Below are 288,358 nucleotides of genomic sequence, written 5' to 3' on the forward strand. Positions count from 1 at the left end.
ATAAAATACTGGCATTCTTATCCCGACACATTTCGGCTCGCGGCATAAAGCCTTTGCGGGATCCGCGCAGCTTCTGATAAAACTTTCGCGTTTCCTGAGAACGATGCAATCGCTCCAATTCCGCATACTTCTGCTTTTCCAGGTAAAGTTTTTTCTCCCGGAAAGCTTGGTTTCGCTGCATCTTTTACTGCTTGTGTCTTTCCAGGTTGTGACATGTGATATTGTGTATCTTGGCCACCCGCGCAGCATTCTCCTCATTCATCACTCTCCTATACTCACAGTCAATCCAATCGTTCCTCTGATTCTGTAGTTGGCGGCGACGTCTGGCTGCTTCAGCCATGCGAGATTTAACCGAGACTGTCGTCGGTACCGAATGTTTTTCACAACGGAAAGTTTTGGGCGCATCCTAACCATCACTAGTTATATCTATACATCTATACAGTTCTAGTTATATTTATACATACGGCGGTTTATGCATACTTGGACATTCGTATTCCCGATTATATCTCCGATGATGATCTTGACATTCCGTGACGAACACCTCGTTGGCTCCAGCTGCGCGTAGAACGCTTCCTTATCATCGTCGGATCTATTTACGTCCGGGAAGCGCGTGTTGTTAATGCTGTAATCGATGAAGCGGCCCTTCATCCTCAATAAACACATTTTTGCGTTGATCGCCTCCCAATATATCACGCGATCCTGCATTCCAACCAACACTACAAAACCCATTCCCAGTTCGTAGGTAGTGCCACCGCTTTGATAAAACTGGGCCTTTCTGCCGCGAATCTTCCATAACTTCTTTCCTTTACGACAAATTTTCTGCAGAGTGACGATGCTGAGTTTGTAGGGCTCAAGTTGTTCGAGCAGCACCCTCCCGCCAGCTGCGAAATTCAGCGATTTGCAATTACCCTACCAAGTTATCATTCGTCGTCCTAATTTTGTTGCGTAAGTCGATGCCGAATATTCCGATCTGTATTTTTTTGAAATTCCGTACTAATTTGATTTTGATAGGTTGCCTTACTAGGGCCACTCTACCGAATCTCGTGATGGGGCTGTCATCTTAGTTTTAGTGCTGAGATACCATGTTTCTTATTTTTGTTCAACCGGTTGAACCCCTGCGTTCGAAGAGCAACGACTGTGTAATCTATTAAATCAGCAACACTGCCGCTCAATTATTCTGTGAAGATAATTGAAATAAAACATTTATTCATTCCGTTCTGTTAACTACTAGAAACCACACGGGTTTATAGTTTCACGAGAAAGTACCTACGTTTCCCATATTCTAATACCTTGTAACCTTTGCGGTTTAATAATAGCAATTATACGCAAAGTTACAAATAATAATTTGGCAAGTTGAACTATAGGGAAATTTATAGGTTTTTTATAGCACCAGAACACTTCTCAACAATACAACATTTACAAATAACCCCCAATTCTTCCCATGAATACAACGGTCAGCACGGTCAACATCTCTCTTGGCTTAATATGAAATGGCGCGTAACGGATTCAAAAATTTAAACTCACAGACGTGGCTTTAAATCGGGCTCATTTGGTCTGAAGTCGCCGTGAAGTCGTTACAAAAATTTCGGCAAGTTAAAGTGTACTCTTAGTGAAAAGAGAAAGTCTGTGAAGTAAAATCTTAAAAATCAGCAAAGTGAGTGAAGGGAGAGGATTCCCAACCGACGCCAGACTGACTAAGCACCAAGGACCGACGCTCAAACCACTAGTTAGGTCGTTAGGCTTGGCGGGCGTGTGTCGCGTTAGCGTGAATGCATACTTATTTTGAAGCCAAGACGCAAACGTGAGATTTTGCATTAAAACACACACACACACACACACACACACACACACACACACACACACACACACACACACACACACACACACACACACACACACACACACACACACACACACACACACACACACACACACACACACACACACACACACACACACACACACACACACACACACACACACACACACACACACACACACACACACACACACACACACACACACACACACACACACACACACACACACACACACACACACACACACACACACACACACACACACAATAAGTAACATAACCCTTGCGGGCCAGCCCAAGTCAGTTGATGACGGGTTTTACCCTTTTACAGTTACAACCTCTAGCAGGTTATGGGCCCATTCACTTCCGTTTCCACTTGAGAAAGCAAGAAAAACACACCTGCTTGAACTGAATGCGCAACTAAGAATGAGTTTATTAAAACAGTTTCCGTACTGCCCGTGCAATTGGTGCTCCGCCAAGCTGAAACAGGAAGCCGGTATTCGATTTTCGATTGCTTGACTGCGACATATAGCAGACCTCCGATTAAATTTTGGTATTTATCCTTGGGTGGTAGTTCATCACTCTGCTCCTGCTTCTGGATAAAACCTGGCACCATCGGCACTTTTGAAGGATTCGCATCATCCAAACCGAATCGACTAGTTAGCTACTTGATGTAGGTTTCCTGGCTTAACGCAAATCCCTTCTTAGTGCGTTCAATTTGGATTCCCAGAAATAGCTTCACATCTCCAAGAAACGCTAGAGTAAAACGTTTCTCCAGGTACGATATCAAGTTACTGTACTCCTCCTGGCTCGGTGTAATCACCAACATGTCGTCCACCTTAACAGAATTTATCTTCTTTAGCAGCCCGTTTCGGGTCAGATGCTCCACTCCTAACCTGGAGTATAACCTCTCACATGATTGAAGAATCATCAATCGCCATTAAGAGTCACCCCTGACATGGGAACAGACGCTCAAGGCTGACACGGCTATTCTTCGTTCTTACGCTCAGGGCGTCTTTCCTTGTCGGTATTCGACCTTAGTTTCCATCGGGGTTTGTTATCCGATCTCCCCTAAGGCTGCTCGTATTCCGGCTGGTACCACGAGAAGTAAGGGATAGGAGTTGCTGGATAAAAGGCTAAGGAAAGCAAACATCTAGGGGAATTGGGTATAACGTGGCCCCCCTGGCCAATGTGCCACCCCTTCAGTTTTCTATAAACAAGCGAAATTAAAATGCAAAACCACCCAGAAACCATAGTATCTGATGGAACTAGCCTACTATGCAAGTATGACAGTTGTCACATGCTGTAAAAACAAAACAAAAATAAATTTGTTTTTGTGCAGCTTCCGATGTAACTTTAGGCGTCATTTCCATAAGCTATTTTCCTGTTAATATCTGTAAATAACCGGTTGTTGCGATTCGATTCCGTAAAGTGAACTTCAAAAAGACATCCCTGCCAAAAATGACGGTATGAAACGCTTGATTTGCTTTAGCATTTAATATTTTTTCAAATAAGTAAAAGCAGGCCAATATGCCCCACTTGCGGTGGTGCAATTTGCCCCCCTTGCAAATGTGGCTATAAACATAGGTAAACAGATCTAAGTTGAAGTCAATTGCCCTTATTTAATTCAATTAGTATTGTAGAGTAACCGTGATGGGAATAATTTATATCCAACGTCCAAATTCCAGGTAATTCGACTACGCGGTGCAAAATGCCACAGCTGCAGTATAATGTGCCCCATGCAGAAAAGAAAAAGTTCACGAGAAGGCCGAAACTAGGTTTATTTTTAACAAAAATACGATATTTTGAAACAAAGGAAATAGTTTTACTTTCTACAAAATAGAGTTGGTCTGTCACTGGTCGAAATACTCAAATTACCGCATTGGGCGTATTATACTGCAGGTGGGGCATTTTACCCCGCGCAGACGAGAAACACAACATTTAGGTGCTTTTATTAAATAATTCCTTGCATATACAATACTAAATGAAATAAACAATTGCAATTGGTTGTCAGCTTAAATACCAACATATATTCGTAGTTGTCACGTTAATTTGGGGAAGCATAACAGAGATATATCCATTTATTCTTAGGGGGGCACATTATACACAATTCCCCTAATGCGGTTGCGCAATATCTACCCGCAGCGACACCAGCAAACGGGTGACCGGCAGATAAACTTTACAACAGACCGTCTTTGAGTTAACTTTTGATAATAGGGAGCACATGTAAGATAACATGTTTCAATTGCGCGTTCAAAACTCAATTAAAAAAGTATATTGGCATAACTCTACATCCATTTAGTTTAGAGACATTGGAATGTGAAGAATGCGAAATCGGTGATGGTCGATTACAGCCGGTGTGATCTCTTGAGATGGAATGACCCATATTTAGTCATAGGGAAGCAGCGGGCATTTTTTTCCAATCGAAAAAACATCAAATCCAAAGTTTAAATTTTTTCCACCATTAGCCATGGATGCCTGCATCATTAGTGGAAACGGGTTCGTTACTTGTTATCACATAGCTAAAACAATCCTAGCAGTTATTTGCCTATAACCAGACAGTGTTGAGCTTAACCGTCTCAGCGATTTGATCCCTGCTTTAACGACAGTCTCTGCAATTTGCTGTTAGGCCTTTCATGTACTTTCTCTAGAAATTTTATCGACATTCTATAACGAGGAACCAATCTGTTCTCTGTTACCCGCTACTACCAGCAGCAACAGTAGCCCCGTTAATAGGGTTCATAGTGACGAGCTAACCAATAGCTGCTTATGAGCATAAATCTCTTGGATTGCGATAATTGCAGTTGGTATGTAGAATATCAATTCACCGTGCGTTTCCATTCGTTCTCCACAAATTCGTCACGTTTTGACTGGCAAGGAAGTGCATAGTTAGGTAGGTACCGTAACGATGATTCGCGTCCATTTTCAGCCTGCAGCTCGTTGCAGTTACGGATGATGCATGCTACTGATCGCACCGCTCGCCAGTTACACTCCTTTCAGTTATTGAAGCGAAAGGGCGCTGACATGTTGTTGCTGGTTGTTGATGTTGTTGCTATTACGACGACGACGACGTGTGCAGCGATCTTCAGCAATGCAATTGGCAGCAACGAGTGGCTTTTGATTCCCTTTCGAAAATTGGTGGATAATGGAAGAGTTCATGGAGAACATCATCACGCCTTTCGTTCATTCATTATGATCATTATGTTTTGTAAAATTTGTTGTTTTACAGAAGTTGCATCTTAATAATAATATGCATTTGGATTTAGGTTCTTTGATAGTTTAGTTTGAAATTCTCCCACAGTATTATTCCATCCGGGTAGGTCAACGTAGTTCTCGTTCTCAATAGATCATCCAACTGAGTGAGCCGGATTTAAACCATTACATACAACATTTTCTCAGCAACATGTAACCTTTCCTATCCGTGCAACTTCGCGAATAAATTTTCAAGCTCAAATCACCACCACACCACATTGGTAAATCTAACGTTATAATCCATTATTTAATTACGTATTCTAAATCAACAAGGACTTACCATGTAAACCATTAAAATTCCAGTACACCGTATCAAAATGATAATCCTTCTCCTTTGTGGGCTGGAAGGACGCCTCGGTGGGGCAGCAGACTCAGCAGCAACCGGTACTGACGAGTGGTGTCCACCGTTTGTGCTACCTTACACAGCCTACGGAGCCGGACAGCAGCCACAACAACGACAGTCACTTATCAGCAAGCACCGTGGTTCCAGGGGCACGACACGGAATAGAACGCCACTCGGTGCCACACAATCACTGCTAATCTAGTCGCGCACCAGCCTTATTGAAAACTAGAACTCTACAAGTCACACCATTCAAGGCGACGCGTTGTCAGCGCGCGGCGGGTACTCACTAAACAGCATAATCCAGAAGGCCAAGCCCTAGTTCTGGGGGTATCTTGCTGCCAGTCGGCCGTAACAACTCTTCCGCTCACTTGCACTTGCACTTGTAAATACTGAACTTCTTTAATGACCCCTTTTCCTAGCCGGGTTTGGCTGGCTTACGGACAGGGCTAGACAGAGAGTCAAACTACCAACTGACTGTAATATGATCCCTATGTCCGCGGCAGCAAGATTTACTGCAATTTTTTACCTTTCCTTATCCTCGCGCATTAATTACTCTATTTAAATTCTGCACAGGCAAGCCAGCGGCCACTCTTTTCCACATCAACACGTGATAATCGTGACTTAGTCAACTGTCACTGGTTTGTTCCAGTTCAACTGGGCTTAACACGCGCGCACACAAACTCATACACAGAGACACAACTTAACACTTTTGCTGGCAAACCGGTAGTTATCAGCCTAAAGTGTCGCTATGGCTTTCACGCCTGCATATTTCGCTACTTGTCTGCGGCCAAATACGTCTCATTAGTATTTTATTAATTATTAACGGCTGGCCGTTTTCGCACTTCTCTCGGGCAACCAAGTTGAACGGGGTCCAATATTTGTTCGAACATACATATAGGCGTCACAGCTGGCACTCTATCACTTGGAGCTTGGCGTAAAATTATTACTGGTACACATTTACTATTTTAATACTGGCCCTAATGGGTAGTTATTTGATTTGATTTACATAATCAAACAATCGTGCGGACTGGAAAAGTGTCTGCTGCTCACCGGAATGTTTCGAGTCTTTCTCACTTCATCTTCGACACGGCTCGGGGTTGAACCTCTAAGGCAAGAACTTTCACATGCTGCTCCTGCCGCTTTGATGAAGCCGGTTGATGTCACATACCTAGCCTATTTTCGGTTGACGATTTGTTGTTTTACAAAACCATGTTTATGGATAAACTAGTAGCATTACTAATCGATGGACGATAGGGAAAGTTTCGAGCGACCTACGTCGTACAATTTAATGTGCACGAGGTCAGTTAATGAATGCACCGAATCGTCAAAGTCTGCATAATCTGCAAAGAAAAAAACGTAGAGTGTTATTTGAAAGCATGGAAGTTAGCAATGACATGTTTAATAGTCAAATTATTTTTCATTGCTATAGTTAATATCTGCAATTGAAATCATATGTGTAACTTAATCTATAACTCACATATAATGATATTTAATAACAGCGAACTCGTAAATTAATCTGGTAATTCAAAAGCAGGTGGTCAAATCAACATGGTGTGTAAGTTGTAGGAAATTTAACCCATTAAGCCCCAGACTTTTTTCCAGCAGAGATAAAAAGCTAAAACTTTCAGGGAAGTTTTGTTTAGGATCAACTAAGAAATACCCGAAATAATCTACCTAGCGATGTGACCTGGCCTTTCTACTGCAACAATAATTATTTTTTATATCTCAGGGACATCTATAATTAAGTTGACCTTATTTTTAAATAACAGTTCCTTTTTCCTTATTCCTCAAAATCCTTATTTAACAGTAAAATTCATAAAAACCTACTGCGTGCAATATTTTCTCTCTTAGCATGGGTAAATATTTATAAGTTTCATTTAATTTACTTTATCAACACCTTATATAGTTTTATTTTAGTTGAAGTGAATTCTAGAAATATATGTGAAGACAAAGGATAATTATTGCAGATTGGAATGAATATATGTAAAAAATCATAAATTAACCGTTTAACGGGTAAGGCTTCAAAGCCGCATACGAATTTCGTTTTGAATTGACAATATGAGAAATGTGTTCAGAACCGATTTTTTTAATTTATTTTGACACTAGCTGACCCAACAAACTTCGTATTGCCACAAATTGAACTGTGTTGTATATAAATCGTGAATCTCGGATGACCTTTCTCACAATCTCGAATTTTGCAAGTTTCTGAGGAGTTCATGGGTGTTTTAATATACAAATTTTTCTCACAGTAAAGTAGAAAACAACTCCCCCCATCGCTCAGCCTGATAAAATAAAGCGGATAACATTTAAATATTCGCCATCATTACAAACCATTTCGCCGAATAACACCAATTCTTGGATGACCATAATGCGGAATATAGAGTTTCGCAGAATTCCATTTCGCAAAAAACCTTTCGCAGGATGTACCATTTCACGGAAAATCTTTTCGTAGAAAGTACCATTTCGCAGGGGTGACTCAACTGAAGGAAAGTAATAGAGGTCAGCAGATCTAGGAAAATAAATAAACCTAGATAGAGGTGATAGCTACGGGGGCTGCCCCTCGCAGTGGCCGGCGCTTCCGACGGCAGATCGCCCGCAACACTCGCAACCTGTGACCGTCTCGCGCTGAATTATCTAATGTTACTATTGATAGTTTTTGGTGGTCTTGTTATTGATTAATGTTTTATGAAAGAGTCTAAAACTTCTCGAATTCGATTAGTTTTTGAGTTACGCAAAAATTCCTGTTTTATTTGTATGAGAGTCCTTATCCACCTACCACAGGGGTGAGGGGTCTCAAACCATCATTAAAAAAATTCCTGCCTCCAAAAACACCCACATGCCAAATATGGTTCCATTTGATTAACTAGATTTCGAGTTATGAGGAAATTTGTATCTCATTTACAAGGACAAGGACAAATTTACAATTTGTATCTCATTTACAGGAGCCCTCAATTCAGTCTCAATTCACCATAGAAAAAATTCTTGTCTCTAAAAACACCCACATGTCAAATTTTGTTCCATTTGCTTGATTAGTCCTCGAGTTATGCAGAAATTTGTGTTCCATTTGTATGGGAGCCCCTCCCCCTCCTCTTAGTGAGAGGAGGGGTCTCTAACCATCATAAGAACCTTCCTTGGCCCCAAAAACCCCTATATGCAAATTTTCACGCCGATCGGTTCAATAGTTTTCGATTCTATAAGGAACATACGGGCAGACAAAAGAGCGATAAACCAGTTATTCTCTGCCTATAAAACAAACAAGCGTAGCAACCAGAGTGTATTTCGGTAATTTATTTTCGCCGAAAACCGCCGATCACAAGAAGCAAACAATTTGAATTGCGGCGATCAACTCAATGGAACAACTAGAAAGTATCACGATAACAGAATATTAGGACAAATGAATGTCCCTTCACACCAGCAAGCAGGACAACTTTCGATGAGAATAAATTTTGATAGACACCTGGTCTCACAAGCGCTTGTTGTTTGTGATGCAGCTATACAACAAAATACGACAAACTCTCTCTAGTTTGAGATTCTATGGTACGGAAAGCAAAAAACGAAAAAAAAATGTTTGTGGAAAACTTATTTCAGTTGACATATTTTCTAGATTACTGAGAAAATTTCCTTATATTGATATCTGATGTAATTTTCTCATATTATCTTAAGAGTGATAAACTTTTGAAATAAGCGGTGTCCGAGATAATCGGAAAATTTCTTTTGGAATTTTCTGGGAAAATAGAAGACCTCAATTTTTTTTCAAATATATACTTATAGATAAACATGGAAATATTAGGTTTATAAAGAAACTACTTTCTCATTCCCATTCCAATCGTAAATAGTCGAGTAAAAAATGGCGTTTTTCAGCGTTTTGAGCTGGAAATGATCATATAGAAATCGACACGTCTTCCTTTTTTAACGCAGGACTACGTCTTTGTTTACTATACTGGACAGGGTACCACTTTGTGAAAACGAAAATAGAAGTGTAACGTTTGAATGAAAGATTTCAAATGCTTATAACTTCTATACTACAGAACGAAACATAACTGTTAATATGTCGTTGGAAAGACAAAATGTCCAGCAATTTTATAGTAACATACTTATGATAATCTTTCATACGCCTAATAGTGAAAATGTATGTAAAAACAAGGTCAAATTTCGTTAACTTGGAAGGCTAGCGGTAAGTACGAATGATAAGCGGGAGCAGATTGCATTGATAGCTGCTAGTAAAAGCTTTTCGGTGCAGGATACAATGAATCGATGCCGATAGCCTACATACGTGCCTGTTGCCATCAGGGGTGTGAAATTGTCCAAATTTGGCGGACCTAACATCCATGGATGGCGACAACTGTGAAGTAGCCTTCATATCGAAAATAACTGTTAGGCTGTGTTTAAATGCTTTCTGATTAGTTTCAGTTGTTTTTAGATGAATCAATCAGTAGGTAGAAGTAGGTACCAGAACCAAAAGTACCAATACCAATTAGTGGGATATGGATAATGTATGTAGTTTAACCCACACCACCCCTCTGGTTGCCATTCATGCCAAAAGGGAAAAACATCGGACTGGCACTTCATATTTGCGCTGAACTTGCTTTGGCTTTGATGTTATTTGTAACCAATGGCCCTTTTAATAGATGGTCCTTTAAATTAAATGAAGGTTAAATAAAATTTTTCGTAACCTGCACATGCATTTTCTTGTAAAAATGTTTAGTTTTTCGTACCTAAAACGCTAAATATATGCTACTTTTGTGGCGTTTCCTTCAAACTACTAAGGTACAACACTGTAAAATTCCCTAAAACAATTTTTGTTGTTGCTGATACATCGAAGAGATATTTTCAGTAGCCAAAAGAAAATTCAATTTTATCTTCAGTTATTACTTGCTGTTAAAGGCCACCAAGGCTGATTGATGGATGATATACACATTTATCTTGAAACATTTACTAGGAGCTCGAATGTCATTCCGGTCAATCCGGTTTCCGTAGCGCATCTGCTCACTGTTATAATGAGCCAAGCTGGAGTACTTCCTGTAATGATCTGACATAAAGCAATACTTCATCGAGTAAAACATGTTATCAATACAATACAATATAATGTTAACATAGGCCTACGTCACCTTTCATACAACCCTTAGGGCTGTATACCTTATAGTTTTTACTATATTCTGGTTTTGAGGTTTGGTCACATTAAAGGTTTTGTCATTAAAGTTTTCTTGAATAAATTTCATCAATCATTTTAAAATATATTTTGACCAATAGAATCCGTATAAAATGAAATCCTTATGAAATGTGGCAGACATTTGACCTCTCGTTTAAAACTAAAATAATTGAAACTAGATAAGTTATTGTATATTTTAAAGTGTAACTTTAATTGCTCATTACTTTCAAACTAAAGGTCCAATCAAAAAATAATTCAATAGTGATCTATCCGGCTATACTACCTTTCAAATGAGACTAATAGCGCATAAATCAATTTGGCCATCCCTGAGAAACTGGTGATAATTATTACCTTGTCAAAACACGTTTTTAAGCATAACTTTTAAACTACATGTTTGTTTTCAATAAAACTTTCTGAAAATTTTTATGATAGTAAAGCTTTCATTTGATACTAAGATCATTGAAATCGGTTGTGTGGTTCCGGAGAATATCGTGTCACGTAGTTTTAACATTTTTGCTTATAACTTTTAAACGAAACCGCGAAACAATTCAATAATCATATACAGTTGGATTTCGATTTTGGCATGCCCCGATTTTGGCATGCCCCGATTTTGGCAACACAAGATATTTTACTTCCAAAAATGTGCTTAAATATACACCAGTTTTTGTATACATGCTTTAAATGACGAAGAAATGATGCCCTCAGTATGTTCGTGAAAAAAAGTTATGCGGTTTCGAACAATAATATGGTTATTGCCGTAGGACTACGTCTTACCGCAGGGTGTCAATAACTTATTTGCACCGGACGGATAGCTCTTCGCGGACTTTTTAAACATAAAATGGTTGCAATCGTTGATTAATGATATTTAGTCAATTTCTAAAGCATTTACATTTAATTTTTTCATATCGAAAGAGGGTCTTGATTTTGGCACGGTTTCGATTTTGGCAACATAGGCGACACGCATTTGTTGCCAAATTCGAAATCCTACTGTACTAGGCAATAGTACCTTCCAAATGAGACTAATAGCGCATAAATCGAAAAAATAGTGGTTTTTTACATTTTTTCCGTCGATAAATAAGGGACAATCCATATGGGTTTAATTTTGTTGATCTTACCTGAAGAAGCATGCAAAATTTGGAAATGGAGAAATGAAAATTCTAGAAGCTATTTTTTATATCGAAGCGCGCACGTTAATGCAAACGAGCGGATGAACGCGCGCGCTTCAACGACACGTTACACGTAATAGCATCAAAGGCGGCCTCGTTATGAAGCTGTCCGTGGGTTAGAACATCGATTGAGCATAACCGCTCGTTTCACATTAACACACGCATTGGGACATAAAAACTCACAACTTCCAGAGTTTTCATTTCTCCATTTCCAAATTTTGCATGCTCTTCAGGAAAGATCAACAAATATATTAAAATTTAAAAAATCGAGAAAAAAAAGTTCCAACTTTGAAAAAATTGCAATTGTTTATAAAAATGCACTATTGAACTATTGAAAAACAATCGAGAGGAGGTATGGTATACCAATTTTGAAAGCTTGTGGAATAGTGAACATATCTGGTAGAAAGTAATTTTTTGATATTACAAACAATGTTTACAATCAGCATGTAAAAAATAGAATTTTTTTCGAATTAAAATACTTTAAAAAATCATATCTTGCGAATTCCAACAGTAACATCGAAATAAAAAAAACGTGTCGATTTTTTTTTGAACAAAGAACGTAAAAAAAATATTCCGAAGCGAAAAAAAATTTTGACTGTAAATTTCCCGTGGAATGACCCATGTATATTATGCCAAGTGATGGTTTGTATGAATTCGCATCAAAGTTAATTCTCCTGCTGTTTTTAGTGGTACTAATGAGGGGCTGCAACAATAAACCATATAACTGGTCGCAGTGGAAAATAGTGGAAAAACCCGATTTAATCCACCAAGTGGTGAAAGGCCTTTGTTATACCATCTTATTTATCATTTCCAACTGAAATATTATTTTTGATTGGAATAAAGTTTTGCTGATATGTTGGATACCACTCAAGGATTCATTTTCCATTAAACATAATTTCTTCGCCAAGAATAACTTTTCGAAAGGACGTATTAAGAAATAAGATTATTTTTTCAAACTACTTCTTAATCTGCCAATTTTCTCAAAATATCCCCCACTATTTGCTTTATTCTTTTAAAGGTTTTTAAAATCTGGTAAAGAGCCACTTATGGACACTATTTCTAATATCTTTTGTAAAACTAGTAAAATCAAATTCTATACGCATCATTTTGAACTAAATTCTTATATAAACTGTTTCTTAGGCACAATTGTTGCAAATGTGAAATCTATTAATTATGTAAGGGTCAATTCTTGCAAAGTATTCGATGACCGTGTAATCGACCTTCACGGATTTGAACCAAATTTTGGCAGATTGTTTATTTTGGTACTCCCCACGATTAATGGTAGTACCTCCTTTTTAAAATGAGAGACCCGTTTTGTCGAACCTTTTTATTTCCGTTTGCTCCCGGGTTTTCTGACATAGTGCTATTTTGGGACACTCTACTGAATAGTGATATACTAGGCACAAACACCTTTCAAACAAAAGTAATAGTGGATGAATCGGTTCAGCCATCTCCAAGAAACAGGCGATTACACACACACACACACACACACACACACACACACACACACACACACACACACACACACACACACACACACACACACACACACACGCACACACACGCACACACACACACACACACACACACACACACACACACACACACACACACACACACACACACACACACACACACACACACACACACACACACGCGCGCGCGCACGCACGCACGCACACGCACACACACACACAGACATTGCTCAATTCGTAATTTGTCGAACCCTATGCATTGGTATATGACACTTGGTTCTATTTCGCGTTTTTCGACCAATTTCTAAAACTTTGTTACCTTTGTTATACTATATATAAGTGTCATATACCAATCGATAGGGTTCAACGAATTGAGCAATGCCTGTATGTGTGTGTGTATGTGTGTATGTGTGCAGCTCATTTTTAATCGCCTGTTTCTCGGAGATGGATGAACCGATTCAAACGTTATTAATTTTGTTTGAAAGGTATTTCTGCCTAGTATATCACTATTCAGTTGTTTCGTGGTACGACGTTTCGTTTGAAAGTTATAAGCAAAAATGCGAAAACTACGTGACACGGTTTTCTCCGTAACTACACAACCAATTTTAATGATCTTAGTACCAAATGAAAGCGCTTGCTATCGCCAAGTTTTTTACCAAGTTTCATTTAAAAAATATATGCAGTTTAAAAGTTAGTCTTAAAAAACCTGTTTTGACAAGGTCCAAATGATCGCCTGTTTCTCAGAGATGGCCAAACCGATTTATGCGCTATTAGTTTCATTTGGCAGGTAACATATCTGGATAGATCACTATTGAATGGTTTTTTGATTGGACGTTTAATTTGAAAGTTATGAGCAATCGTATACACCACGCGAAAATTGACAATAATTTATAATGATTTTAACCAAGATAATTTACCTATTTTCAATTATTTTAATATCAAACCAGAGGTTTTAACACAACGAATATATATGCAAAATTATATAAGAATTGGTTTTACCGGTCAAAAGATATTAACCCTCGAGCACTCGCGCTAACTTTTATAACATGATTACTCGCGCGCACAATATCCCAAAACCAGCAAAAACGTGCGCACTAGAATTTTGACTAGGAAAACTTGGTCTTAAGTTTATCGAACCTTTGAAAGAGTTTCTTGAAATTAAAAGCTCTATCGTCTAGTAGAATTTAAATTTTGATTAATCCCCCTAAAAGTGAACTGAAAAAAAGACAGTAACCTTCTATCTCTTCAGCGAAAATAGAGAAATCTTATTTAGTGTACATGAATTTGTAAAATCAGTTTTCCTATTTCAGCTCTTTTATAATAAAAATACACAACTTTGCTTTATGTAGTATACCTGTATGTTTGCTTGTTTAGGAACTGTAGAACTTTGATAAAAAATACCCTGATTTTGACCCCGAATTACTCGACTACCAACAGACGGATACATTTTAAACATTTTACATTTGCGGGTAGTTTTGCTGCATACAGACACCATTTTTACATATGAAGGAACGAGAGAAAATTCCAGTTGGGGCCAATTGCGGTACACCTCACATGCTACTTGCTTCGTTTCTGTGATGTCGGTTTATGCTAATCTATTTTCCTAACAATTTAAAGTATTAATGGATTGAATAATTCTGACATTTTGCTCATAACAAGTTTATTGAAGAATATACGTTAGTATATACGTAATATACGATTTGTAACTTTATAACAATATGGCATTCAAAAACCTACACATGGTGTACAAAATACAAGAGCGTGAATAACCGACGGTTAATAAAAATTGGTTAAATTTATTCGAGAAAACTTTATTGTTGTGAATCAAATAGAATGGCATTACAGGAAATTATGCATAATTCAAAAACCTATAAACTAGACCTTTACTACGCAATGTATATGTTAAAGAATAATATTTCATCTTACAACTCACTTTTACTTGCACTTACCCTCATTAGTAACAACTTACTCAGCAATTTCATGAGAAAAGGAACTATCAAAATTTATAAGTGCTTCTATTTGGTTCAAATTTTGTAAACTTATTCAATTTCCAAAAATTTCATGTAAACCAAACGTGTCGATTTCTATCTCAAATAGCAAGTAAGACCGTATAACAAAGGTTCCTTTCACCACTAGATGGATTAAATCAGGTTTTATATAGTATAACAAAGGTAAAAAGGTGTATTTTCGTCTCTATGTCGAGAAAATAGCCAAAAATCCGCCGTAGACGAACCCATCCAGCAGCTTATTGCAACAAAAATGAGTAATTCTCATTAAAACTGGACCGCTACTGACACGAGGTGTTCGAATATTGGAACTTTAGTTCTTGATTGGTTGAAAATGGTTAAAAAAACGAAAATTAGGCTTTTAAAACCTCGAAATAGTGGCCCCTCGTTTGCTGAGGGTCCCGACAGTTTAAAAAACTACAAGGTATACAGCCCTAAGGGTTGTACGAAAGGATGACGTAGGACTATATCAGATCATCAGATCAAAGACTAATGTAAACTGCATTTCTGGCATATGTATGATTATAAGAATCTGTGAGTGCCATTGTTTAAGTGAATGTTTAAAAGAGAAGAGCAAAATATTCAGATTTATTTCTTAATTTAATGCAATGGCGACTTTGAAAATACGTGGACGGGGGTTCATAAGTACAATGCCTGCAACCTTTGAGACATAGAAATTTCTTTTTAAAATCACTTGTGCGCATCATAAAGATTGAAATGGTAATGAATTTCCTCCTACCACAGAGGTGAGGGGTCTCAAAGCATCATAAAATAAATAAATTCAAAATAAATTAATGCCTACAAAAAACACCACACGCCAAATTTGGTGCCATTTGCTTGTTTAGTTCTCGAGTTATGAAGAAATTTGTATTTCATTTGTATGGGATCTCCCCTTCTTAAAGAAAGCAAAGGTTCTAATCCACCATAGAAAAAATCCCCCCCACTCTGTTAAAAGACGGATGGGTCTCATTATACCATAGAAAAAAATCCTGCCTTCTAAAACCCCTACGTGCCAAATTTGGTTCCATTTGCTTGATTAGTTCTCGAGTTTTGAGAAAATTTGTGTTTCATTTATATATAAGCCCCCCTTCTTACGCCTCCCTAATTGCTGGTCATTTTATCTATCCAACGACATATAAATTGTTCAGTTTCGTTCAGTAGTTTAGTAGTTATTAGCATTTGAAATCTTTCATTCAAACGTTACACTTCTATTTTCGTTTTCATAAAGTGCTACCCAGTCCCAGTATAGTAAACAAAGACCTACGTCAAAAAGTTGAAATTTTAGCAAACCTTCAGATCTATATCATGTGATATTTCCAAAATTTGCAATAAAACAACTTACAAAAGGTATGGTTTTGTAAAAAAGAATAACAGGGCTTTCAAATGGAGTAAAATTTTTTTTGGCGGCCTCTTGGATTTGGTCTTCATATAGGATTTTTCTAAAAAAGACCGCTTTTGCGATGAGTCGCCCAACCGATTTTTATTTTATGACCACCATTCTAAAGCTGGGAAAAAATGCTACAAGAAACATTAATAAAATTGGGTGTGCATTGGCAATTACATGGAACAATCTTTTATCTGTACCAAGATTCACCATGTTCATGTAATTATTGTGATATTTCCAAAATTTGCTATGAAATAAACTACAAAAGACACAGTTTTGGAGAAGGAAGGATAAGGTTTTCAAATTAAGTGAAAAGAAATTGGCGGCCATCTTGGATTTGGCCAACATGTTGAATTTTATCTGAAAATTCAATTTTTCGTCTTTGGCGCACCAAACACTTTTTGTTCTACTGAGCGGACCATGGAAACAATAGGCTGCTCGATCTAAATTTTACTTAACCCATTTCCTCGCAGCGCACAGTAGTCCTAAAGGGCGAAAAGCGGAACTTTTTCCTAGTGTCTTTTATTTTCATTTTATCATTTATGGTCTTCAGCACTTTTGTTCGTATAAATATCCCCCTTAATCTAAAGCTGTCAAAAGTTAGTAATCGCTTACTATAATGAAAATAAAAAAATAACTTTTTTGTATTTGGAAATATAGACATAGTTTCTTCGGCAAAGTTGTGAATAATGTAAAAACAAGCAACTTTTCCGAAGAAATAAATTTTCTATCTTTATCGAGTGTTGAACTATAGGGCATATTCTTTAAAACTTCTTTAAAAATTGGTTTTTCATATTAAGCTTTTCTTAATTGTATTTTACAAGAATACAATGTTCTAAGCAATTATCAAAGCACTCAAAATATATATTTTTGCAGAAGACCGCAAATCTTTTGGACCTTTACTTGCTAAGTTATCGCATATTCAAGCTATAAAATTCCAAAGCTTCACGAACCCATAGGGTAAAATGAGGCAAGCGGATTTATGAAATCAGCGCTTCATTTTAAAGCTTAAGTCAAGTACTATAAACTTGTATGGGTTCCGCTTATCCCCAACCACCCAAATGAGAGTACGGTAAGCATACGTTTTATGTGTTTCCCGTTTACTATAGGCTCGATACACGTCCATTATTTTGTGTTAGTAGATAGACACATAATTTCTTCGGCAAAGTTATACAAAATATAAAGGCAAACAACTTTGCTAAAAAAATGACTTCTATCTCTATCGTGTGCGGAGCCATAGAGCATTTTCTTTAAAAATTCTTTAAAATTAGTTTTTCATACTTAGCTTATGTTGGTTGTATTTTACAAGAGTATATGGTTCTAGGTGATTATTGAAGGACTCAAAACACATGTTTTTGCAGAAGGTTGAAAATCTATAGGACCTTTCCTTACAAAGTACGGTTATTTAAGTTTTATTTTTCTTTAAATTCACGAGCGAAAAGCGATAACTTTGAAAAGAAAGCTCAAAAGCGATAACTTTGTAAAGAAACCTCTCCGGAATGATAAAGCTATGTAAAAAGTTCATACCACCCCCCACCTCTCTGTAAGTCCCTGTGCTGGCATTTTTTCGACGTACCGGGACCTAGGGACAAAATTAAAAATACAACTCTGAGAGGTTTTCTTAGTTGATCCAAAACAGAACTTTCCTGAAAGCTTCAGGTTTTCATCTCTGCTGGAAAAAGTGTGAGGTTTAATAGGTTAAATAAGGGTAATGCTACAAATTCCAACATGTGAAGACCTCGTGTCTGTAGTGGCCGCGTTTCATCGAGAATTAATCAAATATCTGGTTTCACGAAACTTACGAGTTTTTAACGGAAAAAATCATGAAAAAGTTATTTACCTACAAGTTCACTGAAAACCCAGAGATCCTACTAACCATTTTATAAATGGTTGTTTTTGAAATTACAATCATCATATTATTGTATGTACTCCGTCGGTACCTGTGCATCACTTGAAAAAGTCCCGAAATAAAGCGATAAGTATCCCTAGCCGTGCTATATTCGGTGGAGTCCGATTACTATATCTAATTGCTATATCAATTACTATTACTACATTTATAGGAAAAGGCAAAGAAATAACAGTAAGTTTCAGCTAGTATTTGGTCACATCTTTCTAGTTACTGTAGTGCCTCTACTCGTCGCGCCAAAAAACTAATGACAGCGTGTTGATCTGAAAGGATTGTTTACTTAGTGGTAAAAAATTCATCAGGATTGAAATACGCGTTGAACAGTTATCGAAGACGAAACGTGAGTGGAGTGAAAACATTCTGCACATTCACGTTGAAAACCCAACGTGGTCAGGAGGAGTTATTTATATTTTTATTATGAAATAATAGATAAACAATCCAGTTGAACTGACATTAGACAACTGTCTATTAAATTGGTACCATTTACCCTGCCTTGAATAAATAGCCATGCTGAAGGAGGTTATAAGTTTCGAGCAGTAATTACTTAATCAATAAACTTAGTAATAAATCAACCGCAAAGTAATTTTACTTAAAAAAGGCGGTTCCCGGAAAAGCACCCTAAATTCTCAATTGACTTACCATTTACGTTTTGTATGTTTCACCAGCAAAAATACGATTCATTTGTAATAGACATGTAACACTACGGATACACAAACAACTTGAACAACAGCGGTACCGCTTGTTAGAACACTGCGGAGATTAGTTCTACAATAGGCCAGTGCATGATAGACACCGGAAGCTAGCCTGCCCTCGACGCTGCCGTCATAACAACGAAGTAGTTTAGTCCAAGGTTCTGCATGGATGCACAAAATCGATACAAACTTACAAGCTTTCCCAAGTCGGCGGCGGCGGCGGCGTGGCCGGTCGAATCAGAAGTTCTGAGGACTGCGCACTGATTACTGGTTGCCGCTTTTAATGTTTGCTATTATTACAATTAAAACTGATGTGGAGTGCTCGAGGTGGTCAAGTTTCACCTTGGCTAGACATAGACCGCGAACTAGGCTTACTGAAGGGCTGGCCGGCTGGCTGCAACCTCTAGATGCCAAATTGTTGAGATTTTCTCACCACTTTACTGCACTGCGCATATTGCCCCAGCTGTGGGCTCGCATTTGTTTTGTTTGTGCTTGTATGGTTTTTAGGTAAACATACTTGTACCATAAACACCAATTTTCCAATTATGTATCACTACTCAGCAACCGTGCACTTAGTTTGGCTAGCGGGGCTATCGGATCAAAAGATAGAGAGCAAACACTCTCACATTCACATAGTCACTACAATAAACAACATCAACACCGGTCTGTCGTCCGCAACAATGCCGCAGAAGTTGGCGCAAATTGATCTAATTGAAACGATAATAACAGTAATCAGAATCCATAATACACAAACACGAGCACATGACTGAGCCAGTCGGATATCGGATGGCGTCGGCTTGCCACTTGTTAGTCACCAGAGTTCCGCTTGGTGGAGTCCGACAAACTAGATCGTTCCGCGAACCGCCAAACAACTTTGTTTACATTTCGCTTCACAAGCTGACACTTGCGGAACCGGCTTCCGCTGCGGTTCGATACTGGCCTTTTTTAAAAAAGATACTTGTTGTAGGTCCTAACAGAATAACAGCTGTTCGTAGTATTGTCAGTATTGTCGAAGCAAAGAAGAAACACAGGAAGAGCCTTTTTACTCAGCAACTCAGAACAAAACAACACATAAACAGCGACGAGACAGAGAGCTTTCCCAGATTGGAACGAGAAGTGCAAAAGCGCGCCAAAAGAAAGAAACACGTCCTGCCGTCACGCGGGACAGCTCAATACTGAAAATGAAATTCATAATAAACAAGCAACAAGCAGCCCGCGCAGTACCATACGGAGCTGTAAAAGGTACTGAGATATACCGACAACACATATAGCGAAAAACCAGCAGAATGTCTCACCGGAGCCACCAGCCTGCGAGCCCATGCATTGCATAGAGCCATGCCAAAAGTAGCAAGCATAAGCAGCAGCAAGTAAGCAAGAAGGCAGCATCATGAGCGCGCCCTGCCATGCCGCCTAACAAACACTCCGACTGGATGCCGTGCCACCCTCTCGCAGGCGCTGGAAACTGCACGCTGCTGCTCACTCGCTCGTTTGCTCCAATCCAATCGCCGCCAACAGCTCTGGCAGGCTGCTGGAGACACTGGCGGGCTGTGCTGTGCCTTCGGCGCAGTCCACCGCAGGTATGAGTCGTAGTCGTAGCAGCAGCAGCAGTGGTGGACTAGCGAAGCTGTAATACGTACACACCCACCCAGCAATGGGTTGAAGTGGGCTACCGTTGGTTCCGGTTAGTTTAGACTAGTAGATGTATACTACATTTTTGATAACAAAATTCTCTTGGTAAAATACTAAAAATAATAAATATTACAAACAGTTCAAGAATAGGCATGTTAAACTCTTTTCATAGACGAGATTACAAAGTATACGGCATCTATGTCAACTTAAAATATACAATATGAAATTTGCTCCAGTCATCGTTATTAAAACCTTTATCAAATTAAAGTCGATGGACATGGAACCAATTTTGCAATACCATAAATAAATTTAGTTCACATCAGGGCTTGAAAAGGGATCGCAAGTTGAATGTGACTGCCGTGAATGCGAACTTTCCGCATTCAAACTCCGCTTTTTGAACGATCATTTGACTGTTTTTTTGAATTCAGTCAATCTCCCGCTTGCGCTGCTGCCGTCTTACAATTCATGCGGCATCTCTGCAGAAGCAAACAGTCAATCTCCCGTTTTGCTTTGCGCTTTGAGAATATAAACTGCAAACTGACTGGAAGCATACGGTGACGTATTTTTTCGTTTCTCTTTTTGTCTCCAAATCGGCTGCTCACAGTAATAGTTTGTCACCCGGACGTCGGTCCGACGCAAGCAAAATATTCGTTTGTATTGGACGGAGTCCGACCGACTTCTTCCATGCACATGTAGTGGTTGTTTTTTTGTAGTATTGAATCATACGATTGTGCGGTTGCTTTTCGTTAGCGTGGTGATTGCCAGTCATTTGACTGTTTTGCAGTCATTCGCTGCTCTAAACGGTAAAGGCAACTTGATCGAAACGAAAATGTCAAAAAGCATTAGAACGCATTCATACTGTTGCGTGCATTCGGCGTTTGACTGAGCAAACTGCCAGTTGTGTTATGCATAGCGTTCGTATTCCACCTCTAAACGGACGGTGTGAACTTGAATGCGCGTTGGTGTGACTGCGGTAGAAAAAAAGGATCGGTCGAAGCCCTGGTTCACATCACAACGAAAAACTTATTCTATAAGGCTTAATTTTAATTTTATTTCTGGACGCAAAAAATGGATCTTTATCGGAATCATGTTATTGAAATAAACTTGCCTATGTTGCGAAAAGAATAATAAACGCGACCATGCGCGTTTTGATGACTTTAACAAAATTAGAAACTAGGTCAATGCTAAAAGTGAAATACTACCGCGGTTAATATCTTCCGGGACTTAAATCCGGGTAGGGGCGTTACATCTCCCCCTCCTTACAGAGCTGCGAGTCATCTCAGAAGGAGAGTGCGAGCAGCAGCTAGCACAGGCCAAAATAGAGAACCACCGCGACGAAATATGTCTTTGCTACTGATAATAGTTGGCAGTATTTACATTCGCTTAGTTACTTTTTTTGCTTCTTCAATTCTTTAACTCTGTTCTTCTATATTTTGGCTCATATATATGCCTTATGTGAATCCGACACAATGAATTTGTAATGATTATATATTAGTTAACTGAATTCGACTTTTGTTACCTTCTTCTATATACTTTTCATTATATAACCCTTTTTCATTAGGTTTTCATTAATCAATTCATTCTTTGCCTAGAGCATCTTTAATAAATATTTTTTTGTAATAAAATGTTACATACAAAGTATTCGTTCCAACAAGCAAAAAGTGCTGCCGTTATAGCCAAGTTTGCACAACAATGAGTAAAGTCTTTGTAATTTTTTCGTCATACAAAATATTGTCACACAATTTCGTTTAGTCCAGCACTCAAATGCGGTATTGAGTCCTTCTATGTCGACGACCTGTCATCGTCCGGTCCAGGTCACCTCGTCTGTAGCTTCCATACGTTTTCTCGAACATGTGTCAGAGGATTTTGGGAAACGGTGGGGGTTTTGAGCGTGTCGGATGAGCGAAAGTTTCTTAGGTCATCGTGTCATCTAGGCAGCTTGTTGGAATCGTTATCGTAGTAAATCTTCGTGTGTATCGTGGTATTATCATCATCGACTTCTTGGCAGCTTCTTGGAAATTCATTCCAAAATTCTTTCTGGGCCCGTTGGCCTTCTAGTAGATAAAACTACGTATTTGTAATTGCGGCCCTTGGCCCTCTTCACACATGTCCAAATAGTCGATCGGACTTATGTGGTGCGTTGCGAGGATTCGGCTGGTCTTATGTAGCGTGACCAGCGGAACAAAACAAGCGTCTCTACTTTTTTGTAAAAATGGCGCTGTCATCCGTATTGGGATTGGCTGCCGCCGACTGTGCGTTTCCGTTGCTTCTCCATTTATCGTAATTGAGGTCGTCCTTCCTCATCTTTCGTCAATGGCACTTAATTACTGCTTGTTGGTTGTGGTCTCTTGGTTTTCGTCTCCTTCGAATCCCACCAATCCTTGACGCTCGCGACTCCCCACTCCCACTACCTCATCTAGGCTCTTCTAGCATTGAGCCCCGTTGGTGTCTTGCGCGACACATCGCCCATCGTTAACACTCGTGGTCGCCGTGGATGTATTAACACTTCTTAATTACTAACCGGTAATCGCTCACCATTTTTTTTGAATTCTAAGAAAGCACATTTGCTGCGCCATCGAAAGCACTATCTGAAGCAAGTTTTAGTTATCTACAACTATTGTAGACTCTCGGAAAAGTTTACTCTCTGAAAAGTTAATTGTTCAGAAAAGTTAAGCGAATATTAGCTCTCATGTAACGCTCTAAAAAGTTAATTTTTAGCTTAACTTTTCTGAGAGTTTAAATTTATTGGTTGTCCAAGACATTCATTCACACACGTGTGTTTTTCTTCTATCTTTAGTTCTCATTTTTCGGTGTATTATCGCCTTTCCACAACTTCATACAGAGTATCATCATAGCTGGGATTAAATTAAACTCTAGTACCGGACAGTTGTAGTAGTAGTTCAATACGGGCACATAGTTGCTTCAGGATTTTTGATAACAAACTGGAAAAGCGCAAACTCGGAATATAAATGAACGTTCATTTAATCACTAATAAGATACTAGCATTGTAGCGCCGTAACTACAAAAGATACAGCAAAACTTTATTCAGCAAAATTATAGATAATAACCTGTTCTACAAATGTCCCACACATAGCTTTGTCATGTTTAGCCCCGTTAATACGGTATTGTCAAATGAATCAAAATTGAGTCAAAGTGATCGAACCATCACTGCTCACCAATTTTGGTTTCAATGCCACGTACGTTTTGATAATCAATCGAATAGGATTATCTTACAAAAATGGCCACCATCAAATTCTGCTCGCATTCGCCATTGAGCTACAGGCTACAGACTAAGGACCTCTTGAGCTCTTCAATGTTCCGAATATCCGGGCCGAAATACGTCCAGTAAAACGGGTTTACAAGCATCGAAGCAACGGGTATCAGCGTACGTTGTGATGCACCATGCACGGAAGTTTATCATAGACAGTAGCTTCAGGGAATCTATTCCACCGTTGAGCTCTTTTGCCACAAGTAGGGCCTGCTGTAGTTTGTGGTGTCGTTCGAGTGTGTCTAGCCCAAGTTAACGGCAACGATCTGGATAATGAGGCAGATTGACGGGATCATGCCAGGGCAAACCCCTCAAAGCCAGACCAACGAATCTTCTCTGCACATATTCGATCCGCAAGCTCCAATCGAGCTGATGCGGAGTCCAAACCACGCAAACATTTTCAAGTATAGGACGAACAAGTGAGCAGTACAATGCTTTCAGGCAATGAGGATCCTTGAAGTCCCGTCCTGTTTTAGCAATGAATCCAAGTTGTCTACTAGCTTTAGGCACGATCGCCGTACGGTGCCTGTCAAATGTCAGCTTTCCGTACAAAATGATACCATACAAGAATGACTCCTGTATGACTCATCACTGCGACCAGAACAGTTGATCTAGTTGATCAACTGAGTATCTTTGCAGAGTTTTGTTTTTCGGCTTGGCAGACTAATTGCTGATAAAAACGAAGGTTTATCTTCTACTTCGAACGTTTCGAATAAAATTAAATCGTTTTTCGTCTAACGACTCTATTCAGTTGAGCATTAACGGTCACTTCTTTAAACTGTGCTAGCATTCGTTTTTGTATTACAATTTTGAATAAAACTATCAGAAAATATAACAATTTAAAAAAAATTTCAAAATCTGAAATTTAGTACCTACTATGCGCTTCTTCTTCTTCAGCAGCATAGAGCCGGGGTGGCTCGTGCTATTTCAAGCACTCGTCTCCATTCAACTCGGTCTTGGGCGTCGCCAATTTCCTAGTCGTCTCAGAAGTCGCAAATCGCTTTCGACCTGGTCGAGCCATCGTGCACCTTGGGCCCCCCTGTTTCTGGTACCGGTGGGGTTGTTGAAGAGGACTATTTTCGTCGCACTGTCGTCGGGCATCCTTACGACGTGTCCGGCCCACCGCAGCCTGCCAACTTTCGCTAGATGTACGATTGGAGACTCCCCAAGCAGTGCCTGTAGCTCGTGACTCACACGCCTTCGCCACTCTGCGCTTTCAGCTAGTACTCCGCCAAATATCGTCCGCAGAACTATCCGCTCAAACACGGCAAGGGCGCGTATGTCATCCATGAGCAGCGTCACGGCTTCAAGTCCATAAAGAACTACCGGTCTAATAAGGGTTTTGTACATTGTTAGCTTCGTGCGGCGGCGTATGCTTCCTGATCGTGGCGTTTTACGAAGGGCAAAGTAGGCCCGATTTCCCGCTTGGATGCGCCGCTGGATCTCTGTACTAGTGTTGTTGTCCGCGGTCACCAGCGATCCCAAATACACGAACTCCTCTACCACTTCTAGTTCGTCGCCGTCAACGGTTACCGTCCGTGGGAGGCGCCCGTTTGTTTCCTTTGAGCCTCTTCCTTTTATGTATTTGGTCTTCAACGCATTTATTTTTAGTCCAATTCTCCTACAATCCGCTTTCAGTGTGGCGTAGATTGCCTCCGCTGTCGCAAGATTCCTGGCAATGATATCGAAGTCATCTGCAAAGCCTAGAAGTCGGCTACTCTTGGTAAAAATCGTGCCTCTCGTTTCGATGCCCACTCGTCGGATCACCCCCTCAAGAGCGATGTTGAACAGCATGCAGGTTAAACCGTCACCTTGTCTCAACCCTCACCGCGTCTCGGAGGGACTCGAGAGTGTCCCAGAGATGCGCACTCGATCCAATGTAGCTCTGATCAGTCGCGTCAGTTTGTCCGGAAAACCGTATTCGTGCATTATCTGCCATAGCTTGTCTCGATCGACTGTATCGTATGCTGCTTTGAAATCAATAAAGATGTGATGCGTGGGAACGTTGTACTCCCGACATTTCTGCAAGATCTGTCGGATAGTAAAAATTTGGTCCGTAGTTGCGCGAGCCCCCATGAAACCCGCCTGATAATTCCCTACGAAACCTTGTGCTATCGGTGACAGCCGGCGTAACAGGATCTGGGAGAGTACCTTGTAGGTGGCGTTTACCAGCGTAATACCGCGATAAATGCAGCAGTCTAGACGATCACCCTTTTGTAGATGGGACAAACCACTCCTTCCATCCGGTAGCTTTTGCTCCTCCCAAATCCTCGAAATAACCCAGTGTAGAGCCTTTGCTAGCGTTTCTCCGTCATGGTTATAAAGCTCTGCCGGTAGGCGGTCCTTCCCAGCGGCTTTATTGGTCTTCAGCAGCCCGATTTCTCGTTTGACTTCTTGGAGATCAGGTGCTAGGACATTACTATCTTCCATGGGCGCTCCTAGGTTAATTTCCGTTCCGGCTCCTTCTGCGACTTCGCTATTGAGGTGTTCATCGAAGAACTACTTCCATCTGTCGACCACCTTGCGCTCGTTTGTAATTAGATTCCCTCCCTCGTCCCTACACATGTCAGGTTTCGGCGTGTAGCCCTTCCGAGTTTGGTTCACCTTCTCATAAAACTTGGGCGTGTCATTAGCTCGGAATAGTTGCTCTAATTCTTCACGATCTCTGTCCTCCTTTTGGCGCTTTTTTCTCCTCAGGATCGTGGTCAACTGGTTCCTAGCTTGTCGGTATTTGGCCAAGTTCTCTCTAGTGGCAATACTTAGATAATTTTTCCAAGCATTTTTTTTCTCCTCCACCGCTTGTTGGCATTCCCCATCAAACCAATAATTTTGTGTACTCCGAGGCTCAATACCTAGTGCCGCGGCAGCGGCCTCTCCGATGGCCGAGCGTATTCTGCCCCAACCGTCTTCGAGATTTGAAGCATCTAACTGCTCGGAAGAAGGCAGTGCCTCATTCAGTACTCACGCGTAGTTCTCGGCAGCTTGTGGGTTATCTTTGACGTGTCCGGTATACGGTGGACAGCTTTGGGCGCACATGTACTGCTACTAGGTAATGGTCAGAATCAATATCCGCACCCCGACGGGAGCGTACGTTTGTGATGTTAGAGAAAAACCGACCCTCTAGGAGAACGTGGTCAATTTGGTTCATTGTAGGTTGGTCAGGTGATCTCCAGGTGGCTTTGTGGATATCCTTGCGCGGGAAAAAGGTGCTTCGGATCACCAGGCCTCGGGAAGCTGCGAAGTTTATACATCGTTGGCCGTTATCGTTTGTGCCAGTGTGCAGGCTATGGGGTCCTATCACCGGTCTATACATTTCTTCCCTACCGACCTGGACGTTCATATCCCCGATGACGATCTTGATGTCTCGTGACGAGCAGTTGTCGTACGTTGCTTCCAGCCTCGCGTAGAACGCTTTTTTCTCATCGTCGGGTCTACCTTCGTGCGGGCAGTGCACGTTAATGATGCTATAATTGAAGAAACGGCCCTTTATCCTCAATACACACATTCTCTCGTTGATCGCCTTCCAATCTATCACGCGATCCTGCATTCCGCCCAGCGCTACAAAGCCCGTTCCCAGTTTGTTTGTAGCGCCACCGCTCTGGTAAAACTGGGCCTTTCCGCCACGGATCTTCCATACCTGCTCTCCTTTGCGACAGATTTCCTGCAGAGCTACGATGCTGAGTTTGCGGGGTTCAAGCTGTTCAATCAGCACCCGCTCGCAACCTGCGAAATTTAGCGATCTGCAGTTCCAAGTACCGAGTCTCCATTAGTCGTCCTTGTTCCGTCGCCTAGGTCGATGGCGAATATTCCGAACCGAATATGCTTGAATGTTGTTGTTTGTACTTTAATTTAAGTGTGTAGCCGTACTAGGGCAACACTACCGGGTCTCGCGATGGGGTTGCCATCTTATAGTGCCGAGACTCACTATACCTCCTTCCCGGTTAGTATACCTTAGTTTCCACCGGGGTTGACTACCCGATCTCCGCAAAGGTTGCTCATATTCCGGCTGGTACCACGAGAAGGTCGGGATCGGAGTTGCTGGATAAGAGGCTAACGACCACTATGCGGTCTATATTCCGCATTATCCAGCCGTTTACCAACCTACTATGCGCTACCTTTACCCAAAACTAACTGTTCTCTTGTCATATGACGCGGATGTTTGCTGTAATCTACACTGCATTTTATTTTAGCTATTATCGCTATTTAGTAAGCAATATGCTTGTCATTAATTTTATACGTGCTTGTGTGTATTGGGTTTTACTCTCCTTCAAAATTTGCTCTGCTGTATCCATCCCGTTCCTCATACGCCAGTGCTATCTTTCCGATTGTAACCGTCCTTAGCGAGTTGTCATTACGTTTCTCTGACCAGTAGTATAACTCAAGAGGAACTTTTGCATTGTCAAAGAGGCTTCATCGGGATAATACAGACTTTAGCATGAAAGAAGGGTAATGAGGAACCTGAGGTTTTTACCCATTCTAAAGTAATTTTAATATCGATGGACCTGTTTCTACTAAGATTTCAACCCACGACCACTCACGTGTCAGAGAAGACTAGATAACCTTGCGGCTATAATGCCCCTTCATTCAGCATAACTTAGATTGAAATACATACATTTAAACAATGGTGCAATTAACATATTACAGTAACACTGATATTTCTTTTCATTTATTACCCTTTCAGGTATTCTGCTAAGACCCCCGAATGGCCAATGGTTAATTTGAAAACCATACAAGTCGTCTCAAACGTTACTGCAGTACGTTGAGTACGTTCAACGTGCACCAAACGCACTCCATCCGACGGTAACTCCCTGATCCAGTCCCAAACGTCCAACCGGCCGTCTCCGTCGGCAGGCAGCAGCTAGTCGCTAATGTGCAGTTCCACAATAGCCAGTCTGCTGCCACCGCGTGCTGCAGTGCCCGGTGAAGGGGATTCGCGCAAGCTCCGAAGCTTGGAAGGGATCTGGCTGACTGGGATCGACGCGAACGTGTGCGCGCCGGGTGGCGGACTGCGCTGCCGCGAATCCCATGGAACTTAGCTTAGCAGGTCTGAGTGGCCCAGAGAGCGAAAACTAATAATATAACTGTTTTTAAAAAGCTCTTTTGGGCCTGTTTTCCGCACTCTCCGCTCCGTTCGCGGCTCAGGTCCGATTCTCTCGTGGAACGCGGTCGCGGTTTTTCTCTTCCTTCATTTGTACACCGTTTATTAGTTGTGTGTGGCTTTGATTTTGCGGTTTACCAGTTTTCTTGTTTTGCTCCGCAAATTCATTTGAACTTGTTCTACCGCTTCGAGTAGAAAGTAACGTACCAGAAAAATACTAGATTGTCAGGGCAAAGGCGAGGGAGTGAGCGCCCGAAACGGAATGGTGCTCCTGTCGAGGTTAGCCAGGGACACAATTGCTGTTTAATGTCGCTCGGCGAAAATATCCGAGCGCGCTGTAGAACACTTAGCACGGATAATTTATATAGGTAAGCTTTTATTACCTTGATGAAATGAAACTTCAGCTTGCAAAGCCATTTTTGACATCAAGTCTAATGAATGTCTTTAATCTTTCAGCAATTGTACAAACATGTAATTTGCTAGTACTTATGCAGAGGTTTTTGCTACTGGTCAAGCTCATTGTTTGCTGTGGCATTCACAGCTTTATAACCATATGATTGCTGGTTTATTATACATTTATTGATTTCAATTCGAATAGAGTAAACTTGCTCCATTCCCGGTAGCCGAAGGTTCAGGGGTCGATCTGCAGGTGGAATCAAACTCCAACAATAAAATTCTCCATATAGTTATAATATGTCTAAACGACTGGCAAATTCAAGAAGGTTAATCTGTGAGTTCCCCGAACATGTGAATAAATATGGATTCAATTATGTATTACAGGCTAACAGACGTGACACTTAGAACAAATTTTTTAACAAACCATCGTTTTAATAATAATATCCTAAATCTTCCAAAAACGCTAGCACCATCTGATGCAGTTTTTATGCAACGCAAATTGCCTCGCTTTAAAATTAGCTATACTATAAATGTGCTCTTATGTTATATAATAACAGCGCCAGGGTAGGCGAACGGCGTTCTTACACAATTAATGGTTGGGTCTGAGCTAGAGAAGAACTTTGAAATACTCATTTTTCCACGCCATGGAATGAAGCTCAAGCGTTACGTCTGCTAGTCTGTGATATTTTCTAGAGTTCTCATAGATTATTTTTTCTCTTGCTCTACATAAGAAATTGAACTTTGCTTGCCGGATCTCGGGATCAACAAAGAATTGCTTGTGGTGATGAGCGATCTTTTAATTCATCCTGTATTTCTATGGCAATATGGCATTGACAGAATTTTTATTTACTAACAAAGTGAAAAATGATAATTCAATTTAAAAAAGTTTAACAAAAGTGACAAAGAATTTGTTTCTCAACCTTATATTTTTGGAAATATAAGAGGTGCTCCCATTGATCAAGTGAAATCCAATCGGCACCAAATTTGGGATTTTTACTTTTCAACCTAAAATGAACAATCTGTGTAACTTTTGTTAAAATCGGAGAAGTTCTATTACACGGTGTTCGAATACTTTGTGTCTAAAAAAGTAGGATACTTTCTGAGCAACATTGTTTATGTATTTTGCCAGCAATAAAATCTGTTTCAATGTTAATTTATTTCATATAATAGTACAATTTCGGCAAAATTACTCCCGATCTGAATAATTCGCTAGTTGGACATTGGATTCACTTTTAATTCAAGCGCAAACTTTTATTCATTTCGCCATACCCACGAATGTCTTGAACAAGCTGATAGATCTGAGCACGATACCGTGTATTTTTGCACTTGAGCAGTTGAATGATTTTCTTATACTGCCTGCTTCTAAACTCAAGATGTCCTATTGTGGCTAGAATATTTCGCAGTAATTCTTGCTTTGAACAGTCGATCGTGTCCTGAAAAACAAAATATTAATCTCAAATTAGCAAATACCCACTGGTTCATCACGACTAAAATACTTACAAAATTATCGTTTGATTGCTTTAAAAATGATATGCAGGTGTTAAAGCATTCCAAAAAGGGAAGAAAATGATCACACTGAGCAGTTCGCAGAAAATTATTTTGTTGGTGAAGTTCGCTTACCGAAGTGAGCAGCTCGTCAATTTGTAGCTTCAAAGAGTTTAATGATGAAGCGTTATTACTTTCAATAATATCCTTTTGCTTTGTAAAAGCTTGAATTGGATCCAAAACAATTGAATCATCGCACGCTTGGCGTTCCGGAGCGGTATTCAAATCAAGTTTATCATCTGCTATTCCGATAATTTCAGCGTCAGTATTGCTTCCAAATTCGAATGTGCCTACCGCTGAATGAGTGATTTTCGATACTGAATCTACTGGTGATATATTAATTAATTCCGGTGGCTGCAAATTTTTATTTGTCTTATTGTTAAATCCTGAATGTTTCAAGTACTCTGGGTACCTCCCGAGAGGATGCAATTTGGTTCTCAGCTGTTCATCGAGTTGCGCAATATCACGGGCACTGGACTTCTTCCTGGAGTTGGACCACGGTTTAGTAATTAGTTTTTCGTCATTTCTGACATGAATATTTTGATGAAGTTTTTTACACGAACTCGTTTTATTAGTTCTTCTAGTTGACATTGCAAACATGAGCTACTAGGATTTTTGTTGACATTAATACCTACCTATGATTGATTCTGCCCATTTGAATAGGGGGATTAGGGGCATAATGAGCACACGGGGCGAAATGGGCACCCCTCTTTTCTACGAAAGTACGCATTTTGTAACATCATATGGCATGCGAAACACTGCTGTAGGTACTATAGTATCAATTTATCAAAAAATGAGTGATCTCTATTTTTAAAACACGGAGTTATATTAAAAAACTTAAATAGGTTCTCAGACGCTGAAAAAATTATAATTTTGGTGCACTACCAAATAAGCTTTTACGATCATAAAAATATCTTAATTTATCAAGGGCACACTGCAACATGATGTATACATTGTATCTCAAATTTCACCTTCATTGAAGTTTTGATTTTCATACTATAATTAGTTTAAAAACCCATTTTTACTTTAACTACTTGACTGGGGGCGAAATGGGCACCCTTAGATGGAGTGAAACGAGCACTATGTCGCATTAACTAACCTGTCAGTTTCTTTGTTTATCGCTTCAATGCTTGTTTACAGTGATAGTATGAATATGCCAAGGGAATCCGGAAGACATAATTGGTCAAAAAGGCCTTGCAAGCGGCCTTGACCACTATAAGGCGATACGGAATATCCACAAAACAAGTCGCCAAGTACCAAGGCATTCTGCGACAGACGTTAGCTCGGTATGTGGGGCCATACGAAAGGGCAATCTCGGGGCAGGAGGTGGACCAAATTGATTCCTTCAAAACTGTTTTCGTTCCCGCTGCAGAATAAGAGCTGGTGGTCCATATTTGGTATATGGAGATTCGATGCTACGGTATTACTACCCGTGAAATCAGAACCCTCGTATACCACCTGGCAGAGGGAAACGGAAAAGCATATGTCTTCAACACTAAAACACAGCTAGCTTAAGCGTCATCCGAAACATTCCTTGTGTGCTCCAGAGGTAACCTCCGCGGCTCAATTGGCTTTAAGCGGCTTGCGGTCAATAGTTTTTTCGACGTTTTTACACGTTTTATGTTTGTGTAAGTATGGGTGTGTATGTGTATATGTATATATACATGGATGTGTGCATGCATGTGATTATGCATGTGTGTGAGTGTGTGTGCGTATGTGTGTGTAGTTGTTGTACTTACATACACCCTTCAAGCATGTGTTTATAAGGGTGCTCATTATGCCCCAGGGGGTGCTCATTGTGCCCCACACACTAACCGATTTCTAGTTTTGGAAGCATGAATTTAAATTGCAATTTTCGTCATCATGTCAATTATTTTTCAATTTGTTAACAGTATGCCTTTGATTATCGATAGTGAATATATGTTTTGCAATGACGACACTTTAAAAATTCAGTCATTTTGGGAGCTTAAATCAGCCAACAAGTTAGGGTGCTCATTATGCCCCTAATGCCCCTACCTAGTGCCACAGGAAAGTTTTAACGAATTTAGAAAATAAATTCAAGCTATTGTCCTGAACCATGATTTTGAGTAGGTAATTGTTGTAGGGTTATTCATGAAAACGTTTGCCAATGTCGGAGTGCCCGATGAGAAATAACCGGAATAACTCCGGGACGTAGTTGCATTCAACTTGATATAGCCATGATCTGTAATACATTAAAGCTTGTATGTGTTTCCGCAGCTAATTCCCTTCCAACAAACCTCTTGCAGCGTTACGATATTGAATTTCGATTCTACATGTTCCCAGTTTTCAATCCAAAGTCCGTTTTCGTCATTAGGATCTTAGTCGTTTGTTTTGATCCGAATCACTTGTTACTTGTTGTTCATTGCTTAAGATTTTTTAGTGGTGCCAGCGGGCCTTACGCCGTGACTAACCGCACTGTCTTGCAGGGGCACCAACATCGTGTTGATGTTTTAAGTGCTTCCCTTGTCATTATGTGACCAGTTGTTTCTCAGTAATTGGTGACTTGATGTTCTTGTTTGTTACTTGCATCCCAGTTGGCACCAAGTGAAGGTAGTGGTTCGCTAGCTAGAATGCTAAGTTTCACTAAGTGGGAAATGTATTTTTTTTAGTCGCGTATTTTTTGTTTTATTCGATCCTCATTGATATTGTTTTTCTTCGTTTCCGATCCTAATTTTTCTTATTTTGAGGCCTGTTGTTTTTCACTCATTTTTTTCTAATTATAAACTTTTCCGTTTTCTGTCGTTTTTATTCCCTTCTTCCTTTTTCTGTTTTCAGTTTTCGTTTTTCCTAACTCTCCTCCTTCTCGTTTTTCATCATCGTTCGTTTCGTTTATCTTCATTTGGGTGTTCCATTTTTTTCTTTTTTATCACGTTTTTTCTGTTTTTGGCTCTTTTTGGTTTTTGGCTCTCCTGTTTTTCTCTCGTTGTAGCAACTGGCCCTGCAATTGTCCTGTACTCTAACAGCTGGCTGCGAAGTCTGTCGTATAAAAACAGAAGATCAAGTTTCGATAACGGAATGTAGCACCTAGGCTTTGCTTTGCTTTTTTCCCCCGTTTTTCGTTTTTCTCTTTCCAGTTTTTTCTTTTCTTTGGTCCGTTGGTCCTGTTTTCCTTTTTTTTTTCTTTTTCTGTCCAGTTTTCCCATCCCATTTTCAAATTCTATTTTACCCCATCTTTCTCTTTCCTCGGTTACTCCATCGATTTCCTTTTTTTCTCTCGATATTCTTCTCTTATCTTTGGGTTTCTCTAGTTTGCTATCTCCTTTTCTATTTCTTGTCTCCTCGTATTTTCTCTTTTGCATTTCAGTTTATGCACCCTTTCTATCATATTTTTTCATTTTCTGTCCCTTTTCTCTTGAATTTTCTCGTTTGTCCTGCTTTTCTCTCTCATTTTTCCTTTTTTCTGCACGCTATTTTCTCTTTCGGCTGTCTTCCTGACCCGTTTTACGTACTTTAGCCTTGATTTTTTCCTTGTTTTTCTCTTCTCTGATTTCAACTATTTTTCTTCTTTTTTCTTCTGTTCTTCCTCTTTTTCTGTACAAACTTTTCTTTTGTTGCCATTTCCCATTCCCATTTTTTCTCCTATTTTTTTCTTTCACTTCTTTATTTTTTTACGTTCCGTTTTCCCTTGCTACATTGTGTCACGATTTTTTCTTTCGTTTTTCTTTTTCTATGCCAGTGTTTCTTCTTTTTCTACGTCGCATTTTTCACCTTTTTATTATTCTGTTTGTCCAGTTTTCTGTCACGTTTTCCCTCACGCCCTTATTCGTTTTTACCTTTATTATATTACTAGCTAACCCGACAAACTTCGTATTGCCACAAATTAAACTGTGTTGTACATAAATTGTGAATCTCGGATAACCTTTGCAACAATCTTGAGTTTTGCAAGTTTCTGGGCAGTCCATGGGTGTTTTAATATACAAATTTTCTTCACAGCAAAGTAAAAAACAACTCCCCCCATTGCTTAGCCTGATAAAATAAAGCGGATAGCATTCAAATATTCGCTACCATTACAAACCATTTCGCCGAATACCATTTTGCAGAACACCAATTCTCGGTTGACCATAACGCGGAATATAGAGTTTCGCAGAATACCATTTCGCGTAAAACCTTACGCGGGATGTACCATTTCATGGAAAATCTTTTCGTAAAAAGTACTATTTCGCAGGGGTGACACAACTGAAGGAAAGTAATAGAGGTCAATAGATCTAGGAAAATTAATAAACCTAGATAGAGGTGATCCCTACGGGGGGCTGCCCCCCGCAGTGGCCGGCGCTTCCGACGGCAGGTCGCCGGTAACACTCGCGGCCTGTGGCCGTCTCGCGCTGAATTATCTAATGTTACTATTGATAGTTTTTGGTGGTCTTGTTATTGATTAATGTTTTATGAAAGAGTCTAAAATTTCTCGAGTTCGATTAGTTGAGTTACGCCAAAATTTCTGTTTTATTTGTATGAGAGTCCTTATCCCCCTACCACAGGGGTGAGGGATCTCAAACCGTCATTAAAAAAGTTCCTACCTGCAAAACCCCCCACATGCCAAATTTGGCTCCATTTTCTTGATTAATTCTGGAGTTATGAGGAAATTTGTATTTCATCTGTATGGGAGCTCCCCCTCCTCAAAAGGAGGGGTCCTAATTCATTATAGAAAAAATTCATACCTCCAAAAACACCCATATGCCAAATATGGTTCCATTTGATTAATTAGTTTTCGAGTTATGAGGAAATTTGTATTTCATTTGTATAGGAGCCCCTCCTCTTAGTGGGGAGAGGGGTTTCTCACCACCACAAGAACCTTCCTTGGCCCCAAAAACTCCTATATGCAAATTTTCACGCCGATCGGTTCAGTAGTTTTCGATTCTATAAGGAACATTCGGGCAGACAGACAGAAATCCATTTTTATAGGTATAGGTAACAAAGGCATCAAAAAACACGAAATTGACGCGTGTGTGTGTGTATTTTTTTTAACATAAGGAAACGCTCGATGCCAGGCACACTAATGACAATGTGATATATACAGGTGTGGCAAAGTTGGTTAAGTGATGTTAGTGCAATGAAGAAATTTCATCAAGGTGTGAGTGAAATCGTAAATCGACCAATCACGATGAAGCGTGACGTCAAACTCCAAAAACAAACCCCATTGTCCGACGCGGTTTGTTTTTGTAGTTTGACGTCGTTTTCTGATTTTTCGCTACTAATACCATCAAATGTCTTCATCTGCCACACCTTTTTAAACCTCATTGCACTAATGATATATGTTTACATCACGTCAAGGGGTTCCCAACAGCAATGATTACTAAGCACCTCTGAAGGATGTTACTTTTGATTACTTTACTGATTATTTCTAATTACCCGTAATCAATCTCTTGTGATTACTATAAATTAATCATGATTAACAATGATTACTTAAGATTATCATTGATTACTCTACTGATTACCATTGATTACCTAATTAATTCGTAAATGATTACAAAAGTAATCTCTGATTACTACGCACTTATACGCCTTACTGGAAACCCCTTGCATCACGTAGTACAGTTAGCGACTCTAACCCACTAAAAACCTAACGGGTACCTGACCTAAACGCTTCCGAAGCTGCCGTTAAGCATTACTTCGAGGGAAGGCTGTGTCTGAATCCTGCTCTGTAGACCTGTCGAGATGTTTACCGAGATTTTCATTTTCTCACGGCCACCCTCTCAGGGTTTCTTGTCGGGCTGCTGAGTTTGCTGCTTCACTTCCACTTCAGCTATCGAAATGTGTACCGAGCTGGAGGTGGTGACCTATCCCAAGTAACAATTCCAAGTTTTATTACGTTCGCATAGTGGTTTTCATTACCAATTTCATAATCATCCGCTAATAAAAACCACTAATAAAACTATGAGCTCCACCAGCACTTTCTGATGACCGCTATAAAACTGCTTTTTGACCAAGTGGCCCACTCTTCAGAATGTTTTCATAACCGCTATAAGAATCAGGTTATAAGCTCAAGTAGTCGTATCACGCACTACTGAAAGCAGCAATAAAACCGATTAAGCTTTCGCTGCTTGACAGCCCTCGTCATAATTTAAAAAAGCTTTTCGCTTTTTGCTTTTCGCTTTTCTGGCAAATGCTTAATAAGTTCGCTAGCTTTGTCAACTAGAAAATATGGGCCTTATTCTGTAAGTCACGTCGAGTGTCACTTTGCTCGACTAGTCGACTTTTGGTATTATGTAAGTCACACGCGACCCGATTTTGTCGAGTAACTCGACTGAGTCCACCGCCAAAAAGCTAGTGACTAAACGGTTAGCAAGTGACGCCTGAGCTAGCTTTGTTTTGGCCGTGCATTGAGCCGCTATGCCGTTCTTCTTGCACTCGACACTCGACAGTGACTGAGTCGAGCCGAGTTGCTCGATGTGACTTACAGAATAGGGCCCTATATCCGTGAGCAGAAAAGTTTTAGTTTTACTGACAGATCATTCTGAACGATTTGGTTTATAGCGACCAGAATAAAATATCCCATAGAATATTTATTAAATTTTAAGCAATTTCGTTCGTTTGCACCATGTGCGCATTTAATTTCATCGTGCATTTTGATATGATAGGTCGATAAAATCAGCGGGCCACTGAAATTTAGCAATTTTCGAAAACTGGCTGTTTTAACAAATTGAAAATATTCAGTTAGTCAATCTCAATTTCTAGCAAAATCATTTTAGTTGCTTCCTCTGACAGGAAAACCGATTGATAATAACTTTCTTTCTGCAAAATACTTTGCTTTGTTGAATTGTTGTTTGCGACCTAAAACAAAATACTAGAATATGGCAATATGGCTTCGCATAAAAAAATGATTTTGGTGTTGAACTTTGGTATTCTTCATAATAGCAGCAAAAAAACTGTTTGGTCAGGGTGTTACCGTTTTAATAGCTCTATAAAACTAACAGATTTATTGCGGTTTGAAAAGTAACCGCGATAAGATCAATTACGATTGGTGCGCCAGTTTGTGTTGCTACGCCTTATGCTACGACTTATGGTAAGTTTATAGGAGACGTGGTACAGCCAACAAGTTTTAACGTGGTAGTATAAGCAACCACAATAAAATTGCTTTATTAACAGTGTTATTATGGTTCTCTAGCTAGCTATAAGTGTGTTTGGACTCGTATCCTCTTGGTATTGCGCAATACCACAATAAACCCAGAGGTAATGATTAATACCGCAATAAAACCTTAACTGAGATATACGAAATCATATCTGAACGAAAAAGTTATATTTCACGCCATATAAGAACATATATATACCAAAGTGGAAGCGATATACGTGCGAAAATTTTGACAATTATTTGTAATTCTATTTTGCGTAGATTTTATAACACGCAACTAAATACTCCTGAATATATGATTAAGATATAATCAAATATTGCAATCGTCTATACTGCTTTATAATTCACAGTCATGAATTGTACATGAAGACACGCACGACTGCAAAACAACTTATTGTTCACTTCGATTTAACATACTCTAATCATTATACAATTCCAATGTGAAATTGACATGAAAACGATTTAATGTGAACTTTCTATTACGATTTTGTGTTATCTGGGTCCGAGTATCCTAGTTAGCGTTGTTTGTCCGTTGGTCGTCTCTCCTTTTTTCTTGCAGCTGCATCGTAATCTGTGCATTTACACTGTTGACGACATTCCTAGTACTCTCCTCCCGAGTCCCGACACATTTCGTTCACTACGTTATCCACGATCAAAGGTGGTATATCGCTTCGCACCGCGGCAAAACTTGGGCATTCAAAGACAACGCGCTCCGCTCTTTCTTCTACCTCTCCGCATTCTGGACAGGCACGTATTGCCTGAAATAGTCATGCCCCGACAGAAACTGCGTCAACTAAAAGCTGACTTGCCCATGATTCCTGTTCAACCAGGTCGACAGAACCGGTATGAGCCTATACGTCCATCTACCGTTCTCGGCCCTGGCCTAATCCTGCTGCCATTTAGATAACGATTCTTCTCTCACTAGCCTCCGAATTCCTCTGATGTATCTTCGTCTGTGGCATCCGTTATCTTCCTTCAGGGTGATGCAGATGGGAAGCATTCCGGCGATAACACATACTGCTTCCGATGATATTGTTCTGTACACCCTGGCTACTCTCACAGCCATGAGCCGGACCGGAAGATACTATTAGCCTTGCGCGATTCCGCTTTGTTCGCAGCGCTGCGATCCAGGCTGGGGCCCCGTATCGTACTATCAACGATGATACGCTGGCCAGTAGCCGTCGCTTGCTGCTACTAGGCCCATACCTCTTCGGCATAATTCTGGTGAACGTGTTGATAGTCTTCGCTGCCTTCTCACAAGCGTAGTCGACGTGGCCGTTGAAGTTAAGCCTATCATCGATCATTACTCCAAGATACTTAAGCATACGAGTTGAGATGCCCACGTTACTGTTTTACAATTACTGACCAGCAAGACTTCCGTTTTATTGTGGGCTATTTGCAATTTCGGCCCCTGCATCCAGTTTTCTATTGTTCTTATTGCTTCGGTCGCTAGGATTTTCAGCTCCTCCAGTGTTTCGCCTATAACCGATAATACAATAGGCCGTATGAATAAAAGAGCTAGAGCAAACTCTCCCATTAGATTTACACGGGAAAAGCAAAGCAAACTGTTTTATTCATACGGCCTAATGTCTTCGGCAAAGCCGACAATAAGCACTTCTCTGGGCAAATTTAGCGACTGTACCCAATTGTCATCGCGTACCAACACGTTGGGCCGAGGATGGAGCCTTGTGGAACTCCCGTTGTGATTATCGCAAAAATTTTGACAGATTAACCCTCTAACAGGTAAGACCGTCTAGAGACGGCCTTCGCTTTTGGAGCTCCAGCGTCGCATACGAAATTTGTTTTTAATTGGCGATGTGCAAAATGTGTTCACAACAGATTTCTTGACATTTTGATACTACTATCATAACATTCTGACCATGCATTCACAAGTTATCATTTTTCAAAAACAAAAATTCCTAAAAATTCCGAAAATAATTAATGCGCGAATATTCCCTTTTTTACTTTTGAAGGAAAAGGACATCTAGAACAAAATGATTGACCTAAACAATTTTTCTATGAGTAAACCTCATGCATTATTTTAATTTTGTAATATATCTGAATTGAAAAAATATCTGGGCAGAGTGTTAGACATGAAAAGAGAAAAGGAGAAATTGGACTTTTTCTTACCTGGCGCTCCTTCAGATAATTATTTTTGCATGAAAATCAGAACGTAAGGTTTTTTTTGTGTGTACTTTCATGATAAAATAGTCATTAGCTTGATTACATCGTTTTTACGGTGTTGCCCGTTAGAGGGTTAAATTGAAAAATACGGACTTCTGTGCTACTGAAATTATTTTGTTTTGTATTGAATTTTAAAGAGAACGTGTGACCCAGGCTGGGCACGCAAGTGCCGTGGAAACCGAACCCACAACTCGAGATTGCCTGTCAAGTGGGATACCTTTACACCACCACCACTACTATTAGGTAGTCTAAAATCTAGTTTTGTTTTCATCTTCCAATTTAACTATTCTTCACGCACTTACTTAGCGACAATATTGTGTTGGTGTGGCTGCTCTTGTTTTTGCTTGTATCTACTTGCTTGGTGAGGTATTTGACTACTTTATCATGTAAAATGCAAAGTATTGGCGATACATTCGAGCGAAATTTGACCATCTATTTTTTTCCTCGACAAACTTCGCAGCCGACTATTTAGTACCGAGACAATTACGGAGCTAGCGCTACGATCCTGTTGGCATTCCTAGTCGAGATTCGAACATGCGACGACTGGTTTGTTAGACCAGTATAATATCTGATGGCCTACTGGGAGGCTAGGTTAATAGGATCATAGTATACCTGGTAAAAGGACCAAAAACAGACAAATCACATCGACGCAAGGGGGATGCAATTCAATTATGCCAAAACCTTCCATTGAAAGCGATTTGGTACATATCGGAAACTGCTGTGAAACCGAATTATTTCTGAACTATAAAACCAAGGTGTGTTTTACACCAGTAGTTTAGTTGTTATATAATGCTCATTTGCATAATTTGATATTAAACTATTATCTACGCAAAGACGCCGCCAGCGAAAATAAACTTTTATGGTAGCCAAACATGCTCGTATTTGCGCGTCACTCAAGCACCGAATAATCTATGCGGCATCTGATTAGCAAGGTGTTTATCTTACTACTGTTTCGGTTCGGTTTTGGTGGTCGCTGTCTGCTGCTTGGTCTGGTGCGCTAGTCTAACTCATGCCCGGCAGCTACACCGCACCGGCCGCGGCGCACAGAAAGATAGATGATCGGCACTTTATTCAATTTTGATCGTCCACGAGAGCGAATGGCAGTCGGTAGAGTACAGTATAGCACACTGCCGCGCCGCCTATATGTAGTAGCACAAAGGAGGCAACCGCTGCTGCTGTCAATGTCGGTGGCCACAATCTACTCATTCATACATGCACCCGTCGCACTGAAACGAACTCGACAGCTGTTTGCTGGTGCGATGTGGTGCGATATAGCCTGCGTACAGTTATGAACCCTTGGTAGCAGCTACAGCTGACTGTGACCGCATTTAAGGTTATTCTATTTTCCGAATGCACTCATTTTGTTCGGCACAACTGGTACCTACCTCATCAGAAACTATGGCAGCAGCCAGCGTGGCGCATTTTTCGTTTTTGAGCCGAAAACAAGACGCATTAGCAATTCAGCATTGTTCAGCGTACGGTGCAATGTCAAGTGCGATCGGAGTCTAATTATTTATCGAGAGGTTTCACTGTGTTCCACTCATAAACAAGAGAGGGAGCATTTACTCGAGGATATGAGGTAAAGCTTGTATATGTTTTGATTATTTAACATTGATAAACATCAATTATAATACAGCAAACACGGAAAACACCATGTCAACACACCATAAACAAGAACGAAATTACAATTGATTGTTTTTAAATAAATATGATGTGAATTAACTGTTGGATATATCGAAATAAGTTACAGGATCTGTGTGGACAGACCGGTTTTAGACGATATATCATACTTTATTGATAACTGATATATTGTATTAATGAAAATAATAAGACTACTGTTCAATGACGGTACATTGATGGTTTGGAGAAGTTCATACAATCTGTCTGTACTAATTATTCATTTTACAATTAGCATTAACAATCATAAAATTGTGTTTTATTATATTAGCTGTAACATGATTTACTAATAAATAAATATTACAATATTTAATGTATCACTTGGAGATGTTTGCATAACAATCGATAATATTCGCAATAATTTGAAGTGTCCAAGCTCAATGCTGTAACTATCCAAAATAAACTCCGCAATACTCTTCTTGTCCTCATCTAAGCAAGCGCAAGAATCCCGAAAGTTCGTCCGATAGTTTTAAACTATCGCCCAGACGTAAACCGTTACAGGTCTTCACCAGCATTGACCTTGCATAACTTGCGAAAACCAGAACCCATAACCATATTCGTCCATATCGTACACCACCCATCAGCGGCGCGCGGTTCGGGTTCAACAGGGCGGCAATGAGCTCCAGCTGTTGTGTTGGTGGCCACACTGGCAGGCGCACTTTAAAAACAAATAGTAAATCTCCCACGCTCGGAGTGGTCCCCGTTCAGCCGAACGCGTCACCGTTGAGCCCGCTCGACCGGTTGTAGGCAACCAGCAACGGTGCGCGCATCCCGCGAAGACGCTTCACGCTGACTGGTTGGCCAATACCTTTATGGGCAGTAAGAGCTCCCAGCCACACGCCGGCAGGGGTCAACGAAGACGAAAGAATTGCAATCGCCACAGTAGAGAAGAGTCGTCAATAAAAGAGAATGGGAAAATAGGTAAAATTATTTATTTACGTTATCAGTCATTTCTCAGCGCTTCAGCAGCAGCCAGCTTTAGTTGAAGACGAATCCGGAAATCGGGAAAGAAGTACTTGTTCTGCGAATCTTTATTACGATACCCTTCCAGTCTTCGCACTGTCACCATACACCGCGGCACAGATAGCCACCAGCTGGGACTCGCGGTGGTAAAACTGCGACTAACACGGTGCCGTGTCAAGGTTTGTGTTTTACTGAAGTCATAACTGATATACCGACGACGATGCGGCAGCAATAGTTAATGGTCAAATTTTGAACCTAACATGGTTTAGTCATTAAAAATCTTGAAACACTTTTAGTATTGAGGTCGATGACATTAACCTTTGCAGGTAATTTATTCTTTAAAAATAACCACCATCGAAAAAATGTCCTTCCTAACCTACGCGGTACTAACGTAATGAGCAATCACCATCAACTAACAGAAGTTAATTATTTTCAAACCAAAGTATGTAGTAATATTGATTTTAATAATGATGAAATCCATTATTTTCTAAACTTAGGCTCTCATTCATTCTTTGACAATTTTGTTTTTCAGAATTGTTTTATGAAGGTATCATAAAAATTCCTTAGTATGAAGAATCTTTCTTTTTGAGTGGTTTTTGTTTGTGCTTGAGGTATTAGTATAAGCCCAGTTAAGATGATTGGATTGAGATGACTAGTACTATAGTTCTATCCTTACTTACTTACTTAGGTGGCTTGCCGTCCTAAGACAAAGCCTGTTGAACAAACTTTCTCCATGTAACTCGTTTGAAGGCTACCGCTCTCCAATTCCTCGGACACCGAGTACTCTCCGCCTGGTCTAACCATCTTGCTCGCTGCGCTCCTGGTCGTCTTGTTCCTACCGGATTTGAGGCGAACACCATCTTTGCAGGGTAGTTGTCCGGCATTCTTGCAACATGCCCTGCCCATCGTATCCGTCCAGCTTTAGCCACCTTCTGGATACTGGGTTCGCCATAGAGCTGTACGAGTTCATGGTTCATCCTCCGCCTCCATACTCGGTTTTCCTGTACGCCGCCGAAGATCGTTTTTAGTACTCGTCGTTCGAAAACTCCGAGCACTCGCAGGTCCTCCTCGAGCATTGTCCATGTTTCATGCCCGTAGAGAAAAACCGGTCTAATAAGCGTCTTGTACAGGGTGCACTTTGTACGGGGACTTAGTCCGTTCGACCGCAATTGTTTGTGGAGCCGATAGTAAGCACGACTTCCGCTGATAATACGCCTCCGAATCTCACGGCTGGTATCGTTGTCCGCCGTTACCAGTGAGCCAAGGTAGACAAATTCATCGACTACTTCAAACTCATCGCCGTCGATCAATATACTACTGCCCAAGCGGTGTCGTTCGGCCTCGGTTCCGCTGGCCAGCATGTACTTTGTTTTAGACGTATTTACCTTTAACCCAATCTTTTCTGCTTCGCGCTTTAGTCTGGTGTACTGTTCAGCCACCGCCACAGATGTTCTGCCAGTGTTCTGAACAGTAGTTCTATCCTAAGCAAAGCAAATCAGAATTTAATAGTACACTTGAAACGATAGCATCCTGGCCATATACATATCCATATATTTATTTCTCATCCCTTTTAGAACAACTTGTTTTTGGCAATTTTAAGGAAATCGTTACTATGAAATAACTACTTATCCTGGAACATATTAACTATAAACTCCAATTTTCGAGCTAAGATTTCTCAAATTTTGTATTTTGTAGGTCACATGAAAAAATTTAGATAGTGCATTGAGAGTAATATTGAAAAATTGCGTACGTTCAAATGTGCTTGAAATCATCAATAAATAAACATAAATTTAACCTTGTACAAATCACAGCTGATGGGCAAGTTGCAGAAGGAGGCGGAACGGAAGTTAACCTAGGAGTGCCCATAGAAGATAGTAATGCCCTAGCATCTGATTTTCAATCTGAAAAGTCAAACGAGCATAGATTGCTAAAGACCAACAATTCGGCCGGGAAAGCCGAGAAACGCTAGAAACGGCTCTACACTGTATTTCCAAGATTTGGGAGGGAAAATAGCTTCCGGGGGAATGGATGGACGGAGTGGTCTGTCCTATCTATAAAAACTGGTAAACACCGCCTACAAGGTTATGCCTCAGTTATGCCAGTGTTCACCGATACCTCCTGGTTTCGTACGGAATTTATCAGGTGGGCTTCATTGAGGCTTACGTAACTACAGACCAAATTTTCGCCATCCGACAGAACTTGCAGAAATGTTGAGAATATAACGTGACTACGCATCACATCTTTATTGGCTTCAAAGTAGCATACGATACAGTCGGACAAATTGACGCTACTGGTCAGAGCTACATTGGATCGAGTGGTGTTTTTCGTGCGTATCACGGAGTCACTCTCGAATTAATTTGACGCGTAATGGATTGAGATAAGGTGACATCTTACACTGCATGCTATTCAACATCGCTCTTGAGGGATTGATCCGACGAGCGAGCATCGAGATGAGAGGCACGATTTTCACGAAAGGCAGCTAACTCCTAGGCTTCGCAGATGACTTTGATATCATCGCCAGGAACTTTGCGATCTACTCAGACTGAAAGCGGAGTCTAGGAGGATTGGGCTAAAAATAAATCCGCCGAAGACCTAATCGGTGAAAGCAAGAGGCTCAAAGGAAACCAACGCGCGTCTCCTGACGACAAAATCCATGTACATTGACGGGCGAAGCTGACAGAGGGGCTCAACATGCAAGATGGCAGGACCAGGTCGGACATGATTTACGACTTTTGAGATCCTCAAGATGAATTTGAACGAAGGCGAGTGCTTGAATTAGTACAAGCCACCCCAGCTCTATGCTGTTGACGACGACAACAGTATATCATCGGATGAAAAAAACGGTACCTACATCGAAAACGTAAACAACAGAGTTTGTATCAACTGGCTTCCTGCTTTTCATTTATATGTGTGCGATGGAAATAGCACACATCTATGTGACCCGCTATATTGCAATTAAACCGAAACGCTTGATGTTAGTTAAATGACCAGCGTGGAGTCTCTTTTGCAACCAAGGTTTGCTTCCCTCTTGAGTAATAATAGCAAAGGTGGCAAAATTTGACTTCACCACGCTCATTCCACAACCAAACCTGGTCATCGTGGCAGTCGTGGCAGCAAACAACGTCAGCAGCGATGCTGATACTTACTTTACTTTTTCGGTAACAATCCTATCATCGAATCAGTCCCGAGTTCAGAAGCCGTCTCCACGATTGTCTCCCTTGAACTGCCACTCTTCAATCGCCCTTAACACTCGCTGTTCTAGCATCCTCGTCAACAATGCTCATCTAACGGGAACGGGGTCAGGATCCTACACTCAAAAATGCCAAGAGCTCGTCGGGCGCTCTTTTTCAACGTCCACACTTAGAGTACCACTGGGAGAATTAACATTTCATATAGTGCCAGTTTTGTACGGAGTTGTAAGCTACGGGACCTCAGCTGGCTTCGTAATCTGTAGAAGGCCCTGTTGATAACCACTTTCTGCATCTGTCCCGCTGTTGTCTCATACCACTAACGTACCAAAGTGAGCAAATTCGTCGACGAGTTGAAAAGTGTCGCCATCTATCACCTCAAAAACCCGCAGGGCTACCACCACAGAACAGAAGTGAAAGTAGAAATCCAAACACGTACATGCTACTTTCTACAGATCCTAGCGAACCTGGCGGTAGCGAGTCACTTTTTTCCACGAAAACACACGAACGCATACGAATGCACATGGAAGCATGTGAAAGCTGCTATGCGATTGGCAGCGAGTGTTCTGCTTATATTGATGTTATTCGCTTCTATGCGAATACCTTCCCAAAGAAAAATAAAAACAAACAAGACTCTGTTACCAGTTTTGAACGCCGAATCGTTCGGACTTCCACTTCTGTTCTGTGCTACCACACTCTCCATCAGCCACCATACACTTTGATTTGAAAGAATTTATGATAAGCCTTATCCTCGCAGCTTCCTCTTTAATATGCGTGTACGCCTATTCGACAGCTTTATGGCAAACACCGATCGATGTCAATATCGATGTCGTCCGCGAAACCTGGAAGCATGTGAGATTTCGCGATGATGGTACCGCTTCTCTGCACCCCTCGAATGACACCTTTAAATGTAATGTTGAACAGCAAATTCAATAGCCTGTTACCGTGTTTCAAACAAAGATCATTACAAAGTATAATGATCATCGGGGTGTACCAATCGGCTTGTACTCAGTCCGTCAACCCAGTGTGCTCATTAGTTTCAACAATTTCCACACCATTACACGAATTGCAGCTAAAATCCGAGACTTAGACAACTTATACTTTCTTAGAGCATTTTTTCTCAGCTTTCAAATGGTGGTCTTAAAATGAAAATCGGTTGGGGGCTCATGGTGAAAACGGCGATTTTTTGATAAAATTCAATATGGCGACCAAATCCAAGATGGCCGGTAAAAACATTTTTACTCGATTTGAAAGCCCTTCTCTTCTTCTTTACAGAACCGGGCCATTTAGTAGTTTCATGGCAAATTTATGAAATATCACATGATATAGGTTTGCTCAAAATTTAACTTTTTTGAACGTAAACCCCTTACCGAACGAGTGGTCCACTATTTCGAGGTATCAACCATTTTATTTTTTAACCAGTTTCAACCAATTAAGCGCAAAAGTCACAATATTTGAAGACAGTAGTGGCCCCGTTTCAACGAGAATTACTCAGTATAGTATAGTACTCTAGGTATATCTCAGCTGAATTCCGCGACCCATACTGCATGTGCGCCTTGTGCTTCAGCTTAGTTCAATCGGTGTTGGAAACAGCAGCTATCGTCTGGAGTCCATTCCGTAGCATTTGGAGTCACAGAAATGAAAAAGTTCAATCGTGATTCATCAGATACGCTTTAAGACTTCTTCCTTGGCGAAATCGAAATGAGCTACCGCCGTACGAAGCAAGATGCAGATTTCTGGGAATGGATTCCCTCCAAAAGCTAAGAAACGTTCAGAGGACGGTCTTTGTCGGCAAACTGTTGTTTGGGGAAACCGACGCGCCGTGGATGCTCTCCAGAATAAACATAAATGCAGTACCATGACCCCTCAGAAATCGGTACAGAACGGATTATGCACAAAATGAGCCCATTCGAGCGACGTGTTTTTTATTTAACCAGTGTTACCATTTGTTTGACTTCAATATTAGTGCTAGCGTTTTTGGTGACCGTGTAACAAATTATTACGTGATATCCTAGTTTATAAGTATTCATGTAGACTGTTTGTCCGATGAATGTACACAAAATAAATAACAAATATATAAGAGGCTTAAGAGGGTAATGAAATGGAGAGAGTTACCTGGAAGGAACGTCAAACATAGCTCTGGCTCTCTCAAGCTCCCACCTGGCGCCTCCACGCAGATCTAAGTCAAATGCCTTACCCGGAAATGCTTCATGTACTTACTGAAGCAGCTAAGAGAACGCCTCACCTGCGAACTAGAGCGCCTGTTCTCCAGGCGAGGGGCGGCTCACACAGCGTCTGTCTCGTAACGGGCGGCTGAATATGAAATGCTGTATCCCGCAAGCTATACCTAAGTTGGCAGACCCATCAGTGGGATGTGGGTATCGCGACCCCGGCGAGGTAGTATACCGAAAACTCAATTACCACGAACAACGAACAAAGAAATTCAGGACGGAACAATCGGTATAGGACACGGCAAGGGACAGGGAAACGATCAAGGGATAACGATTGGAAACTTGGTACCTGGAATGTCCGAACTCTCCATGAACCGGTACGGGCTGGCTTGCTTGCTCGAGAGCTGCATCAACTCGGAGTGGAGATCGCTGCTATTCAGGAAGTTCGGTGGCCAAATTCCGGAGAAAGGGAGTTCCGTGCAGTAGACCCTATTGCAGGCACTTCTTTCAAGTACCACATCTACTACAGTGGCGGTAAGAAAGCAGAACATGGAGTCGGTTTCGTAGTGTTGGGAAAACAAAAGCAACGAGTTATCCGGTGGAGGCCCGTAGATGACCGTATATGCGTGTTGAGGATTAAGGACAATTTCTTCAACTATAGCCTAATCAACTTATACGCACCGACAAATGATAAATCCGATGATGCTAAAGACGAGTTTTACGACAGGCTTGAGAGGACCTATGGGGAGTGCCCAAAACACGACGTGAAAATCATCATCGGAGATGCAAACGCGCAGATCGGGAGGGAGGAATTCTTCCGTCCAGTTATTGGAAGACACAGCCTGCATCTGTCGACCAATGATAACGGTCTGAGGCTCAAAAATTTGCCGCGGCCAGAGGGATGGCCATCTGTAGCCTACTTTCCACGTTTGAATATTCGGAAACACACCTGGAGGCATCCAAATGGAGACTCTAGCTCTGAGATCGATCATGTCTTGATTGACGGACGACACTTTTCGGATGTTATCGATGTACGGTCTTTTCGTGGACCAAATATCGACTCTGACCACTATCTCGTAGTGAGTAAGATTCGCGCAAGGCTGTCGAACACGGCAAAAGCTCGCACTGAGAGGACGCTGCGTTTCAACATCCAGCGGTTAACGGCAGACGGCGTAGCAGTGGAGTACGTCAGGAAGCTTGACTAGCGAATCGCAGAACAGCAGGTAGAAGAAGAAGATATAAATGGGCTGTGGAGGAACATCCATGGTGCCATCCAAACAGCAGCGAGAGAGGTGGTAGGCACGACGCGTGGAAGACAGCGTAACAGCTGGTTTGATGCCGAATGCCAGAGAGTGACAGATGAAAAGAACCAGGCCAGGAGTCGCATGCTCACTGCGGCAACGCGTCAAAACAGAGAGCGAAACAGAGAGACTAGAGCTGCGGAAAAAAGAATCCATCGTCTAAAGAAACGCGAGTACGAGGAGCACGTGCTCGCCGGTGCAGAGGAGCGATACGCCAGCAACGACACACGGAGTTTCTATAAAACGGTGAGATGCAGGAATTTTGCCATGCCTGTGATGTGCAATGATAGTGCTGGCAACCTGCTCACCGACAAAACGGCGGTAGCAGCCAGGTGGAAGGAGCACTTCCAGACACTATTTAATGGAGAGGTAAATGCGGAGATCAGCAGGGACAGGATAGAAATTGTTAGCGATGGTCAAGCTGTGGAGCCACCAACACAGGAGGAGGTTAAGAAGGCGATCAGTGAGCTGAAAAACGGTAAGGCTGCTGGGAAGGACGGTATCCCGGCTGAACTTCTAAAAGCGGGGAGCGAGCGGCTGTACGAAGCAATCCACCGGATCATTGTCAGGATCTGGGAGGTAGAACAAATGCCGGAGGAGTGGTTGGATGGCCTCATTTGTCCAATTTTCAAAAAGGGACATCGAATGGAGTGTAAAAACTATCGAGGAATTACATTGCTCAATTCTGCCTACAAGGTGCTTTCCCGTATCCTGTTCTGCAGACTGAGACCGTTAGCGGAGTCCTTCGTCGGCGAGTACCAAGCTGGTTTTCGTGAGGGTCGCTCCACGACGGATCAGATGTTTACCCTGCGCCAGTTGCTAGACAAGTTCCGGGAGTACAACTTGCAGACACACCATCTGTTTGTGGACTTTAAAGCGGCATACGATTCAGTTAAACGAAATGAGCTGTGGCAGATAATGCTAGAACATGGTTTTCCGACGAAACTAGTTACGCTGATTCGTGCGACGCTGGACGGATCCAAATCATGCGTTAGAATAGCGGGTGAGACCTCAGCTGCTTTCGTGACGTTGGATGGACTGAAGCAAGGGGATGCACTCTCTAACCTGCTATTCAACATTGCCTTGGAAGGTGCATTACGAAGAGCAAACGTGGAAAGGAATGGAACTATCATCACGAAATCTCACATGCTTGTTGGTTTTGCGGATGACGTCGATATCATCGGAATCAACCGTAGAGCAGTGGAAGAGGCCTTCAGGCCCTTTAAAAGGGAAGCTGCGAGATTGGGACTTACCATTAATATCGCCAAAACGAAGTACATGGTTGCTGGTAGGGAACGTGGGAGCTCAAGTGGTGTTGGTGCCGAGGTGGAATTAGATGGGGAAGGAAGAGGGAAAGGCCGTAGACTCCGAGGCAGACCCCGCACCCGATGGGTGTGTGCTGTCGAAGACGATGCACGTTCAGCTGCTGTTCGTGGGGATTGGAGAACGGCAGCCCAGGACCGACGGTACTGGAGGACCATAATTCGATCGACGCAGGATAGGTAACGGACCGTAAAGTAACGCCACTAAAGTAAAGTAAAGTAAGTATAAGAGGCTAGTCTGCAATGTTGCGAATCGAGCGAGAAGTCAACCACGCCCACTCACACGAAAAATAGTATGAGAAACATAGCATCTAACGCTTACACCGCACATTCAGGCGTAAAAGAAACAGCCGCCGAGGCTGTGTGCAGACATTCTGCTACCCACACACTCGCGCACGCACGTTCTCACATCGTCTTCCTGCATAGCTTATTCCCGAGGCACAAAACTCGTTGAGAATCAGTTGCCCGTGGGGCTGGTGGCGCACTGGGATACAAATTTTGCATTACTTCGACTAATTCGACTGCTCGATTAAACTATTCGACCGAACTGCTTGATTCAACTGCTCGACTAGACTGCTTGACTAAATTGTTCGATTCGACTGCTCGTCTCGACTTACTACTCGATCCGACTGCTCGATTGAATTTCTCGGCTTGGCTCCTCGATTTAACTGCTTGACTTGACTTGACTGGACTGCTTGACTGAGCAGCTTGATTCAACTACTCGACTAGATTGCTCGACTCGACTGTTCGACTCGACTGCACGACTCTACTGCTTGATTCGACTCCTCGACTGGCCTGCTCAACTCGATTGGTCGTCGCGATATCATTGCCCAAGCAACACAGCTTGTTATCGAATAGTATAATATTACATATATCAGAACTTCTCTATTACCTGAAAAGCGCAAAAAATTTAAGTCTAATGAAACAAGAATTGAAAGAAATATGTATCAGGTTATTTCATACCAATTTAAAACGTTATTATAGCATCAGCTACAACTTGTTCTTCCAGTAGTTTAAATTTAGTAATGGAGACATAATAAAAACTTCGTGTTAACATGTTGACAAAACAAACATTAAACATTTGATATGAGCTGTCAAATGAATTCATGTTATCCCAAAACATCCCAAAACCTTAATAATAACGGCATATGTTTTCAAAGTACGTTTATAGTACTCTTAAGCGACTAATTTCCACGAATATTATTTTCTAACTTGTTTTGTGTGTTACTTGGGTGTGCCGCTCATTTGAATCGATTGGCGGCAGAAAATTGACGCTTCAGGGCCACTCAAACAAGAGCCATTTTGCCCACCTGTAGAATTAGCACAGTGGAGAAAATGTTTTCATTCAGTTAAATAAAATCCAATGCGGGCATAAAAACTGTTTAGTTCAGGTTCAGGCTATGACTCTTTTATGTACAACATCTTAGAACTATATTATTGTAATCGTAAGATCTTCGCATGCCGTGATGCAAATAAATGTAATATAAACCTCAAAGTACTAATACAAAGATTAAATATCTTCGCAAACACTGGCAAATAGAATGTATCCGCAGTTTTCTTGACAGACATTTATATTTTCTGGATCCTAAGATTCGGGCTCAACTAGTACTCTATATCTCTGCAATCGGCAGAGATAGGATTGTTATTTCGTCAGCAAAGTGGCTTACTTATGCATTTTCCATAATTTGTCCAGAGATACTCTATGTCCACTCCATGTCCATGTTTAGTTATGTTGCTTCAGAGAACAATGGATAAAATAAGCGGCATGTGAAGCCGATAGTAAGCACGATTTACGCTAATAATACGCATACGAATCTCCAAGATAGATAAAGTCGTCAACTACTTCGACCGTAGGTCATCGAACGTTACACTAGTGCAAAAGCGGCATCGTTCAGGCTCGGTTACGCCGGTTAGCATGTACTTTGATTTGCAGTACACATATTTTTCTTTAACCAAATCTTCCCTACTTCGCTCATTAGTTTGTTCAGTCACGGCCTCAAATGTTGAGTTATCGACAATGGATATTGACATTGGCAAAGCAGGAGAAATGACTAGACTTACTGGAGATTATGTCTGCGTGCTCCTATCCGCCCGATTCATAGCACCCTATAGCGCTATGTTAAACAGTAATCATGAGAGACCATCACGTTGCTGGATTCGAATAAACTTCGCTATCAAACCCGAAATCCGTACACAGCACTGTGTATTATTCAACGTAATCTTAATTGGTGGAGGCTCCGTAGCCGCAAGATTCCGAGCCTGCTTTGATAAGCAGACTTTGTGTGGTCGTGGGTTCAAATCTTAGTAGAACCAAGCCATTCCTTGTCAAGTGACTTTAGCATGCGTTCATTCTCAGGAGCCTCATTTACTCTTCCTTCATGCTGAATTCTATATTTAGCCACTGAAGCCTCTTACAGTGCAAAAGTCTCTCCTATAGTTGAGTGTACTGGTCAGAGGAACGAGTGAGTCCTCGCCAGGGACGGCTATAATATGTGATAGTACTGACAGCGAGGTATAAGATGGTAAAGTACATCAAGCGCGGAAGGAAGGGTAAACCCCAATACACAAAAGCACGCATAAAGTTTAATAAGCATATCGCTCACTCAATAGCGATTATAGCAAAAGGAAATGCAGTGTAGGTCATACAGCAAACGCAGTGATAAGTCCGCACATGGAAAAAAATCTTAATTGGTTTGATCAACTTTCCGAAAAACCTGTTGCCGGAAAAATCGTTGACTTCCCATAGCTCTTTACGGTCGAAGGTATCATACGCAGCTTTGAAATCAATGAAATAGTTATGCGTGGAAACTCTGTATTCATGGACTTTTTGGAGGATCTGCCGCAGCCTTCGACACTGCCCGTCCTTCAACGAACGAGAACTGGCGCAATTGAGGTGTTTACCGAAGGATTTCTTTCACCTTTCGGTCACCTCACCTCACAATCACCTCGGCTCGCAGTACAAATCCATGCATTATGTTTCTGGTAGCACTCTTGCGTTTCCTAAGCACGATGCAGCTTTCCCAATTCCGCATATGTTTGCTCTTTCGGGCAGTGCTTTTTGTTTCGGAAGATTTAGATCCGCAGCATCTTCTTTTATCTGCGTCTTTTCACGTTCTGACGAGTACTCTACTCGTCTTTGTCGTCAACGCAGCGTTTTACTCATTTATTCCTCTCCTACATTGCTATAAATTTCAAGTTATTGGATTAATAACATGCGAATTTCGAAGTATCAAAAAAGATAATTTAGTAAACAACAGAGTCCCAACAGTTCAATCAATATTTATGAGCAGGAGAATGGCTTTGGATGTAATACAAATTTTACTTTTAAATTCGCAGGATGCAAAGTGCTCTTTGAGTATTTTCGTAGTTTGGACCCAACAGTGCAATTTTAAATTGCAAAGGTTATGTTTCAATTTTTAAATTATTGATTTCATAAATCACGTGGCCCATACAATTTAATATTTATACATACTAAAATTGGTTCGACTGAAATAGAAATTATACTCAAATTTGCAAGTATTCATCCTGCTCACATACGTATTCTATGAGGCTTAAGGCCCAACCCAAACCTGGTGGTCAACTGAAATTATACTCCAGTATTTTTTCAGTGCACTACAACGTATTTTTATGCATAGTTACGTTCCTATACACACAGTTCCCATTCAAAGCAATATTTAAAATCTTCTAGTGACAAACCAAATTACCAGATTTTGAAAACTTCGTAATAAAACAAAATTAATGTTCTATCACACCCAAACGCTAAACTACGCCACCGCCTTACGGACCGTGGCACCGTACGCGCATTTATTGTTGGGTCTACCGAGCCAACGGGCCAACGGGCCCAGCGGGGAAAAAACGGAAAACGCCCGTAACATAAATTGCGCCTAGTTGAGGCGAGGAAATTTGTGGAATAGCGCGAAAACTGCCTCTACGGGCTGCCACCGCATCGCATCGGTTTTGTGTTTGTCGATTTCAAAGTGAATGTGCGCGCCGTGTGATCGAGTGGACGAATGATGCTGAAGTATTACCAGCCAGACTGCATCATTGGCACAAAAGAAGACCGAGACACATTCACGTACGTGCAGCTGGTGGCATTGAAGATGATCACGGGTCGGGCGGCTGCGTCGATTGGCATTAGGCGGTTGGGAGGGTTAACGTGTGATTCCGTCGGCAGGGTGGAAAAGGTGCGGGGGAGCAAACCTGCGAGTGAATGGCAAAACGGCGGAGCTCTTGCTCAACTTTTTAATGAGTAGGAGGGGATTACAAAACCCCGTAGATTGCATGTAGGGTTAAATTATTTCTTAGAAACATGACCACACTGAGTTTCAGAAATAAAGCAATAAACTTCGATTATTTTTAAGAAAGTGATTCCACCAGCACGGGTATTGATCTGATGCGACGTGTTTTACGTTGAGGCGGAAAATGCTTCCGGCAGGGGAGATATGTGACAGCAGAGTGCCCGCCACCCGGAGCTCGCTAACTGACTGACCAGCGAACGCAAGAACGATGGGAATTCAACAGGTTGCCGTTACTCCGAAGCTCGTTGTCGTAGGAAGGTTTCTTTTTTTCCTTCACCTGCTGCACTCTTAGCCTTGCAGTTGCAGTTACTCACCATCACCACCCGGTATCGCCTTCCATTCAGACGGCGTCGAATATTGTTGGTATCTCTCGGCTGGATTTCGGCCACGATTGCAATCTCTCCGAAGCCTGCGCAGTGCTTTGTTTAGTATATATTCGCATTCAATCTGGAAAAAGCATTGCTTCGTTAACGAAACATTCGCTAAGCGCCATTCAGTTTCGATTAATCTCTGCGAGGATTAACACCGCAGCTTGTTGAGTCGTCTATATTGTTTGGCGGATCGTAAATAAGATCGTTGGTTACGCATGATTACGAATTCCAGAATATATGACATGAATGGAAGTTTAATTGTCAAAAAGTTAGACACAGATGGACAGATGAACTGGACTGTTTCTTTTAACACAGTAAAAAAACTTAAATATAAGTTTTTTCCAAAAATTATTAAAATTAATTATTCTTGTTTAGGAAATGTATTAACTAGCATCTAAGCTCTTCGTTTCAATTTTAATCACTATCCTTACTCAAAGTACTAACTCTTCGAATAACATGGTTTGTCCTCGAAATCCACCCAGTCGCATGACAGTCATAAATAGACTATAGTATAATGCTACCAGGTAACTCTAGTGCAGTTGATTGTTTTTCTACTTAGCCACATCGTCACCCACGTTGACCGGTTGACTGTACGTACTGTACAGGTAGGTAGGTACAGGTGCAGCTAAATTCCAAACCGACACACATTACAATTACGAAAGTTTGACCGTTCATGCGTCAATGAAATTCTTCATTACACTCATGAGCATCACATGAGGTACAGTACTATACGCCATCGGATCGCATCGCATCGCCGGGATTTGAATTGAGGTGTATTAGCACAAAAAGCCCTAATGCGCGCAATTAGAAGCAGTCGAAACTAAAAGCATCGAAATATGCTGCATGTTTACGGCTCCATGGCGTCATGCCCTGAAATGCCAAAATGCGTCCGTTTTTTTTTCACCGAACTTGTCGAGGGAGGTCATTTGCAGGTTCGATTAATAGTCGAATTCAGCCATCAGCCATCGGGGAAGGTAATTTTCATTGAAATCGAATTGTAATGCATGCCTTTACTTTTACCCTGTGCACGTGTGCTCGCCGAGCTGCATTTCAGTAAACTTTAAACCAAGGCAGCTCACGGCATGTACAGCTATAAACAAATGGTTTCAGAAATGTTTACACGCTGGTCCTTCCGGTGGAGTGCGCAGTAATAGCTTACCGGAGCGTATGAAATCCGAAACGGTGAGCAGCCCGAGTGCACTAATCAATCCCAATTTCATCCCTTCGATCGGCCTGCTTTCATTCATCACCAGATGTGCAGCAAAATTTCTGCTCCGGTCAACCGCCGGAAGTTGGAAAGCCCTTTCAGGAGCAACATTGGCAGTTAACCTGTTATTTGCCGTGAAATGAGGTTATGGCTATCGACCGCAACTAAACATGATGCTTAACAAGCTGCTCCAGAACGAATGGAATTGAAATTTGAATTTTCTGAAACTTTTCTAAGCCAGGCATCTGCATTTGCAAAATGTTCGAACATGAAATTGTCTTCCAAATTGACTTTAAAAATTGGAGGGCAAAAAAATTGTTGAATCTGAGTAATTTTTTTAAAGTCAATATCTGTGGGTTTTATAGCCTGAAAAGCTGGAAAATGAATGTACGGAGTGTTAACGCTTCCAGCACGAAACAAAAGTGGAGGTTCAAAAAATGTTATTTCCGAAAATCGGCGAAAATAATTTTCCTTCGATTTTGACTCTATTTGGGCAGGTTTTTGCATGAAAAATAATAACGTATAGGGTAACTGGTGGTAAAATGCCCAGTCGGGGCAAAATGCGCCGCTGTCATATTTCACGAATTACTCACTTTTAAACTGTAATTAAGTTGCCAATCGCTTCTATTCTACATTACAAACTTGTGTTGAGCATATAAGCTTTCTAAATTACATAAATCCTATGAAAAAACAAAAAAATTATTTGCCGCCTTATTTCTTACAATTTTCGCAACTTTTTTCGTAAGACATTACGCCACCAATAAACAATATTACGTAAGGGTAAACGGGGTAACAACGCCCGCCGGGGTAAAACCGCCCACCATGTTTTTACAGGGCCTTGCTCAAATTGATGTTAAATGTTGATGACAGTCATATTACTGAATGCGTACGCAATATTTTACAATACCTTGTACAGCAATATCGTATAAACTATCGGAGAAATAAATAAAAACAGATTTTTCGTTATAATCGTTTCGTTTTTTATAACTTTGTTCCCGCAGAACTTAGGGTTTATTTTATTCAAAACGTTAAAACTTTTAGTAAATCCAACCCATATCGCATCTCTGATCCTGTCTGCTTCCGACAGTACCTAAATTAGGTAACTGTTCATGCAGTTTTGTTGAAATAAATAGTGAATGTGCAAATCGGTCATTTGGGGGTAAAACCGCCCACAACCAACGGCGCAAGACCGTCGTGCATAATGCTGGTGCGATAAGGAGATTTTTAAAATAATTGCATAGTTTGGACCAAAGAATCTCAGATTTACATAAAACAATGTAAATGTGCTTAGCTTGTAGCTGGTAGACTGTTTGGAAAAATCTAAATCGCCAATTTTCCCTGCGGACGCTATGGACATTTTCTTGTTTTCTCGGTTATAGCTTTTTTAAATAATTCCTTCCTCTTGGAACAAATATCATGGAATAAACATATTTTTTATGAAAATATAGCAAATTATCTTAGCAATGGAGAAATAATATGTATCTGCTTTATCAATCAGAACAATTTGAAATGTCAAAAAATGACCCACCCGATCAATTGCAGGAACTTTAATACCCATATTGTTATATTTTATCTTAGATCCTCTCTAGTCCTTAAAGATTGACTCCAGGATGCCTAACCCGATCCATCTTGTTGTCTAAGGAAACTATACGGTATCAATTTCAAGACTGTTGGTACCTATATTACTGATATTCTTCCAATACGAGTGGTTGCCGGACACTCTTTCGAATTTGCGAATCTCGGGGAACCATGTATTGTTTGATAGCAAACTGATTCAATTTGTTTAAATTAGATAAATTCACGAATCCAATGACACCAGTTTTATTCAAATCGGTTGAATATTGTTAAAGTTATACGCTATGGCGGTTTTACCCCGTTAGTGGGCGTGTTTCACCCCGCATGGAAAAAATACTCTATTTTTTGGACGTGTTTCCAAATCGCAATAAAAAATAGAAAATCATTACAAATATTTATGTGTTTATTTTTTACATGTAGGTAATAGATCAATTGTTCATTTAAAGCAGATAAATCAGAAATTGAGCTACAACTTTTTTTTATACAGGTCGTTTTGCTTAGGCGGGCGGTCTTGCCCCGCTTACCCTTATCTGTAAATGGCTCTTGTTTTGAATAATGGTCTCGGTATCCAGCAGCCAATGTAAAATTGCTTAATTGAATTATCATTTATGTGATTTAAACGATTTTTTTAAACAAGTTCTAGCAGGGCAAAATGCGCCGTGAGAAGCATGAATTTACTTGCAGTGCAACCATCTAATCGATCTAGTAGCCCATACACTTTTAGGCAAACGTCAAAACGTTGGTAAAAGCAAAAGGCAAAGTGTTGTTTTAATTCTGATTCGCTCCGAAAAACTCGGTTAAGATGTCGCGAAGCTACATAAAAAACCCACCGTCGGTCTTGACCGGAGCCTGCCACTTGCGGCGATAGTGAAAAACAGTGAAAGACGCGCTGTCGGCAAGGTACCAAGAAAAACCCTTGTGTGATATCTTAGCATCGACCGCTCCAGCGAAGATGGACCTGGCGATTGCAAAACCGCGATCCGGAATAACAGATTTAACAAGTAGGTAGGTCCTCACGCTGTTCTGAGTTGTGGCGGGTTTGCATTAAAATAAAACAGACAGCGCATTTTGCCAATTTGTTGTGGTGCAATTTGACCCTTTGTTGTGGTTCGTTTTGTACACACCTATGCGCATTTTACCCCTAACGAATCTGAAAACAAATTTTCAAATGCCTTATATAATTTCACGATTCAAACGTGTTTTATTGATTTTTATGCTTCAGGACGAGCATGTTAGGTAGAAAACTGTTCTACTTTAGGGTTTATAGTCTAGTTTCTGGAAATGCATTCCGCATTGATGAATAATATGATATTCTTCTTAACGTGGGCATTATACCCCCAGTCCCCCTAAATGAAAAACAAGAATAGATTCGATTTTCACGATAAACTTTAAGTAAAAATGCATAACAAGCTTATTTTTTGGTGATTAAAAAATCTTACTGTTTCCTCCCCTCCCCCTTCTGTTGTTCAACATCGGAAGGATAAAAACTTTTAAAAATATATGTAATGGCCTAATAACAATACGGCAAACTAAAAACAAACAAAATATATATCCTTTATTTTGACGATTTATCTACAAAAGCTGGGCTCATTAAATAGTTTATAAAAGATGATAGTTATAGTTTTCGTTCATTTTTATAGTTTTCGTTTCTCTGTTTAATATTATGCACAGGATCATGAAATAATAAATTATTTGTCGCCTTTTCGATGATGATGATGATGATGCTGATACTCTTTCTTTTACTCTTACTCTTTCTCTTACTGCTACTCTTTCCTTTACTCTTACTCTTTCTCTTACTGCTACTCTTACTCATTCTCTTGGCCTTACTCTTACCCTTATTCTTACTCTTACTCCTACTCCTACTCTTACCCTTACTCTTACTCTTACTCTTACTCTTACTCTTACTCTTACTCTTACTCTTACTCTTACTCTTACTCTTACTCTTACTCTTACTCTTACTCTTACTCTTACTCTTACTCTTACTCTTACTCTTACTCTTACTCTTACTCTTACTCTTACTCTTACTCTTACTCTTACTCTTACTCTTACTCTTACTCTTACTCTTACTCTTACTCTTACTCTTACTCTTACTCTTACTCTTACTCTTACTCTTACTCTTACTCTTACTCTTACTCTTACTCTTACTCTTACTCTTACTCTTACTCTTACTCTTACTCTTTCTATTACTCTCACTTCTTACTTCTTACTTCTTACTTCTTACTTCTTACTTCTTACTTCTTACTTCTTACTTCTTACTTCTTACTTCTTACTTCTTACTTCTTACTTCTTACTTCTTACTTCTTACTTCTTACTTCTTACTTCTTACTTCTTACTTCTTACTTCTTACTTCTTACTTCTTACTTCTTACTTCTTACTTCTTACTTCTTACTTCTTACTTCTTACTTCTTACCTCTTACTTCTTACTTCTTACTTCTTACTTCTTACTTCTTACTTCTTACTTCTTACTTCTTACTTCTTACTTCTTACTTCTTACTTCTTACTTCTTACTTCTTACTTCTTACTTCTTACTTCTTACTTCTTACTTCTTACTTCTTACTTCTTACTTCTTACTTCTTACTTCTTACTTCTTACTTCTTACTTCTTACTTCTTACTTCTTACTTCTTACTTCTTACTTCTTACTTCTTACTTCTTACTTCTTACTTCTTACTTCTTACTTCTTACTTCTTACTTCTTACTTCTTACTTCTTACTTCTTACTTTTTACTTTTTACTTCTTACTTCTTACTTCTTACTTCTTACTTCTTACTTCTTACTTCTTACTTCTTACTTCTTACTTTTTACTTCTTACTTCTTACTTCTTACTTCTTACTTCTTACTTCTTACTTCTTACTTCTTACTTCTTACTTCTTACTTCTTACTTCTTACTTCTTACTTCTTACTTCTTACTTCTTACTTCTTACTTCTTACTTCTTACTTCTTACTTCTTACTTCTTACTTCTTACTTCTTACTTCTTACTTCTTACTTCTTACTTCTTACTTCTTACTTCTTACTTCTTACTTCTTACTTCTTACTTCTTACTTCTTACTTCTTACTTCTTACTTCTTACTTCTTACTTCTTACTTCTTACTTCTTACTTCTTACTTCTTACTTCTTACTTCTTACTTCTTACTTCTTACTTCTTACTTCTTACTTCTTACTTCTTACTTCTTACTTCTTACTTCTTACTTCTTACTTCTTACTTCTTACTTCTTACTTCTTACTTCTTACTTCTTACTTCTTACTTCTTACTTCTTACTTCTTACTTCTTACTTCTTACTTCTTACTTCTTACTTCTTACTTCTTACTTCTTACTTCTTACTTCTTACTTCTTACTTCTTACTTCTTACTTCTTACTTCTTACTTCTTACTTCTTACTTCTTACTTCTTACTTCTTACTTCTTACTTCTTACTTCTTACTTCTTACTTCTTACTTCTTACTTCTTACTTCTTACTTCTTACTTCTTACTTCTTACTTCTTACTTCTTACTTCTTACTTCTTACTTCTTACTTCTTACTTCTTACTTCTTACTTCTTACTTCTTACTTCTTACTTCTTACTTCTTACTTCTCACTTCTTACTTCTCACTTTTACTGTTACTCTTTTTGATTATGATTCTCTCTGCCCTCTTATTCTCTGTGGCCTCTTATTCTCTCTGCTACCTTATTCTCTCTGTTATTTCATTTCCACTGATCTGTCTTTCTCTCTGTTCTTTTGCTTTTTACTTGTTCTCTTTTTCTGATTTCGCTTTGTTTTTCCGTAATTTTTATTCTCTCTTAATTATACTCTCTTTTTTTTCTCTCTGTGTTTTACTCATTCTGTTTTCTTTTAATTTTACTCTTGTTCTCTTGTGATCTTACTCTTCTCTCTTAATTTTACTAAAAAGCCCTCCATATACCGACGTGGACAGCTTAGGGGAGATATGAAAATGTGCATGCTTGTCCACTGAAGAGTACTGCAGTATGGAAAATATCAAGTTGTTCTTTGATATCAATCAAAAAGTATTTAGAAATTCAAATTGGGCATGCTGAATTAACTATAATTATTTGCATAAACACTGGTCAGTGTTTGTTTTAAAGCTCGCTTAAAGTTTCATCTTCTGCGGCATGTGTTGACATGAACCTTCGGCTTATGTTAACATAAACATAACGTGTTTGACAAGCAGATGATTTTGCGTGGAGAACGTTAGGAGTAGGAAAAAATTCCCCGGGAAAAACGACAGCAAAAGGAGAAAGCATTCCGCGAGAAGGAGGTTTGGCTAAAAAAGCAGACGGTGGGGAAAACTCTCCGCCGACCAAAACGAAGCACGACAAACAGAAGCAGTGAATAAAAGTAAAGAAGTGGAAAAAGAAAACAAAATTGATGTCCAAGAGGAAGCTCCAGCTGACTGTGAGCACTCGCTCGCCAATTTGCCGGCAAGAAATCGAAGAAGCTGTCGATACAGAAGTAGAAAAAGGAATTGGCCATTGGTGCAGCATCAGCAGCAGCAGTTGCCGGAAAAGCAGCAATCCCGGAAGCTGTAACACTTGCCGGAGTTCGTTCGAACGTTCATGCTGAAGCTGTCCAAAGAACAAATTGCTGCGGAGTTGGCCTTTTGATTTTTGAACTTGAACCATCTGAAGCAATTGCAGGACAGTCTTCAGGGTAACATACTCGAGACGGTGAGGAACCAACTTATTCTACCGAAATCAGTTCCTGATGTTATCAACGATCTTCAACGGCTCTTCGAAAAACCGGAAACCGGCTACTCAAGACTCTGTTGACAAAGGTCCGCACCTCACAAACCCCGACAGCCGTTCGGCTCGAAACGTTCATCTAGTTTGGAATAACTGTGAAGCAACCCAGCGATCACCATGAGGCAGCTCGCATGTCGGATAATCTCAGTAATCCGATGCAAGTGAATGAACTGGTTGATAAACTTCCACCTAATTACAAGTTGGACTGGGTCAAACGGAGAACGCCGCTACGGGCCTTTACGGTCTATGTGAACGACATTGGTGTCGGAAGTTTCCGAGTTTTCGGCTATCGGTCTGAGCGAAGCTTTGTTTCTCGTAAAAAGAAAAGGTTTTGTCCGATGGAAACAAAGATACTCAAGCCATGCAGAGTCTGCCAGCAGGCCGATTACAAGCTGTAATTCTGCGGTGACCTCAAAAAGCTTAGTATCGCAGATCGATTGAAGATGGTGGAACAAAATAGATTCTATTCACTATGCTTGAAAAATCACGGCAAAAGTCCACCACGGCTTTCAGGTTCACTATATCATCGTTGGGTGTCAAAGTGAACATAAGCCTCTACTGCATCTAGTCGAACGAGCCGTTCAACTGCTAAACGTTAAGTGCCATATTCATGGATGTTTGGATCGAGCCGTCATTTTTCATATGGTAACGGTGTACTCTATTGACAGACGAAGGGTTGTCCACTACGATTGTGGAGGAGTTTATCGTCAACAAGTTGAACGCGAAGGGTGCTACTAACCCTCTGGTCGTTACGTGGACGGGAGATCGCGGATCACTACTCGCATCTGAAGGACTTTCCAGTGATGAGTTACGCGTTGGAGAAACCTCGCATGATCATCGGGTTAAATAATCTGCCCCAGTGGACCCTCGAAGGCGAGCCTGATCCACCGATAGCTGTGAGGTCGAAGCTAGGATCTTTATGAGATACTACGAATCCAGTACTTATTCGAGAACACCAGTACTCCCTGCGCTGCGGAAGATCTATGCATTCATGAGATTCTGCCGACGACAACGATGTGGATCAGTAACCGATTCGAGACAGGCTTACTGTGGCATAAAGTTGTAAGAAGGTTCCAGGCCAATTATCCAAGAACCCGGAACTCCAACAAAACATCCATCAACGGATAGCAGAGTACGAAGCGAGGTGCTACGCGCACAAAGTCACGTAAGATGAAGTAGGAAAAATGGAAAAGACTGCGGTATGGAATCTTTTACTGAACGTGGAAGTCAACCCGCGGAAACCTGGAAAAGTGCGTTGCATTGAACGCAGCAGCTTCGGTAGATGGAAGTTTGCGCATCGCCGAACTGCTCAAAGGACTCGATATGCTGCAATTTCTGTCGTCTGAAACCAATCAGTTTCACGAACGGCGAATCGCGTCTAATGCGGACGGACATCCAAGAAATGTACCACCACATTCAGGGCCACATGTTGCTCTTGTTCGGTCCCGTTCATGTAAAACTTAAATGTCGCCGAGTTTGCAAACGAATTTCCTCAAGCATGGGATGCAGCAGTTAAAAAGCGCTACGTAGACATAGATTATTATGACAACGTGCATTCTGTCGACGATGCAATAAAGCTGGCAAACGAGGTAAAACATATTTTCTCTCGAGGAGGCTTTCGGATCAGCAACTGGGTGTTCAACTCCCAGCATTTTCTGGAAGCGATATGTTCAATTCAGCAGGGACAGGAACAAGCATACCGAGCGAGTTCTGGAAATCGTGTTATCTCCATTCACTGTTTTCGGCCACATGCTAGTTCAAAATTAGTGGAGAACCGGGGCTATTGGGACGAGGACATCGGCGATGAATCATTTCAGACGTGGATCCGTTGGACGCAAGTGCTGCCGATGATTGAAGGAATCAGAATTTCTCGGAGTTACTTCGGAAATGCTGAAATTAACCCGGATGAAGATCTTCAGTTAAATGTCATGTTTGCCGAGTAAAAATTGCCCGGATGAAACCAGTATCAGTTTCGAGTCTTGAGTTGCAGGCGGCAGCGTTAGGGACCAGGATAGCTTCTGTGGTACGAGACGGTCACTCGTTGGAGATCAAGCAGCAGTTCTTCTGGATGGACTCGACGACTGTGCTCCCGTAGATCTGGTCAGATCAACGCACGAAGTGGTTTGGCGAAGCGAAGAATCTGGTGGTGGGCGTAGGTCTACTATGCTGATAGTGACAGGTGGAAGGCAATGCTGTAACTGATTGTTGTAGGAGACGGTAGAGTGCTGCAGGCAGGGCGTAGCATTGTCGAAACAAATAAATAAAGCTGGCTTTCTATTAGCTTCACTTCATACATAAAGTAACTTGTTTCATTTATAGAGCAGAATGTTTCAAGCATTTCAACTGAAGTTGGTGACTCTTTCAAGTGACGACGACTGAAAGTCAGGCACAATTTGTCAATGTTGACTAAAACCGATCGTCCTAATAAAATGAAACCCGTTGTGCTGACGCTGATTGAAGCTTGTTTTGAAACTAAACGGTGCTGCCTCAGTTGAAACCGAAGCATTGTTGAGTGTCGATTTGTAATTGAAGATGACGTTGTCGGGTTTTGAACAAAATTGAAGCACATTTAAATGTTTGTATCAGTTTTTTTATGGAATTACCATATGTAGTTCGAAATAAATAGTGTTTATTTTTATTTTAATGTGCTGTGTTTACTTACAATTTACGAAAAATAAATTGAATCTCACAGCAATGTGAAATAAGCCGACCGACCAACCACCATTTGCAAACAAGCTCAATTCTCTAGCATTCCGAACTCCACCACGAAAGCTCACTTCCGGTAAGTAAACTGTAATCCTGCCAACCGGCAGTACCGGTCTTCAACGCCATGGGCATCCAGGATGCTCAACACACGCCAAAAATTCATGATGCTTTTCAAACTGACCGTCCGGTGTCCGTCGCATGATTACGCTTTGCTGAACATCGGCATTAGTGGAGCAAACTAACACCGACCGCAGTGTGTCGGGCAGAAATAGCTCTCGATTCTGACTATCTATGGTGAGAGTACACCGTCGCAAATTCGGCGCCATCTGGTGCTAAATAAAGTAGGGTAAATAATACTATGATTTGAAAAATGTTTCGGAAACATGGAAAGTCGAATATTGTTCTTTTAGAGAGATGGAGCTTTTTCAATATCGGATGTTTCCTGGGAATATTATTACAGTCAGAGGTGATAATTGAGTACTTTACTGTGTCTTTCCCAATGATTTAAGCTTGAACGACTTCAGAAGGGTATAACGCTCAGTGATAGAGTGGGTTTAACAGACTGGTTTAGAACAATAACCACTATCTGCTGGTTTCAATCATACACGCGGAAAATTTGCAGTAGTGATGGTATTTTTAGCTCGAGTGTCGTTCCCATTCCTAACACTATAACGAAACGATAGCAGATTTAATTAACTATTCTATATATTTCGTATTCAACTTTTACTGAGTGAACATTCTAATTTGGACTTACGTAAACTTAATCACTTATTTTATCGATCATAATCAGTGATTGAGGTTTTCTCTAAAGTCTCGCCTCATGGTCATTGTACCACAATGGTCAATCGAATATTTTGGGAAAACTTTACTCCGCCGAGACAAGTGATAATAGAGGAAATGTGCTGTTGGTGTGGTATCAAACGACATGCGTTGAATTTGATAAGGGACCAGTGCACAATACCAACCTTTGCAGCGAGAAATAATCCTGAAACAAGCAACAAAAATTATTCTACAGTCAGGCAATCCATTTGGGTGAACATTCAGCAATGACTGTTACTGAAACACGCTGCATGTATTATGACTAGCTGATGGCGGTGCGGCAATCGAGAACCAATGAACGAGTAGAATCGTATCACTTTTCACCTGAAAGGAAAAGCCCTACCAGCTGCCGTAGCACCGATTCTTACTCATGATTCAGTGGGTAAATCTTTCCCGCCACACGTTCGACGTCGACGCTGGAAACTGCAACGGAAAGTGCGCCACCTCAAAACAAGGACAACAGCAAACTAAAGTGTCACTCATTCACTCAATCCATTTTGGACCGTTCGCTCGTGCACCCATCGAGGACCGGCAACCGGAAGATATCGCTGCAACTCTGTAACCGATGGAAACAAGTCCTTCGTACGTTGTTTCAATCGGTTCGGTCCATCAATAATCCCCAACCCGCCGCCGGGGGGACACCGGAGAATCGGTGCTGGCCTGCATAATCTTAACAAAGTGCAACTACAGTCGATGAATTTCAATTTTTCCGGCCTCGGGAGATGTATTCTGATTTGTTTGGTCATCAGAATAACTAACGAAGAATATTCCCCGCTGCAGGCACTTTGCTGACCTGGGAGATTGTGATGAGCGCATTCTCTAATGACATTCACGATGATGATGGAAGGCGAATGGTAATTTTTCGGTGTATGAGTTAACATAAAAAATATACAGATATAGAAAATGTAGAACTCAACTGTTATTCTAAGAATAAAACAGCAAAAGTAACTAAATACAAGAACTAATTTCACTCTCAGAACACTATCAGATTGTACTATCAAACAGGCCGCACCACCATTTTGAACCTTACATATTAAATTATGGGTGCACCACAAAAGAGTTGTGAATTTTATTCGAAAATAGTTAAATGTTGAGTTGATAAATCGCATAGCACTACCATACTACCAATCACAAGTCAAAAAAATACTAGTTTCCCATATCTAATTTCGACATATTTAATAATATTTGACTGATTAGAACTCTAATTAAATGCATGCTTGCATGCATTTTGAAAGCTCTTCCAAACATCTGTCAAAAAGTTTTCTGTGAGTAAGTTTACTTTCGATTTACCGCTCACTATTTTTTGTTCTGCTATAAAACGTTTATTATTTATAGCTAACCTTTTCAATTCACTTGCATTTTCAAAATATTCGAGGGCAACGTACATTAACTGCTGCCTACAACGGTATTCTGAAATAACAGTAAATACCAATCCCTAACTATACCGTTTTATGCACCTTGCGAGTAGTGGGTAGTTGAAAGTGATTTATGTTTCTAACTAATATGTCCAAGTAGAGCATGTTTATGTTCCAAAGGGATGTAATTAAAAAACAATAATAACAAAATTATATGTAAGGTTCACGCAAAACATAGTGTTATAATATAAACATGTATAATTGCTCAAGCCTATGTTTTCATGTTAACATAAGTAAAGTTGAACTTAAACTTAGTACAGTAAAATTAACCCTCTAACGGGTAAGGGCGTCTGCTGACGGTCTATACTTTTGAAGCTTCACAGCCACATACGAAATTTGTTTTGAGTTGACAATGTAAAACACGTGTTCAAAATAGGTTTCTTGACAATATGATATTAATATAAAACTCCGACGATGTGTTTATGAGTTATCATCTTTGAAAAACAAGAAGTCAGGAAAATCGTGAATAAAATCGCACCATTACACTCTTTTTGACTATGAAAAATTAAGGACAACTTACACTAGTTTTTACCTGGCACTCTTCCAAATAATTATTTTTGCGGGAAATTCAAAACTTAGGCTTTTTTTATATATATACTTTCATGAAAAAATAGTCATTGGCTTGATCGCATCGTTTTTACCATGCTTCCCGTTAGAGGGTTAAATCACTAAATAACTCATTTACGATCTGTATTTGCAGAAGGAAATGGTTGGCGAATGACTTTAAGGCGTAATATTGGCCAAGTCTGTCGAATAAAAATAGAATGTCAAATTCCGAAAGCGGAGTGTAGCAGCACGGCTTTGCATTGCTTTGCCTTTTGTCACGGTGCCCACTTAGTAAACGTTAGCTAGCGTTCCAGCTACTGAATCCACATTCTGTTCGAGGTGCCAATTGGGATGCGAGTAACCAACGAGAAAATCGGGTAACCAACCCCGGTATACTGACATAATTTCGTATCTTTAAAAAAATGTTCGTAAAACTGTATTCGTAGCTGATAAAAAAGACTCATACCATTTGAAAACATTCGTAGGCTTATTTTCTACCACACATGTTATGACGAATGATTCGTATTTGGTACGAGAACATATTTGTAGAACATTTTGCATCAGAACGCGTTTGATGCACGGCTATTGTCTGGCTTGGTTATCGACGAGATCGACCTGCGAAGATTGTAGGTAAAAGAAAATATACGGTACGGGAGGGTATTTCCAGTCCATTAACCGTTATGTGTGCAACAGGGTACCCGGGTACCTTTTCAGTTTTAAAATTGTTATAACTCATTCAATTTAAAACATACGTCATTGAAATTTTGCGACATCGTAAAACTCGTTGATCTTAAGTAATTGAGGTTTTTTTGGTGCAAATCCATAAAGGGGATTACCAATGAGAGGCACTTGATTTTTTTTTATTACGTAGGAGGGCGACAAGGGTACCCGGGTACCCATGATTTGCAATGTTCATAACTTTGGCTATTATGAACCGATTTGAATGAAAGCAGTGGCATTTGATTCGTAGATTTATCTAGTCTTGATTAGATAAGGCATTTGGCCATCAAATGACACGTATTTCCCGGGAATCGGTAATTCCGGAGCAATGTCCGGTAAAACGTGAGAAGCCGCTTGTTTTGAAAGAATATCAGCTTTCAGCAAAGCTATTAGCTTTGAACTTGACATTATGGACTCTTTTTTCATCTTATTATATAAATTGGTGACTTTAGATCGCATTGGCCATTGCAGAATTGGGTTCCTGTAGGGTTACAGATGGCCAGTTGGGTGCCTAATCCAATATTAGAATTGGTTTAGCGGATCTTTTAGATGTTTTGAACTGATATGGCCAGTTTAGTACTGATTAATAATTTTGGAACTGGTTCCAAATGTATAACGGATGGTTCTACGTTTTGAACTGTTCTGATAATGCTAAGCATTATCTTGAATCCTGCGGTATCATCTGTGACCCCGTAGAAACCATTTTCGAAATAACCAATCAAAATACATCGAAATGTAAAAAATATCACCTACCGAATTAATTCCAAGAACTTTGATACCCATATTGTTAGGTTTTACCTCCAATCCTAGACTGGCCACCCATGACCCCACAGGAACCTACTCCGGAATGGCCAACCTGATTCATCTCATTATATGAAATAGTTCATTGTATGAATTTTTAGAGTTTTTATATCCGCAAAACTGATTTTGCTGCAATACAAACAGTTCTCTACCTCACAGCGGACACTCTGTCGGAATTCCGGATTTTTGAGCCCCGTATGTCTTTTAATGACCAAATGGCCAAATAATTCAAAACTAAATAAATTAACGAATCAAATGACATTTTTTGAAACGATGGTTCTACAATTGATGAAGGGACGGTAGGGGAAAGAAATGAAAATTTTTGGTGAAGGTGGGGAAGAGCGCTCTTCCCCACCTTCACCAAAAAATTTTCATTTCTTTCCCCTACCGTCCCTTCTTCAATTGTAGAACCATCGTTTCAAAAAAATATTAATATATATGTATGACCGCATTTCAAGGTCAAGACTAAAAACTTGAATTAGTCGAATCAAATGACACCTATTTCATCAAAATCGGTTTAAAATTGTTGATGTTATAACAATATCAATTTTGGGTACCCAGGTACCCTTGTCGCCCTGCTAAAGGTGTTTTTTTGTCGCACACATAACGGTTAAGCGGTAGCCTGAACAATATTAAGGAATTACGTTTAAACTATATTTATTCGACACAAGGTTTTTATACCAGTTGATAGAATATTATTTACTGAATATCGGCGTGTATTTTGGTTTTAATGAAACGCTACTGAATTTCAGTTATAGTCGCGAGAAATGATGAAGTCGCTGCGGCTAAATTGAGACCATTTTCTATAATGGTGTCTGTGTTTTTTAAACTCGACCGGCCAAAATAGCCTGCACAGGGATTAGATGCTTTGCAAAAACAGACCAAAAGAGACCGATGGATAACGTGTCGGTATTGCCTACATCCCGGGGTCATTGAAGATAATTAGTTTTGCAGTGACAACAGCTTGCTGCTGGCGCTAGTGTATCATTGAATCGTTCATATACATTTTCGCCATAAGCATGTGGCTATCGCTCAAATACTAGCTATGTCAACACGATAGAAGCATTTCAGGCGTTTCAGGCCGGGTCGTAATGGCAAAGACCAAGGGCGTGATGGCGCCCGATGAGCAATCGCCAGAGATGCTGGAGCGGATCATCGAGGGCCTCTTTCCGCGCCACGAGCCAAGGCCCTGGCCCCAGGCCGCTGAGTCGTCCCACGGCCGACGTTCCAGTATCTCAGACCATAGCGTAGGATGGTCGGCCTCCCAGCCGAACATCCAAAGTAACGTGGATGACGGCGGTTTGGAGGTCGGGGAGGAAGTGACGGTTACGAACGAGGAACTCATTGATATCGCTAAATCCCTAAAGGTGAGCAAGGCACCGGGGCCAGACGGTATCCCGAATATGGCCATTAAAGCGGCTGTTCTAGAGGCTCCCGAATTATTCGGGGCAGTAATGAGTAGATGCCTGGAAGCTGGCCACTTCCCGGACAGATGGAAGCGACAGAACCTGGTCCTGTTGCCGAAGCCGGGAAAACCTCCGGGTGTCCCCTCGTCATATAGGCCGATCTGTCTACTCGATACTGCCGGCAAGGTGCTGGAGAGGGTTATCCTTAACAGACTCGTACTGTACACGGAGGGTACAAACGGTCTGTCAAGGAACCAATTCGGTTTCCGAAAAGGCAAATCTATGGTGGATGCCATCTTGTCTGTCACTAAGACAGCCGAGGTGGCAATCCAGCCCAAGAGGACAGGTATTCGTTATTGCGCAGTTGTCGCGCTCGACGTGAGAAATGCGTTTAATAGCGCTAGCTGGGACTCCATGGCCAGCTCGCTTCGGAACGTCCAAGTGCCGGTGTCGCTGTACAGGATTCTGGAAAATTATTTCCAGAATCGTGTGCTATGCTACAACACGGAGGAAGGTCAGAAATGCGTTCCAATCACCTCAGGGGTTCCGCAAGGTTCCATACTGGGCCCGATGTTGTGGAACGTCATGTATGACGAGGTGTTGAAGCTAAAGTTCCCGGTAGGGGTGGTGATTGTCGGCTTTGCGGACGATATCACCTTGGAAGTCTACGGTGAATCTATCAGAGAGGTTGAGTTGACGGCTGCCCACTCTATAAGCATTGTTGAAGATTGGATGCGATCCAGGAAACTGGACCTAGCGCATCATAAAACGGAGGTGATCGTGGTGAAAAACCGCAAGTCGGTGCAGCAAGCAAATATCAGCGTCGGGGACTGCACTATTTCGTCAACGCGGTCCTTAAAACTCCTTGGAGTCATGGTCGACGACAAGCTCAAGTTCGGGAGCCACGTCGACTATGCCTGCAAGAAGACTTTCAATGCTATTTCGGCATTGTCTCGTATAATGTCTAATAGCTCTGCGGTATATGGCAGCAAGCGAAGGCTTTTAGCCAACGTGGTCCAGTCCATACTCAGGTATGGCGGGCCGGTGTGGTCATCGGCGTTAGGTACCGAAAGCTATCTAGCCAAGCTGGAAAGCACCTTTCGTCTCATGTGCTTAAGAGTGGCGAGTGCGTATCGCACAGTTTCACATGATGCAATCTGCGTCTTAGCGGGTATGATGCCTATTGGTATCATCAGTGAGGACGTAGAGTGCTTCAACCAACGTGGAACTAGAGGCATACGGAGTACCACAAGATCGGCCTCGATGATCACATGGCAGCGGGCATGGTCTGATTCCTAAAAAGGCCGGTGGACACATAGACTTATCCCCCCGGAACTATCCGGATGGGTCAACAGGCGCCATGGCGAAGTCAACTTCCACCTGACACAGATTCTGTCTGGGCATGGTTGTTTTAGACAGTATCTGCACAAGTTTGGGCATGCGGAGTCCCCCGAGTGTCCCGAATGCGCGGACGTTGAGGAAACTGCAAACTGCGCTTCGTTTCGCGGGCGTGAGAAGCAACATGATGGCAGTTAGCGGACAGGACACTACACCGGATAACTTAGTCCAAAGGATGTGTTCTAGCTCGGACGTCTGGGGTGCGGTCAATGCGGATGCTACCCAGATTGTACTTGAGCTACAAAACCGCTGGAAAGCCGATCAACGGCGAAAAAACAGCCTAACTACCATAGTCCAGTAGTTATCTAAGAGTGTGCGATAAGCACAATAGCCCCTCCCTGAAGTAATACCGATAAGGTGGTTCCAGGGGGGATTGAGGCTGGAGACTCGAGAAGGGTTTAGCGGGTCTGGATCCTCACGCCCCAGTAGGGGGGTCGGGATACCAAACCCCACTTCCTGAGTTGTCTTCTCAGGTGTCTGATAGCAGATTTCCCTACTCGTTATAAAAAAGAGGCGTTTCAGGCCTCACATATTGGTAGTAGTGTAAATAACGCACCATATGCTGGAATTGAAAACAAAATGCTGCTAATGGCTAATGAAAGAAAATTGATTTATATTTTCATATCAGAGGGGAATTTTTGTGTTCTTCCGTCATAAAAAGAAGTAGAATTGTTCTGTGATAGCATATTCACAGCTGTTAAGTTTCTAGAATAAGTAAAATTGATCATAATTGTGTGTTTTCCAAACCATCCTCAAGAGCGGATACGCGTAAGCGATTGCTGCTGTTTTTTTCAGCCTGGTTACGTGCTAGTGGAAAAACAGTGATTTTGATATTTATTGAATAAAATTCAGCAAATTACTTACATTTTTATGAAAATAGTTATTACACATTAAAGCCTATGAGTGCTACATTCGTTTCAGTATTGTTATATAGCGGCAAAGTTTTTATTTGGGAAAGTGTAGCCAAAAAAGGTAATGTATGCCGAAATTAATAGCGTGCTGGCAATACCCTCCAGTACCCTACTTGAGCAATTATGACCAGCTTAATTATTTAGTTATCGTGGTTCTGCGGTTTGTGGAGTCGTCGTAACGGAAATTTCTTACAAAAAGGGACAAACGACAAACGAGCTCAACTTCGATTCCCGATCATTTCAGCTTTTTTCAGAGAAAAAAGAGATTTCTCGCATAACTTTTCAAAACAACCTATCTAACAATACACTTTTTTCCAGTAAAGCGCGCGTGAAGGTCGCTGAAATATTATTTAAAAGTGTTTAAAACTGGATCAATTTTTTCCTATTTTGTTCACTGCACGGTAATGGTGCATAAATGGATTTAGTGATTTAAGAGAGATTTTGCAATTGCATGTGGAATTTTCATTAAACAAGCCCAAAATGTTACATAGGACATTTTTTTAGCCATACTGTACATTGGACAAATTAAATAGGTCGTTTTGATTAAGCTGTTGTTGGATTGGTCATTTGGAATTTTCTCGTTCCATCGACCCGGTAATGTGATATTCCTATAACACGACATCAATATCACTATATATATCATAGTATCTATACATATAAGCAGAAACGGGAAAAAATTGTTACTAACGACCAAGAACACAAGACATTCGTTCAAGTCACTACATGTAAGCAATAAATACATGGTTATTAGAATACAGAATACAGAATACAGGACAGTGCTACGATCCTACTGACTCTAACAGCCTCTCCCAGCTGAGATTCGAACATACGACGACTGGCTTATTAGACCAGCTAGAGATTAGATAAAAAACCCGATTTAATCCACCTAGTGGTGAAAGGAACCTTTGTTATACGGTCTTACTTGGTATTTGAGATAGAAATCGACACGTTTTCGGAACATAATTCTATTGGTTAACGTTGCGTAATGCGTTGGTTTACATAAAATTTTTGAAAATTGAATAAGTTTACAAATTTTAAACAAAATAGGAACACTTAAATTTTGATAGATCCTTTTTTCATGTAATTGCTGAGTAAGGATAAGTAAGTTGTTATTAATTTGAGTAAATGCAAATAAAAGTAAGTTGTAAGAGGAAATCTTATTCTTTAACATATACATTGCCTAGTAAAGGTCTAGTTTATAGGTTTTTGAACTATGCATAATTTCCTGTAATGCCATTCTATTTGATTCACATCAATAGAGTTTTCTTGAATAATTTTAATCAATTTTTATTAACCTTCGGTTACTCACGCTGTTGTATTTTGTACAACACGTGTAGGTTTTTCAACGCCATATTGTTATAAAGTTACAAATCGTTGTTTAACTAACGAATATTCTTCAATAAACTTATTCTGAGCAAAATGTCATAATTATTCAATGCATTAATAATTTAAATTGTTTGAAAAATAGATCAGCATAAACCGCCATCACAGAAACGAAACAATCAGCATGCGAGGTGTACCGCAATTGACCCCAAGTGGAATTTCCTCTCGTTTCTTCATATGGAAAAATGGTGTCTGTATGCAGCAAAACTAGCCAATGTAAAATGTTTAAAATGTATCCGTCTGCTGGTAGTCGAGTAATTCGTAGTCAAAATTAAGGTATTTTTTTATAATCAAAGTTCTACAGTTCCTAAACAAGCAAACATAGAGGTATACTATATTCAGCAAAGTTGTGTATTTTTATCATTTGTACAATTTTGTAATACAAGAAAAAGTCATACAGCAATTACAAAAAGAGCAAAAATATAAAAACTGAGTTTACAAATCCATATACAATAAATAAGATTTTTCTATCTTAGCTGTAGAGATGGAAGGTTACTGTCTCTAGCAAAATTTCTTGTAATAATATGCTCTATAACTTTGCAGAGCACATCAATGTGTTATATTGACACTGAAGAAAAATAACTTTTTTTATTTCACTTTTAGGGGGATTAATCAAAATTTAGACTCCATCAGACGATAGAGCTTTTAATTTCAAGAAACTATTCTAAAGGTTCGATAAACCTAAAACCAAGTTTTCCCAGTCAAACCTCTAGTGCGCACGTTTTCTTTGGTTTGGGGTTATAGTGCGCGCGAGTAACTGTGTTGCAAAAGTTGGCGCGAGTGTTCGAGGGTTAATATCTTTTGACCGGTACAACCAATTCTTATGAAATTTTGCATATATATTCGTAGTGCCAAAACCTCTCGTTTGATATTAAAATAATTGAAATTAGGTAAATTATCTTGGTTAAAATCATTATAAATTATTGTTAATTTTGGTGTGGTGTATACGGTTGCTCATAACTTTCAAATTAAACGTCCAATCAAAAAAACATTCAATAGTGATCTATTAGCATATATTATCTTTCAAATGAGACTAATAGCGCATAAATCGGTTTGGCCATCTCTAAAAAACAGGCGATAATTATTACCTTGTCAAAACAGGTTTTTTAAGCATAACTTTTAAACTACTTGTTTGTTTTCAATTAAAAATTTCTGAATAATTTAGCTTTAATAAGGGCTTTCATTTGATACTAGGATCGTTGAAATCGGTCATGTAGTTCTAGAGAAACCCGTGTCACGTATTTTTCACATTTTTGTTTATAACTTTTAAAAGAAACGTCGTGTCACGAAGCAACTCAATAGTGATCTACTAGACAATAATACCTTTCAAACAAAAGTAATAGCGAACGATTCGGTTCAGCCATCTCTGAGAAACAGGCGATAGAAAAAATCATTACATACATACACACACACACACACACACACAGACATTGCTCAAATCGTCGAACCCTATCGATTGGTATATGTGACTTGGCCCTCCGGGCCTCGGATCAATTTCGTGTTTTTCGGCCAATTTTTAAACCTTTGTTATAGTATAACAAAGGTAAAAACATATAACATATACAATCATCAATTTATTTAAACATATTATATTATATTTCATTGCATCACTCAATCTTTATTGCTGTGTAGGTTCATGTCTAAATTAAATCCTCTACTACTCACAATCTTTGGGTTTCTTCTGCGGCCAGGAGGTGTCAAAGTCTTTAAAAAAGCTTCGTAGTACCACTTTTGTTTTACATATGGTAACAGTTTGCGAAAATCTTCTTAGCAGAAGGTAATCTGATAGGAGCTGTAAAAATTGACAATGCTTTTAAATTTTGCAACGGTACGAATTTAGAAGATAGTAATTTTATGTTTTTGGGACTTGCATCGCCCACATTATTCTTGAACATTATAGTTCCCGGTTTATCGGTAGAGCACGAAAATATCCTTTTTGCCTTAAACTTAAACGGTTCGTTATCGGTACTAAATTTTGGCAATGTATACTTTCGTTAAATATCATCCAATTTAGGAATCGGTTTTGCTCCATTTCTTCTACGATAATCCGGGTGGTTCGTTTAATAAAAGCAATTAAAAAGCTCGAATCACGAGATATAACGGAGCGAAACGATCAACACCTGGATGGATTAGGTTTGCCAAGGTCCTTGACTCAGAAGATTATGATTGTTTGAGCTTCTGTTGTATGCTGAAAAGTATATTTAATTTGGTTTACGAGTAGTAATACATCAATATTATAATTCACACAATTACCGTTAAACTGGTTTAATGAGGCTGGTTCTTTCTTATTATCTGCAAAATAAACAAATTGCAGAATTCCAAATTGGACATAGGATATTTTGCTTTCTTTGATTATCTCGATTTATTGAATAGCAATTTGTATGGATGTTTTCGTATAATACTTATAGACATATAATTTATTATAATCATGCATAAACTCGATTTTTTACATTTGTTACTTAGATCCTTTTGAAAAGTTACGCGAGAACTCTTAGGTAGTGTGGACAGCGTTGCCTGTCTTCCAGATTTGTCTGGACTTTCCATACTATGCCTGACCAGATAAACCGACAAAGCCCAACAACTTCCAAATTTTTGACAATGTGCCGAGTTTCCGCTCCTGCGCCTCGCAAAACCTTACTTACTTTACTTTCTCGGCGACAACCCGCTTATCGAATCCGTACTGAATTCAGGAACCGTCTCCACGTTTCTCGGCCTTGGGCTGCAGCTCCCCAGTCGCCCCAGTCGCCCCTAATACCCACTGCTCAATCATCCCCGTTAACAACGTTCATCCAACTGGTACGGGGTCTGCCTCGAAGTCATCGGCCTCGGTCGGGTTCTCAGCTGAATAATGTATTCGCAGGTCTCTCATCTGGCAACTTTACTACGTGGCCAGCCCATTGTAGCCTGCCGTGTTTGTAAAATTTATGATGAGCCCTATCCTCGTGGCGTTCTCCTTAAGATGATATCGATGTCGTTCGCAAATCCTAGGAGCATATGGGATTTCGTGATGATGGTACCGCTTGTCTGCACGCCTGCCCTTCGAATAGCACCTTCCAAAGCAATCTTGAACAGCAAATTCGATAGCCTGGCACCTTTGTTTCAACCAGTCTAATGTCAGCGACGAATCCTCACCCGCCCTTCTGACGCTTGATTTTGAATCATCATACGTAGCACGTATTATCAGCGGAAGTCAGTGCAGTGGACACTGCTAGAAGAGGACCTACTAGCACTCGGAGTTTTCGAGCGGCGGGTGCTAAGAACCATCTTTGGCGGAGTGCAAGAGAACGGTGTATGGTGGCGAAGAATGAACCACGAGCTCGCGCGTTTCTACGGCGAACAAAGTATTCAGAAAGTGGTTAAAGCTAGTCGGATACGGTGGGTAGGACATGCTGCTAGAATGCCGGTCAACTATCCTGCAAAAATGGTTTTCGCATCAAATCCGGTAGGAACAGGACGAAGAGGGGCACAGCGAGCGAGGTGACAAGACCAGGTGGAGCGAGATCTGGCGAGCACTGGGTGCCCGCGGAACTGGAGATCAGTTGCCATGGACCGAAACAGATGGAGAAATTATATTACGCAGGCCTCGTCGTAAGCCGTTAGGCCAATTAAGTAATTGACCAAACTCGTGACATTAGTCATGACCTTGAAATGCGGTCAGTCATATATTAATATTTTTTTTGAAACGATGGTTCTACAATTGATGAAGGGACGGTAAGGGAAAGTAATGAAGGACTTTTTTTTCCGGGAATGAAGGGGAAGGGTGGAAAGGAGGGGGGGTAATAGGTAGCTATGATTAACAAGTTGTCGTTGTGACTCCTATCTTTTGTCCAATGCTGGAAGGTGCATGAGTGCATGAGATTACAGCTTGGTTCGACTCATGCACCTTCCAGCATTGGACAAAAGATAGGAGTCACAACGACAACTTGTTAATCATAGCTACCTATTACCCCCCCCCCCCTCCTTTCCACCCTTCCCCTTCATTCCCGAAAAAAAAAAGTCCTTCATTACTTTCCCTTACCGTCCCTTCATCAATTGTAGAACCATCGTTTCAAAAAAAAAATATCAATTAAGTAAGTAAGTAAGGTAGCACGTATCAGCCTAATCAGTTTTGTTGTAAAACCATATTCAAGCATAATGCGCCACAGCTCATTTCGTTTAACTGAATCGTACGCCACCTTGATGTCTATAAACAAATGGTAAATCTGTAAGTTGAATTCCCGGAATTTATCGAGGATTTGTAGCAAGGTGAACATTTGGTCCATCGTGGAGCGTCCCTCTCGATTCGTCAACAAAGTTTTCCTGCAACGGCCTCAGTCTGAGAAACAGTATTCGCGAGATAATTTTGCATACAGAATTGAGAAGAGTAATGCCTCGATAATTGCTGCATTCGAGTCAAGGGTCGTCTTTGCAAATAGAGGATATTAGATCTTCCAACCCGTCCTTAGGTAGTTTCTCCTCAGTCCATACCTTAAGTATTACCTGATGGATTGCACAATACATCGGTTTGCTCCCGACTTTGAAAAGTTCGACGGGAATGTCGTCCTTTCCAGCTGCTTTACCGTTTTTCAGCTCTCTAGCTGCTATTGTAACCTCGTCTGAAGTTGGTGGATCCATAGCTAGACTATAATCCTCAATCGTTAACCTATTTCTGTTGGTAACTCCATCTTGTTCTCCATTTAACAGTACATCCAAACGTTGTTTCCAACGCCTGGCCGCTTTCAATCTTTCGGTAATCAGGTTCCCCTCCTTGTCGTTACACATAACTGGAGTTGGCCTTCGCAAAACCTACAAAGAGATCAAATTTCTACCAGACATGTTTATTTTCAGCTGCAAGATTTTCGTTGTTGGCAACCCTGCTTGTAGAATCGAATCGACAAAACGAATGGTTTGACGAGGTGCGTCAGTAGATATTTGATGAAGAAAACGCAACGTAGGTAATAAAGCCATGTAAAGCCACCATGCAAAATGTTGTGATATGATATAAACAGAAACGGAGGCAACACACTCTACTATTTTAGAACATACTTTCTTGTTAGACCAATGTCGTACTTCAGGGCCAACTGGGAGACTGCATACCATGACCAAAGAGCCCGGTAATCATCTTTCTCAGTTGAAATTCTCTTATTTGAACTTTTTCGTAAATCTTATGCTGATTCAAAATAAAAAGGAAACTAGAGAATTAGATGTAGTAATTACGACTCCAAAACCCTACTGTCGAGCATAAAGTTCTGCCCCAGCTCCACGACTATCAATCAGCCACCTGATTTTCGCGCTTCATTTTCCCACTCTTTAGGGTGCTTTGTACCAATTTGGAGTTGTTGGTATCCACATCATCATTTTCATAGAAATGTTCCTTTTCGATCTTATTAATTCACTAGGAAGTAAAATGTACTTTAATGATGATCTTAAATAAACGATGCAGGTTCCGTTCGACCGTGGGAAACTTAATCAGAATTCCAACCATTCATCCCTAGATATGGGTCACATTCCACCAGAGCGAGTCTCATTCGAAATAGAAGTAAATCCATGCTGTTTGTTTTCGTCCACCGACAAAATCTCCAATATTACCAGTAATAAACTTTTAATAAATTATTATTAGAAACAAACCGGAAAGCACAATGCACACCGTCTTATATGTACGCACTACTTTCGTACGGTACAATTATATGGCAGTAAATAATCAAATAAAAATTCCGATCTCTCAATTGAAGCTAAGGTCGAGTTATACCCTTTTCACTGCCATTTTAATGAAGATCATATCTCGATTATTATTGACCATTCAAATTGCGCCTATATGTTAAACGACATATTAATGATTTACTGCTAAACGACACACTCATAAAGCTAATTCGAAAGATATGAGGTGCAATTAACGTCATTACCATTAAGGCCATCCCAATAAATTTCACATAATACAAATTTAATATATAGAAGCTAACTAACTAGAAATTTTATTATAATTTAATTTAAAATTAATTATGCTGGAAAGTATTTTAATCATAGACTATATTTAAGTTTTACATCTTATTGTACTTTATATTGTTAATGACTTCATCACGCTTCTTAACTTTATTGTTGTTGTGTGTATTTTTTTCCTGTTTTCACACAATGAGCGAATTCAATATTGTTAAAATGGCATGTTATAAAAATCGACAAATTATTTATGAGTCTTTTAATTCATGTAAGTTTGCTTCCAAAAAGATGCATGAAATGTGGAAAAAAATGAGGGCAGCTCAAATACATTAATCTTTAACAACCTTGAAAAGCTTATAATTAAAATTAATCAAAACCAATTGATGTTATTTGACACTTTCCTTGTAGCTGCGTTCATCATCATCATCAAATCTAGTTTGTTCGTTCCTTGGCCGTAACTTATACTAGTACAATGTTTAACAAATTAAAAAAGGTTGAAAAGCACACAATTAGGTCTAAAAATTATACACTTTTGCATATTAATAATTCATTCAAAATATTTGATTACGAACATACCCATATTTGCCAGCTTTTAATCTAAGATAAAATTATGTTTCTAAAATTAAACATTTCCGCTTAATTGGCTTTTATTAGTTTCTCCGCAATATGTTAAGTGTATTGAGTCTGGTTCTGCGATGTTAATTGCAGCTCACCTTAGTGAATAGTTCATTTACTAGCGAACGATCGAATAATAGGATGAATATGTCGTTAAAAATACGTGCACAATTTGAATAGTGAGTGACGATCACCATATGCCCTACATTGAAATGGCAGTGAAAGGGGTTTTATTTGACCTTAGCTACAATCGAGGAAGGAATGTTCACTTGAGTATTAACTACTTTATAATTGTACATTTCACAACCAGAACGCTATTTTGATTACGTGCAGTCAGGTTCCCGCAATTCATTTGTAAAAGTTAATTATTAAAATTTTATCCTTTGCGGAAAGCAAGCGCTACTCGGTTCAGTAAATATGCATTTCCTGTTGGCTGAGCTACAATAAGTGCTAATGAGCCGAGTTTTATGTGCTACTATTTAAGATTAAATTGAAAGTAGCTAATGAAAATTATATTATAATTCATAGGCAATTTGCCTATGAGTTAATAAGATTAGCTGTAATATTTTCTAAGTGGTGTAATGATTTAGCGGATAGCTGCTCACGATAACTGGTACTTTCGACTGATATTTATGTATCGAAATTAAATTAAATTATAGCAGACGATAAATTTTTCTTTTCACGCCAACGTATCGCTCCCAATTTGGATTTGCTTCAGGGCTTGTCATATGTATTACCTTTCTGCCATCGGCTTCAATATGTTACTTTTGTGAGAAAATTAATTATGAAAAATTCATTCTCATAAAAAAAAAGTTTTTGAGAATTTCTAGCTTTAGGGTTGAACAGGGTTAAATTATCAACAAACAATCAAAATGTCAGCTCGAATAATTCACCCATAATAAAAGCGTCGCATAGATGCAGCGAAATCTATTCTACTGAAGAATCTTGTCGGCACCATGAACAGATGATCCAACGTGCTAGAATGGGTCCATCAGGTTGAAGCTGACTTCCGAGTAAGGCCATTGCAAATTAAGTTAAGTTAATTAAGTTAATTAAGCAAATTAATTGCAAAGTTTTTGTCGACTTTTGGCTTCTGACTCTTAACTTTTGAATTTGGCTCTTGCAGATAAATGTCTACTTTAGGCTTATGATTTTTAGTCTTCGAATATTGACTTCACTTTTGGTTTTTGACTTTGGCTTGCGACTTTTGAATATCAACTTTCCGTATTTAGCTTTAGCTTTCTGACTTTTAGCTTTACTTTTTGTCTTGATTATAATTTTTTATTTTTTAATTGTGATTTATTTATGGCTTTTTATTTTTATAAAAGTTTTCAATATGTAAGCTGAAAGTTTGTAAAATTGAATCTCTTCGTCCGGTATTTTAACGATAAGTAAATTAATTGCGTAAAGCCAAAAGGAAATCACGAGTTAAATTTTGCGAAAGTATACAAACTCGGTTGGTAAATGGCTTGGTAATGCGTACCATCGGTGCCTTGTGCACTGGGCATAAAATAGACCCCGCAGTGGTTCACAGCCTCTTACCTAGCAACTCCTACCTCAACCTCCTCGTGGTACCAGCCGGGATACGAGCAACCTCGGGTGGAGATCGGGTAACCAACCCCGGTGGAAACCAAGGTCGTATGCTGACAGGGGAGGAGGGCTCCTTCGAGCTACGTTGGCCCTCCGGCGATACTGTGGGGTTGGTTGCGGGCTTTGCAAGCCTGAACCACTAAAAAAACCAAAGCAATGGACTCCGTAAGTAATAATAATAACTCTAATCGGAACAATCGGCAAAGACCCAGGCGACGAAAACGGACTAACGATTGGAAATTAGGAACATGGAACTGTCGGTCTCTAAATTTCCTCGGAAGTACCCACGTGCTTTCTAAAGAAGTGAAGAGCCGCAAGTTCGACATCGTAGCGCTGCAGGAGGTATGCTGGAAAGGAACGATGGTACGTACGTATAGAGATGGTCATACCATCTACCAGAGCTGCGGCAATACACACGAGCTGGGCACAGCTTTTATAGTGATGGGCGAGATGCAGAAGCGGGTGATCGGGTGGTGGCCGATCAACCCCCGAATGTGCAGATTAAGAATCAAGGGCCGATTCTTCAATATAAGCATAATTAACGTGCACAGCCCTCACCTCGGAAGTACCGATGATGACAAAGAGGAATTCTACGCGCAGTTGGAGCGTGAATACGACCGCTGCCCAAGACATGATGTCAAAATTATCATCGGGGACTGTAATGCTCAGGTTGGTCAGGAGGAGGAATTCAAACCGGTGATTGGACGGTTCAGCGCTCACCCGCAAACGAACGAAAACGGCCTAAGACTTGTCGACTTCGCCGCCTCCAAGAACATGGCCATACGTAGTACCTTCTTCCAGCATAACCTCTACCATCGGTACACCTGGAGATCACCCAACCAGACAGAATCACAAATCGACCACGTTCTGATAGATGGTCGGCACTTTTCAGACATTATCGACGTCAGAACCTATCCGGGCGCTAACATTGATTCGGACCACTACCTAGTGATGGTAAGGATACGTCAAAAACTATCTGTTGTGAACAACATACGATACCGCCGCCCGCCACGGTATAATCTAGCGCGACTGAAGCAACCAGAGGTCGCCGAAAGCTACGCGTTATCTCTCGAAACCGCGCTGCCGGAAGAGGGAGAGCTGGATGAAGCCCCTCTTGAAGACTGTTGGAATGCCGTGAAAACAGCCATTAACAGCGTAGCGGAGAACGTCCTAGGCAGTGTGGCACCGAATCGACGTAACGAATGGTTTGACGAGGAATGCCAGCAGATATTGGATGAGAAGAACGCAGCGCGGGTACAAATGCTGCGTAGAGCCACCCGTCAGAATGTGGAGCGATACAAACAGAAGCGGAGGCAGCAAACCCGACTCTTCAAGGAAAAGAAGCGCCACCAAGAGGAGAAGGAGTGCGAAGAACTCGAACAGCTGTACCGCTTTCACGACACACGGAAGTTCTATCAGAAACTCAACGGATCTCGCAAAGGCTTCGTGCCGCGGGCCGAAATGTGCAGAGATAAAGATGGAGGTATCTTGACTGATGACCGTGCGGTGATCGAAAGGTGGAAGCAGCACTACGATGAACACCTGAATGGCGTGCAGGCGGAAGACCATGATAGCGGAGGAAGTGACCACATTGGTGCAGCAAGCGACGAAGATGTGCCACCCCCATCGATAAGGGAAGTTAAAGAAGCCATCCAGCGGCTGAAGAACAACAAAGCAGCGGGAAAGGATGGCATTGGAGCGGAACTTATTAAAATGGGCCCGGACAAGTTGGCCGGCTGTCTGCATCAATTGATTGTCAAGATTTGGGATACGGAACGACTACCGGAGGAGTGGAAAGACGGGGTTATCTGCCCTATCTACAAGAAAGGTGATAAGCTGGATTGTGAGAACTACCGAGCCATCACTATCCTGAATGCCGCCTACAAAGTGCTGTCCCAAGTCCTCTTTCATCGACTATCGCCAATAGCCAATAGATTTGTGGGAAGTTACCAGGCCGGCTTCATGGAGGGTCGGTCTACAACAGACCAAATCTTCACCCTGCGGCAGATCCTCCAGAAGTGCCGCGAATTCCGAGTCCCCACGCACCACCTGTTCATCGATTTCAAAGCCGCATATGATAGCGTAAACCGACAAGAGCTATGGAAAATTTTGGACGAAAACGGCTTTCCGGGTAAGCTTACTAGACTTATCATGGCTACGATGGATGGGATCCAGTGCTGTGTGAGAATCTCGGGTGGATTGTCGGACCCATTCGAATCTCGCAGGGGACTTCGACAAGGAGATGGTCTTTCCTGCCTGCTATTCAACATTGCGCTTGAAGGTGTTATAAGGCGAGCGGCGATCGAAATGCGGGGCACGATTTTCAATAAATCCAGTCAATTTATCTGCTTTGCTGATGACGTGGATGCTGTCGGCAGAACATTTGAGGCGGTGGAAGATCAGTACACCAGACTGAAACGCGAAGCAGAGAAGATTGGATTGCAGATAAATACGTCTAAAACGAAGTATATGCTGGCGGGCGGGACCGCGCGCGACAGGGCCCGCTTGGGCAGCACCGTGGTAATCGACGGGGATGAGTTCGAGGTAGTCGACGAGTTCGTATACCTTGGCTCGCTGGCAACAGAGGACAACAATACCAGCCGTGAGATTAAAAGACGTATTATCAGCGGAAGTCGGGCCTACTACGGACTCCACAAACACTTGCGGTCGAACAATCTGAGCCCCCGTACAAAGTGCACACTGTACAAAACGCTAATTAGACCGGTTGTCCTCTACGGGCACGAAACGTGGACATTGCTAGAAGAGGACCTACGAGCACTCGGAGTTTTCGAACGGCGGGTGCTAAGAACCATCTTTGGCGGAGTGCAAGAGAACGGTGTATGGAGGCGAAGAATGAACCACGAGCTCGCGCGTCTCTACGGCGAACCAAGTATTCAGAAAGTGGTAAAAGCTGGACGGATACGTTGGGCAGGACATGTTGCTAGAATGTCGGACAGCTATCCTGCAAAAATGGTTTTCGCATCAAATCCGGTAGGAACAAGACGAAGAGGGGCACAGCGAGCGAGGTGGCAAGACCAGGTGGAGCGAGATCTGGCAAGCACTGGTTGCCCGCGGAACTGGAGATCAGTTGCCATGGACCGAAACAGATGGAGAAATTATACTGCGCAGGCCTTGTCATAAGACGTTAGGCCAATTAAGTAAAATACAAACTCTGCTAGAGGCTACACGTTTGCGGAAAGTGATGTCCAAGAAATTAAAAAACCAGGATGGGACTCTCACTGTTACCACCAGGGAAACTCTGGAAGTTCTAATGAATGCACACTTCCCTGGCTCGACAGTGACCACTGGACAATACATAGGCGGACGGCGGACAACAGCGGAATGAATCCTTACACAATGTGCCAAATAACTCGGTTCTGCTTGCATGCCGATTGTTCACGGAGGCTACGATCAATTGGGCACTCAGCTCTTTTGAACCAATGAAATCTCCTGATCCGGATGGTATTCTACCCATTTACTTACCACAATCGGACGGTGTTATAATGTCCGAGCTTATCAACTTCTTTCGAACCAGTTTCACATTGGGATATATCATGGGGAATGGGTGGAAACTAAGAGTGGTGTTCATGCCTAAGGCTGGCAAAAAAAAACAAAACCATGCGTAAGGCTTCAACGCTTCTTAAGCTGATGGAGAAAAATACGGATAACTATATCCGCAATGAGTTCTTAAAAAACTCTCCGTTACATGTAAATCAACATGCATACAAACACGGTAAATCTACGGAAACCGCACGGCACTGCTTAGTGATGTTAATTGAGAAAACGCTCAAATATTAAGAGACAGGACTTTAAGCTTTTCTTGATATTGAAGGCGCTTTCGATAACACGTCCTACGTGGCAATTAATGCGGCTCTCTGTCAAAAGAGAATCGACCACACTACAATGAGCTGGATTTAAGCAATGCTCTCGAGCAGAGAAATTACAGCATCGTTGGGAGATACGTCGGTCACGATTTTGGCGATCAAACTATGTCCACAGGGAGGAGTTTTCTCCCACCTGCTCTGGTCACTGGTGACCGACGCATTCCTTCACAAGCTATCACAGCATGGTTATGAGACCATTGTTTACGCCGACGACGTTTTACTCATGGTCAGAGGAGAGTTTGATGCAGTACTATCAAGTCGCTTGCAACAAGCTCTAAACACCACCAGGTTATGGTGCTCACATGAGCAACTTAAACCCTACCAAAAAATTGTAATACCATTCACAAGGCGAAGGAAATATACCATTACTCCCCCTATACTGAATGGTGTCAGACTGGGCTTCAGTAATGAAGTCATATACCTCGGAATAATTCTCGATGAAAAATTGAACTAGGCTGTCCACCAGAATATGCTGTTAAGAAAGCAACATCGGCTATCTGGGCATGCAGCTCACTTTGGTAAAACTTGGGGATTGAATCCTTAACTAACCTTTTGGTCATATACTACTATTGGTGACCAAAGATAAATGAGGTGACAGCCCAAGCCAAACCAAACAAAGTTCAGCGCTAGGCCTGTCTTACAGTTACCAGTGCCATGCATACAACACCTACTGCAGCCTTCGAGGCAATGCTATGCTTACTGTTTTTGCATCTTCATGTGAAGAAGGAAGCAGAGCTCGGTGCACTACAGTTGCAAAGGAGTAAAGATATACTCGAAGGTGACCAAATCGCTCATCTTCACATACTTCGGGATATCAATCTGAGTTACCCTGAGTAACTTTAGCCTCTGACTGTATGAAAGCCAGGCCCAATATGGACGTATCGTAGGTAGGACGTGACGTAGGTGGTTGAAACAAATCGCTAAATGTGGAATGATTTCAAGCAGAAGTATATGCAATATACATCTGTGCAACAATATGCTTGAAACGAAAGTACAAGCATACAAAAATCGTTATCTTTACGGACAGCCAAGCAGCAATACTGGCACTCAAATCCGCCAAATACGAGTCCAAATTAGTTTGGGAGTGCAGCACAGCATCGAGGGAGCTCTCCCGCTCTGTAATTGCGGGGTTCTTGCATTATCAAGGCATAACTTCTTCGGAAGTTTCCTTCTTACTGCATATCAGCTATGGAGCCTAAATTCCAAAGCGGTCATTGACTTTATTAACCATGTAGTACCGAACTGGGGCACAGGATTACAACTACCCGGCTTGCGGAATCTATAATCTTGATAGCCAAGTTCAGATCCTATCTTCTCGTTTTAAAGTACTACCGACGTTCCACAGGGGAGTTAGCTAAGTCATTTTCGGTATTCATCAATGAACTTTCCATAAAATTGTTAGCAAACAATTCGATTGTCATATTTTTTCTAATACTTACTCACCTTAGTGGCAACGGTCCGTTACCGATCCTGCGCCAAACGAATTATAGTACTCCAGTACCGTTGGTCCTGAGCTGCCGTTCTCCAATCCCCACGAACACCAGCTGAACGTGTATCGTCTTCGACAGCACACACCCACCGGGTACGGGGTCTGCCTCGGAGTCTACGGCCCCTTCCTGATTCTCTGCTGAAAATAGTTTTGGCTACTCTTTCGTCGGGCAATCTGATCACGTGTCCAGCCCACCGCAACCTGCCACATTGCACTACCTTCACTATATCCGCATATTTGTATACTTGGTACAGCTCGTGATTCACGCGTCTGCGCCACACTCCATTTTCCATATTGCCGCCAAGTATAGATCGCAGAATTTCACGCTCAAAAACCCCAAACACTCGCCGATCAGCTTCGTTTAGCGTCCATGATTCGTGTCCGTAAAGGGCCATCGGGAGGATTAGTGTTCTGTAGAGCGCCAGTTTTGTGCGAATTTGCAAGCTACGGGACTTCAGCTGGCTACGTAACCCGTAGAAAGCCCGATTCGCGGCTGCAACTCGTCGTTTCACTTCGCGGCTTACATCGTTGTCACATGTCACGAGTGTACCAAGGTATATAAATTCCTCCACTACTTCATATCGTCCCCCATCTAACTCCACCTCGGCACCAACACCACTTGGGCTCCCACGTTCCCTACCAGCAACCATGTACTTCGTTTTGGCGGTGTTAATGGTAAGTCCCAATCTCGCCGCTTCCCTTTTAAAAGGCCTGAAGACCTCTTTCATTGCTCGACGGTTGATTCCGATGATATCGACGTCATCCGTAAAACCAAGAAGCATGCGAGATTTCGTGATGATAGTTTCATTCCTTTCCACGTTTGCCCTTCGTAGCGCACCTTCCAAGGCAATGTTGAATAGCATGTTAGAGAGTGCATCCCCTTGCTTCAGTTCATCCAACGTCACGAAAGAAGCTGAGGTCTCACCCGCTATTTTAACGTATGATTTGGATCCGTCCAGCGTCGCACGAATCAGCGTAACTAGCTTCGTCGGAAAACCATGTTCTAGCATTATCTGCCACAGCTCATTTCATTTAACTGAATCGTACGCCGCTTTAAAGTCCACAAACAGATGGTGTGTCTGCAAGTTGTACTCCCGGAACTTGACTAGCAATTGACGCAGGGTAAACATCTGATCCGTCGAGGAGCGACCCTCACGAAAACCAGCTTGGTACTCGCCGACGAAGGACCCCGCTAACGGTCTCAGTCTGCAGAACAGGATACGGGAAAAGCACCTTGTAGGCAGAATTGAGCAATGTAATTCCTCGATAGTTTTTACACTATATTCGATGTCCCTTTTTGAAAATTGGGCAAATGAGGCCATCCAACCACTCCTCCGGCATTTGTTCTTCCTCCCAGATCCTGACAATGATCCGGTGGATTGCTTCGTATAGCCGCTCGTTCTCCGCTTTTAGAAGTTCAGCCGGGATACCGTCCTTCCCAGCAGCCCTACCGTTTTTCAGCTCACTGATTGCCTTTTTAACCTTCTCTTGTGTTGGTGGCTTCACAGCATGGTCACACTTACAATTCCTATCCTGTCCCTGCTGATCTCCGCATTTACCTCTCCATTCAACAGTGACTGGAAGTGCTCCTTTCACCTGGCTGCTACCGCCGTTTCGTCGGTAAGCAGGTTGCCAGCACTATCATTGCACATCACAGGCATGGCAAAATTCCAGCATCTCACCGTTTTATAGAAACTCCGTGTGTCGTTACTGGTGTATCGCTCCTCTGCGCCGGCGAACACGTGCTCTTCGTACTCGCGTTTCTTTAGACGATGGATTCTTTTTTCCGCAGCTCTAGTCTCTCTGTACCTCTCTCTGTTTTAACGCATTGCCCTTGCCGCAGTGAGCATGCGACTCCTGGCCTGGTTCTTTTCATCTGTCACTCTCTGGCATTCAGCATCAAACCAGCTGTTACGCTGTCTTCCACGCGTCGTGCCCACCACCTCTCTCGCAGCTGTTTGGATGGCACCATGGATGTTCCTCCACAGCCCATTTATATTTTCTCCTTCTACCTGCGGTTATGCGATTCGTTGGTCAAGCTTCCTGGCGTACTCCACTGCTACGCCGTCTGCCGTTAACCGCTGGATGTTGAAAAGCAGCGTCCTCTCAGTGCGAGTTTTCACCGCGCTCGGCAGCCTTGCGCGAATCTTACTCACTACGAGATAGTGGTCAGCGTCGATATTTGGTCCCCAAAAGGACCGTACATCGGTAATATCCGAAAAGTATCGACCGTCAATCAAGACATGATCGATCTGAGAGCTAGAGTCTCCATTTGGATGCCTCCAGGTGTGTTTCCGAATATTCAAACGTGTAAAGTAGGTGCTACAGATGGCCATTCCTCTGGTCGCGGCAAAATGAGCCTCAGACCGTTATCATTGATCGACAGATAAAGGCTATGTTTTCCAATGACTGGACGGAAGAATTCCTCTCTCCCGATCTGCGCATTTGCATCTCCGATGATGATTTTCACGTCGTGTTTTGGGCACTCTCTATAGGTCCTCTCAAGCCCGTCGTAAAACTCATCCTCAGCATTATTGGATTTATCATTTGTCAGTGCATATAAGTTGATTAGGCTGTAGTTGAAGAATTTACCCTTAACCCTCAACGCGCATATACGGTCATCTACGGGCCTCCACCGGATAACTCGTTGCTTTTGTTTTCCCAACACTACGCAACCGACTCCATGTTCTGCTTTTTTACCGCCACTGTAGTAGATGTTGTTACTTGAAAGAAGTGCCTGCAATAGGGTCTACTGCACGAAACTCCCTTTCTCCGGAATTTGGCCGCCGAACTTCCTGAAAAGCAGCGATCTCCACTCCGAGTTGATGCAGCTCTCGAACAAGCAAGCCAGCTCGTGCCGGTTCATGGAGAGTTCGGACATTCCAGGTACCAAGTTTCCAATCATTATCCATTAATCGTTTCCTTGTCCCTTGCCGTGTCCTATACCGATTGTTCCGTTCTGATTTTCTTTCTTCGTTATTCGTGGTAATTGAGTTTTCGGTATTTTACCTCAACGTGGTCGCGATACCTACATCCCGCAGATGGGTCTGCCTTCTGCCTTCTGCCATCTTAAGTATAGCTTGCGGGGTACAGCATTTCATATTCAGCCGTCCGTTTCGAGACAGACGCTGGGTGAGCCGCCCCTCACCTGGAGAATAGGCGCTCTAGTTCGTAGCTCCTAGCTTAGCTGTTTCAGTAAGTACATGAAGCTTTTCCGGGTAAGGCCTTCGACCATCATCATTTGACTTAGATCTGCGTGGAGGCGCTAGGTGAGAGCTTGAGAGAGCCAGAGCTATGTTTTACGCTCCTTCCAGGTAACTCTCTCCATTTCATACCCATTTTATAATATTAACTCTTGTTACTATGTTATACCATGCAGTAATTCTAATTTTGATTTAATATGTATTTTATTGTTGGAAATCGCTTGAAAATGATTGTAAATGAATTTGAAGGTATACACCTCGATAGTACCTCGATAGTACGTACCCTCCATAATACGTACATTTTACCTTGATAATACGTATCCTCGATAATACATACATTTTGCCTCGATAGTACGTACATTTTCCAGCAACATTTTGTTTGTTTCATTCCTAGCTTCACAAAGGGCTAAATCTTTGATTTAAAAATAATAAAAATTAACTATATATTAAATCAATACCACTAAAATATATATTTTATTCAATAGTGCAATATTAAGCATAATACAACAATGCTTCAAAGTAGGAATGGGAAAACTATCATTAACTACTGATAGTTATCAACAAGTAATACTATCACTAAGTATCAGTAAGGTTTCGCGGTTATCGATATTTACTGATACAGTTGCATCGTCCCGTTAGAAAAAATAGTTAAATTAAACTTATTGGTCGGTAATTCCGTACTAGACATGGATGACACATTTTATCGTCGTCATCGTCAGCAGTCTAGAGCCGGGGCATTTCGTGCTGTTTCAAGCAGTCGTCTCCATTTAAATCGAACTTGGGAAATGAACAGTTATTTAGAAATATAGCATCATTGAATTTTTAAATCATACCTTACGAAATTTATTTTTATTTCAAACGGGTTTATACCATTTGTATTGGTCTATTGTGTTATTTTATGTAATTTTTCAGACGTAAAACGTGATATTTTAGTCGTAATTTGCTCAAATGTTCTACCGTGTTCCACCGTGACATATACATGAAATGAAGGGCACTACATTACAACACTTAAAGTCGTTGAGGTTGGCTGCGCATACTTGCGCCTTTTTGAAATAAATCAGTTTAAAGTTGACTTTAAAATTATATGAAAACTGTAACAGCTCAAAATCCCATAAGGTTAGAGCTTCGCTCTCTTCAGCAAAAAGATGTATTTTTACTATATCTTAAACTTTACTGAACATCAAAACTACGTAAAAGTGAAAATAAGCAAGTAAAATTAGTAAAACTGATATTAAGGGGGCAGCTCAATATCTTTTTTCCCTTAAGGGATAGAAACTTTCTTCCTTCACCAAATACTCTTTAAATAACATTCTCTACCACTTTTCCTTAGAGACTGTTTATTTTGGTCCTAAAATAAAAAAGTTAATTCCTCTATATATTGACCCACCCCCTTAATGTAATTTTTTTATCTAACAAAAAAAAATACATTAAAAACCAAGAAACTTTTTCGAAGACACTAATGCGGAAAACTTAATAGTTTCGCCGCAAAAGCTGATGTCCGCCTATTTTTGAAGCCGTCCCACTGTGCGGCGGTGTATACTACTTGATCAAAGAGCGTTGTGAAAGCCAAAGTAGGCCCGATTTCCCGTTTGAATGCGCTGTTGGATCGTCTTACTAGTGTTGTTATCCGCGCTGACTAGCGATTCTACATATACGAACTCATCTACCACTTCTAGTTCGTCGGCGTCAGCGGTTACCGTCCGTGGAAGGCACGCGTTTGTTTCCTTGGAGACCTGTTGCTTTTCATTTGATCTACGGCGCATTTATTTCTAACCTGATTTGTTTAAACTGCTGCTTTCGCAGCTTTGATATCAAAGCCATCTACACCTTGTCTCAACCCTCGCCGCGTCTCGAAGAAACTCGAGAGAGTCCCCGAGATACGCACGAAACACATCACTCGATCCATGTTAGCTCTAATCAGTCGCGTTAGTTTACTGGGAATCCGTATCGTGCATTAAACGCATACCTGGTTTCGATCGACTGAATCGTATGCTGCTTTAAAATTAAGATGTGATGTGTAGGTACGCTGTACTTCCAACATTTCTGCCAGGTGGTAAAAATCTGGTCCGAAGTTGAGTGAGCCCCCTGAAACACGCTTGGTAAATTACAAGGTAAACTTACAATGAATAACGCCGTTATAATATCACAATTTCCTATGTTTTGCTTCAATACCGTGATGGGTAAAATTACTGATATTTACTGATAGTTATCAGTAACGTACAGGAAATACTGATAGTTATCAGTAACGATTTTTAATGATAGTTCCCATCCCTACTTCAAAGCATAAAATTGTGATTCGATAGTACGTACATTTCGGTAACACGTACGCTAAACGGAGCAAAGGTGTACGTACTATCGAGATATACCTGTACTTTGACTCCCCAAAACTGATTTTTATTGAAAAACTGCTGACCCGACAAACTTCGTATTGCCACAAATTAACCTGTGTTGTACATAAATCATGAATCTCGGATGATCATTGTCACAATCTCGAGTTTTGCAAGTTTTTGAGGAGTTCAACCTTAGATGATTCATTTTGGCAGTTACGTAACTATGAAAGCATCCCAGAAACCAATAGGCATCACCAATGCTATTCAAATGTAGGCCAATAAGCATTTAAGTCGTCTTAAATGCTACTTAAATGCTATTTTGGCAAAATATACAGCTACTTTACTGATAACCTTCTTATAGCGCTGACAATGCTAATTTACAGCTAATTACCGACACGAAGAATTTGAATACAATTTTGGATGCCAATTTACAACACCTATGCAGTCAAAAAGCTAACATACAATAACGTGCATCTAAAATGCCAGATACGCTGATTTGCTGCTTATGTTAATGCTTATTAGTTACCAGGAATGGGTAGTTTAATATACAAATTTGCAATTTTCCCTCACACTAAAGTAGAAAACAACTCGCCTGTCCCCTCATTGCATTGCCAGAAAGCGGATAGTAATATCGCCATAATTGTACAACATTTCGCCGAATATCATTTTGCGAAAAACCTTAAGCGGAATGTACCATTTCATGGAAAAATTTTTTGTGGGAAGTACCATTTCGTGATCCTCTCCTTACTCACTGTCGCTTGTTCCAGGAAACCCAGGTAGACCTAGGAAAATAAATAAACCTAGACAGTAGTGATTACTGTGGGGAGTTGCCTTCCCCCAGTGGGCGGCACTTCCGACAGCGGGTCGCCGGCAACACTCGCGGCCGTCTCGTCCTGAATGATCTAGTGTTACTATAGATAGTTTTTGTGGTCTTGTTATTGACTAATGTTTTATGGAAGAGTCTCGAATTTCTCGAGTTCGATTAGTTTTTGAGTTTCGCAAAAAAATCTGTTTTATTTGTATGAGAGTCCATATCCCCCTACCACAGGGGTGAGAGGTCGCTAACTATCATAAAATAAATTCGCCAAATTTGGTTCCATTTGCTTGATTAGTTCTCAAGTTATAAGAAAATTTGTATTTCATTTGTATGGAAGCTCCCCCCCTCTTAAAAGGGGGAGGGATCGTAATTCACCATAGAAAAAATTTCTGCAATCTAGAATTCCCACATGCCAAATTTTGTTCCATTTGCTTGATTAGTTCTCGGGTCATGAGGAAATTTGTATTTCATCTGTACAGGAGCCTCCCCCTCCCAAAGTAGGGAGAGGAATCATAGAAAAAAATTTTGTCTCCAAAAACACCCACATGCCAAATTTGGTTCCATTTGCTTGATTAGTTCTCGACTTACGAGGAAATTTGTATTTCATTTGTATGGAAGCCCCCCCTCTTAAAGGTGAGAGGAGTCATAATTCCCCTTCTAAAGAGGGGAGGGGTCTCAATTTATCATAGAATAAATTCTTGTCACCAAAAATACCCACATGCCAAATTTTGTTCTATTTGTTTGGTTAGTTCTTGAGTTATGCAGAAATTTGTGTTTCATTTGTATGCGAGCCCCCCCTCTTAGTAGGGGGAGGGGTTTCTAACCATCACTTAAAACTTTCCTGGCCCCAAAAACCTCTACATGCAAATTTTCACGCCGATTGGTTCAGTAGTTTTTGATTCTATAAGGAACATCCCGACAGACAGACAGACAGAAATCCATTTTTATATATGAGGGGATCAGAAGGAAAGGGGTGTAAGTGACAAAATTGAAAAAATCGAGATAATCATAGGAAACGATACTTTGAGCATGGTTTTATGCATGCTAGAAAATTCACGTCAAAATTTTACCGTTTAATGACCTTTTTCGAAACATGAAAAAAATCAGGAAAATAAAAGTTGGTTTTCGCTTGGAAGGAAAGGGGTGTAAGTGTAAGCTCAACTAACAAAACGGTTGATCTGGAATATTTTTTATTGGAATGAAATTTTGCCATGCAACCATTCATTTTCCATGAAACGTAATTGTTTTCGTAAGGAGTAACTTTTCAAAAGGGCGTATTTATAAATGATTTATTTTTAAACATATATTTTGAAAATTACTTTTTTATCAAAAATGACGTTAACGGAAGTTGTTGGAAATTAAGTGTATTTTCGGAAAAAATACAACGAAAATTTTTTTTCCAAAATCAAAATAAAAATCATAAATTGTGAATTATCTCAAAATATGTCCCCTCAGATTTGTCTCATTTTTATTAAAGGTAGCTTAAAACATCTTCGAAAATCTAGCGAAGAGCTATTGATGTACACTCTTCCAGCTTTTTTTAATCTAACAAATTTTTCAAAAATATCAAAATTTTCCTTTTTCTGTAAAACTTAAACAAAATCAAATTCTGCGCATAATGTTGAACAAATTATGTCATATAAACTTTTTTCTTAGGCCCAGCCGTTCTGAAGTTAGGTCATTATAAATATTTTATGAAGTTTTTGTTCTTCCGCCGTAGGGCCACTGAAGGGGGATTTCTAAGATCATGACTTAAGGCAACTACAAAAAGGTATATATCATAAATTTGCGCCGCCCGTTGAAAAAAATATGAAGTATTTTCTAAATCATTTTAAAAATGAAAGTCAGCTGAACAACATTTCCGAAGACCGCAACATTTTAGAGAGCAGCGCAAGATACAGCCCACACAAGTATATTACATGTACGCTGACGCCACGTAGTGAGACAATTCTATACTATTATCCATACTATCTGCAAAGCTGCTATTACTTAAACAATTTTCACAAAGAAAGTAATATTTTTGGTTACTCATATCATGATATATGACGTTTACGCATATACGCTAGCGCCGACCGATGAGAAAGTTCTGAACTATTTTCTATACCATCTTGAAGGTGACTGTCAGTTGTATAAACTTCTCGAAGAACACAACCTTCTAGATAATCAGTAGCGTTAGTTACAGACTGTACAGTATTATTGCATATACGGTAGCGCCACGTAGTGAGGCAATTCCGCACTAATTTCAATGCCATCTCCGAGATGACAGTCATTTGAACAACCTTGCCGAAGACTGCAACTTTCTAAATAGTCAGCAGCGTAAGATACAGACTATACAAGAATATTACATATGCACTACCGCCACGTAGCGAGAAAATCCTGAACTACTACTGCCTGCCCGCTGACCTACCTTTCAATGAAGATTATTGTAATATGATTCCAGATATGCACTTGCACCTTATTCACTCTAAGTAATAATTCCTTATAATCGCTTGGAATGTAAGGGGTACAAGTGCATAACTTGGAAGGAAAGGGGTGTAAGTGCGAATAACATTTTCAAAAATGTCTTAAAAATCCCGAAAATCAAAGTGGTTTTCTAAGATTTCAATAGAATTTAATAAAGAAATGTTAACACATCCATAGTGCGTCATTAGTTTTCTATTATATGACCTGACGAATTTTCTAGATGATGTTAACTTTGGAGCTGATTTTCTCGAAATTTACTATTTTGTCACTAACACCCCTTTCCTTCTGACCCACTCATATAAGATATATTATAAAAATCAACAAATTTTTCTCAAACTACTTTATACGATGTAGGTTCACAAACTTCGCTTTCCATGAAAATATCATGGATCTTGAATGTTTTATCACGTAGCTATTCCCGTTGGCTAACTGTTCCTGTTGTCTCACTGTTGTCTACTCTCCCCTACTCTCCAAACCTGGCCGGAAACGCAATGTATGGAAACCGGAAGCCATTAAACGAATAAGAGAGGGAGTTCGACGGAAACCAGATCAGTTTGGACGTAAGATGGCAATGGAACCGGGAATTTCACAGTCAACCACGAAGAATATTTTGAAAGATGATCTTCAATTGCTTTCATACAAACATCAACGGGTGCATGGTTTGACTAAGAAGCAGAAGGTTGCAACAGTCTGCAGCTGCTAAGCGACACAATGGGTGGGAAATCATATTTTCGGGCGGTAAATTTTCCTGCAACAGGATCATCACAACCAACAAAATTATCGGATATATGCAGACTTTCTAAGATTTCTCGGGAAAAACTGGCTATTCACAGATTCCAGAATGTTCCCAAAGTGATGCCCCGTAACAGGTTTCTCCGAAAATTTGCTTGATTCCATTGCTGTTCATTGTTCCTGGTGTTAAAATTAACACTAAATAATAGATCAATGATGTTTTGAAAAACCATTTGCTTCCCATCATAATGCACCATACTACTTCCAACAAAATTCTGCACCGTCTCACCAGGCGAAAGCTACACAGGTTTGGTGTGAGGACAATCTTCCGAATTTTATTTCTTCGAAAAAGTGACCTGCCTCTTCGCCTGATTTAAATTTATTGTTTCTTGTTTCTTGTTTACTGTTTTTTTTTTTAATTAATACTACAAATTTGAAAACAACATATATTGCCAAATTCTTCCGACACCGTAGGTTTCTGTTTACAACGTCAGATGAAACGTGAATGGAAACTCCATCAACTGCCATTTGATGGTTGCTCTAATAAAGTTGTAAATACGTGCGCTGTGCATTTGCGGGAATATATTCGAAGCTGTGTGTGGCATTTGCACCCTCTGAAATTTCCGCCACTCTTTTATCCGCACAGTTACAATGCCCTCAGCATATGCATTGCCGACGGCAGCAGGTACAAATGCAACCAAAACCACAGTATAGCACTGGCGGATCGTCGACTACGCGGCACGCTCGTTCACTAATGACGGTTTGGCCTAAAATGGTAGCCAAGTGGAAGAGTTTAGATAGACGAATGAATCTGTCTCTCTAGCTTTTTCTCTCTGTCTCACTGGGAACGTTTAAGCCGACTCGTGATATAGAATGATGTGATTATTTTTTTGTCAGCTTTTTCTACACTTCGCTTCAAAAGCACTGCACCAAACTGCTGCCATGCCGAGTATTCGGCGGACGGAGCGGTCCTCTTTCTGCTGCGAGGAAAAAGCCTCTCAAGAGCTTTTTCACACCCTCACTTAAATGTAGCTGAGTTTTTTCCTTCTGTGAATGTAATGGATGTTTAATGACCAAAAAGTACTTGCCAACTGTTCGGATAAGCACCCGCTGAGAATGATTGGTGGAAAAATCTTCAAATGCAATCGAGATAAGATTGCGGCCTGCTATGTGAGCAGAACCGATAACCACGCGTCTCCTGAATTTGCCAGTGGATTATGAATTTCCATTACGATTCGATATCAGGATATGGTTGCTGCAGATAAAGATCGAATCAAGGAAGTAGCCAAGGCAGTAAAAACACTCGTAACGAAACGAACTACACTTTTCCTAATAAACAGCGAGAGAAGAATACAAATTACCACCATAAACAAAAGGCCAACGAAGGTGGTGATAAAGCTATCGACTGAGATTGTAGCAAGCTTTATATTTTTCTCACCTGGGATAAAACACAATCAAGATTCGATGGAACCCAAAGAAAGGTGTGCTCTAAATGGTCAAAGCAAAGTAAAATTTTTGAAGAAGCTTCGAATTGGAACCGGTTTAGATGGCAATAAAACGAACATACAAACTCGAAATAGTTAATAAGATTCCAGAGTAGTTTATTTTGTCAGGATTTTCCCACTATTCAACATCTTATCGTGACTGTTACATAGCATGGAAGGTAGTGGGGCATGACTTTAATTTATGATAATCATTTTTCGCGGGCTTGAAAAGTATTTCAGCCACGGAGCATAGAGTGAAAGTTTTTAGAACCTTGGCTTGGCAGAAGGCTCGAGCAACGGTTTGTGTTTTCTACCGAGTGTAATCGATTGGTACTAAAACAGAAAAACATAGATCTTTGCAAAATTTTTCGACTTCGAGGCCAAACTTTTGTTACAATGTTAAAATGTTCCTTGTTAATCTCAGAAGAAGAAATACGGTGAAAAGTCATAGTAATGGAAATCTTAATGCCTTGTTCGATTTTCCACTGATAGCACTGTGATAAGAACGGTATTCACGAGGAGAATAGCAATTGTCTCACTAGGGAAATATTTTTCGAACATATCCCCAACTCATTTAGGAGCATTCAACCAGCAATGCGTTTCCTATGATAATCAAATTTTCCAGTATTCAAATGCAGAGACAAATATGCCCCGTTGAATATCACCCCTAGCTATCGTTTTCCTAACGAAGAAATTCTCAATTCAGAAATATACAACCTTACGCCTCCACGAACAAGCAGAAGTAAGAAATCACGGCGATTCAAATACAGCAACAAATTACAGTAAGCTGGAAATCGAACTAGCAAGAGCAGAAAAAAACTTGAACAGGAATCGAGCAGAGAAAAATAATCACCGCGTAAACTTTTCTTATTCATCGTGTAAATTTTTACTACTTCGGCACTTGCACCATCCATCCCCCCCGGGGACGCTATCGACACCATCCACAGGGAATAAGAGAGAATGTTGTTGCCCCAAACTACCCTGCTGTAGTGTTCGGACCGGAAAGAGATACATAAATCTGGCCAGTGCAGGAGGTAGAGTAAAACTTTTTAATTAAAGGAAATTTTATTTTGCAGTATTGAAAGATGGGCTGTTGTGAATCACGCCGGGGTCAGGACATCCAGTGAAGCATTCTTGTTCTGAGATAAGCTTCGCCGCGCCGGCCGAAGCGCAGTGGTAAAAGTAAGAGAAATGTTTGCTGCGACGATCTGTTGGCCTTGTCAGCACTGTTCCACAGATCGAGCTTCATCGGCTTTTCCTAGGGTGACCATGTGGCAATCGAAGGAAATATGTTCCAATTTCGTGCAGGTAATTTTTTACATGAGGGTCGAAAAATAATATGAGTTGGAATCTTATTTGTCCCTTTGTTTGTTTGGTTTGAGTTCTATACGTTTTTTCCCCATAAATGGTCACCCTATTTTCTCACAAAAAATATCCATACCAAAAATATGTTTTCGAATTTCGTTATTGCCTAAACAACTTAACGGGAAATTAGCAGTCATTAACTTTTCGTTGGAGAACCCCAGCAGTTTGGAAGCAGTTTTTGGGCCCAAAAGCGAGGATCTGTTTGAAAAAATGTAAATACTGCATTTTTCTTGTCAATCTGAACACAGTGAATATATTTTCATGAACAGAATTTTTGTTTCAAACAAAAAAACTGCTGTTGAAATTGGCAGAATCGGTGACGACTAATTTCACCTTAACATAACTGAGCTTAACTAGCTAAGTCATCGCAACAGATCATCCACTTTTAGTGTAAATTAGGGTTTTTTTTTCTAATTCCCGTCGTAGTAAGTAAAGCCATTCTAATTTTCATCATTTGTTGGATGAATTTAATGAATACTCGGGGACCAAAGTCTTTGTGCTGATTTGACTAAAACACACTTACCTTCCGATCCGTGAACTATGAAATCACTAAAAAGCGATTATTAAAGCATATTATTGAAATTTTGCAACTGGCTTTATTTCTTAAATTCGTCGTACCGTTTTAAAATCCGTCCATCAAAATTTTTCATCGTCCGAACTAAAAATAACAACAATGTTTACGATGCTAACGCGCATGTATTTGTGTAGGACGGCATGACAAATAGTATTCTGCAAAATTTCTGCAGGTCAGGCAAGTTTTCCTGGCGCTGGCTGTAGAATAACGATAATGCCTTGCATGAGTTATTTTCATTTATGAATGACGGAAATTAAAACGATTAGTCGATATTTTCTTTTTCGTCTCACGAAAAAACGTAGGAAATTTGGCTGGAAGGACTTCTTTAATGATAAAAAGCATTTAAATAGATCTCAGCTCACTTTGATTGATCACGTATGATAGACAACAAAATAAAATATTAGAGAATAACTAGTTTTGCATCGTGTGTCATAAAAATGCTATTTTTAATAATTTGTGTTGGATAGGACGGGTATAAGCAATTACGACGAAGCAGCAACATACCCTACTTCTGGGCGAATAAAAACTGATAACGAGCCTTTCGGTTGATAGTCAGATAGTAAAAATTAAAATTTATTGTAAGTTGATATATGAAATCTTATTGCAGCTAGAATATTTATTACGTAAAGTTAGCTATTCATTGTTTTACATGGCTAAGGATTAATATTCTTTCAGAAAGGATACCCTTTTAGTAATCATAGAGTATCTTCTAAAGACAGCTAGTGACTCGTCGATCGCTTTTAACTTTGTTAATATTTATCTCATCCAGTTTCTGATTACAAAACATTTCCAATCGTAAAGCATTGCTTTACGAAAATACAACTAATACAACCGTATTATTGCAAGTCCTATCGAAAGTATAACAATCACTGTTTTCAACACTGCTGATTCTACATTTTGAAATCGCGGTAATCTCTTTTTCTAACCGCTGCCGCGCTGGTGCACTGCTTGCGGATTTTTTGCACCGTTTTGGACGCCTAGCGTCTAAGTCTGTACAATACGTCATAACTGTCAGGCATAACGCCTAAAACCCGCTTTTATTTCTAGGCTGGAATATAAAGTCAACTGTGTACCGACCGCAATAACGCTAAAGAGCGCCTGAAACTATACTTCGCAATGACGCCTTACCCGAAACGAGCCAACCTTCCGACGAAAGTGGTGGCAATAGCATGCAAGTGACCGGCGAAGCTGCCACGCAATGTAAGTAGGGCTATGCGGTACCCGGTACCAGATGCGGCCGCAGGGTTGGTGCTCCTATTATAGTGACTTTGGAGTTGATTTAATATGCTTCGCGAATGAACGTTTTCTTCGTCGTCAAATCGCACAAGTTTTTATTAAATTTAATCCTCTGGTGCTCAAATTTTCTTTCAACCTGATGAAATTTTGATTGCTCTCTTTTGTGATCCGTTACTCGAATTTACTGATAGAAGCACCCAATTTAAAAAATATGATTTCTTTTTTAAAAAAAACAGAGACCGCCAAAAGGCGGCCGTGGACATATGCGCCAAACAATTTTTTTCAATAGTAGCAGCAATTGAAACAACCTTTTTTTTGTTTTCTTGTTAAACGTTTTGAGAACACTTTTATGATTTTTGAGCTTTATAAACGATACACAACCTGAGAAAAAAGAAAAAAAAAAACATTTTCTTCTACTTTTTATTTGCGGTTATGGTTTGTTCACAAATGTCAAAATTTTTAAAATTCATTTCCTAATCCTTACCGAAGAACAAAAAAAAAGTTTGTTAGAATACGTTGTTTAGCTCCTGAGAAAAATTTACATGGAGCTCGAAAAACATAAATTTGCGTAAGTGGCGTCTATTTGCATGGTGTTTTTTCTTCGCCTTTAGGCGGTCGTTCTTTTTAGGCAACGATTTAAGTATTTTACCAATTTTCTGCTACCTTCTCCTGGTACCAGCCAGAATACGAGCAACCTTAGCGGTAGTATACCGACAGGGAAGGAGGCACCCATGCGGATGCCGAGTGTATCAACGAGGAACCCACATTTTCGCGTGTCTAATGGCCTCAGCATTGGTCAGGGTCAGCCTTAGCGTCTGTCAGGGGCTTCTTGATGATTCCTCAGCTAAGTGCGCGGTTGTACTCACGAGCGGCATACGACAACGTTCGGAGCGAGCGGCTGAAATCAGAAATGTGTTGGCTCGGCACATAGCGAAGATGGCAACCTCATCACGAAACTCAGTAGCGGTGACAGAATGCTGCGTGTTCAGTTAGAACCCAGAAAGTTCAGTATTGTGGTACTGCAGCAGATCTGCTGCAAAGGCAAGACGGTATGGAGGATTCACGACGGCAAGGCCTAATTTTACCAGAGCGATGGAGTAACCAATGAGCTGGAAACGGGTTTGTAATGATAAGTAAAATGCAAGATCGTGTGATGGATTGGATGTCGATCCGAAATCAACGAAAGGATGTGTCTGTTGAGGATCGTCTGTTCAACTACATCATCATAATCGTGCATTGTCCACACGAAGGTATACTCCACAATAAGAAGGACGCGTTCTATGCACAATTGGAGAATCATTCTATACGATAGCCGTTCGCCACGGGTCATCAAGATTGTTATCAAGGACACGAACACCCAGATTGGCAGGGAAGCGATATATAGACCGGTGATCTGACCCCATAGGCTGCATACCGAGACGAACGATAACGGCCAACGATACATCAATTTTGTAACTTCACGAGGTGTGGTGGTCAGGAGCACTTTCTTTACCCGCAAAAATATCCACAATGCCACCTGGAGTTCACCTGATCAACGAGCATTGATCCAAATCGGCAATATTTTCATCGATGGCCGAGTTTTCTCGAACAACAGCAACATACGCTCCCACTACATGTGCGCTCAAAATAACGACCTCCTCGGGTAAACATCCGGAAATTAGGCAACCCCCAAGTTCCCGAGGACTACAGGCGCGTGCTGGATGAAGCTCTACCTTCCTCTGAAGAGCTAGGTGCGTCGACCCTCGAAGACGGATGGAGTAGGGTACGCTCGGTCTTCAATGAGCCCGCAACCGCGGGCTAGGTGAAGAAACCTCAAGTCCACGAAAAGATTGGTTTGACGGGGAATGCCAACAAGCGATGCAGAGCAAAACAAGGGCTTGGAAAAACTATCTAAGCAAAATGCAAGACAATGACACTTGCAATGCCACCTAACTAGATAATTTCAAAGATTTGGGAGGACGAGAATCTACCGGAGGAAGCGATGAAAGACGTGGTTGTTCCCATTTATAAAACCGGCGATTGCTGTAATTACCACGGTATTACGCTGATCAACGCCGCCTATAAGGTGCTTTCTAAGATTTTGTTACGCCGTCTCTCCAATAACAAAAAAAATTCGTAGGGCAGTATCAGGCAGTCTTTCTACTATTTTCTACTATTTTCATAAACATGTAAGTAGTTTGCTTAATTTTATTCAATAAACATCAAAACCACTGTTTTTCCACTAGCACGTAATCAGGCTGAAAAAACTAGCAGCAATCGCTTACGCGTATCCGCTCTTGATGATGGTTTGGAAAACACATAATTATGATCACGTTTACTTATTCTAGAAACTAAACAGCTGTGAATATGCTATCACAGAACAATTCTACTTCTTTTTATCACGGAAGAACACAAAAATTCACCTCTGATATGAAAATATAAATCAATTTTCATTCTCTAGCCATTAGCAGCATTTTGTTTTTAATTCCAGCATATGGTGCGTTATTTACACTACTACCAATATATGTGCTGACATATTTGGTATTTGAGTCACAACTGGTGCTAGTGTATATGAACGATTCAGTGATACACTACTGTGTTACCTGACTCACTGCGAATATGCGTTGTGTTCGCGGGATCGTGTTGGTTCGAAAGGCTTCAAAAAATTTCGCCCTTGTATCGAAAATATCGTTAATTTTGATCACTAAAAATAACGTACTTAAACGTTATATTTCATGTGCCAGTAGTACGTAATAATTGTATTGTGAAACTGAATTGTTATTTATGCAACTTTTTACAAATTAAATGCAATAACAAAAGCACAACTTATGAAAAATCGTTTGTTATCGATATTAACTGCATATGCGTTATAAACGAATAAAACGTATGGTTACGTTTTATTTCAATAATACGCATATTCGCAGTGAGTCAGGTAAAACAGTAGCGCCAACAGCAAGCTGTTGTCACTGCAAAACTAATTATCTTCAATGAGCCCGGAATGTAGACAATAGCGAGAAGTTATCAATCGGTCTCTCTTTTGAGCTGTTTTTGAAAAGCATTTAATCCCTGTGCTGACTATTTCGGCCGGTCGGATTTTAAAAACACAGACACCACTATAGAAAATGGGCTCAATTTAGCCGCAGCGACTTCATCATTTCTCGCGACTATAACTCAAATTCAGTAGCGTTTTATTAAGACCAAAATACACGCCGATATTCAATAAATATTATTCCCTCAACTGGTATAAAAATCTTGTCTTGAATAAATATAGTTTCAACGTGGTTCCTGAATATTGTTCAGGCTACCGCTTAATGGGCTGGAAATACCCACCCGTACCCTACATTATTGTCTGCGAAAAAAGTAATAACAGCAACAATTGAAAAAGATAGATCTGATCAGCTTAATAGTCATTGAAGAAATTATGGATACATATCAGCTCATAACTGTGCAAAACTTTTCTCGTTAAAATTCAGCTGCTATTGATATCAAATTTTTGGTTCACTTCTAGCACCGCCTACCCTATCAACAGGCCGTGAACCACGCGCTAGTGTAAGGCAACTTAAGGATTTTGACTGCATACTTCACCATCAATTTGTACTGCCGCGAGCTGGTGGATAATAATCCCCAAGAAATAATCTGCTCCCAGCGGCTAGCCATCGGGCAACATCTATCAGCGTCACTAACGTCATGAAAGTTTTCACTGGAATTTGTGAATGACTGCAACCTAACTTTCGTTAGGTATATTGGTTTCGTTGCAAGTCATAGCAATGGGCTTTGTTAAGTAATTTAATTAGGCCATTTCAAATCATTTTCAAAGTTTTTGCCACTCCCCCTCCCCCCTTGGAAATTGGCTTGAAAAAACGGGGGGTAAAAAAATAATTTGTTGGATATGAGCTAAATTTTTTTTATAAAATCAATTGTCTGTGGGCTCTACAGCCTGAAAACCTCGAAAAATGAGTGTACGAGTTTTGAGTTAACGCTTCTAGCACGAAATAGAAATGGAAGTTGAAACAGTGGAATTTCCGAAACTCGACCAAAAAAATTTTCATTCGTTTTTGTCTTTTAGTGCGTAGAGGCCCAACACCGGAGGGACAAAAACTTTTTTTAATATTTGTAATGGCCTTACTTATATCTATTTGCTACGAGAACAATTGAAGATAGAATTAACAAAAGGGCGAATGTCGCAAGCGTAAACAAACCAAGTGAGGGTTGATTTGTTTACATTTTGTTTACATTTTGTGAACATTTGCGACATACGCCCTTTTGTTAATTCTATCCAGAATTGAGGAATTTCACGCGAAATCTTCCTAAAACACGATTTAATCCACCTAGTGGTGAAAGGAACCTTTTTTATACCATCTTATTTGTCAAAGGAAAAGTTGTGGGAAATTAGGTGTATTTTCATAAAAAATTACACTGCAAAAAAGAAACTTCGCAAAATCATTATAAAAATCATAAAATGTAAATATTCTCAAAATATCTCCACCTATTTGCCTTATTTTATTAATGTAGCTTAAATTATGCTCTAAAATTTGGCGAAGAGCTACTTATGAGCACTCTTATAAACCTTTGCAATATGTTTTTTTTTTTTTGTAAAACCAGCAAAAAAAAATTATTCGCATTAATTTGAAGGTTTAGAAAGAAACTATTTTCACATTCCAATTGAAAATAGTCGAGTCAAGCGGTAGTGATTTGAGCTGGAAAAGTTCATATAGAGATCGACATGTTTTCGGAACTTAATTCGACTGTTTGTTGACGCTGTGTTAGTTACCATCCATATGCATCCTAGCAATGAACAATCCTCAGAGTGTATTTTAACATACTGATTAACTTTGTAGAACATATGAAAGTAATAAAAAAATCGTGTGGACATGTTTTGAGGAGACTTGATTATAAAATGGTTTCTTTAAACAAATCATTTTATTTCGCAACCAGTAAGATATAGACAGTTACTATATGCAGTAAAGTTGCTTATTTTATGTGTTCTACAATTTTCGTAGAGATACTATTTTTCTTTGGGTGCATTTAAAAAAACGAAAATTCGTATCACTCTATTAGGCGAACTCACGATCACCCTAAAAGCGTGAGAAAATGTGCTATATTTTATTAATTAATTGCTCCAAAGAAACATCCATTAAAAACTACAAGGTATACAGCCCTAAAGGTTGTACGAAAGGGTGACGTAGAACTATATCAGATCATCAGATCAAAGACTAATGTAAACTGCATTTCTGGCATATGTATGTTTATAAGAATCTGTGAGCGCCATTGTTTAAGTGAATGTTTAAAAGAGAAGAGCGAAATATTCAGATTCAATTCTTCAATTCTTAATGCACTGGTGGCTTTGAAAATACGTGGACGGGGGTTCATAAGTACATCATCTGCAACCTTTGAGACATATAAATTTCTTTTAAAAATCACTTGTGTGCATCATAAAGGTTGAAATGGTAATGAATAACCAATTCCTGTTTTATTTGTATGAGAATCCTTATCCTCCTACCACAGGGGTGAGGGGTCTCAAACCACCATAAAATAAATAAATTCCTGCCTCCAAAAGCCCCCACATGCCAAATTTGATACCATTTGCTTGATTAGTTCTCGTGTTATGAAGAAATTTCTATTTCATTTGTATGGGATCTCCCCTTCTTAAAGAAAGCAAAGGTTCTAATCCACCATAGAAAAAATCCCCCCCCCCCTGTTAAAACACGGATGGGTCTCATTATACCATAGAAAAAAGTCCTGCCTTCTAAAACCCCCACATGCCAACTTTAGTTCCATTTTCTTGATTAGTTCTAGAGATATGAGGAAATTTGTATTTCATTTGTATGGGAGCCCCCCTCTTACGCCTCCTTAAAATTGCTCTCTTACTCCCTCTATAAAATTGCTGGTCATTTTATCTATCCAAGGAGACATAAATTGTTCAGTTTCGTTCAGTAGTTTAGTAGTTATTAGCATTTAAAATCTTTCATTCAAACGTTACACTTCTATTTTCGTTTTCACAATATGCTACCCAGTCCCAGTATAATAAACAAAGACGTAGTCCTACATCAAAAGTAACGCATTTTTATGCTATAGTAAATTATCGTGTTTTTTAGGTTTGGTCCCAATGATTCATATCGGTAAAGTTTACTTGAATAAATCTCCTCAATTATTCTTAAATTTGGACCGGTAAAACCAATTCTTATAAAATTTCGCAGATTAATTCGCAGTGTTGAAATCCTTCATTTGATACTAAAATAATTAAAACTAGATAAATTATCTTGGCTAAAATCATTTAAGTTATTGTTAATTTTGATGTGTTGTAGACTATTGCTCATAACATTCAAATTAAACGTCCAATCAAAAAACCATTCAGTAGTGATCTGTGAGGCTATATTACCTTTCAAATGAGACTAATAGCGTATAAATCGGTTTGATCATCACTGAGAAACAGGCGATCATTTGTACCTTGTCAAAACTGAGTTTTCAATGTTAGCTTTTGAACTGCTTGTTTGTTTTCAATTACATTTGGACAAAAGTGCAATAGCAAGAGCGTTCATTTGGTACTAGGATCGATGAAAAATAAAAAGCCAAAATGACCACAATGTACTTTTTCGATCCTACGCATTCTTAACTATGTAGGGTACGGGAGGGTATTCCCAGCACATTACTAAATTCGGCATACATTACCTTTTTTGCTTCGCTTTCCCAAATAAAAACTTTGCCGCTATATAACAATACTGAAACGAATGTAGCACTCATAGGCTTTAATGTGTTATAACTATTTTCATAAAAATGTAAGTAATTCGCTAAATTTTATTCAATAAACATCAAAACTACTGTTTTTCCATTAGCACGTAATCAGGCTGAAAAAACTAGCAGCAATCGCTTACACGTATCCGCTCTTGATGATGGTTTGGAAAACACATAATTATGATCACGTTTACTTATTCTAGAAACTAAACAGCTGTGAATATGCTATCACAGAACAATTCTACTTCTTTTTATTACGGAAGAATACAAAAATTCACCTCTGATATGAAAATATAAATCAATTTTCATTCTCTAGCCATTAGTAGCATTTTGTTTTTAATTTCAGCATATAGTGCTCTATTTACACTACTACCAATGTGTGAGGCAGTTACTCCTGAAACTCTTCCATCGTGTTGACATAGCTAGTATTTGAGTGGCAACCACTTGCTTCTGGTGCTAGTGTATAAGTACGATTCAATGATACACTAGCGCCAGCAGCAAGCTGTTGTCACTGCAAAACTAGTTATCTTTAAAGAGCCGATCTATAGGCTATACCGACACGTTATCCATCAGTCTCTCTTTTGATCTGTTTTTGAAAAGCATTTAATCCGTGTGCTGGCTATTTCGGGCGGTCGGATTTAAAAAACACAGACACCACTATAGAAAATAGGCCCAATTTAGCCGCAGCGACTTCATCATTTCTCGCGACTATAACTCAAATTCAGTAGCGTTTCATTAAGACCAAAATACACGCCGATATTCAGTAAATATTATTCTATCAACTAGTATAAAAATCTTGTCTCGAATAAATATAGTTTCAACGTAATTCCTGAATATTGTCCAGGCTACCGCTTAATGGGCTGGAAATAACCTCTTGTACCCTAATAAACATGCCCAATGCTCAAACTACATTTGTTTGTTCCAAAAAATATTCGAGAAATTTGGGAAAATAGAGCTACTCTGCATAGTAGACGTAACTCCACGCACAATCATCTAGCATAGCAGCCTGTTTTTCACGGGTTTTACACCAAGCTATGAGAATAAACAGTCTGTTTATTAAATAAACATAAATTGCATATGCATTTTTTGCGTAAGCATTTTTTGAATACAATAAACGAGAAATGAATAACGAAACCCCATCATCCCTCTTTTGACTAATAATCTCTCCTAAATTGACAGATTAATTGATTTTAAAGGATACGCTAAAGGATTATATGGCCTTAAACATTTTTCCCGATAAAAATGCGTTTTCTCAACAATGATGGTGTTGGTCGTTACGTCAACAATGCATCCTTGGGCAGTATCGAACGATCACCGTTCTCAATGCCGCTTACAAAGTGCTGCCGCAAATCATTTTCCGCCGACTATCACCAATTGCGAACAGATTTGTGGGAACTTCGGCTCATCGTACAGTCGGCTTCATCGAAGGACGGTCTCAACGGGTCAAATATTCAAACTGCTGCAGATCCTCCAAAAGGGCCGTGAATACAGAGTTCCTATGCACCATTTATTCGTTGACTTCAAAGCCGCATATGATACCATCGACCGGAAAGAGCTATGGAAAATCATGGACGAGAACGGCTTTCCCAGGAAGCTCAGTAAACTGATGATTTAATCTACGATGGATGGTACACAGTGCTGTGTTCGGATTTCGGGTGGATTATCAAGTTCATTCGAATCACACAGATGGATCAAGTCAAGGTGAAGGTCTCTCATGCCATGTTCAACATAGCGCTACAAGGTGTTATGAACCGAGCGGATATCAACATGCGGGGCACGATCTTTTTTTTCTGTGGATATTATCACTACGACCAGCATTTTAATCTATTGTGTTCTTATCCAGGTGTTGTTCCGCACTTCGTTGTTATTGCAGTATCGCTATAGAGTGAGCGAACTGCTTATTATCCGTGCTTAAAGTGTCGGTGTGTTTTCACCCCTTTTTCCCTCTACGCTTCTTACAACTTTTCAACCAATCTAGCTCTAGAGCCAGGAAGTGCAGAGACTAGTTATAATTTGTCCTTGGACAAGAGGCTTCATTCGCACCTCGGGCAAGTATCATTCCTATAACCAGCCCCGGCTAAAGGCTTCATGGACGGTAAAGCAGAGTTCAGCACAGAGTGAGGGTATGTATGTGTGTATGTATGTATGTATGTGTTCTTTACTACTTATGCATTACCAATCTCATTCCTAGAACCAGGAAGCGGAACAAGCTGTAAGTTGCCCTTGAACAAGAGGCTTCATCCACACCTCAAGCAAGTACCACTCTTATAACTTGCCCTGGCAAGAGGCTTTCATTGTTAGTAAATGCAGAATGCAGTAGGAAGGATGTGGAGGGGCCTGAGAATAACGATCACGATCTTCAACGAATCTAGTCAATTCATCTGTTTTGTCGATGACATGAATATTATCGGCAGAATATCTGTGGCGGTGACAGAACAGTATACCAGACTACAGCGCGCGCAGAAAAGATTGGGTTAAAGGTAAAACCGTCTAAAGCAAAGTACATGCTGGCCGGTGGAACCGAGACTGACCAACTCCGCTTGGGTAGTAGTAAAACGATCGACGGCGACGACTTTAAGGTAGTTGACGAATTTGTCTACCTTGGCTTACTGGTAACGGCGGACCGGCCGCGAGATTCGAAGGCGTATTATCAGCGGAAGTCGTCTCACTGTGGGCTTCACAAGCAATTGCGGTCGAGCATACTTAGTCCCCGCACAGGACGCCCATAAGACCGGTCGTTCTCTATGAGCAAGAAACATGGACAATGCTCGAGGAGGTCTTGCGAGTGCTCGGAGTTTTCGAAAGACTAAGACTAAGTGCTAAGAACAATATTCGGCGGCGTACAGGAGAAAGGAGTATGGACGTGGAGGATGAATCATGAACTCGTACAGCTCTATGGCGAATACAGTATCCAAAAGGTGGCGGAAGCTGGACGGCATGTTGCAGGAATGCCAAACAACTACCCTGTAAAAATGGTGTTTGTGTCAAATCCGGTAGAAATATCGAGCAAGATGATTAGACCGGATGGAGCGAGATCTGGCGGAGATCACTCGGTGTCCGAGAATTTGCAGAGCAGTAGCCCACCACCGAGTTAACTGTAGAAACCTTGTTCAACAGACTTTGTCTTAGGACGGTAAGCCACCTAAGTAAGTAAGTAGGTAGCATCTTAATGATGTAACTGAATGTATGTGGTTGGTATAACGTAGATGGAGACACATTTGAACAAATAATTAAGCTAAATATTGATAGTTATCTAAATAGTACTACCAGGGACTACGCACTGAATGCTTTTGAATATTTTGCGATGTTTCGCATAATTCGCGATAATTAAAAATACTTGAAATTACTAAATTCGCTCACAGCCCAGCTCCCATTTTAAATTTGTGTTTTTTATAATAAGCTCTACTACATTTATGTGTTAACTAATAACAAAAAACTACCATCCTCAACAAATAAAATGGTTAATACCGATAATGAACAGTCGACTGGAACCGAAAAGGTAACGAAACATCTCTGAAAGATGAAAAAGTAACATTAATTTCGCTTCATGTTTTTGTGGCCAATAATGTTACTCTCGCAGTACGCCCCAACATGGGCCAGTACAGAATTTTCTTTCACCTACAAAGTACCAATGGTCAGCAGGTAGAAGTTCTTACACATTATTTGCGCAGTCGATCTGGTCCGTTGCTTCACAAACGAGACGCTTCCATGCGGTAATTATGCAGACCCGGCACATTCTGCATACCGCAAGCGTCCACCAAGCTTAAATACGAGGACGTAGAACGTCGATCCAACCAGGTAAGTTCGTACCTTTCACCTTAAACCATTCCATGCTACTATATGGCAACGTATTCATACTTCGCAGAGCGATGTCGGTGAAGCATACGTGTGCAACATCGCGGGCTTGTTTTGCTTCACAGATCATTTGTCTTAGACCGTGCACGTCGCATAGCAACATTTACTGATGTACAACATAGGCCGCCCGTCGCAGTCACAAAGCAATGGGTGGTGAAACTGATACAAACTGACTCTCAGAGTTGTATCCACCCGTCAGGTGGGTAGATATAGACGCAGACGGTCCAAGCGGTACGAGAACCTGCCAACATCATCAGAGCCAGTTGCCAGTTAGCAGTCTTCGCGGGTGGTAGCATCGCAAGCTCTCGGTTCGCATAATCGAAGACGAAATACGGAAGACTACGGAATAACTCGCGGCGACTCGCAGGTGTTTATTTGGTTTTTGGCGCGGTTGATTGTTTGTCAATCAGCACTGTTTAGATTTGCGCTCTGGCCTGAAAGTGGGAGCTGTTGGTCTTGTGATCTGTATGATAAGGCTGACTACGTTCGGCCAAGATAGTCCAAATTAGCCGGATGCTATCCGAATGAGCTATTAGTGCGCGTAAAAAATTGACTGTTGAATGGAAAAGTGATGCTGGTTCGTCGTTGAAGATCTGTGCAATTTTTAATTTCATGCGGATTCAGATTAAAAAAAAGCGAAATCTCTCGTTCGATTGTGTGACAGATTCATCTTATGTAAAGATTTTGTGTCTGCGTCGTGTGGTATTTTCGTTACAAATTTTGGACAGTACTCGGTACTTGCTTCATCAACTGCCGTCAGCAAGCGACGTCAGTGCCTGGGGCAAACGTACCGCTTGTTATTTTTACTCTCGGTACAGAGTGCTATCCGAAATCGCAACACGGTGGAAATAAGCTTGTAAACACGTTTAGTTTTCCGCCACTTCCACCGCCTTCAATATGCTCCCAGCGACGGTAAGCCTGAGCAAGTTCTACAACCGTCTGAGCATTCTAGTAACTGTTTTTATTACCGGTAAGTTTTTGCACTTACGCACTTGAACTCCTCTACTATTACAGTGATGGATTCTCATACACGAGTACATGAATCGTAATTATGTTCTTTCCAACATACAGATAAAACAATGAAAAAAAACTCATTCGTTCCTTAGCATCGCATGAAATCCACCTTCTGTCCGTTGGATTACGATTTTACTGTGTTGATGTTTGTTATTATCGTCCTTTAGTGCTAGATCTCTGCGATGCGGCAAGCTTGTACACTAGCTGCTAATAGTAAACAACACAAGAAAACCGCGGCAAAGAATTGATGAAAAGGTTTGAATGAACGTAAAAAAAATCTACCAAATGACCTTGTGTTTATTTGGTTTAAAAGTTCAAAGTGGCAAAAATAACTTGCGGTCTCTTTTTAAACTGAGAATTTCCGCCAGTGTTATGCTTCTTGCAAAGTAAATAAATCCGCTTTATAGCCTTTAGAATTAGCACAGCAGTACAGTTCAAATGCTTGGCGGTCTTACTGCTCAGATGGTTTCATTTAGTATGGACATCTTTCCGACACTATTTTGTCGCCGACGCCCGATGAGGTGTCCCAATTCACACCCACGCTTTCTGCTGTCGAAGCCAGTCATTATTAATATTTTATAGTTTCTAAAAAATGATTTTCTAGAAATTTTTTCTAATTTGGTAGTAAATAAAATGGGTTGATAATTATTATTGGTAACCTTACATCACAACGAGTCTAAATTTTTCCCAAGGAACACAGTAAGGGGACTTCTTTTCGTATGAAATTAAAGTCTAGTTACCCCTTTCCGTTTGGCTTCGCATGGAAAAGTAAAGCTTAACAGTCAACTGCTAGTTTGTGTCCCAGGCGGGTTTCCTTTCCGGGATTCGATGATAGGCACTAGTGTAGTGTGCTGGAACAGATAGCAACGAAATGGCGGTGAAGAGGAGGAAAAGAATTGTTTCTTTATCAAATCACCATTTTCCTGCCGAGAAAGTAAATTTAAGAGAAAACGTGAACAACTGGAACTTTCCACAATTCTTCGTTCATTTGAGTTTGAATGCTGTTTGAACAATTACACGTGTTTTTGTGTTGTGTTTGTTGTTTATTTTTTAATCAAGATTCTTTACTGCAATTCTTCAATAACTTTTAAGTTTTAAGGAAAGGAAGAAAAAGAAGTAGGGTACGGGAGGGTATTTTCAGCAGGTTTCTAAATTCAGCCTATTTGCCTCTTCTTTCGCCAATAAAAATACTTTGCCGACATACAATTCTAATCTATTATAACTATTTGCTCAAGACTGTAAGTAATCTACTATTTTTTATTCAAAGAACATCAAAACCACCTGTTCTTCCACCAGAACTAGGCCATAGGCCGAAAAAATAGATGCCCCCGCTTAATGGGCTGAAAATACCCTCCCGTGTCCTATGTTTATACATTAAAATATAGCTAGTCAGCTAATAATATTAATATCCTATAATCGAAATTTGAAAGTGGTGCGATTTTGCTCAAATTTTTTATGTTTATTACTTTTCGGAAAATGTAGGATCCGTCTTTTTCATTTGGCGCTTAGTGAAAGAGCCTCTTTTTAAGCAAGGCTGGTCACAAAAATTATAATTTTTGCCATCCTTGTTTTTCTTTGAAAAGTCATAACTTTTGAACCGTTGAGCAGATTTGAACAGTTTTAATAGCAAACGAAAAGCATTTTAAGGTGTAAGTGTTTTAAGTTGTAAAAATATTAAAAATATTTTGTTTTTTTTTGTAATTTGTATTTGTAATACAAACTTTTTACCTTTTTAGGTAAAGTCAAAACTTGTTTACGAACAACAAAACATTGCTGTGGTATTTTCGTTTCATAGAAGATTTTTTTCAAGAAATGGTAATGCAATGGAGGCGCATGGTCTAAAACTGCAGGGCATTTTTCTAGATTATCATACAGATTTGGGTCGAATGCACTCAGAGTTTCATGAAATTATGGGTATAATTTATGAATTTATTAATGAAATTGAAATTCGAGGTATTCTGGTTTCATACATATTCTACAGGAAATTGTCAATTAAGAAAATCCAAGAAATGTCCAAGAAGGACATCTATTATTTCATATGTTCATAATTTTTGAATTTAGGATTGTGGAAAATAAAAATCTATATGGACACAAGTAATTACTTTTAAACTGTTAAGCATATAGTATCTTCAGGCAAAATTTGTTACTCCAAACTCCGCATTTGACATTAGGGGGGCCCTCACTGTAAAAAACTCCAAAACATAGACTTTTTTATGGCTTAAGATAAGGCCATTACAAATATTTTATAAAGTTTTTGTCCTTCCGGTGCTGGACACTTGAGGGGGGATGGGTTCGAAAAAACAAACAAAGAGATTTTTTATATTCAACCAAACAAATATGCATTTTTACTTGAAGTTTAAATATGAAAACCAAATCTATTTTTGCTTTTCATATAGATGTTATTATTTTCTTTGCGAAATCCTACGAAATGAAAGACATAAATAAAAAAATTTTTTTTGCCGATTTTCAGAAATTCGATTGCTTGAATTTCCATTTTTGTTTCGTGTTAGAAGCGTTAACTCCACTCGTACACTCATTTTTCGAGTTTTTTAGGCTGTAGAGCCCCCAAGCAACTGATTTTATAAAAAAAATTGACGTATACCCTACAAATATTTTTTTGCTCCCCGATTTTTCAAGCAACTTTCCAAGGGGGGCGAGAAAAACTTTAAAAATAACTTGCAATGGCCTAACTGAAACTGAAGTTCAGCAAAGTTAAAGAGTAATTTTTAAATTTTGAGTAACTTTGCTGAAAAAATAAAATTTTTGTCTCTTATAGTTAATTTGTTAGAGCAATGTATAGTTTTCTACTTGAGATGGACCTTAGCAATCCATTTTTTCTTTACAACTTCTTCCGTTTTTGCTGTTCACAAATCACGTTTTCAGAACACTTCGAAATCCAACAAATACGTACATTTTCATTGAAGAAATCAATTCGCTAGCTCCGTCGGTTCCTAAGTTACAGGCAATTTTTCAAAAAAATTGCCTTTTTTCAAATGCCAATGACATAAAAACTGCTCAACCAAATTTTGTACGCCGCCGAAATTCCTTTATATCACTTCAGTGTAAGTCGACCCTCTTTTAATAGACCATATTAAATGTTGAAGTAAAAATTACTGTTTTGTTTACCAAAATGACGAGTTTTCATTAATAGAATGGATTCAATAAATGAAAATAAGGCTAAATACAGTGGGCTTGCGGAAAAGTTAATCAAAATGAGACTGGGTCGATTAACTTTTCCGTAATATTAACTTTTCTGAGTAATCCTAAAAGTCAATTAAAATTTATAAATACAAATGCGAAAAATAGATTCACGGATATAAGAAACATATTTAATGTATGTAAACGTTATAATTGCAATCGTTTGTGTTACAATGGAAGGAAATACATAAGGAGCAGGATTTATATAAAATAATAGGGGAATGTTACCGGTTGTGAAACAGGTTTTGTTTGTCATAGCTTTTGATCGGATTATTCAATTTCTAATCTTTTTAAAGCATTTAAAAGATTGAAGACTTACGTATCTTTTTGCTGAAGACAGCATATATTTTTTGGTTGAAACAAACAAGTTATAGCGAAGTTGACATAGTATTTTCTGACCAAAAAAACTGTCCCCGGTTGTGAAACAGTACGTGAAATATTGGAACATTTGAACTTGATTGGTTAAAAGTGGTTAAAATATAAGAATTGCACTTTTGATACCTCGAAACAGTTCGCCCCTCGTTCACCAAGAAGCCTGAAAGTTTCAAGAAAAGTAGAATTTTTAACAAACCTTCAGATTTATATAATGTGATATTTCCTAAATTTGAAATGAAACAACTAACAAATCGCATGGCTCTGTAAAGAAGAACAGAACATTCAAATGGAGTAAAAAAAATTTTGGTGGCCATATTGGATATTATCAAAAGATCGCCGTTTTCGCAATGAGCAGCTAAAACTGTCTTCCGACCGAGGAACTCACTCTTCAGAAGGCTTTTGTAACCTCAACAATCAGCAACCACTTTAAGAAAGCAGCAATAAAACCAATTTTGCTTTTCGCTGCTTGACATCTTTTCGCTACAAAGCACAGTGGTCCAAACAGCGAAATACTTGATCGTTTGATATTGCGCCAAAATGTGAAGTTTTTCGCATATAATGTCTCTAGGAACATTTCTTGGTATAACAAGCTCCTTCTTGTGAGAGAAATCTTGAGGTGATTAATTCCCTTAAAAGTGAGATACGAAATTTATTTTCTCGTACATTCGAGATACAAGTTTGGTACTTCCGGCAAAGTTGTAGTAAATATTAATACAAACAACTTAGTCAAAGACACCATACTTGTATCTCTTCATGGAAATTATCTATGAAGCGTTATTCGTGGACAAACACTTTAAAACAGTTTCTAAACCCTGACTTATTCAGGTCAAATTTTACGTGTTCATAGTGCTCTAGAAAGTTGTTGATCTTGCTAAAACCGACGTTTTAGTAGAACATTGTTATACGTGATTTTCTTAAGTTTCGGAGGTTTTGAGCATTTTGGATGACAAATAGTACTTCTTTGAGCTTAAATATTTCCCAAGGTGGCAAATGGTGGCAGATCAAACAACTCATACTTAAAAGTACAACAAAAAGATGTGTTGCTTATTTTATTTTTGGTTTGAGTAAAGTTAATTGTTAACTGCTTATTAATTCGTGTTTTCTAATTAAATAGTTATTTAGTCATTCCGAGAAAATTCGGCCTTCTGTGACTGTTGTTGAAATTCTGCTATTTGGATTTCAGCCATTCGTGATTCGACCATTTGTGTTTCGGCCATTCGGTACCAGCCCATTATGAGTGTGATCTTTTGAAAAGACACCAATCGAAGGTATTGAACAAAATAGATATAAGTTAGCTATTTGAAAGCTTTTCTCTTATTAATTGCGGCAAATAATTTTAAGTCTACATTAATTTTCGACTCGAAAATAGGCGAAAAAATTGCTGGTAACTCAACTTGTTAGAAAGAGATTGTCAACGTAAACAAAATGGCGTTTGTTGCATCCGAAGTACATTTTAATTGTTCTATAAACATGACTGAGATGGATTTTTAAAACAACTATAACTTTTGAGGATACAAACGGATACAGACAATTGATACTTGCTTTTAAAGGTTTTTTGTTGTACTTTTAAGTACGAGTTGTTTGATCTGCCACCATTTGCCACCTTGGGAAATATTTAAGCTCAAAGTAGTACTATTTTTCATCAAAAATGCTCAAAATCTCCGAAACTCAAGAAAAATAAAATAAAGTTCTGCAAAAACGTTGATTTTAGCAAGATAAACAACTTTCTAGAACACTATGAACACATAAAAGTTGCCCGGAATAAGCCAGGGTTTAAAACTGTTTTGAAGGGTTTGTCCACGAATAACGCTTCATAGACAATTTCTATGAAAAGATACAAGTATGGTGTCTTTGACAAAGTTGTTTGTATTAATATTTACTACAACTTTGCCGAAAGTACCAAACCTGTATCTCGAATGTACGAGAAAATAAATTTCGTATCTCACTTTTAAGAGAATTAATCACCCCAAGATTTCTCTCACAAGAAGGAGCTTGTTATACCAAGAAATGTTCCTAGAGACATTATATGCGAAAAACTTCATGTCTCGGCGCTATATCAAACGATCAAGTATTTCGCTGTTTGGACCACTGTGCAAAGCTCTAAAGCATTCAGCTTGCTTTGGTAAAAAGAAGAGGGCTTTCAAATGGAGTAAAAAAAATTTTGGCAGCCATCTTGGTCGCCATATTAGATTTTATCAATAAATCGTTATGAACCCCCCAACCGTTTCCCCAAAATTTTCGTTTTAAGACCACCATTGGAAAGCTGAGAAAAAATGCCACAAGAAACATTCATAAAATTAGGTGTGCAATGGCATTAACTAAATAAAACAATCAGGACAAGAATGTCCGCTGCTTCGACGAAGCTTTAGTAGTTTAATGCGTCTTTCCGAAAGGTCACACCGGAAGCGGTAGGCGCTGGAACTATCTGAGAATCAATGTCCAAAAATAAAAGGCCACTCGAGGACCTGTTCGAGAGCCATTAACCAACTTATCTCACCAGCTTTACCCTAGATCTACACCAGCTTAAATAATTAAAATTGCTAAAACTAATTTTACCTTTTTGTTTTTTGTCTAGTTATTCACATAGGGTTTCACTATTTTTATTTGTCTGTGATCTTTGATTTGGTAGTTTGTTGTTCTTATTGTATGAACATCTCTGTTTGTTCACCTTTTTGTTTGGCACTATAATTTCATGTAGCATTATGTCTAATAGACTTTTTTAATTTACACAATACACTTTTAACAATCAACAAATACCTAATACCACAGACAAACAGATATAACACTCGTTTTCCATTTTTCGTATCGATTAAACCGTCGTCTCAAATTTGTTCTTGCCCAAATTTGTTGCCCAAATGCCCGTTTTGATTAAAGTGGCGCTTTTTGTCAAAAGAAGGGGAATTCACCATAAAAAATACTTGTTACTTCGAGGGATACCCATGTTGTTATTCGATATTTGGGAATGTCGTTCAAAGATGGTGCTAGTGTTCAGGGTAAATGGGAGGTACGATAATTTTTGTTGATTTTTCTACCAAGAGTTATATCTGTTTGTCTGTGCTAATACTTTTCCTCACAATTAAACGACAATACACTTATTTTACATCATATAAATTTAAAAACTTTTTGGATAAATAAATCAACGCGCACCTCTATTCCGTAGCGTCTTCACAACAAAGTGAGTTTAATTACCGGATCTGAGCCTTTTAAAAACCTTGCTCTGTTAAAAATCTGAGTCCCCTCCAGTTTGCCGATTTTTATCGAACTTTTGTCCTGGCAAGAATTAACCTGGTCGACAGGATATTCCTCGATCGCATGTTTCAGGGTATCTGTGAGCGATCATGTATCTGTGGCTCTTCCGTCCCAGGCGCTAGGCACCAGACGTGGAGGAATGCCACCGATGCATCTGAGATCGACCGTGTTTGTGTTATAGAAGGCCTTCACCCGTGAGGGACCCCTCCGTCCCCGACGCTTAGCGTCAGACGTGGAGGGATACCACTCACCCAATTGACAGTTCAACCCTTTTACTAACAGACTCTCAAGCAAGCTTTCTCTCCCCGTGACCGACCCGTCCGTCCTAGTCGCAATGCGACATACTTGGAGGGCTTTCACTCACTCAGTAGACAGCTTGCTCAGTTCCGTTTTGTTAAGCCAGAGAGAGCTTTCCGTGTGTGATTGTGTGTGTGTGTGTGTGTGTGTGTGTGTGTGTGTGTGTGTGTGTGTGTGTGTGTGTGTGTGTGTGTGTGTGTGTGTGTGTGTGTGTGTGTGTGTGTGTGTGTGTGTGTGTGTGTGTGTGTGTGTGTGTGTGTGTGTGTGTGTGTGTGTGTGTGTGTGTGTGTGTGTGTGTGTGTGTGTGTGTGTGTGTGTGTGTGTGTGTGTGTGTGTGTGTGTGTGTGTGTGTGTGTGTGTGTGTGTGTGTGTGTGTGTGTGTGTGTGTGTGTGTGTGTGTGTGTGTGTGTGTGTGTGTGTGTGTGTGTGTGTGTGTGTGTGTGTGTGTGTGTGTGTGTGTGTGTGTGTGTGTGTGTGTGTGTGTGTGTGTGTGTGTGTGTGTGTGTGTGTGTGTGTGTGTGTGTGTGTGTGTGTGTGTGTGTGTGTGTGTGTGTGTGTGTGTGTGTGTGTGTGTGTGTGTGTATATATGTGTGTGTATGTGTGTGTGTGTATATATGTGTGTGTATGTGTGTGTGTGTATATATGTGTGTGTGTATATGTGTGTGTGTGTGTGACCCCTCCACCTAGCCGCAAAGCGACAGACTTGTAAGGGTATCACACACTCAGTAGGATGCTACTGTTCAGTGAGAAAGCTTTCCCGCTTGTGGGCCCCCGATGGTTACAGTGTTTTTCAAGTGCTGCCTACATACCGGTAATATGATTAATTTAGTAAGGATTTTAACTGAATATGCTAGAAGCGTTTTTGGCGCCTCTGCGTTACACATTTGTATTAATATTAATGACGCAGCTCCGTTTGCTTAGGCTGAAACGAGGGGTAAGACACTTCATAATATTATCATATATTAATATATTAGACCATATTAAAGCCCTATGAATGTATATCTTTATAGGGCTTTAGGTTATATTGGGGTGGGAACGGTAAATATATAAAGGTCGAAAAAATATTTCCAGAAGGAAAAGTAATATATTTTCAACAGTGTCTTGCCCCTCGGGCTGAAATAACCAACAAGATGAATTTTCAGTTGGCGAATAAAAATTGGTTTATATTTCCATATCAGAGGGGAATTTTTATTGAAGTGTTTATTGAATAAAATTCAGCAAATTACTTACATTTTTATGATAATAGTTTTAACATATTAAAGCCTATGAGTGCTACATTCGTTTCAATATTATTACATAGAGGCAAAGTTTTAATTTGGGAAAGTGCAACAAAAGAAAAGGGCTGAATTTAGCATACTGAACTCACCCTCCGATAACCTACATAAAGTTTGAAAACCATTTTTTTACAACCATTCTTCGTTTATCACTCACTTCTCGTGGTCGGATCATTACAAAATTAGTATAAACATGAGCAGCAAAGGCTGTACTGTTTATTTTTCTTCAAAATTTTTAGTCGTTCATGTCCTCTTAATGGGTTTAATATTTTGAGAGAAGCATTGAACAAAATCAGAACACCAGTAGTTTATGTTTATCCATTTTGCTCTGTTATTCGAGACCCAGTATTTTTTACCTTCCTAGATAACAACAATCACTTGATGAAGGAAACAAGTTTTGACTTCAAACCGGGGGGCTACCGCAGATGATTCATCGTACCAACAGCAATTATTATTTTCCTACTAATCACCGGTTTCGTTATGTATTGGATCAACAACAACAACAACCAATCAATCGGTTGCGAAACACAACTAGCTCAACCGAGAATGGTAACAAGTGCCATAATCTGAAGTAGGCAGCCGGTAAGCAAAGAAACCAGTTCGCACGATCGCTAGTTTACTCCGAATTACTTTTCACATACATACATCTATCAGTTCGCCATGATCTCCAGCGAAATGATTGAAAACAAATCAAATTAACCCGCACTTGTTGTCCGATCGGAGCATTGACCGAGGCCATTGTTGTTGCTCCTTCATTTGTTATGTGCCAGAATTCAGGATGTAAACCCCGGATGGTCTAGATAGACCGTAAGCTTGCTAGGTCACGGGCACTAATGGCACAATCATGTCCATGACAAACTTCGGTCTATCTTCTGTAGCCAAATCATTGAGTTGCAGGTACGAAGAACCGATAGATGACGTCGACGACGACGACGACGACGGTTTCGGAAAGAAGTGATTTAGTGCAAAATAAAATACTCTATTTCTCACCGGCACCGACGATATCCGTGTTTGCGGCTACCGTAGCTCTATCAACTAACATAGACTAACCCCCTTTCCGATAACGCGCCAGCCAGCGACCACACCTGGCGCAGTGGCGCTTCTTCTGCCGTGCACTGATTCACTTACTTACCTCTATGCGGCGCTTAGATATGACTTGCATGTATATTCGACGTTACTTCGGCAAAGCTGCTATGAGTTGTTTCTGAAAAAACGAATCATACTGGTAGCATTTTACGTTCTACGGCGAAGGAGGAATGTGGAAATATCCTGCTATACCGATGTGCTTGGCAAAAGACCATAGTTGACCATTTTACCTTTTATCGGCATAGGTAGCAAATGAATTAGCAATTGGCATTTGCAGGCTTATTCAGAAACGACCAGCATATTGTGTAGTTTCCGAATGGATGACGGCCTTCAGTGGGAATGATGACCCTGCGTCGTCGTGCGTTAGTGTCCTAAGGTGATAGGTCGAATTGTCACGTTGGATATTTAAGTAGAACAACAGAACTCTTGAATAAAAAACGAATTAGAACTTTGAAATTTTAAATTAGGTAAGTTGGTCGCGTGATTTCTGCGTTACGGCCCAGCTAAGGGACTAATCAACTACCTACTAAGAGAATTTCGGTATTATTTTTGGAACATTTACCATATTATGAGATAAGCCAATAGTCGACCGATACCGCTAACAGCTGAGCCACCATTTTCATTTCAATTTTTGATAGCGTTATCTTCATCTATAAAATGTAGCTATAAACCGAGTGACTGCTTGAGCGTACAAGCTGCGAACTTGGTTAGGTTCATGACCCATAAGGTTGCTCACGTGGTCGAGATCGTGACCGGTAAATCGAATGTAAATAAAAAGAGCCTGTATTGTTGCTATCCAATCCAACTTGCAGTATGCAGTTAAACAAGCTACGCATGTTTTAACGCATATTGACCGTCCTGAGTTTTTGAATTAAAACAGAATTGAATGATATTATGCGCTACATAATTTAAGCGGCCCAAGAAACTGTTTTAAAAATTAATTTAATTTATTTGTTAGTCGATTATATTGTCAAACCGGTCTTAACCATCGTTCCGCATAGATACTCTCACTATAAAGTGTAAATTTTGAATCTGACAACTATCGCTAAATTGAAGCTACAATGCAACCTAAAACATACTGAAATTGTATAAATATCCTAGTTTTCTGGTACATTTCCTGGTATCAAAGTAAAGAAATAACTTGTCTCACCAATGAGTTTGAATTGACAAATAGTAAATAGTTTATTCGTCCGAGTTGCTATTTTTAAAAGCAAACATTCAAGCTTTAACTTTTAGCGACCTTTGTGTTCGATGATCTGGTTAGCAAAGGCAAGTATTAAATTGTTAACGCCATTCTGTTTCCTGGAAATAAGGAACTTCAACCATTACTATTTAAACTGTGGATATCAAAGTCTATACATTGCTTGTGCCATTGGTTTTGATACCTTTGGTTCTAGTAGCCAGTTTCTAGTAGCAACTAGACGTATAATTTTGGGACCCACAAACAGAGATGGTTCGATCACTTGGCTGAATTTTGATTCATTTGATAGTACCCTCTCAGCCGAGCAAAATTTGACTAAGTTATTTATGAGATATTTGTAGAAGTAGTTATTATCTACAATTTTGCTGAATAAAGTTTTGCTATATCATTTGTATTTACGGTGCTACAATGCTGTTACCTCATTTGTAGCTCAGCGAACGTACCCAGTTAACACAACAACACACCCAGCTACTCTTTCTTCGCAGTAGTTGTCGCAAGTTCAAAAAGCGAGAACTGTGTCAAACCGAGCCTAGTGAGGCTGGTATTTCAAGCAGCAATGGTGGTGCTATAAAGAGCAGTACCGAGACATTGAGACCCTGGTGCGAAGCGTATCATACTGTAATGGCAAAGGTCAAATGATCAGCGATAACATTGGACCTATGCTCAGAAAATGAGGAATTCGTAGGGGTGGCAAAAACACCTAACCTAGAAGAAGGAGCCAGGTCCCGATGGGATTGCAAATATAGCTCTGAAAGCCGTAATCCTAGTATTTCCGGACATATTTAAGAGCTACTACCTAGAAGAAGATTACTTTCCGGTAGGGATGGGAAAACTATCATTAATTACTGATAGTTATCAGTAAGCGATAATATCACTAAGTATCAGTAAGGTTTCTCAGTTATTGATGCTTACTGATACAGTTATGTCGTCCCGTTAGAAAAATCAGTTGGATTAAAGTTAATGGTCGGTAGTTGCGTACCATAGACGAGAGTGACACAATATGTCGTCGTTGTTTCAAGCAGTCGTCTCTATTCAACTCGATCTTGGGCCATTCGTCGCAAATTTCCCAGTCGTCTCAAAAGTCATAAATCACTTTCGAAAAGTTCAAGCCATCTTGCATGTTGAGCTTTCGTGTTTCTAGTGCCGGTGGGGTTGTTCAAAAGAACTGTTGTCTTTGCTCTGTCGTCCGGCATCCTTACGACGTGCCCGGCCCATCGCAGCCTACCGACTTTCGTCAGATGTATATGGAAGTCTCTGGGATTCTCAAGCAGTGAAAGAATGTCGTGATTCATATACTTCTACCCTTGATGAAAATCATGCATCTCCTTTCGATACCCGCTGGTCAAAACACCACCTCACGAGTGATGTTGAACAGCATACTGGATAAGCTGTCACCTTGTCCCAATCCGCGCCGCTTGTCGAAGGGACTCGAGTGTGTCCCCGAGACGTGCGAAACACATCACTCGTTCCAATGTAGCTCTGATTAGTCGCGTCAGTTTATCCGGAAAACCGGTTTCGTGCATCATGTGCCATAGCTGGTCTGGATGGACTGTATCGTATGTTGCTTTGAAATTAATAAAGATGTGATCCGAGGACACGATGGACGATGTACCCTCAATATTTCTGCAAGATCGGTCGGATAGTAAAAATTTGGTCGGTAGAAGCGCGAGCCCCCATATAGTCCACCTGATAAATTACAATGAATAACGCAGTTATTACAATTTCCTATTTTTTTGCTACAATGCCGTGATGGGTGAAATTACTGATATTTACTGATAGTTATCAGTAACGTACTGAAACTACTGATAGTTATCAGTAACGATTTTTAAGATAGTTCCCATCCCTACTTTCCGGACATATGGAAAATATAGAGGCTAGTATTACTGCTGAAACCAGGAAAGCCGAGAAGACTGACAAGTCGGTCAGTCAGAAGCGAAGGGACGATCGATGTTGCGCCGTGATAACGATAGACGTCAAAAATACCTTCAATAGTGTCAACTGGGAGACCATCACAGCGATACTACACAGAATGAAGGTCCCTGACTAGCTGTGCAAACTCCTGAAGAGTTACTTCCAGCACAGAGCACTGGTCTACTAAGGCTGTGCGAGATTTCGCGAAATTTCGTCTGTACCGAAATTTAACCTAAAGGGGTAATGAACGTTGGCTTTCCGGGCGACATTGTACAGTCAGCATCAGGAGAGACACTGAAAGAGGTACGAATGCTTACCACCGAGATAATTAGAATGAGAGAGAGAGTTTACCGTATCCTTGAAGCAAGCAGTAAAGCTCCGGGGGTGTTGATCGACGATTGACTCAACTTTAATAGCCACGTGGACTATGTCTGCGAGAACTCTTCCACATGATAGATATCCGCGCCGATCAGTCCCAACCAACATACTGGGGTTTACCTCGCTTTGTCTGCGTACAATGGAACAGAGCAATCAGATCGACGCCATTTACACTGATCTGAAAGCGGCTTTCGATCGAGTCAATCATGATATTTTGTTTGCTACTTACTTACTTACTTAGGTGGCTTGCTTTCCTAAGACAAAGCCTGTTGAGCAAAGTTTCTCCATGTAACTCGATTGAGGGCTACCGCTCTCCAATTCCTCGGACACCGAGTACTCTCCGCCAGATCTCGCTCCACCTGGTCTAACCATCTTACTCGCTGCGCTCCTTGTCGTCTTGTTCCTACCGGATTTGAGGCGAACGCCATCTTTGCAGGGTAGTTGTCCGGCATTCTTGCAACATGTCCTGCCCATCGTATCAGTCCAGCTTTAGCCATCTACTGGATACTGGGTTCGCCATAGAGCTGTGCGAGTTCATGGTTCATCCTCCGCCTCCATATTCCGGTCTCCTGTACACCGCCGAAGATCGTTCTTAGCACTCGTCGTTCGAAAACTCCGAGCACTCGCAGGTCCTCCTCAAGCATTGTCCATGTTTCATGCCCGTAGAGAACAACCGGTCTAATAAGCGTTTTGTACAGGGTGCACTTTATACGGGGACTTAGTCTGCTCGACCGCAATTGCTTGTGAAGCCCATAGTAAGGTTTTCTTTCTTGCTTGCTAAACTCGACAAATTAGGAGTGTCAACTAATTTACTTTCATGGCTTAACTCATATATACGCAATCGTAAAACCGCTGTTAAATTGGGTCCCAGTCAATCAAGTTGGTTCCAGAAAGGTTCTGGAATTCCACAAGGTAGTATTTTAGGACCTTTGCTATTCTCGCTGTTCGTGAACGACGTCACTCGACTGTTGCCTCCTAGAACAAGACTGTGCTACGCTGGTGATATTAAAATTTATCTGCCAATTGAAACCATCTCAGATTGTCTACGGCTTCAGAAATCGATCGATTTGTTTGTGCAATGGTGCAACTCCAATCGTATGCTTATCAGCATTCAGAAATGTACCGTTATAAGCTTCACTCGTAAAAAATAGCCTCTGGTGTTCTATTACTGCATCAACGGAATGTCACTACAGCGGAGTAACAACGTCGCGGGTCTAGGTGTTGTACTAGATAGCCAGATGTCGTTCAGACTACATTATACCTTTATTATTAACAAAACGCATCGCCTGCTTGGTACTATATTCCGAATCGGTAGAGATTTATCCAATCCATGCACACTACGTACTCTTTATAGTATACTGCTCCTTAGTCCGTTCCGTTATCGAGACTAGCTGTGCAGCTGCTTATAATTATTGGATACTTCGCGATGAACGAATACAAAAACACTTCATACGTAAGATCAGCGGCAGGTTACCCTGGAGAAACCCTGATGCTCTTCCGCCTTACGAGGAATTTTGTTTACTATTTGGGATTGCACCTCTTGAGCAGCGACGAAAGGATATCATCGCCAAGACTGCCTGTTGGGTGCTCTTGACTGCCCTGCAGTTCTGTGGCAGCTTCAGCTACATTGTCCCCTTCAGCCTCAAAGGAACCAACAGTTCCTACACGTCGATTCACACCACACTAACTATGGATTTCATGAACCAGTTCACCGTATGGCTTTGGAGTACAATCGTCGCGGAAATAGCAAGGACTTTTAGCTACTTTTTGGTGCAGTTTTAAAAATGCTCTTCTGTGTAGTTAAGTTATTTTACTGATTTTGTTATATGTATTTTTATTGCATATCGATGTAAAAGACACTGGGTTTTTGTGCCACTTTGAGTAAGAGTATGTATGTAAGAAGATGCTGCTACCTGAAGCCTGCGAGAAAGCAGCGAAAGCTATCAGCGCAGTGGCTAGAGTTATATCAAACCGCTACGGACCGTCGCTTCGTAGTAGTAGTAAGCGTCGTCTTTTGGCTATTTATCAATCCTGAGATACGGTGGTCCGGCGTGGATTTCAGCGTTGAAAAGTAAACGAAATGTAGCAAAGCTGAACGGCACTTTCCGGTACATGGCTATGCGAGTCACGAGTGCTTACAGAACGGTATTATTGGAGACAGTTTGCGTCATTTGCGGGATGATTCCTGTCAGCATCAACCTGGAGAAGGAAAGAGAGTGTTACATCAGAAGGGAAACTAGCGGAGTTCGGCAGCTAGTTCGAGCGGTGTCCTTCGTCAAATGGCAATAGGAATGGAATGCAGCGTTGAACGTTGGATGCACGCACAGGCTTACACCAGTTTCTACAAGGGCACGATTGCTTCAGGCAATTCCTCCATCGGTTTGGGCGCGCAGCGATGCCTGTCCGTCCAGAATGCGAACAAGTAGAAAATACCGGAACTCGTGACTTATGAATGTACAAGATTTGCTACGCTGCGAAACGAGATCCACCACTCCTAACCGTGGAGAACATAGCTGGCGAAATGTGTCGGGAGAAGAGCATTTGGAATGCTGTCAACGGAGTCTTAGCGCAGATTATGGTGCAGCTGCTACGAAAGTGGAGGGACGTTCAGTAAACAAGTAACGCCAACTAGAGGTACTGTAAGTGAAATCGGAGCGGTGTGTAATACGGAGCAATACTTAGCTGGATAAAAGTTCTGTGAGGGTACTTATGAGGAGATGAAAGTCTGATTTGGAAGTCTGTGTACTGGAAGCTAAATCACTGGCGCGTCAAGAAATCCTGCGAATGTGAAAGGATGTAAATCATGTCGGTCGCCTTCTCTGGATCGGTGTACGTCTTGACAGGTGTAGGGAAATTGGATTGTCAAGCGACACGGAGAAACACTAAGTCTGGTTAAAAAAGCTTGCGAGGGTGGTTGTAAAGCAATGGACGTTATGACGATCGCCATCTCCGGTTCGGTACATGTATCGACAGGCAAACGGTGCAGTGCGATGACACAGCCTCCCCCCAAAGTATTTTTTTACGATAATTCCGGGGGAGCTGTTAGCCAGTATCCCGTAAGTGTTTCAGAGTCTCTCTCTCTCTCTCTCTCTCTCTCTCTCTCTCTCTCTCTCTCTCTCTCTCTCTCTCTCGCAATAGAACGTAGAAAACGCACTTCCAAACGCTGTTGAATAAAAAGATAAACACGGAGAATAGCAGAAATATGGGGATTGACCCCTCTTCCATACTCTATAATGAGACTGAAACCGTCAGCAAAGCCCTACGTCGGCAAGCAGCAAGCTGTTTTCGTGAGGTTCTCTCCATGGCGGCTCAGATGTTTACCCTGCATCAGTGACACTAGAATACAAAACTGTAGCTTGCCGAATCATCATCTGTTTGTTGGCTGCAAGGCGATGTACGATTCAGTCAAACGAAATAACCAGTGGCAAATAATACTAGAACATGCCTTTCTAGTAAATTATGACAGTTTATATTCTGCAATATTTTTCGACTAAAATTAATAAGTGTCAAAACTTCTAGTCAATTGAGGCAACGGTTTCACCAGATTTTTTTGCTAACCCTTAGCTAAAACTAAAAAACACAAACAGATAAAAACTAAATAAGCAAAATTACTGTATTGAACTAAACATTTGCGAATTCCCGCGTAATTCATTATATGTTTAGGCATACAAATCACACCGAGGCTGTGATATTTTTCATATCATTATTCTGAACTTGTCCTTCTTTTGTTTAACAGATTTTGAGTAGTCAACTCCAACCAGCCAACGATATTTGAAAATAACACGTTGAAGGTTGAATAGTTCCGTTTTGGTTTCGATATAGTCCGACGGAGGATTGTACGTGTTGAGATTGGCATTCACCTTATCAATGAATGACATTTAAAGTAAATGTCTACGATGGTCAGCTGGCATCGAACCATCTGTCTTTGATCAAGCTGATTACAGTTTCGTTCACAGTATTTTTAATTTAAGCAATCATATGTGTTTTCTATATTTTTTCGCAAAAATGTGCAGAAAATTAATAATACCAACAAAATATATTTTTGCTTGATTTATCCGTAATCAATGCTTGTCTTCTGTGAGCAATTACAAACTAGTGTTTACTGCTAAAAATACACCTAGCGTCGGAAAAAAATTCACTCTAGAAAGCTGCTCTTGATTCCCGGCGGATTAACCTAACACGCGATCCAAACTCGTGCCAAAATCGACAGTTTAACGTTTTTTTCGGCTGCTCTCGCATGTCGCGGATGATAGTGTGTATGTAAGGTACACACGACGATAGCACGTACAAAATTCCGCTTGCCGGCCTTCCCACCTCCGGGACCAGAGATAGTGCAAAAATATTTTTTGCTGTGCTCTTTAAAACCTATGCTACTACACTCAAGTCTTTTTTACACGGGGGATACGTGCCATGTAAAAAACCGCGTAAATTCGAAAAATGTTGTAAAAAACCGTTGAAAATCGTCGAAAAAAAACCGTTATTTCAAAAATAACCGAAAAGCCCCTTGATTTCAAAATGATGTAAAAAAACCGCGTTAATTCGAAAAATGATGTAAAAAGAAATCGTGTTAATTCAAAAATCGTTATTAAAAAAATCCCATTAATTGAAAAATCATAAAAATAAACCGTGTAAAAAGAGACTTGAGTGTATCATACTATGGGACAGCTTGTTGTTTATCAGCACAATTCACTATCACTGATTGGTTTGCACACTAGGCGTAGAAAAAAGTTTACTAACTGAGTCTCTCTTTCACATCTTGCAACATATGATTCGCGAAAAAAATTGCAGCTCTCAGAAAACGGTTTTGATTCATAAATAAAAATGTTTAGACAGATGTGTGGGTATGGTGGCCTTTTAATTGCGGCCAATGAAAGTTGTACCGCACTGAGTGTGTTTCCGCTGCTGTCATCGTCGTTGTAGTCGTTGATGTTGATTTAGACAGCGTGCAATATCGTATGATCCATGATGTCATATCGGCACTGTCAATACCATGTGGTGTCTGGCTGCTTTATTTTTTTTTTTTTTTTGCTCTTTCAGTGAAAGGTGTAACAATCACTGTGAAAATATTCGTTTCACGAAGCTAAAGAGCCCATCTGTCGCAACAAAACAGTCAGACATGAAGCTAATAATTATTGACAACAAATAGTGATATTTTCGCCCCAGAATATGGAGAACATAGGGTTGGCCCAAAATAGAAGCAGGCCGAAGAAAACCTATCTACCCAATCTATCAATCCAAAAGTAAGTTATTAGCCTTTCTCTAATTCTGCATTCACGTGCAAAAGTGCTAGTTGAATAACAGTCACATAATTTTGGATGAAAAAATAAAACAAGAGTCTCCCAATTGTCCTTTTTTAACTTTGTAACAATTGTATTTGCTTATCCGCGAGAGTATTTTCACAAACAGGCGGGGATACCTTTCTGCCACAAAAGACGATCATTAAGACTGTCGCTGTGGCCTTTTAACCCAATGCCCTTCTGGCATACAAAAAAATTTCACAAACGATTTTAGTTGCATGAGAAAGGTCAAATTGCTCCACTGTGTGGATCGAAGAATATTTTTGTCTACGTGGGCTACGCCTTCAGGCTTCCTGTTCAACATTAGAATAGCAATAAACCTCCACGTCCATATTACATTACATTTTATGGGACTATTACTCACGATCTCATGATGCGAAAAAAAGAACCGTCATTCTAAACATAATGATAAAAAACTTAATTGAATTCAGTATCAGCACAGCGTGACGAAGCTGTAGCCGATTGATTTCACTACCAAGCTATACCACAATCATCCCAATCTGTTGTATGCAATTGGTCATTGTGCTGTCAGACAATCTGATTGTGCAAACAACCTGTCTAAGAAGTTTCTTCAAGTATTGTGTAAAGGGATGAGCCGTATAACATGTTTGCTCTTATTTGTAGGAAGTAAAGAAAGACGACCCTTAAGGTAAACATTGCAAATGGACACTCCATTATAATGATTGTTGACCGACTGGTATCCTGATTTGACTGAAACGTAAGACATGTTTGCTCTACGATGCCAAATAGTGCAGGAATCTTTTCGAAAAGTTCTGTTCAACAAATTAAACTGATTTTGCTGGTTGACCTACTAGCCAGTCGACCGTGTCGGTTAATGAAGTACAAACAATTAGGTAGATGATTTGAAACTCTTCTCACCGCAAGTGGGAAGTCTGCAAACAATAATTGCTTACTTTAGAATTAAAACGACAAAACCTATCCATTAGTGCGAAAAAATTGATAATTTTCGAACATTAGTACGGAATGTCTAGCACCTAATCTAAATGCTTTGTACTAAGTAATAAATACTTAGTGCTTAGTAATTAGCGCTAAATATCGATCACCAAATACTGCGTACTAAATATAAAATGTTGACTGCCAAATGTTAAGTACTAAATCTGGTATTGTACTATGCCGTTTTCCTAGTAATAAAACCGAGCAAAAAGTGCTATATTGTGACTACTAGGCACTAAATATCGAATATTAAGTACTAAGTATCGGGTACTGAGTACTAAATAATCAGTATGTTTTACTTAATATAAATTCGCGTGGGTTGTGCTGGCGTCATAATTTACAGCGAAAAACCCTGATTTTCAAAATGAAATTCTGCTGTATTGAAAGAATTGAAATACAAATATAATAAAAGTCCTGTTTTCGTATGGTACAGTCAGTCCATCGTTAAACGGATTCATCTTAGCTTCATAAATATTACGACGTCAGATTTTAAATTTTCAGTTTTGTAATTGTAGTTCACATGAAGGTAGTCCCAACGACAAGAAGGTAGCGTTCCATGTGCAGCTTACCATTTCTTGAGCAACATATGAAAAGGGTTTATATGAAAATGAAAGATTCTCTTCGTGTCTTCTCTCTCAATGCATTTACGAAAAATGAAAAATATGCCCTCCGCTCTCATGCTTATTACGGTGACATATATGTATTGACCAAACACGAAAAGCACGCCTTCCTTGGTTAAACATTCGGCAAGTAGAAACCCGCAAGTTGTCGTAGTTTCCGCACCCCTGCTAGGTGATGCGCTACCTTCCTCTATAGAGCCAGCTGCTGCATACTCTACCAAAATGATAAGAAACTACTAGCACCAAGAGTTTTTTACGTCGTCTATTCCCAATAGTAAGAGATTTCATAGGGCAGTACCAGGCGGGTCCAAGTGTTACTATGGATCAGATTTTCACACTCTGACCAATCTTCCAGAAATGTCGGAAGTACAACGAGCTCACGCATCGTATTTTCATAGATTTCAGGGCAGCGTCCGATACAGTCGAGCGCGAACAGCTATGGCAGTTAATGTACGAGAGTGGTTTTTCGAACAAACTGACGCGGCTGGTTAAAGCTCTCATAGAGCGTGAGATGTGCTACGTACGTGTTTTGGGAGCACTGTCAAAACGAGAGGCACAATCTTCAGGTGAAGTTGTCCTTCTCCTAGCCTTCTCAAACGACCTTGACATCATCCCTAGAAGCGTCGGAACGTCGAAGTAATCAATGCGTCGCAATCTAAATATAGGAAGAGTCTCCAGAGAATACAACGTTCGTCTGCTATGGACAGTGCCCATTGACGGCGATAAATGTGAAGTGGTACGACTAAAGAGATTCAACGATGTTTTCAAGCTAGAAGTTACTTTTTCCTCTGCAAGACGTTTCAATCAAAGAGTACACCGCCACATAAAACTGACGAAGGACACAACGCAGGTAGCAGGTAGTTCTTCACGGATTTCAGACTGTATCTGTGCTTACGGAAGATATACATGCACTTACCTTATGGCGGAGTACAAACGAAAAGCAGAGATTAACACAGGCGTATGAACAAGGAGCTACGACAGGCACTACCTGGAAAAATTCCGGTCGGGAGGCTAAGATGGTTACAGAGAAGCACTCGACTGGAATCCACAAGGACAGCGTAGAAGAGGCAGACCCGGAGGCTCATGGCGACGGAGCTTAGCCAACGACATCCGGGCTGTAGACGAGAACCTGTCCTGGCGACAGGTACAAGCCATGGCGAGTAACCGTCAGCAGTGGAGATCTCTGAATTCATCCCTTTGCCGGGCCGGCGGACATGGACACATTAGTAAGTAAGGCTAAGATGGTTGGCTGGCCGTATTTTTAGGATGTTGGATGACTGTGCAGCGAAATCTGTTCTCTGATTGCAGACAGACTACATCTAAGGTGCGAGTGGCGGGTACAATGGAAAGAAGTTCTTTTTTCTCAGTTCTTGATACAACACGAGCCACTCCGGTTCCTTATGATGTGGCAAGGTTTCTCAAGCTAACTCGGTTTTGGGCTTCGCTCTCCAATTCCTCGGACACCGAGTGTTCTCCGTCAGATCCCGCTCCTCCTGGTCTAACCATCTTGCTCGCTGCGCTCCTGACCGTATTATTTCTACCGAATTTGAGGCAAACACGATCATTTCAGGGTAGTGGTCCGGTATTCTGGCAATATGCCGTGCTCATCATAACCGTTCAAATTTAGCTACCTTTTGGATACTGGGATCGCCATAGAGCTGTGCAAGTTCATGGTTCATCCTTGGCCTCCATACTCCGTTCTCCTGTACGACGCCGAAGATGAGTGCTAACGTCTATCAAAAACTCCGAGCACTCTCAAGTCCTCCTCGAGCATTGTCCATGTTTCATGCCCGCTGATAATACGCCTCCAAATCTCGTGGCTGGTGTCATTGTCCGGCGTTACCAGTAAGCCAAGGTAGACAAATGTCGTCAACTACCTCAAACTCATCGCTGTCGATCGTTATAATACTGTCCAAGTGGCGTCGGTTGGCCTCGGTTCTGCTGGCCAGCATGTACTTTGCTTTAGACGTATTTACCTTTAATCCAATCTTTTCTGCTTCGTGCTTTTCCTGGTGTACTGTTCAGCCACCGCCGCAGATGTTCTACCGATAATATCCAAGTCATCGGCAAAGCAGACGAATTGACTAGCTTTGTTGAAAGGAACATGTTTTGGTACAGCTTTGTAGCCGGCATTGAGAACGGTGATCACTCGAGAGCTGTAGCTCCTTCGGTAGCTGTTCCATGTCCCAAACTCTAACAATTAGCCGCTGCATGCCGACGGCCAGCTTTTCTGGTCTTATTTTAATAGGCTCCGCTCCGATGTCATCTGATCTCAGCTGATTTATTGTTCTTTAGCTGCATAATGGCCTCCTTAACTTCGCCAATCTTTGGGATTGGCACCTCTTCCCCGTTTGTTGCACCGTCGAAATCGCTTTTTCCGCCATCAAGGTTCTCCGCCTGGGTGCCATTCAGGTGTTCTTCGAAGTGCTGCTTCCTCCTGACGGTACCCTAACGATCGTCTGTCAACATATTGACACAATTCTTATTTGACACAATTCGACTCGCAGCGCAAAGCCTTTACGGGATCCGTTCAGTTTCTGGAAGAACTTTCGCGTTTTCTGACAACGATATAGCCGCTTCAGCTCTGCATATTCATGCATTTCCAGGTAATGCTTTTCCTCCCGGAAGACTTGGTTTCGCTGCATTTTCTTCTGGTTGTGTCTTTCCACGTTCTGACTTGTGCCACTGCGCATCTAGGCCACCCCCGCCGTCACTCTTCTATATTCATCGTTAAACCATCCGTTCCGCTGATTCCGTGCAACATGCCCGAAGGAGCTCTCTGCTACACTGCTAACGGCTGTTTTGATGGTGTTCCAATAGTGCTCTAGAGGGGCTTCGTCCAGCTCGTGCTCTTCCGGCACCGCAGCTTCGAGTGAGTGCACGTAGTTTGTGGGGACGTCTGGCTGCCTCAGTCGCGCCAGGTTAAACCGAGACTGGTGACGGTACCGAATGTTGTTCATAATGGAGAGTTTTGGGCGCATCTTAACTATCACTAGGTAGTGGTCAAAGTCAACATTAGCGCTTCGATAGGATCTGACGTCGATAATGTCTGAGAAGTGCCGACAGTCGATCAAAACGTAGTCTATCTATGATTCTATCTGATATGGTGAACTCCAGGTGTACTTGTGAGGAGTTTGTGCTGGGAGAAGCTGGGTGTGCGTTGAACCATCCAATCACTGGTTTGTGTTCCTCCACCTCTATTCCGATTGATCCAGTCCTAATTTCGTCGTTCTTCGTTCATTGCTGCTAACAGATGCTGCCGACCTACAGGAGAAAGAGAGTTTTTACAGCCAGCTGAACAGCGTGGTTGAGAAAATCCCGAAGGGGGACTTCCAAATCCACATGGGCGACTTCAACGCGAAGATTGGCTCAAACAACGCGAACCTTGAACGCGTCAGGGGACGCCATGGTCTAGGAGAGATGAGCGAAAACGGGGAGCTGTTTACAGAATTCTGTGGTAATAACAATATGGTCATTGGTGAATCGCTCTTCCCCCATTGACCAGTACATAAAGTCACGTGAGCTTCCCGCGACGGCCGAACAGAAAACCAAATCGACCACATCTGCATCAGCCGGAAATAGTGAAGGAGCCTTCTTGATGTACGCAACAAACGCAGCGCTGATATTGAATCCGACCATCATCTTGTTATCGCTGAGATACGTCTCCGCGTCACACGTGTCCAACGACGGGAGGAAAAAGTTGGATGCCGCTACGACGTCCGCCGATTAGAGAATTCTGAGGTGAAAAGGGCTTTTGTCGAACAACTTGAATCTCGAGTCTCGGAGCTACCACCTGGTGGAACCGTCGAAGAGCAATGGACCGGCATCAAGAACGCCTTCATCACGATCAGTGATGAAACCCTTGGCAAAGCACGCAGCGGGCGGAGCGAGTGGATTTCGGATGAAACTTGGAGGACGATCGACGAGCGGAGAGAGGCGAAAGCCGGCATTGGCCCAGCATCGCCGCCAATGGTGATATCCGTTTGTTGTACGATATTTCTCGAGGCCTTAGTGGTGCCAGGATGAATACAAAAATGCCGTTAAAGGACAGAGCTGGTCAGCTACTGACTGACAGTGCAAAACAGCTTAAGCGATGGACTGAACATTTTGAACAACTCTTCCGAGTTTCAAATGTCAGCGACCAATAAAACCAGTAGCGTTTGACGCCTAAAGTTCGTCGAATTAATCGCGTCAACTCGGAGGCGCCATCGATGGATGAAATTGTAGCAGCCATCAAGAGTATGAAATCCAATAGAGCGCCAGGGATAGACTGTATTTCAGCCGAAATGCTCAAAGCTGACCCATCTTTGTCAGCCCAGATGATGATGCATCAGCTTTTCAGCAACATATGGGAAACCGCTACTTTTCCGGTGGACTGGATGCAGGGCATATTGGTCAAAGTCCCTAAGAAAGGAGACCTAACTGAATGCGGTAACTGGCGTGGCATCACGTTGCTCTGTATTACTCTCAAAGTACTCTGTAAGGTAATTCTCAACCGGATCCAGGAGAAGATCGACGCTACTCTCCGGCGGCAACAAGCTGGATTCCGTGCTGGCCGATCATGTGTAGACGCTCCGCATTATATTGGAGCAGATCAACGAATTCCAGGACTCTCTTCTGCTAGTGTTCGTTGACTTCGAAAAGGCGTTCGACCGACTCAACCACAAAAACATCAGGGGCGCACTTAGACGTAGAGGAGTTCCAGATAAGTTAGTCCATCTCATCGAGGCTCAGTACGAGGCGTACTCGTGCAAGGTTTTACACGACGGCATCTTGTCCGACCCAATAAGGGTTACTGCTGGCGTGAGACAGGGCTGCATTTTATCAACGCTTCTCTTTCTCATCGTTATGGATGAGATATTAGTTGGAGCAATTGACAGTAGACCAAATCGGGGATTGCCTTGGAATCCTCTAACGATGGGGCAGCTAAATGACCTCGACCTATCCGACCACATTGTCTTGCTCGCGCAACGCCGAAACGATATGCAGAGCAAGTTAGAGGACCTCTCCGAGAGCTCCCAGACAGCAGGTCTCACAGTCAATGTAGCGAAAACTAAGTCTATGGTAGTGAACACTGACAATTCCACCAACTTCACAGTAGAGGGACAACAAGTTGAGCAGGTAGACGCCTTTCAATATCTTGGTAGCCAGACAACGCCCGATGGTGGTACCAAGACTTATATAGCCACACAAATCAGGAAGGGCAGGGGTGTCTTTGCAAGTTTGCGGAACATTTGGCGCTCAAACCAGATCACTCTACGTACGAAAACCTGAATCTTTAATTCAAACGTTAAATCCGTACTGCTGTACGCCTGCGAAACGTGGTGTGTCTCAGCGGAGACAACGCAAAAACTGCAGGTATTCATTAACCGGTGCCTGCGATACATCATTCGTGCCTAGTGGCCTGATAACTGGATATCCAATGAGGAACTCCATCGTCTGTGTCATCAACGGCCGATAGCCACAGAAATTCGTGAACGTAGGTGGAAGTGGATCGGACACACCTTGAGGAAAGGAGCGAACGAGGTTTGCAGAGAAGCACTCGACTGGAATCCACAAGGACAGCGTAGAAGAGGCAGACCCAGAGGCTCATGGCGACGGAGCTTAGCCAATGACATCCGTGCTGTTGACGAGAACCTGTCCTGGCGGCAGGTAAAAGCCATGGCGGGTAACCGTCAGCAGTGGAGATCTCTGATTTCATCCCTTTGTTCTGCCGGACCGGCGGACATGGACACATAAATAAGTAAGTTCGTTCATTGCTTAATAGTTCGTGGATGCGGCTTGCAAAGCCTGCAGTACCAATCCCCCTGCTTCGCCGCAGGATCAACGAAGTTCGAAAGAACCCTCCTTTTCTGTCAACATACGACTTTGGCTTCCACCGGGGTTGGTTACCCGATCTCCACGGTTGTATCCCAGCTGATACCACGAAAATATGAAAATAATTTTTCTATTTTTTTTAGAATTGTAGTTGAAAAGCTGGAAGATGATGTTCAATGAATTTAAACCAGATGCTTCGGATGCATCAATTCAACAATTATAATAAAACCTTCCATAATTTGAATTTAGTTTGTCTACTAAAACATAAGTGAGCTGTAAGTTGTCAAAAACTAACACCGTCTTAGTTTCACAAGGAACCCTTGCAGTGCTTGCTTAAAGCACTGAAAGAGATGCAACTATGTGTGACTGTTAATTTTCATGACTGATGCTATGCCAGAAAAGTTACCTATATTTTATCTTCCAGCCATCACCACTCAATGAAGGGCTGCTCAACCTTCCAGCAATCGTTGTAACATAGAAATTAACTTCATCCATTTGTGTAAAGTCACTGTGCTGCGCTGCGATTCTTTGCAAGTGAAACTTTATCAAAACTTAGTTAAAATTATTTTACTAGGTCAAGTAACATGAAACAACGCTGTTCAAATGATGGGAATATATACCTATATACCTTCTTTTGAAAGTACAATTCCTCGGAATAGTCAAGCTAAAATTACTAATCAACTAATCGGCTAATAGCTAGGTACTTAGTATCGCGTGGCGCAATATCGGTTGTATCGGAAATTGTTTACAGTTTCCCCGCAGCACACCGACAAACTACCTAGGATCTAGGATGAATGCTGCAAGCTATATAAAAAACTTACCTTTTTGCGCACATACTGATTTAATCGCTTCTCAATTACATCGTATTTGCATTTCATGGCAAGTGTGCTGCAAAAAATGTACCTTACCGAAGTTGAATAAAAAGTTGACTTGTAGATTTCGTTGTACGTCGTCGGTGGATGGTTGTTGCTGTTTTGTTACTTTTGCAGCCGCCCGGGCGGCGATTACTATCGGGAGCAAGCAGAAGGGCAAAAAGCACACATCACACTAAGGTCCAGCACAAATAACCACACTCTCGGAACAGCCAGTCATTATTGATTGGCGCAACAATTGACGTCAATTTAGCATCATCTTTACAATGTATGCGCAGCAGCCAATTGAAAGTGTTTCATACAGGGCAGAATATTTTGCGTTCTAGAAGAATCAATTCCCTGCTTCAGCGGTGAATAAATGACTGTCAGCAGAGGAAGATATAGGAAGAATTGTTGCCTGCTATTTTTAAAACATTACCAGCTAAATGAAAATAACTTATCATTAGGAAAAGACTGATTAATTGCGACCACAATCATCTCTTAAATTATCTAGGCCACCCATACTGACACTGCTGATTACTAAAAAAAGCTCCAGTAACCACAAACCTTGAATGCTACTTGTCGCTGTTAATATGATGTGGGCAACCATAACCACATTCCATAAATACTAGCACATCTTCAATCAGTCAGTAGAAGAACAAGTTGACCGCAACTGTCACCAATACTTGGCACATCATACAATTTCCATAATTGGATCAGCTGCCACCCTCCGGCTTCCCACTGGTAAATGTCTACACTGCCAATTTCTAACCATTTGATCATTTCCGTCATTCGAAGATGACGACGACGACGACGATGGATTGTGGTCAACTTCCGAAAAACTTTGCCCAAAACTTCTTGTATTACAACGTTCCGTTGCATACAGCCAAACCGGCGTCACGGTCTATCTGCGATTCTCACTACATGTCATGCCATCGTAACAACGTCCATCGAAACTTTCGCATACATTTTCGCAATCACTTTAATTGATTTTTATTGAATCTATAGGGCTGTCAATGAATCGACGCTCCAGCGTAGCCTTTGCTGTTAATTGATTAACGTTGAAGACTAACGTTTGAGAGAAGCGTACCCGCATTTTTCAGAACGTATTCCAGCTCGGATAACACACCTAATAAGTTCAATTCGCTAGCGTCATAACAATTAGTGTTATGCTAATGAACCTGACTATCCAGCCGGTATCAAATTAGACGCTCACAGGTATGTTTACTCTGCCTGCCCATACTCTGGCCAGCAGCCAGTGGTTTGCGGTGAAACCTTCACTGACTGCTGGCTGTCACTTGATTGGCTTGCCGTGTGCTACCACATCAAAGAAATAAACTTCCGCGTGAATCTGGCCACAATTTGACGGCTGGTCCACCCGATAGAGAAAGGAACGAACACCGAAGACAGACAGGTGAACCGTTACGCGCAACCTGTTGCTGAGCACATTTGGATTGAATGAAAATTCAAATTTGCTGCCGATTCTGCATAGAGGTTGGCAGGAAATGTGTTCGACTGTTTCAAGCATAATGATGACACTAACAATTTGCTACTCAAAATTATCACATGTTGTAGCAATTTTGTAAAAAACTTTGAATTAGTTCTTTGGTGACTTCAATACTGCAATGCAGCGAACCTGTAGGTAATCATTGGTCATTGCAGTGTAACGACTGTACTATGAGATTTGCTCATTTTCATCGTATTGTATCACTGATTGTCTCAAAACTAGTTTCAATAAATGACATAGAATCATCTCAAATAAGTCAGGTAGTTTGAAAAGTTTTGTGAAATTTTGGTTCAAATATATTCTAACCAATTTACGCAACTTTGTCAAAACAGCAATTAGTCCACGTTTCCGAGATACAAACTATTCAATCAAACGACTTTTTACAAATTAGGTATGATTCAGAACACCACAGTCATAATTTGTCACACAGAATAATTGGGTTACCGTCGCTGAAACGCCTCTACTGTAGCCATTCAATGTATAACGCACTACTAAACCAATAACAATACCCAGCAAATAAGTATGATGACGTGACGTTTGTGAATCAAAGTGCAAAAATATATGACTAATAATTATTAATCAGATCGGATGCTGATGCGGTGATCGGATAAGCAAACGAACCAGCCGGTTTACAACCGGATTGAGTAGGTTGAAGCACCGGTTTTTATAAAACTCAGCAAACACGACTGGTACAATGAAACCAGTTTTTGGAGAAAAAAAATGTACTCAATTATCAAATTAACCGGTGCATACCATGAAGTTCATTTGGTTTGTGAAAACTTGTATTTAAGCATGATTCAGCAAAGACACCTTTAAATCGATTTTCGGTCCATGTTTTGCTTAAGATTCAAGATGGTTTCAAAAAACAGAACTGTTTTTATGCCACAGCTGAGATTAAGATTCGCGAAAAAATAGCAGATGAACTGAGATTGGCGTAGTTTGTAACGACAATACAAATATGGAACTAAATCAAAATTATTTTTTTAATGTTATTCATTTTCGCAATTGGAATCCGCATCAGAAAAATACTTCGTCTTTAACGCCAATATATAACGCCAGATAGCAACAAGTCTGGAGAATATGACGGGTGAAATAAAAATTCCCAATCACTATTTTTTGACCGATATAACAACATGCGACAGACCATTGTCGTGATGGAAATATTGCTGTATATTCCAGCCGTTTTTCTATCAATATTTGCTCAGTACAAATTTACAATCTTTTTGCTAAGTTTTTTTCAAGATACGTAGAGAGCATTTTCTGAAGAAGATCACTACCGTCATCCGGGGCGAGATTGTGCCAAAAAACATATGTTTTTGATCTTTAGCTCAGTGTGCACACAATTTAGGAACTAAGCTGATTTTAAACCTGTCAATATATACTAAATTGTTCAATTAACAACTACCGTAGAGATGGTTTAGTTACAATGAAACCAAATTTTACTGGAAGTGCATGAACTTTGGCACAATCTCACCCCTTCTACGGGGTGACATTGTGCCAAAAACATAAAGTTAAGCTAAAAACCTAAACAGTGAACATTACCATGTTTATAAATAATACACATAAATATCAGCATAAAGTAGTTCATATGGGGCCAAACATGAACTAAGTGGATTATTAGGGGCAGGGGGTCGGCCAAAAACAACGCATCATACAAAAAGTATGAACGAAAATAACCCGGGGATGTCTGAAATTATTAAATATGAGTTTGCAGTCAATGGACAGCCTTTATATAGCCAGTAGCGTTTCTAGGGTTAGCAAGGGGAAGATATATGAAGAGGTGTATCCTAAGGGGGCATACCTATTTGATTATTTAACAAAAGTAGCCATTACTTCGTTCGAGAACCCGCAGCCGCAGAACATGTGGCCTATCCCACCCCCTCCCCCCTCCTTAAAACTGGAAGTTTATACACGGTATAATATATTCGTCTTTTATTAGAGTGTTTATTCAAAGTATCTGAAATTTCCTGAGAAAAAGTAAAAATTAGTTTAAATTATTGACCAGACCTATGATGATGTTTGCTCCAAAATGGATGATGCAATCTAATCTGTCAAAATATTGTGCTCAATAGTAAAGGATGTGAGTGTACTGGTGTATACTGACGTATTTTTGTTGTATATGTGAAATCCACAAATTGGATCGATCATTATGGCTTGGCACAATCTCACCCCCGTGAAGCTCGAAAAGTACAAAGTTTCGAAAAATATAATTTTCGTAATCAAAACTTATCCAACGCATAATAACCTTTCAATACATTGTAAATGATTAGTTTATATACCTTCAAAATAGCAAGTTGATGCGATTTCTTGTTTGGGTTGGTTTATAGGGGACATTTTTTACAAGCGTTATTTCCAAGTATTTTTGATCGCGAACTTTGAAACCCTGTTTAGGCTAAATAGTTTGCCAATATTATCTGTGTTCCATTCTAAGTTATGAATAAATATGTTATCTTCATCATCATCTTGAATTTAGGTCACCAGTTTCTATAGATATAAAAAATTTTCACAAATAAACATTTTTGGTTTTGGCATAATCTCACCCCCGTGGCACAATCTCACCCCGGATGGCGGTACCTCACAAATTTTGCATTTTATTCAGAGTTCTGCAAGACCAAAACGTATTTCAAAGAAGCATCAAAAGATTCGGCATGATGATACTTTAAAAGATCTTGAACCTGGTGGAATCCCTCTACTGTTTATAGATAATTCTAACAATAGAACTCAATGCTCCATTATTTTGACTATTTAACATGTCACTGGAATCCGAGATTCTTCTAATATAAGTAAAAACTTTAATCTTTAAACTTGACCAAAAATCTGTCGTACATAATTATCGTGATACTAGCTGAGTGCCCGATCTTACTCGGAGCCCATTAGCCTTCCAGTCGCTTTTACATCTGTTATGGCAAAGGAAATTTTTATAATTGTTAAATTCAAAATCATTTTTCTCATTTATACGTCCCTCTCCGCTTGCTAGGTCTCCCCTTTTTACCCCTATAAAGAAAGAAAAACAATACCTTTTCGCCTTATTCGAACCTTCCTCCTTGTCAATAGCCCCTATTTCAAAGTCCTCTCTTGTCTCCTAACCACTTGTATATTTGTTATAGATCCGGCAATTCCCATAGTTCTACCCTTTTTCCTTGAACCTTCTTCACATTTGTTAGGATCCACCACCCTTTTGTCCATGTCCCGGAGTTACATTCACTTTTATATATTTAGAAGATTCGGATTTTCCCTTTTGTAGGAGGCTAAACCACTTTTGTCCTTCAGTTATTTGCACATATGTTTTCATTTCAAAAATTCTCGTGATGCAAGAAATAAACCTTATTTCCTCATTTGGACGTCCGTCCCCCAATTATCTGCACCCCCTTGTGTTCAACAGCCACCTATACCTTTGGGTTTCTCCGAATATCCCAACAAAGGAAGAGAAACAAAGCCTTTTTTCTTCATTTTGACTATACCCTTAGTAGTATGCCCCCCCTTCTTCAGAAGTCCGCTTCTTGTTTGCAATCCACTTGTGCATCTCTTATCGTTCTGAATACAAGAGAAGCGCCACTCTTTTTAGTTATTTAGACCTCCTCCGTTGACAAGGAACCATCGTCTCATGCCAAGGAACATTATGTGTCAATTTTGATTGAGAACGGCCCAGGCGTTCCGGAGATATGGCGGAACATACGATTTACATGTATATTACATACATCGCTTTTTGGTCCGCTCCCCCCACACTTTTTGTCACGCAACCACATATGCATCTATGTTCCTCCGAAAATTGTAGGACGGTAGACGAACAAAGCAGTTTCTCTTTATTTTGACATCCCCCTTAGTGATTCTCCCCACCTTTAACACCTGGTTGGTTATACAACTGCTCACTGTCCAAATGCCAGAGAAACGCATCCCTATTTACTTATTTGGACTTATTTGGATAGAGAAATCACCGCTAAGATGGGAGTCTCTAACGAGGGAGAGGTTAGAGACCCCCATCTTAGCGGTGATTTCTTTATGTCAAGGAATACGTATGCCAAGTTTTGTGGAGAGCGGTCCTGCCATTCCATAGTTATGGTGCAACATACAAACATACCATTTTCGGAGTTATTATAATATACATACATACTTACGTTTACTTTTATATAATTAGAAGATTACTATTATCTCTTGCATTTAGAAACTTTTCGAAGAAAATGTCAAGTTAAAATATTACTCAAAATAAAAACAAAACGACAGAAATACCACAGGGCCTCCTCAAGGAACGTACGACTATGACCAATTTGTTCGAGTTTATAGACTACTAACTGATTGCCCGATCTCATTCGGGGCTCCTTTGTCACTCAGTCACTTGTACATCTGTTGTTGTACCGAAAACTCTCATAATGCAAGAAAGAAAACCCTTTTTTCATTTGAATATGTCTACTCCCTTTGTCAGTTCCTCTCATGTTGTCCCCCAGCCACATGTAAATCTGTCTTCTTCTCGATAATCCCTGTAAATCGACACAAAGCCTTTTTTACGTTTTTGAACCTCCCCCTTTTTAATGGCCACCCTATTCTCCTTTTCAGAAGTAAAACCACTTGTATAGCTGTTATCGTTTCAAATGCAAGAAAAACGCACCCCTTTACCCATTTGAACCTTTCTCTCCCCTTGTAAGAGACCGTCTTCCTCTTTTGTCAACCCCCCGGCAGAAAAGAATCATGCCAAAAACATGTGTATGACAAACGACGATAAAGAACAGTCAAAAAGTTCCGGAGCTATGGCGGAACATACATTCATACCCCACATTCCTTCCCAGTCAGCTCCCCCTTCTGTCACGTAGCTAGTTATGCATCGGTTTGCTCTATGAAAATCCCTGCAATGGAGACGAAACAAAAGTTTATTTACCATATATTCCTCCTCGGTGGAGCCCCCATCTTTTCTCAAAGTCAGCACAATTGCAATCAGTTTAAATGCAAGAGAAACGCTACTCCTTTTACTCATTTAGATCTCTCCTCCCTTGTTAGGGATCCCCTTTCGTGAACTTCCTAGTGCTGATTCGCTAATGTCACGGAACATTTGTGCCAAGTCTTACAAAGAATTGTCCAGGCATTTCGGAGTTATGGCCTCCTCCCTGTTATGAGCCTCCCTCCCCTCATGTTATGACCCTCCCTCTTTTGTCAACCTCCTGAGTTCTGATTCCCTAATGCCGCACAGTGAGACGGTTTCAAAAATAGTGAGACATAAGTAATTGCCTCGAAACCTTAAGACATAGCATAATAGTTGTTTCAAAAAATTTTCTTCATTTAAAAAGCACTTTCTAGTGGTGAAAAAATATTCGGACATTAGGATGTCCCTAATCAGGTACAAAAAATATTTGCTCTATTTTAAGTTAGAAATGATTGCTACCTACAGAAAAGTTGTAGCTAAACTATTTTCGAGAAACTTTGTTGAGTATTAAAGATTTCTATGTCTTAAATGAAAGAAGTTATAGAGCCAAACTCTTAGGGACACTCTTAAAAATAGTTTTTTTTCTATCTAGCTCTTTAATAACGCTTCGTATGCTTTTCAAATGTTCTAAGAAATTATTAATCACATAAAATTGCACATTTTCGTCGAAGACAGTAGAGATCTATCTTTTTCCCTTTAAAAGTTATCACTGTTTTTGTAATTTTTACATGAAATCTTTAAGAGGAAATAACTCGGGGGAGAGCAGCTTTGAGCAGCTAATCTCACTTATTTTTTGTCAATCAATTTATGCTGTATCCCACCATGTACAACTTAGGGCGGAACACTGTGGAACATCTGTCTGAGAAAAGGTACCATGAAGGCAACCGTTTTTAATGCTGAAAACTTTGGAAACCATAGTTTTGTACCGTCCATCGATGAGAATGTAGCCGATTTGGTTCATGATCCATTGCGTTGGTTAGGTGATCTCGAGGTGGTTTTGTATTTATAGGTATGTATATTTATGCGCAGAGTGTCTCTGATCACCAGGCCTTGCGAAGCTGCAAAATCAATATACCGCTGGGTATTTATATCCATGACGATGATATTGATGTCCTGTGGCGAAAAGCTATCGTACATTACCTCCAGCAGGGTGCTTTCTTCTACCTTCTGTCATGCTTAGACCACAGCAGTAACAGTAATCGGTTTTGATTCCCGATCAGATTGAGGATCTGTTCGGGCTGGAATTTAACTGGATTAGAATTGAAGCAACGTGAATGCTTGTAATTCCCAATATAATTCAAAATAGGAAAAAATAATGTCAAAATTTACTAAACTGTAATCATCAATACGACATTAAATAAATACGACATTAAATAAACAAATGTTCCATCGTTGACCAAATGTTGGTGATATTGGTGGTTGTTGCAAAAGTCAAAGCTATATTTTTTACGCGCGCTTGATCGTGCAAGACTGGATCCGTCAAATGCTACGGGCAAGAGTCGGGCAACTTTTGGCGCTCGTTCACCTCACCATGAAATATATTCGAATATCTTATTACTTTCTCTCGTCGTTACTGGTTAGATAATGATAGATAGCGTGCGTATTGTCCGAGGGGGTCCAGGTATCATACGATATAGTCCAACAGTTGGTTACATTATCACAAAAACGTCATGTCGATGACGAATACTGAAACTAGAAAAGACGTCACTTACAAAAAGGCAAGGACGAGAAGTCTATAGCCATCCGGTTGTGATAAGATACGTTACGATATCTGACTATTTTATCGTGAAACTAAATTGATAAAAATTTTCTCCTACCAAACAAATTCATAACCACACAGCCTGTTTAATTGCTCATCGAAGTTTTCCTGCTATAGATAGGAGACTTTTAGACAAGCCAAAAACTATTAGAAACACGCTCGCAAATACATATGTGAATGAAAGTAGTGAATGAAATAACTAGAATATAAAAATTCCAGTTATATCTTAGTACATCACTCCGGATCATGAACTGTTGAGCAATGTCTTAGTTGAAACAAGTTCAATTTGAATAATGCAAAGCTTTACTGCAGTGGGATCACCGGTAAATCCGGTTTGTGTCACCGCATAAATGCAGACCTGACTGTACAAACCAAAACTATTTCACGCATTCGCGTACGGGGGTGTCCGCGGAAGTGGTTTGGCAAGTTAGAGGTGCAGCAAGCGAGAGGCGCGTTTGCCTTGACGAGCCCTCCTTATTGCGGTGCAGCGATTGGTCGAGCCGGATCGTACGATATTTTCCACCGCACCGCAACGAGAGGCACCAACACAGCGCAGACGAGCCGGCAGCTGCTCTTTGCCACGGCAACGATACAGTTTATAGACAGTTTTATAAGTTTATCGTTCTTGTTCGTTTCATTCATTGCACTTCACACTCTCTGGCGCGCGCAAAAGAAACGTGCTGCTCTCTGCGCAGCACTTAATGAACTTGGTCTCGTTGAGTTGCGCACTATGCGCGTGTAGGTAGTTATTTTCTTCGAATGTGGCCACTCTGGCCACTTTAAAGGGTATTACGATCAAAATTCGGTCGATTTAAACTTGACGCGTTTCTTTTAACTGTGCTTTTTAAAAAAAGTACTGAACACCCTTTATTTTCTAAGTATATATGTGCAGAATAATTCCTTTATTTTAATTTTGACAGTTGCTCTTTAGTTATTAAAATGGTGACCAAGCAAGAAAAGCAACGCACTAGAATTTTGCTCGCGTTTCGCGAAACTCCAAATTACTCGCACATGGTCAAATCACCTTTCACCAACATAATAAAAGTGTTCGGGAAATATTTCAATATTTTATAGAAAATTTAACCAATTTCCACAAATTCACTTTTGGTCCAATTTTGATGGTAACACCCTTTACACTACACGTTCACTATCAGTTTAGTAGTGGAGATTAGTTTTACCTTTATCACAGATCATCAGCTTCTACTGCTAGTGACCGTCATTACTATCCAGCCTTATTTATCTTGGGAATTTATTGTTGAGGTTAGCTGTCGTCTGATGGTTTGATAAATATTCACTCGACCCGCGTGTGAACATGTTGTCGTTTCCTTTCAGAAAGAAGCATCGACGATGCTTGCAACCGCAACATACAACATGTTATGTTGTACAACATGCTCGCAGCTACGGAAAACATTGTATCTGTGACTAAAACGCACAAGTTTCGGCACGGCGTTCACATACGAAACGATGCAGCCAGCAGCCCCCATGACGATTCGAACCGAACCTCTTCCCCCACAACTGATTCTCACTCGAAACAGTTTATTATTTTGTCCAGCATAATCACGTGTGTATTGATGCAATTAGAAGGATTTATTTGTCAGAGAGGATAGACAGCATCACACAAAAGCTTCTCGCAAGCCACCTTACGGCTGGACATTTTCACTATAATCATTGTTATGAAGCGATAGCAAATAGCGAATTCCTCTGGAACCGGTCCAGGTTTGCATTAAAAGCGATACAATTTGTCGTGTTGTTTGTTTGTGTTGAATTTTTGATGGAAATGGTTTAAAGGTATGGTTTAAACTTCCAGTATTTATGATTAATTTAATTAACCAGTTTGCTGGAATTAACAAATAATACGTATCAAAGTGTTTTTGGAAAGGTGATAAAAATGTAATTCAACTTTCCTTGCAACCTAGATATCTAAAATGTACCAAACCTGCAAATAAAACCACTAGGAGAAATGGGTAAAATCGACACCCTAAAAATTTTCATTGAAACTCTGTATACCTATCATCAACCTACAAATCTCACAATTAAACTCTAAATTTTTTCCATGAGGTTTGTTACCTACATATTTGAATATTTTTAATCTATAATTTCATCTCTTCTTTATCCTAAATCCATTTTTGCACGCCTAACCCTCAGATGGTACCTTTCACTGCACTGTTAAACAGTAAATTCGTTTAAGCATAATCCGCCACAACTCATTTCATTTAACTGAGTCGTACGCCACCTTGAAGTCTATAAACAAATGATCCGTACTGATATTCGTCAACAAAGGTTTGCAGTAATGGCCTCAGTCTATGAAACAGGATGCTGGGGAGAATTTTGTATGCAGAATTGAGGAGAGTAATGCCTCGATCAGGGCTTCGACCGATCCTTTTTTTCTACCGCAGTCACACCAACGCGCATTCAAGTTCACACCGTCCGTTTAGAGGTGGAATACGAACGCTATGCATAACACAACTGGCAGTTTGCTTAGTCAAACGCCGAATGCACGCAACAGAATGAACGTGTTCTAAAGCTTTTTGACATTTTCGTTTCGATCAAGTTGCCTTTACCGTTTGGAGCAGCGAATGACTGCAAAACAGTCAAATGACTGGCAATCACCACGCTAACGAAAAGCAACCGCACAATCGTATGATTCAATACTACAAAAAAACAACCACTACATGTGCATGGAAGAAGTCGGTCGGACTCCGTCCAATACAAACGAATATTTTGCTTGCGTCCGACCGACGTCCGGGTGACAAACTATTACTGTGAGCAGCCGATTTGGAGACAAAAAGAGAAACGAAAAAATACATCACCGTATGCTTCCAGTCAGTTTGCAGTTTATATTCTCAAAGCGCAAAGCAAAACGGGAGATTGACTGTTTGCTTTTGCTGAGATGCCGCATGAATTGTAAGACGGCAGCAGCGCAAGCGGCAGATTGACTGGATAAGAAAAACAGTCAAATGATCGTTCAAAAAGCGGAGTTTGAATGCGGAAAGTTCGCATTCACGGCAGTCACATTCAACTTGCGATCCCTTTTCAAGCCCTGGCCTCGATAATTGCTGCATTCAAGTCAATGGCACTTTTTGTAAATAGGTCATACGAGACCTTCCAACCAGTCTGTAGGTAGTTCCTCCTCAGTCCATACCATTAGTATGACCTGATACAGCACAATAAAGCCATTAGCTCTCGACTTTCAAAAGTTCGACTGGAATGCGGTCCTTTCCAGGTGCTTTACCGTTTTTCAACTCTCTAGCTGCTTTCATACCCTCGTCTAAAGTTGGTGGATCCACAGCTTGTCCATCATCCTCAAACGTTATCCTGCTTCTGGTGACAGCTCGCTCTTGTTAACAGTCCGGTTCCTGATTCCGTTGATCGTTTTAAGGAGCTTCTTTAACCTTTACGTCCCCGACATCAAAAATGAAGGTACTTTTAGTTACAGTTTTGGTTCTATCTCCTCTGATTTTCAATGGATTTTTATGCAACTAGACTTTAAAGAACCACATTAGATTGGCCTTTAATGAAAAATATAGAAATCTCTTCGTGAATCCTGTGATTTGATACCCCATTTGCCATATTTTCGAAGAGAACTCCAAATGGCCACTTTTGAGTTCCGGTAGAACCGATGCCGGATGTTCCGAAATATCCAGATCGACTCAAAATACATACAAATGTCCACTATAGAGCTAGTGTTGAAAAATCCTTTGACTTGATACCGCATTTGCCATGTTTTCGAAGAGAACTCCAAATGGCCACTTTTAAGTTGCGGTAGAACCGATGCCGGATATTCCGGAATGTGCAGATACTTACAAAATACTTACAATTGTCCACTATAGAGCTAGTGTTGAAAAATCCTTTGATTTGGTACCCCATTTGCCATATTTTCGAAGAGAACTCCAAATGACCACTTTTGAGTTCCGGTAGAACCGACAACGGATGTTCCGGAGTGTGAGGCGTAAGCCAGCGCTCGACAGGATAGTGTAAAACTCGTTATTAGTGACTACAAATAAAATAAATAACTTTTGCGCAGTCAATTAAGCAGATTTCTATTTTTTTTTCATCTGCTACTTATGACGTCAAAAAAAAATCCCACCGCGATCTGGAATATCCTCGGGAAGCATATTTTTTCATTAAAAGCCAATCTAATGTGGTTCTTTTAAGACTAGTTGCATAAAAATCCATTGAAAATCAGTGGAGATAGAGCCAAAAGTGTAACTGAAAGTACCTGAAAGTAACTGATGTCGGGGACGTAAACATTAAAGAAGCTCCTCGTATCGTGCCTCTCGAAGTAATTCTCCGCCTCCGCAAGAGTTCGATCCCAGTGCTGGCGTTTCTTACGACGATGAAGTCTCTTTTCAGCAGCTCTAGGCTCTAGCATATTTATATCTCTCTCTGCTCTGGCGTGTCATAGTTGCAGCCAATATGTGAGTTCTTGCTCGATTCTTCACGTCAGTCACTCGTTGGCACTCTGCGGTGACTGCGGTAGGACTGCGATGTCTGGTTAGTTTCGCAGACAGGTCTGCCGTATTGAGTAGAGCTAATAAGACACAGCATTTCACAAGTCAGCCAGGATTTGTCGGTAAGGAAACGATGATCCACCGTGCAGTGAAATCACCGTCATGAGCCGCCCCTAAGCTGGGGCCAGGCACTCTCGGCTGGCAAGGTTATTCCGTTTGCCAGCATTCAACAGAAGGATGAATGTCTCCTTCCCTGTCGGTATACGACCTTAGTTTCCACCAGGGTTGGTTATCCGATCTCCGGTTGCTCGTATTTCGAGATTTCGACTGGCAACTGCCCAGGTACCCAATAAGCATTTACAATGCAATTTAAATGCAAGCCAATAAGCATTTAAGTTGCCTTAAATGCTACTTAAATGCTATTTTGGCAAAATATGCGGCTACTTTGCTGCTAGCCCTCATATAGTGCTGGCAATGCTTATTTGCAGCTAGTTACCGACAAGAAGAATTTAAATAGAATTGTGGGTGCCAATTTACAACAGTTATGCAGTCAAAAGGCTGATAAACAGAACCTTCAGTATAAAACGCCAGGGATGCTAATAAACGATTGATTTACTGCTTATACTAATGTTTATTGGTTACCTGGGTGGTGTTCGTCTGCGTACTAAGGATCTACTTCGGCCCTCACTGGAGAGGTTGGTAGCGTCTAGAAGAACACTTCTATCGAAAATACTGTAACCGTCGGCCTAGTCTCCGCCCAAGATTTAGGAGACTGTCGCGCGTGTAAAATGTTTGATAAATGTCACGAAATAAAACGCCAAGAAAATAGTTGAAATATTTCCCCGGCCGGCTTTCCCCGGCGACGTATGCAGCCACGCGTCAACGGTTTCCACCCACCCACCACCAGGGGGCGGAAAAATGGAGTCGAGCCAGCGTGGATTAAGCATGGCAGGAAAACGATCAGCCAGAGAGGGAGAGAGAAAGTAGAGTTCTTGGCGCGAAGAGAGGTCATAGGTCGTTGGAAAAAAGCTAATTGAAGCGATTACCTTGTCTGAAGCCAAACCGTTAAAGCTAATCATAGCAGTGAAACAGAAAGACGAAATAAGATCAAAAGGTTGTTTGATTAAATACACAAAAGCCCTTCTAAAGGAAGACAGAAGTGAAAGACAGAAATACTTGAAGGATGAAAAGAAAGCCGTGTATAGCAAAGCAAACAAAAGGACCCCTGTGCTTACCCTGTATTTACCCCGATTACTTGACGTTACCAACGTGACCCGGAGCTGTATCTGTTTGTACCGAATTTGGCCCTCACGTATGCCGCTGCCACCACAATCGTCAACCCCGAAGCTGGAAGAGCGTCCCTGCCATCGACGCCGTCGCAGTAACGTCGCGTCGTCGCCATCGCGCTTGACAGAAGCCCTGAGTGAGCCCGCAGTCGGAACGCCGGAGGTTAGCCGTCGAACCCCGTTCCAACGTCGCCAACCTCGTAAGTGGATCCCGATCAGCATCACCACCGAAGGTGAAATCCCGAAGCCAAAAGGTAGGAGTTACCTAACCGAAGAATCCGTCAATAAACGGGAATAGTTTGAGCAGAAGGTTTCAAGTGTTTTCTTGACAGTAAGTCGCGAACGTTTGCCGACCTTGTGGTTTGTTTAGGGGGTCTCGTAAGTGCTGGGTAGTTACGAGCCCGTCAGTTACAATACTATGTATTTATATTACGTTCATTGATAGATGTAATGAAGTGATAGATGTAGATGAGCTGAAACTTAATTTCGAAATCGACATATAAATAATTATAATTCAATTTTACATATACTAAGGTGCACGACAAATAAACGTACTTTAATAAAAAAAAAGCTGGTACCACGAGGGGGTAGGGATAGGACAAGATGCTGGATGACACTGGGTGTGGAACAGTTTGGGGTCTATTCTATGCCTACAGGTTCGCACTGATGGTACCGTGAATTCGGGTGAAATTGATCACTTTTTCGAGTATTTTTTAAATATCTTTGAATAGAAACATATTTAGGAAGATGATTCAATTTTAAAATAAGTACTGTAGTGCTGGCTACACGACAGTATCATCTATATCTTATATAAATAGTTTTATTTTAGATAAAACTTAATGTAATCGTGAAATTGAAAATTTACAAATAACGGGTGAAATTGATCACGTAGAAATCAAGACGATATTGCTATTAAACCATACGCTCTGACAGCAATAACTTAACGTGCAGTATAAAATCTGGCGTAATCGAGATATTGCCTGTATGTAGGCAACAATGTCGCGTACAGCAACTAGCACAAAAATCAAACAGTCAGCTCTACATTAGCATGGTTGATGCATCTGCTAAATAAATATGAACGATAGAAAAGATATTAAGCCAATTTTAGCATCGTAATCGTTTGTTTTTGTTTAAACATTGCTGTATATATGTGTAAATGTACGATTTTCGTATACAATCTTCACCAATCTAGTGAAACAAATAATTTAATTCTCCTCATATACGGGAGCTTGACTGTCTCTTTGAATGTGTAGTTGCATTTCGCTATGTAAGCACAAACCGATCTCTTGCACTCTCATGCAACTGCCATATGGAGCGTTTGTAAAATTTGTGCGAAGTATTGTCTGTCTTTTGCACCCTTTTATAAATCTCCATTCTGCTTTACAGAAAGAATAAACTTTCGCAGGTGGCAGCTCCATTTCGCACCCATAGCGATCTAGAAATCTATGTTGCCTCAGTTCATGATGTTATCAATCGTTTTATTTCGTAAAAGGTCAAATCAAACAATTTCTGTCGCATAATTTTATTCATGGAAATCATCAAAGCACAGCCAGATAATTAGAGAATCGAATTAGTTCTATCAAAATTTCCTTCTGCAACGAAATTTGTGTTAACAGCAAGGAGTTTTATCGGTCATGTTGAAAATTGCGATTCGATCAAAATAGTAAATTTTAAAAAATCAAGCCATTTACAAGATCAATCTCGCTGAAAGCCAAGTGACTTTGACCTGTAACTCAATCTTTATGTGGATGGGTGCATATTCAGCTTTATGAATCAGTATAAACGTAGAATAAAGAGTTTTTTATTCGTTAGTCCAAGCTGATCAATTTCACCCGACTGATCAATTTCGCCCGAATCGACGGTACGCGTTATCCAGCCATTTACCAACTAAATGTTTCGACTAAAACATTCAAATTCCACTTGCGAAATTTTGTAATGAATGCATCTATCTACAATGCTGGCCAGTTTTATTTGGTGTTTCGTTTTGACAGCCGCAAGCCTTCAATCGTAAGAAAAAATCAGAGAGGTTGTGTACAAGACACGACCGCATATATAGGTGACGCAGGACTACGTAAGTCTCTTTGTAGTGATAGTAGCAACATATATACATGCTACATGCGTTGTATGTAAAATTTAGCAAAGTCGTAACATTGCATACGTTCAATTCTCAAAAGATTGTGCATTTGAAAACAACTTAACAAAATCAAGAACACCAACTATTGCTTTTCTGCCACCTTACTGAAATTGTTTTTATTACCCATGGTTCCCCACGTTGAAGGGATTTTACCAATTCAATCCTATTTTATCACTTCTAATGAAACGGCAAGCATGCGTATTCATACAGAGTCGTATTATAACCGAACACTACAGCTGTAGCACATTTTTCCAACACAGATATCAAATTCGCCTAGGTTTAATCTTTTCGCAGTAAAGAATTTGCGATCTGTTAACACAACGAACTTGTGTCATTTTTTCTGGCACACTTCCCTAACACAGACATCAAATTGGACTAGGTTTAATCGCGTTCGTAAGAAATCTGTTGGCACGAGGGGGCTTTGTCACTCTTTCTGGCGTACTTCCCAAGCAAGGACATCAAAATGGTCTAGGTTTAACCGCGGTGTTAAGAAATCTTATTGAAATGGGGAAACTTTGTCACTTGTTTTGGCTTACTTCCCAAGCACAGATATCAAATTGGTATAGGTTTAGATCATCGCAAAGAATCTTCCAACCAATCACGAAGGGAGAATTCCGGTAAAACATAGGTTCGTTATTTTCAATTTTTCAATAGTTCAACATCAAGAATTCATACTTTTCTTCATTTAGATAAATTCTTAGAAGATTTTCCGATCGATTGGTGTAAAAATATTGAAAATCGATCGGAACCCGCTGAGCTATTAGTGCTCAAAACCTTTCATTTTTCGTGACGCTCGCATTTTTCGATTTTTTGGAATGACACCCTATCTCAAAACTTGCCGTAAGACGTAGTCCTACGTCAAAAACAAATGTGTACAGGGTGCATATAGAAATTTGCAAATAAAAACAGCTTATAATCGAAAAACCCGATTTAATCCACCTAGTGGTGAAAGGAACCTTTGTTATACGGTCTTACTAGCTATTTGAGATAGAAATCGACACGTCTTCGGAGCATAATTCATCTGTTGGTTATCGTTGCGTAGTGCGTTGGCTTACATAAATTTTTTGAAAATTGAATTAGTTTACAAAATTTGAACAAAATAGGAACACTTTTAAATTTTGATAGATACTTTTTTCATGAAATTGCTGAGTAAGGATAAGTAAGTTGTTATTAATCTGAGTAAGTGCAAATAAAAGTAAGTTATGAGAGAAAATCTTTTTCTTTAACATAGGGGAAACAAGGGAGACTTGATCCCCATTTTGTTTTATGTATATTTCTTAAAAGTCCACTAGAAAAAAAAACCTAGGTTTTCAATTTTTCGGCAGTTTACAATACAGCTTACTACCCACAATTTATTAGTTAGCGATACGTAGCGCTAAGCAAAAGATATGGGATATTTTGGAAAGTACAGAAAATTGTACATATTCAAAATATGCGGGAGACTTGATCCCCAGTTTAGGCACAATTGATCCATTTACAAATATATATTTTTAAAGCTCAAGTTTTATGTAGTATCATTATTTAGTGTACAACAGTTTAATTCAAAAGTATAAAAAGTAGTTAGAAATCGTTAAGTGCATCGATCTGTGAAAGTATAGCTTTGGACATCTTTTATAATTTGCGACGAGAACTTTTTCGTTGGGTTTTAATTTTTGAAGCATTATATTTTTCCTGTTTAATAATCAGAGCAGCCTCCAGCTTCAATTTCGTTGGTGCATCTGTTAGGAAGTGTATCTCCTCGTTTTCTTACTCTTCGCATATTTTTACGTGGGAATGCCTTTGAAAATGGTTTTATATCTACAGGTGTTTTGATAATTGTATTGTTCGGAATCATCGGTTTTGGTACCTGATTAATAGAATTCTTCAAAGAAGATGAATTGTTTTGTTTAGATGAATTCTTTGCCCGAGCAGTCTTTCTTCTTCCTTGCTCCTTCATAGTCCGGTTGGTAAATCATCTTTTCAGAAGCATTTTTTCGTTTTCTCACATATCGCTTAAGTGTCATTACATTCAAATTGAAAATTATTGCGGTCGTTCTGACCGGATCTCCGGACTATTCGTGATTTTTACATAACGAATGTTTACGATATGGAGAATTGTTCATTTTATTATTTACGACAAAATGGCCTCCAAGTTCTTCATTTCCTAACAAAAGGATCAAGTGTCACTGAAATTATGTGGATCAAGTGTACCTGTCGTAGTAAGTTTTACTAAAAATTAATTTTGTAAAATATATACAAGTTTTATTGTAAAAGGTATAGAGCATCAATGAATAAACATGTTTAGCTAATTTTTTGTTTGAAAAGCAATTCAAAAATTTCAAGACAGTTCTCCGTTTTATTATTTATAAAAATTTATTACATTTTTGGTTTGCAATTTTGTTAGTTGAATGAAATGTACAAATTTATTTTTTTCTGCGTAAAAAAACACTGTATTTACTGAGAAACAGTGAATGGATCAAGTGTCCCAAGGGATCAAGTCTACCTGGTCTCCCCTATACATTGCCCATTAAAGGTCTAGTTTATAGGATTTTGAACTATGCATAGTTTATGTTAATCACATCAATAGAGTTTTCTTGAATAATTTGCATCAATTTTCATTAACCTTCGGTTACTCACGCTGTTGTATTTTATACAACTCGTGTAGGTTTTTCAACGCCATATTGTTATAAAGTTACAAATCGTAGTTTAACTAACGTATATTCTTCAACAAACTTATTGTGAGCAAAATGTCATAATTATTCAATGCATTAATAATTTAAATTGTTGGGAAAATGTTTGCAGCAAATGTAAAATGTTTAAAATGTATCCGTCTGCTGGTTACTGTCTTTAGCAAAATTTCTTGTAATAATATGCTCTATAACTTTGCAGAACACATCAATGTGTTATATTGACACTGAAGAAAAATATTTTTTTTATTTCACTTTTAGGGGGATTAATCAAAATTTAAATTCCACCAGACGATAGAGCTTTAAATTTCAAGAAACTCTTCCAAAGGTTCGATAAACCTAAAACCAAGTTTTCCCAGTCAAAACTCTAGTGCACACTTTTTCTTTGGTTTGGGACTATTTTGCGCGCGAGTAACTGTTACAAAAGTTGGCGCGAGTGTTCGAGGGTTAATATCTTTTGACCGGTAAAACCAATTCTTATGAAATTTTTCATATATATTCGTAGTGTCAAAACCTCTCGTTTGATATTAAAACAATTGAAGTTAGGTAAATTATCTTGGTTATTATAATTATAAATTATTGTTAATTTTGGTGTGGTGTATACGGTTGCACATAACTTTCAAATTAAACGTCCAATCAAAAAATAATTCAATAGTGATCTATCCGGCTATATTATCTTTCAAATGAGACTAATAGCGCATAAATCGGTTTGGCCATCTCTGGGAAACAGGCGATAATTATTACCTTGTCAAAACAGGTTTTTTGAGCATAACTTTCAAACTACTTGTTTGTTTTCAATTAAAAATTCCTGAGCAATTTAGCATTAATAAGGGCTTTCATTTGATATTAAGATCGTTGAAATCGGTCATGTAGTTCCGGAGAAACCCGTGTCGCGTATTTTTGTTTATAACTTTTAAACGAAAAGTCGTATCACTAAGCAACTCAATAGTAATAGCGAACGATTCGGTTCAGCCATCTCTGAGAAACAGGCGATAGAAAAAATCATTACATACATACACACACACACAGACATTGCTCAAATCGTCGAACCCTATCGATTGGTATATATGACTTGGCCCTCCGGGTCTCGGATCAATTTCGTGTTTTTCGACCAATTTTTAAACCTTTGTTATAGTATAACAAAGGTAAAAATCTGAGTGTCGGCTTTACCCGAATTACCCTTATTTTGTGAAAATCACTAATCTATACCTGCCTTCTCTGTGAATCCGATGAGCGGTAAATAGTGACCGCCTCATTTAGTAGAATAGCAAATTATAACCTAATCCTTTGAAACAGCATGCTTATTCGTAATTGATTCCAACACTGCAGTGCAGCTTTTGACCAAAGAATCAACTAGTGTGAAATAATGTCAACCCACCACGGTAAAACGAGGAGATAATATGCTATTTCATTATTGCTAGTACGGTATGACAAGCGTGATCCAGTATCATTTTACTCGTTTCGATGTTAAAATAATTATATACTGCACATAAGTCAACTAGGAAACACAAAATTTAGTCAAATAAATGTTGCAAATATCAAATCAAAACTGTGGATTATCCAAATTCACTTCCCGGAAGGAAAGACGCCATTCATTAGCGATAAAATCGCACCTTCACTGGATTGATATCGTGAACTCAGACCGTGCTTATCTTTTAAGCTGGCATTTATAAGCCAATTTGATAACACTAATAAATAATCATATCATCACCTGTCAAGCGAATAAACCGGTTAGATTTGGTTTCACTTGAATCAGGACAAATATTCACTGATTGTGTAATTAATGAACTTTTCCCGTCTACGTATTACCGTATTCCATTGTCTCTGGTCATTCTAGACAGAACACAAACAGTTCCTGCACTTCGGCGAAATCAATTTACAACCGTTATCAAACAATTACAAACAACCCAACCAATACTGAGTAAATATTTACATTCCTTCTAGTGGCCATTCGAGACTGCTACGCCAACTCGACAGTTGTAGCAGCTTCATTGCTAGTTGGCTGGTCACCAACATTACAGTTGTTATCCAGATGAATTGAAGCTTGTTGACTCCGCACTTGACTGGCAATGATTGATAGAAATCACAAACCCAGAGTTTCTCTCCCAATCAAAAGCTAGTCCCAACCTGGCTGGCTGCACAATCCGGGAATGTGCCAGTGTGCCATACACATTTTATAAAATGTCACCCCACCAATCGACTATTCTAAATCAAGTGAATCCGAAAAACCAACAAATGTAATAGAAGAGCGAAAGTTACAGGTGAAATGTAAATGCATCCCTCGCCTTCACCGGTAGCGAACAAATAAACCCGCAAACGTAGTGCAAATACCAAACTGAAATCCTGCGGCTGCAGTCAGCGGTTCGACATTGCACCTTCTCCGGTCGGTCAGTTCCGGATGCACAGCCGACGGGCGGATGCGACGATGAGCGATCCCGCAAATGTTGTAGGTCTTCAGCGTGCTTTCCACTACCTCGAACAGCGCTTATCTTTAGCAAGATATTGCGTCTGATTTTATCCCACCAGTGCGATACAACAAGTTTTGAACCAAATTGGATGTAGGACAGGTTAATTTCACTGATAGTATGTTTAATTAACAAATTTAGAATTTATCTTTTGTTCTCAAACAAACGTCAAACTGGGATACATTTACAGTTGTACTACGATTATAAGTTGCTACGTATTTTGATGATACTTTCCTTGTCGGGTAAAAACATCCAAGATATTGCGCCTAAAAGGAGCTCATGAATATTCTATTCTCGCATGCACTCCAGTGTGGGCAAACTGGATATAATTATTCCCGGCGTAGTTAGAAATGCTTGATATCTGGCGGGCACGACAATGACATACGCGTGAATGACGGAAGTCGTAGCCCGTCATAGTTATTTACCTCTCCCTGAAATACGTCCACTATGCGCTTCATAGGTACAGTATCAATTCGATATGCCCAGTCAGTGTAATTGCAGTGCGTCCCGGTGACCAGCACATTAATTATAAAAGTCGTTTTGCTCCGTGAAGAGGCTTCGTCGGAGTAATGTCGAAGTCATTTGCGATTCCTAGGATTTGGGTGCATTTGTTGGAAATTGTGCCTCTCGTTCCTATGCTCTGGTTTCTGTGCGAATCAACCCTTTAAGTGCGATACTTTAATCAGTCACGTCAGTTTATCCGGATATCCGTATCGGTGTACTATTTGCCCTCTAGCTAGGTGTGTTCGACTGTATTGTATGTTACTTTGAAATCGATGAATATATGATGCGTGGGCACCAGACATGCCTCCCAGTTGGCCTCGAGGTAAGATGCTGGTCTAATAAGCCAGCCGTCGTATGTTCGAATCTCGACTGGGAGCGACTGTTAGAGTCAATAGGATCATAGCAACTGGTCAGAAGGTCAAGTTTCAATAACGGAATGTAGCACCTAGGCTTTGCTTTGCTTGGACAGCAGACATTTCTCCATTTCTCCATAGCGTCACCTCCTCCCAGACCTTGGAAATTATCCAGTGTAGTGCCGTTGCCAGCATTTCCCTGCCATGTTTAAGGAGTTACACTCGCGGTAGGTCCCTACCAGCGACTTTGCAAGTCTTCAGCAACTTCAGTAGGAGCACTTTCAGTCGCGTTATGGTCCTGTACTCAAATAACTGACTGCGAAGTCTGTCGATAAGGAAGGTTAAGTCTCAATAACCTTTATAGCCAAGACTTTACTTTGTATTCCGCTGTAACCGTCTTCGAAGGTAGAAGCACTACTGAACACTTCAGCAGAAGGTAGTGCCTAAGCCAGCATTCAGGTTTAGTTCTCGGTAGATTGGACATTCGTATCCTCTATGATGATCTGCATTTCACGTTATGTCCAACTGCACAGCACGGTGTACATTTCCTTTTTGTCGTCGGGTCTTGATATGTCTTTATACGAGAAATACATTTCTGGTTGTTGTTGACGATGGTATTGTTGAAGAAACGGTATTTTATCCTCAATAAACACATTCGTTGATCGTCTTCCGGTTCATCACACGATCTAGTATTCTGCACAATGCAGTAAAACTAGTTCTCAGATCATTGGTGAAACACGTTTTGTTAAAACAGCGCCTTTCCAAGCGGATCTTCCATACATTCTCTTACTTACAACAATTCGACTATTTTCCTGCGATGCTGAATTTGCAGAGTTTAAGAAGCTCCCAATCGCCGTCTACAAAATTAACAGATCTGCAAAGCATCGAATTTTTGTTAATAGGCCTTGGTCCGTTGCCTACGTTGATGGCAATATACTGATTCGTATTCGCTTAATGGTTCGTAATAGGTTGATTTAGGTAGGTTGCCTTACTAAGCCTTGCTTTCATGATGGAGCTGCCCAAGAGACCAAGCCAAGATTTAAACGTTCCAGGCAACACATTTCTTTATTTAGCCATCCGCTTCATAGAGTTTTGCACTGGCGAACATAACCTGGCTTCTTTGACATCTATCAGTGGTTTGTTTACATGGACTTATAATATGAGTAAACATGATGAAAGTGAATATTGCTTAAGGGGAAACCGAAAGTGGCTCAAAGATGGCAAATTTCAGTGGCGCGCTGATTTTATCGACCTATCATATCAAAATTCACGATGAAATTAAATGCGCACATAGTGCAAATCAAAGAAATTGCTTAAAATTTAATAAATATTCTATGGGATATTTTATTCTGGTCGCTATAAACCAAATCGTTCAGAATGATCTGTCAGTAAAACTAAAACTTTTCTGCTCACGGATATATTTTCAAGTTGACAAAGCTAGCGAACTTCATCTGGTTTTTGCTAGAAAAGCGAAAAGCGAAAAGCAAAAAGCGAAAAGCTTTTTTAAATTATGGCGATGGCTGTCAAGCAGCGAAAGCTTAATCGGTTTTATTGCTGCTTTTAGCAGAGCATGATACGACTACTTGAGTTTATAACCTGATTCTTATAGCGGTTATGAAAACATTCTGAGGAGTGGGCCACTTGGTCAGAAAGCAGTTTTATAGCGGTCATCAGAAAGTTCTGGTGCAGCTCATAGTTTTATTAGCGGTTTTATGAAATTGGTCATGAAAACCGCTATACGAACGTAATAAAACTTGGAATTGTTACTTGGGTAGCGATTTCCGAAAAAGCAGCAACACAGTATCAAACTTTCGTCACATCAATGAGCTTTTAAAGAGCTTTCAACTTTCGCCGCATCGATGAGCTTAGAGTGAGGTAAACAAACAAAACGCAAACGCAGGAATCAAAAACGCAATCCGATGCAAGCGGATTAATTAAGGTGAAATTAGCAGTCATCGATTCTGCCAATTTTAAATGCAGTTTTTTTGTTTGAAACAAAAATTCTGTTCATGAAAATCTATTCGCTGTGTTCAGATTGACAAGAAGAATGCAGTATTTATATTTTTACAAACAGAACCCCGCTTTTGGGTCCAAAAACTGCTTCCGAAATTGAGCTCTCCGACGAAAACTTAATGACTGCTAGTTTCCCGTTAAACATCCTAGTGATCCTACGCATTATTCAGTTGCTGCTGTTAATTTTGATTGAATCGGAATGCCTTGATAAAGAAAACAAACCCTTTTTCGGGATGTTTGTAGTCAGTGCGGTTGGCTGCGGATCAGCTGTTTATGTTTGCAAGCTCCGCTATTTGACATATATTACTAATACTAATGCAATATTCAAATAAACGTTTAGGTTTTTAACAAACACATGAGATGTACAGTACAGTGTTTGTCGCACTAACACAATAACGTTAGCCACTTTCGGTTCCGCCTTAAAGCTTTAACGGCTAGTCTAAAAGCACAAAAACTGCCATTACAAGAAGTTTGGAGGGCGACACTGCTGGACAATACGCTTTTAAGACGTTTAACTCCAATTTATGCATACAGCGTTTGACAAAATTCGCCTAACATTTAGTAAACAAACCACGAGTGGATGTCAAATGGATGAATCGCGTTCATTCCTGGCGTCACCTTGCAAAACCTTATATCAGACGCTGTCGTGGAGCGCTTTTAACATGGAATGTTCACTAGGTTGAGGAAACGATGTTCCGTCTGGCAATCAGCGTTATCAGACTTTGCTGAAAAAAAATACAGTTTTTATCACCGAAGAAAGAGTTGAAATTTCATTTCAAAATTAAGACAGAAGCCAGATTTATTCAAAGTTCAATCAAAATTACCAACATTAACCAACATTTACATTTCAGTTGAAGGTTTCTTAATGTGAAGTGTTTATTAGTAATGCTGTAAGTGTACATTAATTGAAATTGAAAGCCGTATAAATTAATGAACACGTAACGCAAATTAGATATACTTTTCCATTAAATAACACCAGTTTGTTGTTTGCTTTTTGACACCTTTTCGTCATCATTTTGTCAGCTTTCTGTCGTTTTTTCACAGTTCTCTTGCCGTTTTTTATTAGTATTTTTTGACTTCTGCTTTAAGAATTTTGTGTCTTTTACTTCGGCGACTTGTTGCCGTTTTTGTCGTCCTTTTTAGTTGCTGTTTTAACGTGTTTTCGTCGTCATTTTTTCGGTTTTTCTTTTCATCTTTCATCATCTTCATCATCTTTTCATTGTCTTTTGACGTTTGTAACCGTTCGTAGACCGTTCGTTTAAACTTGGTGGCTTATGCGCCACTCCCGGTAACCCGAGAGACCACCAGTCGTGTTAGGTTTGCCCGACTAATGTTTAGCACGAGATGTTTTTCAGGGGTCGGCTAGAACGGTACAGGGGTTACGCAACTGAAAACAGATACCAAGAGAACCGCTTCGCACCGCCGTGCGATAGAACCGCTAAAATAGGTATGCTACTAGATCCAAACCCGCGAACGTTACGACCCGGAACGAAACTGAAAGTGAAGGCAACGAAAGGAAGAGTGAGTGATCCTTAGAATGGACTCTGCTCAAACGTACGAATGAAAAACGTAAAATATCTTGAACTTTGTATGAACAGTAACCGTATAACGTTCGGGCTGGACAATAGGTTTTCTAGCACTGAGTTTATGGCCATAAACGTATCACATACCTGCGCAGGGTTTTTGACGATGCTCGACGATGGCTAGCGTTGTCCTGGTCGACGGCGAAGATGGCGACGAGTCAACGTCGCCGGATGTTCGTGTGTGTATTGGCCGAAACTAAAGGTGCGGAGGGTGGTTCAGCTGGACGGAAGACTTCCGATTTTACTACTCACGAGAGCGACGCAATGACTAGGGTCATGCGAACCCGGGTTTTGTCCTTGGCAGGGACCAACGTGCCCGGAAGACCCCACGTACTACGTTTCCGTGATAGATCTCCCGAAACGGAATGAAACCCCTACCTCAGACTCGACAAAAGGCACGCAATTGACGACGTGTCCTGATTGTCGGCTCTCGGACTTCGGCCACGGAGTGTAACGTTAAAAAGGGCCGGTAAAACACGCGCGGCAATTGACAACCGCCGTGTACACTTTCGCAACGCAAACTTAGCGAAAAACACCACACGCCCCCGTTTAACTGCCACGAAGGCGGGCATTAATTGCACACACGAACGGAACGGAAAGTGGACCGTAGCACTCCAGAATCCAGCAAAAAAGAATTCTGTACAATAAGCGCATGGAGCGCTACTGTCCAATTCGAACGAAAATACGTAAATTACTACACCAACATTTAAACAAGAATTCAAAAATTACCTTTGTACGATTTATACCACGGTACACTTGAACAGAGTTCTTCTTTGAAGGGTTTATTTCAACCCCGCGATCAAATACTAACTTTCTACTGAAAAACAACTTAACAACTCTTAACAACTCACTCACTTTCAATGGTAATAGTCTTGCACCTTTATAAAAGAATTTAAATAGCACAATTAACCCCTTGGTTAATCTTCAATATAAGAACACAATGCTCGTTAAAAACTGTATACAACTCGATAGCACTTTTAGGAACTTCTGTTCACCAGCCGATGCATAAGCGAAATGGACGAGTAGCATTAATATTCTAATAAAGCAACCTCGGTTCCTTTATTTAAATTTTGGCGGTTTCTAGACAGCATGGCTGCGCCCACTAAACGGATAAACTAATTTAAGTATGGCGAAATGAGTACCTTGTTTTCTCTTGCACACCTTTAGCAGCATAATACTAAAGTGACATCTAGTGGTCGTTACCGATTTATGTTTTATCGAGCTTTACTTTCATGATACGAAATATTTCACGCATGCAATTAGAATAAATCATCGCACGTGACTTATACAGTACAAGCGTTGCCTATATTTCGGCGTTACCCGAAATATTACGTTCGCGAAACTTTTCAAATACGAGCAAGCCTTTTAGTCGAGCTGAGCAAACATTAATAGTCTGATGAAGATAAAATTTATTATCTAAATTTCGGCGTAAAATCCACAACATGTTATACGTTTTGCTATTTTTGTTGTTGACTTTTTGTCACTTATTGCAATTTTTTCATTGCAACAAAAATGTTATCTCTTCATTGCCATTTTGTCGTTTTTTCATCGTATGTCTATACTATAATCGTTACATGTTTTTTTTTGTCTATTTCGTCATAATTTGCTGTTTTTTAGGAACTCGGTTTTCGCCATTTTTAATCACTTTTTCGTCATTTTTTCATCGTATTTTCGACGCCTTTACGTCGCCTTTTCGGCGCCTCTTCGTTGTCTTTTCTTGTTGTCTATTTGCTACCTTTTAGTCGATCTTTTGCCATCTTTTCTCAGTTTAGTGTTGTCTTTTCGACACCTTTTTTTCATCATTTTATCATCTCTCTGTCGTATTTTTGTCCTTTTTACTTGGTTCTCTTGCTTTTACTTTTTATAGTATTTTTTACCTCTGCTGTAATAATTTGGTGTCTATTGTTTAGGTAGCTTGTTGCCGTTATTGTCGTCCTTTTTGTTGCTATTTTGGCATCTTTTCGCGTTATTTTCTCGTCTTTTCTACTCTTTTTGTTATCTTTTCATCATCTTTTATCGTTTCGCTGTTTTTGTTTTATTTTTTTTTTTGTCCCTGTTTTGCCGTTTTTGTATGCTGCAACAAAAATATCATCGTGGTGAAGGACCCTTTGGGTTAAAACCACTCTAAATAAAAAAAAATATCATCTATCAAATTGACATTTTGTTGTGCTTTCGTCGCCTTTGTATGCTATATATTCGTCATCTTGTTGTCGTCGGTTTTTTTTGTCTGTGTTGATGACTGTTATCGTCCATTTATCGTATTTCAACATCATTTTTGGCATATTTTGGTCAATTTTTCATCGTGTTTAGCCATTTTTTAGCCGTTTTTAGACACAATTTTTTTCATCGTAATTTCGACGTCTTTAGGTCGTCTTTTCGCCGTCTTTTCGTTTCATTTTCGTATTTTAATCATCTTTCCATCACCTTTTTGTCGTGTTTTCTGAAAGCTTAAGTGTTTTACAGTTTTTAGTTATCGCCTAAAAATACTAAAACCGATTAACGCAATTCGCATAAGGATTCCAGCTAGTTGGTTATGAGGAACAATCACATTTGCTTGACAGTAATAAAAGTTTTCGAAGTTCTATCGAACTACAGAAATCATATTAGTAAATGTCAAAATCCAGCTAAAACAATTCTAAGTTTTATTACGTGCCCCTATTGATTTTCATGACAAACTTCATAAAACCGCTAATAAAATTATGAGCTCCCTTAAAACTTTCTGATGACCGCTATAAAACTGCTTTGTGGCCAAGAGGCCCACTCCTCAGAAGGTTTTCATAACCTCTTTAAGTATCAGTTTATAAGCTCAAGTAGTCTTATCACGCTCTGCTGAAAGCAGCAATAAAACCGATTACGTTTAACGCTTGAAAGCTGTCGCCATAATTAAATGAAACTTTTGCTCTAGTAAAAAGCCAAATCAGTTCGCCAGCTTTGTTAACTTGCGAAAACATCCGTGAGCAGAAATAATCCCACAGAATCCGTATCCCATAGAATAAATAATAATTCTTCAGCAGTCTCCATTGGTTTGCAGCATATGCGCAGTAAATTTTATCGTGCACATTTATATGTTAGGTAAATAAAATCAACGTGTCATCTAAATTTGGCAATTTTCGAAAACTAGTTGTTTCATCAACAAAATAAATATACATATTCAATTAGTCAATCTCAATTTTTGGCAATATCATTCTAGGTGCTTTCTGTGACATAAAACATGATTGATAATACCTTTCTTTCTGCAGCTGACACTTTACTTTGATGATCTTTTGTTTGCCGGGTAAAAACTACCAGAATGTGGAAATATTTTCTTGCATAAAAATATATTTCGGTTTTAAATTCGAATATTATTATAAATAGTAGCGAAAGATCTGTTTGATCAGAGTGTTACCGTATTAATAGCACCACAGACAAACAGACGAGACACTCGCGTTAATTTCATCGTCCATTCAAAAACAACTTATTTTTCAAAGAAGCATGTTTCGCAACATGTCCACACCGCGGCGCTTGAGTGTTGCTTCGAGTTTCCAGTATAAAACCATTCAAATGTAAAAAACCTATACAATTAAAACCCTGCAAATGGAAAAAACCTACAGTATAAAACCCTGTAAATGCAAGCTACTCCGCAACATGCATAACAGAGGGCGCTAGTGTGCAAGCAAAATGTGTAGGACGATAGTTTTTGAAGAATTTTCTTCTATGTGTCATGTCAGTTCGTCAGTGATAGCACTATAAAACTAATGGATTGACGGCTTGACAAGTAACCGCAATTAGATCAGTTTTGTATAGGTACGCCATATTGTATTGTTAAGCTACACTTACACGAAGTTTATAAGAGTGCCGCAGCCAACTAATTTTATCGTGATAATGTTAGCAACCACAATAAATTTGCTTTATCAACAGTTTTATTATGGTTTTATAGTCAGCTATAGGTGTGTTTTGCATCATATCGTTTTGATATTGCGTAATACTATAATATAGCCAGAGGTAATGCTGTTTGTTTGTTTATTTATTAGAGACACTTTACACCTTTGCATTCGTTTCTTCCCAGAGGTATTGATTAATACCGCAATAAAACCTTTATAAAATTTACGTAAACCAACTGGCTTTGGAAATTTTTTCTGTGGAGACACTCGTCTCCGTAAATTTGCCTGTTGATGTTACTCTCGTGATGTACGTCTGATTCATCTTGCTGCACCCACATAAGAGCTTTTTGGCGAATCTCTTCACTTTCTTCTGCCGTTCCTCCTCAGGAACGGCCAACCGAGAGGCGGTAACGCAAACCTGCTGTCCCGGCAATTGTCTTATGTTCGTGTCCATGTAAGCCTTGTCGTCCACGACGCACCTTGGTTTCGTCAGCTACTCCCGGTACAGCTTTCCAGCAAAGTTTTTGGATACCGTGTTTTGTTTGTCGTTACGGTTCGCTGCCTTCCCTGGACCCCGAAGACGCAAAGATTGGCACGTTTCATCGTTGTTTTGGACAAACCAGATGAACCATCCGCCTTCTTTGCTGCATCGTGAATCGAGAGCCTGTTTTCTCTACACCTTCCAGGTCTACCAAGTCTGTTTCTTTGCTACCGCGTCTTCGGTTTTCTATCGCTACCATAAATTACTGCACCACCCGGGATACCGTCGAATGATCAATCTGTGGATCGCTCTTGCTCCAAAGCCATCTTGAACGATCTATAAAGATTAAAGACCCTGAAGTAACAGCTTACAAAATCAGCAAATTCATTATTATATTCACACATAAGTTTCAAAGTGAAGAATTCTCTATTTGAGAAAGACTAGATAGTAACAAGCTAGTTACCAAGTAACAAGATAGTTACCGCCCAGCTAGCTTCGAGGTACGATGCTGGTCTAACAAAGCCAGTCGTCGTATGTTCGAATCTCGGCTAGGCGGTGCTTGCTAGTTAGAGTCAGTAGGATTGTTGCACTGGCCCCGTAATTTTCCTGTACTCTAACAGCCGGCTGCGAAGTCTGTCGATAAAGAAGGGTAATGTCTAAAGACGGTATAAACCCATGGCTTTGTTTTTTTTTAGATAGTAACAAGTAGGTTGAAGATGGTAGGTGGAAGGATGAAGTTACCCAAGGCCTAGAAATGTTGATTATATTTTACCAATGCCAGGAATGTACATATGGCAACCTTGAGATATAAGAATTTCAACTTCTACATTACTCGAAACAAAAAAAAATTAATTCTCTGTCAACAATACCGGATCGTTGCATTTGCATCATTCGAAAATTCATCTCTACGAGCAGACACACATAGGTCATTTTTCTCCGGTAGCACAGTACCAAAATATGCATTCATCAACTCCGGAACCGCCAAGCGAATCCAAAGACTAATGTCGCAAACGATGTGTCTGCGGGCTGCTTTTCCATGCATGCAACTGCAACCGCATAGTGCCAGTCGGACTATTGATGATGCTGCAATCCAGCTGTTGATAGGTCAAGTGTAAGTAAATTGTGTGGTTTGTTTGAGTTTTCCACAATCCCAATCCGAATCGTCAACCAGGAGCTGACGCAGAGACCTAGACCTCTCATACTAGTCTGCCCCAGGTAATGAAAACTGAAATTTAGCTAGGCTGGGAATGCCATGCCGGTAGAGAGTTGGGGATGATGAAGAATACGACGGAGTCGGTTCAGAAGTGTTTGTAAAAACGGGTTGTGGGTGTACAAAGTTTCCAGTTTAGTGATCTTTCGGATTATGTTGATTTAATATTCGTCTCTCAGGGAAAATGGAAGCAAACACTATTATGACATGCTCCCAACATGTTTTAGAGTTGCCGTGAGAAAAAAACCGCATGTCACAAAGGCAATTGAAACAGAAATAAGCCGTCTACATACACGAGCCAATTAGAGATTGGATGAAATAAGTCATTCGTTCACACTATGCTATCAAGTACAACAAAGCTCTGATGAAGAGGATTCAATTAAAAAAAACATAAAAAGTTTCCCACCGTATGTGTATATAAAACATTAGATTTATTTCAAGTGAAAAAAACAGAACTGACCAATGCCAACAGATGGCATAATCAAACACTGAGTTAATTAAAAAGATAAATCAAACAGCATTCGTTTAAACTACTGAACAATGCGCAGTAATTTCTTATCCTTGAAAGCGTCGTTTAATGAAACACTACCATCCTTTGGTGGGAATTGTCATCTGTGGATACTCGACTTAAAAACTCAGCTCCATTCCAGATGAAATATTATCTAATTCTCCACCAAATGATTTCGGCTAGACTTCGCTAGGGGTAGATAGCTAATGCATGTATACATGCAAACACATGCGACAATCCGCTCAAACGGTCGGTGAGCCTTCGTGATGCCTGTTTTAACAAGCTTTTATCCTCCCGGTTCGGCTTAACATTTGGCCAGCGAGCAAAAACTGCTCACTTGACAACTTTCACTAACCCTTGCATTTTGTTCCGACTTTCGTGAATCTCTCATTCGCACGCGATACCGCACTTCCCTTCCAGGAAGGTAATGGTTCGTCGAGGAAAACAACCTTCGTGGTGGTATTCCCTATGAAACGAGCCAGCGTGTGATATCGTGCGAAATTAATAATTTATGCATTAAGTTGGGTCCTCGTGTGTAGAAGAAAAGAATAAGGTGAACGAAAAGGAGATTATTCCTACTAAACAAATGAGTGTGGTGATGGCACAGAGATGCTCGCATAGAAGTGAACGCATTTAAATTAAATTAATGATAGACAGCATTAAACCACGAAAAATCAATTTGAATTGATGTTGATCACGCCAAATTCCATCGTTTCAGAAGAAAGTGAATTCAGATTGCCATTGTTGCATAACATTTACAACAAATAAACATGTTGAACGAGGTCACTTTTCTTAGTTATTACTGTCACATGGTCAAAACTGGAAGACATCCGTCAGCAAAAGTGAAATAATATCTTCCATTAGGTTGACTTTCACATGTACGACCATCCCTATCTATGGCAGGGAAAAACGGGGACTTACACCGATTTGTGCACATCGTTTTGACCTATCCGTTCGGTCGACCCCAAAACATTGGCCTGACGGGAAGGGATTTCGTGGTTTGCACACAAGCAAAATGCTTGCCTGGATCGGTCCCTCGCTTAACTGTGCTTCCGCCGGTGCTCATCCGGTGCTTTCTCCAGCAGGACACTTCGTTCACCTTTCAGCCATTGCTGTAACCGCTTCTATTCACTTTGGTCCGCTTCAACCGGAGCCACATGTGTTTTTGTGCCACACGGACAGGCGAGATTTCGTTGACAAACGTAAGCGTGTCTAGGATTTGGCCCGGAAAGTAAAAATGGCTTCTGCTTTTAGGTGGCATAAATCTTGGCTGGCACCGTGTTACCTTTCTTGCCCGGTTTCTGGCCGTCGGAGCACAGCAGCGGTGGATGCGAGAATAATTTGAAATCAGCAAGGTCATTTCACCTCACACCAGGTTGTCAGCGAGAACAAATGTAGCCGCTTTTAATTGCCGCCGGTAGAGCCGATATAGCTTTGTAAATTGTCATCCCGTGGAGAATTACATTTTACGTTCCAAACAAAGCAATAAATTTATTCTTTTCCTGACCACATAGTTTGATTTTGAGGTTACCTGCCCAATTCCCAGTTCGACAAACAGGCACTAATTTTTGCCGGCTGTAAATCTGGCCATCGATTTCCATTTTCCGCTTCAGTGAAGACAGGCGTGATTTATATCCCTCTATTTGCTGGTCGTCAGCCGTGCTAAGCCGAAAGGGTAAAATAAAAAATTAAAAATAAAACATAGAACAAAAACGGAAAAATATTTAGCTCGTAAATTTAAATTTCCCTGTTGCTTCCCTTCCGGAAAGCAAACATAATTAGCCGGAAAGGTACGATGGCAGAGCATATGTGGAATAGAGGATTAAATTTTTTGTAATGAAATGGGTACGGCAATAGCAATCCTATTTATTTGATTTCGGAATTACAATTCCTGTAATACCAATATTCGAAAGTGCACAAATTTTGCGGGACTTCAATTGCTAGAAACAAGTTGTAAATTTTGGAGATTCGATTTTTTTGTTCATTCAATTACTGATTTTATCTAATTCTCAGTGAAGTCTAATTCAAAAGCAAATAGCATAATTTTATTGGAATTAGTTTATATGCTCATAGCACTTATTGAGGATTCAAATTCGAGAGAAATATTTCCAGGTTGGCATAAACTGGAGATTGGCGTTAGTAAGTCATCTTTTGGCAGGTTCGTCAAAAACAAAGCGGCAATCGGATCATGCCTAATGGCAGCAAATGAAGAACCTTAAGTCAAGCAAGATTTCACTGATGTTCTACAACCGCTGAACATGGATTATTTAATACGTTAAAGATTGGAAGTATTGGAATCTACGCGACTTAAATTTTGAGAAAAAAGCTCATCGAGGTAAGATGGCGGAATAAAATGAACAATACAGATCTTTAGAAAAACAAAGTTATGGAAGAAACAAACAGTAAATATAATCTCGCTTTTTCGTCTTGAGTAATGGTCAACATAACAAATTAACAGTAATTATCACTTTCAAAGCGCTATGCCCTAGAGGTTACAAAATGTAAAACGCAAAACAGGAAATAAAGTTCGCATTCAAAAACATAACCAACTTCACCTGAACAAAACTACACATTTGTATGTGTGTGTACCCTACCGATTACATCGAGCCGAAACGTGGCAACTGCAACGGCCCATCATGTCACTACCCGTAGCTAGCGTTAGCAATCGGGTTTCAGAGGTATATTTCATTCAGCCAGAAGGGGGGGCCCGGGGGCCCAATTTTGTATTTCCCGATACTGTTTTGATAAAGCGGGATATGCAGCTGAAAAAATATAGGCTAAAACTAGGCCAGGAAATGCTCAAGAAAGCAATATTTTAAGGATTTTTTCTCGCGCTGTTTTCCTTTCGGCTTAATTCTCAAATTTACTTTATTGAAATTGACTCTTATGCAAAACCTTGAACAATGTCACTTACATGTTTAACGCTTATTGAACAGTAAGTGCATACGATACGCGATTTTCAACAGTTCAGAACTGACCCGAGAGCACAGAGAGTAGTATTGGGCGTTAACGGCATTAACAAAGACTTTCCAGCTTTTTACGCGCCATAATAGCGGTGAAAGTGATAGAGGTGGGACAGAGATCGAGAAGAGCTAGAACCGAAAAGGAGCAACTCCCGGCGGAACTCTGCAGGAATGGTCAAGAACCGCCAGCAAAGACACATCACTGGAAGGCTTCAGGGGTTTGGAAAAGGGCTGCCGGACGAGTGGATTGAGAGTCTGATTTGTCCCATCTACAGAAAGGGCGATCGGGTAGATTACTGTAACTGTAATTCGGCAGGTCATCCAGATGTGTCGGGAGTACAACCCATCATATTTTTGTGGATTCTGGGGCAGCATACGATTCAGTCGGGCGCGAACAGCTGTGGCAGGTGGTGCGGTTTTCCGTACAAAGCGACTTGTCCGAAATAGAGCTGCACTGGAGCCAGTGACGTGTTACGTGCGTGTTTTGGGGGCACTCTCTTTGCTCAACATGTTTTTTATTGATTAATTTTTATGAACCTCTTTTTTGTGTAGCATTTCCTAATCCCAGAATGTCGCCTTAAATAGTATCGATAAATCTAATATCGATGCTTCACGAACGATATATTGACGGTATCGATAAAGCGGCGATTTGATATTGATATTCAATTATCGATACTTTCGGAAATTTTGCCCAATCGTTATCTCACTTTTCCCCAATAGGTGCACTTAAAAAAATCAGCACGTCAAGTTTACGTGAAAACATAGGTAATTCTCATCCATCACACTTTTCATGTAACATTCACGTGAATTGTTGGTAACTCGCACTCATACTAACCAGTTTACGTGCAATCCCGGTAAATTTTATCAATTTTCCCATTAACTAGTACATGAAGTTGGCTGGTAAACGGCTTGGTAATGCGTACCATCGGTGCCTTGTGCACTGGGCATAAAATAGACCCCACAGTGGTTCACAGCCTCTTACCTAGCAACTCCTACCCCTACCTCCTCATGGTACCAGCCGGGATACGAGCAACCTCGGTGGAGATCGGGTAACCAACCCCGGTGGAAACCAAGGTCGTATGCTGACAGGGGAGGAGGGCTCCTTCGAGCTACGTTGGCCCTCCGGCGATAGTGGGGTTGGTTGCGGGCTTTGCAAGCCTGGACCACTAAAAAAACCAAAGCAATGGACTCCGTAAGTAATAATAATAACTCTAATCGGAACAATCGGCAAAGACCCAGGCGACGAAAACGGACTAACGATTGGAAATTAGGAACATGGAACTGTCGGTCTCTAAATTTCCTCGGAAGTTTCCTCTAAAGAAATGAAGAGCCGCAAGTTCGACATCGTAGCGCTGCAGGAGGTATGCTGGAAAGGAACGATGGTACGTACGTATAGAGATGGTCATACCATCTACCAGAGCTGCGACAATACACACGAGCTGGGCACAGCTTTTATAGTGATGGGCGAGATGCAGAAGCGGGTGATCGGGTAGTGGCCGATCAACCCCAGAATGGGCAGATTAAGAATCAAGGGCCGATTCTTCAATATAAGCATAATTAACGTGCACAACCCTCACCTCGGAAGTACCGATGATGACAAAGACGAGTTCTACGCGCAGCTGGAGCGTGAATACGACCGCTGTCCAAGACATGATGTCAAAATTATCAGCGGGGACTGTAATGCTCAGGTTGGTCAGGAGGAGGAATTCAAACCGGTGATTGGACGGTTCAGCGCCCACCCGCAAACGAACGAAAACGGCCTAAGACTTGTCGACTTCGCCGCCTCCAAGAACATGGCCATACGTAGTACCTTCTTCCAGCATAACCTCTACCATCGGTACACCTGAAGATCACCCAACCAGACAGAATCACAAATCGACCACGTTCTGATAGATGGTCGGCACTTTTCAGACATTATCGACGTCAGAACCTATCCGGGCGCTAACATTGATTCGGATCACTACCTAGTGATGGTAAGGATACGTCAAAAACTATCTGTTGTGAACAACATACAATACCGCCGCCCACCACGGTATAATTTAGCGCGACTGAAGCAACCGGAGGTCGCCGAAAACTACGCGTTATCTCTCGAAACCGCGCTGCCGGAAGAGGGTGAGCTGGATGAAGCCCCTCTTGAGGACTGTTGGAATGCCGTGAAAACAGCCATTAACAGCGTAGCGGAGAACGTCCTAGGCAGTGTGGCACCGAATCGACGTAACAAATGGTTTGACGAGGAATGCCGGCAGATATTGGCTGAGAAGAACGCAGCGCGGGTACAAATGCTGCGTAGAACCACCCGTCTGAATGTGGAACGATACAAACAGAAGCGGAAGCAGCAAACCCGACTCTTCAAGGAAAAGAAGCGCCACCAAGAGGAGAAGGAGTGCGAAGAACTCTAACAGCTGTACCGCTTTCACGACACACGGAAGTTCTATCAGAGACTCAACGGATCTCGCAAAGGCTTCGTGCCGCGGGCCGAAATGTGCAGAGATAAAGATGGAGGTATCTTGACGGACGACCGTGCGGTGATCGAAAGGTGGAAGCAGCACTACGATGAACACCTGAATGGCGTGCAGGCGGAAGACCATGATAGCGGAAGAAGTGACCACATTGGTGTAGCAAGCAATGAAGATGTGCCACCCCCAACGATAAGGGAAGTTAAAGAAGCCATCCAGCGGCTGAAGAACAATAAAGCAGCGGGAAAGGATGGCATTGGAGCGGAACTTATTAAAATGGGCCCGGACAAGTTGGCCGGCTGTCTGCATCAACTGATTGTCAAGATTTGATTGTCAAGATTTGGGATACGGAACGACTACCGGAGGAATGGAAAGACGGGGTTATCTGCCCTATCTACAAGAAAGGTGATAAGCTGGATTGTGAGAACTACCGAGCCATCACTATCCTGAATGCCGCCTACGAAGTGCTGTCCCAAGTCCTCTTTCATCGACTATTGCCAATAGCCAATAGATTTGTGGGAAGTTACCAGGCCGGCTTCATGGAGGGTCGGTCTACAACAGACCGATTTCTTCACCCTGCGGCAGATCCTCCAGAAGTGCCGCGAATTCCGAGTCCCCACGCACCACCTGTTCATCGATTTCAAAGCCGCATATGATGGCGTAAACCGACAAGAGCTATGGAAAATTTCGGACGAAAACGGCTTTCCGGGTAAGCTTACTAGACTTATCATGGCTACGATGGATGGGATCCAGTGCTGTGTGAGAATCTCTTCGGCTTCGGGACTTCGACAAGGAGATGGTCTTTCCTGCCTGCATTGCGCTTGAAGGTGATATAAGGCGAACGGCGATCGAAATGCGGGGCACGATTTTCAATAAATCCAGTCAATTTATCTGCTTTGCTGACGACGTGGATGCTGTCGGCAGAACATTTGAGGCGGTGGAAGATCAGTACACCAGACTGAAACGCGAAGCAGAGAAGATTGGATTGAAGATAAATACGTCTAAAACGAAGTATATGCTGGCGGGCGGGACCGAGCGCGACAGGGCTCGCTTGGGCAGTACCGTGGTAATCGACGGGGATGAGTTCGAGGTAGTTAACGAGTTCGTATCTCACTGGCAACAGAGGACAAATATACCAGCCATGAGATTAAAAGACGTATTATCAGCGGAAGTCGGGCCTACTACGGACTCCACAAACACTTGCGGTCGAACAATTTGAGCCCCCGTACAAAGTGCACACTGTACAAAACGCTAATTAGACCGGTTGTCCTCTACGGGCACGAAACGTGGACACTGCTAGAAGAGGACCTACGAGCACTCGGAGTTTTCGAACGGCGGGTGCTAAGAACCATCTTTGGCGGAGTGCAAGAGAACGATGTATGTATTCAGCCAAGTATTCAGAAAGTGGTTAAAGCTGGACGGATACGTTGGGCAGGACATGTTGCTAGAATGCCGGACAACTATCCTGCAAAAATGGTTTTCGCATCAAATCCGGTAGGAACAAGACGAAGAGGGGCACAGCGAGCGAGGTGGCAAGACCAGGTGGAGCGAGATCTGGTGAGCACTGGGTGCCGCGGAACTGGAGATCAGTTGCCATGGACCGAAACAGATGGAGAAATTATACTGCGCAGGCCTTGTCATAAGACATTAGGCCAATTAAGCAAGTAAGTACATGAAGTTCACGTAAGTTGCTGTACAGAATTTTACATAATTTTTCACGTGGATGCGACGTGTCAATTTTTTTGAGTGTGGGGAAAGGTCCACCTACTGGGGGAAAGTGAGACAAAAAGACATTTTCACATTTATAGATCATAGTATCATAGTTTATTTGTAAAATCATCGGACGCAAGGTGGTCTTCATGATATAAACACATATGACAGTAAATACATACAATAGTACAATTACAAATTTATCGTCTACGAGAGAGTCGTCGTTGAAAATTGTTAGGCGTCATGTTGAAATCGAACCAACCGTAGAGTTCGTTGAACCGCATAGCCATAAATCGGATAGGGTCGTACAGTCCGTAGTTTGCATTCCGTCCCTGCAGGTGCAGGAAATACCTGGTTCTGAGGGGTCGTTCAGGAGCATACAGATTTAGTTGGCTCAGAAGAGCGGGGCTGTCAATATCTCCTAGTAGCAATCTAGCCAGGAACGTGGCTTGAGTGTTGGCACGTCTTCTTTCAAGAGTCTCCAAGTTAAGCAGACGGCAGCGTTCCTCATATGGCGGAAGGTTTCTGGGATCGCGCCATGGAAGACTGCGCAAAGCAGACCGTAGAAATTTTTTCTGTACTGCTTCGATTCTAGTGATCCAAATTTGTTGATATGGACACCAGATCACTGATCCGAATTCCAAAACAGACCTTACAAGTGCATAGTACAAAGATCGAAAATAGTACGGGTCACGGAACTCCTTGGCGATTTTAAAAATAAATCCAAGTTGCTTATTGGCTCTGGAGATAATGTCGTTGTAGTGTATACGGAAGGTTAGTGCGCTATCCAGGACGACACCAAGATCACGAATGTGATAGACGCGTTGTAACAAATGTCCTGCCATGTTGTAGCTAAAAGCTATGGGCTTATTTTTACGATGAAACGAAATGGCGAAGCACTTTGAGATGCTGACGGTAAGCATGTTATTCGAGCACCAATCTTCAAATTTATCCACAAGGCGTTGCAGTTCAATGCAGTCGGAGTCCATTTTAATTGCTTTAAAGATTTTTACATCGTCTGTATAGAAAGATCGACAGCCAGGTGGCAGAAGAGCTGATAGTTCGTTTATAAAAAGAGAAAAGAGCAAGGGTCCAAGGATAGATGTAACTAATTTAGCTTATAACCAAAACGACTGAATTTTTTTTCAAGCATCTAGAAGGATATACTTTTCAAATGGATTGAAGTTGGTAGCTTTCACCAAAAAAAAATTAAAATTTTAGGAAAAAAAGTGTCCCAATGTAAACGCCTCTCCGCTACTGTTAGCTAATGTTGTTGGCACAAATTTTAGTTGCAATTATCTCATACCGATTCACCACGATTCATAGCTGCTATAAAAAAAAAACTCCATTGTGTGGTTTACCATTCATAAGTATACAATGAACAAAAATTAAGCACAATATAATTGTCGTACTTTTCATTGCAATGTGTGGCAGATTACAACTATACGAGCATAATATTTTACTAATATTCCTCACGACTCTAAATAACCTTACTTTCACAGTTTCGTTTAAATTTTAAGGTATCGCGTCAATAGTACGTGGATGGGTTCAGGAAATTATTTTCATAGAAGTTAAAAAAGTGAAAACTCTTTTCTCATTAAATGTAACAGAAAAATTAGAAATTATTTTTCCTAGAATTAGAACAAACAGTTTTATTTACAAATAGTAATTATTCCTCTTTCTTAGTAAAAATTAGGTAGGTACCTGTTTCTGTTTTCACATCGCATTAATAAATGCTGTGCAACATTCTAGTTGGATTGGACACTATCAGTTAATATTTTAGCATTATTAACTCGGAACCGGGCAAATAAGTTACGATCGCTGAGGCGTACCTATCAGTAAAATAATTAAATAATTTCTGTCAGAAATGTTTCCAGAGCAGCGAAGGTTGCAGTTTGAATACTTCGAACAGTGAATTCGGAATGCTTAAGATTTTTGTTCGACAGCCAATTAACGGATCATCCCTAGCCTTGCTAGCTGCAACATAAAAGTTTATTAGTTTTTGGCTTTCCTCATCCGCAAGATCCATGTAATTGGCAAACTTAAAAATAGCGAAGAAATTTCTTAAAGCCGACAGCTGCAGGAAGATGCCTCTGGCAGCTTTTGTTTTCCGCAAAATATTTCCCCTTTTCACGAACAGTAGAGCACAAAATTATCGTGTTGAATATATCAATTCATAATCTGAAGGCAAGCGAGATAAAAATCATCTCGTATTTTAAATCTTACCTGGCCCAAGGTCTCCAACAAGGAAAAAAGAGTAGTTAATTGGGCCACATTGTTAATAAGACAATAAATCATTTTCATTTAGTTCGAATTAATCAGCATTCTGACACTCAATATGCGTTCCTATGGAATAATAATTTACCTTTTTCTAAAGAATGCGGTTATGACGATTGACAATTGAATAAATTAGAAATGCTAAAAATTAGATCATCAAATCAGATGATGTAAACTTTGGGCTACATCTGAAACCCCAACAGTTCAACAAATCATTAGAAATGCAAAAACTACAAAATAAGAAACATCAAAATACATTCACCACTAACACAATTGGCCATAATAAATCCCATTACAGTCTAAAATTACCGTCAAGGAAATTGTTTTTTACCTTTTCGGTTTGCGTTCATCCAACCGTATCCCCTAAATTACAATCACAGGATGAACCCATCGACCTATGAAACCGTTTTAAACTTGCAAAAAATGCTTTACTACAGAATAATTTACACCGGAAGTTCCGCTTTTTCGAAAGCTAACCAGGGCAACAAGCTTGCCAAATAAAGCACAGAACGAAAGGTTGAAGAACAGAAAAGAAAATTAAACCCCTTCAATTATGTTTTCGAGTACCTTCGATAACTTTCCACACAGCCTACCCGTTGCGACGATCTGTGCCCGTAATCTCAGTAGTGGAGCGGAAAAACAACGACGAAAAATAGATTAACGACCACATGTACCCGTTCGCAAAAAAAAACGTTACTTTCCGGTGTACGGCGGTAGCCACCGACCGGCGGCATCGGCATCAGACTAAGCGATATGAAAATACAGCCTGGCTAACTACGTATGTTCAAGAGCACGAGGTTCAAACGCCAACACTGGACGTACGCTGAGGCTGAGCCCGGAATAGTAGAGATAAGTGAACGTAAAATATTTAAAGTTTGATAATAAAATCGCTACTGATAGTATCGCCGCCTAGCTGACTGCCGCTCGGCTTAATTAGATTGTTCATTAACTGCGCCACGGATGTAAAGTTTTGCAGTTGCGCTTCTTTTTTTTTCGAGGTAACGCCTTACTGGCGTCCGTCGGTGGTCGGTTCGGCCATTGCCTGAAACATGATAATCTTTTCTGCCTAGACATATTTCGATGAAAGTATGATGCTGTGCTGTCTACTCATCAAGATATTGGCTTACTCGCTGCTACTGCCAACCAAAGCATGATTAACTATATCCATCACAAAACAAAAACCTCTGCTGAGGTGAATATGAGCTGTGTGGACCAATAAAAAAATATGAGTCGCAAGCCACAGCGGTGTTGAAAGAATAAACTTTAGTCATATTAAAGAGAATGTTGAATATGAAAACAGCTACTAGTTTTGGAATGTCAGAACATATTTAAGGGCTAAAACGATGATATGTAGTCTCAATGCTTAAAATTTTACATTGCTTGATGTTTTGTGCTCATTGAAACTTTACGGTTGATCCCAATACTATTGATGTTACCAATATAAGAGCACATCCGTTTCCTTCATCCAACAATCAACGCTCATCCAACAACAGGAAAACGAGTGAGGTCTCGCCCTCTATAATAACGCTTGACTCATCCAGCGTTGTTCGAATCAGTTTAATCAGTTTCGTCAAAAAACCACATTCTAGCATTATCTGTCACAACTCATTTCGCTTGACAGTATCGGTCGCTGCTTTGAAACCACAAACAGATGATAAGTCCGCAAGTTGTATTCTTGGAACAAATCTAGGATTTGTCACATAAGAACATCTGGTCCGCCGTGGAGCGATTTTCTTTTACTTTATACTTTATACTTTATACTTTATACTTTATACTTTATACTTTATACTTTATACTTTATACTTTATACTTTATACTTTATACTTTATACTTTATACTTTATACTTTATACTTTATACTTTATACTTTATACTTTATACTTTATACTTTATACTTTATACTTTATACTTTATACTTTATACTTTATACTTTATACTTTATACTTTATACTTTATACTTTATACTTTATACTTTATACTTTATACTTTATACTTTATACTTTATACTTTATACTTTATACTTTATACTTTATACTTTATACTTTATACTTTATACTTTATACTTTATACTTTATACTTTATACTTTATACTTTATACTTTATACTTTATACTTTATACTTTATACTTTATACTTTATACTTTATACTTTATACTTTATACTTTATACTTTATACTTTATACTTTATACTTTATACTTTATACTTTATACTTTATACTTTATACTTTATACTTTATACTTTATACTTTATACTTTATACTTTATACTTTATACTTTATACTTTATACTTTATACTTTATACTTTATACTTTATACTTTATACTTTATACTTTATACTTTATACTTTATACTTTATACTTTATACTTTATACTTTATACTTTATACTTTATACTTTATACTTTATACTTTATACTTTATACTTTATACTTTATACTTTATACTTTATACTTTATACTTTATACTTTATACTTTATACTTTATACTTTATACTTTATACTTTATACTTTATACTTTATACTTTATACTTTATACTTTATACTTTATACTTTATACTTTATACTTTATACTTTATACTTTATACTTTATACTTTATACTTTATACTTTATACTTTATACTTTATACTTTATACTTTATACTTTATACTTTATACTTTATACTTTATACTTTATACTTTATACTTTATACTTTATACTTTATACTTTATACTTTATACTTTATACTTTATACTTTATACTTTATACTTTATACTTTATACTTTATACTTTATACTTTATACTTTATACTTTATACTTTATACTTTATACTTTATACTTTATACTTTATACTTTATACTTTATACTTTATACTTTATACTTTATACTTTATACTTTATACTTTATACTTTATACTTTATACTTTATACTTTATACTTTATACTTTATACTTTATACTTTATACTTTATACTTTATACTTTATACTTTATACTTTATACTTTATACTTTATTCTTCGTCATGGGCGTGGCCAGGAAGTCAAAATTCGGAATTTTTTTAAAACAATGACAATAGCTCTTTTATTCAGATCTATCTACAGGGGTTTGGCGATCTATCTACAGGGGTTTGGCGATGAGGAAGATTAAGCAGTAAATAGTCATCACGCAAAATATAGTCCCATCAGAAGCTATTCATGCGTTGACCAATCCTTTTCTTAAAATGTTCTTTTCATCTTAAATACAAATTAAGAAACATACCTAGCTTTATTTTACAGACATCATAAAAAAGGTACCAAACGGTTGCGGGTCAGTCAAAATAAACAATTACCATTGCCCGTCCAAAAAGGGGCTTCTTGCGTTGCGGCGATGAAAGCAACATTCGTTAAATTGCACGAAAAATTATGCACTCTTCCGCAGTGTTTTAATTTGATGTCGGACTTCCAGCCCATCCCAACAAACGGGCCGTAGTCAAGCGGAAATAAATAGACAGGAACAGAACGGAACGTTTTCGGGCTTCTCCGTTTCGACCATTTTTGATGCAGTACCTACATTGGACGGTGGAAAACATTACATTCATCTTTATTATTTTCTCACCTCTTCCTCTGCCAGGACAGGACATGGGTATCTTTTCTGCAAAACTATTGTATGTTGCGGAGTTTCTTATGAAAAATTAAATTTTTATCACCCGTCGTTGGGTAAGAGAAAGAGAAACATATATTTCGTTACTGTGATATATTACGGATGGCTGTATATCATACCCGAGGAAGTTTCAATGTTTGACACTCATGCTATTATTATTTGCTTCAAGCTATCAAAATGTTATTGCATTCAAAGAAATTACTTTCATTACCTGAAATGATGGAAGGTTTAAAAATACGTATCCAAACAAACCCTTCCAGGAAGACATTTCCCACTACAAATGATAATATTTTTACCCTGAATCCAGAATCCGTCCTTTAGCGTATTTCAAGTGTCAAGTTTTTTACTCTTTCTTAAGCTTCGATCCGCGAAGCCGTCCCCTCGAGACGCTATCGTCATAAATCATTATAGTTGCGAAATAATTATTTTCAAACCACCACCGAAGCAAACGAACCGAGCACAAATTTCAGATTCAATAAACCCCAGGAGACAGCCTCCGGAAAATCAGAATCGAGTACTAGGACAGGATGAGCAAAAAAAACAACTTCCAAGCCATCACCAATCAGCAGTGACTAAAGGCTAAGAAGCAAGCGGGGTTTCATCCACTCGCTGAAGCAGGAAATTCAGCGGGAAAAATTTGACTGTCTCAGAGTCACGATCTTGGGTTCCGCTACTTCTTTCCTCCCACGAGCGCCATCATCGACGGGACGGCATTGATTATCCTCTCCACTTGAACTATCGCAGATCAGGACGCTTCGCACCAACGGGCACGGCAGAAAAAAAACAGCATCGAAAGGGCGGCCCCCGTGCCCTTACGATTTATGTTACTGCACCCGGAGGCCAACAAGCACCGCGGTAACGAATCACCGATGATGGAACAAGAAAGTCCCGAGAGGTCACTTCGATGGAAAGCTTACCACGAGCCGGTCTGAGTCATCAATGTTTGGACCAAATGTTTTCTAGCATTAAAATGACCTGGTAATCAGTGTCAGATTCAGACAAATAGGATGTAATAAAATAACTTTGGGAAAATGATCCCGTCAAGCGCGTTTTTATTCAGTCTTAAAATGATTTCTGACTATAATAAAGAAGCCCTAGACAAAAGCTTTCATTTCGGTAGCTACAAAAATATACAGCAAGAATATTTTTTCACGATATTCTCCACAAATAAAACCTACTGACTGTATTATGATATTTATGCTATAAACATAATTGTTATATGGTTATCAAGAAGACTTAACGTAACAATTAAAATCATGAAATGTTTTATGTTGAAAGTTGTGCATATGTACCTAGATAGTTTTCAGTTTTTCTCTCTGTAGAGTTGTTCAAAATTACCTCACTAACTGTATATGTTTTGGTTGTTTTGATTACAGTGACCATCGCCAAAATTAAAGCTGAAAATTGTGGGCAAGAGGAACTGGCCAGATGCGCCCGACCGCTTCAGGTGCTACAGTCATCAACCGATCTGTCGATAGCCATCAAAAAGGAGGAGCTAGACAAAATTTGCCCGTGAGTATTATAGAGATGTTTTATTTAGCACGTCATTCAATGTGTTAAACACATTTTTTGAAAAGCTTTTTTCTAAACCATGACCATGAGTAACATCTTGTATAAAGATGGTTTGCAACAAAGTGGCAGCTTTGATTTCAACATTAAAGACACCAAAGTTATTGTTTTTAATTTGTTTGGTTCTATAATTGCTAAAAAGATTTATAAATTAATTTGAAATAATTATTTTCTGTTTCGATTTTTTTCTTATCCCTAAATACCTAACTTTCCGATGGTAAAAGTTTTGAAGAGAATTTGTTCCTGAATAATTCCAGATAGAACTTATGACAAGTTGAGACGACTCATGACCGGTTATCTTAGTAGCGTTGCTACGAATGTCCATGAATGCTAATTTCAGTTGCTTACCAGTTTATAATACATACCTACATCAAGCTTGCAGCTATGGGACTTTCCACTACCAAAACTAAGGCAAGCCTTAGTTGTAGTATGCCAATAATCATCCTAGAAATGCTAAATAACAACCTAACCGGATTTTTTTTCTTTCTTCATATTTTACCTACTCTTTCCTGAGTGGTCCCACAACTTTGATATTTGAGAATGACTAGTTTCAGCTTGTAATTTAATGCTAATGGCGAAAATCCAATTGGTCATCATGGCTAATATTTAAAATATAGTCTCTAAATTAAAAATAAAATGTCATAACATGAATGCCGGTTTAAGTAAAAAATCAATTCGGGAGAAAGATCCGGGTTGAAAAATAATAGTATTCGTCTATATCAAAGGTGCATATGTATTTATAAATTTTGACAGAATGAATCTATCAAAATTGAGAATTGAGAGAATCTGCAAAATACAATATCGTATGATTTTGCTGTATCAATATGCAAACCAGATGGTTCTATTACGAGACAAGTTTAGTTTGATAACCTCCTTAGGATGCTTCTGTAGTGCCTGCTTCATAATAGCCGAGTATTTTTCGATGGGCTACGTTCCGGTGCGTTGGTGGGGTTCATATCCTTGGGTACGACAGTAACCCCGTTGGCTTCGTACCCCTGGAGTGAAATTACTTACTTACTTACTTACTTACTTACTTACTTACTTACTTATTTAATTGGCCTAACGTCTTACGACAAAGCTTGCGCAGTATAATTTCTCCATCTGTTTCGGTCCATGGCTACTGATCTCCAGCTCCGCGGGCACCCAGTGCTCGCCAGATCTCGCTCCACCTGGTCTTGCCACCTCGCTCGCTGTGCCCCTCTTCGTCTTGTTCCTACCGGATTTGATGCGAAAACCATTTTTGCAGGATAGTTGGCCGGCATTCTAGTAACATGTCCTGCCCAACGCATCCGTCCAGTTTTAACCACTTTCTGAATACTTGGTTCGCCGTAGAGACGCGCGAGCTCGTGGTTCATTTTCCGCCTCCATACACCGTTCTCTTGCACTCCGCCAAAGATGGAGGACAACCGGTCTAATTAGCGTTTTGTACAGTGTGCACTTTGTACGGGGGCTCAAATTGTTCGACCGCAAGTGTTTGTGGAGTCCGTAGTAGGCCCGACTTTCGCTAATAATACGTCTTTTAATCTCACGGCTGGTATTGTTGTCTTCTGTTGCCAGTGAGGCAAGGTATACGAACTCGTCGACTACATCGAACTCATCCCCGTCGATTACCACGGTACTGCCCAAGCGGGCCCTGTCGCGCTCGATCCCACCCGCCAGCATATACTTCGTTTTAGATGTATTTATCTTCAAACCAATCTTCTCTGCTACGCGTTTTAGTCTGGTGTACTGATCTTCCACCGCCTAAAATGTTCTGCCGACAGCATCCACGTCGTCAGCAAAGCAGATAAATTGACTGGATTTATTGAAAATCGTGCCCCGCATTGCGATCGCCGCTTTTCTTATAACACCTTCAAACGCAATGTTGAATAGCAGGCAGGAAAGACCATCTCCTTGTCGAAGTCCCCGAATGGGGTCCGACAATCCACCCGAGATTCTCACACAGCATTGGATCCCATCCATCGCAGCCATGATAAGTCTAGTAAGCTTACCCGGAAAGCCGTTTTCGTCCAAAATTTTCCATAGCTCTTGTCGGTGTACGCTATCATATGCGGCTTTGAAATTGATGAACAGATGGTGCGTGGGGACTCGGAATTCGCGGCATCTTTGGAGGATCTGCCGCAGGGTGAAGATATGTTCCGTTATAGACCGACCCTCCATGAAACCGGCCTGGTAACTCCCACAAATCTATTGGCTATTGGCGATAGTCGATGAAAGATGACTAGGGACAGCACTTTGTAGGTGGCATTCAGGCAGTGATTGCTCGGTAGTTCTCACAATCCAGATTATCACCTTTCTTGTAGATAGGGCAAATAACCCCGTCTTTCCACTCCTCCGGTAGTCGTTCCGTATCCCAAATCTTGACAATCAGTTGATGCAAACAGCCGGCCAACTTGTCCGGGCCCATTTTAATAAGTTCCGCTCTAATGCCATCCTTTCCCGCTGCTTTGTTGTTCTTCAGCCGCTGGATGGCTTCTTTAACTTCCCTTATCGGTGGGGGTGGCACATCTTCGTTGCTTGCTACACCACTGTGGTCACTTCCTCCGCTATAATGGTCTTCCGCCTGCACGCCATTCAGGTGTTCATCGTAGTGCTGCTTCCACCTTTCGATCACCGCACGGTCGTCAGTTAAGATACCTCCATCTTTATCTCTGCACATTTCGGCCCGCGGTAGGAAGCCTTTGCGAGGTCCTGTTGAGTCTCTGATTGAACTTCCGTGTGTCGTGAAAGCAGTACAGCTGTTCGAGTTCTTCGCACTCCTTCTCCTCTTGGTGGCGCTTCTTCTCTTGAAGAGTCGGGTTAGCTGTCTCCGCTTCTGTTTGTATCGCTCCACATTCTGACGGGTGGCTCTACGCAGCATTTGTACCCGCGCTGCATTCTTCTCAGCCAATATCTGCTGGCATTCCTCGTCAAACCATTCGTTACGTCGATTCGATGACACACGGCCTAGGACGTTCTCCGCTACGCTGTTAATGGCTGTTTTCCCGGCATTCCAACAGTCTTCAAGAGGGGCTTCATTCAGCTCACCGTCTTCCGGCAGCACGGTTTCGAGAGATAACGCGTAGTTTTCGGCGACCTCCGGTCGCTTCAGTCGCGCTAGATTATACCATGGCGGGCGCCGGTATCGTATGTTGTTTACAACAGATAGTTTTTGACGAATCCTTACCATCACTAGGTAGTGATCCGAATCAATGTTAGCGCCCGGATAGGTTTTGACATCGATAATGTCTGAAAAGTGCCGACCATCTATAAGAACGTGGTCAATTAGTGATTATGTCTGGTTGGGTAATCTCCAGGTGTACCGATGGTAGAGGTTATGCTCGAAGAAGGTACTACGTAGGCCGTTTTCGTTAGTTTGCGGGTGAGCGCTGAACCGTCCAATCACCGGTTTGTATTCCTCCTCCTGACCAACCTGATAATTACAGTCTCCGATGATTGTTTTAACATCATGTCTTGGGCAGCGGTCGTATTCACGCTCCAACTGCGCGTAGAATTCGTCTTTGTCATCATCGGTACTTCCGAGGTGAGGGCTGTGCACGTTAATTATGCTTATATTGAAGAATCGGCCGTTGATTCTTCGCAAATTCGGGGGTTGATCGGCCACCACCTGATCACCCGCTTCTGCATCTCGCCCATCACTATAAAAGCTGTGCCCAGCTCGTGTGTATTGCCGCAGCTCTGGTAGATGATATAACCATCTCTATACGTACGTACCATCGTACCCCTGGAGTGAAATACATCCTTTTAATAATGGCACGAAGCTAAATCAGGCCGGAAGATCGTAGGGCCCTCGTGTTGCTTCAACAGAGCAAGCGGACACTCCTTGAGCTAGATCTACCCGTTTACAGTCGCGGTAGTCACGTACGACGTACTCATGAGTTGGCAACATGAGCAGATCGCTTGTCAAATCATACATTTCTAGGCAAGCTTTGAAAGTTTCTGCTTCCTTACTTCCTCCAGAACATCAAACTTGTGCTGGGTGGTGAAAAACAATAGCCTCGGAAGCTGCCAAAATCCCGCCTTGACGTAAGTCTCATCATCCATAATGAGACCATGAGGTTTCGTCAGCATCTGGGTGTACAGTTTCTGGGCCCGTGGCTTTCCCACCGTATTTTACCGTTCGTCACGATTTGGAAACTTCTGCAGTTTGTACGTATGCAATCCCTCCCGGTCCTTGGCTTGGATTTGGACAGTTTCAAGTGTTTGGCCACATACCTGACCGAAGCCTTGAGATTCCGCTAAAAAGCTTTCACGACACGCTTGTGTTTCTGATCATTAATAGAACATCCATTCTGAACGCTTGATCACACGACTCACGGTTGACTGTACGATTTCGAGTTGTTTTCCGATGTCCCGATGAGAGAGTTGAGGATTTTCCAGGTACTTGTGAGTTGTGCATTCCAGGTGCTTGTTCACGAAGCTACTTTTCGGGTGACTCCATTGTTCCCAATTTTCCAAAAACTAACAGCGATTAAAATACAGTGTAAACAATACATTCTAAACTACTTCTACCCAAATTTTCAAGAACAAATCCCTAATGAGTAATTTTCTACAGCGTTTTTTCCGTGATGCAATTTGATGTGACACCCTTTATGTTTGAGCTGTATGATATCGAAGGTCTAAAAAAAGTTACCTAATATATGTTTTTTTTTGGATCCATCGTCGGGAATTTTTAATCTACGCAAACAAATTGTGTCTCCCAATTAAGTTCAAATCTCGACTGGGAGAGACGATCAGAGTCAATATAGGGTCGCAGCACTAGCGCCGCGAATGTACTGTACACTAACAGTTGGTTGCAATTTGCAAAGTTTGTCGAGTATAAATTTGGAACGTCAAATTGTGGTAATTTATACCGTGAATACAAACGAAATTTATTCCAAGTTGTTGTGTAGAAATAACATAATAATAAACTTTTGTTTATGCAGAACACAATTACATTAAATTCTCAAAATTTATAAAAACAATTAGAGGTTGTTTTGCAGGCGCGACTGCGTAGTTGGCGTAGAACTATGTTAGGCGGGTTTTTGCGATGAAACCAAAACACGAATATTTTTATCGGTGCTAGAATCAGACTACAACATAAAAATTTTTCTTGTGTATCTTGTCTACTCCCTTATTCCTGAGCTGCAGTCTTTACATGTAAAGAAGGCGACGCTACGCAAGCGCCGTGAGTTTCTTCTTCTTCTTAAAGCAGCAGCTACGCGCTTGGTGTATGTAACGGTCGTCCGTGCCTGCGAAGTAGCAATATCTTTCATTTATTAGTGACGTGTGAATAAAGATATTGGAATGGCATCCTGCGGCACTAGCCGATCTGTTAAATCTCGAACATCGCTCAATAATTTCGTATTAGAGTTAGCGTTGGCACCCAGGTTACTTAAAGAAACCTCTCGACCCTCCCAAATCAACTTTGATCTAATCCAGCCATCTATCATCTATCAGGGGTCCACGAAAGAACAGATTTCGTTCAGCAGCCTCGCGACGTGACCGACCTATGGTAACCTACTTCCTGACTTCCACCAGATGTTCGAAACATTCATTCTCCAAAGAGTGCCCGAAGCTCGTGGTTTTGTGCTTGCGCCACACTTCGATTTTGATTGTAATTTACCAATGTTCAATACCTTTCGTTCTAATACGGCAAAAACAAGTATATCTTTCGTAGTTACAGTCGCTAGTCTGTAAAGAACTACCGGCCTGATAGGCGTTTTGTATATTGTTAGATTTGTGCAGTCCTTGGGAGGCTAACAATGTTTTCTTTTTTGAGACTTTTCCTATCATTTGATTTTTGATTTTTGATGCGCAATCCTCCTAGGCCCAACTCACGATTATAGTCTGGCGTAGATTGCGTTCGCCGACGGAAAATATGTAGTGATGATGTTAAAGTCATCTGCGAAGGCGATCCTAGTTGGTTACAATTGCTGAAGATCGTGCTTCTCGTTTCGAGGCCCGCTCGCCGGACCCCAACTTCAATTCATCTTCAAATCCACTGCGTAATTCAAAAAGACTCGAAAGTACCCCCGAAACACACAGGTAGCACATCATTCGCTGTAAAAGTTTCGCAGGCATACAGTAGTACGGATCTAACGTTTGAGTTGAAAATTCGGGTTTTCGTATGTAGACTGATCTGGCTTGAGCGCCAAATGTTTCGCAGACCTGCAAAGGCACCCCTGGCCTTCCTGATCCGTGTGGCTATATCAGTCTTGGTACCACCATCGGGTGTTGTCTGGCTACCAAGCTATTGGAAGGCATCTACCTGTCCAACTTGTTGTCCAGCTACAGCTACCGACGCCAGCCTCGGTTAAATCTCGCGCGACTGAAGTAGCCGGTCATCGTTGTAAACTACGAGCATTCATTCGAAACTGCGCTGCCGAAAAAGGTCGAGCTGGACGAATCTCCTTTCGAGAACTGTTGGAACACCATCAAAGCAACCATTAGCAGAGCAAGCACCATGTAGCGGATAGCTTGATCGGGCACGTGGCACGAAATCAAGGGAATGAACCCACCAGGTGATAAATGTAGGAAGATGATGGATGTGGAGAGCTCTGCGCGAGCGGCCAAGATGTGCAGTGCCACTCGTCAAAACGTGGTAAGACACAAACAGAAGAAGATGCAGCGAAATCAAATTTTCCAGGAGAAAAAGCGCTGCCTCGAAGAGCGCGCTGCATTGTTTTCAGAAAACTTGAAAGCTCTACCCGAAGCTGAACGGATCCTACAAAGGCATTGTGTCGCGAGTCGAAATCTGGCTTTAGTTTTCAGAAGGTCACTTAATCAACCCTTTTGCATGGCTTATGCGACGCTCTGAAAACTAAAGCCAGAAATGTATCGGAAAAATATTGGCAGTATTTTAAAGGACGATCGTGAAGTGACCGAACGGTGGAAGCAGCACTTCGATAAATACCCAGTCAGCCTTTTCATATCTATACCTATAATAATGGATTTCTGTCTGCCCTACGTTCCTTATAGCATCGAAAACTACTGAACCGATCGGAGTGAAAATTTGCATATAAGGGTTTTTGGAGCTAGGGAAGGTTCTTATGATGGTAAGAGACCCCTCCCCCCACTAAGAGGGGGGGCTCCCATACAAATGAAACACAAATTTCTGTATAACTCGAGAACTAATCAAGCAAATAGAACAAAATTTTACATGTGGGTGTTTTTGGAGACAAGAATTTTTTCTATGGTGAATTGAGACCCCTGCCCACTTTAGGAGGGGGGGCTCCCATACAAATGAAATACAAATTTCCTCATGACTCGAAAACTAATTAATCAAATGGAACCATATTTGGCATGTGGGTGTTTTTGGAGGCACGATTTTTTTCTATAATGAATTGAGACCCCTTACCTTTTTAAGAGGGGGGGCTCCCATACAAATGAAATACAAATTTCCTCATAACTCGAGAAATAATCAAGTAAATAGAACCAAATTTGGCATGTGGGGGGTTTTGCAGGCAGGATTTTTTTAATGATGGTTTAAGACCCCTCACCCCTGTGGTAGGGGGATAAGGACTCTCATACAAATAAAACAAAAATTTTTGCGTAACTCGAACTAATCGAACTTGATAAATTTTAGACTCTTTCATAAAACACTAGCTAACCCGATAAACTTCGTATTGCCACAAATTAAACTGTGTTGTACATAAATCGTGAATCTCAGATGACCTTTGTCACAATCTTGAGTTTCGCAAGTTTCTGGGGAGTTCATGGGTGTTTTAATATACAAATTTTCCTCACAGTAAAGTAGAAAACAACTCCCCCCATTGCTTAGCCTGGTAAAATAATGCATTTAAATATTCGCATCATTACAAACCATTTCGCCGAATACCATTCTGCGGAACACCAATTCTCGGTTGACCATAACGCGGAATTCAGAATTTCGCAGAATACCATTTCGTGAAAAACCTTACGTGGGATGTTCCATTTCACGAAAAATCTTTTCGTAGAAAGTACCATTTCGCAGGGGTGACGCAACTGAAGGAAAGTAATAGAGGTCAGTAGATCTAGGAAAATAAATAAAGTTGATAGAGGTGATCTCTACGGGGGGCCGTGGCCGGCGCTTCCGACGGCAGGTCACCGGCAACACTTGCGGCCTGTGGCCGTCTAGCGCTGAATTATCTAATGTTACTATTGATAGTTTTTGGTGGTCTTGTTATTGATTAATGTTTTATGAAAGAGTCTAAAATTTCTCGAGTTCGATTAGTTTTTGAGTTACGCAAAAATTTCTGTTTTATTTGTATGATAGTTCTTATCCCCCTACCACAGAGTCACCTCTGGGGTCTCAAACCATCATTAAAAAAAATCATGCCTCCAAAGCCCCTCACATGCCAAATATGGTTCCATTTGCTTGATTACTTTTCGAATTATGAGGAAATTTGTATTTCATTTGTATGGGAGCCCCCCTCCTAAAGTAGGGAAAGGTTTCCATTCACCATAGAATAATTCTTGTCTTCAAAAACACCCACATGTCAAATTTGGTTCCATTTGCTTGATTAGTTCTCGAGTTATGAGGAAATTTGTATTTCATTTGTATAGGAGCCCCCCCCCCCCCTCCTATAGTGAGGAGGGGTCTCCATTCACCATAGAAAAAAATCTTGTCTCCAAAAACACCCACATGTTAAATTTTGTTCCACTTGCTTGATTAATTCTCGAGTTATGCAGAAATTTGTGTTTCATTTGAATGGGAGCCCCCCCTCTTAGTGGGAGGAGTGGTCTAACCATCATAAGAACCTTCCCTGGCCCCAAAAACCCCTATATACAAATTTCCACGACGATCGGTTCAGTAGTTTTCGATTCTAGAAGGAACATAGGGACAGACAGACAGAAATCCTTTTTTATAGGTATAGATTAATCAATAACAAGACCACCAAAAACTATCCATAGTAACATTAGATAATTCAGCGCGAGACGGCCACTTTTCTACTTTACTGTGAGGAAAATTTGTACATTAAAACAGCCATGAACTCCCCAGAAACTTGCAAAACTCAAGATTGTGACGAAGGTCATCCAAGATTCACGATTTATGTACAACGCAGTTTAATTTGTTGCAATTCGAAGTTTGTCGGGTCAGCTAGTACCTAAATAAAATCCCTTATCGGTGCTTCTTGAAGTTTTCTTCGTCAGTATAAGTGACACACGTAATTCCCAATTTATAGCTGACACATTCAAGACAAGCCTAATGTTCTATCTTACTGTCACTAAAATCTTTACGAACTGGGTTAGAACTATTAAAAATGGTTGTTTTTCCTTTTCTCGTTATTTCGCACAGCATTCAAACAATGCGGCAGTTAGTATTATTCCACAGCCAAATAGGTGCAGTCCCATTTGCAAAACCACAATTTTTAATCCTGTCATAATATAATAAACCATCCTGGCTTGGGACTCGGCTCACAAAACTACTCATTGACACAAACAGGGGAATTATTGCTCGACTTACTCTGCTGATTGTCACGTCGGACCGTAAACATAATACCTCGCCTTAATTATTGAAAACACGAATTTTCCAACAGTTTTCCACATTCGGTTTCACAGCAGAAAAGGACACTAAATACACCCAGTCTCCGGCAGCTTCATGCCATCGTACTGACCATTCATTTCTTTCATTCATCGCTGGGCTTAATATATGCCCATAAATCCCCCAAACGTGACAGTGTCTTCTCTCGATTCTCTCAATGACACATTTTAAGTTGCCTTCATCACAATTGGGCACAACCGAGTACGCCAGGATAGTTTTGCATAAAGAACGTAGGAATAGTTTTTTAATGCTTCAATTTATTTCTCGAGACGTTGCCGCTTCCCGACAATAATGAATATCATGACTTCATGCTTTTTTACTTCTCTTGCAGTGATTTGAATAACGGACTGCAGTGCATCCGAAGCTACACGCGCCGTTGCATGACACTGGAGCAAAGGGATCGTTTTAATAAACTAAGCAATGGCACCCACCAATTCATGCGTGATCTGTGCAAGGAAGGACCATATCAAAATGAATTTTTGTCACACGCCCCCTGCTTGCAGCGGGTCAAACCGGACTATGAGGTGTGCGGTCGTAAGTACCACAATACTGTATCGGTTATTACGCAACCTGAGCATCACCATCAGGGCCGGCACGAAAGGCATCACCAGCAGCAACCGAACCATCACACTACGGCCGGAAGGAACGCCAAGGACGACGTGCGAACGGTTTGCTGTTCCTTCATCGAGTATCTGGACTGTTCCGAAAGTGCAGCGAAGAAAACCTGCGGTTCACATACGGCGAGTTTTACCCGAGGATTTTTGGATAAAATGTCGTCCACTTTAATTAAGGTCAGTTGTTATGAGCAACCATGCGCCCGCATCAATTTGTTCTTGCTCGGTTTAACTTCACAGTAATTGCGTTGAAGCTCAAACTTTAAACAGTCTTAATAGAGCTACCAATAGGAAAAAAATACTAGTATCAGAATTCCGATGAAAAACTATTCCATCGAACACATTGATATTCGATAATAACGTATTTATTTTAATTTTATTAGCGCGTGTTCGAAGCCTGCGACTGTTTGAAGTTTAAATTAGAGCAATATACCAATTGATTAACATGCAAATACTAACAAAATGTTTTTTCTCTTATTTTTCTTCAGATGTACTGCGAAGACTACTACCGTTCAAACAAGTGTCCCTCGGCACAATCGTCGGCGTTTAGCACCAGCGTAAACTACGGCGTCAGTTATTTGCTCCTACCGCTGATCCCATCGATGCTGTCTCTGCTAAGCACGTGCTTTCCAACTTTCAGTTTACTCCGGTTACGATAGGAAGCTCCTGCACCCCCAATCCTGCTGGTCCCCTCCAAACACATATCTGTCCCACGAGATGTGAAACATTGGCGTCGGTGCCACATTGACCTAAAACCGTACCTAATTCTCATGGTCACACATCAACGGTATTGTTTTCGTCGTTTTAGACTTACAAACATGGTTTTGCAATGCTTTGAAATTCGTGGAATTGACCCTTTGTGACTCCTGATTCGAATGCTGTACGCGTGGGATGATTATTATTAGCAAAAATACAACAGTAGAAGCATTGCCGTAGGATTCACTACTGCAGCTTCTGCTACTAGCTGGCCGAGTTTATTACGCCGAGTAACTAGATTTTCTATCTCATCGGTACACTGTATAGTGTTATTGCAACGCCGGGACAAATGAAGCCGAGAATAATTAGTATTAATTAATTTATTGAGTCGAATTAGTTGCCGGGGTTCGTTGAAGTTCTACTTCTACGGCTGTCATCAGCTGTACAGTAGATCTCTGCTAGAAATAATACACATAACCATGAATGAAAACATTCGAGAAAAAAATCAAAAAAAAAAACACGGTCCGTCTTTATTAGTTTTAATGTAATTGTGTGCAAGGTTAGTTGAGGTTAATTGTTAAAATTACGTTGCTTTTCGGGTAGGTGCGTTCTGTTGCAAAACAAAAAAGGTGTACATATTTCTGACGATTAAATATATTAGGCGACGCTAAGCAAGCAGAAATAAAAATCAATTGGAAAACAACCGTAGGTAGAAGCAATCACAAATAAACCATTGTTATCGACGTAGGATATTGAGTAAACTAAATTGACGGATTTTTTCCTACTCAGTTAAGTGACTCCGTTGCTCACTAATGAAAACCAAATATTAGAACGTAAATAAATTATATTGAAAAGTTTAATTTTTGAAAAACAATCCATATCTTACAGTTATTTCTTCTTCGAAATTTTCACTACTACTAATTAGCCTCCCAAATGGCCTCGGAGTACAACGCTGGATTAACTATCCAGTCGTCATATGTTCGAAACTTAGCTGGGAAAGGCTGTCAAAGTCGGTAGGATCGTAACTTCGCAAATGTCCTGTACTCTAGCTGGTTGCGAAGTCTATAGAACAAAATCAAAAGTTCAAGCTTCGAAAACCTAGGTGACCTAGGCTTTACTTTGCTTTGCTTTACCAATCAACAGGTTCCTAGAAAAGCGACCGAGAAAATAAGATCTTGCTGACGCTGGTGGTTTCACTTTTCGGTTCAATGAGTGATTCCGAGCTTCTTTCACATCTTTTCTGCCGCAGGATAGAAAAATTTTTGGTGCAGTGCTCTAAACACGACCGCATTATTGAAGTAGGTCATATGGACATCTGCAAAAAAATGCAAAATATCTTCCGTAAACAAAGTCACTGTCTAAAGTCCGTCGAGGACTACCGGTCTGACTAACGCTTTGTACATCGTCAATTTTATGCGGCGGCATATGCTCTTTGATAGAAGCGTCTTGCGTAGGAAAAAGTAGGCTCGACTTCCAGTTTGAACGCGTCGTTAAATCTCCTTACTCGTATTATTGTCGCCGATGACAAGTGATCCCAAATATACTAACTCTTCAACCACTTCCAGTTAATCGCCGTTAATAGTTATTGTTCGTGGGAGGCAAACGTTGTTTTCTTGGAGCCTCTTCCTACCATATATTTAGTTTTCGACGCATTGATTTGTAACCCAATCTTCCTAGCCTCCGTTTTTGGTCTAACCTCTGACGTAGACTGCCTCCGCCATCTCAAGGTTTCTAGTGATAATGTCGAGTTCGTCTGCGTAGGGTAAGAGTTGGATAATCTCGCCGAAGATCGTTCCTCTCATTTCGATGCACACTCGTCGGGTCACACTTTCAATGTCACACATTGCCGCAACCATCTACGCGATTCGAAAAGACTCGAGGGTGCCCCCGAAACACATCACTCGCTCTAAGGTAGCTTTCATTAGCCGCGTCAGATTGTCCGGAAACGCGTACTTGAGCATAATCTGCTACGCTCGAATGTATTTTATGCTGCCCTGAAATCCGCGAAAATAAGATGCGTGGGTACGTTGTACTCTCGACATTTCTGGAGGATTTGTCGAAGAGTAAAAATTCGATCCGTAGCAGCACGGCCCCCATAAAGATCGCCTAGTACTACCCTATGAATTCTTTTGCTTTTGGGGATAGACGACCTAACAAAATCTGGGAGAGCACCTTGTAAGCAGCGTTGACCAGCGTAATGCCGCGGTAATTACAGCAATCTAGTCGATCGCCCGTTTTGAAGATGGTACAATCCACACCTTCCATCCACTCCTCCGGTAGTTTCTCCTCCTTCCATATCCTTGAAATCATCCAGTGAAGGGCCGTTGCTAGCGGTTCTTGGCCATTTTTCAGAGTTCTGCCGGAAGTCGGTCCATTCCGGCGACTCTATTATTCTTCAACTGACTGATTTCTCGCTCGGCACGCTGTTCTCGCTTGTAGGCACTAAGTTAACTTAGTTAATTTCCGTTACGCTTCCTTCTGTTATATCGCCGTTGAGATGCTCATCGAAGAACTGCTTCCACCTGTCGACTACCTCACGCTTGTTTGTGGCCAGGTATCCTTCCTCGTCCCTACACATATCAGTCTTTGGCGTGTATTCTTTACGAGATTGTTTCACCTTCTCATAGAACTTGCGCGTCTCATTAGCTTGAAATAGTTAGACTAATCTCAAGTTTTTAGTCTTGACCTTGAAATGCGGTCATACATATATATTAATATTATTTGAAACGATGGTTCTACAATTGATGAAGGGACGGTAGGGGAAAGAAATGAATTTTTTTTTTTGGTGAAGGAGGGGAAGTGCGGAAAGGAAGGGGGGGGGGTATTGGTAGCTATGCTTGACAAGTAGTCATTTTGACTCCTACCTTTTGTCCAATGCTGGAAGGTGCATGAGTTTAGAGAGATTACAACTTGGTTCGACTCATGCACCTTCCAGCATTGGACAAAAGGTAGGAGTCAAAATGACTACTTGTCAAGCATAGCTACCAATACCCCCCCCCCCCTTCCTTTCCGCACTTCCCCTCCTTCACCAAAAAAAAAAATTTTCATTTCTTTCCCCTACCGTCCCTTCATCAATTGTAGAACCATCGTTTCAAAAAATATTGAAATAGTTGTTGTAGTTCTTCACGATGGATGTCTGTCCTCCTTATAGCGTCTTTTAGTCCATAGCACCATGGTGAAGTTATTCTGCGCTCGTCGATACTTTGCCAACTTTTCTATCGTGCGTGGTAATGCTTATATAGTTTTCACAAGCTCTTTTTTTCCTCTCCATCGCTTGTTGGCATTCCCCGTCAAACCAATCTAACTTTCCTCCACGGAGGAAGGTAAAGCTTCATCCAGTATGCGCGAGTAGTTCTCAGCAAGTCGTGGGTTGTCTAATTGCCGAATGTTTAAGCGAGAGGGCGGTTTTGTCGCGTGGTATAAATCGTCGATAATTTTGAGGGCACATGTACTATTACTAGGTAATGGCCCGAGTCGGTATCCGCACTCCGTAGGGAGCTTATGTAGGTGATGTTCGAGCAAAGCCGGCCATCGATGAGAATATAATCAATTTGGTTCCATGTGCCTTGGCCAGGCGATCTCCAGATGGTTTTGTGGATATCTTTACGAGGAAAGAAAGTGCTTCTGATCACCAGGCCTCGGAAAACTGCAAAGTTGATGCATCGCTGATCGTTATCGTTCGTGTCGGTGTACATGGTATGGGCCCCGATCACCGGTGTATCCATTGCTTCCATGTTGACCTGGACGTTCATATTCCCGATGACGATCTTGATGTCCCGTGGCGAATAATTGGGTATTTTAATTTTCCCAAAAAAGTTGCTTTTTTAACTCATTTGATAGCCCGTCGTTTTCTGAATCTAACAGTTCTTTTTTTGTTTTAATTAAGTGAATATTTGATGAAAAAATTAATAAAAATCAAAAATAGAATGATTTGCTGTTTGACAGATATCCACCAAGCCGATTGATTGAAATGATGTCAGAAGTTCTCTTCCTCTCTTCTATCTTTCTAATAGAGCTTTTCATTTTGACCGAGCTTTTGACAGCTCCCATATGAAACCTGTATCGGCTGATGACCATAGTTTATCTATCCACTGTGTTGTCTAAGGCGAGCTGAGAAGAAAAATGGTTTACTTATAAGCTATCGTCTTACCCAAAAAAAAAAAATTTTTAAATGAAAAAAATGCTTTTTTTATTACTTTCACTCATCAAATTTAAAAAAGTCTTCATGTGACTTTACAGTTACATCATATATTATCATAATATGCGAGAATTTAAATACCGCTAAAATACCCAATTGCCGAACATTGCCTCCAGCTGCGCATATAACGCTTCCTTCTTGTCGTTGAGTCTACTTTCGTTTCGTGGGAACATTGTACGTTTATGATGTTGTAGTTGAAGAAACTGCCTTTTATCGTCAATATGCACATCCTCCCGTTGATTGCTTTCCAGTGCATTACGCAATCCGGCATTCTGCCCATCACTACGAAGTCCATTTTCCAGCTCGTTGATCGCACCCCCGCTTTGGTGAAATTGGACTCCACACCTTTTCAACTTTGCGACAAATGTCCTGCAGTACCACGATGCCGAACTATCGGGGTTCTATCTGAGCGAGGCACCCTGTCGCCACCCACGAAATACCTACTGATTCTCGCCATGAGGCTACCATCTCATAGTACCGAGCTAACACAGTTGCTCGTATTCCGGCTAATACCATGAAGAGGTCGGGATAGGAGTTACTGGATAAGAGGCTAAGTACCACTATCAGGTATCAGCATTTTTGGCTTGAGCAGCACGTTCCTCACCACTACCACTATGGGGTATGTATTGCGTATTACCCAGCCGTTCAACAACCAATCTGTTTGATTAGCATATTGAAATGTACGAACCTTCCACTTAATAATATCTTGTATTACGTTTGGACCAACTTTTTTTTGTGTGTGAAAATCTATTTTTTTCGTCAACGTCTGGTTGTAGAACTTGCGTACACGTTATTTCCTTACCATATTCTACCGTTCATTGCGCCTTTTGAACTTACGTGTGTAGTTATTTACGCTTCTTTGCATCTTGCACTACAGATTCTCTGACATTCAGTGTTTTCGACACAATTTTTGAACTTGATTGGAATTCTTTTGAAAGCTTGAACTACCTGCTTGTAATTCTTTACACTATATGGAGATCCATTTTGGCCACATTTTTATTTCGATCGACAGTCAAATGCTCCTTGTACCGATTTATAAGTCGATTTACCTACAGTAGAGTGTGTCGTGCTCGTGACCGAAATCAACAGGAACTTAACTTCACGTCTATCATTCTCAACTATAGTCAATTGAATGAATTTTCAAATCAATCCCTCTCTCGCACTATACATTTGTATCAACCAATTCATATGTTGCCGAAAGTCCAGCGGATCGTGCTCATACGGATGCCATTTATACTGATTTGTCTGCGGCGTTTGACAAAATCAATCATGCTATTGCGGTTGCTAAATTGGAAAGACTCGGTATCAGCGGCAGTATGTTGCGTTGGTTCAGTTCGTACCTCGTAGGTCGCCAACTGATTGCGACAGTTGCAGGTTTTCAATCAAATGCGTTTCCGGCTTTATCTGGAATCCCACAAGGTAGTCATTTGGGACCGTTAATCTTCCTATTGTACTTCAATGATGTCAACTATGTACTCGTTTATCCTTCGCCGATGATTTGAAGATGTATTTAAAGATACGTTCCAAGGACGCTGCAATTTGTCTTCAACAAAAGCTTGAGACTTTTACGAATTGGTGAGAAGTGTTCCATTATTTCTTTTGCCCGGATGAGAGAACCCGTAATTTTTAACTACAAGCTAGGCGGTACAGAAATCCAACGTGTCGACCAGGTAAAGGATCTCGGCGTTATTTTAGATAGCCAGCTATCGTTTAAACGGCATATTTCTTACATTGTGAACAAGGTATCCTTGGGGCGAACCAACCAACAGTTGAAAGCCCCATCAAATAGTAAATAAATAAACAAGGCATCCAGAACATTAGGATTCGTCTTCCGCATCGCTAAGCTTCACTGACGTATATTGCCTCAAAGCATTATACTGTGCACTCCTCCGTTCGACTCTTGAGTATGGTTCCGTTGTCTGGCATCCATATTACCAAAAAGGGGATGCAAAGGATTGAATCAGTTCAACGCCGCTTCTTACGCTTTGCTCTCCGTCATCTACCGTGGCGAAATCTGTTCCAGTTGCCGAGTTCTGAAAGTCGATGCCGATTAATACACTTGGAGACACTACAGACACGAAGGAACAACGCAAGAGCTCTGTTTGCTGTCGACACGTTGGCGGAAAGAATTGATTGTCCTGCAATTCTTGGGGCGATTGATCTAAACGTGCGTCCCAGGGCACTGCGAAACAACTCAATGCTGAGGGTACCTTTTCAACGCACCAACTATGGACGAAACAGCTCATTGACTGGTATACAGCGAGATTTCGCTTTTGAATTTAATTTGTCACGTGATACGGTTCGTCGTAACTTTTCTATGTTTTTTCCACAAATGACCACTAAGAAAATTGTTAGTGTTTGCAATTGTAATTTCTTGACTGTGATTGTTATTAGATTAAGCTACTTATCCATTATTGGGACTATAGTCTGTTGGTGCCGACTAAATAAATAAATAAATAAATAAATAATATAATCGTCATCCTTTTCGTGTGCTTGTTCCCCACTTGAGTCGAGCAAACAGCAAACGATGGGACACCAAAGCTTATGAGAGAACAGCGAAAACGGGAAGCTGTTTACAGAGTTTAGTGTATCATAGTTAACAACATAGTCATTGGTGGATCGCTTCTTCTCCATAGACCAGCACATAAGGTCACGTGCGTCTCCCGCGCCAGCTGAACTGAAAACCAAATTGACCACATCTGCATCAGCCGATAATGTAGAACCATCTTGATAAAGCTTGCTTCAGATAGTACCTACTTTGTAAGGTAATCCACAACCGGATTCCGGAGAAGATCAACGCTACGGCGGCAACAAGTTGGATTCTGTGTCGACCGGTCATGTGAGACCATATAACAGCAGATCAAAGAATTTCCGGGCTCTGGTGTGGTGTTGCACATTGGCGTCTTGTCCGGGCCTAGAAGGGTTACTGCTGGTGTGAAACTGTTTTTTATTGTTAAGGATGAGATATTTTTAGAGCTATTGACCGTAGACGGCTGGCAAAGGGTGAACATGTGCATTCCATAACCTCTGTTCATTAGCTCCTATTCCTACCTTCACGAGGTGCCGGCTGGGGTCGCAACTTCGGTTGTAGTATGCTAACAGGAAAGGAGGCACAGTGGCTCCCGCCCACATTAAGATGGCAGCCCCATCAGCTGGATAAGGACCTTAGGTTAACAGCCTACTGTACCGGAACACAAAAAAGTTACCGAAAATTAAAGAAGAAATCTCTCTGGATTATTGGTAACGACCTTTAGCATGAAAACACGGACATGGAATGTACTGACCCTTGCCCAGCAGGGCAAGCTGGCTCAGCTTGCAAAGGAAGCTAGCCGCCTGAAGCTTGAAATCCTGGGGCTGAGCGAGGTCCGCTGGCCGGGTACTGGCGAACACAGGACATCATCCGGGCAAGTCTTGCTCTACTCTGGCATACGAGGTGAAAATGTTACTCGGGAAAGAGGAGTTGGATTCCTACTGAGCCCAAGGGCACATGCGTGCGACATCCCATGTTGCCGGTCCTGAGGTGCTTACACTGACTGACTACACGGGCCGCTTGCCTTGACATCCCTCACTGTCCATCGATACACGCTACTCACGACTCTACCAATCTAGTGTAAACATCTTATTACACAGTTCGGGCAAACCCCTCAATATAGTATAAATGTCACAATACCACAATGCGGCCCTGATGAAGTGGGAACCGATAAATGAGCGAATAATCGTTGCCAGATTCAGAACACGGGATAGGACCCTTACAGCCAGCGTTGCCAACCTTCCAGATTTGTATGGATTTTCCAGACTTTTTGATGCCTAATCAGACAAAAAAAAGACGCTTTTCAAACATTGTCTTCCATTAGGCCAAATGATTTTTGCCAGACATTTTTATTCTCATTTTCCAGATTTTCGTAAAAACTGGCTGACAACGCTGCTTACAGCAATCCAGTGCTATGCGCCAACAGATGCTGCCGACCTGCAGGAGAAAGAGAGTTTTTACAGGCAGCTGAACAGCGTGGTTGAGAAAATCCCGAAGGGGGATATCCAAATCCACATGGGCGACTTCAACGCGAAGATTGGCTCAAACAACGCGGACCTTGAAGGCGTCATGGGATGCCATGGCCTAGGAGAGATGAGCGAAAACGGGGAGCTGTTTACAGAATTCTGTGGTAATAACAACATGGTCATTGGTGGATCGCTCTTCCCCCATAGACCAGTACCTAAAGTCACGTGGGTTGCCCGCGAAGGCCGAACAGAAAACCAAATCGATCACATCTGCATCAGCCGGAAATGGCGAAGGAGCCTTCTTGATGTACGCAACAAACGCAGCGCTGATATTGCATCCGACCATCATCATGTTATCGCTGAGATACGTCTGCGCGTCGCACGTGTCCAACGACGGGAGGAGAAAGTTGGGTGCCGCTATGACGTCCGCCGGAGAATCCTGAGGTGAAAAGGGCCTTTGTCGAACAACTTGAATCTCGAGCCTCGGAGCTGCCACCTGGTGGAACCGACGAAGAGCAATGGACCGGCATCAAGAACGCCTTCATCACGACCAGTGGTGAAACTCTCGGCAAAGCGCGCAGCGGGCGGAGGGAGTGGATTTCGGATGAAACTTGGAGGAAGATCGACGAGCGGAGAGAGGCGAAAGCCGGCATTGAGCGAGCGCGGACCAGATCGGCTAAAACAGCTGCCTGTCAACGATACGCAGCACTGGAGAGGGCTGTTAAACGCGCTTGTAGGTGGGACAAGAGAGCCTGGACTAACTCCCTAGCCGAACAAGGAGAAACCGCCGCCGCCAATGGTGATATCCGTTTGTTATACGTTATTTCTCGCCGCCTTAGTGGTGCCAGGATGAATACAAAGATGCCGCTAAAGGACAGAGCTGATCAGCTATTGACTGACTGTACAGAACAGCTAAAGCGATGGACTGAATATTTTAAACAATTCTTTGGAGTTTCATATGTCAGACACCAACAAAACCAGCAGCGTATGACGCCTACAGTTCGTCGAATTAATCGTGTCAACTCGGAGGCGCCATCGCTGGATGAAATTGTAGCAGCCATCAAGAGTATGAAATCCAATAGAGCGCCAGGGATAGACTGTATTTCAGCCGAAATGCTCAAAGCTGACCCATCTTTGTCAGCCCAGATGATGTATCAGCTTTTCAGCAATATATATTGGAGCAGATCAACGAATTCCAGGACTCTCTTCTGCTAGTGTTCGTTGACTTCGAAAAGGCGTTCGACCGACTCAACCACGAAAACATCTGGGGCGCACTTAGGCGTAGAGGAGTTCCAGATAAGCTAGTCCATCTCATCGAGGCTCAGTACGAGGCGTTCTCGTGCAAGGTTTTGCACGACGGCGTCTTGTCCGACCCCATAAGCGTTACTGCTGGCGTGAGACAGGGCTGCATTTTATCACCGCTTCTGTTTCTCATCGTTATGGATGAGATATTAGTTGGAGCAATTGACAGCAGACCAAATCGAGGATTGCCTTGGAATCCTCTAACGATGGAGCAGCTTAATGACCTCGACCTACTGTGTTACCTGACTCACTGCGAATATGCGTTGTGTTCGCGGGATCGTGTTGGTTCGAAAGGTTTCGAAAAATATCGCCTTTGTATCGAAAATATCGTTAATTTTGATCACTAAAAATAACGTACTTAAACGTTATATTTCAAGTGCGAGTAGTCGGCAATAATTGTATTGTGAAACAGAATTGTTATTTATGCAACTTTTTACAAATTAAATGCTATAACAAAAGCACAACTTATAAAAAATCGTTTGTTATCGATATTGCCTGCATATGCGTTATAAACGAATAAAACGTATGGTTACGTTTTATTTCAATAATACGCATATTCGCAGTGAGTCAGGTAAAACAGTAGCCGACGACATTGTCTTGTTCGCACAACGCCGAAACGATATGCAGAGCTCCCAGGCAGCAGGTCTCATAGTCAATGTAGCGAAAACTAAGTCTGTGGTAGTGAACACTGATAATTCCATCAACTTCAGAGTAGCGGGACAACAAGCTGAGCAGGTAGACGCCTTTCAATATCTTGGTAGCCAGACAACGCACGATGGTGGTACTAACACTGATACAGCCACACGGATCAAGAAGGCCATGGGTGCCTTTGCAGGTCTGCGAAACATTTGGCGCTCAAACCAGATCACTCTACGTACGAAAACCCGAAACTTCAATTTAAAGGTTAAATCCGTACTGCTGTATGCCTGCGAAACGTGGTGCGTCTCAGCGGAGACAACGCAAAAACTGCAGGTATTCATTAACCGGTGCCTGCGATACATCATTCGTGCCTGGTGGAGGAGGAGACTCCATCGTCGGTGTCATCAACGGCCGATAGCCACAGAAATTCGTGAACATAGGTGGAAGTGGATCGGACACACCTTGAGGAAAGGAACGAACGAGGTTTGCAGAGAAGCACTCGACTGGAATCCACAACGACAGCGTAGAAGAGGCAGACCCAGAGGCTCATGGCGACTGAGCTTAGCCAACGACATCCAGGCTGTAGACGAGAACCTGTCCTGGCGACAGGTAAAAGCCTTGGCGGGTAACCGTCAGCAGTGAAGATCTCTGATTTCATCCCTTTGTTCTGTCGGACCGGCGAACATGGACACATAAGTAAGTAAGTAAATTGACGGTAAACCAAATTGAGGATTGACTTACAATCTTCTAACGATGAAGCAGATAAATGGCCTCGACCTAGTCGACGACATTGTCTTGTTCGCACAACACCGAATGGATATGCAGAGCAAGTTAGATGACTTCTCACAATCAATGTAGTGAAGACTAGGTCTATGTAGGTAGAGTGACTATATATAGAGTGGCGACAATGTCAAAATTGGAATGATAATTATCTGTCAGTGTCATTCCAATCGAGCAGACGACCAATCCAACGCGTATGCAGGAAAGTGGAAGAAAAAAGACACACCTTGAGGAAAGGAGCGAACTAGATCTGTAGAGAAGCACTCGACAGGAATCCACAGGGACAGCGTAGAAGGCGCAGATCCAGAAGAGGCTCATGGCGAGTCAGCTTAGCCAACGACAATCAGGCTTTTGACGATAACCTGGCCTGACGACAGGTGAAATCCATGACGGGTAACCCTCGGCAGTGGAGATCTCTAATTTCATCCCTTTGTTCGGCGGACATGAACCAATAAGTATGTGGGTAAGTAAGGTATAGAACAGTAATGGCAAAACTGTGGCCCGCGGACCACATGCGGCTCTTAAATAACCTTGCGGCCCGCGGACTGGTTTGATGGATTGTGGACGGGTTGAATTTTTTAATCTCAGAAGTGAGTCCGGGCCCCGGATTTATTGAGGAGATCTGATTTAGCCCGCATTATGCTTATACCGTGGCCACCATTGGTATAGAAGGTAGACAGACTGGCAGAGCCAAAAAGAATAGTAAAAATATGGGCTGTCCTTGCCAGTTACATGGATTTTCTATTCGCTAGTCTTTGTATATACTATGCCGTTTTCGATACTACCTAACTATTTATCTAATCGAAATACAATGATTTGTAATCAATTCTGCTTAATAAGTCGTGTACCGTGTCAGCACCATATTCAAAATAGTGCGTAGTTCTGAACAGTTGCAGATTTGACCTCATATTGACAACATTTTAGTTATTAGAACCATTTTAGTAATACAAAAGCATCACATGTTGTTATTAAATTGTTAAAATAGCTAGAATTTAGTCAATATGTAAGTCAATTTTGCTCCTGTCCAGAATTAGGCACTATCTTGAATATGGTGCGGGCACGGTACAAGACTTTTCAAACCTTCAAATGCTTTCAAATCTTCTACAGAATTATTCAGTATGCTGAAATATTTACCCATTTACTCTGGACTGGAATATTTTAAAAGAAATGAAGTTATGAAATATTTTAAAAGAAATGATACTATTCAAAAAAATCGTACATGTCGTTTTAAAACAGGCAGGCTTTTAGGTCATCGGCAACAATACAGAATAAAGTAATTTGTATTGATTGCGGGTAAATGAAAACAGTAAAAGTTATATTTAACGGTTTTATTCATATAAATGAACTAAAACTATCCGAAAACATAAATGGTAAAGATTTACCTATCATTTTCAACAATGATTTTTACTCCCAATCATCTAGGGTTAAATCTTTCAAAATATCCACCGCCTCGTTCGCTTCGGTATTTTCCAGAGGGAAATCAGCTTCCTGTTCGCTGCTATCTGTCTTCTTTGATTTCTTCTTCTTCTGCTTTTTATCCACCTGCCCGGTCGGTTTCTGCCCTTTCTTCGTTTTTGGAAGTTTTTTCTGCTTTTTCCTCTCTTCCGTCACCTCATATTCCTCCATCGAATCCAGTTCCGGTCCGTTGCCGGAATCATCCTCTTCGTCATCATCCGATGGGAACAGCTCCGCTGGTCCATCCTGCACCGAGACGGGTTTCTTGTCTATCTTTTTAACCGTCGGTAGATTGTAATCGCTGATATTTTCAGACTGTGTGGCCTGTCTGCGTTTGGCCTTTTCATTTTCTTTGGCAAAGTCTTGCCAGAAGGACCATAATGGTGTGCCTTCAGCCAGACGAGTTGCCTCCCAGCTTCGTATTGCTGAAACATCGTTGAGTTTGACCGGCATTCGCTTGCGCGCTGTCTCGATGAGTTTGATATTTTCCGTAATTTTGTCTGTGAGTTGCTTTATTTTGCGAGAATATTTGTAAACTTTCGTGGTTTTGCAAAACTTTCTCAAAATGGTAACTATTGGAACAACCAAATCTGGAAAGCAAAGCGAGCTCGATTCGTGGGCCAAATACTCCAGAGATAGCTCGTAAATTAATTCCAGGACTGCGTCTTTGTAAGCGTTTTCTTGAATGTTTGCCGGAGCGAAACGAAGCAAACATGTCAAGTTTACTGGTTTCATAGAAAGCTTCTTATGATCTTCATTGAAGCTACTGGAGTTCAAAACTTCCACTACGAAGGGAAGGACCGGGATAAAGACTCGTGTCCGAGCTGATAGCTCGATCAACATTCGACAGCAATGGAAGCGCAACGGAAAATATTGTGCTGAAGGAATCAGTTTGATGACACCGGTTGTTATGCTGACATATGGGTAGATTAATGGCTCTAACTCCTTCTTATCATAGGTTGCTGCCAAAACATCACCCCAAAGTTTCAGCGAATTAATGTACTGCCAGTTGTAAATGTACGTGAAACTGTCTTTTTTCTGCAGGATGACAGCATTTCGTAAATGAATAGCTAGCTGACGAATGTACAGAAATACATGTTGATAGGAGACAGTCAGGTCCAGGGTAAACATCTCCGTCAACGAACGTCGCATGAAATTAATTCCCGGCAGTGTATTAGGACTTACAAACTTGCTGTTCTTAACATATGCCAGGTACATATTTTTCAGCACGTCACTCAAGAATCGTCGCAGCTGAGCACACGTAATTTTTAGAATACAGAGAAACGCCAACACTCGAATGGATTCTTCCTCGGACGTGCTCCATATAACAATCAATCGTTTCAGTATCGGTTTAGTAATCGATGGGTAACATATCAAAATAGTTGAAAACTGATGCAAATGTTTCAATAGCACATTCATGATGTGATTAGACGACACATTCTCCAACAAATTAGTCAAATCCGTCAAATATGTTCGAAGACAGGATTGAACTTTAGAAAACTTTTTGTTTTTCTTTATATTTTTAAAGTCCTTGGTGTTGTTTACGTTCAAGTATTGCTTTACAGCATTGCCTAAATGCAGCACACAAAGCTGAACGACACCGTTAAAAATCGCGGAACCGTCTGCTCTAAAAGCTGGAATTGCGCTCTTATCTCCTGTCACTGTGACGAGAACTGAATTGAAAGCTTTGCATACGGTTCGAATAGTTTCCAGCTTGACGGGAGACGTTGTTAATTCCTCCGTCCATTTTTTCAGTAGTTTCAGTGTTATCTTCTTCTGTGCTGAAGCTTCAAGAGTTGCGTCTACTTCATCATCTGCTTCCTCTTCATCGTTGTCATCGTCAAGATCACTCTCGTCACTGGCAACTTCCAGTTTATCAGGAAGTTTATGTACGGCATCTTCACCATCATCATCTGCCCCGCTGTCATCGTCTTCAGTTGCATCCTCATCACTCTGAGCCATAGATCCAAATTTCAGAAGTTTTTTATCGTTTTGCTTCAAAAACGAATATAGTTCCGGATCAGTATCTTTCAGTTTTTTCAACGCCTGCTTGTGTTCTTTCTCCACATCTTTTTGACCACCTTCTTTTGCTGAAACCATTTCCTCCGTGTCGGAATCTACATTCATTGAATCCGCTTCCGTTTTCTGCTGCTTCTTTTTGCCTTTTTTCACCGGCTTCTTTTCTACGCCGTTGTGCTTTTTTTTCACCAGCTTCTCTGGTTTTTGCAGTCGAAGTTTTTTCTTTTTGGGAGGAGCAACAGCAGAGGCTTCTTTATCGGTATCCCCACTGTTATCGTCACCTAGGTCAGCATCCATATTTTCGAAAAACCCGTCCAAAGACATATTCTGAAGATCAGGTTTCCGCTTTGAAGTTTTTGGTTTCATTATCTGTAAGTGCCTGAACGTTAATATTGAATTTACATTACTTAAACCTCTGTAACTTACTAAAATATTTAAGCAACTCAGTATGCACTAATCAAATGGTTAAATTCGACTATTTTCTGCATAAACACTTCACAAAACCGCACGTGCTGTGAAAGCATGAAACTTTGGTTGATTTTTGACGTTTTTTGCTCTGCTCTGCTTCCTTAACGCACACCACCGCATGTGTTGAATCGGTAAAAACACGCTACTAGGAAAGTACCAAATAGAAACGAAAAAATTACAAAAAATATAGGTAAACCGCAAAGTAAATTGATATATTTATCAACGAGTAAATATTCTGGGGTGACATTGCGCATCTCGTTTCGAGTGATTTTCGTTCGAGACGCCCATTGAGCTTGCTGACGTTTGCCGCACGCACACATCGACGCGCGATTTGTTGTTGCTGTTGTTAGATTTTACATTGATTTTACACGTTTGTTTTTGTTTTCCCCCAGTTATACCCCGGTAAAAAAACATACGTTTGAGTGAAAAACGATAAGTTTTTGCATCCCTTAGCAAGCTCTATTTGTTTAACGTGGTCGAAACGAACCAAAATCACTCGAAACGAGATGCGCAATGTCATCCCTGATTTGCAGCTGTACCTGTATTATTCCACATTCTTTTCTCTAAAGCCAAAGTGTATGACAAAACCGAATAGCAAAATTACCCAGAAAATTACCGCTGCCGGTCTTTGTATTTCTTACTATTGAGCTTGCTGACGTTTATCGTACGCACACATCAACGCGCGATTTGTTGTTGCTGTTGTTAGATTTTACATTGATTTTACACGTTTGTTTTTGTTTTCCCACAGTTATACCCCGGTAAAAAAACATACGTTTGAGTGATAAACGATAAGTTTTTGTAGCCTTTTGCACTGGGCTTAGCAAGCTCTATATAGCAATCTCACAATGCTGCATTTTTGTGCCAATCGCACTTTTAGGCTGTGAACCATTTCGCGAAATTTTTAACTTTTTAGTTAAAATTTGACAGTTTGATGGTTATTTCTCCTCGAGTGGTTAAAATCAGTTCAGAATGCGAACCATTTCATATTTGACGGATTGATAGTTTTTTTTGTTCAATAAGAGCCTATAAAGTGAGGATGAAAATATTGTTTATTCTGTCCGAGTTAAAATTGGATGAATTTTTGATGTTGATTTGCCTTTATTTGATAGATAAAATTCATCTCATTTCAACCCGGGTTGTTTGAACAAATTTATTATGCGATAAGCATCCATACCAATGCAAAAAAATTCCAACGAAAAATCAGTGAAACACGTCGAAGCTCTCTTCCTTACCTGTGCATATCTCGTTGGCTCTGAAGCGAACCATCGAACTGTCAAAACCTTGGTCAAAACTAACCATGCTCCCGAGCAGGGTTATTTTCGAAAAACCATCGAACTGTCAAATTTTAACCAATAAGGCTGTGAACCATTTCGCGAAATTTTTAACTTTTTGGTTAAAATTTGACAGTTCGATGGTTTTTCGAAAATAACCCTGCTCGGGAGCATGGTTAGTTTTGACCAAGGTTTTGACAGTTCGATGGTTCGCTTCAGAGCCAATGAGATATGCACAGGTAAGAAAGAGAGCTTCGACGTGTTTCACTGATTTTTCGTTGGAATTTTTTTGCATTGGTATGGATGCTTATCGCATAATAAATTTGTTCAAACAACCCGGGTTGAAATGAGATGAATTTTATCTATCAAATAAAAGCAAATCAACATCAAAAATTCATCCAATTTTAACTCGAACAGAATAAACAATATTTTCATCCTCACCTTATAGGCTCTCATTGAACAAAAAAAAAACTATCAATACGTCAAATATGAAATGGTTCGCATTCTGAACTGATTTTAACCACTCGAGGAGAAATAACCATCGAACTGTCAAATTTTAACTAAAAAGTTAAAAAATTCGCGAAATGGTTTACAGCCTAAGTTACAAATTTCGCGAAATGGTTCACAGCCTTAGACTGCGGTGTCCAGTAAGGTGCAAAATGCGGGATGTTTAGTGACTGTGAAAGTTTAACCAGATTTATTGCGACATTTGCCCCTATTTAGACTACCCCGATTTACACGATTATCACAGTCGAATCTCGCACACGATTTCGCTCAAAGAAAATGAAGAGAAAATGAAGGGGAAGAAGGAAAAAGAAGTCAAACTCATTAGTAGATCAAACTAAAAGCCACTCTAGTGTCAGATTAACAGTGCAAAATGCGGTACGTTGCATTAAATGATTATCACAGTAGTCTAAATAGTCATAAAAGGGGCAATAACTGTCTTAGAATTATTTAAGAACTCGTGTAATCATCAATATTTATTCCAAACGTGATCACAGAATAATCTGTGCGTGCGGCAACAATGACATAAACTTTTGCACGGTACCTAACCTCTGGTTTGAAGTTTTTGCGTGGTTTGTTTTGATTCCCTTTGTAACCTAAATTTGTTGCTAGTGGATTTATTACTATCCAGGTAACCGATAAGCATTAACATAAGCAGCAAATCAACCGCTTATTAGCATATCTGGCAATTTATACTGCACGTTGTTGTATATTAGCTTTTTGATTGCATAGGTGTTGTAAATTGGCATCCAAAATTCTATCCAAATTCTTCGTGTCGGTAATTAGCTCCAAATTAGCATCGTCAGCACTATAAGAAGGTTAGCAGTAAAGTAGCCGTATATTTTGCCAAAATGGCATTTAGGTCGCATTTAAGGCGACTTTGATGCTTATTGGATTGCATTTCAATAGCATTGATGATGCTTATTGGTTACCTGGGTAGTAATTCGCACCACTTGTTTACGGAAACCGGAAATGCCCGAATTTTGCGAAGCAGAACAACGATAACAGTTTTGCACAACAAATATTTGTCATTTTTGCAGTTTTTTTCGAATAAGTAATCAAAACAAACCACATGACACTATCAAACTTGGGACGAAAAAAACGCACTGACGTCTGCGTGCAATGACGCAGCTGTACAGTGGACCCCCGTTCGTTTGAACGAGTCCTCATGCAAACTAACGGGGTTACTTTTTAATTTGAACAACTGGTAACCCGAAATATGCTGAAACCTGGGTGAACTGGCCGCCCTGCTCTTTGTTATTGTTTTGGTGGTTTGTTTTAGTTGGCAGTTGCAAGTGCGAATATTGCATTTTTCGATCGGAATTCTCTCTTAATCGTTAGGAAAACGAAATGTGAAACCGATTAAACACGCTAGGTCAGTACAAACGAATCGTGTTTCTGTGCATTGTCTGCATAAACAAATGATGTCATGTTGAGAATGACATTTGAACCATTTTTAATTTGCACGTCGTGCAAACCAACGGGGTTCAAATTAAAAAGTGTTCAGATTAAAAATGGTCAAACGAACGGGGGTCCACGGTATTGTTGCTACTTAGACTACTTAGATTATTTCTAGATAGAATTAACAAAAGGGCAAATGTAAACAAAACGAGTGAGAGTTATTTTTTGCTGGGCCAGCATAAGAAAATCAATCCTTACTCGGTTTGTTTACGCTTGCGACATTCGCCCTTTTGTTAATTCTATCTTCATTTGTTTAAGATGGCGACTCTCTGTGATGGGAAGGTGGATTTTTAGGGCCGAAAAATATATTGTGCATTGCAAGAAATCTTTTCATTCTCGGAAAGTTCATAGCAAGCTGTCAAAATAATTCTGTATTGAGCGAAGCTGACGAATTTTCGTTATTTGAATATCGATATTTTTCACATATCGATACGTATACTCAGCTGAAAGCATAATCAGCAAAATTGCTCGCATCACGTGACGATCTGCATTTTACATTTATTTTTAACACTCCGTATAACGTGTTAACATTTACAAAGCTGTTATATGCATGCCGAAATTAACTATTTCGAAAAAAAACTATATCGAGATTTCGTCCACGAATATCGATACCAGTTATATCGATACATTATCGCCCAATGCTGACCTCGCCAAATATTGAAGGATGTGCTTTTGTCCAGAGCTGCCATACAAATAGATTAATTTTTATTGTTTAGATATTTGCAACCCCTTTCCGTACTTCTTAAATTGTGTTACTATTTACACATATTTTTATACTTATGATATTCAATGGATTTATATAATACATATTTTTGAATGTAAAAGGTTAAAAGACGTTTTTTTTATGTATTTTTAGTTGCTAAAGCATCAGTAACAATTGCACATATAAACCAAAAAATATTTGGCCACCTTTCCTTGTTCTCTTTGCGGTGATTGACGATGCAGGTTACCGCCGCAACAGGATGAAAATTTATGTAAATAACCGCAATATAACGTCTTTTGTGAATGACGCCTAACTATACTGAGTCAATTTTACATTATTGAGAGTGAAAATGAATATGCGTGTTTGAATTTTACCGATTTTTTAATTTTGTTTACATCGAACACCGCAAACCGCATTGTTTTTAGTTTTTATTAACCGAAACGGAGTAAAGAAAATAAACTGAAACTTTATTCATATATCTAAGAAATGCTGGTAACACAAAACCATAAAATTTTAGGCGCGTCGATGTTTAAACTTTGGTATTTTGTGACACACTGCGGGCCTCGTCCGAATTCTAATAATTTTGTGTTTGGTTTTCAGTCGGCAGTCGATTCGGTGCCTTTCGCAGCAAAACTTTAACCAGACTAGCACGTCTCACAGAAATGTAGATCAACAAGAAGTGGATAGACTTGGCCAGCTGGCAGCAGACTGGTGGGATCCCACTGGTCCCATCAAGGCTCTCCATTCGATGAATGCACTTCGTGTTCCACTGATAAGGGACGGTCTAATCGCCACAGGACTAGTGCCGAAGGAACAAATTAAATCGCCACAGGTTTTAAAAGGATTGACGATCTTGGAAGTTGGCTGCGGTGGGGGAATTTTAACTGAAGCATTGGCAAGGATTCATGCCAACGTTGTAGGAATTGACCCTGGCGAACAGGTGATTCAGGTAGCCCAGAATCATGCGCAATCAATGGACTCGAAGATTTCGGATAGAATTCGGTACTTAGTAGAAACTGTAGAAGAGCATTCGCAAAACAATATTGGGATTTATGACGCGATAGTTGCGTCGGAAGTGCTAGAGCATGTGAATGATAAAGTTTCATTCATTGAACATTGTGCCATGGCTCTTAAACCAGGTGGATCAATATTTGTAACGACACTGAACAAAACAACTGCTTCGTGGTTGGCCGGAATCGTTGTTGCGGAACACGTATTGGAATTGGTTCCTAAAAATACACACGATTGGGAAAAGTTTATTTCGCCGTTGGAATTGAAACGGATTTTGAACACATTCAATTGCAGTACGGTTTTGGAACATGGAATGGCCTACGAGTTCTGGCGAAATCATTGGTCCTGGTGTAGTAGAACCGATGTAAACTACGCCATGCAAGCAGTGAAGCAAACGGATCCATCTTAAACATAGATTGTGATTTCTTGAGTTATACATTAAACAACGTACTATTAACCTGACCCTAAATTGTTTTTATTCATCTTTTGGACGTTCCATTCGTTTGATGTTTAGTGGAAGAACGGATTGGCGTTTATCATATTTTTTCTTCATTGTTTTCACCATGCTAGTGTAAAACTTTGCCATCTCTTCATCCGGAACGTCCCTACGCATACGTTGCTTTTCTGCTGCTTCTGCTTGCTGCTGTTCCATCAGTGCAGCGAGGTCCTTGTTTTTCTCTAACTCTATAATACGCTCTATTTCCGGATTCATGCCACCGTAACTAACGCGGCCTTCGATGAGGTCTTCGCAAGGAACATAACTAGTTTCGATAATATATTTGGAGGAGTCATGAAGCATTTTATCCGTAATTTCATTCGAATACAATGCCCTAGGAAAGGATTACATTAAAGTATTTGGCATTCATAATCAACCGGTTTGGCTCACCTTCCTTCGGCGTCGTCCTTTTCTTTCTCTATTTTCTCTCTCGTGCGAGACATAAACTTCATTTCTAGAATTCCTTTGGAAAGGTGCACCTTATTCATTTTTGAACTCATTTTGATGTTATATTATTCCTAAGTTGATTCTATTTCAAGGATGCTAAAAAATTGATCAGCAAAGCATGCGGATTGTTTTGTAAATAAATCGAAAGGCCAGCAGACGTCAAATTTTATTTTCAAATTTCTACACGCTCGCTTTATTTACACCGTATGCGTTGCTAATAATATTCTTAAGTCATTATTACTCAAACCGATTCAGTTAGTGTCCCATTTAAATAATACGTAAAGCGCGTGAGTAATGGCAGCTACTTAGTTGGTACAACTTTCGGAAAACGTTAGCATGCCTTTGGCAATTTTATTCACGTCAAGTTGATATTTCCAGCCTTGACTGTCAAATCAAATAAACATTGTCGAAAAGTGTACTCACTAGCCGCCATTAGGCGCGCGAAAAGGTGAATAGAGCTTGCTAAGCCCAGTGCAAAAGGCTACAATAACCTTGACAATAACTTATCGTTTTTCACTCAAACGTATGTTTTTTTACCGGGGTATATCTGGGGGAAAACAAAACCAAACGTATAAAATCAATGCAATGTAAAAGCCAAGGTGAGTTGACTAACCTTGGTAAAATCTAGCATCAGAAACAACAAATCGCGCGTCGATGTGGTGCGTGCGACGAACGTCAGCAAGCTCAATAACGAAAAACCCTTGGAAAAACCAGAAAAACCTTGCGAAAAACTGACGGTTCAAATTGCTAAAATTGCAATTATGATGGCGACACTGGCAGCATCACGCAACAATCGCTTTGCCCTATCGGTTTTTTTGATTGTGTCGATTTTGTTGACTTTTTTAACTGTTGTCTGTCACAATACAATTCAATAGAGCTCAGAATTTTAATACGTTAATTTTTTCGCTAAGAAAGTAAAGGTTGTTCGTAACTAAAAAACGATTTTCGTTTTCGTAGTATTTTTTAACTGTTATTAATTCCTTGTGGAGTAAGTACCTAATGTTTGCTTGAAAGCCGAAATGTTCAGTTTCAACAAGAAAGCGGCTCCCGTGAAACGCGAAAGAAAGCGTGATCCATCTGAGGTTTCGATATGCTTATAGTTTCTGTGATTAGTCATCATTGCAACATCGTAACTTTTTGTTTTCAGTTGGGTCTATTCGGTATTACGGACGATGCTGACGACATCAATGACGACGACTTGGACGTCGGTGGAGATGATCCGGACTTGTTGGCAGAGTTGGCCGCGATTACTTCCGGGTCTAGCAGTGGTGGTAGAAAAGCAAGACCAAAGGCTAAGACGAACGCAGGAATAGTGGCACCGGAAGCACTCGATGCGATGATAGCTGCCAGTCTTAGAGACATTGGCAGCGACGAAGAAATTTCTGACGATGACGACGATCCGGATTTAATGAGTGAACTTGCAGAGATTGCTGGTGACGAAGGGGCAAGTGAGGAACCAGAACTGAGAGGATCACCACCCAAAAAGGCAGCTCCTTCTGGAGGCGCTGTAAAGGACCTGATTAAATCCAGATTGGAAATGTACACGATTGCTGAACAAAATGCTAAAAAAGCCGGAGAATCCAGTAAAGCTCGGCGTTTTAACCGCGGTTTAACTACTCTGAAAGATTTATTGAAACAAGCCGAATCAGGCAAAACGATAGATCCAAACGAAATACCACCGGAAGTAAGCGTTAAGATTGCAGGAGCTGCTGGCTCTATGCCTACTACAACAAAAGAAAAATCGGAAGATGTTCCACCGGTTCCAACCAGACGAGCTCCCGCACCCCCTCCAATAGATCCGGCTGCAGTGCCTGCACCGTCAGATCCGGTGCCAATATTTGAATCCACCAGTACCCCAAAGTCTCCCGAAATAAATCGAGAATCAACTCAAAATCCTCAGCTGAAACTGCTAAATGAACGAAAAGATCAATATAAAGCTGCCGCATTGGAAGCCAAAAAAGCTGGCAATACGGAAAAAGCTTTAAAATATATTAAGACAGTCAAGCAGTTTGACACGGTGATCAAAGCGCTTGAAGATGGTCAGGAAGTGGATTTAAGCCGCATGCCTCCACCACCTTCAGAGGCTGATCCATCCGCTATTGCTCCTCCACCTGTGCCTCCTAGAAGAACTCGTAAAGAAGAAGATCATTTACAGCAAGATGCCGATGTGCCTAATCGTTCGTCTACTGCAGAACTGCCGGTTCCAGAAGTACCGGATCCCGAGGAAGAACCCGAAGAAATTCTCATCCAAGCGTCAACCATTATGGAAGCGCTTCAACAACGCATGGAAAAATATAAATCCGTAGAAAAAGCGGCAAAAGACGAAAATAACGCTTCTAAGGCTCGCAGAATTGGACGAATAGTGAAACAGTACGAGGACGCCATAAAGTTGCATAAAGCGGGCAAACCAATTCCGTTGGATGAACTTCCGACACCACCCGGCTACGGTCCGATTCCGGTAGACGAGTCAGCGAAACCACAACCAACACCATCGCCACGCCCTACTGCAAAGGTGGTGTCACCAGCGGTGCCAGCTCCAGCTACAACTGCCGGTATGTTTGACCAGGTTCATTTACATATTGTACCTATTTGTTTGCTTTCTTCATATCACTGTTATGTCAGTGTTACATAAGTTGCCGCTCTTTTTGGCAAGCGCCTGTTGCAACTAAATAAGTCACCATCCAAAAATAACATGTTATCAATTTGACCTGCCTGGAATATTTTGGTGCAATGGACAACAATATGTGGGACTTTGACTTTCCATAGCTCTCTTCTAGAGTTTTCGAGTTTTCCGGACACTATGGCAGGTGTTTCGGTAACATACCGGTAATAGTTTGCCATGTTTTGGTAAATATAAAGAACACCACTTTCTACTAGCCGAAATTAAATTCGAACATTGAAGACTAATTAAGACACTAAAAATGACCTAATTTCTCCTGTCAGTACTGGTATTTCGCTAGTGGAAAATAAGCCAAGTCAGTAGCACCGGTTCCGGTAATCCTGATATCACAACCTTAATAACCGAGCAAGGTATCAGCGTGATCTGTTTTTCGTCCAAGTGAATAGGTGCGCAAACCAAAGTCGAGTCCGTCTTAAAAAGCCGAATATCCTAAGTATTGACGCGTGATTTGATGCAGTTGTATTGATTTAATGCAATTTAATATCGATATCGATATGTTCACCAATGGCCGTGGGTTTGCGGGCCCGGGAAATGATTATATGATGTTATGATAACTCGCCTGTTCACATCTCTTACCACAGTGAATGCAGATCGGATCATGCCCTGTCATATTAACAACCAGGTATTCTCGTGCAAGGTGTTGCACAATAGCGTCTTGTTTGACCCTATGAAGGTTACTGCTGATGCTGGTGTAAGACAGGGCTGCATTTTATCACCGCTGCTATTTCTTACCGTTTTGAATGAGATACTAGTTAGAACAACTGACATTGGACCAAATCAAGAATTACGTTGAAATTCTCTTATGAAAGAGCAGCTTGGGCCTTGCCGACGACATTATCTTGCTTGCACCGAAATGATAAGATACGCAGAGCAAGTTAGATGAAAAGTAGTGTGTCTCAGTGGGGACAACGCAAAAACTGCAGTGAAGTATTTCGCGCCAACTAGACCAGAGATTTGCATGACCCTCTCAAATCTCTGTGTGTGTAAAGAGTTTATGTAGGGTTTATTTCTAATTCCCGTCGTAGTAAGTAAAGTCATTTTAATTTTCATCATTTGTTGTGCGGATTTAATGAATACTCCAAAAGCTCTTGTGCTGATTTGACTTACCTTCCGATCCCTGAACTTTGAGATCACTGAAAAGCATATTATTGAAATTACGCAACTAACTTCATTTCTTAAATTCGTCGTACCATTTTAAAATCCGCCCATCAAAATTTTTCTTCGTCCGAACTAAAAATCAACAATGTCTACGAAGCTAACGCGCATGTATTTGTGTGGGACGGCATGACAAATGTTATTCTGCAAAATTTCAGCAAGTCAGGAAAGTTTTCCTGGCTAGTTTTGCATTGTGTGCCATAAAAATGCTGATATTTTTGATAATTTGTGTTGGATAGGACGGGAATAGGCAATTACGACGAAGCAGCAATATACCCTAAATAAGCAACTTTACATACTTACTCTTATTCAGTAACTCGTACCTCCTTATGGTTCCAACCGGGATACGAATAACCTTGATGGAGATCGGGTAACCAACCCCGGTGGAAACCAAAGTCGTATGTTGACAGGGATATAGGGCTCTATCGAGCTTCGTTGGTCCTCCTCCGGGAGTTGGTGCAGCTGGCTTTGTAAGCCGCCACCACGAAAAAAAAGATAAAGCAGTGAACGAAGGACAAGGAAATTTGGACTGGAACAATCATCATCTGGGATTTCAATGCGCAGGTCGACCAGAAGGAGGAACACAAACTGGTGATTTGAGGATTCAGCGCACACCAGCTGACCGATGAAATGGGCCTAAGATTTATCGACTTTACCGCCTCCAAGAACATGGTCGTACCTAGTACTCTCTTCCAGTACAGACTCCTACACAAGTACACCTGGAAATCACCAAATCAGACAACATCACAGATCGACCACGTTCTGATCGACTGTTGGCACTTCTCAGACATTATCGACGTCAGGTCCTATCAAAGCGCTAACATTGACTCGGATCACTACCTAGTGATGTTTAGATACGCCCAAAACTCTCCGTTGTAAAATGCCTCAGTTAGATCTCGCGCAGCTGAGTCAACCAGACGTCGCCGCAAACTACTCACGTTCACTCGAAGCTGTGCTGCCGAAAGAGGATGAGCTGAACAAAGCCCCTCTCGAAGACTGTTGGAACGCCATCAAAACAGACATTATCAGTGTAGCGGAGAGCTCCATCGGGCATGTGGCCGGGAATCAGCGGAACGATTGGTTTGACGATGAATGTAGGAGGGTGATGGATGAGGAGAACGCTGTGCGGGCGTCCCAGATGCGCAGTGCCACATGCTAGAACGTGGAAAGATACAAAAAGAAAATGTAGCGAAACCAAATCTTCCGGGAGAAACGCGCTACCTGGAAGAGCAGGAATATGCAGAGTCGGAGCGGCTGCATTGTTCTCAGGAAACACGAAAGTTATACCAGAAAGTGAACGGATCCCGCAAAGGCTTTGTCCCGCAAGCCGCAATGTGTCCGGATAAGAATGGCAGTATTCTGACGGACGATCGTGAGGTGACTGAAAGGCTGAAGCAGCACTTCGATGAAAAACTGATTGGCACCCAGGCGGAGAACGATGATGTCGGGGAAAGCGATTTCGACGGAGTAACAAACGGTACCAGCCCCAACGATAGGCGAAGTTTGGGAGGCCGTCATGCAGCTAAAGGACAATAAATCAACCGGAAAAGATGGCATTGGACCGGTGCTTATTAAAAAGCTGACCGTTCGTATGCACCGACTAATTGTTAGAGGTTGAGATAAGGAACAGCTACCGGAGAAGTGAAAAGATAGGATTATCTGCCCGATCTACAAAAAGGGCAATAAGTTAGACTGTGAGAATTTTCGAGCGATCACCGTTCTCAATGCCGCGGCATGCCGCCTACAAAGTGCTGTCCCAAATCATTTTCCGCCGACTATCACGAATCGCGAACAGATTTGTGGGAACTTATCAAGCCGGCTTCGTCGAAGGTCGGTCTACAACGAATCAAATATTTACACTGCGGCCGATCTTCCAAAAAGCCCGTGAATACAGAGTTCCCACGCACCATATGTTCGTTGACTTTGAAGCCGCATATGTTTCCATCGACCGGAAAGAGCTATGAAAAATCATAGACAAGAACAGCTTCCCCAGGAAGCTCATCAAACTGATTAAATCTACGATGGATGGTACACAATGTAATGTTCGGATGTCGGGTGGATTGTCAAGTTCATTCGAATCACTCTAATGCCTGCTGTTCAGTATAGCGCTACAAAGTGTTATAAACCGAGCGGATATCAACCTGCGGGACACAATCAACGTATGCCTTATGGCTGGACGTATGACAAGTATGGCTTGCGGGACGTAGATGATGAGTACTAGGAGTTTTCGAACGACGAGTGGTAAGAACGATCTTCGGCGGCGTCCTGGAGAACGGAATATGGAGACGGAGGGTAAACCATGAACCCGCATAGCTCTATGGCGAACCCAGTATTCGAAAGGTGGGTAAAGCTGGACGGAAACTACTTCGCAAAGATGGTATTTGCCGTAAGTCCGGTAGGAACAAGACGACCAGGAGCGCAGCGAGTAAAATGGTTAGACCAGGTGGAGCGAGATCTGACGGAGAGTACTCGGTGTCCGGGGAATTGGAGAGTAGCGGTAGCCCACAACTTTCTTCTTCTTCAGCAGCATAGAGCCGGGGTGGCTCGTGCTGTTTCAAGCCCTCGTCTCCATTCAACTCGGCCTTGGGCCACTCGTCGCCAATTTCCTAGTCGTCTCAGAAGTCGCAAATCGCTTTCGACCTGGTCGAGCCATCGTGCACGTTGGGCCCCCCTGTCACTGGTGCCGGTGGGGTTGTTGAAGAGGACTATTTTCGTCGCACTGTCGTCCGGCATCCTTACGACGTGTCCGGCCCACCGTAGCCTGCTAACTTTCGCTAGATGTACGATGGGAGTCTCCCCAAGCAGTGCCTGTAGCTCGTGATTCATACGCCTCCACCACTCTCCGCTTTCAGTTTGTACTCCGCCAAACACCGTCCGCAGCACTTTCCGCTCAAACACGGCAAGGGCGCGTGTGTCCTCCGTAAGCAGCGCCACGGCTTCAAGTCCATAAAGAACTACCGGTCTAATAATGGTTTTGTACATTGTTAGCTTCGTACGGCGGCGTATGCTTCCTGATCGTAGCGTTTTACGAAGGGCAAAGTAGGCCCGATTTCCCGCATGGATGCGCCGCTGGATCTCATTACTAGTGTTGTTGCCGCGGTCACCAGCGATCCCAAATACACGAACTTCTCTACCACTTCTAGTTTGTCGCCGTCAACGGTTACCGTCCGTGGGAGGTGTGCGTTTGTTTCCTTTGAGCCTCTTCCTTTCATGTATTTGGTCTTCGATGCATTTATTTTTAGCCCAATTCTTCTAGACTCCGCTTTCAGTCTTGCGTAGATTGCCTCCGCCGTCGCAAAGTTCCTGGCAATGATATCGAAGTCATCTGCAAAGCCTAGAAGTTGGCTACTCTTGGTAAAAATCGTGCCTCTCGTTTCGATGCCCGCTCGTCGGATCACCCCCTCAAGAGCGATATTGAACAGCATGCAGGATAGACCGTCACCTTGTCTCAACCCTCGCCGCGTCCGAAGGGACTCGAGAGTGTCCCAGAGATGCGTACGAAACACATCACTCGATCCAATGTAGCTCTGATCACTCGCGTCAGTTTGTCCGGAAAACCGTATTCGTGCATTATCTGCCATAGCTTGTCTCGATCGACTGTATCGTATGCTGCTTTGAAATCAATAAAGATGTGATGCGTGGGCACGTTGTACTCCCGACATTTCTGCAAGATCTGTCGGATAGTAAACATTTGGTCCGTAGTTGCGCGAGCCCCCCTGAAACCCGCCTGATAATTCCCTACGAAACTTTGTGCTATCGGTGACAGCCGGCGTAACAGGACCTGGGAGAGTACCTTGTAGATGGCGTTTACCAGCGTAATACCACGATAGTTGCAGCAGTCTAGCCGATCACCCTTTTTGTAGATGGGACAAACCACTCCTTCCCTCCATTCCTCCGGTAGCTTTTCCTCCTCCCAAATCCTCGAAATAACCCAGTGTAGAGCCTTTGCTAACGTTTCTCCGCCATGTTTATAAAGCTCTGCCGGTAGGCGGTCCTTCCCAGCAGCTTTATTGGTCTTCAGCAGCCCGATTTCTCGTTTGACTTCTTGGAGATCAGGTGCTAGGACATTACTATCTTCCATGGGCTCTCCTAGGTTAATTTCCGTTCCGCCTCCTTTTGCGACTTCGCCATTGAGGTGTTCATCGAAGAACTGCTTCCACCTGTCGACCACCTCGCGCTCGTTTGTAATTAGATTCCCTCCCTCGTCCCTACACATGTCAGGTTTCGGTGTGTTGCCCTTCCGAGTTTGGTTCACCTTCTCATAAAACTTGCGCGTGTCATTAGCTCGGAATAGTTGCTCTAATTCTTCATGATCTCTGCCCTCCTTCTGGCGCTTTTTCCTTCTCAGGATCGTGGTCAACTGGTTCCTAGCTCGTCGGTATTTGGCCAGGTTCTCTCTAGTGGCAATACTTAGATAATTTTTCCAAGCTTTTTTTTCTCCTCCACCGCTTGTTGGCATTCCCCATCAAACCAATCATTTTATGTACTCCAAGGCTCAATACCTAGTGCCGCGATAGCGGCCTCTCCGATGGCCGAGCGTATTCTGCCCCAACCGTCTTCGAGGTTTGAAGCACCTAACTCCTCGGAAGAAGGCAGTGCCTCATTCAGTACTCGCGCGTAGTTCTCGCCAGCTTGTGGGTTATCTAGCTGCCTGATGTTCAGCCGAGGAGGGCGGCTTTGACGTGTTCGGTATACGGTGGACAACTTTGAGCGCACATGTACTGCTACTAGGTAATGGTCAGAATCAATATCCGCACCTCGACGGGAGCGTACGTTCGTGACCTTAGACAAAAACCGGCCCTCTATGAGAACTTGGTCAATTTGGTTCAATGTACGTTGGTCAGGTGATCTCCAGGTGGCTTTGTGGATATCCTTGCGCGGGAAAAAGGTGCTTCGGATCACCAGGCCCACAACCTAGTTAACATGAATAAACCTTGCTCAGCGGGCTTTGACTTAGGACGGCAAGCCGCCTAAGTAAGCAGCATAGGGAAAGAAACCGTCACTCATTTTGTTTACACTTTGCATTAACACGCTTTTGAAAAGTAGGTGCCGAATTGCTGAACTTGAACACCTTCGATATTGCGGTTCCTTACTAAATTGCTTACGATCTTACCTTAATAACCATTTGCAAGATGGCAGTAAAAATTGCTGACTCGCAATCGACATTTTTTACCGCAACACCTGAGCAGTTCCACAAGGAAGTCATTTAGGGTACTTAGTATTTCTGCTATACCCCAATGATATTCATTTACCATTCAAATGCTGGAAATAATCCTATGCTTATGACCAGTGGTTGGAGAATTTGCGAAAAAATGATTAATTGAATCGATGAACATCCCTCGTGAACGATAATGCATCCATCGGTTTTTTATCATGAACGTAACCTCTTAACTTCGGAATTCGTTCAAAAATTGAATATTGAGTTTGGCCGATTTAGCGAAAAGAGAATAGTTTAAAGTAGTCTTAGTTGCTTTAGAAGAAGCAGAAGGTGTTATTTCACCCGTTTGCTTTACACACGATATCAGGCTTCTGCTGTGCTCTGCAAAAAATCTCAATTCTCGGCGTTTTACTGGCAAAGCGTGGAAGACGAATCGATTTGCTCTCTCTCTCTCTCTCAGTCGGATGTTACCTTTGCCGGCCTTCGACGAGTTTTGTTTTGCAGTGCTTCGCTGCTTTGCTCTGCCGGCGAGTGAGCATCAGTTTGGTTTCATCTTTCTTTTTCTGTCGGAGCGCTACCGAATGCATGCTCTCAAGGTCACGGAGCAAATCGTTCCAGCTCATATAATTGCCTATCGCATATTCTCTTTGGGACACGGAGCGAATAGTCTCGTATCTCCAATGTGCGAAGCAAATATTAGCTCTACTTGCCGTTGTGTTCCTTCTGCGCAAGAAGAGTGGTCGTAAGAGAAAACAGTAATCAGGTATCGTTCGGAGGGAGAGGAAACGGTTGAACAGAAAACAAAAGCACTTGATCGCTGTGAGAAGCAGATTGCTCTGCCGCTGTATGCATAAGCTGAGCAAAATGAGCCCTGCACGATATTCGTATATTTAGCGATACTATAAAGCGTGAATGTATGTGGCTCATTAGTTATAGGCGAATTAAACCATTCGCGTCTCTGTTTTCTTATGACAAAATTGTTTGCCGATGCTCGGCGTATATATTCATTTTGCGAATTTTCCAACCTGTCACTTTAAATTGTTTCTTATTATATAAACATTGGCAACCTGATTTTTTTCAAGAGCAACTGGAAGCTTTTCCTTACGGTGTGTTACCAATAGAATGGTTTTGACCGCATCGAAATTTTCTGTCATATTGCCCGTTTCTTTGGTAACAAAACGCGCTGCTCACTTTTTTGATAGCTTGAAATTATCGCAGAGAGAATCTGCTTAACTATATGTAAGTTATAACTATATATTACGCTTGTCTAGTACATAAGCTATTGATTTACTTGACAAAATAAACGATATTTGCCCCCGCGACGATTCTGGCGACGGTTTCGCCCGCGATGGTTATAATTCATCGCGTACGAAGGGGTGGGAAATTGATATCATTTTCTCGTAAGCGCTCTCCATAACGGTTATTAGCCATAATGCCTCAAATATCATGACTAAATCTAAATAGAATTAACGAAAGGACGAATGTCGCAGATGTAAACAAAACGAGTGAGCGTTATATTTTGCTGGAGCAGCATAGGCAAATCAGCTCTCAGCTGTGTTTCACTGATTTTTCCTTGAATTTTTTTCACCAATGTATGCATGTTTAACTTATAACAAATTTGTTTATTCAACCCGAAATTAAATGAGATAAATTTTATCTACGAAATAGGAGCAAATGAACACCACAAATTCATCCAATTCCAACCTGGACTGAATAAATAAATTCGCTGTTATAAAAACATATCTTCATTATCACCTTATATGTGTTCTCATTGAGTAAAACAACTATCAATCTGTCAAATATGAAATGGTTCACATTCTGAACGGATTTTAATCAGTCGAGGAGAAATAGCCATCGAACTGTCAAATTTTAACTAAAAAGTTAAAAATTTCGCGAAATGGTTCACAGCCTCAATGGTTTCTGAAAGCGACAACCGGATATCACTCTGAGAATTTCCAGGAAAATTAAAGTTAATCAGTTATTCAGATGATTGGCTTATTGCTTCTATAGACAAATTTGCTATTACAAATGGAGTATTCTTCTAAAAACTTATTTACCAAACTGCTGTATCTATTTGAACACCTTATCATTATGGTATACGCCCTTTACAAAATTACAAAATCACAAATAGGTAACTAAATAAATATAGAGATGAATGAATTAAAAATTTAAAATCTCTAATCAATAAAAAAAACTAAATAAATTGTTAGCAGATCGGACATTACGTGTCGAGACACAAATGAATTAATTCTTTGATTTTAAGTCGCCGCAAAATCACTATCTTCAGGTTTAGTTGAAAATTTTCGGTGAAATAATGAAACTGATGAATATATCGCGTAACGTTTCAGCCTACTACTCTTCAGCTATCGTCTGACGCATTCTTCTAGTATCTACGCCACATTCATATCAGTTATTCAGTGGGCTGGTTTTCGTTCCGTCCAACTGGCTTGTTGTTACTCCGAGTACTCTGGTCAGAGTAACAACAACAAGCCAGTTGGACGGAACGAAAACCAGCCCACTGGTGAAGGTTGAATAACTGATATGAATGTGGCGTAGATACTAGAAGAATGCGTCAGACGATAGCTGAAGAGTAGTAGGCTGAAACGTTACGCGATATATTCATCAGTTTCATTATTTCACCGAAAATTTTCAACTAAACCTGAAGATAGACAAATGAATTAAGTTTATCTTTTCTTGGTGACTGATTATGTAAAAAAAAGAAAGTTCCTTTGGTGATTATTTCTGAAATCGCTCCTCTTAGTGCAAGTAGTGAGTTTCCGCTTTGTACAGGACAAGGACAAGAACTAAAACTGAGATGTGGGCACATTATTACAACAGCCGATTACAATAAAGGATCAATGGATGGAAAAGGCCAGACACAGATAAAAGGATTGCTGAATAAAAGAATTCAAAAGGACAGTCACGGGTAAAAGCAAAGCAAAGCTTATGACTTATGATGTCCTTTCTAAGAATTGAGCCGTCTTTATCAACAGACTTCACGGCCGGCTATTAGAGTTTAGAACAGTTACGGGGCTGGCGCAACAATCCTACTGACTCTATCTAGCATCACCGCCTAGTCGAGATTCGAACATACGACGACTGGCTTGTTAGACCAGCATCATACCTCGAAGCCAATTTAGCGGATAAAAGGATTGGAAATGAGGGATTATTGGTTTAAAAGATAAATGGGTAAAAGATTGTCGGATAAAAGGATACAGCAAGGTAACAGGACACAAAACTCAGTAGGTAACTGTCGACATAGCAAGTTTTACTAAAATTCGTAAGTCTTGAAGAGTGTTTCATATGACTCAAAGCAACATGCCCTCCTTAACAGAGGCCTACAGAAAGCGTACTGGTTTTGCGGACTGGATAGATAGGCTTGAATATTGCTTATGGTAAATGAGGTCACAGAAAAACAAAAAAGCTCATTTTATAACTCTAAACGGATCACTATTATGAAGAATTAAAGTTGTTATATCCTGGTAATCTTGGCACAATAACATGATTAAAAAGATAAAAACTCGGTTTGATAAAACCTTCTCAGGGTTAATTCAGCATATAAGATTCTTTAGCAGGACTCAGCACCCGGACGAATCTTTAGAAGATTACGTGCTCGCTGTTAAATTATTAGCAGAGTTTTAAGGGCCAGGTGATTAGGGACAGAATCATATCGGGGAATGTTTTAAATTGAGAATCCTAATTGGGGGTTCTGTAAAATCCGTGGACAAGAAAAAAGGATCGCAGTTTCCTCGTTCCAACTTCCAACCGAACAGACGGAGGGTAGTTTATTTCCAATATACCTCGACAAAGTTGATGTCCTGAAAGTAAACAGTGTCTTAAAAGGGCACAGCCAGCTCTTCTCTACGAGCGGTCGTATCGATATGGTGATGTGAATATGGTTTATGGCCATATAGTACCGAACGTAACTCGAGAAAATCCTACGGTACGGAGCACTGTTGACGTTTGCTGTGGTGTTTTAGACGCGATTTTAGACGCGACGCGTTTTAGATTTTTCGCGATTTAAAGTGTATTTCAGCATTATATAGTTATTTTTAGCTTTTAGTTATTGAACTATCAGCGCATTAATCAAAAGTTTTAAAACAATCTATGGTTTTAAATCTATACACTATTAGTACCTTAGAAAATAATATAAACAAGTTAAAAAAATCATTTTGAACCCACCACAACATCTACCAGATGTGTCCTTCCAGCTTCCCTTACTAGCTAGTATTTCCCAACTCCAGGGATATTTATGAGCGCACGTAGAGTTCTCTGCGGTTCTCTTAAGTAAATGTTGGACTAATATTCTTTTCCGATCCCCAACGGTTGCATGGTCGTGACCAGGACGGTGACCATTCTTTGAAGGTATTTGACTTTTGTTTAAGAACATGAAATTAAACCTCACATATTATGTTGCTGATAATGGTAACAAAAACACAAGGTACTTGTTGAACACAAAGCATTGCTGTTGGCATCAACTACGAATTTATGCATCTGTTTATGTTATGCCATGCTATGCTATGCTATATAGTACCAAACGTAACTTGAACTATGTTTAATGTGATACATTATGATGGTATTAAACTTTGTAAATTTGGGTATTCGAATAAATATTAGATCAATTATTTTTCAATTTTTGACAGCAACAATAACAATCTCCTGCTATAAATATCACAAATATTGTTCTGGTTTCTGAATGTTGTTTGCCATTTATAAATATGCATTATTTACTAATTACAAACCATGCTATTGGCTTTTATATGTGCAGTTGCAGGACCAAGCAAAGAAGCAAAACCATCGTTAACGCAGAATGAAAAGCAGATAGCAGTGCTGATGCTACGCCAAAAGGAATACCGCCAGGCCGCAGTGGAAGCGAAACGGGCGGGCGAATTGGAAGAAGCCAAGGAGTACATACGAATCTTTAAAGGCCTCGAAAAGCTGATTGATACGGCTCGTGGAGGAATACCGATCGATATGGCTACTGTTCCGATAGCTCCGGCAAAGCGAACCTCACTGGAGGATTCGTTCACCATTGTGGCCGAGGAGGATTGTACGGCAACCGATGATGCCGATGTGGATCTGAATACTCGACTGGAGGAGCAGCTTTCCAAACAGTTGATCATGTGCAGGAACACCAGGGACCATCACAGGGCGATGGGAGACGTTGCTGGGACTAACCGATTCGAAAATCTAGCACTAAGCGTACAGAAAGATTTAGATTTCGTTAGACTTGCCCACAAGAAAAGACTGCCGGTGCCTAAGTTCCACTACGAAATGAAGCAGTTCAACGTAGTTAAATGTAATACGGATCTGACGGAGAATGAAATTGAAGTATTGATTGTAAGGGGTATCGCATATAACGTGCCTAATCCGAGGGAAATTGATACATACGTGAAATTGGAATTTCCTTACCCACAGGTAGCTTAATGCGGCTTAAATAAAACCGGTGTCTGTTATCATTTTCTTTTTTTCGTCGTTAGGATGATCCTACCAGAGGCAAGACTGCATTGGTGCGGGATACCGATAATCCGGAGTATAACCACCGGCACAGTATCGAAATTCATCGGAATCAGCGGGCCTGTCAACGAATTTTTAAACGGCAATCATTGAAATGTGAAATATATTCAAAGGGGTGAGTTGTTTTTTCTGTTAATCGTTTTGTGCTGTCTTTACTCGTTGTGTTGTCTTGCGTGGTTGAATGTCGGTTGTAATCAAATTGAGTTTTGCAGTATCGAGCACTTCACTACTTTGAACGACAAGTGCACGCTTTTATTGCGTATTTTTCTATCGATGAATGATGGACGAACGAATGAAAAACAACTCAGTCGTTCGCAATACGTATTTCAGACATTACAAAACGTCCAGCAGCAACTGTGGATGATATAACCTCAGAGGGCATTGTTTTTTTCTTTTCTCCTTTTTTTTCAAATAACTGAATGCATGCATTAAAATTGAAACGAAAAAATGCCGCTACCATGAATGGCGATTGGCATCGATGACGGATGATTGTAGATCCTGCTGTTGTGATGCTGGATGCGGTCGTTGTGTTTGCCCCTCGTCACCGTCAAGATTTTTTTCATCGTGGTCTTCCTGTTTCAGAGGCTTCCTGCGCTCGGATACGCTTATCGGCACGGTTACGGTAAAACTGCAGCCACTGGAGACGCAGTGCGAGATACACGACTCTTTCCCGGTACGTATATTGTGATGAACGCGTGCATGTGTAGGCTGTTATCGTTCTTTTATGCATTCATGACGAATTTCAAAAGCTTCTGGAATATTGGAATTTAATACTTTAATCTCTGAAGGGCAAATTGGCTTTCTGTCTGATTAAATTGACTATCCATTTTCAAATCTACTTGATTGCTCGTGTGATGTAGCAAATATCAATGTTAAAGAATGTTTTATGATCACGTACAATGAAATGTTATTCAAACCAGTGATTGTTCTGACTGTTAAGTGTCTCAGAGTAAGTTTTCATCCTTGTTCACGGACAACCAATCAATTATTCGTTGCCGACTGAATTTCGTTTTTCACTGTCTGACGTGTATGATTCTGAATATTCTTTTTTTTTTAATTCTGCCTCCTTTCAACACGACATCAATATAACATCCATCTCGATACCAATGGCAATGGTCAGCTGATGGACGGACGTAAAACGGTAGGCGGCAAGCTAGAAGTGAAGATACGTGTTCGGAATCCCATATTGGCAAAGCAGATCGAGCAGATCAACGAAAAGTGGCTGATTATTGATGCATGAGAAGCCGTTACCAACTGACTGGTAGAATAGTAGGTACTCAGTAAAAATATAAAACAAGAAATTCGACGGAACTGCGAAACTTTTTACTTACTCAATGGAAATAGAGATACCGTGCGCTTGAAAGAACGCTTGTTGGCTTGCTTGAGAAAAAGAAAAGAAATCGTTTTAAATATTTGTTGAGTTTTCAAAAAAAAAAGCGCCAGATGTAAAGTGAAAAGTTAGGTCTGTTATATGGTAAACTACTGCTATTGCGAAATGGTGAGACACCGGCTATGTGATACAAGCAGCTGTAAATCAATAAAAGTTTGAATGTTTGAGAGTTAAATCTTATTCCTATTTCTAGCATTCCGAACCTTCGTTTTTGGAGTAAATATTTTTTTGGTCAAGATTGTGAAGTATCTCCAGTTCGCCTCGCCCTGAACCGCCAAAAAAGCCTATGAACCTTCGCACAATGTTGCATGTACCAAGAACCATCGCTTTTTGGGTTACTGGGAGTTCGGCGCGCAGCTCTAACTATTCTAAGGAGCGCAGTAGAGTACAGGGAACTAGTCCAGTAGCAGAGATTACTACTGGAACTATATGTAATTCCTCAAGGTGCCATATTTGCCGTACCTCTTCGGTCAAATCATGGCAATTCGTAATTTTGTTCGAGAAAGTTGACTGTACATTGTGGTCTAGCGGTACAGCGATATCGACGAGGGTTACCCGCTCTATCTTTTTGTCGTAAACCACAATGTCAAGGCGATTAGCACGTATAAGGACATCCGTGATGATCTCGCGATTTCAGTATAGTTTTACACAGTCATTTTCCAGGACTGGGTGGAGCAGGTATTTGTAGTAGCATACGTAGAAGTTGTGCCGAGTTGTGCTTCAAAGCAAGTTGTTGGTGCACAATATTGGCAACCGTATGGTGGCGAATGAGGTAGGCTGTTCTTGCTAATGCTTGGCATTGGCCGCCTGCAATAACATGCTCAATCGACTCCCCTACTACATTGCACTTACGGCACTATGTTTTCATGTAATATGTACCTGCGATAGTTCTTCGTTTCAATAACCCGGTCCTAGTTAACTATCATGATTCCTTCTGTCTCCGAAAAGAGATCACCTCGCACCAACCGCGTATTTGATGCTGCTTTGTCTATATATGATTGTTCTATTATTATTTATTTAATGTATCCATCTGACAAAGTCTTAATGAATTTATAGTCACATGTAAGGTCCACAAATAAAACTTATCTTAAAACAGTCCTCCATAGTTGCTGCGTGAATTTTTCAGTTGGCTCTTCAATCTCGAAAAGTTCTTCAACCCGAGTGAAAGTTCGGACAAATGCAGTCATCAGTTCGTAGAATCCAAATGTGGCACGTCGGTGAAAAACGGTATGCAACAACTTCATCGTAAATATCGTAAATATCTGCGAAGCACGACTTTGTTAGTGTAGCAACGATGCAGCCACCTTTATATTCGTTACTTTGAGCGGTGTCGGTGTATATGTGTAGAGTTAGCGGTTAGCGTGTAGAGCAGAGCAGAGGCGCAGTGCAAATGCGTCATTATACTTTTATATACTGTACGGTGAACACGTGTATCGTGTATTATTGTCGTTCTTAATAAAGTTTGCAGTTTAAGTTTAAACGGTGTCTTTTTTCTTTAGCCTACTTTAATCGAATAGGTTATGGGCCCAGTAGTCGTCTGTAGTGCGCGAATTTAAATTGTACGACAGTGAACTTTTGCGAATTAGTTTGTGCTTCTGAACTTGAGCGGTCGTTTGTGAAAAACAAAATGGCTGACGCGAAGGTAACAGTGGAGAAGCTAACCGATAGCAATTACGCCATATGGAAATTTAAAATTCGTTTGTTGCTAACGCGAGAAAAAGTGCTTAAAGTTGTCACTGAGCCAAAGCCTGAAAACCCGGATGAAACATGGCTTTCGAATGATGAAAAGGCGCAGGCCATTATCGGGTTGGCGTTGGAGGATAACCAACTAATTCACGTTATGCAAATGGAGACGGCAAAGCAGATGTGGGATGCGCTGAAAAGTTACCATGAACGCGCGTCCCTATCTAGTATTATTCACACAGTGCGTCTGTTAATTATGTTGCGAATGCCCGAAAACGGGAACATGGCTGAGCACCTGAAAAATATGACGGCTTTGCGGTTGCGGTTAACAGCACTTGGGGAAGAAGTGAAGGACAACTGGTTTGTAGCCTTGATGTTGTCAAGTCTTCCCGAGTCATACGACGGTTTGATTGTTGCGCTGGAGAGCCGCCCGGATCAAGACCTGACTGTTGAGTTTATTAAGGGTAAGCTGCTTGATGAAGGACGACGTCGTGGAAATGTTACTACCGAGAAAGCTCTTGTGATAGGCGCCCCCAAGTTTACTGGCGGTGGCAATAAAAGCCAGAGCTACAAAGAAAAAGCGAAAATCTGTCACTACTGTAAAAAGGAAGGACATTTCCGACGAGATTGCCGAAAGTTCCAGGATGATAGGAAGGAGAAAGAAAAAGCGAAGAATACCGTACAAAGAGCGAATGTTACTGTAAATTCTGAAGCTGGTCTCGAGCTGTGTTTGGCTGCAGGCGTATCTGGAAATTCGAGTTTGTGGTATCTTGATTCTGGTGCTACATCTCATATGACAAATGATGCATCGCTACTGGAGGAATTCGATAGCTCCAAGGAAGTGCAAGTTTGCTTGGCAGATGGGAAAACCATCAAAGCAACAGGTAGTGGCACAGGCAGAACGGTTTCGGTTAATGGGGTTGGAAGTCGTGTAGAGCTGAAGCTTGAAAAAGTGTTTCACGTTCCTGCATTAGCCGGTAATTTACTTTCCATAAGTAAAATTGCTGACTTGGGATTCATAGTGCAATTTGATGAAAAAGAGTGTCGAGTGCTGAAAGGAAACGATTCAGTGTTAGTTGGACAACGCAAAGGCGGGCTGTATCATTTGAAACAGTGTTCAGAAAAAGCTTTCACAGTTGGTTCAACACACAGTGAACTGTGTGCGCACTTGTGGCATCGTCGGCTTGGGCATAGAGATCCGGCAGCTGTATCGAAAGTAGTGCGTGACAATCTGGGATACGGATTGAAAATTGAACCCTGTGCTGTGCAATCTGTGTGTGGATCATGTTGCGAGGGAAAGATGAGCCGCGATTCCTTTCCTAAATTTTCTGAGCGGAAGTCTAGTGCAGTGGGGGACTTAATTCATAGCGATTTGGGTGGCCCGATGGAAGAGTCGACACCGAGCGGAAATCGTTTTTATATTGTGCTAGTGGATGACTATAGTCGATATTCGGCAGTGTATCTCCTGAAAAGAAAAAATGATGCAGAGGACAAAATTCGTGAGTTTTTCAACCTGGTTAAGAATCAGTTCAATCGTTACCCGAGAAAAATAAGAACGGATGGTGGAGGTGAATTCACCAGTGCTTCATTGAAAAAGTTTTTCGTGGATAATGGAACAATACATGAAGTTACTGCCCCTTATTCACCGCAACAGAACGGTGTGTCGGAGCGAAAGAACCGTTATCTGGTTGAAATGATGCGGTGTATGCTTGCTGATAGTGGTGTGGGGAATAAATACTGGGGTGAAGCGATTTGTACTGCAAACTATTTGCAGAATCGTTTGCCGTCTTCGACAGTGGTTGCTACTCCATATGAATTGTGGCATGGTAAGAAACCATCGTATGGGCACCTGCGAATTTTCGGCGCTGAAGCTTATGTCCATATTCCTAAGGAGAGACGTCAGAAACTTGATGTGAAGGCGGAAAAATTGGTTTTTGTCGGGTATGCTGATGGCCGTAAAGCATATCGTTTTTTGAACACTGAAACAGATCGCATAACAATTAGTCGAGATGCCAAGTTCCTGGAAATGTGTAACAGAAAAGAAGTTACCAGAGAAGTCCAGTGTGATTCTGCTGGGACAGGAGGAGCAGTTGAGGTTCCACTCGTCCCGTCGAATGAAAATTTGATTGAATGTGTTGGCACGAATAGTGAGATTCCTATACCGCTTTCGGAATCGGATGATTGTGGTTCGTCTTACGATGATGCTTCTGAGGGAACGTCGCCATTTCGGGGTTTTCCGCTAGATGAAATTTCGCGACGATCCACTCGTCGCACGAAAGGGGTGCCACCAACAAGGCTCATTGAGGAAATATTTGCTGCTGATGCGCTTTCAAACGACGAAGTTGAGCCACGAAATTTCAAGGAAGCAATGAGTGGAGCTCGTAAGGAAAACTGGAAGTTAGCTATGCTGGATGAGTTGAAATCTCATGCTCAGAATGGGACTTGGAAGTTGGTGAACTTACCTGCTAACAGAAAACCAGTAGGTTGCCGCTGGGTGTTCAAGTTGAAAAGAAATGCTTCTGGGGAAATCGTGAAACACAAAGCACGTCTTGTAGCACAAGGATATTCCCAAAAATTCGGTGAAGATTTCGATGAAACTTTTGCTCCTGTGACCAGACATACAACTCTTCGCGTGTTGTTGTCAGTGGCGAGCAGAAGAAAAATGACGTTAAAGCATTTCGATGTAAAAACGGCCTACTTATACGGCGATTTAAATGAAGAAATATATATGAGGCAGCCACCAGGTTTCGAATTAAAGGGTAAAGAGCATATGGTATGCCTTTTGAATAAAAGTATTTATGGTTTGAAACAATCTGCGCGATGTTGGAATCAAAAGTTGCATGGTGTGCTTCTGAATATGGAATTCGTACAGAGTTCAACCGATGCTTGTTTATATACCAAAATAGTACATGGAAAATGTATATATCTTTTGGTATATGTGGATGATTTGCTGGTTTGCTGTGAAGATGAACTTGAAATAGATGTTGTATTTCGTTTGCTCAAGGATAAATTTGAAATGACAGACCTTGGCGAGCCGAACTATTTCTTGGGTCTCGAAATAAAGCGAGAAAATGGAAACTATAGTGTGTCAGTAGAAGGATACATACATCGTATTGCGGAGAGATTTGGGCAGTGGGTGCACTGTTGTATGTTTCTGTTTGCGCAAGGCCAGATATAGCAGCCAGTGCTACGATACTTGGGAGGAAAGTATCTTGTCCGACTGAGGCCGACTGGGTTGCCGCTAAACGAGTTGTTCGTTACCTATTGGGAACGAAACATTGGAATCTGTCCTACGGTGATCCTAATTAAAATCTTTTAGGATATTCGGATGCTGATTGGGCAGGTGACATAAAAACTAGAAAATCAACATCAGGATATGTCTTCAAGCATGCCGGAGGAGCTGTTTCGTGGGCTAGTCGAAAACAGAGTTCTGTGACATTATCGTCCATGGAATCGGAGTATATGGCTCTTAGCGAAGCGAGCCAGGAGTTGGTTTGGTTGCTGAGCTTGTTCGAAGATTTCGGTGAAAAACAGAAAGGTGCAGTGAAAATATTTGAAGATAATCAAAGCTGTATCCACTTTGTTAGTTCAGAAAGAGTTAATCGTAGATCGAAACATATTGAGACACGTGAATCTTATGTAAAAGAGTTATGTTCTGATAAGGTCATGGAATTGCATTATTGTTCGACTGAAGACATGGCAGCTGATATGCTAACCAAGCCTGTAGGATCAATTAAGCAGATGAAGTTTGCAAAGATGATGGGACTGATGTAAGATGATAGCAGCGATCGTTGAGGAGGAGTGTTAGTGTAGCAACGGTGCAGCCACCTTTATATTCGTTACTTTGAGCGGTGTCGGTGTATATGTGTAGAGTTAGCGGTTAGCGTGTAGAGCAGAGCAGAGGCGCAGTGCAAATGCGTCATTATACTTTTATATACTGTACGGTGAACACGTGTATCGTGTATTATTGTCGTTCTTAATAAAGTTTGCAGTTTAAGTTTAAACGGTGTCTTTTTTCTTTAGCCTACTTTAATCGAATAGACTTTAGTAAGCAACGTCGGTGAATCGATGTCGTTGTTTAAAATTTTTGCCATTACCGTTGCCTGCTGAACTTTGCGGCGCCGTTCCAGCGTGTTCAGTAAACGACAACGTGCTGGATACGGTGGAAGATTGTCAGGATCTCGCTAAGGCAAATCCGGGCTGGTACCGAATGCTCGAAACACAAATGGCTGAATCACGTATAGCCGAAATTCAAGTGGCCGAAATTATAAATGGCATGATATATCCAATGGCCGAATCACGAATGGCCTAACCACAAAAGGCCGAACGTCATATTCAGTCGAAAATATTCACGGCCTTCAACCTACAAAAACGTGGGGTACATGCTGTCCTTACTCGCTGTCGCTCGTTCGGACTTAACTTAGGTAATCCGCAAAACGCTAAGCCTTCTCTGGATGCGTACGATTCTTAACGTCCACGTGAGCTGATGAGGTAGCCAAATTACACTTGGATTTTCAAGTACTGGACGGACTAATGCGCAATACAAGGATTGGATTTTAGGCAATGAAATCTCTTCCAATTTTAGCAATGAATCCGCGCTGCCGGGATACTATGGAAATGATATTAGAACGGTGAGCATTGAACGTAAGTTTAGAGTCGAGTAAGATGCCGAAATCATTAACCTGATCAACCGTCTGGAGGATACTCCCGTTAATGTGGTAGTCAAACACAATCGAGCTGTAAATGCGATGGAACGTGATTACCTCACATTTGGCTATACTCACAGTCAAGTAGTTTAACTTGCACCGGTTTACAAAGGCATCTAGTAAATCTTGCAATCGATGACAATCGTCGACAGAGCGAACATTAAGATACAGTTTGAGATCGTCGGCGTAAACAAGTATGCAACCGGGTTCAAGTAGTAACGCGACGTCGTTGAAGAATTGGATGAAAAGTAAAGGCCCCATATTGCTTCCTTGGGGACAGCGCCATGGGCGCAAGCTCTTAGGGGCGCCAAAAATGCAGCAGCCATGGTGAAAACTGTCAAACCACTACGCTCGATGCTTTGTTCGTACTTCCCACTCTACCCCATAGCGAAGGAGTTGGACTTGATGAAGCACTTCGCATCCGCCGAATAGAGCAATCTAAGATTCTAGATTCGTAACATCTTCTCCCGCGAGAACGGCGAATGTGCTGTACGGAAGCCTAGCTCCGGCCGCCCGACAGTGCTGCGCGGCCGTACAGTAGAAGCTAAAGAAGATGATCAAGAGCAAGAAGACCTTATCGTTCCGCGCCTTGTGCCGGGAGGTCAGCGAAACCGGCTAAACGGCGAAGAAGTACTTGGCCAAAATTTTTATGCGGAAGCGTCAGTAGCGTAGCAGGCAATCGCCCAGAGAACGGCTGAAGGTGCTGGTGAAAAACATCTTTCCGGTGAAGCACATGTCATGGTCATAATGGGCGACGATAACTATTTGTCGCTGGACGTAACGACTGGTAAAAAACCGAGTACTTTACGTCCCCCACCAAAAAGGTAAGTGATGACGTCGAGTATATCTTCCGCCCCAAGTTCTCGAAGAACATACACATTGTGGAATGTGTAATGTGCGTTAATTATTATTTAGGTAGTCGTCGGAATCGAAACCACAACGAACATTGCATGGATTATTATTGAAGATACTAGAAGACAACCAGTTGCTTCTGGTGCTGGTGGACAATTTAATGTATATTACCGCCAGAAGCAAAGTATTGTCATTGCAAAACTGGCTATCTTCAATGATCCACTGCTCAGGATTACTAATAAATTTATCAGAAAATTTAACAAATCAGAAACAAAAGTACCAATCCGGCTTCCTATGTCGGGAAACCGGCTTTTTTGCAGGATTGACCGGTCACCGGCTTTGCAGGTGAAAACCGGCCACTTGGCAACTCTAGTTTTAAGTAGAAATATAAAAATATAGGGTACGGGAGGGTATTCCCAGCACGCTACACTATGGGGCAAAACCTGAAAAAGCTCGGACAAAACCTCAAAATTTTTATTTGAGATATTCTATCAAACTTAATATTCTACGTATTGTAGACACATAATCTATAAAAAATATACATAAATTGTTTTAATAAGTAGTTTTTCAATAGGTATTCAAGAAGGTGAAACACAGTGTAAAAAAAGTTTGGAAAATGAAAAAATAAATATCATTTAATCTTTTAGTATCTGGCTACTGTGCTGCTTAAAGTTCTATACTTTTAAAGGATAATTCACATTAAAGGGATTATAAACTAATAGTTTAGGTGATATTAAAACAGATTTTTTACTAGTAGGCTTTGTTCTGACGAAGTGTTTTAGAACAAAAAAATTGAAATTTTTGTCAATTTTCAATAGTGTGTAGAAAAAGATTTCCACAGATTTCCGCTCTGACACTATCATAAAATAAACAATCAGGGTGTTAACTAGTAATAAGCAAAAAATTAGCTGCTACTAGTTGCGATGTTCGGAGATATTCAAGTTTTGCGAATGCATGTTTTCCGGCATTTTAGGCTACAAATTAGTAAATGCGCGCGCCAGTGCGTAGCTCATTCCTGCTGTACGGTAACTAGTCGTGCTTGTATATGTAAGACACAGCATTTATTATCGTTATGAGATACATTGGAGTCGATTAGGAGAATTCAGCACATTGTAAAGGCGACCACTTAACAATTTTTTTCCAATTAGCTCTGTTTCAAGTCAAATTGGCAGTAGAATATGTTCGGTTGGACTTTCAGTTCGATTGAACTAGCCTCCATTATGTTTATTTAGAGTCGAACATGCTGATACGTGTTTGCAGGATAAACAGATTGCAATACTCTGTCAGTTACTAGTTATTTTTGTGCCTTCTGCCAGAATTTGGCTGAGGCCGATGACGGCCTATCTCGCCACTCGTATCCTTTTGCTGCGTATGGCCAAACTGATGAATTAAAAAATTTGCATGAATGCACTAAAGCAGATAGTAGGGTAAGTTAACCCATATAGTAAACCCTCTACCTATAATGGACCCTCGGATGAAATTTCGGTATTTATTAGCTTATACTTCTTATTTCTGAGGATATATGACATGAAACAGAACGTACTAAACATAACACACATTTGAGTTTATAAAATTTTAGCTGCATTTCATTATTAATACTTTAAAATTGACGGTTTCAACAAGTGAGGGTTCATTATATACAATGCAAAAAATGTCGCCATTACCGGACTCTTTCTATGCAAAATACACTAAAATTCATGGACCCGGTCGTTATTCTATTGTAAACCACAAGGGTCAATAAAAGGAAAATGGACATTCCAATCTGTTTTAAAAAATATGTAAAGTATAGAGATTTGCAGCAGAAATTTATATATTGAGGCTTATTCGAAAATTACTAATATTGTAAGTGCCATTGGTTGGGTGTTTAGCGTTACGAGTTCAAAATAATTTACAGAAAGGTCCACAAATGGTTGATTTACCCTATACCAGAATAATAATACTAAATTACTCTGGATATACAGATTGTGATAATTTGTATAGGAGGTCGTCAGACTACCAATTTCGACTACACACTTAAAAAGAAGTGTTTGAGTATTTAAAATATTTATAACTTGATTCCTGTAAGTCTTACAATTTTGGTATGTTCAGTAATTTTACGTAACTTTACAGGACAAACAACTTTTCTGAAGACACAACATTTCTAAAGTCATTTTTTAAAAAGTTAGATCTCAACGACATCTATAGGAATAAAAATACAACTACTTAAAATTTACAAAGAGATGCGAAATTTTGTAACAAACAATGTTGCTGAAGACAATAAAGCTCTACGAAGCAAATGAAAGAAGTTATGAGGTTTTGTCCGAACTCCGGGTCAATCTGCCCCACTGTGCGCTACTAAATTCGGCTTAAATTACTTTTTTTTGCAGCGCTTTCCCAAATAAAAACTTTGCCGCTATATAACAATACTGAAACCAATGTAGCACTCATAAGCTTTAATGTGTAATAACCATTTTCATAAAAATGTAAGTAATTTGCAAAATTTTGTTCAATAAACATCAAAACTACTGTTTTTTCACTGGCACGTAATCAGGCTGAAAAAACCAGCAGCAGTCGCTTACGCGTATCCGCTTTTGATGATGGTTTGGAAAACACACAATTATGATCACGTTTACTTCTTCTAGCAACTAAACAGCTGTGAATATGGTGTCACAGAACCATTCTTACTTACTTACCTATTCAGCCGAGAGCCGGGGTGGCTCTTGCCGTATCAAGAATTCCTCTCTATTGTACTCGGTCCTGGGCTACTCGTCGCCAATTCGTTGCGCGTCTCGCCACACGCAAGTCGGCTTCAACCTGGTCGAGCCATCTAGCACGTTGAGCCCCTCTATTCCTGGTGCCGGTGGGGTTCTTGAAGAGAACGGATTTCACTACACAGTCGTCCGGCATCCTTGCGACGTGGCCGGCCCACCGTAGTCTCCCAACTACCGCCAGGTGTACGATGGGAATCTCTCCAAGCAGTGCCTGTAGCTCGTGATTCATACGTCTCCGCTACTCTCCGCTTTCCGTTTATACTACGCCAAAAATAGTCCGCAACACCTTTCGTTCAAAAACGGCAAGTGCACGTATGTATTCCGTAAGTAAAGTTACTGTCTCAAGTCCGTAGAGGACTACCGGTCTGATTAGCGTTTTGTACATCGTCAGCTTTGTGCGGTGGCGTATGCTCCTTGATCGAAACGTCTTGCGAAGGGAAATGTACACTCGATTTCCAGCTTGAATGCGTCGTTGGATCTCCTTACTCGTATTATCGGCGGTGACCAGAGATCCCAAATATACGAACTCATCAACCACTTCCAGTTCATCGGCGTCAATAGTCACTGTCCGTGGGAGGCAAACGTTACTATCTCGGGAGCCTCTTCGTACCATATATTTAGTTTTCAACGCATTAATTTGTAACCCTATCCTCCTAGCCTCCGATTTTAGTCTGGCGTAGATTACCTCCGCCGTCCCACGGTTTCTAGTAATGATGTCGAGGTCGTCTGCAAAGGCTAGGAGTTGGCTACTCTTACTGAAGATCGTTCCCCTCGTTTCAATGCCCGCTCGCCGGATCACACCTTCAATAGCGATATTGAATAACATACAGGACAGTCCATCCCCTAGCCGTAACCCTCTGCGCGATTCGAAAGGGCTTGAGAGTGTCCTCGACACGCGCACGTAGCAGATCACTCGTTCCAGAGTAGGTTTGATCAGCCGCGTCAGTTTGTCCGGAAAACCGTACTCGTGCATTATCTGCCATAGCTGTTCGCGTTCAACGGTATCATATGCTGCTCTGAAATTGTACTCTCGACATTTCTGAAGGATTTGTCGGAGAGTAAAAATTTGATCCGGAGTAGCACGGGCCCCCATAAAGCCCGCCTGATACTGCCCTACGAATTCTCTTGCTATTGGGGATAGACGACGCAACAGAATCTGGGAGAGCACCTTGTAGGCGGCGTTGACCAGCGTAATGCCACGGTAGTTACAGCAGTCTAGCCGGTCACCCTTTTTGTAGATGGGACAGACTACGCCTTCCATCCACTCCTCCGGTAGTTTCTCTTCTTCCCTAATCCTTGAAATCAGCCAGTGAAGTGCCGTTACTAGCGGTTCTTGGCCATTTTTGAAGAGTTCTGCTGGGAGTCGGTCCTTCCCGGATTTCTCGTCGGATCTCTTCGAGATCGGGAGCCGGTACGCTGTTGTCGTTTGTAGGTACTCCGAGGTTAACTTCCATTGCGTCTCCTGCTGCTATATCGCCGTTGAGGTGTTCATCAAAGAACTGCTTCCACCTGTCGACCACCTCGCGCTCGTTTGTGATAAGATCCCTCGTCCTCCCTCGTCCCTACACATGTCAGGATTTGGTGTGTGGGCCTTGCGAGTTTGGTTCACCTTCTCGTAAAACTTGCAGGTATCATTAGCCCGGAATAGTTGTTCAAGCTCCTCAAGATCTCTGTCCTCCTTCTGGCGCTTTTTCCTTCTCAGGATCGTGGGCAACTCATTCCTCGCTCGTCGATACTTGGCCAAATTCTCTCTCGTGGGTATGCTCAGATAGTTTTCCCAAGCTCTTTTTTCCGCTCTATCGCTTCTTGGCATTCCCCGTCAAACCAATCATTTCGTGCACTCGAGGTTTCCACACCTAGCACCGCGGTTGCGGCTTCGTTGACGGCCGAGCGTATCCAACTCCATCCGTTTTCGAGGTTCGAAGCATCTAGCTCCACAGAAGAAGGCAAAGCTTCATCTAGTACGCGCGCGTAGTTTTCGACAGTTCGCGGGTTGTCTAGTTACCGAATGTTTAGCCGAGGAGGGCGACTTTGTCGCGAGGTATAAACCGTCGATAGTTTTGAGCGCACATGTACTGCTACTAGGTAGTGGTCCGAGTCAATATCCGCACTCCGTAGGGAGCGTACGTTGGTGATGTTCGAGAAAAACCGGCCCTCGATGAGAATATGGTCGATTTGGTTCGAGGTTCGTTGGTCAGGTGATCTCCATGTGGCCTTGTGGATATCTTTGTGAGGAAAGAAGGTGTTTTTGATCACCAAGCCTCGGGAAGCCGCAAAATTGCATCGCTGGCCGTTATCGTTCGTGTCGGTGTGCAGGCTATGGGGCCCAATCACCGGTCTACACATTGCTTCCCTGCCGATTTGGGCGTTCATATCCCCGATGACGATCTTGATGTCCCGTGGTGAGCAGCTGTCGCCTCCAGTTGCGCATAGAACCCTTCCTTCTCGTCATCGGATCTACCTTCGTGTGGGCAGTGCACGTTTATGATGGTGTAGTTGAAGAAACGGCCTTTTATCCTCAACACGCACATCCTCTCGTTGATCGCTTTCTAATCCATTTCGCGATCCTGCATTTTGCCCAATACTACGAATCCCGTCCCCGGTCCTTGGTCGCTCCACCACTCTGGAAAAATCGGGCTCTGCCGCCACGGATCCTCCACACCTTCTCGCCCTTGCGACAGATCTCCTGCAGCGCCACGATGCCAAACTTTCGGGGTTCTAGCTGATCGAGCAGCACCCTGTCGCCACCAACGAAATTTAGCGATCTGCAGTTCCAGGTGCCAAGTCTCCATTCCATGTCCTTATTTCGTCGCCTTGGTCCATGCCGAATATTCCGAGAAGATATTTCTTGACTTTTGTTGTAAGTTTTCTGTTGTTTAGATAGGTAGTCGTACTAGGGCTTACGCTTCCGAGTCTCGTGATGGGGCTGCCATCTTGCAGTGTCGAGACACACTGTGCCACCTCCCCTGTTGGTATACGACCTTAGTTTCCACCGGGGTTGGTTACCCGATCTCCGCTAAGGTTGCTCGTATTCCAGCTGGTACCTCGTGGAGGTAGGGGTAGGAGTTGCTAGATAAGAGGCCAGGGACCACCAGAACCATTCTACTTCTTTTCATCACGGAAGAACACAAAAATTTCCTTCTGATATGAAAATATAAATCAATTTTCATTCACTAGCACTTGCAGCAGGGGCGTAGCCAAACAATTTTCTTAGGGGGGGTTTTGCAAAAAAAAATTGACATAGCCTAACCTAAGGCTATGCACATTGGACAAATCGATATAAAAGAAGGTAAATGTTGAAATTGCACCTCCCAGCTGACATCGTGGTACGTTGTATAATCAAATCTTGGCTGGAAGAGACTATTAGAGTCAATAGGATCGAGTTGACAGCTTAACCTGCATGCTTTTCAACATCGTCCTTGAGAAGATGGTCCGGCGAGCAAAATCGAAACGAGAGACTCAATTTTCAGTGAAAGTAGCAAACTTTCTGGCTACGCAGATGACTTTGATATTGTAGACCGAAACTTCACAACGGCGGATGCCATCTGCCCTAGACAGAAAGCGGAGGCTAGTAGGATTGGGCTAAAAGTAAATGCATCGCAGACCAAATAAGTACATGATTAACAGAAGCTCAAAAAGACGAACGTGCACTTTTCGTGGACGGTAAACGTTGGAATTGCTGGTGGCCGCGGGTAACACAAATAAGGAGATCTTGCGGCGCATTTAAGCAGAAAATCGAGTCTACTTTGCCCTTCGCAAAACGCTTCCATCCGCTAGCAAACGATAGCCACCGTACGATGCTGACAAAGTACACAGCCCTTATTAGACCGGTAGTTTTTATGGATTTGACGATACTCACGGAGGACATACCCGCACTTGCGGACGATATTTCACGGAGCAAAAGCTGGAAGCGAAGAGCGGCGGAGGTACACTAGAATCTCTTTTTACGTCCATTTATTTTACGTGATTTCCTTTTCTTTGCGTCATTATTTTTACGTACCGAATTCGAATTAATGTCGTCTCGTTTTACTTCTAAAATTTGAATTAACGTCCACCCTTTTTTCGACCGATTGTTCTTACGTACCATAATAGTGGACGAAAACCGAAATTTGCGTGTATATGAATCACGAGCAGCAGACACAACTTAGGGAGATTACCATATCTGGATATCTGGTGAAGCATACGGTAAGCTACGGTGGACCGGACAGACAAATTTTCGTCTAGGGGGGGTTTGAACCCCCAGCAAGCTGTTGTCACTGCAAAATTAGTTATCTTCAAAGAGCCGGTGTATAGGCTATACCGACACGTTACCCGTCGGTCTCTCTTTTGATCTGTTTTTGAAAAGCATTTAATCCCTGTGCTTGCTATTTCGGCCGGTCGTATTTAAAAAAACACAGACACCACTATAGAAAACGGGCTCAATTTAGCCGCAGCGACTTCATCATTTCTCGCGACTATAACTCAAATTTAGTAGTGTTTTATTAAGACCCTATATCATTTAGATTTGAAGAGTGAAAGTGGTTACCTGTGCGGTAAAAAAACTGTGAATTTTTTATTTTAAAGTTGATATTTCAGGTAGAAATTATAACGTACACTTTGTATTGCATTTTAATGTGTTTATCGTTTCGGTATAAAATCTTTTTTATTATCCTATAAATTGAAATAGTACATAATCACCAGACATTTCAGCACCAACTTTTCCAAAGGGCCAATTTACAAAATGTAAACAAACCGAGTGAGGGTTTCTTTCCCTATGCTAGTCCAGCAGAAAATCACCCTCACTCGGTTTGTTCACATTTTGCAGATTGGCCCTTTTGAAACGTTGGTGCTGATTTAACTTTGTTCTCACTCCTATAAGAAAATTTCTTTTACATTGGCCAACAATAGTATTTATAGAGACACAAAAACAAAACCTTTATTACGATTCTCACGCTTTGTTTCACGATTTCACTACCGGTCGTTTGAGAAAGTAAATATATTTTGTTGATGCCTGCTGTACAAATACTTTTGATTTATTTGACGTAGACAATTCAGTTCCTAAACTATGTTCATCTTTATCAATGAACTTTGCTCTGCTGCTTTACTTTTGTAGCAAATACCTATCATGAGATTAAATCAATTTCTCGTCGTTACCTTACTAGTAAATAAATAATAATATTTTTTCTCTTAACTCTTGAAGCATTCGATTGTTTGCTCCTTGTGTGGTAGTATTCTATTCCAACCTTCTTCAATAATCCTTGCAGTGAAGCTGACCGGTTCTGTGTCCAACGTAATGTAGTATTTATTTGCACTTTTTTCAATTCCAATGTTTACATGGGGAAATCGAAAATCAAACTTTACTTGCTCTGGCAAAATTTAAACTGGATTTCATCCTTCGGGCGCAATGCTAGTTCGTTGGTTCGCCCATTCGTTCGTTCATTCTATGGACGTCTGATCAGTATCAGCAGCAACAGCAGCCGATTGTCGAAGGCATCAAACGTTCCCCCAAGTGAGACACATCCCGAACGTAAGGATGCCAACGGCACAAACAAACACGAAAAAGCATAAATAGTGAGCACTGATCGGTATTCGAAACAACTCGGCCGATATTTGCAGTGAGGAGGCGTACAGCAGGACGGTATTCAGATCTTCCGACGAGGTATTTCGATGTACGAACGGACGAATGCTAATCAGATGTCCGCAGGTTTGGGTCCGGCGGCAGGAAACCGTGAGTGATGCTGCCTGTGGAACAACAAATTGGATTAGTACCATCCGATAGTTTTTAATTTAATACGATTTTGCGATAAACGTTTATCTATTGTGAATTGTGACACTTAACGACTTAATTATGGCCCGGAGGGCCTATTAAATGTTGCTGTTTAATGCGATTTTTAGATCCATTGCCATGTTTATCGTTAGCTTAGAATAACAATTGATAGATGAATAGAAAGTACAAATTCTAAATCAGTCTACTATGCTAGATGAATAAATAAATAAGCTAATTTGTGGCGGCTTTCCAATCAGTTGAGCAAAACTGTTTTCTGGCCCATGGTTCCATAATAATGGATGTCCGTTTAGTTGATTTGACAAATTAACTAATCTGCCATCAGTAACGTCTAGTATGTGGTAGCGTTCCTGCAAAAGTATATAATCCACTGTGGTCTGAAACTTATGCACTACTTGTTATGAATAGCTTTCCTGGTGGGAAACCCCAACGTGCGTAATCTTCTAATTTTAGTTATTAACCCAACTCCAAATCCCGCGGCATATTTTATTCATTCCGTTACGTTCAACCTCTGCCGTTGACGCACCGGATTCCACATTCCGTGTACAGCTCGTGCGTGTCAAACCCCACAGCAATGGTGGGTACAGGCAAAACCACACCGCACTGCATCGCGAGTCAAAGCTCACACATCACGAAACTCCCGTAGCGTCACGGACATGTTTCAAATCGTTTAGAGTTTGCTGGCTATCTGGTGCGACCGCCTATCCGTCAGTCGGTCCCTGGCTTTACCTGCAAAGCACGTTCCGGTTCGGGCGACCCGGTGAAAACACCAAGCGCCACCGGGGAATGTCCACTCTGGGGAACCGCTGCGTTTTACTATAGTTCACGAGTACATTTCAGATGAGAGCTTTCCATCTGTGGAATTAGATTTGCTGTTGCTGCTGCTGAAACTTGATACCACCTCATTTACATCCGCGACCTGACTACCCCTTCCATCGCTCTGTGTGAAAACCTTGCTTCCTCGGGGAAATGCAAACTTGGTCAGGTCTTCACGGGTGGTTGAACTATGATTTTCAAAAGCGGAATGTGGCATTTGTTTTCATTTCAGTGCTCCGGAGTGGGCCAGTAGCCATGGAGATCGTAACCACGTGTTTGTGCTGGTAGGAACATTCTCCTGTTCCTATATCATTTTATATGGACTCATATTTCATTGATATCTATACAGAGTAATTCCAGGTAGAAACCGCAGAGCTGCAGTTTGCGTTGGGACTTTGGACATGACGGTTTTCCCTCCCAAAAGGACTAGTTTGCGTTATTACATTATCTTACATTTCTAAGCTGACGTCCGACGAAAATATGAATTATAATAATTCCCTTATATTGCCTTTGAACGGATACCAGACTCATATAAAAATTAGACAGTGGAGCAAAATGGATAAAGAAAAAATGAATAGTAAAACCAGAAGAGCTTATATTTAAATATGCACGTTGGGAAAAGCGACACAGATTCGTTCTATTTGAACAAGCGCATAATTTAGCGAACACCAGATTCACAAGCAGAGATTTTTACGGACATTAATTGCTTCCAAAATTTATAAGGAATTCATAAATCGTGCACCGTGGTATTGAATTTTTACATGAAATTATGCGCAAATATTGAATATGTTTTCTACCAAAAAAAGTTATGGTGATGGTGGAAGGAACTTAATAACTGTAATAATCGCATTACGATTCTGTCCGTTCATTAAAGGATACAACATAATATAACATGTTGAAAATGAATCATTTCTAGAGTGTTTGATACGTGGCTATTATTATCATTCAATATTATTAGAACGTATATAGTCACCTGAATAAATGGCGTCAACGAGATGAGGATCCACAGCAACAGATTTGCTGTGGTGAAGCTGATAATTTTTACCGGGCAGGCGTTTATATCACGAAACACGTGTACGACACTGGAGAAGGCGTAGCTCAGGTTTAGCAGCGTCAGGCAGCACACAGGAACTGATATTTTCCTGTTTAGGTGATGTAGTAATTTGCGAAATTCGCAAATTTCCTGCTCTCCGTTGAGTTGCGTATTGTCGTTGTTCCGAAACGTGCACATTGGATAATGAAGTCATCGAAATGGAAAGCCATGTTAGATGAACAAGAGATAAAGCAAGTAGAATTTAAATAACTAAATTAGCGAAAACAAAACTAATTTTATTAATTATAGTCATAGTGCTAAAACGAAATAATGACTTAATTTTATGGAAACATTAAGTTTTTTCATTCGACAGTAACTGTTGTGCCTTTGTTCCACAAGAAGAGCCTAATCCTACTAGGGTGATTTATGTATTTTGGACAAGCGTTACGCGTATGCTATTTTCCACATTTCGATTTGATTCTGCCGTAAATATTCAAAATAAAGTACGCCTAACGCCTGTCCAAACTAAATGAATCACCCTAATTACCGTTTATTGAAAGCCAAAATACGACTATATTTAGAATTCTAGGCTTTTTAGATTTAGGGCGCTCAACGCTATTGGGAAGTGAAATCCCACTCCGAAGAGCAGTTCAGGATGAAAAGCTATTCATTTATTTATTCACGAGTGCTTTAGAGAACGATTAGCCGATAAATACCATTGTCGAAAGTGTGCTAGAATCAATGACAATCATTTAGCTTCTCATTGAATTCACCGGACGTACATTCAAGTTGATCGATTGGGTAACCGTTCCTAATACAAAGCAGTTGGGGTCAGTCCCGGCGTAGTGGTTAGCATTCACGCCTCTCACGCCGAGGACTCGGGATCAAATCCCAGCCCCGCAGAAGTCACGAATGACCCAAAACTGGTTAAAGTGACTATAATCTAAATAAAAAAAAAACAAAGCAGTTACTACTTGTTGAATTAAAGTCGAAAGTTAAGGTGAAAGTCGTCAGAGTCCAGTTTCATTTTTTACTTATTCAGTACTTTTTCCAGGAGAACAGAGTAGTAGGTAATGATCTGTTATGAACAATTGTGAAACGTAGAAGCGCGTATCTATTTTTGCTGTTGAACTAGATTCGACAGTAATTCTATCACATAAAATATTGTTTATGGTGAATTTTATTATCAGTGAATGTCGTAAATATATTACTGACACTCTACGACCGTTAATTTAATAGCATAAATAGTTGGTCAATTTCATGCTCAAATGTTTACGTTGGCATTACTCCACATATACGCCCGTTTCCTTGGTAACGTACAACAACGACGGTCGTGAATTCGGAAGTGCAATCGAAACTCAAGTTTTGCCTATCAATTCAAGTGAACAGTTCGGGCAAAATCATTATACCTCATATCTTACTAAATAGCTGTTCGGGTGGTAAATTAAAGATTTCTGTGCCTCAAGTTAAGTTTCGCAAGTGATGTGACGAATGGAACGGCCGAAAAAAAATAATGAAAAATCGACGGCGAAAAATTGAAAATATAGTGATGAATTTTGATTGGGAAGAAATCACAGTATTTAGTGTAATTTATGCCCCAATAAGTAATAGAACCTGTAGAATGCAATGTTTAGTGCTTCGAGTTGCAAGATCTTATTACGGCTAGCAGGTTAGGTGAACTAATTTTATTTTTTTGTGATGGTTTTCCTAGTCTATGGGAGCATGTTGGTCTACTGAAGAAAGGAAGAAAACGGTGATATTCGGCTCCATACTGACTACTATAATTGTACTTTGACGACGTTGTTGTTTAAGTAAATCAAATTAAAGTCAATAGAGGATTCAAAGCAATATAATTAGAATGAAAATAATTTGCATTTCGATTTAGCACGGTATTTGAATGTACAAGGGTTTTGTTCATACAGAATGGATTAAATTCCAAATTCCAGGAAGCGACATGCGGAAATTATCCTCGACTTTGTTTGAATTGCATTGATATGGGAATATTACAAGCAAACAATCGATTGTTCAGACGTTTCATAACGACAGCACTATTTCCATTATTCATTTGAATCGGTGTTGGCAGAAACTCAAAAAGCTGAGGCCTTTTAGAATCTGTACACAGAAAATCTATACCTATAAAAAAGGATTTCTGTCTGTCTGTCTGTCCCTATGTTCCTTTTAAAATTGAAAACTACTGAACCGATCGGCGTGAAAATTTGCATGTAGGGGTTTCTGGGGCTACGGAAGGTTCTCTCGATGGCAAAAGACCCCTCCCCCCACTAAGACGGAGGGGCGGGGGGTGCTCAAATCTATGCCTATAAAAATGGATTTCATTCTGCTCTATGTTCCTTATAGAATCGAAAACTATTGAACCGATCGGAGTGAAAATTTGCATGTAGGGGTTTTTGGTGGGCAGGGAAGGTTCTTATGATGGTTAGAGACCCCTCCTCCCAATAAGAGGAAGGGCCTCCCATACAAATGAAACACAAATTTCTGCATAACTCGAGAATTAATCAAGCATATGGAACAAAATTTTACATGTGGGTCTTTTAGGAGACAAAATTTTTTTTATGTTGAATTGAGACCCCTCGCCACTTCAGGAGGGGGGGGGGGGGCTCCCACACAAATGAAATACAAATTTGCTCATAACTCGAAAACTAATTAATCAAATGGAACCATATTTGGCATGTGGGTGTTTTTGGAGACATGAATTTTTTCTATGATAAATTGAGACCCCTTACCTTTTCAGGAGAGGGGGCTCCCATACAAATGAAATACAAATTTCCTTATAACTCGAGAGCTAATCAAGCAAATGGAACCAAATTTAGCATGTGGGTGTTTTTGTAGGCAATTTATTTTTTCTATGGTGAATTGAGACCCGTTCCCACTTTAGGAGGGGAATAATGACCCTCTCCCTTTTAAGAGGGAAGGGTTCCATACACATGAAATACAAATTTCCTCATAACTCGAGAACTAATCAAGCAAATGGAACAAAATTTGACATGTGGGTGTTTTTGGAGACAAGAATTTTTTTTATGGTGAATTAAAACCTCTCCCCACTTTAGGAGGGGGGCTCCTATACAAATGAAATACAAATTTCCTCATAACTCGAGAACTAATTAATTAAATGGAACCATATTTGAGTGTTTTTGTAGGCATAAATTTTTTTTATGATGAATTAGGGAAGGGAGAGGGGTCCCTTTATAGGAGGGGGGGCTCCCATACAAATGAAATACAAGTTTCCTCATAAGCCGAAAAGTAATCAAGCAAATGGAACCAAATTTGGCATGTGGGGATTTTGGAGGCAGGAATTTTTTTAATGATGGTTTGAGACCCCTCACCCCTGTGGTAGGGGGACTATCATACAAATAAAACAGAAATTTTTGCGTAACCCAAAAACTAATCGAACTCGAGAAATTTTAGACTCATTCATAAAACATTAATCAATAACAAGACCACCAAAAACTATCAATAGTGACATTAGATAATTCAGCGGGGAAGACGACCACAGGCCGCGATTGTTGCCGGTGACCTGCCGTCGGAAGCGCCGGTCACTGCGGGGGCAGCCTCCCGTAGAGATCACCTGTATCTAGGTTTATTTATTTTTCTAGATCTACTGACCTCTATTACTTTCCTTCAGTTGGGTCACCCCCGCGAAATGTTACTTTCTACGAAAAGATTTTCCGTGAAATGGTACATCTCGCGTAAGGTTTTTCGCGAAATGGTATTCCGCGAAACTCTATATCCCGCGTTATGGTCAACCGAGAAGTGGTGTTCCGCAAAATGTTATTCGGCGAAATGTTTGGTAATGATGGCGAATATTTAAATGCTATCTGCTTTATTTTATCAAGCTAAGCAATGGGGGGAGTTGTTTTCTACTTTACCGTGAGGAAAATTTGTATATTAAAACACCCATGAACTCCCCAGAAACTCGAGATTGTGACGAAGGTCATCCGAGATTCACGATTTATGTACAACATAGTTTAATTTGCGGCAATACGAAGTTTGTCGGGTCAGCTAGTTGCTTATACACTCAAGTCTTTTTTTACACGGTCTGTTTTTTTCGATTACTTGAAAACGGTGCAGCTAAGAAACTATTTACAATCTACGTGAGGAATGTCGAGCTACTCCCAAATGTATTGAGAAAAAAATGAATGGTCTCTAAGTTACCCCGTTCTTAATACTCCAAAAACTAAACCGTGTAAAAAAAGTACTTGAGTGTAAAATAGAAAATAATAAATAAAATTAGTAAGAATAATAAAATTAACTGTTTTGTAAAGGTCCGTTAGAAGAACATCATGAATGCGTCTCACACGGACCCTCTATACCTAAGATCGTCTACCAGCGTTGCCAACCCTCCAGATTTTCCAAATATTTTGCTGACCAGCCAGACAAGAAAAGGTGTTTCTCAAAAATTCTCTTTCGTTAGATAAAAGGAAAACCAGATTTTTTTCAGACATTTTTATTCTCGTTTTCTAGATTTCCGTAAAAACCGGTTGGTAACGCTGTCGAATACTGACAAGGAAGGAAGCGCCCATGCGAATCAGGGGCGGGTCTTGACTACTTGACAATTTCTCAACCATCGTACTTCAGGCTAGGAGCAAGTAAGTAGAGTAAAGTAAAGCAACCTACCTAAATCAATATTTTACAGAAAATCAAAAAATACGACTCGGAACAGATTTTGTAGTGATGGGCAAAATACAGGATCGCGTGATTGACTGGAAAGTGATGAACGAGAGGATGTGTTTCTTATGGATAAAAGGCCGTTTCTTCAACTACGTCATCATTAACGTGCACTGTCTACGCGAATGTAGACCCAGCGATGAAATAAAAGCGTTCTTCGCGCAGCTGGTGTCAACGTACGACAGCTGTTCGTACGGGGACATCAAGATGGTTATCGGAGATATGAACGGCCAGGCCGGTAGGGAAGCGTTGTATTGATTGGTGATTGGACCCGATAGGCTGCACACCGACACGAACAATAACTGACGGTTCAGTTTGCTAAAGCCCAGCATTACCAGCATACGCTCCCTACGGAGTGTGGATAGCGTCTCGGATCATTAGCCAATAGTAGCACATGTGCACTTGACACTATCGACGGTATAATCCTCACAACAAAGACGTTCTTCTCGGTTTAACATTCGGTATTTAGACAATCCACAAGTTGCCGAGAACTACGAACGCCTGCTGGATGAGGCTCTGCTGCTCACTGTGGAGCTAGGTAACCTGTGAAAACCCTCGAAGACGAATGGGGTACGTAGGATATGCTCGGTCATCAATGAGGCCGTAACCACGGTACCTCGGGAAGAAATCCTGAGTGCACAACAAGATTTGCTTGACGGGGAGTGCCAGTAAGCGATGGAGAGGGTAAAAAAGACATTGGAAAACTTGCCACAAGGAAGATTTTGGCTAAGCATCAACTAGCGAGGCTTGAGCTCACCACGATTACAAGGAGGAAAAGCAACCAGAAGGAGGACGGAGATTGTGAAGGACTAAAACAACTATCTGGGTTAATGACATGCAGAACTCTACATAGGTATACGGTAAAAAGCCACTTGCAACGGCACTTCATTGGATATTTTCCACGATTTGGGAGAAGGGGAAACTGCCACAGGAATGAATGGATTAGCAGCCAAAAAGCGTGTTAGGCGTTTGTACGAGCAAGTTTTTGACGAAATTGAACGGATGTATTTTGATGGACGGGGAAACCTACGTGAGAATGGATTTCAAGCAATTTCAAGGTGTCAGGCAAGTACAAGCTCGTTTTTGTTGATAATTACCCAAGCAACAATTTGAGTTTTATCATACTCTTATGATGGCTTTTATGACCAAAATTGGTCATGAACACCACAATAAGAGTGCAATAAAACTCCAACTGTTACCTGTCAACTGTCATTTTCCAGGATGCTTTCAACAATTGGCTGCGTTAGGGTGAGATTATAGATTAGATTAGGTATAAATGGCACTCGTCATTGTTTTGTAGAAATTTTTTACAACATGCTGAAGCATGACGTATAAGTACACGAATGCGATATGAATGCCGATCAATCAGCTGTTTTCGCAGTCAATCAGGCACGTAACAAGCAAGAAAATGCAAATGAATCGAGATATGAACTACGGAGCAAACTTTCCTGCTGAGTTTTCAATTCGCACCATCCTTCCTTGCTCGAAATAAAAACAAAGCTGTACGTTGTGTATAGGTATAATCGAACGAAGTGAAATGTGCAAAACATAAACAAAAGGTTTATCAGAACTGGTTTTCAATGCTCTAGGCTCTAGGCAAGGCTTATCCTAATAAACAGATATCTGTTAAACGCCTATAAAAGAGCCGATTACGCAGTAAGAGTTATTTTTATTCAAACCAGTGTGTCCCACAGCCTAATTCTGAGAAATCTGCATCGATAACTAAGAAAATATATTTCGATGTTTCGACAAATCATTTAATCCTTCCCGTAAAAAAATATACATTGAATTTTGTAGTAGAAACAATGCGTTTACAACAGGTTTTATTGTGAACATTGAAACTTATGGTAAAATTATTGTATACCCGGAAAAAATAACCATAACACGAAGATAAATTTTATGGTAACAGCAGGATACAAAATACACTAAAACAATTAAATTTATCGTCAGGAAAGATAACCAAACCATCAAACTTATTGTTGTCCACCATAACTTTCATGCTTTTCAGAGATTCTAGCATAATAATGACGGGTTGTTAAGTATCTTAACAATAAAAAACTCTAGTTTTTCGCGAACAAAAATTTTCATTTATAGTAAAAGTTATCGTCCTTCTATGGTAATTTTTTTAGGCGAAAAAACGAAATATAATTGAAAAAGGCAGTAAATTTATGATGAAATATGGCCAATTTTATAGCATACAATTAGAAACAAAAATGTGAATAAAATTTGAATTTAAGGCACTTTTACAATAAATTTGCCATAAGTTTCAATGTTCACAATAAAACTGTTGTAGATGAATTGTTTCTAACACAAAATAAAATGTAAATTTTTTTTTCGGGTAAGTACCTTAAATTCAAATTTTATTGATATTTTTGTTTCTTATTTCACGCTACAGAATTTCATATTTCATCATAAATCGAAAAGGTAGTAATTTTTTATATTTTGTTTTTTTTTTCACCTAAAAATTACCATAAAAGGAAGATAACTTTTACTGTAAATGAAAATTTTTGTTCGCGAAAAACTAGATTTTTTATTGTTAAGATACTTAACAACCCGTCATTTTTATGGCAGAATCTCTGAAAACCATGAAAGTTATGGTCGACAACAATAAGTTTGATAGTTTGGTTATCTTTTCGGAAGAAAATTTTTTATTATTTTTATTGTATTGTGTATCCTACCGTTACCATAATTTTTATCATCGTGTTATGGTTATTTTTTTCCGGGTGCGTATCACAGTCTCGATCAACTAATAATTCTGACGGAAGAATTCCGAAGTGGCGTATAAATTTTGACTCCTGTACTGGTTAACACATAGGTGTCACTTCTAATACTTTTTCACCAACCTGTAATCTTCTTTGGTGCTTAAGGCACTGCTTAAAGTACATTATTCGTTAAATAGAAGACAGATGTAATCCATACCAAAACACTGCAGACAAAAGCATTGTTGCTTCTACGATGTAAACAACAACAGTTCATGTGCGGTAAAAGTTCTGCTTCCATTTTTATCAATATGACTTCTAGCATAGAGTAAGGAGGGGCAAAAGTGCGATGGGGGTAATAACGCGATTCAATTGTTTATCTGTGCAGACTCCGAATAAATTAACTACATTGGTATGGATGGGTGACTACTTTCACAGTTTGAATCTATCGTAAACATTTGGTATTTACGAAGCATAGTTGCTGAGTTATGAGTAAAAGTTATTTAAGAGCGGTTTTAATGTAATATTTCCTTATACAGAAAATACGATATCAACAGGAGGATATTATTTGTCGAAAAATTGTAGTAGCGTTTTACATCATGCACAATCTCTTTTGAAAATGCGGTGAGTATAAATTACAAAATATATTTCGATTTTCGATAATTTGATCAAACCCCATCGAGCGCCTAGCGGGGCAAAAGTGCGATTCACGGACGAGCAAAAATGCATAGGCAATTATATACAATTCTAGACACTGTATTACAGATACTAGAAATGGAAGATCTGCAGGATACTGTGTGTTCTACAGATGCTGGCCGAAGCAAAACAATGTCCATCCGCTGGTGAAACAAAAAATAAATGTTTGGCAAAGTTTCGATTTGGCGGAGGCTGCAGTACACTTGCGGAAAATAAAAAAGGTGCAAATTGAGAATATTTCTTTCTGAAACTTATCGCAGATTTTCGCGCCAATTTCATAGTTTTTAGCTTCGCACTCTTGCCCCGCGGTTTTCGCACTTCTGCCCCGCTAATAAGGTCAAAGTGTGATTTAGAAAAATGAAGAATTTATTTTGCATAACGCTATTACCCCAGAAGATTTATAGTTAAATGTGAAGATATTGAATTATTGTATCAATATAAAATATATTTTACTGCGGTGCTTCCTTATATTTCATTAAAATTGATGACAACTTCAAACGTCACACTTATGCCTCACCCTACTCTATGTTTCCCTTTTAGGCCTGTATTCAAAATTTGAAGTTGGGATTTCACTCCCTTTTGCAAGTTGATTTCAGTCTCCAGGTAAAACATATACACGCGGAAATGCACAAACTGCCAAACAGACAGGGTAGCCGCTTCTCTTCATCCGCAGTGACATTGTTACACAACCGAACAATTAACAACTTTCAACCATTCAAACTTTTCAATTGGATCTTGTTTTCGGTATGGTATGAGGTCACAAGCAAGTTGAAGCTAAATCTCGAGATGTTGTGCAAATTCGTTTGTATTGTAAGAAATGATAAGTTTCATTGCTTCTACTTCGACAGGACAATAACGGGTCATGCTGTGTAAAAACCACTTCAACCGGATCCACCCATATTGAGTCATGTCGGAGGAATTTGTTCTGGGGGCAAAAAAATATTGCACTACAGTTGGAAAGTCTAGCGAATGAACTACTCTCTAGCAAGGATAGCCGATGTTGTGGGCAGTCTGTCTGGCTCTCTTTCGTGCTGCTGCAAATTGCTATCGAATGAATCGATCGAAATACGATGGCGAACTATGTTTCAATTCTTGTACACCCATTTATCGTTCGATATACTAGCTCCATTATTGCAGCTCGAAAAGTATGTTTATTGTTTCTTCGTCTTTGATAAAGTAAGAAAAGCTCATTGGATTCGAACAGCAGCAGTTCTGCTGGTGCTGTCCGCCTTGCACATTCCTTCAGTATTTCTAAGGCACCACACCGGGGGAAAGAATAGAATCTATCGACCGAGATAGATGCACCATTTAGATGCCATTACCGGGCCACTGTACGTCAGAGTGCTTGGCCATAACTTTCACCTTTCTCTCGTACAACTTTTAAGAGTTTTCAGACTATATGAATATGCGGCAAACAGCAATAAAGAAAAATTTCAAGCGTCGGTTGATGTTTATGCCAAGGTCGTCAAAACAGATGCAAATACCTTAGATGGTGAACTTAGTCCACTGGCTCTAGTTGACTTGCAGGGGAATATACTTTTGCATCGTCGCAGGCTGTTGGCTGCAGTAGAGCTGTACGATGTTGTTAAGTTTAGTTTAACGTAGTATAGACATTTTTTTCGTACTAAATTTTCTTCTAAATTTCTCGTCTGTTAAGTTCCTCGATATATTCCTCCAGTAGACATGTGCCGGCGGGTAAAGGCTGGAACAGCATTAATTTATAACCTCATTCCTGTGCGTGTGCGCTTTGTTCTGGACTCCATATGTATTGGGAGAAATGTAAATAAATTTTCTGCCAGATATACGAACAGAGCTGCGTAATTTCAATTTATCACACAATAATTTCCTATTTGCACTCTGGCTTTATAATTTATTAACGGAAATGCTTCGGTCATATGCGTTAAGTGTAACACAGACGTGAACGTTAAATGGCAGTCGAGCTGACTGAGTATTCGACATTTAACAGTGTTTATTGCAAACGAACTTGGTTTGGATTTATTGTTAATGAAAGCAGTAAGTCATTTTTGACAAATTCGGGTGTCATCGAAATAGATGATGATATAGGGTCACATTAGGTTCTTTTGAGTACAATTGTTCGACACCTTTTATCGTGAATTTAAAATACAAAATGTATAACTTGTTAGAGGCTCATTTTTCTAATTAAAAACAGATAAGTAACGAAAAACTGAAATGCTTGAAACTTACCCGCATCCAGTTGAGGGGTTCGATGGTATGCAGAAGCAATTTTTCCTTCAGGCCCTGTAGATAATAACGGAGAAGGTAGCACGTAATACTGTAGCTGATGATGATGACCGTTTGGACCAAGTCGTGGAAAAACATCGTTACGCAGAGAAAACCACTAATGTAATCGCGCTCGGTTGGATTGAGATCTCCCATCCATTTCAGACGGATGATGGCTTCGGATTGTTCCTCTACCAACAGGCAGGTATACGCAGTAGCACCGGCTAGCCACAGCATGCCGAGTGCAAAGTAGACCCACAAAGTTGCCACCAGCCGGCGGGGAGCACTGCTCAGGATGAAAACCTGTAAGAAGATTAGTGGATAGTGACGAAACGATGACAATGACGGCGAGAATGAATTTTTAATGGCCAATGCCAGCTGCTCTTCCATTGGAGCCAATCGAAGAAGCAGATGTGTTCCCGGCTCACCCATATTCGCGTTGGCTTTCTGTGGGATTTCGATGAATGTTATTGAATAATGAGCCCCAAGTTGAAAAGCGACTGTTCACAGGATACTGCAGTGATAGCATTTTGCACAGGCAGTTTTTTCAAATGAAGAGTCTATACCCGAGAATCGGGAAAAAGCAGATGCGACTTGGTAAAATGAATGTTAAATTCCAATCGCCAGGTTGTCGTGGCAAATGGTGTTTTTGAATTGAATATTTTACACGAGACGTTTATTTTATTTTAATCAAAGTTAGTCATAAATGTGAATTTGCATAAAACATCAACTGATTTTTCTTCTATTCGGGTACAAACTACAACAAAACTTTCTGAAAATTGATAAAAGAAACTTTATTTTTAATGAAATTAAACATTAATGTCGGTCGAGTAAGTTTCCTTTGGCGGTAACACTTTACCTTCAGACAATAGACAGGAGTCACGAATGATGGCCAATTTTTTCAACCTCATATTGCTACATGTTTGTCGGAGTTACCACGTTTCGTTGCAACGCAACGCAACGATGGCGTTCCGCTTTTGCATTTTTCCTCAACCGTAGAGTGTAAATTTTTAATGGTGGTAATTTTACGTGCTCGCGTTCAGATGGGCATATTTTGGTGCTTAACTCAACGTTTGCACTCTTTCAATATCTCGCCGGGGCTTTCTGTTTATCCTACATGGGTACAAGTACATTGTTATGCGTCGAGTGTGCTTCCTGGCATTAGCCAACTTTCACGTTGCCGGCACCGTCGGTTCACTATTTCGTTTCATTTGTAAATTTCGGGCTAATAACCGGTTACGAGAAGAGGAAAACTCACAACAATGAATGTAAATTGAATCACAAACAAATTATCGAATGAAAATCTACATATTCGAACACTCTGTAATTAGATAAGACACAGCAGAGTATTTATACTACTGGTCGACGAAGTAAAATCATTTTTTTATCAGTAACCATGCAACACCATCAGTTCAAATTCGACGGAGGCGCTTGGTACTCTTCAAATTTGTTTTAAGAAAAGATAGATTCAAGTTAATTCATAGGGTTATTTCAAAAAATCTCTGCAATTCACCGAGTATCATAGAACAAAAAATCAGAAATGTTGTGCATAAGACACGACCGCATGGTTGACACAGAACTACGGGTGTTGGTTTGTTGCATGATTTTTGTATATGGACGCTCCCCGACGTTGATCTTTGCTTGCTGCACTGACTTGCGGTTGTTCCCCACGATAACCTCCGTTTTATGATGCCCTAGCTCCCGTTTCTTGGAGTGCATCCAAGTTTCAACAATGCTTGTAGAGTGGGCAGTCGTCAACTCAACCTCTCTGATAGATTCACAGTGGACTTCCATGGTGATGTCGTCCACAAAGCCGGCAATCACAACCCCTACCGGGAAATTTAGCATCAACACTTCATCATACGTGGCGTTTCACAACACCGGGCCCAGTATGCCACCTTGCGGAACCCCTGCGCTGATTGGAACACACTTCTGACCCTCGTCGGTATTGTATCAGAGCACACGATTCTGGAAATAATTTTCCAGAATCCTGTACAGCGACACCGGCACTTGGACGCTCCAAAGCGAGTGGGCTATGGAGTCTCAACTAGCGCTATTAATCGCATTTCTCACGACGAGCGTGACAACTGCGCAATAGCGGATACCCGTTCTCTTGCGCAGGATTGCCACCTCGGCACCATAGATTTGTCTCTTCGGAAGCCGAATTGGTTCCTTGACAGACCGTTTGTACCCTCAGTGTACTGTAAGAGTCTGTTAGGGATAACCCTCTCCATCATCTTGCCGGCAGTATCGAGCAGACAGTTCGGCTTATATGTTGAGGGGACACCCGGAGGTTTTCCCGGCTTCGGCAATAGGACCAGGATCTGTCGCTTCCATCTGTTCGGGAAGTGGCCATCTTCCAGGCATCTACTAATTACTGCTCCGAATAATTCGGGAGCCTCTAGAACAGCCGCTTTAATGGCCAAATTCGGGATTCCGTCTGGTCCCGGTGCCTTACTCACCTTTAGGGATTCAGCGATTTCAATGAGTTCCTCGTTCGTAAGCATCACTTCCACCTCGACCTATAAACCGCCGTCACCCACGTTACTTTGGATCGACCGATCGACGACTATGGTCTGAGATACTGGAACGACTCAGCGACCTGAGGCCCGTGGCGCGGAAAGAGGCCCTCGATGATCCGTTCCAGCATCTCTGGCGACCGCTCTGCGGGCGCCATCACGCCCTTGTTCTTTGCCATTACGACCCTTGGTCATTGCATCACAACACGGGTTCGCATTGGCACGAGCATATAACCTTTGAAAGCAGGTTCGTTTACTAGCTGTTATTCCACTCTTAAGCGCTGCACATGCAGCAATATGTGCTATTCGACATTCAGTCCTGTCTTCATCCGAACGAGCTTTTTGCATAATTCTCCTCGCACGAAAGCATGCTCCGCGGAGTTCCGCAGTTTCATCTGTCCACCAGTAAGCCGGTGGCCTCCCATACCTAGGTCGGCCTTTCCTAGGCATGGTGGCGTCACACGCTCGCGACAATACCTCAACCAAATGAGCGTTCAGATCGGACATACCGCGATTACCGCACTCCCTTCGGATCGCTACCACAAATACTTCGTTATTGAAGTATGATGCCTTTCATCCACGGTCTCGGCTCTACTCGCCGCCTGCCGCCTCGTTATCTGACCGACACCATAGCGGGCCGTCTTAAGGTCACTGTGTGTATAGCCGTTGTTTACCCTCCAGTCTCCTATCAGACCAGGACTGCCGAATGTCACATGGATGATAGACTCCACACCATTCCTACTGAAGGTACTTATGGTGCCGATGTTGACCAGATCTACGTTGAGCTTTGCCTCAAGCAGAATCTAACCCCTATGGTTAGTGCGACGACTTCCCTACTCTACCGCCCAAGCGTTAAAGTCGCCCGCCACAACCACAGGCGTCAGACCAGTCAGCACAATTGATACTCGGTCTACCATCCGAGTAAACTGCTCAATAGAGCATCTCGGCGGAGCATAACAGCTGCAGTAGAACACTCCACCCACTTTGGCAACCGCAAATCCCTCATCTGCGGTTGACACAACCTGTTGAATCGGAAACCTGCTTATTGTTCATCTAGCCGCCGTTCCGGACTTATCCGAGACCCAGTTCCGTTTCCGGCAGCGACGCGATATGGGTCCGAGATGATGGCAATTGCCGTTGCCGACTCGGAAACTGCTTGGTGTAACAGCTGCTGAATCGTGCTGCAGTGGTTCAGATTGAGTTGTGTCACTTGCACACCGGCTGGGCACCTTGGACCTTCCGTTACGTGCATTGCGTCCCGTTTACTTGTACAGATCAAGCACTTGGGAAGCTCCGCGCAGTCCCCTGCTTTATGGCCAGCACTGCCACATCTTGTGCACAATTGGCTTCCAGGCCTTACCCCCGTGCTCGAAGTTGTCGAGCACTATAGTTGTCAAGAAGATTCATTGCACCGACATGGACCGTAGAGTTTTTAGTATCAGGATAGAGAAACCCGTTATGGGCGGGTTTTCACGAGGTATTTGGCAGATTGAAATTGCCCAATACACGGGCGTAGCCAGAAATGTATCCTGGGAGGGGGGGGGGGGGGGGGTAGGGGTGTTTTACAAAAAAAAAATCTAAAGCCTAACCTTAAGGAGTTTATTCAGGAAATGGGGAATTATTTTCAGTTAAACGCCATGGGTAGAAACGTCCATAAGAATTTGATCCTTTTGTATCGACAGACTTTGTAGCCGGTTATTAAATTACAGAACAATTACAAGGCTAGTGCAATGATCCTACTGGCTGTATAGCAGCATCGCCCAGCCGAGATTCTAATATACGACTGGCTTGTCAAACCAACATCGAACCCCGAAGCTAACTGGGCGGGTCAATTAGAAGCTAAATTAAGTGTTCTTCATTCGACAAAAAAATCGAAATGAACCAACAGAAGAAGGCCAATATTAAAATCTTGCCATCCAGTTGGTATCAAGATACGTCGTTTGTTTGAATCTCAGCTGGGAGAGGCTGTTAACACTGTTAGAGTCCATAGGATCGACTCTCTTCGAGGTACGGCGGGGGTCGAGACAGGCTGACAGATCATCCCGCATGCTTCTTAACATCGCTCTTAAGGGGGTGATGCGACGAATAGATGTCGAAACGGGAGCTAAAAGCGAAGAGATGTATGATTCAAACGGTAACAGACACTGTTTAGGGAGATTACCAATATACGTTTGGCGAAAGTCGGCAAGTCACGGTGAATTGGACACGTCGTGAGGCAAATGGTTCTATTCAATAACCACGCAGGCACACAGAACAGAGAGGCTCAACTAGGTCTAAAGCGACTTTTTAATTTTTTGAATAAATAAAACTGCGACCGTAGAAAATTCTGGGAAATGAGCGACGCAAGATAACAAGATGAAGTTGGAAGGAGATTAAAACAGTACGAACCATCTCGGTTCTAAGCTGCTGATGATGACGAGGATCGTATAGTCAACCCCGATAATTTTTCTGTGCTCTAAACACCTGGCTGTGATATTTCAAGCTTGAACATGTAGAATAAATTTTCTTCTCACTCTCGATGGCTCTAGCTTCCAAACTACGACGAACAGCTATCAGAATACCACCACCGGTAGATTTGCGGCTGTTGTTAGGGTCCCGATCCCAACCGAAAACTTCGTACTCGGATCCAAAAACGGAAATCGTCTGAGAGTTAAGCCACGTTTCGCATATGACAATGACATCAAAACAGCGATCCGATACGACTAGTCGGTAGTCTTCAATATCGGATTTCGTCTCGCCGACGTTTTGATAGAAGACTATGACATCTTGCTAGTGACTTGGAGGTGAACAATCATTTTCTTCAGGAATTACTAAACTACTTATTTCTTTAAATGGCGAACACCTCTGTTTTTCTAACGTTTTGCGATTATCCACTTTATATTCTTTATATTTTGACGTAGGACTACGTTTTATCACAGCATGTCATTCCAAAATTGTGATTCAGGTCACCGGCACGAAATAATGGAAGATTTAGAACGCTAATAACTCTGCCAGTTCTAAACGGTAATTAAATAAAAATAAATTAGAATTTTCACCGACTCATTCTGACAACTTTTCTAAAGAAAAATTGATGATGATGTTGGTCGTTACGTCAACTATGAAACCATGGGTAGTACATTATTTGTTACTTCGTCTAGTTGAGTTTCGGCTATTCATGATACGACCATTTGTGTATCAACTAATCGTATGTAATCTGACTCACCCTATACGCAATGCATTTTTAAACTGAGTGATTAGGCCGCTTGCAAGCGAACGGCTGATTGCCTAACGTCCGTTATGCCTACCATACCCTATCGTTCGTTGTACGTACCGTTTATTACGTCTATTGTCCATTATGCCTAACATTCATTATGCCTATCGTCCATTATGCCTGTCGTCATTAGGCCTGTCGTCATTATGTCTATCATCCATTATGCCTAACGTTCATTATGCCTAACGTTCATTATGCCTAACGTATTTATGCCTAACGTCCGTACGCCTATCGTTCGTGGGGTATATCCTACAGCCGCGCACCTTATCAAGGTTTGTTATAGTATATATTGATTCTAATTTAATGTCTTTTTATTTAGTACTAGCTGACCCGACAAACTTCTTATTGCCACAAATTAAACTGTATTGTACATAAATCTTGAACCTCGGATGGCCTTTGTCACAATCTCGAGTTTTGCAAGTTTCTGGGGAGTTCATGGGTGTTTTAATTTACAAATTTTCTTCACAGTAAAGTAGAAAACAACTGCCCCCATTGCTTAGCCTGATAAAATAAAGCGGATAGCATTTAAATATTCGCCATCATTACATTTCGCTGAATACCGGAACGCCAATTCTCGGTTGACCATAACGCGGAATATAGAGTTTCGCAGAATACCATTTCGCGTAAAACCTTACGCGAGATGTACCATTTTACGGAAAATATTTTTGTAGAAAGTACTATTTCGCAGGGGTGACCCAACTGAAGGAAAGTAATAGAGGTCAGTAGATGTAGGAAAATAAATAAGTGCCGACGCCGCAGTGTCCGACGGCAGATCGCTGGCAACACTCGCGGCCTGTGGCCGTCTCGCGCTGAATCATCTAATATTACTATTGATAGTTTTTGGTGGCCTTGTTATTCACTAATGTTTTATGAAAGAGTCTAAAATTTCTCGAGTTCAATTAGTTTTTGAGTTACGCAAAAATTTCTGTTTTATTTGTATGAGAGTCCTTATCCTCCTATCACAGAGGTGAGGGGTCTCAAACCATCATATAAAAAAATTCCTGCCTTCAAAACCCCCCACATGCCAAATTTGGTTTCATTTGCTTGATTAGTTCTCTAGTTATGAGGATATTTGTATTTCATTTGTATAGGAGACCCCCACTATTGAAGTGGGTGGGGTCATAATTCCCCTCCTAAAGAGAGGAGGGGTCTCAATTCACCATAGGAAAAGAAATTGCATATAAAAATACCCACATGCTAAATTTGGTTCCATTTGCTTGATTAGTTCTGGAGTTATGAGGAAATTTGTATTTCATTAGTATAGGAGCCCCCCTCCTAAAGTGGGGAGAGGTCTCAATTCATCATAGAAAAAATTCTTGTCTCCAAAAACACCCGCATGTCCAATTTTGTTCCATTTGCTTGATTAGTTCTCGAGTTATGCAGAAATTTGTTTTGAAAACGATGGTTCTACAATTGATGAAGGGACGGTAGGGGAAAGAAATGAAAATTTTTTGGTGAAGGAGGGAAAGAGCGGAATGGAAGGGGGGGGGTGTACTATTGGTAGCTATGCTTGACAAGTAGTCATTTTGACTCCTACCTTTTGTCCAATGCTGGAAGGTGCATGAGTCGAACCAAGCTGTAATCTGAGATTATAACCGGATTTGAACCCACAACACCCGCCAGGGCATGTGGTTCGCTGGTACTTGTACCTTTGAACCATAGAGGCGCTGGACAAAAGGAGACCGCAAAATCCACTTCTCAAGGGGGACCTTCCCTCGAAAACTCGCGCCGAGAAACGCGGCTAACAAACGCTGACAGACGAACAACGTCACGTGCAGTACCTTGCAAGTCGTAAGGGCCGGCATAGTGTCGTCGTCCTGAAAGTAAAAAGTAGTTAGATTAAAACTTCTTGCTCGGTGGTAATCTGCAATTGATGTAGGAAGCGGCACAATATGTGTCGATAACCCAACCAAACGCGTCGCTATCCTAATTTTGGGATAAAATATGAAAATTAATAAATTTCCATGACAGAAAAAGATACAGGCGATTAAAAAAATCAGTTTTTGACATACCCCCAGACAACCCGGAGTATCTCCGGTATCCGCTGACTATTGAAAATTTTGAAATATTTTTGGAAAACTAACCCCTGGTTCTACTATCTACTATATAAAAATGGATTTCTATCTGTCTGTCTGTCGGGATGTTCTTTATAGAATCAAAAACTACTGAACCAATCTGCGTGAAAATTTGCATGTAGAGGTTTTTGGGGCCAGGAAAGGTTTTAGTGATGGTTAGAGACCCCTCCCCCCACTAAGAGGGGGGGGGGGCTCCCATACAAATGAAACACAAATTTCTGCATAACTCGAGAACTAATCAAGCAAATGAAACCAAATTTGACATGTAAGCGGTTTTGGAGGCAAGATTTTTTTCTATGGTGAATTACGACCCCTTCCCCTTTTAAGAGGGGACTCCTATACAAATGAAATACAAATTTCCTTATAATTTGAGTACTAATCAAGCAAATGGAACCAAATTTGGCATGTGGGGCTTTTAGGGGGCAGAAATTTTTTCTATGATGAATTAAGACCCCTCCTCTGTTTAGGAGGGGGGCGAAGGGGTCCCATACAAATGAAATTCAAATTTCCTTATAACTTGAGAACTAATCAAGCAAATGGAACCAAATTTGGCATGTGGGAGATTTTGGAGTCTTGAATTTATTTTATGATAGTTACAGACCTCTCACCCCTGTGGTAGGGGGATATGGACTCTCATACAAATAAAACAGATTTTTTTGCGAAACTCAAAAACTAATCGAACTCTAGAAATTCGAGACTCTTCCATAAAACATTAGTCAATAACAAGACCACAAAAGCTATCTATAGTAACACTAGATCATTCAGGACGAGACGGCCGCGAGTGTTGCCGGTGACCCGTCGTGGGAAGCGCCGCCCACTGGGGGGAGGCAACTCCCCGCAGAAATCACTACTGTCTAGGTTTATTTGTATTCCTAGGTCTACCTGGGTTTCCTAGAACGAGCGACAGCGAGTAAGGAGAGGATCGCGAAATGGGACTTTCCACAAAAAAGTTTTCCGTGAAATGGTACATTCCACTTTACGTTTTTCGCAAAATGATATTCGGCGAAATGTTGTACAATCATGGCGAATATTACTATCCGCTTTCTGGCTATGCAATGAGGGGACAGGGGAGTTGTTTTCTACTTTACTGTATAATTTGTATATTAAACTACCCATTCCTGGTAACTAATAAGCATTAACATAAGCAGCAAATCAGCGTATCTGGCATTTTATACTGCACGTTGTTGTATATTATGTTTTTGACTGCATATGTGTTGTAAATTGGCATCTAAAATTGTATTCAAATTCTTCGTGTCGGTAATTAGCTGTAAATTAGCATTGTCAGCACTATAAGAAAGTTATCAGTAAAGTAGCTGTATATTTTGCCAAAATAGCATTTAATTAGCATTTAAGGCGACTTTAATGCTTATTAGCCTACATTTAAATAGCATTGGTGATGCTTATTAATTACCTGGGATGCTTTCATAGTTACGTAACTGAATCATCTAAGGTTGAACTCCTCAGAAACTTGCAAAACTCGAGATTGTGACAAAGATCATCCAAGATTCATGATTTATGTACAACACAGGTTAATTTGTGGCAATACGAAGTTTGTCGGGTCAGCTAGTATATATATATATATATATATATATATATATATATATATATATATATATATATATATATATATATATATATATATATATATATATATATATATATATATATATATATATATATATACATATATATATATATATGTATGACCGCATTTCAAGGTCAAGACAAAAATCTTGAGATTAGTCTACACATGAGGGTACAGGAGGGTTCTCTAACCATCATAAGACATTCTCGATGTCAAGTGACTTTAGCATGGGTTTATTCTCAGGCCCCTCCATTTACCCTTCCTTCGTGCTGAATTCTATATTTACCCTCTGAAGCCTCTTAACAGTGCAAATGTCCCTCCTATAGTTAAGTGTACTGGTCAGAGGTACGAATGAGTCCTCGCCAGGGACGGCTATAATATGGGATAGTGCTGGCAGCGAGGAATAAGTGGGTAAAGTAGATTAAGCTTTGAAGGAAGGGTAAACCCCAATACACGCAAGCACGCATAAAATTTAATAAGCATATCGCTCACTCAATAGCGATTATAGCAAAAAGAAATGCAGTGCAGGTCATACAGCAAACACCCGGGCGATATTACAATAGATCAACTATACTGGTCGCAGTAATGAGAGTCCACACATGGAAAAAAAACCATCATAAGAACCTTCCTTGGTCCCAAAAACCCCTATATGCAAATTTTCACTACGATTGGTTCAGTAGTTTTCAATTCTATAAGAAACATACGGGTAGACTGAAATCCATTTTTATAGGTATAGATTTGTATGGGAGTCCCGCCTCTTAGTGGGGGAAGGGGTCTCTAACCATCATAAGAACCTTCCCTGGCCCCAAAAACCCCTACATGCAAATTTTCACGCCCATCGGTTCAGTAGTTTTCAATTCTATAAGGAACATACGGACAGACAGAAATCCATTTTTACAGGTAGATTAAGATACTGTAAGTCGGAAGTGAAATACTTACTATTTGAAAATTTTGAAATCTCTTATTTTTCCAGAAAACTTGCATGAATTTTTTTTATTTTACTCGGAATATTTTAAACCTCTTTATCTACTTTTAGTTTTTTATTCGCGTTGACGGCATTAAACGATCTCTTGCACACTCATAGCAATTCCCATATGTGAGTGTGGGTGAAAATCTGTCAAAATGCTTCGAGCTCCTGCGCTCTTTAACAAATTCCTATTCTGCTTCACCCCTATAGTAAACTTTTGGAGGTGGCAGCAGTTTACGTTCGTCAACGCGAATTGGTGAGAAATTGACAATAGCGTTATTTTTCAACCGTCGTCGTTAATCGTAAGTTTCTCGGTCGTAATTCTGTAACAGAAAATAAATAGATTTGCGATATGAGAGAAAGTCGGAAAACTTTCTTTTGAGTTTTCTTGGAAAATATGACCCGTCCAATTTTTTAGACTTTGTTTTCGTTCCTAGTTCCGACAGTGTACGCAAGCCAACTTTCAAAAGTGTACACATGTTTTGAACAAAATCTAAACATTTTCAAATGCTGGTCTAGCATTTTTATAGTATGGTTGAATATAAAAATGTTTGACAAGTTTGTCCTGTTTCAAATCCTGTCCTGTTTTCCTATGATTGTGAAACTCCCAAAAAAGTAAAGGTTATGTGTGTTTATATGTTGCGAAACCCAAACATGCATGATTGGAAAAGTGTAATAAGTTGGTCTATTTTATTACCGCTATCCTTGGCGTAGAAAAAAAACCAGCAACCGCAAATTTTATACCTACCCTTTCAATTAAACATTGTAAATGTTCATTATCGGCGAAGCGGTAAATGTAAACTGCGATTACATAGCCACCGAGATGCAGCACGGCCGGGATAATGTAAATGAATATCCCTTCTCCACTGTCGACCGGTGCCGCTTGCATAATGGTGCCCATGCTGGGTTCAACTGTGGCATCGTCGACCGCTGATGAAACCGTACTGCCATCGGATCGAGAATCAACGGCAGGAAGTTCCGGCTCGGGGAAACCGCGGTCGCGCCTGGAATCAAAATAAATATTACTGCCATCAGTGAGTTGTCCAATATGCGTATACATTAGTGAAACACCGGCCATTTCGGTTCAGTAAACGCTGTTCAAAAATATTTATTTTACGTAGTCAATCTACCAATAGAAATCTTCAATTTCATGTTTAATTGTATTGGAACCGTTGAAATTTTCCCAATCAGATTTATTGGTTAACATTTTATCTTTTATTCATTTGAAAGTACTTTCAAGCAACATTTTTAATCATAAATCAAACAGGATCACCTGAAAGTGTGGCTCGAATATCCAACGTTAAATCATTACTGGCTTGCGACTGACATAGATGGTGTGTTATACTGTAACTGAAAAATTATTATCCTTGAGTATTTAGTGAAATTTAGAACGGCAAAGCGGCTGCCGAGATTATCCCCTTTGACCGGGTACGTAGCTGTGGCTCTCACTGGTCAAACATGTGCCTCATTTAATATGGAGCTCAGGGGTGAAATTTCTAAACGATTTTTTTTTTCATTTGTTCACATTTGAATTTTTTTCAATTTATGATGAAAAGCCGGAATTATATGTGAAAGATTTTCCGAGAGGAAATCCAGTCCCAAAAAGTGACGATTTGAATTTCACCAAGGCCAGACCCTGGATTGAGTCGACTAGCTCCACTCGATATGAAAGCCCGAATTCAAAGGATTTATCCACTTCTGTTCTGCCCTCTTGGCAATGCCCATCAATACTCAGTACAGACTCCATAGTTTTGTGCTTAGATAACCACGGCAGTAATCACTATTTACTCCGTGGCTAGCATCCAATAGCTGCAACGTTGCAGGATGCTCTGCAAGTACATAAAAAGCGGTCGAGAAGCTCCAAACGAATTGCTAGTATTTTTTCGTGGTACCTACAAGAAACAACTCAAACGTCCTATGCAGTCCGTGTATGGTGAATGAGTGAAAGCGAAAATAATAAACCATTACGGAAAATATAACCAGAAAGCTTACAGCAAGCGAAGATAAGCTTGTGCCAGTAGAGCTGCGATTTTTTTTATTCAAATTCGGTCATAAATATTAATAATCTCTTTATTATTTTAATAAAGTGGCTGTTTAAAACTATATTTTTCAGTCCGGTTTTGCAACGTCGTGCCTGCGTCGTCAACGAGTTTGTTGTACATGCAGCTGTTCGCGCTCAAAGAATTCCATTGTCCTGGGCGCGGGAACGATTGGCGAGCTTAACCACCGAATCACGATATGGTATAAAATTTACTTCGCATACATTACCGACAGACAGGCGATTATGTACTTTCGTAAAATGTTGGTATTTGTTTTATAATCCGAGTTCTATGGACAGCATCAATGCAGAGAATTTATTGTTTGACAACCCGATTACATTCACCGGCTGGTTGGGCAGGTTTTAATTTTCTTTCTGGCAAGCGAGAGGACCAATGATGCAAAACTGTTCGAATTTGTGCTTCACGTGGTAGCAAATTCAATTTCCATTTAGACATTCGGATATATTTTGACAATTCGATTAAGTCGTTATAGAGCATTGTGGTTACGTTTCAGCTCATTTAAACACCACTCTACTGTATGGCAGTGGCAATGAGCTGGGCTGCTGTTCAGATATGTGATTTTTTCGAACTTGCAACATTTTCGGGAAAGAAAGAATAAATTTTATTGGCCTTTTGACCACTGGTTGCATCGCTTGAATAACGGTGAAATAGTATTTTCGTTTATCGATTATTTCACAATGGTTTGGGTTAAGGGTTTTCAAAAGCTTTTAATACTTTCGAAGTATTTGATATGAAATAGTTTAACTAGCTACTATAGTTGAACTTATAACATAGTTCCTTAAGAATATTTTAATGATATCTCTAGTAAAAGCAAATTTTATACGACTACCATAGGCAGATATTCATAAAAGATTAGCATATTGCTTCCTACTTGCGACAGAAAGTGGCGTTTAGACTCCAATGAGGATTCCAGTCGAGAGCTTCTCTGCAGACCTAGTTCGCTCTTTCCTCAAGGTGTGTCCGATCCACTTTCACCTACGATCACGCATTTCTGTGGCTATCGGTGTCGTTGGCAATGTCGTCGGATAGATCGAGACCATATAGCTGCTCTATCGCTAGAGGATTCCAAGGCAATCCGTAGCGTCGATCTTCTCCTGGATCCGGATGAGGATTACCTTACAGAGGAGAGTAATACAGAGCAACGTAATGCCACGTCGCGTCAGTTACCGTATTCAGTTAGGTCTCCTTTCTTAGGGACTTTGACCAATATGCTCTCCATCCAGTCCACCGGAAAAGTAGCGGTTTCCCATATATTGCTGAAAAACTGATGCATCATCTGGGCTGACAGAGATGGGTCAGCTTTGAGCATTTCGGCTGAAATATAGTCTATCTCTGGCGCTCTATTAGATTTCTTACTCTTGATGGCTGCTATAATTTCAGCCAGCGATGGCGCCTCTGAGTTGACGCGATTAATTCGACGAACTGTTGGCGTGAATCGCTGCAGGTTTTGTTAGTCTCTACGATTAATAGATCCAATCCAATCTTGGACTGTCCGAACTCTGCACGAACCGGTATGAGGTGGCTTGCTTGCTCGAGAGCTACATCGAATCGAAGTGGAGATCGCGTCTATTCGCGAAGTTCGCTAGCCACATTCCGGAGAAAGCGAGTTCCGTGCAGTAGATCCTATTGCGGGCACTTATTTCAAGTGCCTACCACATTTACTATATTGGAGGTATAAAGGGTTGAACAGCCTAATCAACACATACGCATCGACAAATGATAAATCCGATATGGACGAGCTCTACGACAGACTCGAGATCCGATAACGACAAGAACGACTGTTCTTATGAGGTTCTTCAGTAGTAGTGGAAAGATACTTTCCTAATTTCAATTAATATATTGCAGGAAGGAAGAAAAATTTTACTATAAACGTGTGACCTACAAGGATTTGGGAAGAGAAGCAGCTTCGAATCTAGTTATGATTAGCGCTGATTATAGCTTGGTTCGATTCGGCGATTGTATTAAATATGATTACGCGGGGGACTCCGCATGCCCGAACTTGAGCAGATACTGTCTAAAACAACCATGACTTTACAGAATCTGTGTCAGGTGAAAGTTGACTTCGCCGTGGAAGTGGAAGTTGACTTCGACCATATCCGCTACCATGTGGTCATCGAGGCCGATCTTGTGGTACTCTGTATGCCTCTAGTTCCACGTTCAATGAAGCAATCTACGTCCTCACTGATGATGATGCCAATAGGCATCGTACCCGTTAAGACTCAGATTGCGTCATATGAAACCGTGCGACACGCACTCGCCACTCTCAATCACATGAAACGATACTACTTTCCAGTTTTCCTAGGTAGCTTTTGGTTCCTAACGCCAATGACCACACCGGTCCGGCATACTTAAGTACGGACTGGACCACGTTGGCTGAAAGCCTTCGCTTGCTGCCATATACCGCAGAGCTATTAGACATCATACGAGACAGTGCCGAAATAGCTGTGGAAACCCTCTTGCAGGCATAGTCGACGTGGCTCCCGAACTTGAGCTTATCGTCGACCATGACTACCAGGAGTTTTAAGGACCGCGTTGACGAAATAGTGCAGTCCCCGACGCTAATCTTCGCTTGCTGCTCCAACTTGCGGTTGTTCACCACGATAACCTCCGTTTTATGATGTGCTAGCTCCAGTTTCCTGGATCGCATCCAATCTTCAACAATGCTTATAGAGTGGGTAGCCGTCAACTCAACCTCTCTGATAGATTCGCCGTAGACTTCCAAGGTGATGTCATCCGCAAAGCCGACTATCTCAACCCTTACCGGGAACTTTGGCTTCAACACCTCGTCATACATGACGTTCCAAAACACCGGGCCCAGTATGGAACCTTGCGGAACCCCTTTTTTTAACGAGTACGGAAATCTGCTCAGCACCTTAGCAGATACAGTACTATCAGACACCTGAGAAGATAACTCAGGGAGTGGGGTTTGGTATCCCGACCACCCTAGTGGGGCGTGAGGACCCAGACCCACTAAAACCCTACTCGAGTCTCCAGCCTCAACCCCACGTGGCACCACTTTATCGGTATTACTTCAGCGAAACCCCCGCGGTGATTGGAACGCACTTCTGACCCTCCTCCGTGTTGTAGCTTAGCTCACGATTCTGGAAATAATTTTTCAGAATCCTATATAGTGACACCGGCACTTGGACGTTCCAAAGCGAATTAGCTATGGAGTATCAACTAGCGGTATTAAACGTATTTCTCACATCGAGCGTGACAATTGCGCAATAGCGGATACCTGTCCGTCTTAGTGACTAACAAGATGGAATCCACCGTAGATTTGCCTTTTCGGAAGCCGGATTGGTTCCTTGACAGGCCGTTTGTACCCTCAGTGTACTGTACGAGCCTGTCAGGATAACCCTCTCCAACACCTTGCCGGCAGTATCGAGCAGACAGATCGGCCTATATGATGCGGGGACACCCGGAGGTTTTCCCAACTTTGGCAATAGGACCAGGTACTGTCGCTTCCATCTATCCGGGAAGTGGCCATCTTCCAGACATCTACTCATTACTGCTCCGAATAATTCGGGAGCCTTTGAAATAGCAACTTTAATGGCTAAATTCGGGATTCCGTCTGGTCCCGGTGCCTTACTCACCTTTGGGTATTTAGCGATCTCAATGAGTTCCTCGTTCGTAACCGTCGCTTGCTCCCCGACCTCTAAACAGCCGTCGCCCACGTTACTTTGGATGTTCGGCTGAAGGGCCGACCATCCTACGCTATGGTTTGAGATACCGGAACGTCGGCCGTGGGACGACTCAGCGGCCTGAGGTCAGGGCCTTGGCTCGTGGCACGGAAGCAGGCCCTCGATGATCCGCTCCAGCATCTCTGGCGGTCGCTCTGCGGGCGCCAACACGCCCTTGGTCTTTGCCATTACGACCCTGTAGGCATCACCCCACGAGTTCGCATTGGCACTAGCACGTAACCTTTCAAAGCTGGCTCGTTTACTAGCTTTTATCTCACTCTAAAGCGCTGTGCGTGCAGCAAAAAGTCCTACCTTCGTCCGAACGAGTTCTTTGCATAATTCCCCTCGCAGGAAAGCACACTCCGCGGAGTTCCGCAATTTCAGCTGTCCATCAGTAAGCCGGTGACCTCCCATACCTAGATCGGCTTTTCCTAGGCATGGTAGCGTCACACGCTCGCGACAGTACCTCAACCAAAAGACCAGCGTTCGGATCGGGCATACCGTGATCACCGGATCGGGCATACCGTGACTTGATCGCTTCCACAAATACTTCGGGATTGAGGTATGATGTCTTCCATCCACGGGTGGTTGGAGTGTCGGCTCTACCGAGGTTTATAGTAGAGGTGGGATAAATAATCTAAGCAACCACTAGTGGCGCCATTATTTATTCTAGCACCCTCAAATTTTCCAACACTTTAGATATTTTACGAAATCTGGTGTTCATGATTGGATTGCTTACGATGAATTTGTCCACCTTCTTCTTTTTTACCTGCCCAGAAGCGACAAACCGCTGATGTGGCAGTAGAAAACTCCTGCCCCGCCATCTACATTGAGTCCGTCTTTATGTAAGTCTCGTCGTCCATCAGAATTCATTCCGGTTTCGTCAACCGCTCTCGGTACAGTCTTCTGTGCGGGTTTCGACCATCGACGAGAAGTAAAGGAGGGAGCAACGCTTACTGAATTTGTATAGCATTTCTCTTTACCCTAGCTTGAGGATCCGGAGATCGAATCAAGCTATAATGCGAGCCAATTACAATCGGATTCGAACCTAACTTCTTCGCTCAGGCCCTATGGATAGCAGATATTGATGAATTTTTGAACCACAGTGAATTGAATGAAGAGGAAACTCTACTAATCCCTCATTAAGACTGCGATGTAATTCAAAACCCGCCAACACTGGTGGGTTGAGACACACATTTTGGTTTTTCCTCCGTTTGTTGTAGTCATACCACTGAATGAGAAGTTGCTTCTGCAAATGTAACTACATTACAGTCTTCATCTTTTCAGGGTTTAACTTCCCGGCTGTCGTAGCCTATGGCTTATAGCAGTCGGATCATCGGCATTACCTATCTTTCACTTCCGCTTGTAGATTCTCTGCTCCAACGACGATTGACCTACGGAAACTCATCTCTTGGTCCATGCGTCAGCATCTGGTGTGAATGCTTCATGTTCCATCTTACGGTTGTGTAACAGTTACATACGTATATTAAACTACATATAGGTAAACCAGCCCCTGACTGAAAGTTTCTGAAGTCAACTATCTAAAATAAATTTAATTTAAAAAAATAAAGCTTTCAAATAAAGTCCTGAAACGCAATGTTGCGAATCGAGCGAGAAGCCAACCATGCCTGCTCACACGCGAAAGAGTATGAGAAACATAGTATTCGACGCTTACGCCTCACATGCAGGCTTAAAAAAACAGCCGCCGGTGTTGTGTACATTCTGCTGTGGGCAGAGTAGAGTAGAGCAGTGGGTAAAGTAGATCAAGCTTTGAAGGAAGGGTAAACCCCACAATACACACAAGCACGTATAAAATTTAATAAGCATATCGCTCATGGAATAGCAGTGCAGGTCATACAGCAAACATCCGGGCAATATCAAAATAGATCAACTATACTGGTCGCAGTGATGAGTCCACACAGGAAAAAAAATCGGTATCAGCAGATCGGGCTGCAATGATGAACGACGAGCGACAACTGTAGCTGTAGCTGTAGCTAAACACACAGTCGTAAAAACTCGTTGCAGTGCATGAAGAAATAAGAGTGGGAGTTTTAAAGGGATGCTTAAGCCAGCGTGGTCGTTAGAAAGAGTACGCGTGTGTGAGAAAATTAGACCAGACGAGTGTGGGCTTCGCAACACTGCCTAAAAGTTTTCAGGACTGAAAGTTCGGTTTTCAAGCTGCCACCTCAATTGGCCGCAGACCACGATCACTGTCAGTGGTTTGGCCACTATTCAAAAGAAAATTAAAACCTCCAAACAGCAACTGGATGTGGTGCAACATTCTTTAAAAAAAACATTCTCATATCATAATATGGATGAAGCAAAGCAAAGCCTAAGTGCTACATGCCGTTATCGTAACTTGACTTTCTGTTTTTATACGACAGACTTCGCAGCCAGCTGTTAGAGTACAGGACAATTGCAGGGCTAGTTGCTACCATTCTATTGATTCTAACAGCCTCTCCCAGCCAATTACGACGACTGGCTTATTAGGTCAGCGTCATAACTCATAATATGGATATTATCGTCAAAAGTCAATGCATTATATCAAAGTAACAGTGCGATATTTTGAGTCATTTTCATTCCAAAACAAGGCTGAAAACGAATCAAATCGAATTTAGAGAAACTTTATGGCTAAAAAAAAACACTTTGCTCCATAAGTAATTGCTCAATCAACGCAACCTAACAAACCAATCAACTAACCGAATTGCCTTTGTTATTTGATTTCATTTCGGTATGCTCCGGGGCAGCACCACAGCAAACTAATTCACCGACAGCGTACCGCCAGCACAAGTGTTTGCTTAACCTAATGTCACACCTGCAGGAAAATCGGACTCTAAAAATAGCATCTTTAAAACGAATTCCGAGTGCGACTAGTTTTCTGCAGTGGAGGAACTGGGTCAGCCGTGGTGTGCACATGAAACTATGCTCGATGCCGAATGATGGAGCTCACTAGCAAAAATAGTTCTGTCGGAAGGCTCGTGGTGGTGCAAAGAAAGGAAGCTCTTGAGTAAGTCAGCCCATAAGGCGTGAATGGGCAATGAGCTTGGAAAAAAATACTTTGCTTCTTCAAAGCCGAAAATGTTCCAACCGTTCTCAGGTTGAGCACCTTCCACGGAGTAAATTAACGCGAAAGACTACAGGTATGTGAAGCGAACTAAAATGAACCAGTAGTAAGAGGAAAAGAATGGCAAGTTGGCTGGTAATCAGCAAACTTCCGATTCTTTAAATGACTTGAATGCTCCACTAAACTAGAGAAAAATATGCGCTGTTGTGAATGACGGTGGCCGCAGGTGAAAACGAATGTTTGTTTTCGCCATTACACCGGAACTGGCCGTCAACCGGCAGGTTGGGTGACCTCAGCGGTGGCTAACGTGCCTAGCAGCGATTACCGAGCACATTTCTGCTGGTTCAATCTCATCGTCAGGGGTTTTTTTCGCTCTACGTTGGAATCATAATTTTGAAGTGAAATTGTGTTTTGAATTGTGCACGCCTTCCGTCTACGTTCCGCAGCAAAACACATATTAGTTTTCACACTTTGCATCTGAGAATCACAGGATATCTAGCTGTGCTCTATGATTAAGGAAATAATTCGTGCCACGTACAAGGCATAATGTCGTGATGGAAATCGTTGGAGTGTAGAATTTCTGAAAAAGGTGCGAACGAATAGGTAGAACAAATGTGCTTTGTTTCGCTTCGTACTGATTTACATGACGAAAACCAATAAATCCGACTATGAAAATAAACCAAATTATGAAAAACTTTTATAATTCAGTAGAAGAAATTAGAAAATCGAGTTACATACATTCGTGTAATTCGATATTGCATACGATCAGGAAATAACTGGAACTAAAAAATAAGGGTTCGAGAACAATTATAGTGCATGATGCAATCAAACAGAAGCAAAGTAATCTAATTCAACTGTGTTCAAGTTACTCACAGAATTGACTACCAAATTATTCAAAGTTGAGAACAATTTTTACGTGCCAGACTATTGTAAGTTTGAAATGCTAACCATTCTGAATTATTTGGATTCTGGGTAATTCATAAAAAATAAAAATTATTCAACTAAATCATCAATCAATTGTATGGTGAAATGTCTTACATCCTATGTCTTACAGTTTGCTGTGAATATATTTATTTAATAATTTTGATTGCCATAACATGTTTCTTTTTCTCTATTAAGCATAAGTACCTCCTACGAGAACATTCAAAGCTTTAAGGTCAATAAATTTTGCGTTATTGACAGTAAAGCAGCCTCTTCACCGTTCTGTTCACAGAAAAATTACACCACCGATCACCATCCTTGTGTTTGACTCTTATGCCATCCAAACTTTTAATTATACTTAGTTCTTCTTGTTATGCACGAAAATTAGACATATTAGGAGGCATACTTGCTTCAGCAATTAATCAAAGTTCGAAAACTTACCACACGCTTCGAGTACAGGTGCCAGGCGAAGAAGGCAAGTTTTTGCAAAGTTTTCAAAGTTGTGCAAAGTTGTTGAATATTTGACCTGATATATGTGGGTTAGCCCTGCTATTGCTTTTCTTGCAGGGTTGTTTGTGTAGAAAAGTTCAACATGAGCTAAAAATATTGACAATTTTTTCTATTTCTTTGTATATTTAACAATCTATTTTGTTATTTACTAGCAATCGCAATATTTGGAGTGGGTTTTTTAAACGGAAAGTTTCCGAACTCTCCTGACGAAGCCATGATCTTAATATGGTAATTCCTCGGTTCAACAGCCTCCGACGTGCTGACGACCGACCAAATAAAACCAAAACAAAATGGTAATTACATTATCATGCTGTTTTAAACCTTTATAGCATTAGTAAGGTATTGGAATCCCAACAAACACCGAAGCTGAATTAAAACGCTACTGATTTGGTCACAGCTGATTTAACTCTGAATACAGGTGGTAGACGCTGAATAAATTTAAGCAAAGACCTCTGTATTCTATAAATGATTAAGAATGCAACGAATGCGCTGTAAATCAGCTGCTTCACATAATAGTGTCACAAGCAGATTAGGTGCATCTTCAACCTTTCTACAACCCGTCAATATTCTCAATAATTGTGCTATACTAACTGAATAAACGATTTATCATCTTAATAAACAACCCTCCCACGAAACATTTATGCGCTGATTAAATATTTTAGCAGCCATTATTATTCAGCCATAGCTGAATATGCATCGAATAAAATTTGTGTAAACAATTCTACAATACTTATTCAGCCGAAAATGGAGAACTTATACAACCTATTTCGCTTAAGGCAGAAAAAACACTTGTTAAGCTATTATATCGCCTTTTATATAACCTCCGTGCGCCTTGTTTCCAGTTTTGCGCAAATTGGTTATTTAAAAACGCGCAAAAGCCTCTATTAAGCTCCATTACAGCTTCGAAAGCAGCTATTAGCAAGCCCGATGCTTGATAAAATCACCAAATTTACATGTTTAAGAGCTGAAAAAAGGTTTTTATTTCTAATACTAAACCGTAGTTCAGCCACAGGTAGAATAAATTCAGCTATAAAAGCGTTTGATCAGCCTGAAATTGTTACTTGGGTAGCTGTTTCCAAAGCTGCAATGGAGCTTAATAGAGGCTTTTGCGTGTTTTGAAATAACCAATTTGCGCAATGCTGTCAATTCTATTTTTATGCTTTTCAGTCGCTTTATCAACTCAAATGGTGTTTGACCAAGCGATGTTTAAGCTACTTTAAGTTTTTCCAAACTAGCTTTCCTCCAAAACTGATAAACAAGTTTAATAGCGGATTTTTCTGCTAAACAACCCGCTTCTAAACAGCCATAAACATAGAACCGTTTTACGGTTGCTTAAAGGTGTTAAAGTGGCTTTATAAACCAGTAGACGCTTTCATTGGGCTCACAGCTTTCAAACTACTTTAAAGCTGCTTAAGGGTGTTAAAGTGGCTTTACAAACTAATACCAAGCTTTCATTCGGTTTACAGCACATATACTATCAGATCATATAGTTTCGCAATTAGACTGGCAGCAAAAATATATGTCAGTTATTATCGGCTGCTTCAAGTGTAAAGATATTTTCACTGTCTGTTCTGCAGATGCAGATGGGGCGGATCATACGATGAGTGCTTATGGATCAGAAGATGGCGGTTCAATTCCCGAAAGATGACGACATGCAATTTTAATTAGCTTGCATATACGAATTCAAGTTATTCAAAATTTAAAACATAGCATACGACGCCATAGCAAAATAAATATCATATTCTTTTTGAAATTTAAAAATAGATTATTTTTTGGCTGCATAAAGGTTGATGAGACGTTGATTAAGCGACTGAAAAAGCATTGCGAAACTATTTCTCGTTCTAAAAATAGAATTGACAGCATTGCGCAAACTGGTTATTTCAAAACACGCAAAAGCCTCTATTAAGCTCCATTGCAGCTTTAAAAGCAGCTACCCAAGTAACAATTCCAGGCTGATCAAACGTTTTTTAGCTGAATTTATTCAACCCGTGGCTGAACTATGGTTTAGTATTAGAAATAAAAACCTTTTTTCAGCTCTTAAACATCTAAGTCAAGCTTCGGGCTTGCTAATAGCTGCTTTCGAAGCTGTAATGTAGCTTAATAGAGGCTTTTGCGCGTTTTTAAATAACCAATTTGCGGAAAGCTGGAAACAAGGCGCACAGAGGCGATATAACGGTTTAACAAGTGCTTTTACGCCTCGAATAAAATAGGTTGTATAAGTTCTCCAATTTCGGCTGAATATCTATTGTTCAGTTGTTTACATAAATTTTATTCGATGCATATCCAGCTATGGCTGAATAATTATGGCTGCTAAAATGTTTATTCAGCGTATAAATGTTTCTTGGTACCATATGCGAGTAAAGGCCAAAAATTATTGAAGTTATTTGTAGGAATGGAAATGAATTTCTGAAAGGAAAATAAAAAATGAAAGCAATATCTAAAATCAATTTTCTGTTACAAATACAGTCCCGTAAGTCTGTAAAAATGCGTGAATCAAAATTCACTTAAAAACCTTCACCGGTTCAGAATCATAAATATTTTGCAATTGTTTCGGAGAAGCTAATTGAAATAAAACTTTTTTTTCCTGCATGTCAGCCAAATATCCTAAATTTCAACTTGCTTGCAGCGAGAAAAAAATCAAAATAGTCAATTTACCTCCCACCCTCTCCCCGCCTGCCTCCCTGGAACTCGTCATCACAGAAACTTTATTCCTGGCCAAAATCGTGCACTCGCGTTCGCACGCCCATTAGGAAAAGTTGCTGGCGTTGAGCGGCACACAACAATAATAATGACGGTATTTTGCTTTTTTGCGCAAATTAGACCAGAAAACCGGAACCACCACACCGACCGTCAGGGCAGCACAGCAGCGGTGGCGTTTGCTCTTTGCTGGTCGTGATGATGACAGGCAGCAGGAAAAAGTATCAAACATGTAAATTAGCGTTATCGCCCCGTAGCCGAGCCGGTCCGGGCCGAACCGTGCCAACCTAACGGCAGAAATGTCACCGGGGAAGCACGTCAAAATTAATTTCTCTGCTATTATTTCGCTGTTGCTACATGACTAATCAATTATTAGCCGCGTGGGTTTTCAATGCGGTTTTCAGGTACAACGTGCTAATGATCATTTGATTGAAAATTGAAAGAGTTTTTCTACAAAATAATTATTTACTTTAAACGCGTGGAGGAGCACCAGTACTTAATTTAATTATTCAAATTTAAAATGAATTTACATTTTCAGAAATAAGATGTTTTGCTAGCGAGGCATCACAAATGGATCGCATTTTAAATGTAGTAACGTAGAATCCAATCGTGTAGAAATAAAAATAATTTATACTCTCGATGCGTTTGTACAATACTGGGAAAATGTTACTGGAAATAAAACATGCGTTAAAAGAAAACTTTGTAGTGCTCTCGGGACCTGCCAATACGCTTCAAATGATTGTAACATTTAAATTTCTATTCTTCTCTACCGCAATGGAAGCAACAGGGAAAAATACTTACATCAAAAAACTAGTAAACGAACATTTATTGTTGCGAGGAAAGGAAAACTTGCAGAGTGCCATCAACGTCACCGTTTCAGCGGAAACAGAACTTTGTTCGCGCTTGTTAGACTGCACACAACGCCATCGATAGAGCTTCCTTGAAACCACTCAAAACTGGTAACGCTCAAAGAAAAAATCTAATTACACCAACTTAATAAATAAAATGAAAAAAATAAATTTTTGTGTGGATCGCCAAGTATAATCGACTTCCACGGATTTAAAATTGTTTTGTGAGATTAGTTGTTTTACGTCAGAAAGTAAAAACAGTAAATTTGGTCCCGATTGGACCGTTGGCCCGCCCAGTTAGCTCCGGGGTACGATGCTGGTCTAACAAACCAGTCGTCGTCTGTTCGATTCTGGTCTAGGCGGTGCTGCTAGAGAGTTAATAAGGATCTTTGCACTAGCCCCGTTATTTTCCTGTACTCTAATAACCGGCTGCGAAGTCTGTCGATAAAAAAGGGTCAAGTTCCGAAGAACATTTACGCCCATGGCTTTGCTTTTTGTTTTGGACGGTTGGTTGGGAAACATCAGGTATAGAAAGACACACATTTTCACATTTTCAAAGAAACTTAAGATATCCGCAAAAAAATACAAGCTTTTGAATATTGGCGGTACTATCAAATATCTTTCAATTTGATTTGAAAACTAAATTTACATTTTTCTCTCAAAGAGTGCAATTTGATTTCAAAAATTCTAATTCCATCGTGTTCCCCAGATTTTGGCGTAGGACTACGTCTTTGTTTACTATACTGGGACTGGGTAGCACTTTGTGGAAATGAAAATAGAAGTGTAACGTTTGAATGAAAGATTTCAAATGCTAATAACTACTAAACTACTGAATGCAACTGAAAAAATCATATGTCATTGGATAGATAAAATGACCAGCAATTTTATGGAGGGGGTAATAGACCAATAGGGTATGAAATGGAGAGAGTTACCTGGGAGGAGCGTCAAACATAGCTCTGGCTCTCTCAAGCTCCCAGCTAGCGCCTCCACGCAGATCAAAGTCAAATGATGACGGTCGATGGCCTTACCCGGAAATGCTTCATGTACTTACTGAAGCAGCTAAACTAGGAGGTGCGAACTAGAGCGCCTGTTCTCCAGGTGAGGGGCGGCTCACACAGCGTCTGTCTCGTAACGGGCGGCTGAATATGAAATGCTGTATCCCGCAAGCTATACCTAAGATGGCAGACCCATCAGTGGGATGTAGGTATCGCGACCCCGGTGAGGTAGTATACCGAAAACTCAATTACCACGAACAACGAACAAAGAAATTCAGGACGGAACAATCGGTATAGGACACGGCAAGGGACAAGGAAACGATTAAGGGATAACGATTGGAAACTTGGTACCTGGAATGTCCGAACTCTCCATGAACTGGCACGGGCTGGCTTGGTTGCTCGAGAGCTGCATCAACTCGGAGTGGA

At 40.8% G+C, this 288,358-nt stretch overlaps 6 protein-coding genes and 1 long non-coding RNA gene across 8 annotated transcripts in view; 3 read left to right on the plus strand and 4 right to left on the minus strand.

Annotated features, from left to right (window-relative positions):
• Positions 1-6,061, minus strand: part of LOC128737365 (uncharacterized) — a 248,422-nt gene extending 242,361 nt beyond the window's left edge. Inside the window, exon 1 of the long non-coding RNA XR_008412032.1 lies at positions 5,352-6,061. This is a non-coding gene — a long non-coding RNA (uncharacterized LOC128737365). The remainder of the gene's footprint in view (positions 1-5,351) is intronic.
• A 107,790-nt stretch (positions 6,062-113,851) lies between these two features.
• On the plus strand, positions 113,852-199,051 carry LOC128737361 (uncharacterized). Its single transcript, XM_053831985.1, has 4 exons — positions 113,852-114,542; positions 187,178-187,313; positions 197,207-197,666; positions 197,978-199,051. Exons 1-4 carry the CDS (start codon positions 114,470-114,472, stop codon positions 198,146-198,148), a joined length of 840 nt encoding a protein of 279 aa, XP_053687960.1. The 5' UTR covers positions 113,852-114,469; the 3' UTR covers positions 198,149-199,051.
• An 11,408-nt stretch (positions 199,052-210,459) lies between these two features.
• On the minus strand, positions 210,460-213,107 carry LOC128737359 (nucleolar complex protein 2 homolog). Its single transcript, XM_053831983.1, has 2 exons — positions 213,001-213,107; positions 210,460-212,943 (listed from the first exon to the last, which is right to left on the minus strand). Exon 2 carries the CDS (start codon positions 212,938-212,940, stop codon positions 210,505-210,507), a length of 2,436 nt encoding a protein of 811 aa, XP_053687958.1. The 5' UTR covers positions 212,941-212,943; positions 213,001-213,107; the 3' UTR covers positions 210,460-210,504.
• Positions 213,108-217,423: 4,316 nt separating this feature from the next.
• On the plus strand, positions 217,424-218,423 carry LOC128737360 (ubiquinone biosynthesis O-methyltransferase, mitochondrial). The gene is made up of 2 exons (XM_053831984.1): positions 217,424-217,520; positions 217,582-218,423. Exons 1-2 carry the CDS (start codon positions 217,468-217,470, stop codon positions 218,399-218,401), a joined length of 873 nt encoding a protein of 290 aa, XP_053687959.1. The 5' UTR covers positions 217,424-217,467; the 3' UTR covers positions 218,402-218,423.
• Positions 218,424-218,462: 39 nt separating this feature from the next.
• LOC128737362 (M-phase phosphoprotein 6) lies at positions 218,463-219,035 on the minus strand. Its single transcript, XM_053831986.1, has 2 exons — positions 218,879-219,035; positions 218,463-218,822 (listed from the first exon to the last, which is right to left on the minus strand). The coding sequence occupies exons 1-2, from the start codon at positions 218,986-218,988 to the stop codon at positions 218,468-218,470; spliced, it is 465 nt and encodes a 154-aa protein (XP_053687961.1). The 5' UTR covers positions 218,989-219,035; the 3' UTR covers positions 218,463-218,467.
• Positions 219,036-219,875: 840 nt separating this feature from the next.
• On the plus strand, positions 219,876-234,968 carry LOC128737358 (coiled-coil and C2 domain-containing protein 1-like). Of its 2 annotated transcripts, none has more exons than XM_053831981.1 (6): positions 219,876-220,017; positions 220,083-221,487; positions 232,697-233,346; positions 233,409-233,560; positions 233,941-234,118; positions 234,566-234,968. In XM_053831981.1, exons 1-6 carry the CDS (start codon positions 219,955-219,957, stop codon positions 234,683-234,685), a joined length of 2,568 nt encoding a protein of 855 aa, XP_053687956.1. In that variant the 5' UTR covers positions 219,876-219,954; the 3' UTR covers positions 234,686-234,968. The 2 variants fall into 2 exon arrangements, with proteins under 2 accessions (XP_053687956.1, XP_053687957.1); XM_053831982.1 differs by having other exon boundaries at positions 234,028-234,118.
• A 15,099-nt stretch (positions 234,969-250,067) lies between these two features.
• LOC128735687 (uncharacterized) lies at positions 250,068-274,232 on the minus strand. Its single transcript, XM_053830171.1, has 4 exons — positions 273,903-274,232; positions 262,723-263,205; positions 252,380-252,589; positions 250,068-250,547 (listed from the first exon to the last, which is right to left on the minus strand). Exons 1-4 carry the CDS (start codon positions 274,230-274,232, stop codon positions 250,299-250,301), a joined length of 1,272 nt encoding a protein of 423 aa, XP_053686146.1. The 3' UTR covers positions 250,068-250,298.
• Between the last annotated feature and the right edge of the window lie 14,126 nt (positions 274,233-288,358).

Source organism: Sabethes cyaneus, chromosome 2 (genome assembly GCF_943734655.1).
Source record: "Sabethes cyaneus chromosome 2, idSabCyanKW18_F2, whole genome shotgun sequence".
Classification (NCBI taxonomy): domain Eukaryota; kingdom Metazoa; phylum Arthropoda; class Insecta; order Diptera; family Culicidae; genus Sabethes; species Sabethes cyaneus.

Coding starts and splice junctions, on each gene's coding strand:
- LOC128737359 (XM_053831983.1), bottom strand. CDS start 212,940: ATGAAACCAAAAACTTCAAAGCGGAAACCTGATCTTCAGAATATGTCT.
- LOC128737361 (XM_053831985.1), top strand. CDS start 114,470: ATGCTCCCAGCGACGGTAAGCCTGAGCAAGTTCTACAACCGTCTGAGC. Junction 114,543..187,177: donor AGTAACTGTTTTTATTACCG/GTAAGTTTTTGC, acceptor TTTTGATTACAG/TGACCATCGCCAAAATTAAA. Junction 197,667..197,977: donor TGTCGTCCACTTTAATTAAG/GTCAGTTGTTAT, acceptor ATTTTTCTTCAG/ATGTACTGCGAAGACTACTA.
- LOC128737362 (XM_053831986.1), bottom strand. CDS start 218,988: ATGAGTTCAAAAATGAATAAGGTGCACCTTTCCAAAGGAATTCTAGAA. Junction 218,823..218,878: donor AAGGACGACGCCGAAGGAAG/GTGAGCCAAACC, acceptor ATCCTTTCCTAG/GGCATTGTATTCGAATGAAA.
- LOC128735687 (XM_053830171.1), bottom strand. CDS start 274,232: ATGGCCGGTGTTTCACTAATGTATACGCATATTGGACAACTCACTGAT. Junction 263,206..273,902: donor TACAATGTTTAATTGAAAGG/GTAGGTATAAAA, acceptor GAAATCCCACAG/AAAGCCAACGCGAATATGGG. Junction 250,548..252,379: donor CGTTGACGCCATTTATTCAG/GTGACTATATAC, acceptor GTTGTTCCACAG/GCAGCATCACTCACGGTTTC.
- LOC128737358 (XM_053831981.1), top strand. CDS start 219,955: ATGTTCAGTTTCAACAAGAAAGCGGCTCCCGTGAAACGCGAAAGAAAG. Junction 220,018..220,082: donor GAAAGCGTGATCCATCTGAG/GTTTCGATATGC, acceptor TTTTGTTTTCAG/TTGGGTCTATTCGGTATTAC. Junction 221,488..232,696: donor AGCTCCAGCTACAACTGCCG/GTATGTTTGACC, acceptor TTATATGTGCAG/TTGCAGGACCAAGCAAAGAA.
- LOC128737360 (XM_053831984.1), top strand. CDS start 217,468: ATGCTGGTAACACAAAACCATAAAATTTTAGGCGCGTCGATGTTTAAA. Junction 217,521..217,581: donor GCGTCGATGTTTAAACTTTG/GTATTTTGTGAC, acceptor TTTGGTTTTCAG/TCGGCAGTCGATTCGGTGCC.